This window comes from Bos mutus, chromosome 6, assembly GCF_027580195.1.
Source record: "Bos mutus isolate GX-2022 chromosome 6, NWIPB_WYAK_1.1, whole genome shotgun sequence".
Classification (NCBI taxonomy): Eukaryota; Metazoa; Chordata; class Mammalia; order Artiodactyla; family Bovidae; genus Bos; species Bos mutus.
In genome coordinates, this window is record NC_091622.1 from 34,772,764 (window position 1) to 35,061,121 (window position 288,358).

Genomic DNA, 288,358 nt, shown 5'->3' on the forward strand with positions numbered 1-288,358 from the left:
CCTGAAAGCTAGATCTCTGTGTAATTAATCTTTTTGTCAATTTCAGTGCCTGGTATTAAGTTCTTGTTAAATATTCAGTCTTGTAACGTTTTCTTCAGAACCAAAAAACTGGAAACTTCATGACTATTTGGTTATATATTATTATAGATATATACTCTTGTCTCTAATCCTTTATAAATGGGGTTGCAAAGAGTCCAGGGGGTTACAAAGAGTCAGACACAACTGAGCGACCAAACAACAACAGATATATATTCTTGTCTCTAATCCTGTATACAGGACACCAGGTTTCGAAACAAGACCTAAATTTCCTCTGAACTACTAACTTTTTGATCTTAATACATTTTCTCCCCTTCATCTCCATCATTCTCTTATATAAGCTATTGTTGACATTTAGACAAGATCGGGTGCATTCAGGTTGGTATGGCTGTAGACTGTTGTTGACATTTAGAGAGTATATAACATGAGGTTATTTAAACTATGACACACATTAGTCAGCAGCAACCCAACTGACTTTGATACGTGATACAAAACATCTGTTTCTCAGATATATCACAGAGCAACTAACTAACTTTGCATTTGTAAAAGAGCAAATAGGTCCAGCACAGACAATCCAGGCAGCAATTACTTACTAAAAAGAGTGATGAAATGCATAATTTTCACAACACAAGTATAGTTGTCAGTACTAAAAAAAGACATTACAGCTTCTTTATCTGGAAAAGACAACAAGCAACTATCTTTGACTTAGAACAGAATAGTAATTAGAAAGCTCTAAGTGAAGTATTTCTATTTAGTGTACAATTTTAAATCATTTTGTTAGATTTAGTAAAAGTAGATTAAGAGACCATCCTGAAAGTTTAAGAAATAATCAGAATAATGACACACACACATTTTCTTATTTCTATGATTTGAAAAAAAAATCTTGATCCTATTTAGGACAAATGAACTTGAGTGGTAAGGGTCACTCATATAAGAGATAAAAAATGGCTCTCAAATGGTAATAAAAACTGAGCTGAGGTGAAGCAATTCATTTCTCCTCCTGTAACACATTGACCAATAATGATTTTGGTTACCCCTATCCTAGCTTACAAGTGACCTTGTGATCAGAAGGCTAAAGGTTCTGTATCTCATTATCAATCCAATAAGCCATCTATTGCTGTAACTCCCTAGAGAAACACCATCTCATCTGAGGGATTTAGGTGTATGGATCAGTCCTTAATTGGAGACATAAAATAAGTATCTATACTTAAGAAACTGTCAGAAGTCTAGCCTCAAATTCTGCTTTTGAGACTCATTAATATTCATCAACTAACAATTAAGAATAATAATATTCCTGGGATTATTGCCTAAAGAATATTCAGTCATTCTTCTAATTACTATAAAAACTATCCCTGGATTAAACTATATTATCAGAGTTTTTACACCTGGACCCAATCATTTTGCTACACCCCTGTGGTTGCTAAATTGTTTAAGTTAAACTGTTTTACTCTATTGCCATTTTTCTTCATTGAGCAATTTATAAGAAAGCAACTATAAAACTCATTATATTATGTACTATCATCGAGTTTGTATGTCATTTTTCATTGTACCTTAAGGATTGAATATATTTTGCAAAAGGGCTCTCTCTAGCTGATGAGATAATGGGGGTTATTTCCATTTTCTTTTTGTAATGTATTATTATTCATTGTTATTATTTTAGTCTTTTCTAATCATAAGAAAAAACAAAAAATCATATTAAGTTGAAACAAAAATGTAATTAGGAGTTAAAAGAGAATCTTAGATTAAGGACTTCATGATTTGTAGATTGTTGTGCAGTCACTCAGTCATGTCCTACTCTTTGCAACCCCATGGACTACAGCACACCAGGCTTCCCTGTCCTTCACCATCTCCCAGAGCTTGCTCAAACTCATGTCCATTGAGTCGGTGATGCCATCCAACCATCTCTTCCTCTGTGGTCCCCTTCTCTTCCTGCTTTCTATCTTTCCTAGCATCAGAGTCTTTTCCAGTGAGTCAGTTCCTTGAATCAGGTGGCCAAAGTATTGGAGTTTCAGCTTCAGCATCAGTCCTTCCAGTGAACATTCAGGACTGATTTCCTTTAGGACTGATGGATTGATATCCTTGCAGTTAAAGGGACTCTCAAGAGTCTTCTCTAACACCAGAGTTCAAAAGAATCAATTCTTTGACACCCAACTTTCTTTATGATCCAACTCTCACATCCATACATGACTCCTGGAAAAACCATAGCTTTGACTATAGGGACCTTTGTCAGATTTGTAGATAGTGCTATGTATTATTTAAAAGCCATTTTATGGCTGCAAGAGTTATTGTCCTCTATAAAATATTGGAAGCAGGGAATAGTTTCAACTAGATTAACAGGGTTTCTTGGCAGCATCTTTCTTTCTCACAAAGAAATTCTCATCTTTAAAATAGTATAAAATTTTGAAAATAATACTTCACTATAGCCCTTCTCCATGCCAAGTAAGTCATGCCAAGTAAGTATCTGACTCTCATTTTACTGATAGAAAATCAAGCTTAAAGAATTTAAGTAACCTCCTAAAGTAGCACATTGTTAATTGATGCATAGTATGTCCAATTCTTTATTGTGCCCATTTTGCATGAAATGTTCCCTTGGTATCTTTAATTTTCTTGAAGAGATCTCTAGTCTTTCCCATTCTATTATTTTCCTCTATTTCTTTGCATTGATCACTGAGGAGGGCTTTCTCATCTCTCTTTGCTGTTCTTTGTAACTCTGCGTTCAAATGGGTATATCTTTCCTTTTCCTTTTTGCCTTTAGTTTTTCTTCTTTTTTCAGCTATTTGCAAGGCCTCATCAGACAACCGTTTTGCCTTTTTGCATTTCTTTTTCTTGGGGATGGTCTTGATCACTGCCTCTTTTACAGTGTCACGAACTTCCGTTCACAATTCTTCAGGCACTCTATCAGATCTAATCCCTTGAATCTATTTGCCACTTCCACTGTATAATTGTCAAGGGATTTGATTTATTAAGAAGAGATGGCAAGAATACACAGAAGAATTATACAAAAAAGATCTCCACGACCCAGATAACCATGATGGTATGATCACTCACCTAGAGCCAGACATCCTGGAATGCGAAGTCAACTGGTCCTTAGGAAAAATCACTACAAACAAAGCTAGTGGAGGTGATGGAATTCCATTTGAGATAAATCCTAAAAGATGATGCTTTGAAAGTGTTGCACTCAATATGCCAGCAAATTTGAAAAACTCAGCAGTGGCCACAGAACTGGAAAAGGCCAGTGTTCATTCCAATCCCAAAGAAAGGCAATGCCAAAGATGCTCAACTACGGCACAATTGCATTCGTCTCACATGCTAGCAAAGTAATGTTCAAAATTCTCCAAGCCAGGCTTCAGCAGTATGTGAATCATGAACTTCCAGATGTTCAAGCTGGATTTAGAAAAGGCATAGGATCCAGAGATCAAATTGCCAACATCCGTTGGATCATCAAAAAAGCAAGATATTTCCAGAAGCACATCTCAGTTCAGTTCAGTCACTCAGTCATGTCTGACTCCTTGCAACCCCATGGACTGCAGCACGCCAGGCATCCCTGTCCATCACCAACTCCCAGAGTTTACTCAAGACTCATGTCTATTGAGTAGGTAATGCCATCCACCATCTCATCCTCTGTGGTCCCCTTCTCCTCCCACCTTCAATCTTTCCCAGCATCAGGGTCTTTTCCAATGAGTCAGTTCTTTGCACAAGGTGGCCAAAGTATTGGAGTTTCAGCTTCAGCATCAGTTCTTCCAATGAATATTCAGGACTGATTTCATTTAGGATGTACTGGTTGGATCTCCTTGCTGTCCAAGGGACTCTTAAGAGTCTTATCCAACACCACGGTTCAAAAGCATTAATTCTTCAGTGCTCAGCTTTCTTTATATTCCAATTCTCAGATCCATACATGACTAAAAACATCTACTCGGCTTTCCTGACTACACCAAAGACTTTGACTGAGTGGATCACAACTGTGGAAAATTCTTAAAGAGATAAGAATACCAGGCTGCCTTACCTGCCTCCTGAGAAATCTGTATGCATGTCAAAAAGCAACAGTTAAAGCTAGACATGGAACAACAAAATGGTTCCAAATTGGGAAAGGAGTATGTCAAGGCTGCTTATGCACCCTACTTATTTAACTTATATGCAGAGGACATTATGCAAAATGGCAAGCTGGATGAAGCACAAGCTGGAATGAAGATTGCTAGGAGAAGTATCAGTAACCTCAGATATGCAAATAGCCCCACCCTTATGGCTGAAAGTGAAAAAGAACTGAAGAGCCTCTTTTTGGAAGTGAAAGAGGAGAGTGAAAAAGTTGGCTTAAAACTCAACATTCAGAAAACTAAGATCATGGTATCTGGTCCCATCACTTCATGGCAAATAGATGGCGAAAAAATGGGAACAGTGACAGACTTTATTTTCTTGGGCTTCAAAATCATTGCAGATGGTGACTGCAGCCATTAAATTAAAAGACACTTGCTCCTTATAAGAAAAGCTATGACCAACCTAGACAGCATATTAAAAAGCAGAGATATTACTTTGCCAACAAAGGTCCATCTAGTCAAAACTATGGTTTTCCCAGTAGTCAGGTATGGATATAAGAGTTGGACTATAAGGAAATCTGAGCACTAAAGAATTGATGCTTTTGAACTGTGGTATTAGAGAAGACTCTAGAGAGTCCTTTGGACTGGGAGGAGATCCAACCAGTCCATCCTAAAGGAAGTCAGTTTTGAATATTCATTGGAAGGACTAATGCTGAAGCTGAAACTCCAATACTTTGGCCACCTGATGCAAAGAAGATTCTTTTCATTGGAAAAGACCCTGATGCTGGGAAAGATTGAACATGGGAGGAGAAGGGGATGACAGAGGAAGAGATGATTGGATGGCATCACCAATTCAATGGACATGAGTTTGAACAGGCTCTAGGAGTTGGTGATGGACAGGGCGGTCTGGTGTCTGCAGTCCATGGGATCACAAAGAGTTGGACCTGACTGAGCGAATGAACTGAGACTGATGTCCAATTCTTCTTTCCATCATCTAACAGTAAACTCCACTGCCCCCCAACCCCACGTCAAAAATAGAAAACTAGAAGACTAGTTTACAAAAATCTAGAGAAAATTTTCAAGTTGTCGTCATTCATTTTGTCACTTGTTTTTAACTGTATGTTTTGCTTTTATGTCACAGCTAAAACATATAGTGAGATACTGCTGATAATATTGTGATTTATATTTGTTTAAATTTATGGAATTAGAGGGGAGATTTTTGTTTGTAAATTTGCTTTTAGTCTAATCTTTACAACTTTATTCTCTCGTTTGGGTGCCATTTTTAATTCCTATTCAGTATTATAAGTGATATCACTGATCATTTGCTAAGTCATGTCCAACTCTTTGTGACCTCATGGTCTGTAGCCCACCAAGATCCTCTGTCCTCCACTAACTTTGAGAGTTTTCTCAAATTCGTGTCCATTGAGTCAGTGATACTATCTTTCCCAGCATCAGGGTCTTTTCCAATGAGTTGGCTCTTTGCATCAGGTGGCCAAAGGATTGGAGCTTCAGCTTCAGCAACAGTCCTTCTGATGAATATTCAGGGTTCATTTCCTTTAGGGTTGACTGATCTCCTTACTGTCCAAGGTACTCTCAAGAGTCTTCTCTAGGAACACATTTCAAAAGCATCAGTTCTTCAGCACTCAGTCTTCTTTATGGTCCAACTCTTATATCCATACATGACTCCTGGAAAAGCCATAGCTTTGACTAGATGGACATTTGTCAGTAGTGTTGTCTATGCTTTTTAATACACTGTCTAGGTTTGTCATAGCTTTCCTTCCAAGGAGAAAGTGTCTTTTAATTTCATTGCTGCAGTTACTGTCCACAGTGATTTTGGAGCCTAAGAAAATAAAATTCGTTACTGTTTCCGCTTTTTCCCCTTCCATTGGCTGGGAAGTTACGGGACTGGATGCAATTGCCTTATCCTTCACAAGCACAGAAAACATGCTCCTTCACTTGCTAGAGCGAAACCTCCAGGACAGTATGAGTGCTACATCCCCAGCATCTAGTATAGTGTTTGGTAGACATTCAATAAATGTTTACTAAAATGAATGAACGCATAAAATGTTGAAGTACTTCTATATAGCTGTAGTAGCACCTGTCAGGGGTTAGAGGGGAGGATCCATTCCCCAGTTCATAGCTACACAAAAGAAAAAAAAAAATGCAAGGTAAATAAATACAAGGTACTCCTTCTATGAATACAACTTCAAGAAGTCTCCTAGAATACCCTTTTAATAAGATTACCTCTTGAATGCAATTACCTCTTGAATGCAAATCCTTCCAAAATAAAACTCAGAAATATCACTGTTTTTACCTCATCTGTTTTCAAAATATGTTTGAGACAGTTTTTCTTGAAACCATCACAGGCACATGAGAACTACAAAGCAAAGTCTAAGAGCTGTATAATAAAGGGTAATAAAGAAATAGTTATGCTAGAAAAATCTCAGGTGTGCAAACAAACCAAAGTTAACTATAAAATTTAGGTCCAGTAGTCTGGTAGGAAAGGAGATATGGAAGTATAATGAGTCAAATAATTTTTAATATTAAATGAGACAAGCTTATTAATTTGTCAGGAAAGAACATATTCTGTCCTAATATAAAAAATTTATCTCTATAATTAGGAACATTAAGAGCAAACTGATAAAAGATGACCAAATAACCCTCTTAGGAAATGTTTATATTGTAGTTTGCAAAATTTCCTATTGCTTATTTTATATTTTCCATTTAAGTAGAGCAATATACTTGAAAGTATTAAAAAGTCTTTAAGACTAATTCCTTTTGCACATTTTAGAAACAGCATTTTCTTTTCCTTCATGAAAGTTATGGCTAATCATTGATTGATTATCATTAATGACCTCTGCTTCTGGAAGTATAGAAGCATATGTTTCCCTCTTCCTCCTACTAAGTACGTCTAAAACTCCTGGCCACTGTGTATAATATAAACATAAGAAGACTCTGGAAGGTGAGGAAGGCGGATGGGCTAGGAGACCTGAGGAACAACTGCATTGGGTTCTCTGGATTTTCTTTTTGCCTAATATCTCCCCAACCAAGTATGGGAGAATTTGACAAACTAGAAACACTGATGGCATAAACAATAAAACCCCAAGAAAATCCAAAGGACCAGAAGAAAATGGTCAACCTAGAAAGACAGAAATATTTTTAGACAGTAATTGTTCTACTCCCACCAAATACCACAGCAAGAACTGTGGTACTGCCCTTGTCCCTGCCTGCAGAGGCTGAATGGAGAGCTTAGATTCTGCACTCACAGGATTGTTACAAGCAGCCTCAGCTTCCATCCCTTCCCTGGGGTAGTGACAAGAAAAGGCTAATAGAGGAGGAATTAGTTTTCACTAAGTCACTGCCATAACCCTCCAAAGGCTGGATAAAGGGCAAGAGGACTGAAAATAAAAATGGTTTTGAGGTATGCTAGTCTTCACTGAGCACACTTCAGTGGTCTCCTAAAGGCAGAACAGAAGGCAAAAGGTGGGAGAAATATCTTCCATAGTGTACAAATCCAGGGTGGTTCTGGAGAAGGAAGATAACTCACTAGAGATGAAAATAAAATAGATTTCTTACTGTAAAACAGGAGATCTCCCATAGCATTTTAATCACCTCCTCTTCACTGGTGAGGAATTCCCACCTTATGATGGTAGGGGTGGATGACACATGACACCTGACAATGGACAAATGGGACTGGTAGCAGTTTGTACGTACACTCACAGTCCTGGGAAGGAAGACACTACGTGCCACACTAGTCTGCACCGAGGTTGTGCCTGAGAACAGAGTGAAATAGCCAGGGGCTGTAAGGGGCCAGCTGTATAATATCAAGAATGTAGGTTGCCCCCTGGCTCTCAATGGAGGGTGAAATCGGCTTGTTTGAATAATTCTACAAGCTGGCAGAGAACTGAATCCCACTACTCAGGGACGAAGAGGAACTGTGCTTGGTCCCCTTGATAAGGAGAATTATTCGGCCAGGGGACCTTATCCACTGGAGCAGAAAGGGGAAGGGAACTTGTGGTTAGGGCCATAAGAAACCCTCTAGGTTTCACATGTTGCGGCAGCATATAATTGGAAACCTAATTTTTAGGCCTGTAACACACAAAGTTCAGAGATATTTTTTCTGTATTGCAAAGAATAAAGAATTCTTTGGACCTTTGTTTGTGCTCTGATCGCAAGCTTAAGTGAAAGGAAAATCCTGATCATCTCAAAGTAGGATCAATTTTAAAACTGTGTTGAGTTAAAGCAATAAAAGATGTAACAACTTTAGCTTAGATTAAACCTACCTCAACTACAAATTGGTGTGACTTAGACCCTATATTGGGGCTTCCCTGGTGGCTCAGTGGTAAAGAATCTGTCTGCAATGCAGGAGACCAGGGTTCCATCCCTGGCTGGGAAGATCCCCTGGAGGAGGACATGGCAACCCACTCCAGTAATCTTGCCTGGATTATTCCATGGACAGAGAAGTCCATAGAGTCGCACAGAGTCAGACGCAACTGAAGGGACTAATCAGCAGTGGACCCCATGTTTGAGGCCTGACAGGAGAAATATGCCCCTCTCTGAAATATTATTTGCTACAGTTCTTTTACACATAATACTCTCAAAAAAACATGAGACAAATGAAGAAACAAGAAAATGTGACCCATAGTCAAGAAACAAAACAGTAGTAGAAAAAGATCCAGGAAAAGCTCAGATATTATATGTATTGATATAATTTAACTTAAATATCCTAGAATGAGAGCAATATGTCTGAATACAGAGGGAATGTCAGCAGAGACAAAAACCTTAAAGAAAATAGAAATAATAGAAACAAAAATATGATATTAGAAATAATTTGATAAGCTTAATAGCACAGTGGAAATAGAAAGGGAAACAACGGGCTAATATGAAGACAGGCAGGTTAAATACAAATTGTCCAAACTGCAACACAAAAAAGATAAAGGTGTAGACAAAACAGTACCTGAGATCTGTGGAACATTTTCATATGCTATAACATAGAGGTAGGATTTAATAAAAGTAAAAGAAAAGGAGATTAGGACAAAAGATACAGTTTTAAAAGATAACAGATAAAAATTTTCCAAAATTGATGAAACACATTAACCCAAACACTAAAGAAGCTCAGAAAATCCTGAGAAGGAGATTGTGCCTGGACATATTGTAGGTAAAATCCTGAATAACCAAAGAAAATTATTGAAAGCACTCAGTAATTTTTAAAAATAAGTTACATTATGCAAAGTGTACAGCTATTATGGCTGACTTTTAATTAAATACAACGAATGAGAGAAGACAATGGAATGACATCTTTAAAATACACAAAGAAAAAAAAAAGTTAAGTTAGAATTTTCTGTCTACCTATCCAGCGTTTCTCATGATGTCCTTGTACTCTCATGATGTACTCTGGAAAAGTTCAGTTTTCATTCCAATCCCAAAGAAAGGCAATGCCAAAGATTGCTCAAACTACCGCACAATTGCACTCATCTCACACGCTAGTAAAGTAATGCTCAAAATTCTCCAAGCCAGGCTTCAGCAATATGTGAACCGTGAACTTCCTGATGTTCAAGCTGGTTTTAGAAAAGGCAGAGAGACCAGGATTCAATTTGCAGACATCCGCTGGATCATGGAAAAAGCAAGAGAGTTCCAGAAAAACATCTATTTCTGCTTTATTGACTATGCCAAGGACTTTGACTGTGTGGATCACAATAAACTGTGGAAAATTCTGAAAGAGATGGGAATACCAGACCACCTGATCTGCCTCTTGAGAAATTTGTATGCAGGTCAGGAAGCAACAGTTAGAATTGGACATGGAACAACAGACTGGTTCCAAATAGGAAAAGGAGTACGTCAAGGCTGTATATTGTCACCCTGCTTATTTAACTTATATGCAGAGTACATCATGAGAAACACTGGACTGGAAGAAACACAAGCTGGAATCAAGATTGCCGGGAGAAATATCAGTCACCTCAGATAAGCAGATGACACCACCCTTATGGCAGAAAGTGAAGAGGAACTCAAAAGCCTCTTGATGAAGGTGAAAGCGGAGAGTGAAAAAGTTGGCTTAAAGCTCAACATTCAGAAAACGAAGATCATGGCATCTGGTCCCATCACTTCATGGGAAGTAGATGGGGAAACAATGGAAACAGTGTCAGACTTTATTTTTCTGGGCTCCAAAATCACAGCAGATGGTGACTGCAGCCATGAAATTAAAAGACACTTACTCCTTGGAAGGAAAGTTATGACCAACGTAGATAGCATATTGAAAAGCAGAGACATTCCTTTGCCAACAAAGGTTCGTCTACTCAAGGCTATGGTTTTTCCTGTGGTCATGCAGGGATGTGAGAGTTGGACTGTGAAGAAGGCTTAGTGCCGAAGAATTGATGCTTTTGAACTGTGGTGTTGGAGAAGACTCTTGAGAGTCCCTTGGACTGCAAGGAGATCCAACCATTCCATTCTGAAGGAGATCAGCCCTGGGATTCCTTTGGAAGGAATGATGCTAAAGCTGAAACTCCAGTACTTTGGCCACCTCATGCAGAGTTGACTCATTGGAAAAGACTCTGATGCTGGGAGGGATTGGGGGCAGGAGGAGAAGGGGACGACAGAGGATGAGATGGCTGGATGGTATCATTGACTCGATGGACATGAGTCTGAGTGAACTGCAGGAGTTGGTGATGGACAAGGAGGCCTGGCGTGCTGCGATTCACGGGGTCGCAAAGAGTCGGACACAACTGAGCGACTGATCTGATCTGATCTGACTCTGCATATAAGTTAAATAAACAGGGTGACAATATACAGCCTTGATGTACTCCTTTTCCTATTTGGAACCAGTCTGTTGTTCCATGTCCAGTTCTAACTGTTGCTTCCTGACCTGCATATAGGTTTCTCAAGAGCCAGTCAAGTGGTCTGGTATTCCCATCTCTTTCAGAATTTTCCACAGTTGATTGTGATCCACATAGTCAAAGGCTTTGGCATAGTCAATAAAGCAGAAATAGATGTTTTTCTGGAACTCTCTTGTTTTTTTGATGATCCAGCAAATGTTGACAATTTGATTTCTTGTTTCTCTGCCTTTTCTGAAACCAGCTTGAATATCTGGAAGTTCACAGTTCATGTACTGCTGAAGCCTGACTTGGAGAATTTTGAGCATTACTTTACTAGCATGTGAGATGAGTGCAATTGTGCAGTAGTTTGAGCATTCTTTGGCATTGCCTTTCTTTGGCATTGGAATGAAAACTGACCTTTTCCAGTCCTGTGGCCACTGCTGAGTTTTCCAAATTTGCTGACATATTGAGTGCAGCACTTTCACAGCATCATCTTTTAGGATTTGAAATAGCTCAACTGGAATTCCATCACCTCCACTAACTTTGTTCATATTTAGAACTGCCTTATTCATAATAGTATCCCCAAACTGGAAGCAACCCAAATGTCCATCAATAGAAGGATATATTAATGAAGATTGAAATGTTCATACAGTGGAACAGTACTCTGCAACAAAAAGGAATGAAATACTTATGTGTGCAATAACATGAATGAATCTCAAAATCAATACATTGAGTGAGAGGTTTGAAACAAGAAAGATAGAAAAGAACACAGTTCTAGTTATAGGATATCTAAGAAAAGGAAGTACTAAATTATGGTGGTAGAAATCAGAAAATAGTTTTTCTGGGATTGGGAGGACTTACTGGAAAAGGACATGAAAGATCTTTCTGAGATGATGTAAATATTTTACATTTTGCTTTGGGTTGTGAGTACTGAGGATATACAGTTGTTAAATTACTGTGAATTTTAATGTATGTAATTTACACATTAATTTTTTGTAAGTAGGAAAAGAATTTAATGAGTGTAAATCAAGAACATCTGCCCCTTCTTAGCAGTGAGTTGAACTTTCTTAATGTAAGTGTACAGTCTTTCTTTTATCAAATACAACAAATCTAGTACTCATATTCATATTATAGAGCAGAGATGATCTCCAGGATAGAAAGTCAACTTGAATTGATATTAACCAAAAATTTAGTATGTCTGAAGGAGGAAAGAAACAGGCCAAGCTGACTCCATCTTGAAAAAGAAGGAAACTCCATCTTGTACTTTCAGTGAACTTTGAACTATGTGCCTGGTAGCCATGGAAATAACATACCTACGGCCGAACTAGCCTCCTGGACTGATAAACACCAGATTCCATACCAAGATTTCCCATCGCCAAAAAGAATGTAATAACCCCCTATGTAGTCAATCACCTTTGTAATCTTTATGGCACTCATTGGTGTAGGCTACAATGTATAAGCAGCTGACCCTTCTGATTATGAATCATGGCTTTAACCTGATTATACCTTCCTTTAACATTTTCCAGGCTAGGTTTAATGAATTTGGGGATGTGGGCTTGAGCAGTACACCTAAGGTATATAAGGTTTTCACAAAGTCAGTCAGGGTCCCTGGCTAAAGAGGAGACTCTCTCAGACCCGCTGGTGTAATAAACTGCACTCCACTATCCACGCTGTCCATCTGAATGAGTTTGTTTCCTGGAGCATTTGGCTATAACATGTCTAGAACACGAAATGAAAGAAAAAATACAGTAGGACACTCAGTGAATTCTGCTGTTAGAATCAGGACTAAAATCCAGATTTTGCAAAATGAAATCAATAGTCTTTTTATACCTAATTCTGTCTTCATACACATTCTCTTAAAAATACCTTAGTAAATTTTACAGAGCTTAGATGATTTTGTCTAATTTTAATACTGGGAAAAATGTTAAGTGCTCTTTCCAACTGACTAACCATGATACATATGCACGCGCGCGTGCACACACACACACACACAGACTTAATAATAAGTGATGATAAGTAGTAGACTAACAATCAAACAATTCACTTTTTTTTACCAGAACAAAATTTCCCTAAAATAGGAAAATAAGAAGCCAATAATTTTGTCACATCTTAGAGGAATTAATGAAATATGGTCATTCTGAAGAGACTTGATTGTAACACACAGAGACAAAATATGAAAGTAATTTTCCTAAGAAGTTTACTTTTCTTAAGCAGTAGGAAAGTGGTTTAATATCCTAATTTAAATAAGCTTAGCTTAAATTTAGAGCGATCCCAGCTGCTAACAAACTCTCATTAGTAATAAATTTAGGAAATGACCAGATGTTGTAAACAGTGTTATAATCAGAACAAAAATAGCTCACAAAGGACTTTGCATTCATCTGAAGGATTCTTAGCAGTTGTGATGCATAACTTATTATACTCAACTCCTTCATTAGTAGTATCATTACTGTTATGTTCCCAAAAGCAAAACTGTAAGTTGAAAAGAAGACCTGCAGAAATGATTCAGTGTATTACTCACAAAAATACAATGGATTGAAGAAGGTATATAGTATTTGACTGGATAGAAATATAAATCAATGCTAGTAGAACCATTATCAGAGTAGTGATAACAGTACTGAGTAGAATAAGACATCTTACATTCACCATGGGCAGCTCTGAGAAACATAAAACAGCTTTAACATTTCTGTCTCAATCTTTCATTTTAAAAAGGCATATAACTCATTCATACACACATAAGCATTTACACAAAATGAAAACACTTTCATTTCATTTCTAACACTTTTATAGTTAAAAGAAATCATTTTAAGAAACAACTGTATCTAACAGTAATTCTCAAGTTTTGAAGATTTTCATATGTGATAACTAGAAAACAGCCACATTACCTTGGGTCCTTTAATATCTTAGAATAAACAATTCCTATATTTAAGAAGTATGTTGCAAATGCATTTGCTTCAACTTCACAAATGGAATTTTGAAGTATATATTTGCCAGATTGTAATTTAAACCTTAAATAGAGAAAGAAATGGCAACCCACTCCAGTGTTCTTGCCTGGAGAATCCCAGGGATGGCGGAGCCTGATGGGCTGCCATCTATGGGGTCGCACAGAGTTGGACACGACTGAAGCGACTTAGCAGCAGCAGCATCAAATATTAGCCTACATGCCAGTAAAATTAAGAAATTGCCTCCATTGACATTTACAGTTCATTGCTTAGCATAGAGTATGCAGATCTGTGTATTGTTAGTTAAACTGAAGAAATAGAAAAGAGAATTATCCATTCAAAACCTCTCTGGATTTGCATTGAAGCAGCCAACAAATGGCTTTCCCTTAAATTTATCAGCACTTCTGCTGCTGAATCTCAGTAAATAAATCTCTTTTCCAAATACAGCTACCCCATAAAACACACAATTTTTCTCATATTATCATGAGCCCTTTCTCTCCAAATTCTTTACCTATTTCTTTTAGAACCATAGGCAGTGCAGTGTAGAAAGAAGGCAGCATGGCAAAAGGTCTCAGGTTTGAACCTGAGATTTTTCTCATCCATGCTCTGTCATGGACTGCTGGTATGATCTTAGACATGTCCCTCAATCCTGCCAACCTTCTGTTATCTCCTCTATAGTCTCCTTCTGATGATTACATGGGTCAGTATACATGAGACTTTTTATACAATGTAAAGTAATATGTTGGTCAAAGTTGAGATGTTATTATATCAAGAAACCAGAGTTATACTTGATCAACCCAGTGCTTAATTTCCATTATATTTTCTGGTGGTGAAAGAAAAGTCCAGTGCTATAAAGAACAATATTGCATAAGAACCTGGCATGGTAGGTCCATGAAATAAGGTAAATCGGACATGGTCAAGCAGGACATGGCAAGAATGAACACTGACATTTTAGAAATCAGTGAAATAAAATAGACAGGAATGGGCGAATTTAATTCAGATGACCATTATATCTATTACTGTAGGCAGTAATCACTTAAAAGGAATGGAGTAGCCCTCATAGACAACAAAACAGTCCAAAATGCAGTATTTGAGTTCAATCCCAAAACAACAGAATGATCTTGGTTTGTTTCCAAGGCAAACCATACAACGTCATGGTAATCCAAGTCTGTGCCCCAACTGAAGAAGCTGAAGTTGAATAGCTGACCTGTTCTAGGAAGACCTACAAGACCTTCTAGAACTAACACCAAAAAATAGATGCCCTTTTCACCATAAGGGATTGGAATGCAAAAGTAGAAAATCAAGAGTCAAGTGGAGTAACAGGCAAGGTTGGCCTTGGAGTACAAAATGAAGCAGGGCAAAGGCTAACAGAGTTTTGTTGAAAGAACACACTGGTCATAGAAAACATCCTTTTCCAACAAACCAAGAGTCCACTCTATACATGGACATGGCCAGATGGCCAATACCTAAATCAGGTTGATTATGTTCTAACAGGCAAAAATGGAGAAGCTCTATACAGTGAACAAAAACAAGACCTGGAGATGACTATGGCTCAGATTATGAGCTCCTTACTGAAAAATTCAGGCTTAAATTGAAGAAAGTAGGGAAAACCTCTATGCCATTCAGGTATGACCTAAATCAAATCCCTTATGATTATAGATTGGAGGAGGGGGAGACGAATAGATTCATGGATAAGATCCGGTAGACAGAGGGCCTGAAGAACTGTGGATGGAGGTTTGCAACATTGTGCAGAAGACTGTGACCAAAATCATCCCAAATAAAAGAAATGCACGAAGGCAAAGTAGTTGTCTGAGGAGGCCTTACAAATAGCTGACAGAAAAAGAGAAGTGAAAGGCAAAGGAGAAAAAGGAATGATATACTCAACTGAATGAAGAGTTCCAGAGAATAGCAAGGAGAGATAAGAAAGCCTTCTTAAGTGAACAAAGCAGAGAAATAGAGGGAAAAAATATTGGGGAACACAAGAGATCTCCTCAAGAAGACTGGAAACACCAAGGGAATGTATCACGCAAAGATAAGCAAATAAAGCACAGAATGGCAATGACCCAACAAAAGTAGAAAAAGTGAAGAGATGCCAAGAATACACAGATGAACTATACAAAAAAAAAGTCTTAATGACTCAGATAACCATGATGGTGTGGTCACTCCCCTAGAGCCAGACGTCATGGAGTGTGAAGTCAAATGGGCCTTAGGAAGCATTGCTACAAACAAAGCTAGTGGAGGAGATGGAATTCCAACTTGAGCTATTTCAAGTCCCAAAAGATGTTGCTGTTAAAGTGCTTCACTCAACACAGCAGCAAATTTGGAGAACTCAGCAGTAGTGTCCACAGGACTGGAAGAAGGTCAGTTTTCATTTCAATCCCAAAGAAAGGCAATGCCAAAGAATGTTCAAATTACAGTACAACTGTGCTCATTTCACATGCTAGCAATGTAATGCTCAAACTCCTTCAAGCTAGGCTTCAGCAGTATGTGAACTGAGAACTTCCAGATGTACAACTTGGATTTAGAAAAGGCAGAGAAACCAGATATCAAGTTGTCAACATTCACTGGATCATGGAGAAAATAAGAGAATTGCAGAAGAACATCTACTTCTGCTTCTTTGACTACACTAAAGCCTTTGACTATTTGGATCAATAGTCAAACTGGAAAATTTGACTAGAACAAATTTTCCAGTCAAACAAAAATTGGAACCTGGAAAATTCTTAAAGAGATGGGAATAAACAGATCACTTTAACTGCCTCTTGAGAAATCTGTATTCAGGTCAAGAAGCAACAGCTAGAATCAGACATGGAGCAATAGACTGGTTCAAAATTGAGAAAGCAATATGTCAGGGCTGCATATTGTCACCCTGTTGATTTAAGTTATATGCAGAGTACATCATGTGAAATGCCAGGCTGGATGAAGCACAAGCTGGAATCAAGATTGCCAGGAATAACACCAGAAACCTCAGACATGCAGATGACACCACCCTTGTGGCAGAATGTAAAGAGGAACTATAGAACCTCTTGATGAAGGTAAAAAAGGAGAGTGGAAAAGCTGGTTTAAAACTCAACATTCAAAAAACTAAGATCATGACATCTGGTCCCATCACTTCATGGCAAATAGATGGGGATAAAATGGAAACAGTGGCAGATTTTATTTTCTTGAACTTCAAAATCACTGTGGTCTGTGACTGCAGCCATGAAATCAAAAGATGCTTGCTCCTTGGAAAGAAAGTATGACAAACCTAGACAGCATATTAAAAAGCAGAGACATTATTTTGCTGACAAAGGTCCATATAGTCAAAGCTATGGTTTTTCCAGTAGTCATGCATGGATATGAGACCGTAAAGAACACTGAGCACCTAAGAATTGAAGCTTTAGAATTATGGTGCTGGAGAAGACTCTTGAGGGTGCCTTGGACTGCAAGATCAAACCAATCAATCCTAAAGGAAATCACCCTGAATATTCATTGAAAGGACTGATGCTGAACCTGAAGCTCCAATACTTTGGCCACCTGATTGAAGAGCTGATTTATTAAAATAGACCCTGATGCTGGGAAAGGAGAAGGAGGTAGCAGAGGATAAGATGGTTAGATAGTATCACTGACTCAATGGTCATGAACTTGAGCACATGCCAGGAGACAGTGGAGGATGGAGGACAGAGGAGCATGGCATGCAGCAGTCCATAGGGTTGCCAAGAGTTGGACAAGACTTAGGTACTGACCACCACCAACAATGCTTTACTTCCATTATATTCTATACTCTTGACAAAGTAAGACTTGGACCCACCTATTCTTGAATTTCTCTGATCTTCAAGGAAGGATTTTTCTTATTCAAAACACCAGAAATCCTTCTGTGTGGTTCATCTCTTTTTAAAATTTTTGTTGGACATATTTATACATTTTTCTGTTTCCCCTTATGGCCTTCGACAGACAAACACATAACCTCTCCTGATAATTGTAGTAATACTTTAACTTTGAGGCTTTGCCCTCTTCCCAGGTTATCCTGATATCATGTATTATGCTAGATTCTTCATCTTTGTTGACACACAGAGGCCAGTTCCTGTTATATTAGAAAACTGGTTGAAATAATTAACATGGAGCTTGGTTTCAAAAGGAAAGAAAGCAGTCAAATTTGCAAATGGACAAAATGTCCTTCATGATTTCTGTGTCCAGAGCAATCGAAATATCTGTAAAATTAAGGCAGCAGCAATCTTTTTCCAAAATATTGACAGCTTCACAGTACAAAGTCTATTGATTTAGTTTATCAACTAAAGAAACAGTTAAATAATTGTGCCATAGGCAATAATAGCATGATAACAGTTTTCACCATAAATGCTTTCCTTCAGTCTGTATTGTTAAATTCTGCCAAAAGGATTTTTTCAAGTTCCCGCTGAATTAAAAGTGCCACACATTTTAAAGTAAAATCAATGCCTTAAAAATAAATTTATTGTGTGTTCAACAAAATACTAATACTGTTAATACTCAAAATAAACCTGTAATCTCATTAGAGTCAACAATATCAAACTTCTGTTTAAAAAAATTTCCTTCGAGTAGAATACTAATTTAGAAAAACTCCTTGATAGCTCTTACCTTAAAATTCTTTGCCCAGGGATATTAACTAGATGGTAACGGTGTGGAAATTTCTGTTGGTCTCTTTGTAGTCTGTTTCCAAATAGTCACTTATTTCGAAACCAGAGAAACAGGAGCTTAAGAGGGAAAGGGGGAAACCACCCTTAAACAATAGCCCTGCCTTTATTCTCTGTAAGTGCCTAGCAATAGAAGCCCAGAGAAAGAGAAACTAAGATGCCTGAGGGCACTGACCCCCAGTCTGCTCCTATCCTTTCAATGCCGATGTGATCCTAAGGCTGTTACTAAGAAGTGTTATCCAACCCGGAGATTTAGCCACTGTAATGGAAGTGTTCTGACTAATATAAGGCTAAGAGAGTTTTCTCAAAAAACTTGGTGGCATTATACTTTGGTAATTAATAACATTTAAGTCAGTATTGAAAACAGGCATAATATATCAATATATATAAATCTTATGTATTACGATTTAGACTTAATTCTATCAGATTTAGGAAACAAAACAAAAAAAGTGGTGAAAGCTAGGGTAACCTGCTCTAGCCTTTTGATGAACACAATTAACACAATTGCTGCAGGTCTGGGTTACATTAGTAAGAGCATTTCATAATCAGCCACCCTTCGCTGATAAAATCTGCCCTAATTCTTTGCTAAAGTGTTCTCTATAGTTTCTTATACAGCTCTAGGGAGTGGATGGAAAATGAGTTTGTCTCTGACAGAAGTTTTCTAGAGTCTAGAAAAGTTTCAGTCAGCTAAATCTCTACTCTTAGCTTCTGTCTCTGTTTCAGCATGTGTCACATTTCTCCTGTTGAGTAAAAAGATTTTCCTCCACAAGCTGGTGGGAAGGGCCATGTGCACTGTTGTCTTTTGAATCCCCATAGGCTTAGTAGTGCCCATGATTAGTGATCAGTTCATGGTGTTCCTTTCTGTAGCTCAAAGGAGTAAAAGCTTTGACATCAGTTTGATGTGTGTTTTGCTCCCTTAAAGATTTTTCTCTCCCTGATCAGCTCAGACTCCCCAACTAAATGCATGGCTTATGACTGAAAAACAGTCTCTAGGTTATAGTACATTCAGATCTCTGTCTAAAACACATTTGAAAGTTTAGAGGCATATGGATGGAAGTGTATCTAAATTCCAGTGAGTCTTCAATGTTCTGCTTTTCACACACACACACACACACACACAAAGTCTATTTAAGAAAAAACAAACAAAAAATATAAACCCTGACTAGAACAATGTTCTTTTTAAAATTTAAAATCTGTTTATGCTTCAAATATTTGCATGCTTCATATACAAAAATTGTTTATAACCTTTGGAAAAAATGGTGTTCTTTTTTCTCTGATGATGTAAGCATTCCAATAGTTACCCTACTCTTATGAAATGGGTAGAATCATAGCAAAGTATCATAAATCTCTCACATGAAATAATCCAAAATTCTATCACAGGTTTTGTGAAAATACAACATATAAAAGAGCACTGCATTCAGTTCTATGTTCCACTAAGCTATCCTATTCAGAGTCAATGTAGAAAACGTCTAAATTGTTTTATAAATATCTGAATAGGACAAAGGAGTCCAGAATGGCGGTGGCCAAAAGACAAGGAAGAGAAAAGCCTGTAAAAATAGAACAAAGAAGGTCCGAGGACCCGAGTGAGGACCTCAGGTAGAACAAACAGCACTCCTGGCTAGCCCAATTTACATAGGGCAGGCCCAGGGGGAGGAAAAACATATAAAAAGAGGAGCCAAAGGGCCGGGGGTCTCTCTCTCCCTCGCGCACGAGCGTGGACATTCTCTCTCTCTCTTCTCTTCACATCTTTTGGGTCAGCATGTTCCAAGTCCTAGTGCCTTGAGGATGTATTTTCCTTTTATTTTCTAAATAAAACTGAGCTGTAACACAGAGCTATAACACTGATGTGTTCTTGAGTTCTAACATGGTCTGTCTGAGAGCTGTGACACACCGAGGGCTTTAACATCCGTCGCTTTAAATTTTTGTTGTGATGAGACAGAACCGAGGAAATTATCCACTCCCCTGACATATCTATCACAAATAGAATGAGTTAAATAATAATTAGTTATAGGTAAACAAAAATATTTTTGCCTTGACACTAACTTTTGACTTATATTTAAAAATAAGAAATGTTTATTTAGGTATATTTTCACATAAAATAGGAAAATATGATATTTAAAATAATTATTTATTAAAATAAAAATATAAAATTATTCTTATAGAAACGTATGAACACAAGTTTGTGAATTCAACAGAGAATATCCTGTGGTATGTTATATAGTATTGGGCATGACAAAATTGAGATTACACTACAAACTATTAAAGTTACTACTTTTATTCAAATAGTTAACAAACATGAAAACTCTATGTATTAATGCATAATTTAGCATGAGCATATTATATATAACATCTATATAGTATTCTATACACATATATAATGCATATACTATATACACATAATATATACATGTGTATACATACATAACCGTGCTCATGCTCAGTTGCTCTCATGCCCATGTTCAGTCGCTCATGTCCAACTCTTTGCAACCCCATAGACTGTGGCCTGCCAGCCTCCTCTGTCCATGGGATTTCCTAGGCAAGAATACTGGGGTGGGTTGCCATTTCTTACCCAGGGGATCTTCCCCAGCCAGCAGTCAAACCCACATCTCCTGCACCTCCTGCATTGTCAGGTAGATTCTTTACCACTGTGCCGTCTGGAACCCACATACATCATATACACACATACATAATATACATGTAGAGCATATAGAATATATATATAAAATGCAGGATGCATATAGATAGTGTGTGTATGTATCACAAATAACTCTAATACAAGGTAAAAGAATGGTATTTTTAAAATGCAAAAATAAATATATGAAGAGCTATAAGAGTCATTCAGAGATGACTTTTCATATATTCAATTTTATAAATTTGTGTTTGTGCATAGAGAAGTGATAGGGATAGAAAGAAAATCTCGTCTAGTCAAGGCTATGGTTTTTCCTGTGGTCGTGTATGGATGTGAGAGTTGGACTGTGAAGAAGGCTGAGCACCAAAGAATTGATGCTTTTGAACTGTGGTGTTGGAGAAGACTCTTGAGAGTCCCTTGGACTGCAAGGAGATCTAACCAGTCCATTCTGAAGGAGATCAGCCCTGGGATTTCTTTGGAGGGAATGATGCTGAAGCTGAAACTCCAGTACTTTGGCCATCTCATGCAAAGAGCTGACTCATTGGAAAAGACTCTGATGCTGGGAGGGATTGGGGGCAGGAGGAGAAGGGAACGACAGAGGATGAGATGGCTGGATGGCATCACTGACTCGATGGATGTGAGTCTGAGTGAACTCCGGGAGTTGGTGATGGACAGGGAAGCCTGGCGTGCTGCTATTCATGGAGTCGCAAAGAGTCGGACATGACTGAGCGACTGAACTGAACTGAAGCAAGATATTTTGTCTTTTTTATCATCACTGTATTTCTAGAGTGTGGAACACTTCTGTATTTATTAAATAATTGTTGAAAGCAGTTCTCAAAAATAATGTCAAGTTTTCTGAAGTCTTTTTAATCCCTAAGTATCAGTTTCTCAACTACACCCAGAGATAGTTTATATACCGTATTACTCTGATCGTATGTGCTTTCACTGGTGTTAAATCCTTGTCTTCCATTGTGCCTAGAAAATAACCCAGATTCTCAGGCACTGAGTAATCTTACCACTCTAATCGCATCTCACACAACTCACTTTTTTGCTTACTGTGTCCCAGTCAAGCAGATGTTCTTCTAGTTCTCAAACTTGTCACTGTGTCATTGAATGGACCCCTTGCCTAGAAATCTGTGCTCCCGTTCTTCCTGAGGCTGCTTCCTTCTCATCACTAATCCTCACTTATAGAGTTCCCTCTTTCCTATGAGCATCTCCTTCAAATACATATTTCATAATTAGTCATTTGTTTACATTTTATTAATATTGTCTTTCTATCACATATCAAAATTAGCTATTATTTCACTTATTTTACTTGTTTTCCATCATTCTTCCAAATGAGTCACTAAATGTCATGATGGCAAAGGAACACACCATCACATTCATTTGTTTTATCATGGTATCTAACATACAGTAAGTGCTTAATAAGATTGTAAATGAGTGGATAAACTGTACCCTCTGAAACCCACCCCTCTTTGTTTGCATTTTTCTTTAAATACTTAGTTCTTCCAATCTTGTGTTTGAGTTCTTTGGAATGTAACTTGAAGGCAAGGTCCTCATTTGGCAAATGAGGCAAATGTGTTTTCTATTTCCTACTTTATCCTCCACAGCAATCATACTTCAAGTAGTCATCAATGGTAGATATTACAAGGTCCCTTTACAGGAATGAACATTTTTTTCCCCAAGTGCTGGCAGAGAGCCCTCAATTGTCACTTGAGGAAATTTGTGACAATTTTTGGAAATTTTCTTTGGAAATTTTCTCAGCTGAAGAGAATTGTCGTGCCCAACATATCTTTCAGCAACAGTCTGCAGCCTGCAGTAAATGACCAAAGTTGAAATATGAAGACTGACTGCCCCTGCCCACTTCCAACAATGGACAACTCTGAATGCGATTGGCTTAGATCTTTGTTGGGACTGTGGAGCAGTTCAACGTCTCCCACAGGCATTCTCTTCCCCAACCTTTCATCAGCTGTCGATCCCGAGAACACTCTCCAATAAACTTCCTTGGAAATAATCTCTATCTCAGTTTCTGCTTCCCAGGGAACTTGAAATGTAACATCTGCAAATATTTATTTCCCTCTTTCCCATACCAATAGAACCCCTTATTTTTATCTGTATCACCCAGAATGAAGGCTACATGTCCTCATTTTCCCTGCAGTCAGTCATGGCCTTGTAGCTAAGTTCAGTGGTTGCAAGCAGAAATTCTGCACCTAACTGCCAGAAAGTATCACTAAAAGAAAGAAATACACTTGCATCTTTATTTGCCTCTTCCTCTTGCCTACTAAATGGAATCTTTAGAGCTCTGATAAATACTTGGTATCATGAAAATAACAAGAAATGAAAATCCATGCAGGGCAAAACATTAGGATGGACATGCCTATGTGCTGGACCTCATCATTATCACCATTTGGATTAGCAACATCACATGGTTGGTGATGCCAGCTTTCTAGAAACACTATCTTCACTTGGAATATGGAGAATAAGACTGTCTTGTTTTTTTTATCTCGTCTCATTGGGCAGTTTTTCTCAGTTTTTTTTTTCTTACTCCTCCTACACTCCCAACATCTGAGGTTAGAATGTCCCCTAGCTTAGTACAATACATGGGCCTCTTGCATTCCCTATCTCTCTAATTAGTACTTGCTGCTGCTGCTGCTACTGCTAAGTCGCTTCAGTCATGTCCGACTCTATGCGACCCCATAGACGGCAGCCCACCAGGCTCCCCCTTTCCTGGGATTCTCCAGGCAAGAACATGGGAGTGGGTTGCCATTTCCTTCTCCAATGCATGAAAGTGAAAATGAAGTCACTCAGTCATGTCCAACTCTTAGCCACCCCATGGACTGCAGCCTACTAGGCTCCTCCGTCCATGGGATTTTCCAGGCAAGAGTACTGGAGTGGGGTGCCATTGCCTTCTCCAATTTAGTACTTAGAGGTCATCTATTTAAAGATTTTTAACCTATGTCCAGTTGACTCTGACATTTAGAGACATTCATGTCTCTAATTCAATGTTTGCCCTCTAAACTCCCCACATCCATAGAAAATTGACTAACTTTTCTATAAATCCTCATTTATATGTATAATGGGTAATTTCAAAACTGAACTTTTGATTTCTCTATCCCCATATTAACAAAATAAAACTAAATATTTGTTCTCTAGCTGCTTCACTTATAGTAAATAATCATAATTCACCCAACTGCTTTCTCTCAAAATGTACATCTAATATAAAAACAAAAGTGATAGGTTCCATTTCAACATATATTTGGAATTCAACCTATTCCTATGGCCTCCACTATTTCCAACTTAGTGTAAGTCACTTCTTCTCTCTCCTAGACCTTTGTGTATCTCAATTCTACTCTGGTTTCTCTATTATAAATACTGCACAGCTGTCAGAGTGAATTTTTTAATTGTAGGTCATATTATAAAACTACTTCTTAAAACTACACAGTTACTTCCTATCACAGTCACTATAAAATCTGAATTTTTTTGCCATAATATTCAAGTCACTTCATGACTCTCTGCCTGATCTCATTGCCTATAATTCTCCATCTGGTTCACTTCTCTTAGCCATATTGATGTTCTTCCTGCTACAAAAACACATCAAGCTAATCCTATTTCAGGACTTTTTATTTACTGTTTCTTCTGGTTTCATCTCTGTGGGCTTTTCTCCCTTAAATTTGTATGTTTTCTAACAAATGTCACCTTAAACATTTAAAAAAATTTTTATGTAAGTATGGTTGATTTACAATATTGTGTCAGTTTTAGATGTACAGCAAAGTGAATCAGTTATGCAGATAGATATATATATTCACTCTTTTTTAAGATTCTTTTTCCATATAGGCTGTTACAGAGTATTGAGCAGAGTTTCCTGTGCTAACAGTAGGTTCTTATTAGTTACCTATTTTATATATAGTTGTGTGTATATGTGAATCCTTGTCTCCCAATTTATCCCTCCCCCTCTTTACTCCCTGGTAACCATAAGTTTGTTTTCTACACCTGTGATTCTATTTTTATTTTGTATATGGGTTCATTTATACCCCACCCCCTTTTTTTAGTTTCCACGTATAGGTGATATCATATGACATTTTTCTTTGTCTGACCTACTTCAATCAATATGACAATCTTTCTATCCATGTGTATCAGTCATAGTTCTTTGTTGCAAATAGTAGAATTCACTATAGGCAATTTAAGAAGAGATAAATGTATTAAAAGATATTACATAACATATTACACCAGCACCAAAACTCATACCAATGATGCTGGGACCCCATTTACATCAATATTTTGGGGGAAATAAATACCAGAAATGGCCAGTACTATTCTCCTGGACTGTGTATTACTACATCTATCAAGAAACTCACTGTACTGAATGAAAAAAAAATATCTTCAAGATGTTCGGTTCCATATTAAAATCTATGTTAGTGAATGTTATTTACAAAATCCAAGATACTGCCTGAATCCTAGATGAAGGATGGCTATGAAAATAAGTTTTCTATTTTCCATTTTGGGAAAGGTCAAAACTCAATGTAGAAAACTCAAAATGTAATGCAAGTGCTCAAAAAGATTGGTCATCCTTAAATGACATATTCATTGTATATGTAAATGACATATATAAAGATATATACTGCTTTTATTAATCTTTTTTACTGCTCTATCACTTTCTGATGTTATAGGCTCTACTTATTTATTGCCAGGTTGTCTATCCATTGAGATATAAGCTCCACACCCCCCAACCAGAGCAAAACCTGTGTATTCAACTCCCAGTATGACACTCTTTGATATTCTATGCTTCTGTTAGCACAGAGATTAGACATATATTTCAACTTGGAACTGAATATCATGAAGACTTTTTTCATTTAGGTCACTGAATTTCTTGAGAGATAAAGGTGTCTGGGTCTTCAGGAGAAGTATAAGTGAAGTATCTGCATCCAAGTTATGCTCACTTTGGCATCCTCAGTTGCCTCTTCTGTAAACTGGGAATCCCAGTGGTTCTTGCTTCCTAGTATTGTGAAAGTGAATTGAATTGAAGTCGCTCAGTCATGTCCGACTCTTTGAGACCCCATGGGCTGTAGCCTATCAGGCTCCTCCATCCATGGGATTCTCCAGGCAGGAGTACTGGAGTGGGTTGCCATTGCCTTCTCCAGGGGATCGTCCCGACTCAGGGATCGAACCTGGGCCTCCCTCATTCCAGGTAGACACTTTAACCTCTGAGCCACCAGGGAAGCCCTAGTATTGTAGTGAAGTATAAATGAAATAACTTAGGACTTAGCAAAAGACTTTTCTTCTAGAAACTATTCAATATATATTAGTTATTAATAATATCTATTTTACCTCTATCTTTGTATATTATTAAACAAAATCTCCAGCCTAATAGGACAATTAAACCATCCGTTTGAGAGATACATCCTTGAATGAATACGACTCATTTTTAAATTGGACATGTTAGTTGAAAGAAAATATTTTTTTCTATTAAATAATCCACAGAAACTTGTATAGAAAAGAATCTAGGAGCTGCACTGGATCATTGGAAAGAAAAAAATGATCAAACAACCAAAAATTAATTCATATAGAACATACTTATAATTAAAGTTTATCTGTAAAATTGGAAAAGTGTACCATATTTTATAGTAAAGGTGGAAAAGCAATTCTAGCTGCAGGAAGTTGATGGCATAATATTCAATGTTAGTCAGAAATCAACTTATATTATGAAAACTTTGTATGGTGACTTGAACATCTTAGAATTTTCAAACCCCCATCCCTAAAACTTGAAAAACATGGATAACTTTATCATCAGTCAGCATATGATTATGAGAAAAGGAGGAGAAAATGATTAAGGTTGAGTCTCTTTCGTCCAGTTCAAGTTCAGTAATGTGCAATGGAAAAAGACATGTCATATTTTTTTAGTATTTAAAAAAATGGGGTCATCAGCATCCAATAATTTTGATCATTCTCTACACCAACTGATTTGGTTTTGAAGAGTGTCTAATACAGAACGTTAAAATGACACATACATTAAGAGAGAGAGTTGCTATCATTAAGTTTAAGATAAAAAAGGAGAAAAATGTTTAATTTTATAAAGACACAGGTGTAACTTTTGGGGAAATATTTGAAGGAAAAATGAAAGGTTTTGTAAAAATCCTGACAGATTTTATTGCTAAGTCTTCATGTAGCCAAAGTCAAATCCTGCTTTGTAAATATGTCACAATAATATTGGAGCTAAGACCTAACATTTCTAACTGTAACATGTCGAAAGAATGCTTATTTAAAAGAACCCTGGGCTACATTTAAACCTTCTGATCATTCTCATTTTCTATGCTGTTAACACTTGGCCTGCTTTTTCCATTTTCTTTTCTCTAGGCATTACATGTAATGTTTCAGATCAGATCAGTCGCTCAATCGTGTCCGACTCTTTGCAACCCCATGAATTGCAGCATGCCAGGCCTCCTTGTCCATCACCAACTCCCGGAGTTCACTCAGACTCACGTCCATCGAGTCATCGATGCCATCCAGCCATCTCATCCTCTGTCGTCCCCTTCTCCTCCTGCCCCCAATCCCTCCCAGCATCAGAGTCTTTTCCAATGAGTCAACTCTTCGCATGAGGTGGCCGAAGTACTAGAGTTTCAGCTTTAACATCATTCCTTCCGAAGAAATCCCAGGGCTGATCCCCTTCAGAATGCACTGGTTGGATCTCCTTGCAGTCCAAGGGACTCTCAAGAGTCTTCTCCAACACCACAGTTCAAAAGCATCAATTCTTTGGTGTTCAGCCTTCTTCACAGTCCAACTCTCGCATCCATACATGACCACTGGAAAACCATAGCCTTGACTAGACGAACCTTTGTTGGCAAAGTAATGTCTCTGCTTTTGAATATGCTATTTAGGTTGGTCATAACTTTCCTTCCAAGGAGTAAGCGTCTTTTAATTTCATGGCTGCAGTCACCATATGCTGTGATTTTGGAGCCCAGAAAAATAAAGTCTGACACTGTTTCCCCATCTATTTCCCATGAAGTGATGGAACCAGATGCCATGATCTTCATCTTCTGAATGTTGAGCTTTAAGCCAACTTTTTCACTCTCCGCTTTCACTTTCATCAAGAGGCTTTTGAGTTCTTCACTTTCTGCCATAAGGGTGGTATCATCTGCATATCTGAGGTTATTGATATTTCTCCCAGCAATCTTGATTCCAGTTTGTGTTTCTTCCAGTCCGGAGTTTCTCATGATGTACTCTGTATATAAGTTAAATAAACAGGGTGACAATATACAGCCTTGACGAACTAAACTTTATGTGTGTAAGCTAAGTCCTCTATGATTTAAAAAATAAAATAGCAGGTATATGATTTAGGTGCTAGTATAACAAATTAGTTGCATTAGTAATAATAATCAGTTCAGTCACTCAGTCGTGTCTGACCCTTTATGACCCCATGGACTGCAGCAGGCCAGGCTTCCCTGTCCATCACTAACTCCTGGAGCTTACTCAAACTCATGTCCATCGAGTTGGTGATGCCATCAAACCATCTCATCCTCTGTTGTCCCCTTTTCCCCATCTTCAATTGTTCCCAGCATCTGGGTCTTTTTCAATGAGTCATTTCTTCGCATCAGGTGGCCAAAGTATTGGAGTTCCAGCTTCAGCATGAGTACTTCCAATAAATATTCAGGATTGATTTCCTTTAGGATGGACTGGTTGGATCTCTTTGCAGTCCAAGGGATTCTCAAGAGTCTTCTCCAACACCACAGTTCAAGCATCAATTCTTCAGCACTCAGCTTTATTTATGGTTCAACTCTCACATCTGTACATGACTACTGGAAAAACCATAGCTTTGACCACATGGACCTTTGTCGGCAAAGTAATGTCTCTGCTTTTTAATATGGTGTCTAGGTTGGTCATAACTATTCTTCCAAGAAGCAAGCTTCTTTTAATTTCATGGCTGTAGTCACCATCTATGGTGATTTTGTCACCCCCCCTCCACCCCCACAAAAAAATGTGTCACTGTTTCTACTGTTTCCCCATCTATGGAATCAGATGCCATGATCTTAGTTTTCTGAATGTTGAGTTTTAAGCCAGCTTTTTCACTCTCCTCTCACTTTCATCAAGAGGCTCTTAGTTCTTCTTTGCTTTCTGAAATAAGGGTGGTGTCATCTACATATCTGAGGTTATTGATATTTCTCCTAGGAATCTTGATTCCAGCTTATGTTTCATCCAATCTGGCATTTCACATGATATACTATGCATAGAAGTTAAATAAGCATGGTGACAATATACAGCCTTGACATGCTTCTTTCCCAATTTGGAACCAGTCTGTTGTTCCCGGTCCAGTTCTAATGTTTGCTTCTTGGCCCGCATACAGATTTCTCAGGAGGCAGGTAAGGTGGTCTGGCATTCCCATCTCTTGAAGAATTTTCCATAGTTTGTTGTGATCCACACAGTCAAAGGCTTTGCTGTAGTCAGTAAAGCAGAAGTAGATGTTTTTCTGGAATTCTCTTGATTTTTCTGTGATCCTACAGATGTTAACAATTTGATATTTGGAGAGGAGCTTTAGTTAAGGGCTAATTTTGCTTGACTACTGAGTCAACAGCATTCCTCGTACTCTGATGTCTTATGAAGTAATGTGGTTTTCCACTTTGTGTATTAGGAACATGCACTTATCCTGACCCTGTGTGAAATGTAGAGTTTGTTTCTTCTAACTGTCTGCATGGTTTTCCCCCGGCTTGAGACTGTTTCCTCAGATGAATATTCTCAACAGTACTCAACCACGCACTTCAGGATGGCCCTCTGGAGAACTCTTTCTGCCGGTCTTTCTCTCAGTTCTCTGCCCTGCAAGCTCTCACCACCTTTACTTCTCTAGTCTTCCAATTTGACTCATTGAACTTAAAGAGAACCTTCAACTCCCTGTGCCATGGCTGGACTCTTTCTCTAGTTTGTAATCTCAGGCAACCAAAAGCCTCACTGCCTTTGTTTCTCATGTATCAGTGATCACTATTGCCTGATATCCAAGAAAGCCATTATTTTATATATTTTTCTGATTTTTTTTAGTTGTATAGAGCAAGGGAATAAAGCCAATCCCTGTTACTCCATGATAGATGTAATTAGAAGTTTGTTCATTCAAATTCCTTAGGGACCTGTATCTGTTTAAGAGATGTAACACTGAGGACTTGTATAAACATTTGTGTAACATATACTGATCTGTAAGGTTATTTTCAAAATACTCAAAATCAATTCATCATTGTGAGATTATTATCACTGAATGTCATATACAGCTAAACACAGAGAAGAAAATAATCTTCTTGAAATCTTTCCTTATGTGAGCTATCAGTAGTGTCAAGAGATGAGTATAATACTTCTTTCTGGAAATAAATGGGATTTTTTTTTTTTACTATTTCTATTTACACCCTTAGAATAACTATAGATAAGAGTGTAATTCTAAAAAGTAGTTTTATAATTCCACTTGTAAATGTAGTAACATTAGAAAAGACTTTGACTCAAGCAAATTTGAAATTACCTACTATGGAATGCTAAGCCAATTCTGTGAACAATAGTATAAAGTAACTCGAAATATTGCTCAAACTAAGGATTGTTTTGTAACATCACAAACCTAAATTGTTTAGAAATTTCCTGGATATCCTTTTATCTATTAGTATGTTGGGAGAAGGCAATGGCACTCCACTCCAGTACTGTTGTCCGGAAAATCCCATGGATGGAGGAGCCTGGTAGGCTGCAGTCCATGGGGTCGCACAGAGTTGGACACAACTGAAGCGACTTAGCAGCATTAGTATGTTAACAAATTCGTTACACCAACAAATCTTTTAGACAAACTGGGAAGAAGAAGATGACAGAGATGTAGTAGTAAATAATTTATATGCACAGAAGATTGTTGTTGTTTTTTGAAATCTCATGAACTGCAGCACACCAGGCTTCCCTGTCCTTCACTATCTCCCAGAGTTTGCTCAAACTCATGTCTATTGAGTTGGTCCGTCTAGTCGAAGCTATGGTCTTTCCAGTAGTCATGTATGGTTTTTCCAGTAGTCATGTATGGATGTGAGAGTTGGACCATAAAGAAAGCTGAGCACCAAAGAATTGATGCTTTTGAACTGTGGGTGTTGGAGAAGACTCTTGAGAGTCCTTTGGACTGCAAGGAGATCCAACCAGTCCATCTTAAAGGAAATCAGTCCTGAATATTCATTGGAAGGGCTGATGCTGAAGCTGAAGCGCCAATACTTTGGCTACCTGATGTGAAGAATGGGCTCACTGGAAAAGATCCTGATGCTGGGAAAGATTGAAGGCAGGAGGAGAAGGGGACGTCAGAGGATGAGATGGTTGGATGGCATCACTGACTTGATGAACATGAGTTTGAGCACTCTCCAGGAGTTGGTGATGGACAGGGAAGCCTGGCATGCTGTAGTCCATGGGGTAGCAAACAGTTGAACGTGACTGAGCTGAGTTGGTGATGCCATCCAACCATCTCATCTTCTGTTACTTCCTTCTCCTCATGCCCTCAATCATTCCCAGTATCAGGGTCTTTTCTAATAAGTCAGCCCTTCACATCAGGTGGCCAAAGTATTGCAGCTTCAGCTATAGCATCAGTCCTTCCAATGAATATTCAGGGTTGATTTCCTTTAGGATTGACTTGTTTGATTGCTTTGCTGTCCAAAAGACTCTCAAGAGTCTTCTCCAGCACCACAATTCGAAAGCATCAATTCTTCAGTCATCAGCCTTCTTTATGGTCCAGCTCTCACATCGCTACATGACTACTGGAAAAACCATAGCTTTGACTATACGCACCTTTATTGGCAGTGATGTCTCTGCTTTTTAATACAGAAGATTAGCTGATTATGAAGAAAAAAATAGAGTGTTTAAACATATTTCTTTGGAATTTTGCTTTTATTTAATCAAGATACAGAGTCTATTATAGAATTGTTTGATTTTTCAGCATGCTGAAATAAACTCCAGATTTTTTAGTAATAAATAATCACAGACAACAATCAAGTATAATTTTAATTTTCTCTTTTCCTCTGGAATACCAACATTTATTTAATATGTTGATTTTGTTATTATCAGTACTTAAGATATTCTGGCAAAATAAAAACTATAGTAATTAAATATATAATCACATAAAATATTTTTCTTCTATTATCAAAATAATTAAAATATATTTATAAAGATTATTTTATATAAGAATATAAAATGAATATTTTGGTGAATGAATAAAGTCATTCTTTTACTTTTATCTGCTTCTATAATGTCAGTTACATAGAGTATTTGAAATTTTTGATTTTTTTAAACTAAGAGTAATTATATAATTTATGTTTCTAACCAAGCTAAATTTTCCAAGCCAGGCTTCAGCAATATGTGAACCATGAAATTCCAGATGTTCAAGCTGGTTTTAGAAAATGCAGAGGAACCAGAGATCAAATTGCAGAAAAAGCAAGAGAGTTCCAAAAAAAATCTACTTCTGCTTTATTGACTATACCAAAACCTTTAACTGCATGGATCACAATAAAGTGTGGAAAATTCTGAAAGATATGGGAATACCAGACCACCTGACCTGCCTCTTGAGAAACATATATGCAGGTCAGGAAGCAACAGTTAGAACTGGACATGGAACAACAGACTGGTTCCAAATAGGAAAAGGAGTACATCAAGACTGTATATTGTCACCCTGCTTATTTAATTTATATGGAGAGTACATCATGAGAAACACTGGGCTGGAAGAAGCACAAGCTGGAGTCAAGATTGCCGGGAGAAAAATCAATAACCTCAGATATGCAGATGACACCACCCTTATGGCAGAAAGTGAAGAGGAACTCAAAAGCCTCTTGATGAAAGTGAAAGAGGAGAGTGAAAAATTTGGCTTAAAGCTCAACATTCAGAAAACGAAGATCATGGCATCTGGTCCCATCACTTCATGGGAAATAGATGGGGAAACAGTGGAAACAGTGTCAGACTTTATTTTTGGGGGCTTGAAAATCACTGCAGATGGTGATTGCAGCCATGAAGTAAAAAGATGCTTACTCCTTGGAAGGAAAGTTATGACCAACCTAGATAGCATATTGAAAAGCAGAGACATTACTTTGCCAACAAAGGTCTGTCTAGTCAAGGCTATGGTTTTTCCAGTGGTCATGTATGGATGTGAGAGTTGGACTGTGAAGAAAGCTGAGTGCTGAGGAATTGATGGTTTTGAACTGTGGTGTTGGAGAAGACTCTTGAGAGTCCCTTGGACTGCAAGGAGATCCAACCAGTCCATCCTAAAGGAGATCAGTCCTGGGTGTTCATTAGAAGGACTGATGCTAAAGTTGAAACTCCAATGCTTTGGCCACATCATGCGAAGAGTTGACTCATTATAAAAGATCATGATGCTGGGAGGGATTGGGGGCAGGAGGAGAAGGGGACGACAGAGGATGAGATAGCTAGATGGCATCACCAACTCGATGGACATGAGTTTGGGTGAACTGCAGGAGTTGGTGATGGACAGGGAGGTCTGGCATGCTGTAATTCATGGGGTTGCAAAGAGTTGGACACGACTGAGTGACTGAACTGAACTGAAACAAGCCAAATAATTTAAAACATAAATCTTATTCTTCCAAATCAAAAAATATAATTATGTATTGCCATAGTTGAAGAATCATTCAAAATTGATTATCTTCATTGTTCAGAACACAACGTCATTCTCTTTAACATTTGCAAAAAAAATTAGGGTTTATTATCTTTTAAAACTATCTTTATTATCTCCTATATCTGCTTTTTTGCTTTTCATTTTTAGTTCATTTTCATTGAAATAATTATCTTTTAAAATAGTTGTTAACTTTTAAATGCTTATATTTATATTTTTAGCAATTTCAAAGCTATAACACATGTTATACAATATATTAATAAAAGAAATGTCACATGCACTTGAATCCATATTCAGAAATACAGTGTGAATAAAGGACCATGTTTTTCTCTTTTTGGTGATTGATAAACTGGTCCTAAACTATTTTTTCTTGAAATTTAGCAAGAAAGAAATTGTAGGTTTAAGGCATGTGCTATTTTGTTTTTAAACAACAGATGGCAGCATCAAATTCACTATTCACTTTATAATTTTTTTCTATGTTTTCCTTTTTTAATCTTTTTTATTTTAAGCTCATGATGACTTTCTTAGTATTAGAAACACAATCAGTGTTAATTCAAGAAATACAGTTTTACTGACATTCAGTCTTGAAGAAAAATATTTGCAGAATCTTGAACAAAATACTGTTCTTTCAGAATTAATGACTGACAGTAGTTGAAGAGCTGATTGCTCAAATTTCAGAGACTTTAACATCAAAACAAATGAAGTCAAACTCATAGTCTAATTGATTACACTAGTAGGTCTGGAATGCTCCAATGTTAAACCAGGATAATCTCCTCTGAGGATCAGTAGCTTTTAGGAGGGTCCACCAGTCCATTCTGAAGGAGATCAGCCCTGGGATTTCTTTGGAAGGAATGATGCTAAAGCTGAAACTCCAGTACTTTGGCCACCTCATGCGAAGAGTTGACTCATTAGAAAAGACTCTGATGCTGGGAGGGATTAGGGGCAGGAGGAGAAGGGGACGACAGAGGATGAGATGGCTGGATGGCATCACTGACTCGATGGACATGAGTTTGGGTGAACTCTGGGAGTTGGTGATGGACAGGGAGGCCTGGCATGTGGTTCATGGGTCGCAAAGAGTCGGACACGACTGAGCGACTGAACTGAACTGATGAGGGAAAGTGCTGCACTGAAATAGAGTAACACTAAGTAGCCACTGGGAAGCCAAGACACAGAGATTTTAAAAGGTAAAATAAAATATTTGCTGTTTAATTGTGTCCAACTCTGTGTGACCCCAGAGACGGCAGCCCACCAGGCTCCCCCATCCCTGGGATTCTCCAGGCAAGAACACTGGAGTGGGTTGCCATTTCCTTCTCCAATGCATGAAAGTGAAAAGTGAAAGCAAAGTCACTCAGTCATGTCTGACCCTTCGCAACCCCATGGACTGCAGCCTACCAGGCTCCCCTGCCAATGGGATTTTCCAGGCAAGAGTACCGGAGTGGGTTGCCATTGCCTTCTCCTAACAGTAACAGCAACAGTTGCTAAGTCGTGTCCCCATGGACTGTAGCCTGTCAGGCTCCTCTGTCCATGGGATTTCCCAGGCAAGAATATTGAAGTGGGTTGCCATTTCCTTCTCCAGATGATCTTTCTGACCCAAAGTTCAAATCCAAGTGTCCTGCACTGGGAGGTGGACTATTTACTACTGAGCCACCAGCAAAGCCAAAATAAAATATAAAATTTTGCCAAATTGCCTTTTTGTTTTCCATTCAAGAACTATAGTCTAGGGTAGAGATGTGGGAAAAGAGATGAGGAGAAGGAAGAAAGATGGGGAAAAAAAAAAAAAAAGGTTTGTTCTCACAATAGAGAGACAGTCCAGTCTGGTGTAGGAAGAACAGATTCATTTATAAAGAATTTTGCCACGAACATGAGTTATCAGCAGGAGAGTTTAGAGTCAGCAGCTCCAACCTGTTGGCTTTCCTCTTCTGGTCCATCCCGGGGCTGCCAGGTAGTGCCGGAGGTAGAGTTGCAATCTGAGGTGCGTATCTGTTTAAGTGTGCTGTTAGGTTCTACTTCCTGTATCCTCAGTGACACACCATGCTGCTGTACCAGATGCTTTTCTTAGAACAACATTTTGGAAATTTAGCCTAAGCTATTCTCTTGAATGATTATAGTTACCCCATTTGCCTTGTTTATATATTTTTCCATTAAAAACGTTTTTCCTATTTTCTTTACCACTCAAAAGTTGAGTTATCAAATGTCTCTGTTCTCGTGACTTAGCTAAGTATTAATAATTTATCCTTTTCCATGCTTCCTACCTCATTCTTTTCAAATCCTTACTATGCTTGACAAGATAGATTTTGAATATAACTAAACCATTTTAATACCCTTTAATGTATTTTTTTTTCTATTTTCTCTTTTCTGTATGAAAATATCACTGCATGGGTAGCTTAACAGAGACCTCCACTGCAGTTTTTACATTCACTATTTTCACATCTCTACTGATTTATACAAATGGCTTTTTCAGTTATTTTGACTGTGCTATAAGCAATGTACATTTGCTCTACTGATTTAATCACATCAAGAGTAAGATTTAACTGCTTTAATCTATTTTCCCAGAATTTAAAACAAAACAAAAAACCTCATTCCTCCGTTGTGCTGAATTCTAGGATATTATTATAGTGGAATGTTGTGATGTTCTTAAAAAGAAACAAGCAAATGAACCAAAACACCAAGACAAAACTCAATAGTATCTAAGATGTATTGGAATCTCTGAGGGGGACTCAGGTAAGGAGGGGGCAACAGCACCAACATGGCTGCTGATATCTTGTTCACCACCCGGAGTCCACCCAGAGAATAAGAGCAGTAGCAGGGGGAGCAAGCGGAGGTGCTCACAGGTGACAGATAAGCTCATACACGAATGAGGAAGATCAGTCTTTCTAGAAAAATGTAGCTATCCAGTGCCATCTTTCCGATTTCCATTCTTCATACAGACGTGGCACATTAGGATTCCCTTCAATTGCAAACAGTAGAAAAATGCAAAATAGCAGTGGCTTATATAAGATGGGAATAACTTCTCCCTTGTGGAGAAATTCACAGACAGTCAAGCGCTGGGATGGCAACTGTATTCCAGAAAGTTGACAAAGCTATATGTAATCCACAGCTCTGCCGTCTCTAGTATATGGCCAATGTCCTCAGAGTCCAAAACGTCAGTGAGCATCAAAACACAAAGCAAGGACTTCCCTGGTGGTACACTGGATAAGAATCTGCCTGCTAATTCAGGGGACCCCGGTTCAATCCCTGGTCTGGGAAGATCCCACACGCTGCGGAGGAACTAAGCCCTTGGGCCACAACCGCTGAGCCTGCAAGCTTCAGTCAGTGAAGCCTGTGTCTGGGAAGATCCCACACGCTGCGGAGGAACTAAGCCCTAGGGCCACAACCCTAGAGCCTGCAAGCTTCAGTCAGTGAAGCCTGTGTCTGGGAAGATCCCACACGCTGCGGAGGAACTAAGCCCTTGGGCCACAACCGCTGAGCCTGCAAGCTTCAGTCAGTGAAGCCTGTGTCTGGGAAGATCCCACACGCTGCGGAGGAACTAAGCCCTAGGGCCACAACCCTAGAGCCTGCGCTCCACAAGAGAAGCCACCATAATGAGAAACCAGTACATGGAGACCAAGAGTAGCCCCTGCATGCTGCAGCTAGAGAAAGCTTGTATACAACAAAGACCCAGCACAGAAACACACACACACACACACACACAGAGCAGTAAAAACCACAGTACCATATCTGTGTTTCAGGAATTACCATGAAGACATCTATGAAGAAGAAAAAGAGATCAAATGGTGTGCACCAGCTGTTTCCTTTTAAGGAAGGTCCTAGAAGCTATCATTGTAACACTCATGCTAACAATTAATAGGCCAAAACCTCATCTCATATCACACCAAACTGCAAGAGATTATAGAAAATGTATCTTTTCCCGCTCTGCCTGGACATTATCCCAGAGTATTTCTCAACACAGAAAACTATGTAATCAATATGAAAAAGCCAGAGTGGAAGTACAACTGCTGTACAGATTTCCTCTTTCATTATTGGTTGTGGCAATCAAATCCAAATGAGTTTGATTGAAATTGAAAATAGGGAAGATGCAGTATACTCTGTTGTTATGGTAACTGAGATAGTTGAAATATGTGCATTATTTTCACAGCATAAAAGATATACTTCTAAGCATATATTTTAAAAATTTGCTGCAGTGTTTGCTTAATAACCAGAGTATAAAGGAGTATTTGTTTCTCAGTTGGCAAAAGTCACAGTTTTGACTGATTTGACAAAATTTTAGCAGCTCTGTAATTTATTTGATTTAATTTAATTTTCATCTTATCCTCACAATGACTAACTTGAAATGAAATTTAAAGGCCTAAACAGGAAAAATTTAAACCTGAATGTGTTGGTTGGTCAACATAATTTTAACTTGCAACTCAGTAACAGATAAACAAGTCATTTCACTGGATCTGAGCCATCTCAAAGAGAACATCATCAATTGTACAGTCACTGCTGCTGCTGCTGCAAAGTCGCTTCAGTCGTGTCCGACTCTGTGCGACCCCATAGACGGCAGCCACTAGAGATTTAAAATAACCTACAGGACTTCCTGGGCTTCCCAGGTGAAGTTAGTGGTAAAGAACCCACCTGCCAATGCAGGAGACGTAAGAAACGCAGGTTCAATCCCTGGGTTGGGAAGGTCCCCTGGAGGAGAGCATGGCAACCCACTCCAGTATTCTTGCCTAGAGAATCCCATGGAAGAGGAGTCTGGTGGGCTACAGTCCATAAAGTCTGTATGGGACAAAGAGTGGGACACCACTGAAGTGACTTAGCATGCACAGGACCTCCTTGGTTGCCTAGTGGTTAGGATTCTGAGCTTTCACTGTGTTGGCTTGGGTTCGATCCCTGGTTGGGGAGGGTCCTATAAGCTGTGAGGTGTGGTAAAGAGAAAAAATGTTAAAAAATAATAATAATAAAGTAACCTACAGATTAAGGTTATGTTCTTATAGTCCACAAAATGTTATAGTCCACATATTCAGAAAAACATTTTGTTTATGATATGTGCATATATAAGATATATATATATATATATATATATATATATATATATATACACATACACATATATGGATAAATGGGTATAAAACTTGTGAAAGATAAGGCAAATTTTAAACTTTTGACCATGGTTGAAACTTTATGTTTTCAGATTAGTTGTTTGTCAGTTGCTTCATTTGCTATTATTTTCTCCCATTCTGAAGACTGCCTTTTCACCTTGCTAATAGTTTCCTTTGTTGTGCAGAAGCTTTTAAGTTTAATTAGGTCCCATTTGTTTATTTTTGCTTTTATTTCCAATATTCTGGGAGGTGGGTCATAGAGGATCCTGCTGTGATGTATGTCGGAGAGTGTTTTGCCTATGTTCTCCTCTAGGAGTTTTATAGTTTCTGGTCTTACATTTAGATCTTTAATCCATTTTGAGTTTATTTTTGTGTATGGTGTTAGAAAGTGTTCTAGTTTCATTCTTTTACAAGTGGTTGACCAGTTTTCCCAGCACCACTTGTTAAAGAGATTGTCTTTTCTCCATTGTATATTCTTGCCGCCTTTGTCAAAGATAAGGTGTCCATATGTGAGTGGATTTATCTCTGGGCTTTCTATTTTGTTCCATTGATCTATATTTCTGTCTTTGTGCCAGTACCATACTGTCTTGATAACTGTGGCTTTGTAATAGAGCCTGAAGTCAGGTAGGTTGATTCCTCCAGTTCCATTCTTCTTTCTCAAGATAGCTTTGGCTATTCGAGGTTTTTTGTATTTCCATACAAATTGTGAAATTATTTGTTCTAGCTCTGTGAAGAATACTGTTGGTAGCTTGATAGGGATTGCGTTGAATCTATAAATTGCTTTGGGTAGTATACTCATTTTCACTATATTGATTCTTCCAATCCATGAACATGGTATATTTCTCCATCTATTAGTGTCCTCTTTGATTTCTTTCACCAGTGTTTTATAGTTTTTTCTATATATAGGTCTTTAGTTTCTTTAGGTAGATATATTCCTAAGTATTTTATTCTTTCATTGCAATGGTGAATGGAATTGTTTCCTTAATTTCTCTTTCTGTTTTCTCATTATTAGTGTATAGGAATGCAAGGGATTTCTGTGTGTTGATTTTATATCCTGCAACTTTACTATAATCATTGATTAGTTCTAGTAATTTTCTGGTGGAGTCTTTAGGGTTTTTCTATGTAGAGGGTCATGTCATCTGCAAATAGTGAGAGTTTTGCTTCTTCTTTTCCAATTTGGATTCCTTTTATTTCTTTTTCTGCTCTGATTGCTGTGACCAAAACTTCCAAAACTATGTTGAATAGTAATGGTGAAAGTGGGCACCCTTGTCTTGTTCCTGACTTTAGAGGAAATGCTTTCAATTTTTCACCATTGAGGATAATATGGAGAATAGTGTGGAGATTCCTTAAAAAACTGGAAATAGAACTGCTTTATGATCCAGCAATCCCACTGCTGGGCATACACACTGAGGAAACCAGAACTGAAAGAGACGCGTGTACCCCAGTGTTCATCGCAGCACTGTTTATAATAGCCAGGGCATGGAAGCAACCTAGATGCCCATCAGCAGACGAATGGATAAGAAAGCTGTGGTACATATACACAATGGAGTATTACTCAGCCATTAAAAAGAATACATTTGAATCAATTCTAGTGAGATGGATGAAACTGGAACCTATTATATAGAGTGAAGTAAGCCAGAAAGAAAAACACCAATACAGTATACTAACGCATATATATGGAATTTATAAAGATGGTAACAATAACCCTGTGTACGAGACAGCAAAAGAGACACTGATGTATAGATCAGTCTTATGGACTCTGTGGGAGAGGGAGAGGGTGGGGAGATTTGGGAGAATGGCATTGAAACATGTATAATATCATGTATGAAACAAGTCGCCAGTCCAGGTTCGGTGCACAATACTGGATGCTTGGGGCTGGTGCACTGGGACGACCCAGAGGGAGGGTATGGGGAGGGAGGAGGGATGAGGGTTCAGGATGGGGAACACAGGTATACCTGTGGCGGATTCATTTCGATATTTGGCAAAACTAATACAATATTGTAAAGTTTAAAAATAAAATAAAATTAAAAAATAATAATAAATAAAATCAATTCTTGTAAAAAAAAAAAAAAGAAAGAAACTTTATGTTTTCAAAAACTAAAATTTAAAATATTTAGTATTTTTGATAAATGCATCATGGTTATATAAGATGGTAACATGAGGGGAGACTGAGTGAGAGATACACAGGGACTCTCAGAGCTTTACCACTCTTTTGTAAATTTTATATTATTTAAAAATTTTTTAAATGGCAGGTCTTAAATACACTAGAAACACTTATTCAGAGTTTTATTGATGTTATGGCTAATATGTCAATAATGTTACATACAGAAAGACAAGGAAAACAGTCTGAATATGGCTATTAGGTCATTCACATTCAGCCTTACCAACTTTACCTCAGGTTGGAGTATAACATCTCCCTGACTTAGATACATGGTTATACTCAGAATTTAAATCAAATATCAGGAGCATTGAGATATCAATGATTCAGTATGTGTCAGGAAATGATAAAGTCCCTTAACCTTTCGTCACCAGCTCCAAGTGTCTTAGAGAAAGCACAGCTTACACTCACGAGCAGTGATCTATAGCTTCAAAAGGCAAGTGTGGAAGTATTTTATACAATGATTCATTAAAATGTTGAAATAAAGAAAAATTAATTCAACTTTCCTTTTAGCTCAATTATTTTCCTACCTTCTTATTCACAACTGAAGCTAAAACCATTCTCCCAGGTTCCCAAGAGAAAAACTAACTCAGAAATGTATGATTTTATAACAGAGATACAGCCTTGTTTACACTCAACCCTCTTCTCCATCGAGCCCTGCAGTTCAGCTTGATCTGAACTGTTCAGCGTCAGCTCCCGAGTAGTCTCTACCTTTTGTTGTTTGCTCACATGATTCATTCCATGCAGCACATTCAGCGTTTCCTAGTGCAAGTCAATATCTCTGGACCTTCCCTGAAGCATGCCGCCTCACCCCACATACATACAAACATATTTAAGGAGTTTTAACACCTAACACTGAACTCCAGTTCTACTCAGTTCAACAAATCAAAAACATTTCACTATAGGCTCTAAACTAAAGGAGGAGGCAATGGCAACCCACTCCAGTACTCTTGCCTGGAAAATCCCATGGTAGGCTGCAGTTCATGGGATCGCTAAGAGTTGGACACGACTGAGCGACTTCACTTTCACTTTTCACTTTCAAGCATTGGAGAAGGAAATGGCAACCCACTCCAGTGTTCTTGCCTGGAAAATCCCAGGGACAGGGGAGCCTGGTGGGCTGCCGTCTATGGGGTCGCACAGGGACAGACACCACTGAAGTGACAGCAGCAGCAGCTAAACTAAACACTTTTATTCACAGAAAATTAAGACCAAATGTCTGAACTTACAAAAACAGTGGGGCATTGGTAATCTAACATTATATATATATTTTTGTATTGTCCAAATTTGGTCTATTTTAATCTGAATGGACTGGGGATTTCCTAGATCTGCTCTCCACAGCTCTTTTCCCTTCACTTAAAATGTCTCCCCTTTCCCAATCATTTCTTTACAATGATCCATGCAGATGGAACCAAAGGATCTCTGTTGTGAATTTTTCCCTAAACCATACAGCAACAAATGATCTCCCCATTTTCTTTTAAAGCAAACTTTTTTACACAATTAACTGCACACCTATGAAGTTTCAAGACACAAGAGACTTGCCATTACAGTTCCCTAATATAATTTATTTAATGCTCCTTAGAGAATAACTTGTGGTGTTGCCTGTGAATAATGGCTTCCAAAGACTCCAAGATTCTTTGTGCATTTTGTTGATGAGGATCACTCTTGCAAGTCTTTAAGTGTACAGGGAAGTGTCAACCACAGCTATTTCCTGCCTTCACAGTGAACAGTTACATTTACTGTTTGTAATTTTATGTTGTAGACTTAATCCATATTCCTGTTATGTCTTCTCTTGAACTCTTTAGGAAATAAGCACTAAGCTTTCAGAGTGTGATCTCCTTTGATGTTGTCCTCATCTGCCTCTTACACATCACTACCAACCGGAGGACTGGGGATGGGACATGGATAGAGCAAAAACAGCTGTCACATTTGTGCACAAGTGTCCATTCCACCCCCAGCTTGGCTGAAGATCTGTTCACAAGTAAACGACCTCATCACATGGAGGAGAAGAAAGAGAGGACATGTATCAGAAAGACCCATAGGTGATGTAGAGCAATGTCTTAGAAGCCCTCTGAACAGATAGGTGTGGCTACCCTGGCACCTGGAGATATATCTAATGGGTGGAATGGAGCCTGCAGAATGAGTGGCATAATGGCTGGAGGGCACACAGGACAGAAGATGCCTTCCAGCACTTTGGCCTATCCTAGTGCTATATTTCGGAGGATTCCCAGGTGGTGCTAGTGGTAAAGAACTCGCCTCTCAATGCAGGAGACATAAGAGACGCGGGTTCAAACCCTGTGTTGGGAAGATCCCCTGGAGCAGAGCACGGCAACCCACTTCAGTGTTCTTGCCTGGATAATCCCATGGGTAGACGAGCCTGGTGGGCTACAGTACATAGGGTCACGAAGTGTCAGACATGACTGAGCAACTTAGCATGCACACATGCACGCATAGTGCTATATTTCAGAGGTGGCACCCTGAAGGAAATGTGAACAGGTAAGAGTCCTTGCAGGAGCTCAGACACAGAACTCAAGCCCCCTCAGCCAGCTGTAGTAGGCTCCTAGCCCAGAGCCTTGAACTGGTACTGTGTTCAGCACGAGCAGGTCATGTAAATACAGTGTGTTGGCAAGATAGATTCTGACTGTCCCTTTGTGCATAGTCTCATTAAAGAAATATTTCTCCAGCCAGCAGGAAGTGATGCACGGTGTCCTCCTAAGCCTGTCCTCATCATAGAGTCCCCAAACAAAGCTAATAATATAAACATGAGCCCTGGGATTCTTAGGGGCATGTGGCCCACTCCATAAGGAACAGGACTGGGAAGTAGGGAGAAGGGATGCTAATGGGAATCCTTTTCCAGGTTCTGGATTGTCCCTTCTGGAAAGTTTTGCTGACTTGGCAGGTCCCAGCTCTAGAGGGAGAAGGACTTAGAGAGTTTTGAAGAAGGCATTCACTCCAAAAATCAGCAGGGTTAAATGTAGAGTTCCATCATGCAGAAAGTTTTAAAAAATCCCTTTCTCCCAAATGGTAATAGGAAGAAGTTAAAAACGTATCTTTCCCAGTTTTGCCCAGTGTTTAAATTACCTTAATGCCCTAGAGCAGAGTAAGGTGTTAGGCAAAAAATTCAGGAGAATTTAGGGGACATCTCTCTTCATGGAAATTCAAGAAATGTGGGAAAACAGACCCTAATAATAGAAATGGCTACCTTTTCCTTCAGCCATCGAAATGAAATTTAGAAAGTTCATTTGCAAAAAAAAAAAAAAAGTTCATTTGCTTGTCCTTGCACCTGCCTACTACACCTTGGTCCCAGTTATCCAAATTGACTCTCATAGCAGTATCTATGTGATGAAGAGTGTTTCTTTCATCCTCAGACTTTCCAATCCATGTTCTCTTCTGATAACCTTATGAATAATGCTTAAAGTTGGCTCACTTACATCATAATTTTTAACTCCTTTATTACCTATCTGAAGGTTCAAATACCTGAGTTCAGTTCAATTCGGTCACTCAGTCCTGTCTGACTCTTTGAGACACCATGGACTGCAGCACACCAGGCCTCCCAGTCCATCACCAACTTCCAGAGTTTGCTAAAACTCATGTCCATTGAGTCAGTGATGCCATCTAAACATTTCATCCTCTATCATCCCCTTCTCCTCCTGCCTTCAATCTTTCCCAGCATCAGGGTCTTTTCAAATGAATCAGTTATTTGCATCAGATGGGCAACAGGTATTGGAGCTTCAGCTTCAACATTAATCCTTCCAATGAATATTCAGGACTGATTTTCTTTAGGATGGACTGGTTGGATCTCCTTGCAGTCCAAGGGACTCTCAAGAGTCTTCTCCAACAACACAGTTCAAAAGCATCAATTCTTTGGCACTCAGCCTTCTTTATAGTCCAACACTCACATGCATACATAACTACCAGAAAAAGCATAGCTTTGTCTAGATAGACCTTTGTTGGCAAAGTAATGTCTCTGTTTTTTATATGCTGTCTAGGTTGATCATAACTTTTCTTCCAATGAGCAAGTGTCTTTTAATTTCATGGCTGCAGTCACCATCTGCAGTGATTTTGGAGCCCTCCACAAAAGAGTCTGTCAAAGTTTCCACTGTTTCCCCATCTATTTGCCATGAAATGATGGGACCAGATGCCATGATCTTAGTTTTCTGAATGTTGAGCTTTAAGCCAAATTTTTCACTCTCCTCTTTCACTTTGTTAAGAGGCTCTTTAGTTCCTCTTTCCTTTCTGCCATTAGGGTGATATCATCTGCATATCTGAGGTTATTGATATTTCTCCTGGCATCCTGATTCTAGGTTGTGCTTCATCCAGCCCAGCGTTTCTCATGATGTACTCTTCGTATAAGGTAGTAAGCAGGGTGACAATATACAGCCTTGATGTACTCCTTTCCCTATTTGGAACCAGTCTGTTGTTCCATGTCCAGTTCTAACTGTTGCTTCCTGACCTGCATACAAATTTCTCAAGAGGTAGGTCAGGTGGTCTGGTATTCCCATCTCTTTAAGAATTTTCCATAGTTTGTTGTGATCCACACAGTCAAAGGCTTTGGCATAGTCAATAAAGCAGAAATAGATGTTTTTCTGGAACTCTCTTGCTTTTTCCATGATCCAGCAGATGTTGGCAATTTGATCTTTGGTTCCTTTGCCTTTTCTAAAGCCAGCTTGAACATTTGGAATTTCATGGTTCATGTATTGCTAAAGCCTGACTTGGAGAATTTTGAGCATTACTTTCCTAGCGTGTGAGATGAGTGCAATTGTGCTGTAGTTTGAGCATTCTTTGGCATTGCCTTTCTTTGGGATTGGAATGAGAACTGACCTTTTCCAGTCCTGTGTCCACTGCTGAGTTTTCCAAATTTGCTGGCGTATTGAGGGCAGCACTTTCACAGCAATATCTTTTAGGATTAGAAGTAACTCAACTGGAATTCCATCACCTCCACTAGCCTTGTTCATAGTAATGCTTCCTAAGGCCCACTGGACTTCACATTCCAGGATGTCTGGCTCTAGGTGAGTGATCACATCATCGAGAATATCTGGGTCATGAAGATCTTTTTTGCATAGTTCTTCTGTGTATTCTTGCCATTTCTTCATAATATCTTCTGCTTCTATAAGGCCCATACCATTTCTGTCCTTTATTGAGTCCATCTTTGCATGAAATGTTCCCTTAGTATCTCTAATTTTCTTGAAGAGATCTCTAGTCTTTCCCATTCTATTGTTTTCCTCTATTTCTTTGCATTGATCACTGAGGAAGGCTTTCTTATCTCTCCTTGCTATTCTTTGAAACTCTGCATTCAAGTGGGTATATCTTTCCTTTTCTCCTTTGCCTTTCGCTTCTCTTCTTTTCATAGCTGTTTGTCAGGCTTCCTCAGACAGCCATTTTTCCCTTTTGCATTACTTTTCTTGGGGATGGTTTTGATCTCTGCCTCTGTAAAATGTCACCAACTTTATTTCATAGTTCATCAGGCACTCTGTCTATCAGATCTAATCCCTGGAATCTATTTCTCACTTTCACTGTATAATTGTAAGGGATTTGATTTAAGTCATATCTGAATGATCTAATGGTTTTCCCTACTTTCTTCAATTTAAGTCTGAATTTGGCAATAAGGAGTTCATTATCTGAGCCACAGTCAGCTCCCAGTCTTGTTTTTGCTGACTGTATAGAGCTTCTCCATCTTTGGGTGTAAAGAATTTAATAAATCTGGTTTTGGTATTGACCATCTGGTGATGTCCACGTGTAGAGTCTTCTCTTGTGTTGTTGGAAGAGGGTGTTTGCTATGACTCTGCATTCTCTGGTCATAGCAAAACTCTATTGGCAAAACTCTATTAGCCTTTGCCCTGCTTCATTCTGTACTCCAAGGCCAAGTTTGCCCATTACTCCAGGTATTTCTTGACTTCCTACTTTTGCATTCCAGTCCCCTATAATGAAAAAGACATCTTTTTTGTGTGTTAGTTCTAGAAGGTCTTACAGGTCTTCATAGAATTGTTCAGCTTCAGCTTCTTCAGCATTATTGGTTAGGGCATAGACTTGGATTTTTATAATATTGAATGGTTTGCCTTGGAAATAAACAGAAATCATTCTGTCATTTTGAGATTGCATCCAAGTACTGCATTTCAGACTTTTCTGTTGACTATTATGGCTACTCCATTTCTTCTAAGAGATTCTTGCCCACAGTAGTAGATATAATGGTCATCTGACTTAAATCATCCATTCCAGTCCATTTTAGTTTGCTAATTCCTAATATGTCAATGTTCACTCTTGCCATCTCCTGTTTCACCACTTCCGACTTGCCTTGATTCATGAACCTAACATTCCAGGTTCCTATGCAATATTGCTCTTTACAGCATTGGACTTTGCTTCTATCACCAGGCACATCCACAACTGGGTGTTGCTTTTGCTTTGGCTCTGTCGCTTCATTCTTTCTGGAGTTATTTCTCCACTGATCTTCAGTAACATATTGGGCACCTACGGACCTGGGGAGTTCATCTTTCAGTGTCCTATCTTTTTGCCCTTTCATACTGTTCATGGGGTTCTCAAGGCAAGAACACTGAAGTGGTTTGCCATTCCCTTCTCCAGTGGACCATTTTTTGTCAGGACTCTCCACCATGACCCGTGCATCTTGTGTGGCCTTAATGACATGGCTCATATTTTCATTGAGTTAGATAAGGCTGTGGTCCATGTGATAAGACTGATTAGTTTTCTGTGATTGTGGTTTTCAGTCTGTCTGCCCTCTGACGGAGAAGGATAAGAGGCTTATGGAAGGTTCCTGATCGTAGAGACTAACTGAGGGGGAAACTGAATGTGTACAAATACCTCATTTGTACACATTCACTTCCTGTGTCATTTGAGAGTGCTGCATGTGAAAAGGTTCCTAATTAAAAACCACTCCGAAAAATCTCAATATTACTTCTTCTCTGCTTCAGATAACCTCTGTTTTATGATTGATTTCAGCCACAAAACTCCCCTGTCCCATGAGAGGATTTAGCCTTCAAACTGGTATTTGGAGCATTGTCATGCCTGCATTCCTGAAATACAGCTCCCCACTTCCCTATTTGGGATCCTTCCACAGACCCTATAAACATGCAATTACACGAGGCTCTATTATTGTCCACAGAACAAATTGTGGGCCAAAAAAGTAAAATACTCAGTGCTGTCTAAATGTATAAATATGCACAGCAGCTCAATGTGTTTTTTATTGGATTAACAACATGCTTTTACACTGTGATACTGCCAAAACCCCCTGATATTTCAAAGCTGGGGACATTCACACTGGAAAAAGAGGAAGAGTTGCTCCAGGTTATGTCGACGACCTCTTTGTAAAAATGTTGTCAGCTTCTTTGCCTAAAGCAGCAGAAAAGAGTGCATGCACAAGAACAAAACTCTGGATCCACCCACAGGGTCCATTGCACTAAACTATGCCTTTGTTACTCTGTTTCCTTATCTGCAAAGCAAATATTATTATTATTAATACCCAATACAGAGGACTGAATGAAGTTAATTTAAAGCACTTAGGTCACTGTCTAAGTCATATTGGTGTTAGCTATCTTTACTTTCATTTGAGTGAGGCAGTCATAGTGATATGTTTATAACTTACTTATCCACAAGATGGGCTTTCCAGATAGCAGTGTTAAAGAATCTGTCAGCTAATACAGGAGATTGCAGGAGACTCAGTTTCGATCCCTGGGTTGGGAAGATCCCCTGAAGAAGGAAATGGCAACCCACTCCTGTATTCTTTCCCAGGAAATCCCATGGACAGAGTAGCTTGGCAGGCTACCATGGGGTCGCAAACTGAACATGCATGTACACCCACAGAATTAATATAAAGAAAAATTCATTTTTGTAGTCTAAGTTGCTAAAAGAAATTGAACTTAAAATAGTAAAATTTTCAATAATTTGTGTTTCCTTGACTCAGCCCTTTGGACGTTTCAGCCAGCTTAGTTCTGTGATTCTCCATGTATCCTTTCTGGGCCAGCAGCATTAGCATCACCTGAGGAAGGAGCTAGAAACGCACATTCTTGGGCCTCGCTCTGGGGCTGACTGAAAACCACTGTTTTAGTGTGATTAGAGGAAAACCAACCAAAGCACTGTACTTAGCATCATGTAGGGGGAAAAGAGAAATCTGATATTGATACTTTCCTCATTTTCAGATGTTTCTGCTTATAGAAATCAGATCAAACTATATGTTTAAAAATAAAGTTGAACATTTTTTTCACAAGGTATTTCCTCTGTTGTGTTCTGTATTTAGGGAGGTGCTCATCCCTGAACTCTAATGTACACCCAGAATCAGCCTGTTTTCTCCCATCGGTCTCTCTTCTCACCCCTGTGTCCCCTGGACCCTAGTCTCCTTTCTGTCACAGAATTTTTTTCTCCACAGCCCTCAGCCTGCTCTGTTTTATATGTGCATCCAAATGTACTCACCAACGCAGGCCTCTTCTACTTCCCATTCAAACAGCTGGAGCCTCCAGCACTACCAGAGAACCCAGAGAAGCTCCAAGTGCCAAAGACAATGTCTGTGTAAGAGTCTCCGTCTCCGCGCTGTTCACATTATTCCTTCTGCCTAGAATGGTATTCATATTTTTACATCTTCACACTGTCTCTTCTGAAGATCTTTTTCTTAGATATCATTTCTTGGTAGTCTTTCTATGACCACTCATCAAAAATGGCCACTCGTCTCCCTCCAAGAACTCTCCAATCCATTCTTCTGCTTTATTTATTTTAAAATTAATTACTTCTACCCCTTATATTACATAATTCTTAATTGACTGCCTTTGACCTTAGATTCTAAACAGATCTTTGCTCCAAACCAGTATGTAGCAAATAATAGACACACAATGAAATGAGCATTCTAATTTAAAACTTTGAAATGCCTTTTTTCTACAAAAATTAGTATATACACAATACTTACTTCAAGACACAAATATTTATTGAGTGCCTAATGCCTTCTGGGTATTTGACAAAGCACTGGGTAGGAAGACTAACAGGCTAATATCCCTGCATTCTAAGAATGTGCACCCCAATGGTCATAGACATAGTAACAACAGTATGCACAGTGGCTTGTGAATACTAAGGCCAATTTCACAGATCAGGAAAGGTTTTTAAGAAGAAATTATAAAATTCACATTTATTTTGAAACTGATAAATATGTTTTCCAGAGGCAAACATTTATATTTTGTATAACTATTATAAATAGCGTGCTTTATTCAGATTAGTTCAAATCACACTTTCAGTAGCAAAATAGATTTGCCTCATTTAATCTTTCTTTTAAATAAAGAGTTCATTAACTTAACAGCATATCAAATATATCTTGGAGACATCTTCTCATTGAAGTCTCTTAACATCCTTCTATCCTTTCGACACAGAAATCAGAAAGTCATTTGACTTCTCCCTCTCCTTCAGCTCTCACATCCAAGCTATCCTTAAGTCATATCCATGGGATCTCCTGAATTTCTTAAATCTATTTTCTCCCTATACATTCTCACTGTCAGTATCTTCTCTTTAACTCTCATAATTTCTTTCTAAACAATTACAACTTCCTAACTGATTTTTCTGAATGTTGTTTTCATCCCTTCTAAACATCTACAGGATAACATCAGAGTATGCTCTTTAAGCAAAATGAATCAGATTACACTGATTACATTTCTCCTTTGTTTGAACTCTTTATCATTATCTCTATCTGTAAAATAATTATGTATCCCAAAATGTTGATCCAAATGCAGTCCAGTTTTACAATCCATTGTCCTAGTGTGATTATTTGTAGTGTTCCTTTTGCTCTTATAAGTGTCTGGTTTGAATAACAAATTATCTAATTGCTCTTTTCATTGCCTTCATTATTTAGTTTGAATTCTGTATTTTGTATATGCAAAGACTTCACTCACAATATGAATCTTTCTATTAAGAGAAATAAGATTGACCTCATACTCTGATTTGTCTGTTGTAAAATCTGAGTGCATCAAAATCATGGACTGTGTCTTAAACATTTTTGCCCACCTAATTTTCAACACCATGTTTGGCAGTGAATAGGCATTTAATGATGATTATCAAATTTTGAATAGTTATATCTACAACTAAAGTTTTGTTATCAGTGATTGTTGTTCAGTCATTAAGTCGCATCTCACTCTTTGCAAGACATGGACTGCAGCACGCCAGGCTTCCCTGTCCTTCACTGTCTCCTGGAATTTGCTCAAATTTGTGATTGAATCAGTGATGCCATCCAACCATCTCATCCTCTGCTGCCCACTTCTTTTGCCCTCAATCTTTCCCAGCATTAAGATCTTTTCCAGTGAGGCAGCTCTTTGTATCAGGTGGCTGAAGTATTGGAGCTTCAGCTTCAATCCTTACAATGAGTATTCAGGATTGATTTGCTTTTGGATTGACTGGTTTAATCTCCTTTCAGTCCAAGGGATAGTCCAAGTGTATTATCCTCTGATTACTGGGTATAGCCATATGGTTTTTGATCTTCTTTTAAGTATGTTAATTTACTCTAACAACAAACTATTATTGGCCACCTACTCTGTATCAGTTGAGCAATGCCCTGGTAATACTTGGAGCCAGATAAACTGGAAAAAAAAAAATGAAACAAAACAGTGGTGTAACCAAATAAGGGCACAAGTGTTACAAGAAGATGCTATAATTAGATTCGAGGTACAGTAAGGGCACAAAAGACAATGTGATCAAACATCAGGGTGCACAGAGAAAAGAATAGCTTCATGAAAGAAAGGACAATTTAACTGAATCCTGGAAGATGTGCCATTGTTTCTCTGAGGGACAATTTGGGGGAGACTATCTTGCCCATAAAGAATCTGCTTGCAATGTGGGAGACAAAGATCTGTCTAGTCGAAGCTTTGGTTTTTCCAGTAGTCATGTATGGATGTGAGAGTTGGGCTATAAAGAACGCTGAAAGCAGAATTAATGGTTTTGATCTGTGGTGTTGGAGAAGACTCTTGAGAGTCCTTTGGACTAAAAGGAGATCAAACCAATCAATCCTAAAGGAAATCAATCCTGAATGTTCATTGGAAGGACTGATACTTAAAGCTGAAGCTCCAATACTTTGGCCACATGATGTGAAGAATGGACTCATTGGAAAGGACCCGGACGCTGGGAAAGATTGAAGGCAGGAGGAAAAGGGGACGACAGAGGATAAGATGTTGGATGGCATCACTGATTCAGTGGACATGAATTTGAGTAAGTTCTGGGAGATGGTGCATGTTGCAGTCCATGGGGTCACAGAGTTGTATGTAACTGAGTGACTAAACAACGGCAACTCCACATTTATTGGAGATAGTTCTTCTAAATTTTGAGTTGTAGGCAAGGAACTGTAAATACTGACCTGAATGGGCCACGCTCTGCTCAAGGAATCTTGGCTCCAGAGAGAAAAGCAAATTCAACCTCACCTTGATTGCATAGAAATGTGAAGCTTTACAGTATTCTTTATTGCCTTTAACCTTACTATGTTTATTTTCTCTTTTTGGTACCAGATCAGAACTTTCTGACGTATTTCAATTATTAAATTCAGTCTAGGATATATTAGGTACCTCAGATGGGGTAAAGCATCTGCCTGCAATGTGGGAGACCTGGGTTCAATCCCTGCATTGGGAAGATCCCCTGGAGAAGGAAAAGTCTACTCACTCCACTTTTCTGGCCTATCCACAGGGTCACAAACAGCTGGACATGACTGAGTGACTTTCACTTCACTTCACTTTGCCAATATGTGGCTCTGTGCATGGTGTGTGGGCAGTATCACTTTCTCCTGGTCTCTTGTTCCTTATGGAGCAGAGGTGTCATCCCTCACATAGCCCTACTCCATGTGCTTCAGTACTGAGTCTCCCAGGAGCTCTACACCTCTCTCCTCCAAGCTCTGTCCTCCTTCACTGGAGGTATAGGAAGTACTGAGTGTGATCTCCTTGCTCCAGGGCTGCAGGGGACTGTAGTGGAGAGACACTTATCCAAGTCTTCTCAGGCACACACCATCTCTGTCCTTTCAAGGACTTTAGGTGCCATGTGGCTTCCATCATCAGAAATCTCTAAATCAGAAACTGGCCCTAGTCACTGTGTGTGGGTGATTCAGATGGTTAAGAGTCTGCTTGCGATGCACAAGGCTTGGCTTTGATCCCTGGGTCAGGAAGATATCCTGGAGAAGGAAATGACTACCCACTCCAGTATTCTTAGTTGGAGAATCCATGGACAGAGAAGCCTGGAGGGCTACAGTTCAGGGGTTGTAAAGAGTCAGACGCGACTGATTGATTAACACTAACAATGTCTACATCCCCCTTTTAACAAATGGATCCATGTCAATTTTGTGACCACACCAAAACTTTTATATATCCTGTAGCTCAGCAACCATCCAACCAAAGCAACAGACACAGTCTCTTGTGCTGGACACCTTAACTCTGTGAGTAATTTTCTTAGAACCAGATCCAACTTAGCTATCCAGACCTCTCTTTATCTTCATAGTATAGAATTAAATAGTTTTGTCTTTAAGTGAATTCCAAAGAAAAATATCTAACCCCAGTTGTTGGTGAATCTCTTCTAGAATGTGGATTCTTTACTGTTCATTCCTCAGTTTGGGGTCTTTGCCAAAATTTGGGAATAAGGGAAAGTCACAGACAACAACCTATTAAATAAATAATTATAAAATACCATGTTCTATGCAACAATGTATGAAAAGTATGAGCACATACAAACTATAGAGAATAATACAGAGGAGGCCATAATTAAAAACAGGGAAAACAATAGGAAGGAAAGTATGCAAATCAGAATAAGCTTCCCAACAAAAGTCAAGTTGGAGTTGGCTTTTCAAGAATGAGTAGGAATTCATTAAAGAGATTCTGGTGTTTCTGCTAAGAATATTATTTTAATAATCCATCTGGCTACCCTCTATAAAGTAGAATTTAGATACGTAGGATAATTTTGTATAGTTTAATAATGAGAGTCATACGAGGCCCATGAATTTGAGAAAGTCACTGGGAACTATGCTCTATCACTCATCCCCTCTCTAGGACCAAATGACTTTTTCTTTGGTTTTTCACTTCTCTCTCTGTAAATTGGCTTCTTGGCTCACCCAACCTGCTTGGCCATGGCTAATCAGTTACCTCAACAGGAAAATGAGACTGACCTTCCAGTTCAGTTCCCCAAGGGCAGCTGTCTAACCAGTTGTCTCTAAAATTCCCTGAAGAAAAATGCTGAGAACCTGGACAGATGTCATGAATCCACTTCTAATCCAATTACATAAGGCCAAGGTATGACTAGAAACAGGCATAAAGTGGTTCATGTGAGGAGGCTGTGGACAAAGAAAAGTTTGTACTAGGAGAAATGCATAGAAAGGAAATGGCCAGGTATGTTTCCCAGTAACTTAGGAATCAAGTTACTGTCTTTTTAAATCTTTGTAACATTGATTGTTTGGATGGTGGACATGAAGTAAGAAAAAGGCATACATGTGTTCCCCATCCTGAACCCTCCTCCCTCCTCCCTCCCCATACCATCCCTCTGGGTCATCCCAGTGCACTAGCCCCAAGCATCCAGTATAGTGGCGGATTCATTTTGATATTTGGCAAAACTAATACAATTATGTAAAGTTTAAAAATAAAATAAAAAAAAAAAAAAAAAGAAAGAAAGTTAACCTAAAAAAAAAAAAGAAAAAAAGAAAAAGGCATGAGGTTCTGCTCTAAAGTTGTTTTTCATTTTTTAAATTATGCTTATTTTATTTATGATGTAATAAGAACTGAATCTATTAATAGGCAGAATGAGGAGCTATCTATAGAGTAAATTTGAGAATGCATTAATGGTGGCAGTTAGAGTTTAATTGCTAAATAAAACTTCAATTCAGTCTCTCAGTTGTGTTTGACTCTTTGCGACCCCATGGACTGCAGCAAACCAGGCCTCCCTGTCCATCACCAACTCCTGGAGTTTACTCAAACTCCTGTCCGTTGAGTCAGTGATGCCATGCAAACATCTCATCTTCTGTCAGACCCTTCTCCTGCCTTCAATCTTTCCCAGCATTAGGGTCTTTTCCAATGAGTCCATTCTTCACATCAGGTGGCCAAAATATCGGAGTTTCAGCTTCAACATCAGTCCTTACAATGAAAATTAAGAACTGATTTGCTTTAGAATGGACTGACTGGACCTTCTTACCATCAAAGAGACTCTTAAGAGTCTTCTCCAACACCACATCAATTCTTCGGTGTTCAAAAGCATCAATTCTTCAGCGCTCAGCTTTCTTTATAGTCCAAATCTCACATTCATACATGACTGCTGGAAAAACCATAGCCTTGACTAAACAGACCTTTGTTGGCAAAATAATGCCTCTGCTTCTTAATATGCTGTCTAGGTTGGCCATAGTTTTTCTTCCAAGAAGTATGTGTCTTTTCATTTCATGGCTACGGTCACCATCTGTGGTATTTTGGAGTCCTCCCCCCAAAAGTCTGTCACTATTTCCACAGTTTCCCCATCTGTTTGTCATGAAGTGATGGGGCCAGATGCCATGATCTTAGTTTTCTGAATGTTGAACTTTAAGCCAACCTTTTCACTCTTCTCTTTCACTTTCAGTCAAAGGCTCTTTAGTTCTTCTTCGCTTTATGCCATAAGGGTTGTGTCATCTGCATATCTGAGGTGATTGATATTTCTCACGGCAATCTTGATTCCAGGTTGTGCTTCATCCAGCCCAGTGTTTATCATGATGTACTTACAATGCACATAAGTTAAATAAGCAGGGTGACAATATGCAGCCTTGATGCACTCCTTTCCCTGTTTGGAACCAGTCTGTTGTTCCATGTCCAGTTCTAACTGTTGCTTCCTGACCTGCATACAGATTTCTCAAGAGGCGGGTCAGATGGTCTGGTATTCCCATCTCTTTGAGAATTTTCCACAGTTTGTGATGATCCACACAAGTCAAAGGCTTTGGCATAGTCAATAAAGCAGAAATAGATGTTTTCTGGAACTCTCTTGCTTTTTCGATAATCTAACAGATGTTGGCAATTTGATCTCTGGTTCCTCTGCCTTTTCTAAAACCAGCTTGAACATTTGGAATTTCATTGTTCACATACTGTTGAAGCCTGGCTTGGAGAATTTTGAGCATTACTTTACTAGCGTGTGAGATGAGTGCAATTGTGCGATAGTTCGAGCATTCTTTGGCATTGCCTTTCTTTGAGATTGGAATAAAAACTGACTTTTTCCAGTCCTGTAGTCACTGGTGAGTTTTCCAAATTTGCAGGCATATTGAGGGCCACACTTTCACAGCATCATCTTTCAGTATTAGAAGTAGCTCAACTGGAATTCCATCACCTCCACTAGCTTTGTTCATAGTGATGCTTACTAAGGCCCACTAGACTTCGCACTTCAGGGTGTCTGGCTCTAGGTGAGTGATCACATCATTGAGATTATCTGGATCATGAAGATCTTTTTTGTTCAGTTCTTCTGTGTATTCTTGCCACCTCCTCATAATATCTTCTTCTGTTAGGTCCATATCATTTCTGTCTTTTCTTGAGTCCGTCTTTGCATGAAAAGTTCCCTTGGTATCTCTAATTTTCTTGAAGATATCTCTAGCCTTTTCCATTCTATTGTTTTCCTCTATTTCTTTGCACTGATCACTGAAGAAGGCTTTTTTATCTCCCCTTGCTATTCTTTGGGACTCTGCATTCAAATGGGTGTATCTTTCCTTTTCTCTTTTACCTTTCCCTTTTCTTCTATACACTGCTATTTGTAAGGCCTCCTCAGACAGGCATTTTGCTTTTTTTGTGTTTCTTTTTCTTGGAGATAATCTTGATCCCTGTCTCCTGTACAATGTCATGAACCCCTGTCCATAGTTCATCAGGCACTTTGTCTGTCAGATCTAATCCCTTGAATCTATTTGTCACTTCTACTGTATAATCATAAGGGGTTTGATTTAGGTCATACCTGAATGGTCTAGTGGTTTTCCCTACTTTCTTCAATTTAAGTCTGAATTTGGCATAAGGAGTTATGATCTGAGCCACAGTCAGCTCCCAGTCTTCTTTTTGCTGACTGTATAGAGCTTTTCCATCTTTGGCTGTAAAGAATATAATCAGTCTGATTTTGGTATTGACCATCTGGTGATGCCTATGTGTAGAGTCTTCTCTTGTGTTGTTGGAAGATGTTGTTTACTATGACCAGTATATTCTGTTGGCAAAACTCTATTAGCTTTTGCCCAGTTTCAATCTGTACTCCAAGGCCAAATTTGCCTGTTGCCCCAGGTCTTTCTTGTCTTTCTACCTTTGCATTCTAGTCCCCTACAATGGAAAGAACATCTTTTTTGGGTGTTAGTTCTAGAAGGTCTTGTAGGTCTTCATAGAACCATTCAACTTCAGCTTCTTCAGCATTACTGGTCAGGGCATAGACTTGGATTACTGTGATATTGAATGGCTTGCCTTGGAAATGAACAGAAATCATTCTGTCATTTTGGGATGCATCCAAGTACTGCATTTCAGACTCTTTTGTTGACTATGATGGCTATTCCATTTTTTCTAAGGGATTCTTGCCCACACTAGTAGATATAATGGTCATCTGAGTTAAATCACCCATTCCAGTCCATTTTAGTTCGCTGATTCCTAAAATGTCAATGTTCACTCTTGCCATCTTCCATTTGACCACTTCCAATTTGCCTTGATTCATGGACCTAACATTCCAGGTTCCTATGCAATATTGCTCTTTGTAGCATTGGGCTTTGCTTCTATCACCAGTCACATCCACAGCTGGGTGTTGTTTTTCTTTGGCTCTGTCCCTTCATTCTGTCTGGAGTTATTCCTCCACTGATCTTCAGTAGTATATTGGGCACCTATGGACCTGGGGAGTTCATCTTTCAGTGTCCTATCTTTTTGCCTTTTCAGTCTGTTCATGGGGTTCTCAAGGTGAGAGTTGTCAGAACTCTCACCATGGCCCATCCATCCATCTTTGGTGGCCCTACATGGCATGGCTCACAGTTTCATTGAGTTAGACAAGGCTGTGGCCCATGTGATCAGATTGGTTAGCTTTTTGTGATTGCTGTTTTCAGTCTGTCTGCCCTTTGATGGGGAAGGATAAGAGGCTTATGGAAGGTTATTGGTGGGAGAGACCGACTAGACTAAGAGGGAAACTGGGTCTTGTTCTGTTGGGTGGGGCCATGCTCAGTGAATCTTTAATCCAGTTATCTGTTGATGGGTGGAGCTGTGTTCAGTTCAGTTCAGTTCAGTTGCTCAGTCCTGTCCGACTCTTTGCGACCCCATGAATCGCAGCACACCAGGACTCCCCGTCCATCACCAACTCCCAGAGTTCACCCAGACTCACGTCCATCGAGTCAGTGATGCCATCCAGCCATCTCATCCTCTGTCATTCCCTTCTCCTCCTGCCCCCAATCCTTCCCAGCATCAGAGTCTTTTCCAATGAGTCAACTCTTCACATGGTGAAGAGGTGACCAAAGTATTGGAGTTTCAGCTTTAGCATCATTCTTTCCAAAGAAATCCCAGGCCTGATCTCCTTCAGAATGGACTGGATCTCCTTGCCGTCCAAGGGACTCTCAAGAGTCTTCTCCAACACCAGAGTTCAAAAGCATCAATTCTTCAGTGCTCAGCCTTCTTTACAGTCCAACTCTCACATCCATACATGACCACTGGAAAAACCATAGCCTTGACTAGACGGACCTTTGTTGGCAAAGTAATGTCTCTGCTTTTCAATATGCTATCTAGGTTGATCATAACTTTCCTTCCAAGGAGTTAGCGTCTTTTAATTTCATGGCTGCAGTCACCATCTGCAGTGATTTTGGAGCCCAGAAAAATAAAGTCTGACACTGTTTCCACTGTTTCCCCATCTGTTTGTCATGAAGTGATAGGACTGGATGCCATGATCTTTGTTTTCTGAATATTGAGCTTTAAGCCAACTTTTTCACTCTCCTTTTTCACTTTCATCAAGAGGCTTTTTAGTTCCTCTTCACTTTCTGCCATAAGGGCGGTGTCATCTGCATATCTGAGGTTATTGATATTTCTCCCGGTAATCTTGATTCCAGCTTGTGTTTCTTCCAGCCCAGCGTTTCTCATGATGTACTCTGCATATAAGTTAAATAAGCAGGGTACAATATACAGCCTTGACGTACTCCTTTTCCTATTTGGAACCAGTCTGTTGTTCCATGTCCAGTTCTAACTGTTGCTTCCTGACCTGCATACAAATTTCTCAAGAGGCAGATCAGGTGGCCTGGTATTCCCATCAGGTGGCCTGGTATTCCCATCTCTTTCAGAATTTTCCACAGTTTATTGTGATCCACATAGTCAAAGGCTTTGGCATAGTCAATAATGCAGAAATAGATGTTTTTCTGGAACTCTCTTGCTTTTTCTATGATCCAACAGATGTTGGCAATTTGATCTCTGGTTCCTCTGCCTTTTCTAAAACCAGCTTGAACATCAGGAAGTTCACGGTTCACATATTGCTGAAGCCTGGCTTGGAGAGTTTTGAGCATTACTTTACTAGCGTGTGAGATGAGTGCAATTGTGCAGTAGTTTGAGCATTCTTTGGCATTGCCTTTCTTTGTGGTTGGAATGAAAACTGACCTTTTCCAGTCCTGTGGCCACTGCTGAGTTTTCCAAATTTGTTAACATATTGAGTGCAGCACTTTCACAGCATCATCTTTCAGGATTTTAAATACCTCAACTGGAATTCCATCACCTCCACTAGCTTTATTCATAGTGATGCTTTCTAAGGCCCACTTGACTTCACATTCCAGGATGTCTGGCTCTAGGTGAGTGATCACACCATCGTGATTATCTGGGTCGTGAAGATCTTTTTTGCATAGTTCTTCTGTGTATTCTTGCCATCTCTTCTTAATATCGTCTGCTTCTGTTAGGTCCATACCATTTCTGTCCTTTATCGAGCCAATTTTTGCATAAAATGTTCCCTTGGTATCTCTAATTTTCTTGAAGAGATCTCTAGTCTTTCCCATTCTGTTGTTTTCCTCTATTTCTTTGCATTGATCGCTGAAGAAGGCTTTCTTATCTCTTCTTGGTATTCTTTGGAACTCTGCATTCAGATGCTTATATCTTTCCTTTTCTCCTTTGCTTTCTGCTTCTCTTCTTTTCACAGCTATTTGTAAGGCCTCCCCATACAGCCATTTTGCTTTTTTGCATTTCTTTTCCATGGGGATGGTCTTGATCCCTGTCTCCTGTACAATGTCACGAACCTCATTCCATAGTTCATCAGGCACTCTATCTATCAGATCTAGGCCCCTAAATCTATTTCTCACTTCCACTGTATAATCATAAGGAATTTGATTTAGGTCATACCTGAATGGTCTAGTGGTTTTCCCTACTTTCTTCAAGTGTGTTCAGTCCCTCTATTTACCTGGGACTAAAGTGGCTCAGATGGTAAAGAGTCTGCCTACAATGTGGGAGACCCAGGTTCAATCCCTGGGTCAGGAAGACCTCCTGGAGAAGGAAATGGTAACCCACTCCATTATTCTTGCCTGGAAAATCCCATGGACTGAGAAGACTGATAGGCTACAGGCAACGGGGTCACAAAGAGTTGGACACAGCTGAGCGACTTCACCTTGAAACTATGATGGAGGTAATGAAGATAAAGGTACCTCCTTCAAAAGATCCCATGCACACATCACTACAGTCACTGCCCCCAGCCCCACAGCAGGCCACCCTGGACTCACGCCTCCACAGGAGAGTCCTGGACACTCCCAGCAAGTCTGGGTCAGTCTCTTGTGGGGTCACTGCTCCTTTCTCCTGGGTCTTGGTCCACACAAGTTTCTGTTTATACCCTCCAAGAGTCTATTTCCTAGTCCTGTGTAAGTTCTGGCAGCTTTATGGTGGGTTTAATGGCAATCTCCTCCAAGAGGGCTTATGCAATACCCAAGTCTGCTGCACCCAGAGCCCCTGTCCCAGTGGCAGTCCACTGCTCACCCAGACCTTCACAGGAGATGCTCAAACAGAGTTCTGTCTCAGTCTCTTTGGGCTTCCTGGGTCCTGGTGTGCACAAGGTTTGTTTGAGCCCCCTGAGTATCTTTGGTGGGAATGGGGTTTGATTCTAAACAGGAATTCAACCCTCCTACCATCTTGCTGGGGCTTCTCCTTTGTCCCTGGGCATGGGGTATCTCCTCACAGCTTGTCCAGTGCCGTCCAGCCACCACTCCAGTGCCTACCATCTTGCTGGGGTTTCTCTGACCTTGGATGTGGGATATCTGCTCATGGCCACTCCTGTGAAGCACAGATGCTGCTCCTGACCTTGGACGTGGGGTATCTCTTCATGGCCACTCCAGCAGAGCCGCTGCTCCAGCGGCTACAGCCACTGCTCTAGCACCACTCCAGCACCGCGCAGCCTCCATGCTTAAGAAGAAAACTTAGAGGACCAAAAGAATAATGTTTAAAAATTTATGTTTTATTTCAGGAAAGTGATACAATATGATGACAACATTAAAGTAAGTAAAGCATCAGAGCCAATTACTATCTCCTGACAAGGAGTCCAGAGAGGTCAGCTGTGGGCTCTTGTCCTTCTCCTCTTGAACCAGCGAGGGAGCACGTGAGTCACTAAGCCTCACTAATTTCTTTCTTTTTTTTTTTTTTAATTTTATTTTATTTTTAAACTTTACAATATTGTATTAGTTTTGCCCAACATCAAAATGAATCCGCCACAGGTATACCCGTGCTCCCCATCCTGAACCCTCCTCCCTCCTCCCTCCCCATACCCTCCCTCTGGGCTGTCCCAGTGCACCAGCCCCAAGCATCCAGTATCGTGCATCGAACCTAATTTCTTATAAAAACTTTGTCCCATAATAGCTGATTCCAATGGCCTTGGAACTGGCCTTAGTTGTTGAGCGAGAGTAAAAGATCTACCTCCCTGTCCCTGACACCTACGTAAGGCATGACATGTGGTGATAAGTAGCATTGTTCTATAATCCTGAGGATGAGATAAGTTTCCAGAGGGTTTGTATCAGCTTGTCAGTATTGTTTGTTAATAACTAGGAGTTCAGTGATTTCCACCTAGCCTCAGTGAGACCCTTAGAGAATTATGTCATTGGAGATAGTTGTTCAGTCGCTAAGTCATGTCCAACTCTTTGCGACCCCATGAACTGCAACATGCCAGGCTTCCCTGTCCTTCACGATCTCCCACAGTTTACACAAACTCATGTCCATTGTATTGGTGATGCCATCCAACCATTTTATCTTCTGTTGCCCCCTTCCCCTATTGCCTTCAATCTTCCCCAGAATCAGGGTCTTTTCCAATGAGTAGTTTCTTCACATCAGGTGGCCAAAGGATTGGAGCTTCAGCATCAATCCTTCCAATGAATATTCAGGGTTGATTTCCTTTTGGATTGACTGGTTTGATCTCCTTGCTGTCCAAGGGACTTGATGGTTACATAACAAGAATAAACCTACATGACCAGCAGAATATAAGAAACCTGGCCTACACTCCATATCACACTCCCTGGTTCAGAGGAATTCTGTGCCCAGGTATGTTGTTCCTAATTCAAGAGTGGCAGTAGACAGCCCTTACAGAGGGAATGATGATAGAAGCCCTCACTTGACCTCCCAGAGCCCCTTATTGGAAGATAGTCTTTATCTGATGAATATACTTATTTTAATTTTCTTGCTATGTTGTATCACTTTCCTGCAATGAAACATAAGTTTGTAAATACTATCAATTTAGGTCCTTTAAGAATTTTCTGGCCATTACAGTTGGTAATAATATCTATTAAATTTTACCAGAGTGGCAACAGTTTAACAGTTCTAAACATGTGCATGTTTATATTTCTTAAAGCATATAGCTTTCCAACAGTGTGTGCATTTTTAAGGTTGGTTGATAAACTGGTCTGGACTGCTCCTAATTCTAGCAGCATAATCTACTGATGGTCAGTATCAACTGGCTATGAGGCTTGGGGAAGAAGGTGTTTGTAGATAAGAGAAGAAATACTTGCTTATCCTGGTGATGACACCATTGTGAAAGGTCTTGAGCCATAGTCTTATATGGAGTTATTACTTTGGGGAAAACAAACCCCCTACTTTAACCACTTGAAATGTTATGCATTCTTGTGAACATTTCAGGTTTACTGAGAAAGTTGCTGAAAGTGGCCATTTGTCATTTTGATCACTTAAGGTCTAGCTTTAAGTCTGGCATTATGAATTCAATATTTTACTGCTGGTTCTTCTGAATTCAGCATACTCCCAGGATGAAAACTGTCTGGCACTGTCTGTCCTGTGGGAGTTGTTCATATTTGAAGTAAACATTGAGTGTTAATGCATTTCAAATTTCCTCTTGCCACTTTGAGATTTTTAACACCTGCTAGCTCTGAAAGTTAAAATGTTAAATCAGGTGAAAAACACTGCAATGTTTTTAAAATTTGAATCTCAAAGAATTGAAGACATAGTTCAAGAATGTTAAAAGCTCAAGTGTTTTATCTGTAAATAATAAAAAGTAATTTGTTATTTTAAAGAAGAACAGTAATAAGCATGTGATACTACTGAAGCATTCGAGCAATGGATCTATTAAATTATTAAAATCAGTTTAAAGAAATATAAGACCTATATATTAACATGCTTGACTGTTTCTGAAAAGAATATGAATTAAAAATTTTCACAAAAATTGGTATTAGACAAAATTTTCAGACATAAATGAGGATTTAATTTTGCATTCTTAATGATAATCATGTACTTTAATTTAGACTGTATGCCAAAAGAAAGACAAATGGATTTACTGTGAGATTGGCCATTTTAGAAACTAATGTACCTGAGAAAGGGCTTCCCCAGTCTATGGAGTCTCAAAGAGTCAAAGAGTTTCCACAAGCACAACTAAGCATGCATGTGTGGCTCAGGAAATTATGGCAGTTATGAATTCCTACTGATCACCATAAATACATATATTTTTAGACATGCATGTATCTTTATATGTCCAAATATATAGATATATTTCAAAGCTATATGTTACAAGATTTTAAAAAAATCATAACAATGCATTAGTAGGAAAGCAACTCTTAAGCTTTTCACAGATTCTAAATACAAACATTTGAGAAGTGAAAAGAGAGGAGAAGCAAGAAGGGAGAAGAAGAGGAAGTAGGAGGGCGATGGGAAGTGCCCCTGGGATAGTTTGATAACTCGGTGCATTCTGAAAACGTTATGTAATAGAGAAGTGACTCATACTGGCAACTAGAAATTGGACCCACTGTTTCGTGTAATGACTGTACTAAGCACCAAGTAGGCTAGAAATGCATTAAATAGAAAAAGCACTGGGATTAGAGGCAGGAGATCTGGTTCAAATCCAGGACTGACTCTTAAAGCTCTCTAAGGACTTGGTTTCCTCAGTTTCCATGTTCCAACTAAAAGAAAGAAAGTGACTAATGATTAATACCTCAAAACTTAATGTGAGGATTAAATGCTATAATAAAGCAATGAGAATGTCCCTGCCGTGAGTGTTCAAGTAATATTATTCCTTCCCTTTCTCCTTATGAGAGGAGACAAGTCCTTAATCTGTACATTTTCTTATTTGTTTTATATCCAGGTAGGTAAAGGCAAGAAACTACCTTGAGTACTTCTTTTAAATCTGCGATTTGAAGAAAATATGTTTTCAGTCAAATTGTCCTTGTGCTATACTAGATTGTGGGGCTTCTCTGGTGTCTCAGACAATAAAGAATCTGCCTGCAATGCAGGAGACCTGGGTTCAATCCCTGGGTCTGGAAGGTCCCCTGGAGAAGGGAATGGCTACCCACTGCAGTGTTCTTGCTCAGAGAATTCTATGGACAGAGGAGCCTGGCAGACTACATATGGTCCAGGGGGTTGCAAAGAGTTGGACACGATTGAGTGACTAATACACACACACATATTAGATAGCGAGACTGCTAGGTTTTAGACTTTTGTTTAGGAATAGTAAAACAGAATTCTATACATTGATATGTTTACAGAATTTCCACTGTGAAATTCTAAAAGAATTAAACTTTTCCTCCATATCCTAATTCAAATTTTTAAATTAGTTACTGAGACAGAGACTAAGGTTTACTTTTTCTTGCCTTACTGAAAGAACTACAAAAATGATATTAAAAATACTAAATTATTATTGTGTATTTGAATAATTAATACATTTAATATTAAGTATTTTGGGTATTAAATAAGAACAATAACCTAAAAAACTTGGTTTATTAAATCTATTTTTATGTTCTAAGATAATCTTTTTGTGAACTATTCTAAAATTTTATTTTCACTAGATCAGAATAGTCTTAACTATGTTTTATTTACCTAAATCACTCAGTCAATAAGTTTTAGTGAAAACTGGAACAATAGTTGATTTTCAAAGGAGGAAATTTAATATAAGAACTGTTTAAATGGTATTGAGGGACTGAAAAGGACATAATAGGATAACACAAAGATTACTAAGTACAAAAGTGGATGTTGCTGCTGAGACTAGGGCAATGGAGGTCAAAGGTTGGGGTTATTATGGAAACCTAAAGTCTGGAAGCAGGCCTCCTGTAGAACTGGCTTTCATGCTCCTGAGGAAGGGTGCTTCCAGGCTTGTGCTGGCGTGGCAGGAGCTCAGAGCTGCAGTCAGACCCACAAGGAAGGATCTGATGAGGAAATCAAATCCAGAGAAAGAAGCACTGCTTAGACAGCTGGTGCTGATAACTCACAAGTCCAGGAGAAGAGTCCCTAGTAGGACCTCAGATATCCAAGGAGAGGGTGCTGCCCTCCTGGTTTTGGAAACCCTGAGGGGAGTAATGAGATTGGTTCTAGAAAGCAAGAATGAAGCTAGTGATGAGGACCGATTGCTGCTGCTGGAATGGGAAGATGGCTGGAATTGGATGTCAGTGATCACAGTCATCAGGTAAGAAGGATTAAATCCCTTCCCCCTCTTTCTACTGTACCTCTAAGGTCCTCATTTGGCAGAATCCAAACAGTCAGCAAGCAAAGGAACATGATTTCTGGAGCCAAGCCCCAATACCAGATAAAAAAGAAAGGTAAAATAAACTTGGACTTAACAGCAGTAGCTTTGTAACTGGCAGAGTGACATTTCATAAGTTTAGATAAATCTTTCTCACCATCACTGTTGTTTAGCAAATACCCAGGTATTAATGTGTACTTTTCTCCACCAACAAAGAATTGAATATCTGTTGTTGCTGCTGCTGCTAAGTCGCTTTAGTCGTGTCCGAGTCTGTGCGACCCCGTAGACCGTGTCCGAGTCTGTGCGACCCCGTAGACGGCAGCCCACCAGGCTCCCCCGTCCTTGGGATTCTCCAGGCAAGAACACTGGAGTGGGTTGCCATTTCCTTCTCCAATGCATGAAAGTGAAAAGTGAAAGTGAAGTTGCTCAGTCGTGTCCGACTCTGTGCGACCCCATGGACTGCAGCCCACAAGGCTCCTCCGTCCATGGGATTTTCCAGGCAAGAGTACTGGAGTGGGATGCCATTGCCTTCTCCTAGTGGAAAGTAAATTCATATTGTCATATAATTTTCAATTCAATGTTAAATATCTTGATGTAAATACAATCTGAGAACTGTTGAAGTATCATCATTTGTTCAATTGATTACCCAAATATGAGGGTCTAGTGATAAAGTTAGCATTAATTCTGATAAATTGTTACTTTTTATCAAAACTCTAAATATTGATTAATAAGATATATCTCCTTTTATGACTCTGTAAAATGACAAAAATTATTATAAACTATTATTATTTATCTACTGCACATATACTCCACTTTAGTGATTTATTTATACAGCAGAGTCCTATATGACGAATCTGCCCAATGTTAAAATCAAGCTCCTCTGTTTACTGTATCCAATAATGGAAAATATAATAGTGATTTTATTAGGCATATAAATATATAGTTTAGTATATAAAAACACTAGCCCTTCATGTTGCCATAATTTTCCCTGCTTCCATAATCATCTCTGTTCCTGGTGCCTCTTTCAGCACCTATGAGGCTGCATTTAAAAGTTTCACTTGAATCACAGTTTTGTTGCTGAAAATACACAGCAGAACACAAAGCACAATCTCCCATAGTTGGAAGGATGGAAATTTGAGGAATATAGTCTAAAATTAACACAATAAGCAGAGTATTATAATTTTTCCCAAAGGTTCCATGAATCTACATGCTACTGGATGACAGCTCTCACGTTTTCATTTTCTTTTCAAAGTTTCCAATAATTCTGTCATTGAAAAGTGTTTTTGCTAGGATTGATGGATATAGAACTGAGTCTGGGAAATAATCCAACATCTAGGTAAAAAGAATAAACAAAGATGTATGAGTTCTTTACAGTTGTTCTTTCCTATTCTGACAAGTTTCTTCATCCTACAAAAATAGATAATTTTATCATCTGAATAAATTTGTTTTATTAATAGGAGAGTAAGAATAATAAAAACAAAAAAAATAGAAACCTGAATAAGGAAAGGGAAAGAATTTAAATGACTCAACAAATCTTATTCTAATAAAAATATTAAATAACCAAACTAGAATGATACAATATTTTTATTGAAGTATCACTCAGTTCAGTCGCTCAGTCATGTCCGACTCTTTACGACCCCATGAATCGCAGCACGCCAGGCCTCCCTGTCCATCACCAACTCCTGGAGTTCACGTCCATCGAGTCAGTGATGCCATCCAGCCATCTCATCCTCTGTCGTCCCCTTCTCCTCCTGCCCCCAATCCCTCCCAGCATCAGGGTCTTTTCCAATGAGTCAACTCCTCGCATGAGGTGACCAAAGTATTGGAGTTTCAGCTTTAGCATCAGTCCTTCCAGAGAACACCCAGGACTGATCTCCTTTCGAATGGACTGGTTGGATCTCCTTGCAGTCCAAGGGACTTTCAAGAGTCATCTCCAACACTGCAGTTCAAAAGCATCAATTCTTCAGTGCTCAGCTTTCTTCACTGTCCAACTTTCACATCCATACATGACTACTGGAAAAACCATAGCCTTGACTAGATGGACCTTTGTTGGCAAAGTAATGTCTCTGCTTTTGAATATGCTATCTAGGTTGGTCATAACTTTCCTTCCAAGGAGTAAGCATCTTTTAATTTCATGGCTGCAATTACCATCTGCAGTGATTTTGGAGCCCCCCAAAATAAAGTCTACGGAGAAGGCAATGGCACCCCACTCCAGTACTCTTGCCTGGAAAATCCCATGGTTGGAGGAGCCTGGTGGGCTGCAGTCCTTGGGGTCGCTAAGAGTCGGAGACGACTGAAGCAACTTAGCAGCAGCAGTAGCAAAATAACGTCTGACATTGTTTCCAATGTTTCCCCATCTATTTCCCATGAAGTGATGGGACCAGATGTCATGATCTTCGTTTTCTGAATGTTGAGCTTTAAGCCAACTTTTTCACTCTCCACTTTCACCTTCATCAAGAGGCTTTTTAGTTCCTCTTCACTTTCTGCCATAAGGGTGGTGTCATCTGCATATCTGAGGTGATTGATATTTCTCCCTGCCATCTTGATTCCAGCTTGTGCTTCTTCCAGACCAGCGTTTCTCATGATGTACTCTGCATATAAGCTAAATAAGCAGGGTGACAGTATACAGTCTTGATGTACTCCTTTTCCTATTTGGAACCAGTCTGTTGTTCCATGTCCAGTTCTAACTGTTGCTTCCTGACCTGCATATAGGTTTCTCAAGAGGCAGATCAGGTGGTCTGGTATTCCCAACTCTTGAAGAATTTTCCACAGTTTATTGTGATCCACACAGTCAAAGGCTTTGGCATAGTCAATAAAGCAGAAATAGATGTTTTTCTGGAACTCTCTTGCTTTTTCGATGATCCAACAGATGTTGGCAATTTGATCTCTGGTTCCTCTGCCTTTTCTAAAACCAGCTTGAATGTCTGGAAGTTCATGGTTCACGTATTGCTGAAGCTTGGCTTGGAGAATTTTGAGCATTACTTTACTAGCATGTGAGATGAGTGCAATTGTGTGGTAGTTTGAGCATTCTTTGGCATTGTCTTTCTTTGGAATTGGAATGAAAACCAACCTTTTCCAATCCTGTGGCCACTGCTGAGTTTTCCAAATTTGTTGACATATTGAGTGCAGCACTTTCACAGCATCATCTTCCAGGATTTGAAATAGCTCAACTGGAATTCCATCACCTCCACTGGCTCTATTTGTCTGTTGATGAGCATCTGAATTGTTTCCATAGCTTGATTTTTGCAAATAGTGCCGCTATGAACATTGAAAGTGAAAGTGATAGACGATCAGTCATGTCCCACTCTTTGCAATCCCATGGGCTGGACCCCACCAGACATTCTGTTCACGTAATCCTCTAGGCAAGAATACTGGAGTGGGTAGCCATTCCCTTCTCCAGGGATCTTCCTGATCCAAGGATCATGCCCAGGTATCCCACAATGCAGGCAGATTCTTTACTGTCTGAGCCTGCAGGGAAGCCCCATCTTGCGTGGAGGCATGATTATTTCAAATTAGTGTTTTTTGTTTTTCCAGATATATACCCTGGATTAGAACTGCTAACTCATGTGGAAGTTCTATTTTTAATTTTTTCAGGAAACTCCGTCTTTTCCATAGTGGCTGCGATAATTGGCATTCCCACCAAGAGTGTACAAGGGTTCCCTTTTCTCCACATCCTCTTCAACATTTGAAGATATTTTAATTATAACCATTCTGACATGTGTGAAGTAATATCTCATTGTTGTTTTGATTTTCATTTTTGTAATAATTTTTGGAATAACATTTTGAATCAAAATCAAAATACCATTTATATCTTCTCATTAATGCAGCAGTCTGCCTTTCGGAAGATTTTGGAGCAAATTGCCAGGTTTTCAAATAAGTACTGTCAAAATTAAAGCAGAACCCTAGTCCTCACAGGATCCCTTGGGTAAGTAAATAGTTTCCTGCAAAAGTAAACAAGGGTATTCAAGGAGAGACTGAGTCCTGTAAACTAGAGATCAAGTGGTGAGGAAGTGCTTGGGAACCTCCTGGGTCCTTCCCCTGGACACATGCTAGGCACCAAATATAGAAAAAGAATGGCTCCCATTTGTTCAATAAATAGCGATTGTATGTACTGAGTATTTAGTAACACATAGGTTCACATTCAGAATTTCAAGGCCAAGAAAGATACATCTAAAAGATGAATCCCTTAGAATATAAATGATGCTGTCTATCTTCTATGCCCTATTTAGTAGTCAACATCTCCACCTTCTATTGAGTTGTCTGGGCAGTTTGGAAATGAAAATGCTATAGGGTAGGAAGTTTAAGAGTAAATGGATGCTTTTGATATTCCAGCTGGTTATAAGGGTGGTGAATTCAGACATTCCTTATAACCTGATTATAATTCAGGTCTTCAAATTCTCAGTTCCAAACTGTTTAATACATCAATAATTTTTAGGTTAACCTGTTTACCACACCTTTTTTAATAATCAGAGATGAGATAGGAAGTCATATGATATTGGTTAGAATGGATTTAGAGCCTTAAATTCAAGCTTCAGAATGTTACTTTTGGTTGTGCATATTTATTTAAAAATATTCACAGTGCCAACTTTTGTTCTCCACCCCCAGATTTTGTCCTCCACTATCTGAAGCCTATAAAGTACAAGACAAGCACTTACGAAGGAGGAGATGGGTTGGTGTTAATTGTACATATTTTATTCCCTGGCATATTTAATTATGAGAGAATAGACAAAGAGATTAGTATCTGCAGGAAAATTATAGCCTCCCCATCATCCACTGGAGTGATGCTGGTTGGTTAATCCTGAGCCAGTCATATAGCTTCTACAAATTTCAGATTTCCTCAGGAAAATATGATGACAAGGCTCATTGTGTAGCTACACAGTTTTATTTGAAACTATAACTAGCATTCTTGGAGAAGATAATGGCACCCCACTCCAGTACTCTTGCCTGGAAAATCCCATGGACAGAGGAGCCTGGTAGGCTGCAGTCCATGGGGTCGCTAAGAGTTGGACACTACTGAATGACTTCCCTTTACTTTTCACTTTCATGCATTGGAGAAGGAAATGGCAACCCACTCCAGCGTTCTTGCCTGGAGAATCCCAGGTATGGGGGAGCCTGGTGGGCTGCCGTCTATGGGGTCGCACAGAGTCGGACACGACTGAAGCGACTTAACCACAGCAGCATAACTAGCATTGTGAAGCATACGTTTTCTAAAACTACCATAACAAAGTGTCACAGACTGGATGTTTTAAGTAACAAATTTATTTTTTGTTATTCTGGGGCTAGAAGCTTGAGATCAATGTGTCAGCAGGGTTGCTTCCATCGAAGGTCTCTCTCCTTCGTTGTAGCTGACTGTCTTCCCCTGGCGTCATCACACTGTCTTCTCTGAGTGCGTATTTTTATCCTAAACTCCTCTTTTAATCAGGCCACAGTTATACTGAATCAAGCCCAACTCAATGACTTCACTTAACTACTACTTTCAAGATGATCTTTCGAATGTCAGTCATATTCTGAAATCCTACAGGTTAGGACTTTAACATATGTGTTTGGAAGGGACATGATTCAGCCCGTAACACGTGAGATATTAATTCTACTAGCTGTTAGTTCCTTGGTAAAGGAAGACCAGTATTAGAGAAAGGCATGAGAAATCAAAAGACAAAACTAAAAGAGAGAAAGGTTAGGGTGAGAAGAGGGAAAGAAAAATCTTGACTAGATGATAGGCCCCCTAATTATGTAAGGCTTCTGCATCCTATCTTCTATGTAATCACAGAGTTTTCTGTATTTCTCTTTACCTTCATAAAAGGTCTCAATATGCTGATCAGAATACACAGTTCATATATGGGAAATTTCCTCATGATACTGTCTCTAAATCACAGAAAAAATAAATTTGCACATTTGGCAAGCATGCAGACACTCAACAACATTCCAACACTGAAGGATTTTAGATGAGACTTGTCATATTATTATTGTCTCTAATTAGCACTCTAAAAGGTATAACATTCTTTCTATGCAATTAAGCTCTACTCTGAAAGGTGTTAATTCATGCTTTTTTCCATGGGGAGAAGAAAAATGTGAAAGAAATTTTGAGAAGTAGAATTAAAGTGATCATGAGGCTATAAATCATCCAGGCCAAATGCTTTAATAAAGAAAAACCCAATGCTTTAATAGAGAAGAATATCTTGTAAAAATAATTCCATGGATATTTCCAACTGGTTAGTAAAGCAGGAATCAATAGTACATATGTTCTGCAGTGTCCTCTGGTTTGCATGGGAATTAGAGAGCCTGCGTCTCTCTCTGAAAGGGACAAGTAACTCTCTCTAGATGTTTTCCCTTGAGGAGCAGTCTCTGAGATGCTGACCCTCTTCACAGTGAAGAAAGGCACTTGCCTTGCTTCACTACTGCTCTCCTCTGCTACTCTGCCAGGTCCTGTTTCAGTTCAGCTCAGTTGCTCAGTCGTGTCCAACTCTTTTTGCGACCCCATGGACTGCAGCACGCCTGGCTTCCCTCTCCATCACTAACTCCCGGAGATTGCTCAAATTCATGTCTATTGAGTCAATGATGCCATCCAATCATCTCATCCTCTGTGGTCCCCTTCTCCTCCCACCTTCAATCTTTCTCAGCATTAGGGTCTTTTCAAATGAGTCAGTTCTTTGCATCAGATGCCCATCAGGTGTCGGAGCTTCAGCTTTGGCATCAGTCCTTCCAATGAATATTCAGGACTGATTTCCTTTAGGATGGACTGGTTGGATCTCCTTGCAGTCCAAGGGACTATCAAGAGTCTTCTCCAACACCACAGTTCAAAAGCATCAATTCTTCAGTGTTCAGCTTTCTTTATAGTCCAACTCTCACATCCATACATGACTACTGGAAAAACCATAGCTTTGAGTAGACAGACCTTTGTTGACAAAGTAATGTCTCTGCTTTTTAATATGCTGTCTAGATTGGTCATACATTTTCTTCCAAAGAGCAAGCATCTTTTAATTTCATGGCTGCAGTCACCATCTGTTTAGCCATTATAATACTAGATGCTTGTGAACCTCTGCTCATCTCCAGATAACTCTCTGTGTCACATTGCAAGATGCATCCCGAAACTTTGTAATAAAGATAGGGGACCCTCACCATTGGCACTATCCTTAGTCAAGGTTCTAAACTTCCTAAAGAAAAGCAGTGTAGCATTTTAAATACACTTTTGCTAAACAACTCTTTTCATTACACACAGGTGTATATATATATATATATATATATATATGTATATATATGATTATCAGAGAAGGCAATGGCACCCCACTCCAGTACTCTTGCCTGGAAAATCCCATGGACAGAGCCTGGTAGGCTGCAGTCCATGGGGTCGTGAAGAGTTGAATACGACTGAGCGACTTCACTTTCACTTTTCACTTTCCTGCATTGGAGAAGGAAATGGCAACCCACTCCAGTGTTCTTGCCTGGCGAATCCCAGGGATGGAGGAGCCTCATGGGCTGCTGTCCATGGGGTTGCACAGAGTCGAACACGACTGAAGCGACTTAGCAGCAGCAGCATGATTATTAACTAAATATTACATATATACAGCAATGTTGAAAGCTCTTCTGCTATTTCAAGTAATTATTATATTTATAGACTATCATCAGTCTGTCCCATTATGATTGATTTTTAATATATCTTGGGAGAATCCCATGGACAGAGAAGCCTGGTAGGCTATACTCCATGGGGTCCCAAAGAGTCAGACACAATTGAATTGACTTAGAGTGGGAGTGATTTCAATTATTTCAATGTTCCCTATAGTTTAAGAAGGGCTGACCTACCTGGTGGCTCAGCAGTAAAAAATCCGCCACAAGCAGGAGATGTGGGTTTGATCCCTGAGTAAGAAGATCTCCAAGCCAGGCTTCAGCAATATGTGAACCGTGAACTTCCTGATGTTCAAGCTGGTTTTAGAAAAGGCAGAGGAACCAGAGATCAAATTGCCAACATCCGCTGTATCATGGAAAAAGCAAGAGAGTTCCAGAAAATCATCTATTTCTGCTTTATTGACTATGCCAAAGCCTTTGTGTGGATCACAATCAACTGTGGAAAATTCTGAAAGAGATGGGAATACCAGACCACCTGATCTGCCTCTTGAGAAATTTGTATGCAGGTCAGGAAGCAACAGTTAGAACTGGACATGGAACAACAGACTGGTTCCAAACAGGAAAAGGAGTAAGTCAAGGCTGTATATTGTACCCTGCTTATTTAACTTATATGCAGAGTACATCATGAGAAATGCTGGACTAGAAGAAACACAAGTTGGAATCAAGATTGCCGGGAGAAATATCAATCACCTCAGATATGCAGATGACACCACCCTTATGGCAGAAAGTGAAGAGGAACTCAAAAGCCTCTTGATGAAGGTGAAAGTGGAGAGTGAAAAAGTTGGCTTAAAGCTCAACATTCAGAAAACGAAGATCATGGCATCTGGTTCCATCACTTCATGGGAAGTAGATGGGGAAACAGTGGAAACAGTGTCAGACTTTATTTTTCTGGGCTCCAAAATCACTGCAGATGGTGACTGCAGCCATGAAATTAAAAGACGCTTACTCCTTGGAAGGAAAGTTATGACCAACCTAGATAGCATATTCAAAAGCAGAGACATTACTTTGTCAACAAAGGTCCGTCTAGTCAAGGCTACGGTTTTTCCAGTGGTCATGTATGGATGTGAGAGTTGGACTGTGAAGAAGGCTAAGTGCCAAAGAATTGATGCTTTTGAACTGTGGTGTTGGAGAAGACTCTTGAGACTCCCTTGGACTGCAAGGAGATCCAACCAGTCCATTCTGAAGGGGATCAGCCCTGGGATTTCTTTGGAAGGAATGATGCTAAAGTTGAAACTCCAGTACTTTGGCCACCTCATGTGAAGAGTTGACTCATTGGAAAAGACTCTGATGCTGGGAGGGATTGGGAGCAAAAGGAGAAGGGGACGACAGAGGATGAGATAGATGGCTGGATGGCATCACTGACTTGATGGACATGAGTCTGAGTGAACTCCCGGAGTTGGTGATGGACAGGGAGGCCTGGCGTGCTGCGATTCATGGGGTCGCAAAGAGTCGGACACGACTGAGCGACTGATCTGATCTGAAGCAGAAAACGGAAACCCACTCCAGAATTCTTGCCTCAGAAATCCCATGGATGGAGGAACCTGATGGGCTACAGTCCGTGGGGTTACAAAAGAGTTGGACATGACTAAGAGACTAAACAACAAAATTATTTTGTCAACATGTTGATGATCTGGTAGGTATGCACTACTTCCTTATCTGAAAATGAGCTGCACACCCTTAAGTAATTACTATCAATTAGATTTTTATATGAATCAGTTTTTTTATTGATGGTTGCACTATGTGAAGGTGTTGAATGCTATTTTTTCTTTCTTATACTTGTGATTTGAGTATGTAGTCATGTGACATGTGAAACATCTAGTCAGATATCCTGTGGAAATTGGAGATTTATATATTTAAGCAGGTTTGTTTCTGCACTTTAACTTTTGGTAATTTAAAAATAAAAATACACAACTTTATTTTTTAACCATTTTCAAATTATCTCAGTTCTATTTAAAAATTCATTCTTTGTGGTACCCTGGAATTTACTACATGTTTCTTCTTAGCCTAACCTGAAAACAGAAACAAAAAACATTTAGTACAATATATATTAAGGAGGAAAGTTAAGAGAAACTTAAATAAAAATAGACTCAGAAAAGAATCTATGACTTACAGAACAATCATATTTTACTACAGAGAAGTTGATTTAAAAGAAACTCATTCATAATACTTTGTATATGAAAAATTATTAGACTGAATATATAGATAAGTTTTTATCCTACTTTTGTGAAGATACTAGAAAAATTGTCAAGTTATGCTTATAAAAATAAAAAATAAAAAGTTAAAATAGACAACTGATTAAATACATGATACATTATAATAGTTCAGGCAAAACGATGTAACAAATCTGTATTTATTTATGTGAATATGTTTTGATGTGAATGTAACCATTAAGAAATAATTTATTCTCATTTTCTTATCTTACCCTCTTACAAATTCCCAATTTTAGGTGGGATAACAAGCTTTCAAAATATTAGTGATGTGTTTTTTATAGTGTTGAAGAAAATTTCTTAAATGCCATTTCATACTGTCAAATTGTCTTCAGAGGAAAATATATCAGATGCCCAGATAATTACAATATTATAAGAAATGTACTCATTTTTCTAATTTGTTATGATTTCTCTGCTTACAAGGGCATTATAACTTCAATTTAAAACACCACGCACACACATACACACAAATTATAAATTCCCATGAAATGCTTTTTCATCCATTTATTTTCTGCCTTTCTGCACACAGATGCTGTTGAAAAGTATAAGTCAATCTGTCACTGTCTCATCAGACTGTCCATTCTTCACTCACCTGGAACATTAGAGGCTCAGTTTATCTCTGAACTGGATATTCATTCTGAAGTGTTTCAGAGGTGCTGTCACAATGAGTCTGTCAAACTTGGAACTCCATTTGTTGTTTCATTTTATTTTTCTCCGTTGGAAAATTAACATAATTCATATAGAACTCAGCCACCACCCCTTTAAAGAAACCAAATTCCAAGAATGTAATACTGTCAATAAAGAGAGCAAAATATTTCTATTACTGTATTTATTCAGTCTCTTGAAACAAATTGCCATGAGTGATGTTGTTATTGTAATCTATGCATTAACGAGAGACAAAAGATACTGGCAGATTTTCATCTAATGACCACTAACAATGTCTTTAATCCCCCCACAACTTCTGTCCCAGGCTGGAAGTATTTTACCTGCCATAATAAATCAATATTATTGGTGGGGAGGCATCAGATACCTCAGCTGTTTTGTGGGGGAGGGGAAGTTGCAGAGGGCTGGAAATGATATTGAAAACTACTGCAATGAAAAAAGTGTTTCCTAGGGCACTCGGAAACATAGTGGCCAGATAATAATAATGGCTACTTGTATAGAGAGATTTCACTGTGCTTGGTTCTTTGCTACGTGTATTATTTATTCCTTGCAATAGTCATAAGATATAATCCCCATTTTACAGATAAACAAAAATTAGAAGTTAGAGAGTATGGACACTTGCTTTCAGTCAGGCTACAAAGTAGAAGAGCCTAGATAAGTCCCTGCATTTAACTTGTACCCAGTACCTCTACTTTCTGAAGTCTACCATGCTTATGCATGTCTTGAGTTCATAAATATATTTTCCCTTTTAGTACTAAAGCATTTTATTTTTAGTTTGTGTCATTTATAATTAAAACATTTTTTGACTATAATTGATTTACAGTGTTTCAAGTGTACAACAAAGTGATTCAGAATATATACATTCTTTTTTCTTTATAGATTATTACATGAAATTGAATATAGTTCTTTGTGCTATACAGTAGATACAGATATGTGTGTAAGTTTTTAAATTTATTTTTAATTGGAGGATAATTGCTTTACAATGTTGTGTTGATTTCTGCCATACCTAAACATGAATCAGCCATAGGTATACATAAGTTCCCTCCCACTTGAAACTTCCTCCCACCTCTTTAGGTTGTCAAAGAGCAGATTTGAGCCCCCTGTGTCATACAGCAAATTCCCACTGGCCATCTGTAATGTGAATGTTTGTGTAAAGTGTATGGTAATGTGTATGTTTCAGAGTTACTCTCTCAATTCGTCCCACCCTTTCCTTCCTATGGTCTGTGTTCAAGTCTGTTCTCTATGTCTGTGTCTCTACTGTTCTTCTGCAAGCAGGTTCATCAGTACCTTTTTCTAAATTACATTTACATGCTTTAATGCATGATGTTTGTTTTTCTCTTTCTGACTTACTTCAATCTCTATAACAGGCTCTAGTTTCATCCACCTCACCAGAACTGACTCAAATTCATCCCTTTTTATGGCTGAGTAATATTCCATTGTATATACGTACCACAGCTTCTTTATCCATTCATCAGTCAATGGACATCTAGGTTGCTTCTATGTCCTGGCTATTGTGAATGGTGCTGCAGTGAACATTGGGGTACATGTGTTTTTCAGAATTGTGGATTTCTCAGGGTATATGCCCAGTAGTGGGATTGCTGGGTCATATGGGAGTTTTATTCCTAGTTTTTTAAAAAGAAATCTCCATATTATTCTCCATAGTGGCTGTATTGATTTACATTCCCCCAACCCACTCCAGTGTTCTTGCCTGGAGAACTCCAGGGACAGGGGAGCCTGGCGGGCTGCCGTCTATGGGGTCGCACAGAATTGGACATGACTGAAGCGACTTAGCAGCAGCAGCAACCATGCAAAGGGGCTCTCTTCCGTATTCTCTCCAGATTTTATTGTATGTAGAAATTTGATGATGGGCATTCTGACCAGTGTGAGGTAATACCTCATTGTAGTTTTGATTTGCATATCTCTAATTATAAGTGATGTTGAGCACCTTTTCATGTGTTTATTAGCCAACTGTATGTCTTCCCTGGAGAAATGTCTATTTACGTCCTCTGCTCATTTTTTTTGACTGGGTTGTTTGTTTTTATGATACTGAGTTTGTATATTTTGCTGCTCGTGTGTTTTGGAGATTAATCCTTTCTCAATTGCTTAATTTGAAACTATTTTTTTTCCATTCTTAGGGTTATCTTTTCATCTTGTTATGGTTTCCTTTGCTGTGCAAAAGCCTTTACGTTTAATTAGGTCCCATTTCCTTATTTTTTATTTTTATTACCATTACTCTAGGAGGCCAGTCAAACAGGATCTTGATTTGATTTATGTCAAGGAGTGTTCTGCCTATGTTTTCCTCTAAGAGTTTTATAGTTTCTGGTCTTAGATTTAGGTCTTTAATCCATTTTATCTTTGTGTGTGGTGTTAGGAAGTGTTTTGTTCTTTTACATGTAGCTGTCCAGTTTCCCCAGCACTACTTATTGAGAGACTATCTTATCTCCATTGTGTATTCTTGTCTCCTTTGTCAAAGATAAGGTGCCCATAGGTGTGTGGGTTTATCTATGGGGTTTCTGTCTTGTTCTATTGGCCTATATTTCTGTTTTGTGCCAGTACAGTACTGTCTTGATGACTGTAGCTTAGTAGTATGGTCTAAAGTCAGGAAGGTTGATTCTTCTGGTTCCATTTTTCTTTCCAAAGATTGCCTTGGCTATTTGGATCTTTTGTGTTTTCATATGAACTGTGGAAGTTTTTTGTTCTAGTTCTGTGAAAAATGCCTTTAGTAATTTGATGGGGAATGCATTGAATCCCAATTCAAATGAATTGAATTTGATAGGGAATGCATTTGATTGGGAATGCTTTGGGTAGGATAGTCATTTTCACAGTATTGATTCTTCCAATCCAAGAACATGATATATCTCTCTGTTTATGTTCCCTTTGATTTCTTTTATCAATGTCTTATAGTTTTCTGTATACAGATCTTTTGTCTCCTTAGGTAGGTTTATTCCTAGGTAGTAGTGTGTATATGTTAATCTCAAATTCCCAATTTATCCCTCCCTCCATCTTCACCCTTTGATAATCATAAGTCTGTTTTCTATGTCTGTGAGTCTGTTTCTTTCATAAATAAGTTCATTTGTATCATTTTTAGATGCCACATATAAGTGATATCATATTTGTCTAATTTCACTTAATATAATTTCTAGATCCATCCATGTTGCTGCAAATGGCACTATTTCATTAATTTTTATGGCTGAGTAGTATCCCATTGCATATATATGTGGATGGGCACAGAGGTGTCTTAGCTATTGTAAATATTGCTGCTATGAACATTAAGATGCATGTATCTTTTCAAAGTAGTGTTTTCTTATCTTTTTGCTTTAGGAGTGAATTACTGGATCATATGATAATTCTATATTTTAATGAAATCTCCATAGTGTTCTGCATAGTGGCTGCACCAAACTACATTCCCACCACCAGCATAGGAGAGTTCCCTTTTTGTACACCCTTCCCAGCATTTATTATTTATAAACTTTTTGATGATGGTCATTCTGACTGGTGAGAGATGATACCTCATTGTGGTTTTGATTTGTATTTCTCTAATAATTCATAATACTGAGCATCTTTTCATGCATCTGCTGGCCATCCATTTGAACTTTTAGATCCCCAAATATTTAAACAATCTTTTATATCTAGTTTTGAAATTTTTAATCTTGGATCTTGCATGTCTTAATATTCTTAGCACCAAAATGACAAGGATATTTAAAATGATATCCATTTGAATTTTACATATTTCATATGACATTTTTTGTGGTTACAATTTATGGTCACTAAACATTAATGAGGATATACTACAATATTGACAAATGTGATAAATGACATTGTGCTAGAATAAATGTCCATTGTTTTTTGGGCTTCCCAGGTGGCGCTGATGGTTAAGAACCTTCCTGCCAATGCAGAAGACATAAGAGATGCAGGTTCAATCTCTGGGTCAGGAAAATCCTCTGGAGTAGGAAATGGAAATCCATGCCAGTATTCTTGCCTGGGAAACCCCATGGACAGAGAAGCCTGGAGGGATATAGTCCATGGGACCACAAAGAATTGGACACAACTGAGTGTGAGTGCATTTAGTTTTTTTAGTTTATTTTTTGCTGTATATGACATTGTAGAAACAACATGAAGTTTTACACAGGGTCAAATTAGATAATCTTCTTTGGACTTTATACACTTTTAAAATTCCTTTTTATCTCTTTGGAGTAACCCTACTGCCTTGTCTCAAGTGCAACCCTTTCCAGTACCACATACAATGCCATCCCAACTGGATGCATTAGGCTTTCCCTTCTGTACCCACTGTGAAATAGAAGAGAAGCATACCAAGATCTCACTACCTCCTGTTTTTCATACATCTACAGAAGACGAGGGTAAGGTGCAAACAGAGAATAAGAAACAAGTGGCCCAAGAATCAACATTACATTGTTCCTTGTGTTTACAACACATATAGAATAAAAACATTCAGAGATAGTAAAGATTGCATTTCCCTTACTGACACACATTAAATCAATTCTTATCCTTCCTTTCGTTTATAGTCACTGAAGCTTCCTTATTTTTCACATCATTCCACTTTGTAGTTCAAGCTTACCACATGGCACACGTAAAAATTTACTTATTTTATGCTAAAGCCAGAGGGTTTAGATTAATCATGCATTTCATAGAATGTTACTCTTAAGCTAAATTACTTAATTAAACTCAAGCATTCCTATTAGAAAGAAGCAAAATATCTAGATTTCATTTATCAAAGAGTAAAACAAACATGAGTGTAGTCATTAACAAAACATACAGTCAGTAAGGCCTCCCAAACAATTATCCTTCCATATTCCTTATGAGGTTCAAGTCATTCAATTAGTTAAATTTTTTTAGCTTAAGCTTTAAAGTTATATCCTAATAGTTAAAAATTATCTCAAGGCTATGTTGTAAACTAATGATGAAAGTGAAAAAAAAAAAAAAACAAACCAAAACAACCCTTTATTAACTTCCAGTTCCCTTCTTTGTGCTTGAGTTGCTCTGCCTCCTTAGGAATACTGAGCTCAGAATATACAGGTAGAACATAAGAAAAGTCACTACTGATATCACCAGTAACTAAAAGTTTATTGAATGCTTACTGTATTCAAGGCACTTTGAGGGATGAAAAGAGGAGTAAAACGTAAAGTTTTAAATGGCAAAAAAATATTTTATAATTTTGATTTAATTATAATTTTATAATTTTCTTTTTTGTGGTTGATGAGCAATCAACTTCTCCTATAATTACTAATATAGAAATGGCAACATTTCAAATATGAAGGCAATGTTTTGGAACAGAAACTCTCCTTGATTTCCAAGGTCATATCCAAATTCAAAGGCTATTTCTAACAGAACTGGGTCTCACCTTTTACCTCCCACCCTATCCCATTCCCAGAGAGTAAGGTACCAGAGAGTACTGCCAGTTCAGGAGACAACTGGCCTTTTGGAATAGTTCCTACTGGCTTATGTCAGCTCTGCTACTTTAAAGCTATGCAATTTCTGCCTTTTACCAAAATTCTTTGAGCCTTAGATTCCCTGACTATAAAAGTTACATAATAAAACTTAACTTACCCATTTGTTATGATTAAATGATCATACAATAGTCTTTTGCCAACCATAATATAACACATAAAGATGTGGAATCATATAATGCTGTAAGAAGTAGCAAAATTTAACAACTGCTCCAAAATAATTCTCTTATTGGTCTTCACAGGGCCTAAAAATAATCCTCTCATTGGTCTGTACGGAGTCTAAAATATCTGTTACTTTATTCATCCCTTTGACTACTCAAGAAGGTCTCTGTTAACTATGTATATATCATAATTGAATATTAATATGTACTAAATATATTAAATAACTAGTTGTGATGCGTCACAGTGCAAAACACTATTATTGGCAGTAATAAAAAGAAACAATTGAAAGTAATAAATACCACTAGTTTATGCAAAAACATGAATGACCAAGTATTAGGCTGAGTGAAGAAGCCAGAGAGATTTTTTTTTAAGTTCATATTGTATGGTTTTATTTTTATGAAATAAAATACATAGAATCTGTACAACTGAAAAGGGCACAAGGGAAATTTCTAGGGGATGAAAATGTCTTATTTCTTCAAAATGGTGTGGGGTACATTAATGCATGTACTTTTCAAAACAGATTTAAGAAACACAGGTATACCTGTGGTGGATTCATTTCGATATCTGGCAAAACTAATACAATATTGTAAAGTTTAAAAATAAAATAAAATAAAAAAAAACGGATTTAAAGGAATATAGAGTGGAACATATCACTGCATGCAAACTTTACTTTTAAAGTTTTTTAAAAGACCAGCAAAACATCATTGTGTTTACTTTAAAATAGTTCTGATATCTTATGAATGTATGCTGAATTATTTACAAATGAAAAGATATACATAATTCTTGGGATTTAGTTAAAAATGGGGAATGGGAGTAGTGATTTAAAAAAGGGGAGTGGATGAGAATATGATGAAACATGATTAATCATGAACTGGAAAATAGTGGAAGTTGGGTGCTATTCCACCGTGAATCCTTTATTTTCTCCACTTTTGTATATGTTTGAACATTTCCCATAGTAAAAAGTTGAAAAGAGAGGGATCAATGAACAGAAGGATATGACTTGTTGAAACTCTCAAAGTCATAAAGCAAACCAACTCCCAACTTCCTTCTCCGATCCCAAGGAAGCAAAATATGAGTGTTTTGGAAAGCCACTTTTCAAATGAGCCGACCAATAGTGCAAAGAGTTGCTTACGTAGCATATACTCGCTTCCCATCTCTTTTGGTTTCAAACGGTTGTTTTGTAGATTTAAATTGCTTTTTACTCACATTTCAGAGTGTGAGTGCAAGGATCAGAGAGAGGTGCAAGGTTCAGAGAAAGCCTTTTTTTCCGTCCTACAAAAAATAAGCACAATACAAAGGAACAAAAAACATATAGCAAAGATGCGTTTTCCGTTACAGGTCTAAAAGCATCCTCCCTTCCAGGCAAAGAAAGCAGAGGGAGTCCGTTGAGGGGAGGAGTTTCGTTCTCCATTCCGGTGTGATCCAGGACCAGCTGTTTCCCCACCAGCTTTTAAAGGTGAAACTGTGTTAAACAGTGTAAAAATTGTCTCGAACCCCTTGCGTGTGTCTGTCTACGTGCCGGTGTGTGAGATGGGGTTGGCGTGTCAGCACCGAGGACAACGCGAATTCGAAGTCAGGAAAGTGAGTGGTATGTGTTGATAGAATCTCCCTTTTCAGAAGGCTCTGAAAAAACTGGATATACTGGTTCAGGAGAATCAATCACGCTGGATATGTCTCTTCCATCTAGGCACCTGCATCTGGAAAGTAAATTCCATTCTGAGAATGAAAAACCGTCCAGCCGTTTGGTTTCGACGGCTGCGGAATGTTTATTCCTTGTTCCACTGATGCGAAAAGAAAACAGCGTCTGGCAGCCGCTGATTGGTGGAAAAGAAAATGGTGATAGTGGGGTGGAGAGAGGATTTGACTAGCCTCCTCCTGCCTCTTCAACCTGTAACTCTTCGTTACTAGTCTCCTCTCCGCCCGCGAGACCATATCGGGCTCACGAGAGGTTAAGAGTAGGCCCAAATCTGGGGGATATTTAAACAAAAGCATCGTTAACATTGATTTGAGGGAAACGTGCTCTTGGCAGAGCTAATGTGAGCACGCTTCCTAGATTGCCTGTCTCAGCAGCTCCTCGAGAGACTGGCTCTGTCTTTGGTGGTCGACCTGTCACACTCCCCGCTTCCCGAGGCTGGATCTGACGTGGGGGTCCCCGCGAGGAACCAGAGGGAAAGGCGGAGACAAGGATGGGGGGTGATGGGAAAGAGGGAGAGACTTCAGCCCAAGCCTAACACTCGGGATCTCCACGAGAGCTCCCGTGACCCTGAACTCGAGGTGAGCCGAAGAGCACCCCATCTTCCAGTACCCTAGGTCCAGGCGGGAGGCGGGAGTTGGAGGTTCCGTCTTCCCCCGCCCCCATCCCCATCCGAGGAGAGAGTGAAGTGCACGCGGCTGGGAAAGCAGCAAGCGCCGGGAGAGGGGCGGGGAGAGGAGCTGACAAATCAGCCGCGGAGGCGGTGAGAGGAAGGGGAGGAGGAGGACCACGGAGACTAGAAGGAGAGGGGGCGAGCGACCGAGCGCGGCGACGCCGGGTGAGGTGTGTGCTGGCTTTAGAGCGGACCCAGGGACCGAGCCGCGCCTTTAGCATCCTTGGCGCTCTTTCCCGCTCCCCCCCAACCCTTCCCTTCCGACCTTCTGCTGTTTTCTCTCGAATCCTCGCGTGCGGGGGACGAGGAGTGGCAATTCGACGGCAGGTTTGTGGGTTTGCCTCCCACGCCCCCCGCCTCCCAGCGCAGGCTTGTGCTGACAGGCGCCTCCCCTGGGGACCATCCCTCTTCTGGTGCCGCCTCCACCCTTCCTGTGCGCTCTTTATCCTCTCTCTTCCCACTTAAATAACATTTGGGAATTGTTTTTAAATTTTTTTAAGTGGGGGTGGGGGAGAAATTGGAGTTCCGAGGAGCCGAGGAAATCTGGTAAGTGCTTGCGGAACTAACTGGGCAGCTTTGGAAGTCATGGAGAACACCTGGTGGGAGAAGAGTCGTTGCGGACGCCCGGGGGCGCGCGCGGGGTGGGGGTGGGCGCGCTGCTGAGGACCAGCTGTAGTCGCGTCTCTCTCAGAGGTGAGTACTTATCCCTAGGGTGAGCTTGAGGAAAGAAAATTGACCTGTTTGCCTCCTGCTTCGATTACTTCCCTCTTCTCGTCCTCAGAGGCCGAGAGGTCTGGATTCTCAGGGATAAGCTTTTCCTTTGGGAAACGCGAGGATGCTCCAGGGAGTATGAGTATTCAACTTTTGTTTGTCGCTTTCCTTAACCGCCCCCCTTCCCTAGTCCGCCCTCTCTGTTCTCTCTGTGAAGTAAACAAGCTGTGTTTGGCAAATGGTTAAGTGGGAGCGCTGAGAGGGCGAGTCAACAGGTGATAAGGGGTTAACAGGTGCGGCGCAGGGTTGGGGGCGGGTTCCAGGAACTGAGAACGCCCCCACGGGTGGCTGGGGCGCCTCCTGAGGCTTCCGCGGTTGTGAACTCGCGCCCTCCTGCACATTCTGGGTTGATAGCCCAGGGTCGGGTGCATGGTTGGGTGAATTAGAGAGAGGGCGGTGGGCTCGCAGTTGGCCTGAGGTTCAGCTACACCCAGAGTGAGTGGTTCCTTCCCTCCCCTATTCGTGGTTGATCTGTTAGCTGCCTTCTGGAATTTAAGCGTGTCCCTGACCCCCTGCCTTCAGGTCCCTTTCCTTTTCCTGTGGTGTCTTCTAAACGCACTTCTAACTTACACTGTCACTATTTGGACCCTGGGAAGTTAAAAGAAGAGTCTATCTTTCCGTGCAATTCCACTTAGGAAACGCGTTAAGAACAGCTCATATGATTCATCCTAATCCATGTTTAGGCGGCTAGACTTTATCCAGCCAAGATGGATGGGAGATGCTAAATTTTTAATGCAAAAGCTAAGAAAAGCCTCCTTTGTCCAGTGGTTGAAATGGAGGTACACTTAAGAGAATCTCACTCTTTTGAGGATTCTATTGATCTTTCAATAGTTTTTACTTTGGGTGGTTCTAATTTCGTATTTTACGCCGAAGTTCTCAAAGTGTATTTTGTGTTCTCCAGTGTGGTGTAAAGGAATTCGTTAGCCATGGATGTTTTCATGAAAGGACTTTCAAAGGCCAAGGAGGGAGTCGTGGCTGCTGCTGAAAAAACCAAGCAGGGTGTGGCAGAAGCAGCAGGAAGGACAAAAGAGGGTGTTCTCTATGTAGGTAGGTAAGCCCTAAATGTCACTTTGATATTTATTTGGGATTGATGGGTTAGGATGATTGTTGCTTTAAATGCTGGTATTTCTCACTTGATTCAGTTTTGCATCTCCACTCAAAGTGATGGGCTGAATCAGAGGTGTGTGTAAGTAGGTGAATGTGTGTGTTTGAGCTAATATACAAAGTGGGGCTATTTTGTTTTTACAGACTATTTAATTTTGCAGTAATATTTAGGACTTTGTTTCTTTTTTAAAATGAATGTTTTTATGTGTAAGTAACTATAGCTCTGAGGACAGTTTTAAAAACTCAGTCTTAGAAAATATTCAATAGTATCTTAAAATCAAACTCCTTCATGAGCTTTTGATTTATCTTCATGAATAATGTAGGCTAATTTCAGTGTATCCTAATTTAAAAGTAAGATGTTGATACAATCTTGAGATATGTAAAGAGAGACCTACTGTGACCCTAAAAAGGAAAGGACAGACAAGTCTTTGGAGTTGCTTCTTGTGACCACTTGGTAAGTTGGGAACTAAACTCAAGAAAGTGCTTGAAGGCTGCTAATATCTCTGAGACATTTATATAGTTCATTTATCAAATGATACAATAAATTAGATGCTTACTGTTTTTCCTTGTTTATAAATTCCCACATCAGAGTATTCTTGCAGTGAAGTGAAAGTTGCTTCATCCTGTCTGGCTCTTTGTGATCCCATGGACTGTCCATGGAGATACAGGAGTGGATAACCTTTTCCTTCTCCAGGGGATATTCCCAACCCAGGGATCAAACCCAGGTCTCCCACATTTCAACTGGATTCTTTACCCACTGAGCCACAAGGGAAGCCCAAAAATGCTGGAGTGGGTAGCCTATCCCTTTTCCAGAGGCTCTTCCTGACCCAGGAATCAAACCAGGGTCTCCTGCATTACAGGCAGGTTCTTTACCAACCGAGCTATCAGGGAAGCCCTACTCTTTTTTTTTATCTTAAACTGTGTTAGGTTAGGTGTTATTTCACAAGTCACCTGGAATTCTTTGGGTGAAGAAATAGGCATACACATAGACACACACTCATCTATTGGGATACAAACAGGCACATAAACATACATTCACCCACTGCCCATTCTGTCTCTTAAAGAAGAGCTCCTCCTCTGAGCTAGGTCACATTCTCTCGTAGCAGGTGTAGCAACAGTAGCCAAAGGATGAGTAAGAAAGTGGAGGATGAGCATAATGGATTGTGTAGAATACTCTGTCTATGTCTATGGGGTGAAAGAAAGCTATATTGTCTCTTTGATATAGATGGGCTGGAGAAAAGTTATACTTGGAATGATTTTTATGAATATTTCTCATATTTTTCTCACTGTTCATAGACTCTTTATTTTGGTTTAATCTTACCACAAACCTCTAGTTAAATTACTCTTTATCTTAAAGTATATTTTCAGAAAGTCATTGAATTAAAAGATGTTACAAGAGGGAAAATTCAATGAGTTAATCTCAGTTTTTTTCTTGTGAAATGTGGATTGTACCTTTTTAGGTGGAATTTGGAATACTGAATCAGTGACATTTAGATAATCAGTATTTTTATATTTGTCCTCAGTGTTCCAAGTTGTGCAAGCGCATGCTTTGTAACCATTCCTTGATTTCAGTTACTTTATAACTTAGTTACTTTTAAGATTTTTTTTAGTTGGATAATATTGATTTGTTAGTTTTGAATGAGTCCAAGAACCACTGACTATTACATTAACATGTTGCTATTTTCCAGGTAATAAGCAGGATTATCATCTGGAAAACATTGTACTTGTTTTCATTTTCAACCATGAGTTTGGGCAAATAAAATGACTTAATTTTTTTAGAGATTAATTTTGTTATTTTCTCTGAGATTATTATATGAAATTTCGATTTATGTGCACATATTTTAAAAAATAATCTTCAGTGTTTATTATGGTATTTAGCAGAGTACATTCTATATACTATTTATCAGTTAATATTTTAAAGTCAATTAAAAGTTGAACACAAATACATAATTCAGGATGAAGTATGATCTTGTGAAGTTATAGTACTACCAGGTTTTGGCAAGCTTTTTCCGTAAAGGGGTACTGAATAATTTTAGGGTATGATATCTGTTTCAACTGATCAACTTTGCTCTCAAGTGAAGGCAGCCATAAACAATAATTAGGGTGACTATGTTCCTATAAAACTTTACTTACCAAAACATCTGGAGAGTTTATTTGGCTCATAGGCTATAGTTTACTGACTCCTGATAAAGTAGGAAAAAATGTAGATTTGATGTTAAACTTAAATTCCAAAAAAAAATATTAAAATGAAAAAAAATAAATAAATTCCAGTCCAGACTATACCACATTTTACCTCTAGGATAATGGGGAAGGTACTTAACATATCTAAGCATCACTTTACTCATTTGTAAAAATACAATTTGAATAAATGCGAGTATCTTGCAGAGTTCTTGTGAGAATATCATAATAAAGCAGAACCTATAAGTAAAAAGGCATCCCTTAAAAAAATTTAAGACTTAATTTTTATAACAGTTTTAAATTAACAGAAAAATTGATGTATAGAGGTTTCCCATGTACCCCAACCCCCACACATGCATAACCTCTCAAAATACCAACATCCTTTGCCAGATGGTACATTTGTTACAACTGATGAACCTACATTGACACATCATAATCATCCAAACTCCATAGCTTCCATTAAGGATCACTCTGCAATACATTCTGTGAGTTCGGACAAATGTGGAAATGGCAATTTACTCCAGTATTCTTGCCTGGAGAATCCCATGGACAGAGGAGCCTGGTAGGCTACAGTCCATGGGGTCACAAAGAGTCGGACACGACTAAGTGACTAACATACACCCACATTCATCATTATAATATATAGAGTATTTTCAGTGTCCTAAAAATCCTCTGTGCGCTACTTATTCATGGCCTTCTCCCAACCCCTGGCTATCCCTGATCTTTTTCTCTCCATAGTTTTGCCTTTTCCAAAATGTCATATCAATGGAATCACATATTGTTTAGCCTGTTGAGATTGGCTTCTTTCAATTAATAATACGCATTTAAATTCTTTCATGTCTTTGAATGGCTCATTTCTTTTTAGTGCCAAATAATATTCTGTTGTCTCAGGTTTATCATTCACCTCCTACATTTTGGTACTTGGAGGACATCTTACTTGCTTCAGAGAGTTGGCAGTTATGAATAAAGCTGCTATAAACATCTGTGTGCAGGTTTTTGTGTGTATATAAGATTTCAGCTCCTTTGGGTAAATATCAAAGAGCACAACAATTGCTGGGTCATATGATAAAATATGTTTAGTTTTCAAAGAAACCATCAAACGATCTTCCACAGGGACTACACCATTTTGCATTCCCACCAGCAATTAATGACAGTTTTTGTTACTCTACTTCCTTGACAAAATTTGGTGCTGTCAGTGTTCTGGACTTTGGCCATACTAATACATATGTAGTGGCATTGCACTGTTATTTTAATTTGTATTTTAAAACTGGTGACATAGGATGTGGAGCATCTTCTCAAATGCTTATCTGCCATCTCCACATCTTCTTTGATGAAGTATCTATTAAGATCTTTGGCCTATTTTTTAATCAGGTTATTTGTTTTCTTAGTTTTGATTTTTAAGAGTTCTCTGTCTTCTTTCCAGATATTTCATAAATATTTTCCTGTCTGTAGATTGTTTTCTTATTCTTTTGAAATTGTCTTTCATAGAAGTTTTTAATTTAAGTGAATTCTCACTTATTAATGATTTAATGGGATGTGTCTTTGGTGGTATAGCTTAACAGTCATTGCCATACTTGAGATTATGTAGATGTTCTTCAATGTGATCTCCTAGAAGTTTTATAGTTTCACATTTTACACTTAAGGCTATGATTCATTTTGGATTATTTGCTTGCGAAGGGTATAAAGTTGAAATTATTTTTTTTCATGTAGATGTCCAGTTGTTCTAACACCATTTGTTTAGACTATCTTTGTTCCATTTTATTGCCTTTTTTCCTTTGTCAAAAATCAGTTGATTACATTTATGTTTGTGTATTTCTGGGCTCTCTTTTCTAGTCCCTTGATCTATTTGTTTATTCTTTCACCAATATCACATTGTGTTGATTATGACAGCTCTGTAAGAAGTCTTGAAATTTGGTAGTGTCAGTCCTCTAACTTTGTTCTTCTTCAATACCATTTTGGCTACTTTTGATCTTTGCCTCTCCACATAAACTTTAGAATCAGTTTGTTAACATCCACAAAATAACTGGGGTTTTGCTTGAGATTGTTGTTGCTCAGTCGCTAAGTCGTGTCCAACTCTGTGACTCTATAGACCATGGCACAACAGGCTCCTCTGTCCTCCACTATCTCCCGAAATTTGCTCAAATTCATGTCCATTGAGTTGGTGGTTCTCTCTCTCTCTATATATATATGTGTGTGTGTGTGTGTATACATACATGAACATGGAATTGTAAAATCAAGTTGGGAAGAGCTAACATGGCAATGGCACCCCACTCCAGTACTCTTGCCTGGAAAATCCCATGGACAGAGGAGCCTGGTAGGCTGCAGTCTATGGGGTCGCAAAGAGTTGGACACGACTGAGCGACTTCACTTTCTCTTTTCACTTTCATGCATTGGAGAAGGAAATGGCAATCCACTCTAGTGTTCTTGCCTGGAAAGTCCCAGGGATGGGGGAGCCTGGTGAGCTGCTGTCTGTGGGGTCGCACAGAGTCGGACACGACTGAAGTGACTTAGCAGCAGCAGCAACATGTTGTTAATATTCTGTCTTCTATCCATGAATGTGGAATCTCTCTCCATTTATGTAGTTCTTTGATTTTGTTATCAAAGCTTCATAATTTTTCCCATATAGATCTTGTATATTGCATTAAATTTATGCCCAGGTATTTTATTTATTTTTTATGCTAATGTAAATGATACTGTGTTTTTAATTTCAAATTCTGCTCCATTCATTACTGGTATATAGGAAGGTGATTGACTTTTTAACCTTGCATCCTGCAATCTTTCTATAATAACTTATTAGCACCAGAATATTTTTTATTCATTCTTGACAGTTTTGTTTCATCTTTCCCAGATATCTTTTATTTCCTCGTCTTATTGCAATAGCTAGGGCTTCCTGTAAGATGTTGAAGGAATGGTGAAAGGGGATATTATTGCCTTGTTCCTGGTAATAAAGTTACTAGTGTCTCACAATGAAATATGATGTTAGCTGTAGACTTTTTGGTAGATATTTTCTATCAGGTTGAGAAACTTCTCTATTTCTAGTTTACTGGGAGGGTTTTTTATCACAAGTGAGAATCCCAGGGATAGGGGAGCCTGGTTGGCTGCCGTCTATGGGGTCGCACAGAGTCGGACACGACTGAAGCGACTTAGCAGCAGCAGCAGGTGTTCGGTTTTGCAAATGCTCTTTCTGCATCTATTAATATGATCATGACATTTGTCTTTTTGGTCCTGCTGATGTGAAGAATTACTTAATTGACTTTCAAACATTGAACCAGCCTTACATACCTATGATAAATGCCACCTGATTGTGATGTATAATTCTCTTCATGCATTGTTGTGTTTGATTCATTAACATTTCATTGAGAATTTTTGTTAGTGTACTTTTATATGTAGGAGCCATGGTTATTATTGTCAAATAAACGCTGCTTGGTGGCTCCAATGGTAAAGAACCTGTGCCACGCAGGAGGCCTGGGTTCGATCCCTGGGTCGGAAAGATCCCCTGGAGAAGGGAATGGCAACCCACTCCAGTATTCTTGCCTGGAGAATCCCATGGACAGAGTAGCTTGGTGGGCTACCGTCCACGGGGTTGCAAAGAGTCTGACAGGACTGAACGATTAACTCATGCACACAAACTCTGCAACAGAATAATTTCTTTGTCCATTTATTTTCTTTCTATAATTTTATCCTTCATTATAAGAACTATTATCAATAACTAGCTTGAAAGATTAGAAGTAACTAGGGAAAATTTTCCTGTTTCACTTATGGCTGAACAAGTTTAGCACATGGTTTTCTTAAGCCTCATGAGAGAGTAGCTTTTAATGCTAATTGATGAACCACCATAAGGATCAGTATTATTTTTATGTTTTTTTCTCCTTTTGTGATATCTTTGTATACAAATTTTCAATCAACCTACTTCAGTTTAATGGACCAAAAATTTCTCAATCAAATGGTTTATAAATTATAAGTTGAGAGTGAAATTCAAAAGCAAAAAAAAATGTAGTTCTATGCTAAGTATTGTAACAGTAAAGGAAAGAAAATGACCTTCAAAACTCTTCCAGTGAAATTCTGCTCAATAAGTAGCAGTGGTCTGGACTGTAGATTGATATCAAACTCCCAAGTCACAATTTGCTTCACCTCCAACATACTGAGATAGTCAACATGACATGCACAACAGCATAATTGAGTCCTTGGCAGTGCCCAGGCGTTATTTCTGATCTCCACTCTGCAGCTTTGTGAAGTCATAACAGAGAAGAAGGGAATGGATGTGGGCTACATCAGCTTAGGGATGCCATCAGATCTAGGATCCCTTCAGCTGTTATCTGTTATGAGATCTAATTATCTATAAGGTCTATCTGTCTATCACATTACTGGTGACATACCACTTGGCACGTATTTTGTAGCTTTATCTTTTCATTACAGATTACTTATCAATTAAAAGTTAATCATCAGTAACATATACTACTAAACAATTATGACAGCCAAAAAAAGGTGATTGGTTTGATACAAAGCAACCTCATTAAGTCTTTCTTGTATATTTGGTTCAGGATACATTCCATGATTTAGCCAAAGATTAAATTATCAGGTATAACTGAGGCAGAGAGAATAGACTACAGGCCAACTGTTAAAATATATTTTTACTAGTTGTTTTTAAAAATAAGGGGTTGAAGGGGTGGCAGGTAGTGTATGATAAATATTCATTTCCCAGTTTTTTGGTCCTAATTTCCTTACATTCTTCTCTGTCTGATAGAATTACTTTATTTAGCTTACAGGGTAGTTTTCAAATGAATTTTCTTTTTGTTGTTATTTTCTCCAAGATCATTATAAAGCTGTATGAATTACACTAAAAATCCAATATTAGAGAGCTGATGAATAAAATTATTCACAAACTTAATTTTAGCAATACATATTCATAAACTCTTTGTGTAAAGGTTTGGTAATGGTCAAGATTTGGGGAAAATTCCTATCTTACCCCTTCTTGAAGCTAGCATTAGTCATACTTCAGTGATCAAATACAGTATTCCTTCTGAAGGCTTGCCTGGTTTCATAGAAACAATATGGGCTTAGGGTCACAGAGCCCTTAATTTGAACATGCTTATAGCTGGTGACTTCAGACAAATCATTTAACTTTAATTTGTAATTGCTTCATGTGGAATAAAATGGGCATGATTTGAAATGGGGGGTTATCACAAACATTAAATGAGATGAAAAATGCCTTTTTCATAATAGATGTTCAACAACTATGAATTCCTTCTCTCCTTCCCCCATCCATTTGTGTTCCATGGGTTAAGGAATCTTTCTCTGTATTGCATTTTAGTAGAGCTTCTGCAGTTTTGAATCCAAAATCACCTTCCCAGCCAGACCCTGTGTTTTCTCACCTTTTCTTTTTAACTTTCTGTAAGTTGATATGTGAAGTGGGACACAAGGGGTTGAAAAGCTGTTACTGTGTGCTAAAATCTTAATTGGAGAGTATCCTGTTAGCTTTGCTTTGTTGTATTTGTTGTAATGGTTACTGACTTTTTTTGTTTAAAATTTTTTGCTCCCTGAGGATATCTTTACATATGGGTTTTTGAAGAGTGAGATATTGTTTTTCCATTAGATGTATTTAAAAGTAGCTCATTAGCAGTAAAGGTGACTTTGAAGCTTATGGTTTGAATTTGTTTGTTTTTGTAGGATCCAAAACCAAGGAAGGGGTAGTTCATGGTGTGACAACAGGTAAGCTTTGTGGAACTTATATTCAAGGATGATATTGAAAATATCTAGTAAGCAGGATAGCCCAGCACGTATCGTTCAGAATGTAAATATAAATAACCACTCTGCCCATAGAGGAGCATTCTAGAAAACATCAGCTTTGTTTAATCTTGATTCTTTATTAAATATTAAATATTTTAAGTATGTTAAGTATTTGTTATAAATAAGTAAAAGTGTTTGTAATTGTCAAGAATGATGACTGAATTGACTAGTTTCATTGTTTAACTTATAGTAGTATAACATTTGAGTATTCTGGTCAACTTAATGTTCTGGCAAATGATAGTGGAATATCATAAAAGGACTGCCATTTTTAAAGAGTTGAATGAAAATTTTCTATAGAGTACAATGAAATATTCTGACACTAAAATATACAAATTATAATACTTCCTTGATTCAGAAGACATTTTAGGAAATACCCTTGGGATGATCAGTGAATTATTTATTGTATTTATCTCTGTTTGGCCTAATTTCACCCAAATTTTGAAATTAGGTCTGTAACAAGATTACAATAAGTGAATAGCAAAAATGATGAAAATTATGGTGGTGATGATGAGGAAGAGCAGGAGGATAATGATAGAAATAGAAAAATCACAATTTAGCAACTTTAATATATGGACTTGCTGTGATTGAGTTTTATGTTTTATGTACTCCAAGCTTTCTGACAGGCATGATAAAATAAGATATAATCATACAATCAGATATAAAATATAACTCATATGATGAGAAAACAGTAAATATGGCAGGGCCTCAGCAAAATAACATGCTTCTATTGCTAAGTTATAAAATAGATTTTGAGAAAATCAAATGGGAATATTAATACAATGTTTTGGTTAAGGCCACAAACACTGAAGCCGGAAGTCTTTAGTCCAAATTTCTGCTTACCCCTTACTAGCTGTGTGACTATTCTGCAAGATTCATTACCTTTCTGTGATTCAGTTTCCTCATCTATAAAATAATTCAGTGAATGAGAATATATATAAATACCTAGAATACTAAAGGCAAATGGTATGTATTACCTAGGTTTTACTATCATTTTGTAGTGAAATCTACCTTGAGCTACATTTTGGTAGCTAGTGGAGAAAGATATTTATATGACTTTTATATATACCTTTATACATACTATATAGTCCATGGAATTCTCCAGGCCACAATACTGGAGTGGGTGGCTTTTCCCTTCTCTGGGGATCTTCCCAACCTAGGGATCAAAGCCAGGTCTCCCGCACTGCAGGCCGATTCTTTACCAGCTGAGCCACAAGGGAAATCCAAGAATACTGGAGTGGGTAGCCTATCCCTTCTCCAGCAGATCTTCCTGCCCCAGGAATCAAACCAGAGTATTCTACATTGCAGGCAGATTCTTTACCAACTGAGCTCTCAGGGAAGCCCTTTTATACATACTTTTGACTAAAAAAGTTAGAGTATAAAATCAAAACAGGGAGTTCTGTGGTGGCCTTGTGGTGAGGATTATGGGTTTTCACTGCCGTGTCCTGGGTTCAACCCCTGTTCAGGGAACTAAGATCCCGTAAGCCACATAGTGCAGCTGAAAGTAAATAAATAAAAAACAACCCTTTGAAACTAATTCTTCTAGAAGCTAAGTTAAAGTGCGCAACATACATTTGCTCTGTTGGATTCAGTATATATAAACTGCCCTGTAGGGACCTTCTATAAATGGCATGTTATAAAGTATGACTTTTGTAAAAACTAGTTATCAGACAGTTGTAGACTATGCTATATGAAGATAATCTACTTGGATTAACAGCTTTTCATTGTAATAACTGAAGGAGAATCCATATGGATGAAAAAGAGGATAAGCATATTGCAAAGTTTAGAGCCTGTGGTAAAAATTAGAGAATAAACTAATACTACCATCCAATGGAGGCTATGCAGATGGGCTGCAAGGATAACTATTGACAAAGTCAGAATTTTCGAGTTTTTTTTAGAATGATAGAATGTAAACATGAGTTTTTGAGGTGTTTGTGTGCATGCATGCATACACACTTGGCCTGGTACAAGTGACTGAAGTTTTGTACTATAAGACAATATTTTGCAAATTGTTTCTGAAAAACAGTAGCCTGCCAGCTAATGTTTCCATGGTTTTAAAGTGTTTGGAAACTTTGCATATCCTGTCTTCCTTTTAGCATATTAAAGAAACTGAGCTGTTCTATAGTAAATAAATTTACATAGTTTAGTTTAACCCAGGATTTCCAAAACTCATTTGACTTTCTTTCAATAGTTGAAAAAAGTGAAAGTCATTCAGTAGTGTCCCACTCTTGTGATCCCCATGGACTACACAGCCCATGGAATTCTCCAGGGCTGAATACTGGAGTGGGTAGCTGTTTCCTTCTCCAGGGGCTCTTCCCAACCCAGGGATCAAACCCAGGTCTCCCGCATTGCAGGCGGATTCTTTACCAGCTGAGCCACAAGGGAAGCCTTTTCGATAGTTACTAGAGTTCAATTCAGTGAGTGTTCCCCAGAACACTATGGAAAATCCTTCTAAGCAGGGAGACCATGATGATTTTGGTATGGGCAGTATTTACACCATTGCACCAGTGACGTAAAATGTATTTACATCATTGCACCAAAGACTTCCCTGGTGGCTCAGATGGTAAAGAATCTGCCTGCAATATGGGAGACCTGGGTTCGATCCCTGGGTTGGAAAGCTCCCCTGGAAGAGGGCATGGCAACCCACTCCAGTATTCTTGCCTGGAGAATCCCCATGGACAGAAAAGCCTGTCCCTGCAGGTTGCAAAGAGGCAGACATGACTGAAGTGACTTAGCACAGCACCAGTCAATCACCCTGGCAGTAGTAAAATATCAAAAATGTAGTTATAAGTAATCTGGCCATGAAAATTGCAGTAGGATAAACCAGTTGCAATAAGGGCCATCCCTCTCTCATATCAGATAAATTAATTTGTTGAGTAAAGTTATTTCATGTAAAATTCTAAATTCATATTATAAGGGAAAATAGATGTTTAAGGTAATAACCTCAGTAGTTAATCAGAGAGAGAATTGGTTGCTTTTTATATATGACCTAAAATGTTTATCATGGTACATAATAAATACTAAATAATTGTTATTAATTTTGTTATTACTTTTAAAGCAGGGAATTGAGAAACTGTTATAAAGTGCATAACATTATCAGCTAATGTTAAAAGAAAAATTTCCACAAGATTCATTTCATTAACTATTTTGTAGAAATACAGACTTCAGTAAACTTAGGCTGGGCGTTTTCTACCTACAACATCCAGGGAAAATTAATCCTCCCAGTTAGATAATCTGAAGATAAAATCCAGAAAACTCTACGTTAATCCCTGGCTTTTTGATCTCAGGACATTATTATTTCACTTGTCAGTACATCACATTATAGGAAAATATGAGAGTGCACTTAATCTGGGCTTATTGAATGACATGCCTTTGAAGGTATTAAAAAAAATGATTTGATATAAGCTGACTCATTCTCATTTTTTCCCTCATTAAAGTATGATATAAAGAAATTCCTATTGTTGGAGATCTTCTGCAGGCTTTGATTCTTACACACAGAAATTTGTTATACAATAATGAACACAGTTAATTTTCAACATGTTACATTTTAAATTTCCCTGTTAAACTGCTTTAAAATATACATTTCTTGTCTTCATATCTGTAATTTGTATACTAATTCAAAACTAGATCTTAATTTTGTAATTTTTTTTAATGTTATAGGTTAGATTTACTGTTTATTCTAAAAGTTGGTGCCACATTTCCTTTGTGGAATTTTATTGTTAATTAGAGTCAACAATTGTTGAAATTAATGTATAAATTAGACATATACACAAAATTTCTTTTAATGTACTCAAAATTATTTAATGAGTATTACAATGAAATAATATAAGGACAATATGATCTCTGATTTTGATCAACTCAAAATATACTAGTGGAGGTGGATAGACATACTGGGAAATCAATAATTATGGTGCAAATAAAAAGTTCAGTAGTAAAGATATACTTAAAATTTTATGAGCACACAGGAGGAGGAGGAAGGACAGTTGTTGGGAAAAGAGGTTATTAACATGGAATTTAACTTTTGAGGTGGGTTTTAACAAAGGGGTTTAAGGTCAGTAAATTATCTGCTAGGTAAATCAGTTCCTACAGAAATCTTAAAATGTGTCTATCAGGGACTTCCCTTGTGGTACAGTGGTCAAAATTAAATGCTTCCAATGCAGGGACCTGGGTTCGACCCCTGGTTGGGAAAGATCCCACATGCTGCATGGCACAGCCAAAAAATAAAAATAAATTAAGAAAGTAAAAGGTTCACCACTGCTACATGTAAATTCTGCCATTTTGTAATGTAAATAATTTACTTATTCTTACAGTGGTAAAATCTAATAAATTATAATAAACTACAAAGTGCATTTTACTGTGCAGTTTATGTGCATTAAAAAAGTATGTATATAAATCTAGAATTATAAAAATAAAGTTTCATGGCTGGCAGAAGAAAAATTATGAATCTCTAAAAAGATCAAAATTTATTTTTGTCTTTGAGATTTTATAACAAGAAATGTTCGTTTTCAAGTAAAATTTTCTACTTGTGTTCTTAGAAAAGAAAAAAAAAGAGAACTTGAAGCCCATAATTCACTATTTTTAAAGCATCAACATTCTGGAAATGTTTAAAAACATGAGATTTCCAGTACAGTTTTTCACTGGCGTTTAAATTGAACTTTGCATTGAGTATAGCCATGACTAGTTGGTAAGCATCCACCACATCCCCAGAAGTAGCAAAAGGCAAATAGCAAGCAATACCTGCTGTGAACTCTTGGTGCTTTTAGACTCTTGGGGCCACTTTCATTTCCCCCTATTGTCTACACTAAGGAGTGAGACTCGTTTTCCTTTTTTCCTTATGTACCTCCTCAACTTCCATGACCCTACATACCCAATTGTGTTCAAAACCCAATTGTTCTGACCACACTATTACTGTTTAGTCGTGTCAGAGTCTGCAGTGCTTTGAATAGTAGCCCATCAGGCTCCACTGTCCATGGGATTCTCCAAGCAAGAATACTGGAATGGGTTGTCATTTCCTTCTCCAGGGGAATCTTCCTGACCCAGGGACTGGCCCCTCCCAACTGGTGAAATGAAATCTGTACAATAATCAGGTGACTAGCACATAACACTTAACAGCTCACATAGTACAACTCATTGAATTCCTCAGAAAAGAAGACAAACATTACATATAGATAAGAATGCAAGACCCAGGCTTTATGAGTGTAAGTGTTATAAGGTTTTAGTTCAGTTTAGTTGCTCAGCTGTGTCTGATTGTTTGCGACCCCATAGACTGCAGTATGCCAGGCTTCCCTGTGCATCACCAACTCCCGGAGCTTGCTCAAACTCATGTCAATTGAGTTGGTGATGCCATCCAACCATTCTCATCCTCTGTCATCCCCTTCTCCTGCCTTTGATCTTTCCCCAGCATCAGGGTCTTTTCCAATGAGTCAGTTCTTTGCATCAGATGGCCAAATTATTGGAGCTTCAGCATCAGTCCTTCCAATGAATATTCATGACTGATTTCCTTCAGGATTGACTGGTTTGATCTCCTTGCTGTCCAAGGGACTCTCAAGAGTCTTCTCCAATACCATAGTTCAAAAACATGAATTCTTTATAGTCCACCTCTCACATCCATACATGACTGGAAAAAGGTTTGGGTGGGGAGTTGTCTTGTTTCCCTTGACCTTGAAATTGTTAAAAGTGTAGAACCTCATCTTTTACTCCTTTTTCATAAAACTCTTAATTAATTGAAACAAACTTTTATTTTATTGAAGCTTTGTTTATTTGATATTTGTATGGAGTTAATATAGAAAGATTAATTCAACAGTTATATATAGTCTTGGATAATTTTTTATATGAGATCAAATCTCTTTCTAAATCTAATCCCAAACTATTTATACCATCATCTTAAAATTTAACTTATTTTTAAAATCCTACTGAATCTCCATATTTTATTTTTAATGAAAAGAAATTAAGTGTGCTCAACAAACCATTTCATTTCATACTTTAAGTCTAGCTCTTTTGTTCCCATTAAAACGATTGAAAATAAATCTTAACACTAAAACTCATTCTGTTTCAACTATCTGTTGTTTCATAAAAGGATCAGCATAGTCATCCCTCACTCTATTGTTTTATTTCTGATGGTACCATGTGAGAGCATGTATGTGTTCTGTGACTCAGAAGGTGTGATGAAAAAAACATGCTGAGTGAGATCAAAGACTTGGCATTGAAATTGCAATAAAGAAATATTTCGTGCTGAGTTTGATACAACTACACCTGCAAGCCTTGCTTTCTGTAAACTTTCTTTCATAAAATGTAAATCAGAGCGAAATTGCTTATAGCCCTAAATTTGTGATCATTAGGCTTGAAACACCTTTAAATATCTGCATGATTGCATAGACTGTCTTGGCAAAGAATCTGTTGTTTGGCTAAGCCACGCTCACTTAGCAATCTCAGTAACTTTTTCTTCTCCTGACTCACCAGTTATCTATGTGTGTGAATATAGGTCTTTGGAAGTTGATAGTTAGTGGAAGTGAAATTATTCCTAGTGGCTGCTGGCCCACCATCCCTTAATCTGTCATTGTTTTTGATTCATCCCAGTGGCTGAGAAGACCAAAGAGCAAGTGACAAACGTTGGCGAGGCAGTGGTGACAGGGGTGACTGCAGTAGCACAGAAGACAGTAGAAGGAGCAGGGAGCATTGCAGCTGCCACTGGCTTTGGCAAAAAGGATCATATGGGCAAGGTAGGACTGTGTACATCTTGTTACATTTCTAAGCTTGTGGATCACCATGAATTTTTAGCAAGGCACAGAGGCAAGAATAAGATGCTTACTTGCGGGAGAGCTGACTGAGCTTCCCTTGTTAAAAAAAAAGTACTACCTTTATATGTATTCTTTTTGGAGATATTCACCCAGATAAATGCTGTGGAAATTGCACAATAATTGTGATTTTTTTTTTCTGGAAAAAAAAAAGTTAATGAAATGAACAGTGTAACAAATGTCTAAAAGAACCGTGACATTTCAGAAAGAATGGGTGCTTTTATGTTGGCTGTGAATCTTGGAATTTTTCTTTGTTGGAGTATAGCAAATGCTTTGTGCCCAATCTCTAAATGTTCAAAATGAAAATCTTTTACTTAATGTCTTTATAGTGACATCATCTCTTATTAAATGGCATATTTGTGTATTATATAACAATTCATTGCCAAATATATGTTTGTGGAAACTGAAGGGCTTAAACTACAATCATGGTTTTGGGGTGATTTTAAAATTCTCAGAATTTTCACTTTTCCTTTCTTGACAAATATGAGATTCTAGGAAAATTGTTCAAGAGTTAGGACTTTGATTTTAAACAAATAAGCAACAGAAAATGAGGTATCAACTGGAAGATGAACATTTTACAAAATTCATGACCATAAGCAGATGCTTTTTTTTTTTAATTGAAGTATAGTTGATTTATAATGTTGTGCCAATCTCTGCTGTACAACAAAGTGACTCAGTTATGGTCATATACATATTCTTTTTTATATATTTTTCCATTATGGTTTATTCCAGGTGATTGGATATAGTTCCCTGTACCACAGTAGGTGGTTATTGTTATCCATTCTAAATGTAATGGCTTGCATCTACCAACTTCCAACTCCCAGTCCATCTTTCTCTCTCCTCTCCATCTTGGCCACCACAAGTCTGATCCTATGTCTGAGAGTCTATTTCTGTTTTGCAGATAGGTTCATTCGCATCATACTTTAGATTTCACATATAAATGGTATCATGTGTTTATTTTGCTCTTTCTGACTTCGCTTAGTATGATAATCTCTGGTTGCGTCCATGTTGCTTCAAATGCCATTATTTTGTTCTTTCTTATGGCTGAGTAGTACTCCATTGTACATATGTCACATCTTTATCTGTTCATCTGTCAATGGACATTTAGGTTGTTTTCAAGTTTTGGCTATTGTGAAAAGTGCTGTTACGAACATAGGGGTAATGGATTCTTTTGAATTATAGTTTTGTCTGGGTATATGCCCAGAACTGGGATTGCTGGATCATATGGTGATTCTATTTTTAGTTATCTGAGGAACCATCATCCTGTTTTCCATAGTGGCTTCCCAACTTATATTGCCACCAGTAGTGTAGGAGAGTTCCCTTTTCTCCACACCCTCTCCAGCATTTATTGTTTATAGACATTTTAACAATGACCATTCTGACAGATGTGAGGTGGTACCTCATTGTAGTTTTGATTTGCATTTCTCTAATAATTAGCTATGCTGAACATCTTTTCATGTGCCTCCTAGCCATCTGTATGTCTTCTTTGGAGAAATGTCTATTATGGTATTCTCATTTTTTTGATTGAGTTGTTTGCTTTCTTGTTGTTGTTGAGTTGTATGAGCTGTTTGTATATTTTAGATATTAAGCTCTTGCCTGTCACATCATTAGCAGCAGAATGATTTTTGGTTTTTCCCTGCCGCAAAGGCTTCATGGCTATTCTTTGAATCCATAAAGTGTATCCTTGCCTTGACTCTTCCCACTGTCTAGAAAGCTCTTCTCCAGTGTATAAGTAACCCTGACTCACTCCCTTATCTCCTCAGGTCTTTGCTAAATAACACCTTCTCAGTGAAGCCTACCCTGATATATTTAAAATTGGAACCATTCTCCTTACCTCTGGTTCCTAATTTTTCTACTCTTTTTAAATTTTTGGCCAAAGCATTTATCACCTTTAAAAATAATAACTGGCTTAATTATTTTTATGAATATTGTTTATTTTATTTCTTCCCTTCTGAAATGTAAGCACTATGCGGACAGAAGATATTAGTTTGTTCACTGATATTTCACAGGTGTCTAGAAAACTAAGCAATATTTATTACATTAAGACATAGAACAAGGAAATAAGTGATATGCAGAGTGACTTTTATTTCTGTCTTTAATAAATATGTGTGTACTACAGCAACCATGGATATTCAACCATCCAAAAGTTATCATCAAAATGTTTTGGAATAGATATCCTGAAATGTGTAAGAAAGTATTTATTTGCTGACAAACTTCCCTGAATTGCTTCCACACCTTGTAATCCTATATAGCAGGCCTACATGAATTGGTCATTAAAACAGTGATAAAAAGGAAGGACTGAAAATATGTGACATATTGAGATTTTGTTATATGTAGTTATTACCTTGGTCTGCGACAATTGATTCTACTCATGGAAAATCTGAACTGGCCTTCCAGTGAAGTTCTTCATCTAATACTTAAATATGTGGTTGATGATAGTATTCCTTTGTGCAGAATCTGCTCTTCAAATAATCTTATTGCTCACGCTAATAATTATACTATTTCTGATTTCCATCTAAAATTATAATTCTATGTGTTGCTTTGTTCCATTTTCAAAACTAGGAAGGACAGAGGCAACTAACATGTTTTGTTTCCCAGATCCTTGCCAACAAAATAGAAACTGTGGATCCTCTTCCCAGAAAAATGTACATACACACCCCAAAGGGCTTAATGGGATCATGGAAACCCATCAACAGATAGAGCTCGTGATTTAGACCAATTTCCTGACTGTACAGATGAGGAAGTTTACAGAGGGGAAGTACTCAGTCCAAGGTCACATAGCCAATTGTAATAGACTGGATTCCAGTAGTGCTTTTCCATCTGCTGTTGTCACATCCCCAACCCCTTCCTCAAAATTTACCTTCCTTTTGAGTTTTCATAAATAGAATTATGGACAAGTAGACTTAACTGGAAAAATTATTTGCCTCAGAATATTAAGAAACCAGGAAAGCTTGTACTGTCCTCCTCTCACCCCCATTTAATGTGTACAATGTAAATTGCAAATAAGGCATGAAAATGTTTAATTTCTTACAAAATTAGGCTTCGTACACTTCTAAAAATATTGCTCTTTATTTTAATGTTTTAAAGCAGAAGTCTAAATAATGTGACAAAGTTAACCATTTGGAGATATTTCTCTTATGGGTACTTGTTGTGTCTTACAAATGTCCAAAAATGAAAATGAAGTCATAAACCTAAAAGTTACAGCATAGTTGTAGCAAAAAAAAAAAAAAAGAAAAAAGAAAAATTGGGATTTTAAATGGCTGATTTTCATCCCTATGCTGTCACCAACAGGCTGAATGACATTTTGAAGATCTCCTAAGACTCTTATATAATGAGGGATCTATAATAGAAAATTTTAAAATGCCAATTTAGCAGTAGAATTCTGTTTCTGTAATAACTAATGAAAGATGCTAATGAACTTTCATTTTGGCCACATCTATGGGATGCTAAAAATTCTAGAGTTTAAACAAAATCATTGAATTTGTTCATTATGAAATGTGAAGTAATTTCACCCTTCAGACTCTGATCAGAGTGATTCTGGTGAATGGAAATAAAGCAATTTGTTGTAGCTTTAACCACTTGTTAATGACCTCATTTTGACACACATTATTCGTTGAAGAAATAATACTTGTTCACTGTGTGCCATAAATTTTGCTAGATATTGAGGTTAAAATTATGAGAAAACCATACACTGTTTTTTCCTCATTGTGCTTATAGTCTAGTGACAAAGATCAGTAATAATCACCTAATTACCCATAATAAGTGTATAGTTATAAACTGTGATAAATGCAATGGTGTGCCTAATGCCAAGAATATCTATCTGAATGCTTGACCCAGTTACTGTGGGTTAGGAGTAAGGCCAGATGCGCCCTTGGGGAAGTGATGTCTGAACTGAGATCCAAAAAATGACTAGCAGTTATCAGAAGTGAGAGTTAAAGGAAAAGCATTCCAGGCTAAAGCATCAGCATGAGAAAGTCTAATGTGTAGGAGGGGACCATGGCAAATCAAAGGACAGCTGGAGCCGGGGAAGATAAGGATGTAGCCCACATCTCAGCTAGCCATGGTAAAAATATTGGTCTTTATTCTAAAAATAAAGGGACCTATTCAAGTATTGGAAGCACTTAATCTGGATTTCAGGTTATAGGTTTGCATGTTGAAAAGATATCTCTGCCTGTAGAGTGGGAAACAGATTAAAGAAGGGAAATAGTGAAAATCAGAACCAGTTAGTGGACTACCGTGGAAAGAGGAGATGGAAAGAGGAGATGGAAAGAGGAGATGATTGTGAATACCAAGGTGTTGGTGAGGGAAAAAGAAAGAAATGGTTTAATTCAAAGACTACACAGGAAGTAATATCAAAGCGATTCAGAGATATATTTCACAAGGCTTGGTGGAAGAGGAATGTGACCAGCAGAGCTACTGGGCGTTGCTTGTTGAAGTGGGTTAACAGCTGCGCCATTGTCTTGGTGGTTGATGCCTCCCTTGAATGTCATGATTACTGCAAAGTGACTGGCTGCACTAGCGCTCAGTCCTCATGCACTTTGAGGGTACTTGGCCCATCATTCCCTGACTGATGAAGGGACAAATCTTCCTCCCTCCCTCCCTCCTTTCTCCTTTCTTTCTTATTTCCATTTTGTTTGTTTTTCTAAACCAACAGTTCTAGTAGCTCATTTTTATTTTTCTCTATTTTCTAAATTTATGCCTTTGAGAATATTTATTCTGGTGTACTCGTCTCCTTTTGATGTTAACAGAGATGTATGATTACAGATACCTAAGTGTTTTTGTGAATTTGACAATATGAATGAAGCCACCCTTGGTAATGATTTCTATGATACTAGATTAAAGGACAAATCAGCTATCATGAATTTTAAGAATTTTTAAAATCAGATATTATTAGCTCCTTTAATACATCAGCATAATCCATCTACTGATCTATATTTTTACCTGTGTACAACCAAGAGGTTGCGAGCCATACAATTCATTACTTGAGGCTCATTCACTTGATTGGCATAGTAATAATAGTCTAAATATGCATTGGCAGAAGTATTCAACTTTTAAGTTCAAACAGCGATGTTATACAAGTAAAATTTGTAAGTTCTATTGAGAACAGATGATCCTCTTGTACCAAGAATATTATAAAAGAAAGGCACTTGAATGTTATTATGTAGTGCATGTAGGTTTACAATATACAGCCATTCACTGCAGCGTTTGCTCCATTCCATTCGCTCAATAGTGCTCTGCATGTGTTTTTTCTCAAGTAAATCCTTGATGAACAAATAAACATCTCTTTAATATTATCTGGAATGCCCTAAAAGAGTTGGATCCTCAGTGTCCTTGAAGTTTATATTTTTGTAATTTTCTGCCCATGTAGAAATTGAAAATTCTGAATAAACTAATTAAGGCCACTGCTTGACAAGTAGTACGGCTTGTTATTCAGTCGCTTAGTCATGTCCAACTCTTTGTGATCCCATGGACTGCAGCACACCAGGCTTCCCTGTCCTTCACTATCTTCTGGAGTTTGCTCAGACTTACGTCCATTGAGTCAATGATGCCATCCAACCATCTCATCCTCTGTTGTCCCCTTCTCCTTCTGCCCTCAATCTCTCCCAGCATCAAGGCCTTTTCCAACGAGTTGGTTCTTCTCATTTGGTGGCCAAAGTATTGGAGCTTCAGCTTCAGGATCAGTCCTTCCAATGAATATTTAGGGTTAGTTTCCTTTAGGATTGACTGGTTTAATCTCCTTGCAGTCCAGGGGATTCTCAAGAGTCTTCCCCAGCACCACAATTTGGAAGTGTCAGTTCTTTGGTGCTCAGCCTTCTTTATGGCCAGGTCTCACATCCATACATGATTACTGGAAAAACCATAGCTTTGATGATATGGATATTTGTTGGCAACGTGATGTTTCTGCTTTTTAATATGTGGTCTAGGTTTGTCATAGCTTTTCTTCCAAAGAGCAAGCGTTAATTTCATGGCTGCAGTCATTGTCTGCAGTGATTTTGGAGCCCAGAAAATTAAGTCTGTCACTGTTTCCATTTTTTCCTCATCTATTTACCATGAAATGATGGGACCAGATGCCGTGATCTTCTTTTTTTGAATGTTGAGTCTTAAGCCAGCTTTTCTACTCTCCTCTTTCACCTTCATTAAGAGGCTCTTTAGTTCCTCTTGGCTTTCTGCCATTAGTACAGCAGTCAACTTCATTATCACATCCCATTTAGGCACTGACCTATGTACATGGAGATGAATAGATTTTGTGCAAGAAATAAACTTGAAATTTTTATAATCTCAGATACTTGAAATATTGAAATATTCAGGTTTCATCTGTTTTTTTCTTCAGAGCCAGAATAAAGTTCCTAAACAGTGCCATCTTGAAAAATTAGCTGAGATTATAAATAAACAGTATCCTAGAAAATGTTGATGTCAAATATGTAGAAGCATGTATACTCTGTGATCCTACCTTAATATGTATGAGGTGAATAAGACAAAGCTGAAATGAAAAATGTCAGATTGACATTATGATTTATAACATTTAAGTGTCCTTATTTTCCTTGATTTACCAGAGCTGTCATGTTTAGCTTGATACACATTTGTATGGGAACACTGGAGTACCACAGACCTTTTAATTAAATGATTAATCAGATGATGAATGTTGCCATCAGCTAATTCATTTAAGGCTGATTTCACAAATAAGCCAAAGGTCAAAGGTGACCTTTCAGATTTCTTTGAAGTATACACATATCATATACATGATTTTATTATTGTTTATAAGGTGGTAATAGATGTCAAGATTAGTGAAATATTTTAATTTACAGTAAACATTTTCCTTTAATGTTTTTTAATAATTGAAATAATATATTTTCTCAAATAATTAGTTTGAGTCCTTCCTTGTGCTTGAGCATAACCAACATAATTGTTCATTGTATTTAAACCTAAACTAAAAGCTTTGGTGAACAATGCACTGCCTGATTTGTGTTTGTGGTGGAAACAAGTGTATGCTATTAATATCATTGTAATCTTTGATTAAAACATAATGTGGTAAATAGGGGAGAAACCTAATTTACCCAATTGCTTTGTTTCAAAATGACTATAATCAATAATATTTTGCAATGTAGTATGTAAAAGTCTATATTCTATACTTTTATGAAAGCCTACTAATGCTGTGTAAACTGTCTCCATTTAGAAACTCATCTCTTATGAAGGGATTTCTCTTATCTAATATTTCATCAGATTCTTGATGGATGAATCATGATTCCTATGCTTAGTTGTTCAGTTGTGTCAGATTCTTTGTGACCCCGTGGACTGTAAACCACCAGGCTCCTCTGTCCATGGGATTTTTCAGGCAAGAATACTGGAGTGGGTGGCCATTTCCTTCTCCATGGGATCTTCATGATCCAGGGATTGAACCTGTGTCTCTTGTATTGCAGGTGGATTCTTTACCCGCTGAGCCATGTTTCCTAATGACTCTTAATCTTATAAAGTTGTAAGCAGGAAAGCACCTTCTAATTACATACAAGATTATAAGGGACATAGAATTAGGATTACATTTTCATTACAATTCAATAGCATTCAGTCATTTAATAGGTATTTGTATGTGCTGGTTGCTCAGCTGGGCACTATGGGGAATGCAAAGTTGAATACCACGTGAATGGCTCTGGTCCCAAGGAATGTAAAATCCAGGCAGGTGACTGATTTGTTAACCCCTGGGAAAAAGGAGCATCTTTGGTCTTTGAGAACTTGTTTTTGTAACACGTATATATCCATCATAGGAAAAACACTTTGTTTGAAATGAGAGAGACTTATCCTTTCAATAAATACTATCCTTTGTTTTTGACAGCATACTATGGAATCACCTCATGCACATGGAGATAAGAGCCACAATATTCTAGTTGTTGAGACACAGGAACATAAAAAGACTTGCACCTGAGTTCTGGCACCAGTGGTTAATAATTTGTAAGCATCACAACCCTGCAAAATATACATGACTGCAGATCCAATTTTAGTCTGCAGAGAACTGATCGTGATGATAGTTTTGTTTGTTAGAGAAATACAGGAAGAGTGTGATAGAACTGCTCCAAGGCACACCATCGAACAGCTTCAGATAATATTTGTACATTTGGTTTATTCCTTCATAAATGCTTGAAAGTGAAAGTGAAGTTGCTCAGTCATGTCCGACTCTTTGCAACCCTGTGTACTGTAGCCCACCAGACTCCTCCGTCCATAGGATTCTCCAGGCAAGAATACTGGAGTGGGTTGCCATTTCCACATGGATTAAAATTCTGCCGAATGCTGTGTGAGAGCAATGTTCATACTTCTATGAATTAATTTTCATTGTGCCTGTGGTTAACGTCTACTGCTACCAGTCCTTCACATGCAAAATTCACAATATTCTTGATAGTGGCAACCCACTCCAGTTTTCTTGCTTGGAAAATTCCATGGACAGTGGAGCCTGGCAGGCCACAGTCCATGGGGTTGCAAAAAGTTGGACACGACTGAGCCCACACACATGCATTAACCAGATACTATTATATGTCAGATTATTTTAAATTTAGGTTTTTTTTTAACTTGTATTACCATCTGAGCCATATTTTCACCTTGTAATTTAATCAAAAGCCTGGAAAATAACATTAATAATTTTAAGTGGCAGGAATAAAATGAGTAAGATGTGTTTATTGATTATGGCATACAGTAATCTTATTCCATACTTCAGTGATAATCAACTTGCATGTTCCTAAAAAGTAAGAATAATTTGATTTTTTGTCCCGTCAGATAAAGGCTTTTAGTTTTCTAATTTTCGGGAAGTGTTTGGTGATTTTTACTTTGTCAAGGTACAATATAAAAAGAGATCCTAGGTTCTCAAAACATTCAAAATACAAATCTAGAACAAAATTTGTTTATTTGAATTCAGAGGAATAAAAACAAATGAGATGCCAATTGTGTTTTGCATGCAAATACACAATTATGAGAACTAGAGTTAGGTGATTCATCAATCTAATTGTTCTTCTCTGAGGGGAAAATTAGTAATTTATAACTCAAATATGAGATAATTCTTTTATTTAAAAAAATTTATTAAAACTTTACCAAACATTTGTATATGTAAGTTGCAATTTAAATATTCTTCTTTACCTGGTAGTTCTAGTATCACTTAAGAGATGTTTTAAAAATTCCAAAAGTATTATTTAATTCCTATTAAGGTTGTAGTGTACATTAATACAAAGAACACTGAGACACTGTTTGGATAAATAAATAATTGAATAAATACAAACATAAAAAGAAGGGATATATATATTTTATCTTCCTGATTAAAGATGGAAACTATTTTATTTCTCTTTTGTGTTCTTCACACCTACACAATATGGTGAATGTATTTGGATCTCAGTTCATAAGAATGAATTCAGTTGCAGCTTTGGGGACTGAGAATAATGTGAATTTGTAATTTAAGAAAATCACATAGAATTTAACTGTTTGTGCTCACAAGGGAATGATGTAAGTCCGAGAAGCCCTATTAGCATATCTTCTGCAATTCACATGTATATGCATTTTATAAAAAAGCAGAAAATTGCCCTTTCATCATACACTGTATTATTTCATGCCATATGTGTTTCCTGAATGAGCACACACAGATTTGCCTTAAGGCCTCAGTTATTATGCAGTGGGTTATATATTATTTACTATCTGTAGCAAAATTGGGAAAAGCATGTACTTCCTGTGTGTGTCACTGAGTTTAGGGCTTAATATAATCATCACACAAAACATATAATGTTACTAAAAAGACTTCATCTTTAATTTCTAACATTGCAATATATATAAAATAAGCACTTAAAAAAATAATCTCCATTAAATATTAATAACTGCTTATAATAACAATCCTTATTCTATAGTATTCTTCCTGAAAAAGGAAACTAATATTGGTGTTTGAATCAAGGGCAGATCACAAGTCTTCTGACTAAAACTGCTTTCTATGATAGCTAACTGGTCTCTGTCTTTGTACTGCTGCTGCTGCTGCTAAGTTGCTTCAGTCGTGCCCGACTCTGTGCGACCCCAGAGACGGCAGCCCACCAGGCTCCCCCGTCCCTGGGATTCTCCAGGCAAGAACACTGGAGTGGGTTGCTATTTCCTTCTCCAATGCATTGAAGTGAAAAGTGAAAGTGAAGTCGCTCAGTCATGTCCAACTCTTAGCGATTCCATGGACTGCAACCCACCAGGCTCCCCCATCCATGGGATTTTCCAGGCAAGAGTACTGGAGTGGGTTGCCATTGCCTTCTCCGGTCTTCGTACTGAGCACCTGGCTTATCCACACTATTGGATTTGGTCACATTTAGGAGAAGCATGGCTGAGTGCAGAGTGCATGCACTTTTAAGTCAGGGAACATGGAGTTGCTCCTGTCTCTCTGGATGATGTCATTTCATCCCTCTGAGCATGGATTTTCTCATCTGTGAAATAAACGTGTTGGACTAAATGAGTTCAGAATATTTTGAGTCTGTTTAATGGCTTGACTTTTAGGCCAGTTTGTTCAATTATGCATTTCCAGACCTCTGGCAACTCATTTAACCTTTCTGAACCAAACCTACTTGTCTGTAACTGCACAAAGTGAGAGTATAAATGAGATGAGATATTGCGGACAAGAAATAGACAACCAACTGTAATGCATTGTAGTTAAAACGTTTTGTGAAGAAGGAGCCTACATTTTCCCTGAGTTGTGTTAGATTAGTGATTGTAGAAGGTCTCTTCTATATTTGTTTATATTTTGATGATGTTTAACAAGTGAATTTCAAACACAAAAAAAGAAAGAAAGTGAAGTCGCTGAGTGGTGTCTGACTCTTTGCAACCCCATGGACTGAAGCCTACCAGGCTCCTCCATCCATGGGATTTTCCAGGCAAGAGTACTGGAGTGGATTGCTATTTCCTTCTCCAGGGGATCTTCCCAACCCAGGGACTGAACCTGGATCTCTCCTGTATTGTAGGCAGATGCTTTACCGTTTGAGCCACCAAGGAAGTCTGAATAATCTATTTATATAAATAAAATAAAGTCATACTGCTATTATTTTGCATTCGATTTCCCCAGTGCAGTTCCAATGATTATTACATGTTAAATTTGGAACCCTTATGGCAGAAAGTGAAGAAGAACTAAAGAGCTTCTTTATGGAAATGGAAGAGGAGAGTGAAAAAGTTGGCTTAAAGCTCAACATTCAGAAAATGAATATCATGGGATTCGGTCCCATCACTTCATGGCAGATAGATGGAGAAACAGTGGAAGCAGTGTCAGACTTTATTTTTGGGGGCTCCAAAATCACTGCAGTTGGTGATTGCAGCCATGAAATAAAAAGATGCTTATCCTTGGAAGAAAAGTTATGACCAACCTAGACAGCATATTAAAAAACAGAGACATTACCTTGGCAACAAAGGTCCATCTAGTCAAGGCTATGGTTTTTCCAGTAATCATATATGGATGTGAGAGTTGGACTATAAAGAAAACTGAGTGTTGAAGAATTGATGCTTTTGAACTGTGGTGTTGGAGAAGACTCTTGAGAGTCCCTTGGACTGCAAGGAGATCCAACCAGTCCATCCTAAAGGAAATCAGTCCTGAATGTTCATTGGAAAGACTGATGTTGAAGCTGAAACTCCAGTACTTGTTCACCTGATGTAAAGAACTGACTGATTTGAAAGGACCTTGATGCTGGGAAAGATTGAGGGCAGGAGGAGAAGGGGACGACAGAGGGTGAGATGGTTGGATAGCATCACTGACTCAATGGACATGAGTTTGAGTAAACTCCGAGAGTTGGTGATGGATGAGAGGCCTGGTGTGCTGCAGTCCACACAGTTACAGAGTCGGACATGACTGAGTGCCTGAACTGAACTGAAAATTGGAAAGAAATAATTTTGGGAAATGCTGGAGAAAACAAAGTTAGCAATCTTTCTTTTAAACTGAGGAGACTCTAGAGCCCTAATATATTGTGTTAGTGGCATAGTTGCTGTCTTTCCTTGTGTTTTTTTGATGTAAAACCCATGGAGAGTAGTACTGGGTATTCTGTGGAACACAGATTTGAGGTGCCCCAGGCTAACTGAAACTTTTGCCACTCACTCAGTGCCTCATCTTCTTACGACTTGCTTTTTTGCTTCTGGATTAGAGGTGTTTAGAGAGATTATGAGGACTCAGCATCCCATATCCAAATCCTCTTTTATACTCATTTTCTAGAAGATCCTTTGTTGTTGTTCAGTGACTAAGTTGTATCTGACTCTTTTGAGACCACGTCTTTCAGGCTCCTCTGTCCATGGAATTTCCTAGGCAAGTATACCAGAGTGGGTTGCCATTTCCTACTCCAGGGGATCTTCCCGACTGAGGTATTGAACAGGCATCTTCTGCATTGGCAGACAGATTCTTTACCAATTGCTCCACCTGGGAAGCCCATTTTCCCTGGGGCAAGGCCAAGAAAAGGACTCTGTTCTTATGAAGCTTTGGTACCCAGTTCCGATAGAGCTTCCAGATGGGGGCAAGTCTAAGTAGTTTGCAATTGTGAAAATTGGCTTAGGCATCTTCTTGGCCCTTTTCCATTTTACTCAAAGGCAAGGAAGTCCATCAAAAGGAAAAGGACCAGAGAGGGCTTCCTCAAGCTAACTTTCCATGCCAACAATTTCTAGAATGAGAGCATTTCCAGAGGAGGAACAACCTCAAGCTCATCTGACTTTAACAACTTCATGATAAGCACTAAGGCTTAGTTTCATCTTTAAGGCCTTGTATTTAAACTTATTTTAGTTATTTCCAATGTAAAACAGACTCATTTTATAAACATTCAATCAAATCAAGATTTATTTTTTGCTAGAGCTTACCAGGAGCTCAAATTTCCCTTTCCCCCAAGTTCAGCTGAAATGGGAAGGTAGGTCTGTAGAGGGGGAAGGTATGATAGATGTGGGTAGGAATATCTTTGCTCTTGAGGGGGTGTGGGTCTCATTTCACACAGCCACTGATATCCTGGTGACTCTCCAACATGGCCTAAATTGGCTGGACTGGTCACTGCCTCATCTCAGGGGTCTGGGACAAGCATGCTGCCCTGTCATTGTCTTCACATCTTTGCTAGCCGACCCCTGGCCAACACTTCTTTTCAAGGCCTTATCTGGACCCATGGGAAACCTAGGAGCCTTCCCACATCAGCCTTAACTCTTAGGAGTCAGGGCACGTGCGGGCGATGGAAACTGAACTCTCCAATGCAGTATGTCAGTCCCCAGGTCCGAGAGGTTGTGGGCTCATACTCTGTTGGCACCAGGAAAGCTCAGCAGGCCCTGCTTCTCAGGTTGCATCCTGTCAGGGAATAAGACGCCAGTCTCTCTGCTGACAGACATCTGCAACCTCATGAGGTACCACCTGCCTCCACAGAGGAGGGTTCATGAGAAAAGACTAACCCTAGTGTTCCACTTCATATCTGTTCCCCTGAAAATCCCTTCTTCTTCTTTCTTTTTGTATTTTATTGATGGAAGAATAATGAAACAGTCTGGTACTTGAACTTTCATGATTTAGTTTAATTGTCTCAACAATGAGTCCCGGTACCTACTTGGATGTGGGATAGAAAAGGGACCAGCTATTATTTTGGATCACAGTGCCTTCAGCTGGTGCTACATTTTCAGCCACTCTATGTTGGAGATGTTCTTTCAACAGAAGGGTTGGAGAAAAATTGATTCAAATCATTCTTGAGGTCATATTGGAAATCTATATTAAAAACATTGATATTATGCATATTTTTCAAATCAGCAGTTTCACTTCAGAGAACTTAAATGATCATAAAAATTATATAAGGATGCTCACTTCAGCATTGATTATCATATGAAGTTTTTAAAATATGCTAGAAGTTTGACAGTAGGGACTTAGTTTAAGGCATTCTGGTTGATCCTTAGAGCGGTTACGCTGAGCAGTCGTCAAAATGTTGGTGTGGAAGAATAACTGATGGAGAGGAAGGATACTCTTGCTGCAGCAAGTGAAAAGAGCAGATTATAAAACAATATGGACAGTTTGTATAGTATAATCCACCTTTATTAAAAAAACAACTGTGTGTGTGATGCATGTGTACAAAGACATGAAGTGAATGTGCCAGACTCTCAATTGTTCTCAATGCAGCACTCTGCATTTCCAACTGGGCAGTTCTTTGCTTTGGGGACTCTCTCATTCACTGTGGGATGTTTCTCAGCCTTGGGCCTTCTTGTTAAATGCCAGTGGTGCTCCCCAGGCATCGTACCAATCAGAAAAACCCCTTGAGGAAACACTGTGACTGAGTGATTATTTCCAGGTCACAGATTACAGTCATTTTATTGTCTTCCTTTGTTTACTTATACTTTCTTCAATTTCCTTTAATAAGTATGTATTGCATTCATAACAAAAGAATAATAAATGGGATTTGTAATATCATACACTATTCAACATTTATTTGACTAAGCATTCTTCTGCTTTAACTGTAATTAGAACTTAAAGAGACTAATTTCCTTCTTAGTGCCCTAGTTCCCGCTTATATTTGTTCAACTGATTGAAAAACAAAAGTCATCTTAGCTTTATAGGTACTGAAGAATACAAGTATAGTATTTACTGTTCAGCCACTCACCTATCTATTCATCCATTTCTTTGATCCATATTTGTTAAAATCATGCCATGTGTAAAATACTGTGCCAGGCATCATCAGAAATATGGGGATATAGGAGACCAATTTCTTCTGCTTTAGGCATTGACATCTAGCTGTTAATCACGGTGAGAGTATGTAGGAGTCTGTCTACTCATAGTGTTGCCTGTGTTTGAAGATTGCATCTCCAGCTGCTTCTCTTTCCTTCAGATTTGAAGTAAGGGTGTCTCTGAGTGAGATGTCATACCACTCATAGTCTCGTATTATTTCTCAAAAAATTCTGGTTATGGTACACTTTTTCCATTTACTCCTCTTGATCACAGTTATCAAACAAAATTAAAAAACTATTTCAGCAAGTCTATTTTGCTATCTAATAATAAAGTCTATTTTGCTATCTAATAATATTTGTTTCCAAATATTTGGAATATTGGAAATCCAAATTTCAAGATAAATTTTAACAAAGGTTTTTGAAGAGTAATGGAGTGTTCATCCCAATTGAATTAAATTATTTATTCTCTCTTTTTTGGCAAGTATATCTACTCATTTAGGGCCTTACTCACAATTTGACTTTGCCAAATCTTTTTACAAAATGTGATTATAAATATTTTGGGTTCTGAGAAAGAGGTCATCTTCTTATACTCACGTATCCTCAAAACTTTGCCTTTCTCATTTCAGTATATGGACACATGCTTAGTTACTTAATTATGTCTGACTGTTTGTGATCCCGTGAACTGTAGCCCACTGGGCTCCTTTGTCGATTCTCCTGGCAAGAATACTTGAGTGGGTTGCCATTCCCTTCTCCAGGGGATCTTCCCAACCCAGGGATTGAACCCAGGTCTCCTGCATTGCAAGTGAATTCTTTACCATCTGAGCCACCAGTGAAGTACCAGCATGCCCACAGCATGACCAAATCCCCAGAATTACTAATAACCTCTCAATGTTTTTGTTAACCTCTCTTATAATACACAGGAAGTTGCAAAAGTGTCACTTTTTGATAGACTTTTTACTATAGTCAGTTTATTTCTATTGGAAGAAGATAGCTCCATCTTCAGTGTTCAGTTTATTTTATAAAGAAACAAAAGCTTTGTCCCTGGACTAGGAGGACCTTACATTCTTTAGCCTCTCTATAATCTGAATATCATCTCATTAATAGGTACTGCCTTTGGTTAATAGCAACTAACAAATCTGATCATCCCAAATTGCTAGGGTCAAATTTCAATATAAATTACATTTTTGGACCTAAAAGTTTATTGAAATATAACAAGAATTGAACCAATATTGTATATTTTTGAAAGTAGAATTTAGTTACATTTGCAAATAAAAATTAGTTTTTCACACTTAAAAATATAGGCAACTATGATTAAAACAAAAAGGCTTTAAGAGGGAAAAAAATTCCCAAAGTGCCTCTTTTTAGATATTGTTTTCATTCTTTATAGAAAGAATGAAATTTCTTCCCTCCACATATTTCTTGTTCTTATTTGAAACTAATTGATGCCTTTATAAAAAGAAACTGTAAAGACTTACTGGAGGGAAGTGCTTATGTTATCATTGATGGTTTTATATGAATGTGCAGTGTGTGTGTGCAAAATGCAATTTATGGTTGCATTTTCTTTAGAACTCTATTTACTCTTTTCAGAATTCAAAATTTTTATAAATGCATCTCCATAAATTTCTGTCATTGGCATACATGAAATGACTTTGACAGTACTTCCTTTAGTATTCTGGAAATTTGAACATTAACCATGTCCACTACCCATAGAATCAAACCCCAAGACCTAATCCTGTTATTCAAGATCCTTCCTTCCTATTCAACCATATGTTCCACAGTTACTCAAGAAAATTGCAGTTGAGACAGACAAGTGTCTTCAAAAGACCTTCCAGTTACTTAAAACAGTATGTAAGTTCGTTCATTCTACCATAACTTTGAGAAGGCTTTATGACTCCTATATGAATTTTATCCAGGCTGAAAAGCCCAGCTCAAGCCTTCAGAACTCCAAAAACTTTCCCTTACTGCTGAAATGCATAATAATTTCACCTCACTTAGATCTCTTAGCATTTGCAGATATGTCCTATGGTACATATTTGGGGCTTCCCTGTGGCTCAGCGGTAAAAAATCCATCTGGAGTGCAGGGGATGCAGGAGCCACAGATTCTATCCCTGGGTCGGGAAGATCCCCTGGAGAAGGAAATAGCAACCTGCTCCAGAATTCGTGCCTGGAGAGTCCCATGAATAGACTGGGCCTGATGGACTACAGTCCATGGGGTCGCCAAGAGTTGGATATTACTGAGTAACCAAGCACACACCCATACACATATGTATTTTGTTGCTAAGGATAAAACCATCTTTTCCTTTCACATCCTCTGTCCAGTCCTTTAGCTAATTAGTTTACCTGTATTTTAAAATATATGTCTGATCTCACCACGTCTCCCTTCTCCACTGCCAGAACCCTAGGCCAGGCCTTCATCATTTCTCACCTGCATTCCTTCCCCTGCCTCTTAAATGATCTCCCTGTTTCCACTCGTGCAACCTAGATAGTCTGTTCTCCACTAGTAGGAGAAATTCTTCTGAAGCAGGTCAAATCATCCCTCTCTTGTTTTCCATCATCCAGTGCCTCCTATCACACAGAATGAATCCAGGCCCTTTCTCAAGGGTTGGGGTTAAGGCCTCACGTCATCTGCTTTTCATTGTTTCATTTCCTGCCCCCCGTTTCCCCTGGTGCACTGTCCTCCAGCTGCACTGGACTCTTTGCTGTCCTTCAGACCTGCCGAGCACATTTCCAGTAGTCAAGAAATACATATAAGATGAGTTTTATGCATTTAAATGTGGACTGTTTCCTTCTTTTGAAGGCAAGTGCAAATGGTATAGTCTTTAAAAAAACAAAACCTGACTACTCAGAATTTCCGATATTAAAAAAAAAAACAAACACAAGAATGTATAAAATGGCAAAGATAGTCTCTCCTTCAGATTTCCCTGTGATCTTGATGCCTGTTAGTAATTTGGTATATTATGAAATATGAGCCTGTTCTAATGAGATTACATTTATCCTTCATTCCTTTCACATAAGTTCTTGCTTTTGCACATGTTTATCACAACTCTGGTTGATGGTACATGGATACAAGAAATTAACTTTCTCCTTAAGAACAAAGCAACCATGTCATTCATAAGATAAATATTGGCGATTTTCAAAACTTCTCATCACTATACATAATTCATATGGCAATAAACATTTTCTTAGTAAACCACATAAGTTAGAATGACTGTTGGACAGATGGGCCGAACTGCAGGCATCCAATATTAAGCAGTTGGTGAGCAGAAGATGCCAGAAAGAAGATTGAGACTAGCAAGGCAGAAAGCTTCCGATTGCTCTTGAAAAGGGATGAGCCCTTGCTCCTGACTTGCTGCTGTGTGTCTTCCTTTGAAAGTAATGCCTTCCAAAACAACTTACTGTGTTTTATATCCAAACACAAACTTAAGACTTTCACATGGTAATTGATATATAAATAATAAAATGAAATGTTTAAGCAGATTGAAAAAGGAACTCCCCCCGCTGCTTCTGCGTTTTGTGCAAGGATGACAGCTCTGAAATGTGTTTCCTCTGCAAGGAATGTGACAGTGTTCAGTTGCAAGAAGATAAGAGGGAGGGAAAGGCTGCCCGCTGAGGAACAGTGTGTCGTTTCTTACCACCCGGACTCATCAGCCATGTGCAACTCTGAGTGGTACTGGCTGAGACAACAGGCTCCTTCACTTATTTCTTCTGGAATACTTCAGCAATACAGATGTCATTAGGAGCAGAGAAAAACATTAAGAGCTAGATAATTTTTGTGATATGCAGTAGTCATCTCTGAATTTTGATCAAGTGAAACTTGATAACTTATTCATAGGTTGTACTGGTTTATCTAGAATATTCTAACTGCAAGGTGTATCTTTGAGTGTGATAGATTTTCTTTACAGTAAACAATTCATTAAAAACAAGGGATAAATTCTGCCTAATGTAATGTCTGATCTGGTTGAAACCATTTTAGTTTAACATATCCTCCTTTGTAGAAGGGAATTAATTGATATCCTACCTATAGGAAAACTATGTGTTAAGGGCCACTAGCTTCACAATCAAGGCAAATTTAGCATATATTTTCTTTCTTGATCCAAAATATATTTCTCAGATTGAGATGCCTGGGTCAGTGGTGTGAGCAGGATAACTTGAGGGCCACAGTCCTTTTCACTTTCTGTGTTAGGACCCCTTTTAATTGATAGAGTAAAATTTGAGGGGCCCGAGAGCAGATGGTTGTATCCCTCTCCACACTTGACTCCCAAAGCCAACCACAGTGATGGTGATCATCTGTACTTTTTTATGCCTACACAAAAAAAAGTCTTGGATATTTGCTTGGAATTCATGCTCTCTACTGAATTAAAATTTTTGGGAAAATTGGTTATATGAATCAGGGTGCCAAATTTTGTTTTGTTTATTGTTTGTAACATTTTGTGGAATTATTTCAGCCTAAAATGTTCACTTAGTGGTTGCCTACCCAAACTTTGAACTCAAATCAGCCACATAGAAAGAGATGGATTTTACTTCCCCCAAGGTTAATTCTTTTAAAATTTATTTCTTAAATTTGGTAAAATAGACTTTTAAAAGTGTTTATCTGTGTAATATTTTTGTGAATTTTCTTCTTTTTTTACTTTGGTTATATGTCTAATATTATTTTTCAGATTGATTCACAACTTGCTTTTAATGGCAGTACCTATGAGCGTCTCTCTCAATTCTAAATATTTCTTTCTTAATTTGTTTTTTGTACGTTCTTGTTAGGATTATTGATAGACGATTTATTAGTGTTTTTAGAGTTCATTTTGCTACTTTAGGAATCTGTTTTAAAATATTTGAAGTGTAGTTCTCATTTAATATAACATTGGAGTTTTTCCTGTTGGAGATACATTGTTTCTGTAAATCTCACTGGGAGAAAAGTTGGGTGGTGTGTTATAATGTACTTGGCTGATATTAACTTTTCTAAGGTGCATTGTTTCTGAGAACACCATTGTTGGGTTTCATTCAGGCACATTTCACACTATTTGATAGAGTCATTTCTTTTCAGAACCAATTATGTCTGGATATTAAAACTTGTCATCTTTTATCTGCTCATTTCAGATCCTTTAGGTGATCTATGTTAGACACAGTTTGCATTCTTCGTTTTCATTCTTTTTTTTTAATATAAATTTGTTTTAATTGGAGGCTAATTACTTTACAATATTGTATTGGTTTTGCCATATGTCAACATGGATCTGCCACAGGTGTACACGTGTTCTTTTTAAACACTGTATTTTCAGTGAAGGTTGAAGGGGATTCCTTAGAGAGCAACCAGTAATGACTCTAATAGCAAAACTGTTTAAAGAGCAACCTCATAGACAAATAGAGACCATAAATAGCTCCCACAAATTATATGAGGTCCTATTTACATTCCTACCTCTTTTCACATCTGATATTCAATTAATATTTAATGAATTTATGTCCAGTGCTATATGCACTGATAACTTTTAGGATACAAGAATGAATAAAAATGTTCTTTGATCTTAGGAAAGTAAAGAATATCCAACCCAACTCTGTGTAACAGCTATTGCAACAAATTTCAGTAAAGCTAAAGGAATAGTTTTCCCAGATCTATTTTAGACTCTAGGCGCTTAGTTCAATATCTTTTTCTCCTTGTCAAGCTGGAATCATTCCAAGCCTCTTAACTTCTGGGCAACCATGAAAATGAGATAGAGAGGATACTACATCTGCCACAAATTTATCTTGATATACTATTCAGTCTTGATTGGTACTGAAGGTCACAAATAAAGTGTAGCTGTTTTGTGTGGATTTTTTTCCCTTTCTTTTTTTTCTTTCTTGGTTGATAAGAGGAAAAATAAAATAGCAATATGAGCCCAGAGCCAATATCTAAAACTAATTAAAAAATTTTTGTCTTATGTTGGAGTTAATTAACAATGTTGTGTTAGTTTCAAGTACACAGCAAAGTGATTCATTTATGCATATACATGTACATATGTCTATTTCAAATTCTTTTCCCATTTAAGTTATTACAGAGTACTGAAGAGTTCCCTGTGCTTGTTGGTTATTTGTTTTAATATAGTAGTGTGTACATGTCAATCTCAAACTCCTGGTCTGTCTCTCCCCTCATGCTTCCCCACCCTCTGGTAACTGTAAATTCATTCTCCAAGTCTGAGAGTCTGTTTCTGTTTTGTAAGTAAGTTCATTGTTGTCATTTTTAAGACTCTATATAAGCAACATCACATAAGCAATATCATATGATATTGGTCTTTCTCGGTCTTATTTCACTTAATATGACAATCTCCAGATCCACCTATGTTGCTGAAATGGCATTATTTTATTGTTTTTAATGGCTAAGTAATATTCCATTGTATACATGTGCCATGTCTTCTTTATGCATTCATCATCTGTGAGTGGACATTTAGACTGATTCCATATCTTAGTTATTGTAAGCATTTCTGTAGTGAACATTGGGATGTATGTATCCTTTTAAAGCATGTTTTTCTCTGGATATATGCCCAGGAGTAGGATTGCTGGATCATATAGCACTTCTGTGTTTAGTTTCTTAAGGAACTTCCATATTGTTGTCCACAGTGTTTGTACCAATTTACATTCCCACCAGTAGTGTAGGAGGGTTTCCTTTTCTCCACACCCTTTCCAACATTATTGTTTGTAGCCTTTTTGATGATCTCCATTCTGACTGGTATGAGGTGATACCTCACTGTAGTTTCTATTTGCATTTCTGTAATGATTAGTGAAGTTGAGTATATTTTCACGTGCTTACTAGCCATCTGAGTATCTTCTATGGAGAAATATCTACTTAGGTTTTCTGTCCATTTTTGATTGGGGTCTTTTTTCTTTTTGATATTGTACTGCATGAGCTGTTTGTAAATTTTGGAGACTAATCCCATTGTTTTGTTCTCATTGTTTGCAAATATTTTTATCCCATTCTGCCAGTTTTTTAGTTTTATGGTTTCCTTGGCTATGCAAATCTTTTGTTTTCGATTAGGTCCCATAAGGACCTCATCTGCATAAGGGTGCAGATGATACCACCCTTATGGCAGACGGTGAATAGGACCTAAAAAGCCTCTTGATGAAAGTGAAAGTGGAGAGTGAAAAAGTTGGCTTAAAGCTCAACATTCAGAAAACAAAGATCATGGCATCTGGTCCCATCACTTCATGGGAAATAGATGGGGAAACAGTGTCAGACTTTATTTTTTTGGGCTCCAAAATCACTGCAGATGGTGACTGCAACCATGAAATTAAAAGACGCTTACTCCTTGGAAGGAAAGTTATGACCAAACTAGATAGCGTATTGAAAAGCAGAGATATTACTTTGCCAACAAAGGTCTGTCTAGTCAAGGCAATGGTTTTTCCAGTGGTCATGTATGGATGTGAGAATTGGACTGTGAAGAAAGCTGAGCACCGAAGAATTGATGCTTTTGAACTGTGGTGTTGGAGAAGACTCTTGAGAGTCCCTTGGACTGCAAGGAGATCCAACCAGTCCATTCTGAAGGAGATCAGCCCTGGAATTTCTTTGGAGGGAATGATGCTGAAGCTGAAACTCCAATACTTTGGCTACCTCATTCGAAGAGTTGACTCATTGGAAAAGACTGATGCTGGGAGGGATTGGGAGCAGGAAGAGAAGGGGACAACAGAGGATGAAATGGCTGGATGGCATCACTGACTCAATGGACATGAGTCTGAGTGAACTCCGGGAGTTGGTGATGGACAGGGAGGCCTGGCATGCTGCGATTCATGGGGTCACAAAGAGTTGGACAACACTGAGCAACTGAACTGAACTGAACTGATGTCCCATCTGTTTGTTTTTATTCCCATTATACTAGGAGATGGATCAAGAAAGATATTTCTGTGATTGATGTCAAAGAGTGTTCTGCCTGTGTTTTTCTCTAAGAGTTTTATAGTATCCAGTCTTATATTTAGGTCTTTACTCCATTCTGGGGCTTCCCATGTGGTTGCTGCTGCTGCTGCTGCTGCTAAGTCACGTCAGTTGTGTCCGACTCTGCGTGACCCCATAGATGGCAGCCCACAAGGCTCTCCCGTCCCTGGGATTCTCCAGACAAGAACACATGTGGCACTGGTGGTAAAGTACCCGCCTGCCAATGCAGGAGACATAAGAGACATGGGTTCAATTCCTGAGTTGGGAAAATCCCGTGGAGGAGGGCATGGCAACCCACTCCAGGCAGGAGTCTTGCCTGGAAAATCTCATGGACAGAGGAGGCTGGCAGGCTGTAGTCCATAGGGTCACAAAGAGTTGAACATGACTGAAGTGACTTTGCACACAGCCGTTACAATCCATTTTGAGTTTATTTTTGTGTATAGTGTTAAAAAATTTTCTAATTTCATTTTTTCTACATGTAGCTGTCCAGTTTTCCCAGTATCATTTATTAAAGAAACCAAATAAAATAATTATTGAATAAATAGGAAGCTTGCCTTTAAGGATCCCATGTAAAGTGTTCCCACATTTTCCTGCTGTTAACAAGAATAATCTACTATATGTAGTATCGATTGAATTCTAGAAATGGCCACTGTAGTTAAGGGTATATGATGTAGCCTTCTCGAATTCTCCATGAAAAGTGGAATTAAACTAAATTCATTAGCTATGTATCCATGAACAAGTTGCTTCGTTATTCAGTCACATGATCTGTATAAAGTAAGAATACTAAAATTCATATCTCAGAAGTGTGGTAACAACCTGAGACAAGAGTGGGCCCAGAGCCTGGCACAAGAGAGTTTCATAGTTATATAGTTCTCTCCCATCCTGCTTTAGTGTTCCAGAGGACACGTGTAGTAGTGTGTCTGCAGCACAGATCATTTTGTTCTATGTTTAGTTGTGAGCTTTCCTGACACACAGTGAACTCTTTGGGGTAAAGACCATCATGGGTACGACCTTATAGGTAGTGCTTTATCTTTCTCAAATTGTTCGCATGGTATCAGACACACAGATAGTTATTATTAAGTGCTTGTTTTTATTACAACAGCTTCACAATAAGATGGCTAGAGAAAAGGAATGTATTTTCCATTTCACAAAATCAGTTTTGAAATTTTTAGAAATCAAGTGAACCAACTTTACACAATTATTGAGTGGCTCAGATGGAACAAACTGAAGCTCAGTGATGCCAGGCTAAGTGCTTGCCCCACATTATAGAGATCACTGCATGTCCCAGGAGAGTCTCGCATCTCGAGTCACATGATTCTCACTTGTGAATTTGTATGTATCAGAAAAAGTGTCCGCTACTCAAACTTGCTAGCGATTAATAGGTATAGACAGTCAGTAGTGTTCAAATCTTTACCAAATGGAACACTGATATCAGTGCAAGAATAGACAGGGAAAGGTTTATTTCCTATGTGTGTCGTTAAGTCAACCTTCTTCACTCCTTAGTTGAACAGTTTGGCTGTTAGAAAATTCTTTTATTTAGCAACCAGCCTTTTTATAATTTCAATACATTTCCTCATCACTATAATAGAAATCAAGTACCTTATGATTATACAGTGGAAGGGACAAGAAGATTCAAGGGATTAGATTTGATAGAGTGCCTGAAGAACTAGGGACAGAATAACTTTGTACAGGAGGCAGTGAACAAAATCATCCCCAAGAAAAAGAAATGGAAAAAGGCAAAATGCTTGTTTGAGGAGCCCTTGAAAATAGCTGAGAAAAGAAGAGAAGTAAAAGGCAAAGGAGTAAAAGAAAGATATATCCATCTGAATGCAGAGTACCAAAGAATAGTAAGGAGACATAAGAAACACTTCCTAAGTCAACAATGCAAAGGAATAGAGGAAAACAACAGAATGGGAAAGATTAGAGATCTGTTTAAGAAAATTAGAGATACCAAGGGAACATTTCATGCAAAGATGGGCACAATAAAGGACAGAAATTGTATGGACCTTACAGAAGCAGAAGATATTAAAAACTGGCAAGAATACACAGAAGAACTATACAAAAAGCATCTTCATGACCCAGATAATCACGATGATGTGATCACTCACCTAGAGCCAGACATCCTGGAATGAGAAGTCAAGTGGGCCTTAGGAAGCATCACTATGAACAAAGCTAATGGAGTTGATGGGATTCCAGGTGAGCTATTTCAAATCCTAAAAGATGATTCTGTTAAAGTGCTGCATTCAGTATACCAGCAAATTTGGGAAAACTCAGCAGTGGCCACTGGACTGGAAAAGGTCAGTTTTTATTCCAATTTCAAAAATGGCAGTGCCAAAGAACGTTCCAACTACCACACAGTTGCACTCATTTCACATGCTAGCAAGGTAATGCTCAAAATCCTCCAACCTAGGCTTCAGCAATATGTGAACCGAGAGCTTGCACATATACAAACTGGATTCTGAAAAGGCAGACGAACCAGAGATCAAATTGCCAATAACTGTCAGATCATAGAAAAATCAAGAGAATTCCAGAAAAACATCTGTTGCTTCATTGATTACTTTAAAGTCTTTGACTGTGTGGATCACAACAAACTGTGGAAAATTCTTAGAAATGGGAATACCAGACCACCTTACCTGACTCCTAAGAAACCTGTATGCAGGTCAAGAAGCAATAAAGTGAAAGTGAAGTCGCTCAGTTATGTCCGACTCTTTGCGACCCCATGGACAGTAGCCTGTACCAGGCTCCTCCATCCATAGGATTTTCTAGGCAAGAGTACTGGAGTGGGTTGCCGTTTCCTTCTCCAGGGAATCTTCCCGACCAGAGATCAAACCCAGGTCCTCCACATTGTAGACAGACGCTTTACCATCTGAGCCACCAGGGAAATCCAAGAAGCAATAGTTAGTACCAGACATGGAACAGTGAACTGGTTCAAATTGGGAAAGGAGTACGTCAAGGATGTATATTGTCATCCTGTTTATTTAACTTACATGCAGTGTACTTCATGTGAATTGCCAGGCTGGATGATGCACAAGCTGGAATCAAGATTGCTGGGAGAACTTTCAACAACTTCATATATGCAGATTATACCACTCTAATGGCAGAAAGCAAAGAGGAACTAAAGAGTCTCTTAATGAAGGTGAAAGAGGAGAGTGAAAAGACTGGCTTAAAACTCAGCATTCAAAAGACAAAGATCATGGCATCCGGTCCCATCACTTCATGGTAAATAGATGGAGAAACACTGAAAACAGTGACAGACTTTATTTTCTTTGGCTCCAAAATCACTGCAGACAATGACTGCAGCCATAAAATTAAAAGATGCTTGCTCCTTGGAAGAAAACCTATGACATAAATAGACAGCACATTAAAAGGCATAGATATCACTTTGCCAACAAAGTTCTGTATAGTCAAAGCTATGGTTTTTCCATCAGTCATGTACGAATGTGAGAGTGGAACCATAAAGAAGACTGAGTGTCAAATAATTGATGCTTTTGAACTGTGGTATTGGAGAAGACTCTTGAGAGTCCTTTGGACTGCAGGGAGAGCAAACCAGTCAGTCCCAAAGGAAATCAACCCTGAATATTCATCAGAAGGATGCTGAAGGTGAAGCCCCAGTAGTTTGGCCACCTGATGTGAAGAGCCAACCCATTGGAAAAGACCCTGATGCTGGGAAAGATTGAAGGCAGGAGGAGAAGCGGGTGACAGAGGGTAAGGTGATTGGATGGCATCACTGATTCAATGGACCTGCCTTGGAGCTAGTTCTAGGAAATGGTGAAGGACAGGGAAGCCTGGCATGCTGTCGTCCAAGGGTCACAGAGTCAGACATGACTGAGTGACTGAATCACAACAGGAATAGAAAAGCAGAACCTTTGGTCCTCTGTTATTGCCTTAGACATTTACCAACACACAAAATAGCTATCAAACTATGAAGCCTACTACACACCTATTAGAATGGCTGAAATCCAAAGCATTCACAGCACCTAATGCTGGTAATTATGTGAAGCAGTAACAACCACCAGTTGTTACTGGTGTGAATCCAATGTGATGCAGCCACCTGGGAAGAAAGTTCGGCTCTGTCTTTCAAAGTTAAATATATGTGTCTCATATGTTCCAGCAATCTTATCCTCAACAATTACCCAGTGGAGTTCAAAATATATTCTTTGGGAAATCCTCAGCATAGATGTTTCTAGAAGTTTTATAGATAAGTGCCAAAATGTGGGAAAAACTAAAACATCGTTCAATAGGTAAGTGGATAAATAAACTCTGGTACATTCAGATAATGAAAGATTATGTGGTGAGAAAAAGAAATGAGCTAGCAGGCTACAAAACACATGGCAGATCCTTAAATGCATATTTCAAAGTGAAATGGGCCAGTCTGAAAAGCCTACATCCTATGTAGTTCAAACTACATGGCATTCTGGAAAAGACAGTTAAGGAAACACTAAAAAGATCGGTGGTTGTCAGAGGTTGGTGTAAGGACAGAGGGATGAGTGAATAGATAGAGAAGAGAGGATGTTCAGGCCAGTAGAACTATTCTTAATGATACTGTAGTGATGGATCAGTTCAGTTCAGTTCAGTCGCTCAGTCGTGTCCGACTCTTTGCGACCCCATGAATTGCAGCACGCCAGGCCTCCCTCCATCACCAACTTGGTCCATCACCAACTCCTGGAGTTCACTGAGACTCACATCCATCGAGTCAGTGATGCCATCCAGCCATGTCATCCTCTGTCGTCCCCTTCTCCTCTTGCCCCCAACCCCTCCCAGCATCAGAGTTTTTTCCAATGAGTCAACTCTTCGCATGAGGTGGCCAAAGTACTGGAGTTTCAGCTTTAACATCATTCCTTCCATAGAACACCCAGGGCTGATCTCCTTTAGAATGGACTGGTTGGATCTCCTTGCAGTCCAAGGGACTCTCAAGAGTCTTCTCCAACACCACAGTTCAAAAGCATCAGTTCTTCAGTGCTCAGCTTTCTTCACAGTTCAAATCTCACATCCATACATGACCACTGGAAAAACCATAGCCTTGACTAGATGGACCTTTGTTGGCAAAGTAATGTCTCTGCTTTTGAATATGCTATCTAGGTTGGTCATAACTTTTCTTCCAAGGAGTAAGTGTGTTTTAATTTCCTGGCTGCAGTCACCATCTGCAGTGATTTTGAAGCCCAAGTGATGGATACATGGCATTATATATTTATTAGAATTCACAGAACTGTACAAAACAAAGAGTAAGCCCTAAGGTAAACTCTGGACTTTAGTTATAATAATGTATCACATTATTATCACAAAACAAGAGTAGGGTAGAGAGAGTCTCTGAAAGGTAAAAGAAAGAAACCAGTATATCCACAAAAGAAATCAGTAAAAATAGAAGGCATGGGAAGAAATAACAGTGAAAATATAAAGGTCTCAAAAATATGTTTGGTAACATTTTATGGAATTTATTAAAATTAAACCTGGAGTGTGGCTTGGCAGGCCATGTTTGTCTTTAGATTTATACAAGGATTTATTAATAAAGAGAACACACAATACTAAGATTACATGCAGTGGTGTTATGCAAGACAGGGACAAGGGTATAATAGAAAAAGGATTTTGTGACTACACAGGCAATCCTCTCTTGCTTACATTTCTGTACTGTTAAAGGTTATCGTGTACATAGAAATACTGTCATATAAGATAGTAAACTTGACATTTATGCAGCTGTATGTTTGCACATACCAATACGTATGGCCTTTCTACCTAGCTGATATTTGAGTCTTTTATTCTTCTTTAGTTTATTCTCTAGAGCATTCTCTACAAAAACTTTCTCACATTTTCACAATGTAGGCCTTTATTTTAATCTGCCTTGTAGATTTCTGACTTACTCTCCGTAACTCTTGTTCTTTTTCCCTCAGCAGTGTCACATAGTCTCATGACTATTGCTTTGCATGTTTCTAGCAGAATCTCTTTCCTTATAAGCACTCTCATGTCTTTGTCCACTGCAAATATTTAGTTAGATATCACAGTCACTTTGATTTCATTAAGTCTATAGTTGCACTTAGTCTTTCCTACAAACAAGGAATGAATCCCTCCATTCATTTATCACCATTGATACCAGTGTTTCCTCTTTGATCCACAGTGTAAACCTTTGGTGTATCCTTCCCACATTTAGTCATAAAATGATTCTAGGATCCTTATCTTTTCCATTATTTCTCCCATCGCTTCCATTTTGGTTTGGATAAGACTCTCATCAACTTAGGTCTTCATCAATACACTAGGCTCTCAGCTTATCAACCTGTGGCTTTTCTTTTCCTCCCAATAAAGTTTTAGCTGCCATATATACATTTGACACATCATATCCCATTCAAACATTCAGACATTTAACTAGCACCTCATTTATTAGAAAAGAATGTTTATGTCATTAGACTGTTATTTTAGTGTTTACGTTTTTTTGTTTCAATGTTATATCTCTCTTCCTTTGCTTATTCATATGCTTAAGACCTGGCTAATCTTTGAACACTCTTCAAATTCAATTTCTAGTTTATGAAGTCTGTAATGCTGGCTCATCTATTGTCACTGGAATGTATCAAGCTTTTTCTACCTCTATATATATGTATATATTTTATACCTAAATCCTCTTCCTAAATCTCACATACTTAAGACACATACTTTTGCTCAATATCTCAGAAATCCCTGACATAAATTCTTACAAAACTTGCTCTACAAACCTGCTCTTACAAACACTACTGAACTTCTCAGAGATGGCTGCATGCTGTCAATTGTCTTCTCAGTAGAAAATCTTTTTTCACAAATTCATTGTAATTACCTTAGAGGTGCACTGTGATTTTTTTCCTGTTGGTTTACTTAGTAGGTAATACAATTTTTACGTATGATAGGTACTTAATAAATGTTTCAGGTTGGTTTCTACACCTGCATCATCCATTATGGTAGACCCTAAACTCATGCTGCTATTAAGCACTTGAAATGTAGCCAGCCTAAATTGAGATGCAAGTGTAAAATGCACACTTGATGTCAAAGACTTATTATGGAAAAAATTAATAAAACTTCTCGAGTGTTTATGTAAATTACATGTTAAAGCTGTAATATTTTGAATGATATCTTAAATAAAATATAAAACTCATTTGTTTCCTTTTAGATTTTAATGTGGCAATTAGATTTTAAATTACATATGTGACTCACAAAAAAATTCGTTTTGAACAGTACTGCCAAAAATTTGTTTTGGCAGTATTCATACTCATTAATGAGTATTTAATGTGTGTGCAAGCAATATGATTAGATAAAATATTAATATTGCTTGATGCTGCATTATTTTTAAAGTTTTCCTTTATGTGTAGGTGTTTAAGTGCAGGTTAATTACAGGTTTTCATCTTTAGACTAACTTGTAAGGCTACAGGGAAGGACCCAAGTTACCTGAATACTTAACTCAAGAATTGCCTTTTCATGACACTGAGATTTCTGGGAACATTTGGGTTGTATGTTGCATGTTGACAGTTTGATTGCACGTGTCAAGTGCTCATTATTCTTCTAATTGTTCAAATCCCTGGGGTGTTTGAGTTTGTGTCCCAGTTTTTACTGTTTTTAGCCTAAATTATAACATGAAACATTATGGAATCTCTAAATGGCTCAATAAAAATAGGTGCCTTCCATAAGGAGCGATTCAGCGCAGAGCTTGGATCTAGAGCCAGAAAGCCTGTGCCGCCTGCTGGTGCAGTGTTACATGCATGCAGTGCTTCTGGTTCTTCATCTGAAAAGTGATAATAATGATAAATTCCACAGTGTTGCTCTGAGGATTCAATGAGATTAAGGATGTAGAATATAAATAGTACATAGTAAAGATGCTATGGTATTACATCAAAACATGTTAGGTACTGCTCTTGGTATCCTGGTCCTTTAAAAATCTTAAACTTCTTTTCTATCAATAAAGCTAAAGTTAATATTTCGGATAAAGCTTTCAGATAAACAATAGAAAATTACCGAGTATGTCATGGTAAAATACTTGTATGCAGAATATTTAAATGACTCTCCAACTCAATAAAAAAAAATAATGGGCAAAATAAGATATATAACACTCAGCTTCATTGGTCAATAGGGAGATGTAAAATAAAGCCACAGTGAGATATCAGTACATATCCATTGTAATACATGGAATGAAAAAAGCATTATTATTAATAGCAAGGTGGTATAAGATGTGGAACAACTAGAATTTTTATATACTTTCAATGAGATTTTAAAATGCTATAGTAACTTTAGAAAAGCAGTTTCCTATAAAATTGAAAACATACCTAATTCATGACCAGTAGTTTCACTGCTGCATATTTAAGATCAATGAAAAGATATGTCCATACAGAGAATTACACAGAGCCATTCATGGCAGCTTCACTATTACTAGCTCCAACTGGTAACAACTCAGTTGCCAGTCAAAAGTTCTGATAGAATACTGCTTAGCAATAAAAATGCAATTAGCTCCTGACAACTTCAGCAAAATCAATAAGTCCTCAAATTGTCATGCTGAGTGAAAGAAGCCATGCACAAATGAATACATACTATAATCATAGAAAACACAAGTCTTATCTCCGCTGACAAAAAGTAGATCAGCTGTTGTTGGAAGCAGAGTATCAATTCAGGAAGCATCAGGGAGTCATCCAGGAAGCAGATACCAAATGGAGTAAGAATTACAAGAAATTTATTGAGGGTAATAACCTGTGAAGGGAGAATGGGAGCAAAAGGAGGCTCAGAAAGCTTTGAGACCACCATGCAGGTTTGTGATCCATTTAAGAAGAGGTTGAAGGGAGAATTGGGCAGGAAGAACCTCAGGCTGCAGTGCAGCTCAGGGGATGTCTGAGCTTCCAACAGAGAGCTCTGGTACAAAGATTGCTGGTTGAGGAGTCATACACTGGACAGAAATGTCCAGGTCCTAGTTTCTGCTGTTCTCAGTCATTGGCTGGAGCCTGACCTTAGTTCTTACACTGCAGTGGATCTTGTGGCTGCTGCAGTGGGAGACTGATAACACATCTTTCCCTAAATAAACTTTTGAATAGAGACTGACCTTCATGGTTACCACACTGGACGGTCAGGGAGAGGGAATTAGCTAGAAAAAGACATAGCAGAATTTGGGGAGGTAATAGAAATATATGATTTCTTGATTGTGGTGGTTGTTATATGAGATCATTAATACATTGAAACTCTAGAAATGTACATTTAAATATGTGTATATTATTTTAGGCAAATTATGTTGTTCAGTCGTGTCCGACTCTTTGGGACCCCATGGACTGCAGCATGCCAGGCTTCCCTGTCCTTCACTATCTCCCCAGAGTTTGCTCAAACCCATGTCCATTGAGTCTATTATGCCATCCAACCATCTCATCCTCTGTCATCCCCTTCTCCTCCTGCCTTCAATCTTTCCCAGCATCAGGGTCCTTTCCAGTGAGTCAGCTCTTCGCATCAGGTAGCCAAAATATTAGTGCTTTAGCTTCAGCATCAGTCCTTCCAAGGAATATTCAAGGTTGATTTCCTTTAGGATTGACTGGTTTGATCTCCAAATTATACCTCAATATAGTTGAATTCTAAAGTTACAGACTCTGGTTTATAGTAAGAACAATTTGAGACCACCCTCCTCCCCCCAAATTAGGTGCCTTGTGATCAGCATAGCAGTAGTTAACTTGAAGATGATTGAAACATAAGACATTTAGCAAGGGAGGGGATGATGTACCTTGTTCTAAATTAACAAACTTAAAAATGTTCTACTAATAACATACATTTTGAAAGAGTTACAGTATTTTCCCAGTATAAAATATTGGATCTATGAAGGGGTTAGTTGATTTGTCCAGAGGTAAAATAGAGCAGGTCTCTTTGCTGGATGAGGTATTGAACTTTCAGAACACATGGAATGGAATTGATGCAGGGGTCATTTTCTGTCACTGGCCCTATGAGGACCTGACCTTCCTCCCCCAACTGTCCTCTGTCTTCCTCCCAGACAGAGTCAGTTGTTCCAGTCATCCTCCGCTCTTCCTCTCCCTCACTCACTTGCCTCATTGTTGTCAGTCATAGAGTTCTATGATTTTGCTTTCTAGATACCATATTTCTAGAATTCACCTCAAGACTTCAAAATCTCTTAGGTGGGCAATTGCAGTATCTCCAAATTATCTCTTTTTTTTTTCTTTTCCTGCCACCAAATCTATGCTTCACAATTGTCAAAGTTGTCACCTACTCAACCCCCATTGGTGGGTTAACACCCGCCATGTTCAGTATGCTCTCCCAGGCATTGACCTGCCTCTGCAAGCCCCTCTGCTTCCAGTTTAGGCTTTCCACATCATCTCTTGCTTCTGTTGCCCCATGTTTTCACTTCTGGATGCTTGGGGCTCTCTGGGTGTGATCCGAATATCTTTTAATAAATATTATGGCTTTTGATGAATAGTGACTTTGTTAAATAATTTATTTCCAATATTTGGCAAGGAACTTCCTGAGGGCAAGAGTTGTACCTTTCTCATTTTTAAAAAATTCACAGCTTTCTATCAAGTCTTAAACAGAGAGGTTCCCCAAATGAAATAAATCAATCGTTATTTAGTGAGTTATTTATCTTTTGCTTTGTATATTTTTTAATAAAAATTGTCATGATCTTTTTATTTTGTAAAGTAAATAATACTGAGTTTGACATAAATTTTAGGGAACCTGGAGATACTACTTTCTAAAAGTATTCTTTCTATGTTGTTGTTGTTTGCTTAGTCGCTAAGTCGTTCCCGACTCTTTGTGACCCATGGACTGTAGCCTTCCAGGCTCCTCTGTCCATGGGATTTTCCAAGCAAGAATACTGGAGTGGGTTGCCATTTCCTTCTTCAGCTTCTTTCTCTAATCATCCTAGTTTTCCATAAGAGAAAAAATAGTTTTCCATAAGAGAAAAAAAAAATAAGCGTTTCAGTATCTTTGTGAGTGATATTTTGACAAATAAGACTCAGGAGTTTTTTGAATTCACCAACTTTAATAGAGGCAGATATCAAGCTAGATTTTTCTATTGTAGTATAAATTAGTTTCATTGAAGTCTTCCAAATTGGACTCTTTTTTTTTTTTTTGTCTGTGGTGAGGAGTTATTTCTTCTTGGAATATTAAAGAAGAGAAATTAAAAAAAATTTTTTTACAGTCTATTCTGGCCAGTATATATTAGAGCCAATTTTAAGTGTCAATCCCCCATCAAGATTGGGCAGGATTTACTTATCATGACTTGTAAGCAGTAGTGGTCACTTCATGTGACATGAAACAGCTGCTTTTTAATATCTGATGATCAAGTAGCTCAGGGTCCTTCCTGACACCCTGAGAGTAGAAGTAGGAATATTATGTTCGTTGCATGACTTGGTACTATTTCTAGTTATAACACTGTATTGTGGTGACAGTTGAAGCAGTTCTGTGAGAGTGTGTTTTAGGGACTTTTTAATGGTTGTGAAGTCCTCTCTTTATAGGCCAAAGAATCCCCCAAGAATAATCATCTGGTGGATGAGGTCTGGATTGTAATGTGATGAGAGCTAAAACACGTTTAAGTTTATTATGTGGGAAGTAAATAGAGGAAAAGTTCATTAAAGTGCTTCTGAACTTTTCTTTCTTCACAAGTTCTTCACATAGCCAATATAACTATTTTTAAGTAAAAAACATACAAAGTACAGGTCTACCGAGGATGGCAATATTAGAGTCAGGGATGACTTCTTCTCCAACACTTTCCAAAACACTCAGATAATAGACTTGGCTTTGCTTAAGTGTGTTTTCTCCAGCTCCACCACAACAGTGTTAATTCACATCTTCAAAATAGTACCTCACCTGGCCTATAATAATAACTTGGTGCCTGCTTTCTGTCACCATAGCCTATTCCTGCTATATTAACATACGGTGTCGTATTTAATCATATACCATAACCTCTAGGTAGATTTTAAGGTTCTTTATTTGAGGCTTGTGAACAGGTTTGATCAAATGGTCTTTAGGACCTAAAATACTGTGCTGTGGTAGGGATGTGAAATTTGAGGGGAGTGTTCTTGGCTTTCATCAGATTCTAATAGAGTTAAATAACACATAAAATGTAAAGAACTTTTACAATAAGGAGAATTCAAAGCTTCTCCCCTCCTCGTTACTCAGACACTACTCTGCATCCCACTTTGAGTTTTGAAACTGAATCCATAAAAACACACAACAAAGTCATTGTAATAGTGGGCACAGCTTTAAGTGGTATATTCAGTTCAGTTCAGTCACTTGGTTTTGTCCAACTCTTTGTGACCCCATGGACTGCAGCATGCCAGGGCCCCTGTCCATCACCATCTCCCGGGGTTTACCCAAACTCATGTCCACCTCCCGGGGTTTACCCAAACTCATGTCCATTGAGTTGGTGATGCCATCCAACCGTCTCATCCTCTGCCATCCCCTTCTCCTCCCACCTTCAATCTTTCCCAGCATCAGGGTCTTCTCAAGTGAGTCAGCTCTTCGCATCAGGTGGTCAAAGTATCAGAGTTTTCAGCTTCAACATTAGTCCTTCCAATGAACACTCAGGACTGATCTCCTTTAGGATGGACTGATTGGATTTCCTTGTAGTCCAAGGGACTCTCAAGAATCTTCTCCAACACCATAGTTCAAAAGCATCAATTTTTCGGCACTCAGCTTTCTTTTTTAAAAAATTAATTTATTTATTTTAATTGGAGGCTAATTACTTTATAGTCCAACTCTCATATCCATACATGACTACTGGAAAAGCCATAACCTTGACTAGATGGACTTTTGTTGGCAAAGTAATGTCTCTGCTTTTTAATATGCTGTCTAGGTTGGTCATAACTTTCCTTCCAAGGAATAAGCGTCTTTTAATATCATGGCTGCAGTCACCATCTGTAGTGATTTTGGAGCCCAAAAGAATAAAGTGTGACACTGTTTCCACTGTTTCCCCATCTATTTGCCTGAAGTGATGGGACCAGATGCCATGATCTTCGTTTTCTGAATGTTGAGCTTTAAGCCAACTTTTTCACTCTCCTCTTTCACTTTCCTCAAGAGGCTTTTTAGTTCCTCTTCACTTTCTGCCATAAGGGTGGTGTCATCTGCATATCTGAGGTTATTGATATTTCTCCCAGCAATCTTGATTCCAGCTTGTGTTTCTTCCATCCCAGCATTTCTCATGATGTACTCTGCATATAAGTTAAATAAACAGGGTGACAATATACAGCCTTGATGTACTCCTTTTCCTATTTGGAACCAGTCTGTTGTTCCATGTGGTAGAATAAAAGGCCTCTAAAGTTCTTACCTGTACGAGTAGCGTTAATTCAGCAAACATTCTTCAGTTCCTACTTTGTACCAGTTCCTAGGCTGGGTACTAGAGATACAGAGGCAAAGTATATAAGATTTTAATTTCATGGGACAATTAATATATGAGTAAAGAAATAGGGTAATTTGGATAGGTTCTGTGAAGAAAATAGAACAGAGTTCTATTTTAATTAATAATAATACTATTTGTTCATACCACATGCCAGGTCTTGTGCTCCGGTATTCCCAGATATAACCTCAATGTCTCCTTAAAAACAATCTCTTGGTATTAATAATGCCAGTTTACATATGAAAAAATTAGGCTTTAAAAGTCTATCTTTTCCCAAATAGCATGTTATTAAGTGGCAGAGCAAAATTTTGACTCATTCATTCGTAACTGGACTGAGTGCTCATGATGTATCAAGCATTGTTCTAAGACATTAGCACATAACTACAAAAAATAGAAAATGAAAAGTCTTGCCATCAGGGCAATTACGTTTTCACAGTGGTTAAGCAAACACACACACACACACAAGTATGATATACAGGATACTGGATCATGATAAGAGCTAAGAATGAATTAAGAGCTAATTAAGCAGGTAGAAAAGCCAAAGAAGAAGATTCTCCCCTAAGACCCCCAGAACAAACCCTATCAGCACTTAAATTTTAACTCAATGAGACCCCTGTCAGGTTTGTACAAGATACTAAGCTAATAAGTGTGTGGTTTTAAGCCTCTGAATGTATGATAATTCATTGCAGCCACAGTAGAATAATTTAAAAATAAAATAAAATTCAAAAAAAAAACTGTATCAAAACACTTAAATCATGGAACAATAAAATGTGAATGTGACAAATTATAGCTGTGGAATTATTGTAAATGCTAAAGAAATAAATGGATTTAAAGCACTGAGAACAGAATCTGACATAAGTAATAGGTGCTTTAATATTATCATGATTATCAAAATTTAGGCACTAAGACAAATGACATGCACATAAAGAGGGATAAAAAAGATACCCTTGCTGAGGTAGAGGTTGGAATAGAGGGTATAAGGATAGATAACAGCTATCAAATTAGGGAAAACTGTATGTTTTGTCAGGTTAAATCTAATTTACAAGGCAATGCAAGCTCCATGGTAGGCTTTTAAGAGGAAAAATGCAAGCTAAAGGATAGAGTAGACTCTGATTAGTCTGTGTTTAAGAATAATGAGATGATGGAAATGTCAAGAGAATAAGTTGACATACTTTATATACTGGTGACAGTCTTTACCAGGAAATTAGCAATGGGAATGAATAAATAATGGTGTTAATATTGAATGGTGTCCACAGAATGATTCTCTGGCCAGTTGTTGGGCTGTTGTGAAGGAATTTGGTATGACCTGCATCGCTGTGTTTCCCTAGGGAGAAATTGAGCACAATAGGCCTAATAAGCCAGTTCCACCACTAACTTATGGCTTAGGCAGGTCTCTCAGACACACATACCCTGTTTCATTTGTAAGTGTGAGGATATGTGTTGTAGGATCTCTAAGATTCTTTCTAGCTATAAAATTGTTTAACTCTTCCTTGTTTCCACAGTGGAAATTTGCTGTTATATTAAAATACTCTAAATGGATGGGATCAGAAGAACTCATTTAAAAAACATTTTTTAAAAAAAGCATTCTATAAGTAAAACATAATGATTAGATTCTGTTTCTTTATTTCTCTTCAAAATGTGTCAACAATACAATACAAACCATCCAAAGATGAAAAATTTTTGTGATATTAGTACAAGTTGAAAGATTTGATTTCCTTAAGTTGGAAAGCCCTTTTCTATTTTGAGCTCTTTTTAATTCTCTAAAACAATTTGGAGGGATCATTATTTATATCTGAGGATAGGTCAAAATTTGGGCTCCCAGGTGGTGCTAGTGGTAAAGAACCCACCTGCCAATACAGGAGATGTAAGAGACACAGATTTGATCCCTGGGTCGGTCGGGAAGATCTCCTGGAAGAGGGCATGGCAACCCACTCTGATATTCTTGCCTGGAGAATTCCATGGAGAGAGGAGCCTGGCGGATGACAGTCCTCAGGGTTGCAAAGAGTCGGTTACGATCAAAGAGCACTTAGCATGCAGGTCAAAATTACTTGTTTGCAAGACACTTTTATCTGTAGGAATCATTGCCATATAACATAAAAGCCAGCAGTTCAGTAGTAGGTATGTTTACACAAAGCTTGAAAATTTTAGTCAGCATGACTTTGAGGCAGCAATATGTCATTACCTTTGCAAATTGTTGGGTTATAAAAAACCCTTCACCTGGCTGAGTGATGATGATGGGGGAGGGTGATCAAAGGATAAGATTTGTACTTTGGTTTCTTTGTGGAAAGGGAAACACATTCTTCATTTTTGTCATACTACTAAATCACAGCTGTGCAGAATTTATGAATATATTCTTCTGAGACAAGAAAATGGCCACCAGAGGAAATCAGCAACTTGTTCTTCTTACACACGGAGAACAGAATGAGAAACCTATCCATCAATGACTTTAGTGTTGACCTGTGGAGTAACTCCTGTTAGGAAGACAAATTAATTCAATGACTATCCTGCTTAATCTTTGACCTTTATTTTCTAAGAGATTTTTCCATATGACTTACTGAGCTGTCTCAATTATGTCTGTATGTCCCCTGAGAAAGGTGAGACAAGACCACAAATATTTCTTAGCACAAAGTCTTTAATTGGGGTTATATACCAACACATCAATTAAATATGTAGAATGTAAGTCATTCTCACTAATAGCAGAGAGCATGGCAGAAAATGCTGAATTAGGGCAGTTAAAAATATTGAATAGTAACTAGTATTTTGAACTAGCTTGCAGGGTTCCATTTAGGATATTAAATTGATACCTGCTGATTGTGTATTTATATGTGTGTGTGTGTTCATGTATTCATGAATGGTGTGATTTTCCTGAGGTGGGGATTCAGTTACCCACAGAGGCTACTGCTGGCATTATCCTTCCACCTTTTCAGTGACCTTATTCATTGCCTGTGCTTCTTCTCACTTTTCTTTGACCATCACTTGTTACCAAAAATGTGGGCCTGCCTCTCTCTGCTAGTTGCTGCTGGAGACCTAGGGCACAGAGATTTAGGCAGCAAAGAACTAGATCACAGGTACTGATCATGGTTGCTCATGCAGACTCAGTCCCTTTCTGCAGCATCTCTTCTTTTACCCTCTGCTGCTTAGACTCCACTCCTGCCTGGAATGTTGGGATTTCTCTTACTTTTGAAAACTAGAAAAACTTACTACTGAGAACTAGAACAACTGGAGCTAACAGAGAAACATGGGCCTTGAAAATAAACTTTTGGTTTTCTTGGTTACATAGTAGTACCAATAATACTGTTTTATAGTCTCATGACATCATGAATAAGAGACACTGTTTTGGATTTGCCTTGGGAACTAAAACACCCTTCATGTGATTCCGGTGTTGGAAATAAGGTCTTTGCTCCAGAAAATAATTTGCAAACACATTTTTGGAAGAAACACATTCATAATTGAGGAGATAGTGCCCTGGGTAACAGTGTTCTTTTCCTGTTGAAATCGTTAAGTCATAATTTGTTTTATGACTTATTTATCCTTACATACATGGGTTCTTTTAAGCCCCGTTTGGCAATAATATTACAGATACTGAAGACAACTTTTGCTTTTTTGTTACTGTGTCAAAGTACTTGATAAAATTCTAAATGTAGCATATTAGGAGATTTTTACAGGATTATTCAGTATAACGAATACATATGAAATTATTATATAGAATCGAAATTATTGTTGCATCTTGAATAAGATACTGCCCTGTCACCTCTGTCTTTTTTCATTTGTGGGAATTTTTTTGCATCTATTGTGAATAATCAAGGAAGGGAGTGTATTTTTAGCATGAATCTTATACATCCTACACAGAAATGAAGCATTTACTAAAACATCTATGAGGCAAAATGTTTCTGAATGTGAACTATACACCTATAAACCTCTTTTGTTCTGTAGCTAGATTTCAGAAAAGAGTTTTGTTTTGACTAAAAAAATCATGCTGGCTTACACATAGATTTTAAAGGTAAATAGCATTCTGATTTGTAATAAAGACAATGAAAGGGTAAAAAAAATTGGGCCCATGTAATTAGGGTCTCGTTGGTCATCCGAGTTATGCTACTGGACCATTGAATAGAATGTTCAGTGTTCTCATGCTGCTTTTAAACTGTCTCATGCCCAGAAAGATATTTCACAATTAAGGAAACAAGAGAAGAAAGATTGAGATTTCAAGCTGAGTGAAACGTTCATCTTTGTTTGCCAAACCCTGTTATTTAGAGAGGCAGCAAAAAGATGCTGTTCATTAAAGAGAATTATAAGTCCAGGCAGCCAACTCTGATTTCTCAGCCCTTTCAACTCTTCCTTTCAATTCAGATAGAGTTTTGAGAGAAATATAAATGTCCACATTAAGCAGTCCCCAGAAATTTTTGCTACTGACTTTCAAAAATGTCATTTGCTAACATTTCCTTTCAGGTAGCTTTAATTAGACATTCTTTTCTTGCTCTTCTCATTTGTCTTTTCTTTCCTCAATTCCCTTCCCTTTTGGCATGGAGACATGCTAACTTTGGTGCCAGATGTCTGAGCAAGTCTGTGGGAAGGGGTTGCCCAACAAAGGTTAAATGCAATGTGCCCACAAAGAAAGTGGGAGAGGAACAGACGGGTCCTAAGATGGTGGGTGAAACACGTAGCCAGAATGATTATATTTCTCATACTGAACAAATGATTGAATGGACAATAAATATATAATAAATTCATGTATTTTGCTTTGGTTGTTAGTGTCATATCACAGTTAACTTCCTGATTCTGAATTGTATTGTGTCAGTATAGGAGAATCCTTTTGTTTTGGGGAGGTACACATTGGAGTATTGTTAAGGTTAATGTACCACCAGACCAGGGAAAAAATTACACACACTCAAACATGTGGGCAGAGAGAGCAACTGAGGGCAAAATGCTAGTAATTAGGGGTTCTGGATAATAGGGGTATTGGGATTTCTAGTACAGTTATTAACACTTTTCTGTAGGTTTCAGTCAGTTCAGTCACTCAGTCCTGTACAACTCTTTGCAACCCCATGGACTGCAGCACACCAGGCTTCCAAGTCCTTCACCATCTCCTGGAGCTTGCTCAAACTCATCTCCATTGAATCATTGATGACATCAAACCATCTCATCTTGTTTGTCCCCTTCTCCTCCTGCCCTCAATCTTTGTCAGGGTCTTTTCTAATGAGTCAGCTCTTTGCGTCAGGTGGCCAACATATTGGAGCTTCAGCATCAGTCCTTCCAATGAATATTTAGGGTTGATTTCCTTTAGAATTGACAAATTTGATCTTGCTGTCCAAGGGACTCTCAAGAGTCTTCTCCAACACCACAGTTTGAAGAAATCTATTCTTTGGAGATCAACCTTTTTTATTGTCCAGCTCACACATCCATATAGGACTACTGGAAAAACCATAGCTTTGACAATATGGACCTTTGTCAGCAAAATAATGTCTCTGCATTTTTAATATGCTATCTAGGTTTGTCATTGCTTTTCTTCGAAGGAGCAAGCATGTTTTAATTTCATGGCTGCAGTCACCATCCACTGATTTTGGACACTGTCCACCAGTGTTTCCCCATCTATATGCCATGAAGTGATGGAACTGGATGCCATGAAATGATGAAACCAGACGCCATGATATTTGTTTTTTGAATGTTGAGTTTTAAGTGAGCTCTTTCACTCTCCTCTAATGAAAGTGAACCTTCATCAAGAGAATTGTTAGTTCCTCTTCGTTTTCTTCCACAAGGGTGGTGTCATCTGTATATCTGAGGTTATTGTATTTCTCCTGGCAATCTTGATTCCAGCTTGTGCTTCATCCAGCCTGGCATTTCACATGATGTACTCTGCATATAAGATAAATAAGCAGGGTGACAATATACAGTCTTGACATATTCCTTTCCCAGTTTGGAACCAGTCTGTTGTTCCATGACTAGGTCTACCTGTTGCTTCTTGACCTGTATATACATTTCATAGGAGGAAGGTAAGGTGGTCTGGTATTCCCATCTCTTTAACTGTGATCTATACAGTCAAAGACTTTATCATACTCAGTGAAGCAGAGGTAGTTTTTTTCTGGAATTCTCCTGTTTTTTCCATGATCCAGTAGTTTATGACAATTTGATCTCTGGTTCGTCTGCCTTTTCTGAATCCAGCTTGTCTATCTGAAAGTTCTGGGCTCACATACTGTTGAAGCCCAGCTTGGAGGATTTTGAGCATTGCTTTGCTAGCATGTGAAATGAATGCAATTGTGTGGTAGTTTGAACATTCTTTAGTATTGCCATTCTTCATGATTGGAATGAAAGTGACCTTTTCCAATCCTATGGCCGCTGCTGTGTTTTCTAATCTTGGTGGCATATTGAGTACAACACTTTAACAGCATCATCTTTTAGAATTTGAAGTAGCTCAGCTGGAATTCCATCACCTCCACTAATTTTGTTCATAGTGATGCTTCCTAATGCCCACTGGACTTAACTTCTGGATGTCTGGCTCTAGGTGAGCAATCACACCATCGTGGTTATCTGGGTTGTGAAGATCTTTTCTGTATACTTCTGTGTATTCTTGGAGCTTCCCACATAGCTCAGTTGGTGAAGCATCTGTCTGCAATGTGGGAGACCTGGGTTCAATTCCTGGGTTGGACAGTTCCCCTGGAGAAGTAACGTCTTCTGCTAGGTCCATACCATTTCTGTCCTTTATTGTGCCCATCTTTGCAATCCCTTGGTATCTGTAATTTTCTTGAAGAGATCTCTAGTCTTTCTCATTCTATTGTTTTCCTCTATTTCTTTGCATTGCTCAGTTAGGAAGGGTTTCTTACCTCTCCTGCTATTCTCTGGAACTCTGCATTCAGATGGATATATCTTTCCTTTTGTCGTTTACCTTTTCCTTCTCTTCTTTTCTCAGCTATTTGTAAGGCCTCCTCAGATAACCATTTTGCCTTTTTCCATTTCTTTTTCTTGGGGATGGTTTTGATCACTGCCTCCTGTACAATGTTACGAACCCCCGTCCATAGTTTTTTAGGTACTCTATCAGATCTAGTCCCTTGAATCTATTTCTCACTTCCACTGTATAATTGTAAGGGATTTGATTTAAGTCATACCTGAATGGTGTAGTGGTTTTCCCTACTTTCTTCAATTTAAGTCTGAATTTGGTAATAAGTTCATGATCTGAGCCACAGTCAGCTCCCAGTGTTGTTTTTGCTGACTGTATAGAGTTTCTCCATCTTCAGCTGCAAAGAATATAATCAGTCTGATTTCAGTATTGATCATCTGGTGATGTCCATGTGTAGAGTCTTCTCTTGTGTTATTGGAAGAGGGTGTTTGCCATGACGAGTGCTTTCTTCATTTTGCACTACAAGGCCAAATTTGCTTGTTACTCCAGGTATCTGTTGACTTCCTACTTGTGCATTCCAGTCCCCTATGATGAAAAGGACATCTTTTTTGGGTGTTAGTTCTAGAAGGTCTTGTAGGTCTTCAAAGAATGGTTCAACTTCAGCTTCTTTGGCATTAGTGGTTGGGACACAGACTTGGATTGATTTGTTTGAGTGTATTTTGAGTTGTTTTTAAAAAATCAAACTGCAAAAATGAATTAATTTATTCAGTAAATATCTACTAAACATATATGTATTTAATACCACAGACTGCATTTCTATAAAATTACTCAAAGATAATAAATGGCTATTTGTCTTTCACATGGATATTTTGGGCTGCTAAATGAGTTTCCTCCAAAGAGTGATTAAGGGATTCAGACTCCTCCCATTTTGCAGTCTCATCATTGTCTAAGGGACATATCCATTCCCAGTTTGAATTAGCATGCATTATTTCCCCTCTCTCTTAACTGGATGCTGACCACTACTAATTCAAGGTAGACTGGAAAATGTATCAATGGAATATAGTCCACCTGTGCTGACAACGAGAGAAAACAGATTTTGGTGGATAGCTAGAAAACTCTGATATAACCTATTTTTAAGCATTGTTTGTAGATACATGCTAACTAGAAGGAGATTTCTTTTCACTTCAACAAACATATATTGTACACCTTCTCTTTGGTTGAAACTGATCTAAGTAATGAAGATTTATAAATTTTTTGAAGGGACATAATCATTTGTGTCAACGAGCTCACAAAGGATGAATATGTGCAATATCATACATAGGGCTTGTGTCACTTAATAAAAATTAATATTCATGAGTACCATTTTAATAATTAATTTCTATTGGATGGTTAAAAGTCATCCTGAATATTATGTCAAGAAGAGGCAGATGATGTTTTGGATTTGGGAGTTAATAATTATAGTAAATATCAGTTCTTAATTTTTTTAGTCTCAAAATTCTGTATTTAAACATGTTTATACATGCTAACATTCAGGGAGTAGAGACTGTTTTTTATAGCCATGACCAGAATAGAACATGTTAGTAACATGAGTTCTACATTTTATGCAATCAACTAATCATGTTGACCATTTTGAACTGTAATGACTATTAAGATTAATCCAGCTAGGAGTGCAGATGTGGGCAAAATGCCATGAACCCATCTGTGTTGTAGATATGCTTCAGTTCAGTTCAGTCTAGTCTCTCTGTTGTGTCCAACTCTTTGCAACTCCACGGACTGCAGCACACCAGGCTTCCCTGTCCCTCCCAAACTCCCAGAGCTTGCTCAAACTCATGCCGATCAAGTTGGTGATCCTATCCAACCATCTTATCCTCTGTTGTCCCCTTCTCCTCCTGCCTTCAATCTTTGCCAGCTTCAGGATCTTTTCCAATGAGTCAGTCCTTTTCCACTCTCAGATAGCCTTATACACTCTTATTATAATGCTCCTTATATTTTTATTACTGGATGTATTTTGGAGGTCAGACACCCTTTCAGCTAGGTCATCACCTTTTATAACAAATACATATGCTATTCTCACTCTGGCTAGGATTTCTATACTGTGTTGAATAGAAGTGATGAGAATGAGCATACATGTCTTTCTCCCAACCTTAGTGGAAAAGCCTCAGCTTTTCACCACTGAGTATGATGTTAGCTGTAGGCTTGTCGTATATAAGCTTGATTGTGTTACGTATTTTTTTTTTCTACCTTGACAATATATTTAATATGAAGTGTATTATCTAGCATTTGATACATGTGGCAGCATAATAACTTACTAGCTATAATCTATTTTTCCTCCCCTTTCTTTTAAAAGACTAATAATTTTAATAACAATTATACATAAATCCATACCCATATCCAACAAACAACTGGGAAAACCATAGATTCTGCAGTATAATGTCCTGTTAGAGTTCTGTATCAAGAGATAGTTAACATGCAGCTGAGTCCCAAATTGGTCCCTAACTACGTCTTTGTCTATGGGCAAATCACATGTCTCAACTTATTTGTGAATAAAATAACACAATTTAGTTTAATTTTATGTATTATAAATAATGTTATGATGAATATCCTTAAGTTTAAACTTTTGTTTATATTGTCACCAATTCCTTAGGAAGGATTGGAGAAGTAAATGTTGAAGATGCATATGTGCTGCTAAAACTATTGAAAATCTCTGATGTACAATAATTGTGTTATATTTAATAAACATTTTTATTTTTAATGTATTCACGTTGGTTTTGCAGTGATTTCCTGAACAAACGCATATGAAATCACTAAAGAATTAGAACTTTACATAGTTATATAACTGAATATATCTTTTGATATCAATTGAAGTAGCTGATCCTCTAGAAATAATTCAGGAATGATAATCATCACATAGTTTGAGAGCTCTCTGACTTAATTTGTGTCATTTATCATCCCTAAATTTTATGTTTTATAGGAGGATAATATTACTTGTCTATAACAGTAGTTGTGAGAATAAATGAAAACATATGTGTTTATGCTTATGTATTTAACAAGTGGTAAAATGCTATATATTTTTATTATCATTCACTTTTGATAAATAAAATGGTCAACTTCATTGAGTGATCTTTAATATCAATTTTAGGTTATATTTTTTCTCTAACATTTCTTAACGATTAATAAGACATTTAATTAATATATTAACCTCTATCTTTCAATAAATATAATATTCTATAGTAATGTCAGAGCATGGTGAAATTTTGAAGCTCTTTTTAGAGTACAGATTTATACACAAGATTAAAAATAATAAAATGAACAAATTGAATTATATGAAGCATCTTCAAAAACATTTAACTCTAAAAGGGGCCAATTTCATAAAACCTGACTTGTTTTTCATGGAGATTTCAAAATAAATCTAGCTCATGTGATACAGTTTTAAAGAGGGGAAAAAAATCAGAATCCCTGAAATATTGCCAAAAATATAATTTGGCATTTTATCCCACCTTCTGGATAAAATTGATTGGCAGAAGTTATGTGATGCCAGAGGCATAGTGGGACTGGAAGGAGAAAACCAGAAAATTCAATATTCTTGCTCCTAAAGAACAGCTTGTTTCTCTAATAATAAAATTGTGCCACCCTGTCTTCCAAATCTGTATTACATAATATGTGCGATCAATCTCTTTCATGTTGCTAGACCTTCACATTCTCTTCCCACACTCTTAGAAGAGTAAACATTGCTTGATAAATATTGGTTAATTCTGTATTTCTTAAAAAAAGAGTTACTTTAAGGTGAATTTATGCATGTAGATGAAAATGATTTAATACTTCAGATATTTAAAGTAAAATATTTTGTTATTTTAAAAGGAAAATTGTTGGATTCTTAAATTTAGTAGTCAGGTAGAATGATCAACAATTCTAAATGAGTTTCTAAGATTTTTTCAGATTCCATTACCTTGGGAGCAGTTAGTTGTATAGTTGTGTCTGACTCTGTGACCCTGAAGACTGTAGCCTGCCAAGCTCCTCTGTCCATGGGATTCTCCAGGCAAGAATACTGGAGTGGGTTGCATTCCCTTCTCCAGGGGATCTTCCTGACCCAGGGATCAAACTGTGTCTCCTTTTTAGTCAGGTGGATTCTTTACTACTGAGCCACCGGGGCAGCCCACTACCTTGGGAAGGAACCACGTAAGAGAAATTTTAATGAAAACATCTCTTTACACGTGTGGTAGTGTTATGTTTAAAAACTACTACCATGAATATTTTATAAACATATACTAAATTTGATAGCCTTGGGAAGCTTCTGAAATGCCAGGGAAATTTTGAGATGTAACTGTGGACTCAGGATCACCAGATTTAGCATTGGAATGGACCATTATAGGCCCTCATCTTCAGATTCATTTTTAGACCCAGTCTAATCAAGTGACTTGGCCAAGGTCATAAAAATGGAAGGTAGTAGAATGGGCACTAAATTACTATTGCTTTCCCTAGTGCTATAGTTTTATTACTAAGGCTTCTTTGTTTCAAAAGTTACGAAGACCCTTCTTGCTGTTGATGTCCTTTCCTTGATGTTTCATGTTTTCAAGCAGTGGAGATACAATTCCTCTGTTCCCCATTTCCAACACATCTTAGAAAGAACTTAAAAAAAATTATCATCATCCTCTCTCCTTTTATGGGCTTCCTTGGTGGCTCAGACAGTAAAGAATCTGCCTGCAGTCTAGGAGACCTGGGTTTGATCCCTGGGTTGGAAAGATTTCCTGGAGAAGGGAATGGCTACCCATTCCAGTATTCTTACCTGGAGAATTCCATGGATAGAGGAGCCTTGCAGGCTACATTCCATGGGTTTGCAAAGAGTCAGACATGACTGAGCAACTTCACTTTCACTTTTTCTCTCCTTTTACTGAAAGATGATTGATAGTGACAACATCCAATGTAAATGTTTCTCTCCAAGGCAGGACTTCTATGTTGATTGTTAGAAATGTTACACATTGTCAACTGTACAAAATTTTTCATCAACAAGGACTTTCAAGCCTTTCCCTCCCCTTATTATAGCAATCTAAGTTTTCCATCCCGTGTTCTCCTAATGCCTATGATTGAGTCCATTTATTCACAGGTGGAAGAAGTATATCACATGGAATTTGTCTAACAAGTTTGGACTACTCATGCAAGATGGCCAAGGGTCACCAGACATACATCCATCTCTCACCTATTCATTTGTTATTTCAGCTTATAATTACTGACTACTATTAAGTTGCCCTTAGATTTAGTTTTATCATTGAGTCATGAAGGAATTTAGAGTGAAGCCATCACATATTCTTTTCTTTTTCTTCCTTTTTCAGTATATTTTCCTCTATCTTATCTAGCCTTGACCCTGGTCTCTTTGTTGTACTTCAAATTGCTTATGGTTTAAAGTTATTTCTCTACCACAGATTATTCTCTTGGGAATTTTGTTTCTTCACTTATGAAAGTAACTCTGACCTGAAAGATTATAAAAGAACATAGACCATAAACTATAGTACTGTCTATGTCAAATTTACAAAGTGTTTCAAACACAAACATTGAAAAATACAAACCTCATATAAATTAGTTTTTATTATCCCAACCTCATACTGAAAGTTAACATTAAAAAAAAGGGGGGGAAAGCTATGTTAAGACATTTATCCTGGAAAAAAGCCTATCATTATAAATAAAGATCTCTTCATATAGTTTATAAACCCACAGTTAAAAGTATGTTTCCTAAACTTCCATTTACTTATTAGACTTTTAAATTTGAATGCAAATATATAATTCGTCTTCAAAACAAATATTTTAAAATTTTTGTAAAGGTAGATATTAAAGCTAGAGATAACAAAATGTTTAAACCTTATTTTTGTACCATATGTGAATGAAAAATGATAAAGCTTTTCTCATAATGTAACTTTAACTATGCTTAAATGTAGACTCAAGAAGATATCTTTTCTTCCATTCAGAAGCCATACTTATAGATCCTAAAACTGGATATGAAACAGATTTTTTTGGTTCGATTGCCAGTGGCCCATTCACTTGATCATAAGAACAATAGCTGCAGGTAGTGATATGAGATTGCATACCTCAAGTAAAAGTGTTTGATACACTGAAAGTATGTACATAAAGATCAGGAGGAAATGTATATTTTCTCAAGGCATCATGGAAAATATATATATATAAGTAGGAGAGTAGACACTTTTCACTTCATGCATTGAGAAGGAAATGGCAACCCACTCCAGTGTTCTTGCCTGGAGAATCCCAGGGACGGGGGAGCCTGGTGGGCTGCCGTTTATGGGGTCGCACAGAGTTGGACACGACTGACGCGACTTAGCAGCAGCAGCAGCAGACCTTTAAATTACATTGTAGATACAGTCTTTTTTTCTTTCCTGTTCCCTCGTGAAATTTATCAAATAACTGAAACCTGGAACTACTATTTTTATTCTTAAAAATCTTTCTTATCGTTCTGTTGACAACTGGAATAAGCTTAATTTTTTGTCTTACCTGAGTCTTCCAATATCATATGAATGGACCTTAATGTGGCCTTTGGTTAGCAGATAAATAATAATTTAACCATTGCTGGAGGGACCAGTTCGTCCAAGGGTGATTGGAATTAGGCTTGGAGTTCTAAGAAATGAAATAATTCTAGAAAACTTTGTACTTAAGATGTTAGTATGTCAGAACATGTCTTCCTAGCATGCAGAAACCACTATGGCCATATGCATGCACCTTGTATTCACAAAGGACCAGCCACACAGAATCCTGCTCTTGTTCCAGAGAGGCCAGCAGCGAGGGTACTTTTTAAAGATTTAAAGAAATGTTTTAAAAAGGCTTCTGTTGGTTCAGCTAAAACAGATTCAACTAAAGCAGAATATTTTCAATTGGTAGTGGCTTTTAAAAATTAAAACAAGTTCAGCAAATAGGTCATTCACCTTGGAGATGTTTTTTGCTGTCATGATTATTAACCATCTAGTCTCAAATCTAAAGACTTTTTTTTCTAGATTGTACTCATTCTCACATTACTTAAATAATTTCACCATATTTAAAGAAAACTGTAAAGGTAATACCTTCCACATCATTATTTTTTAATGACAAATTTCAAATTAAATACTCCCTCTGAGATTGAGAAAGGAACCAAATAACGTTTTTACTACTCAAGTTGACTAGTTCTCAGTGTTTGTAAAAGACGTGTATCTGAAAGAAAGCTAGCAAAAGTTAGGTATTTGGCTATCTCGCCTTTGAGAATTAAGTTTATAAAATAAATGTTAGGAATTTTTTTTCCCTTTTATGGGCTTGTTTAGCAACAAAGTATGAAGGATTTAAAAAAAAAAAATCTAAGGCCAGTGTATAATTGTAAAAGAAAGTGGGATGCTAACAGCATTAGGTAAAATGCTGCACCATCTTCTTACTATTTTGTTGTTTAGTCACTAATTCATGTCTAACTCTGGAATCCCATAGACTGTGAGCCTATCAGGCATCTCTGTTCGTGGAATTTCCCAGGCAAGAATACTGGAGTAGGTTGCCCCTTCCTTCTCCAGGGGATCTTCCTGACCCAGGGGTCAAACCCAGTCTCAGCATTGGCAGGTGGGTTCTCTTTAACACTGAGTCACCAGAGAAGCCCCTATTATCTTACTGTAGAGCCATTTAACTGAGAGTAAAAGAAGCTGGCCTCTTGTTTAACATTAAATGTGAGCTATAAAGAGGATTCTGCACTCACTGGGACACAACTTGCTTTTTAATGAATGATGCTGAATGGTACTGAGATGTCTGCCTCTCTTGTGACTACAGTTTGTGTGGCAATGCAGCCAGTCGGGCTTAGAGATGCTCTCCCCTTGTGTCAAAGAGCGATACCTGGTATGAAGCTATGAGTCTATACAGGCTTTGACTTTATGAGGAGAGTATAAACTAGGGAACTTCATGACTTTCAGTTGCCTTTTTTCAAGTTAGTGAAACATATTTCACACTTTTTCTTACAATATATTGTTCACGCAGGTCTTGTTACAAACTTTAGCCAGTTGAGGCAATCAACTGATTTGCTATTGATTTTGTTTGACATATAAGTGCATAAAAGAGGCCCTCTATGTGAGGCTCTATATAAAGAAATATAATTGAATTCTGCAGTCATTTGGGCCTCTACTCAACAGCCATTCAGTTTATAGACTAATTGATAAGGAGAGGTAAATTAATGAATTTTTAAAATCACTTACTATGACTAATATTTTAGTTATTTAATAATCAAACAATAAAATCAATGCATTCATAAATAAAGAGTTGTATGAGTATTATAAACAATTATTCTGGAGAAGAAGAAATAGTTACAGCTAGGAGTTGATTGTCTGGGATCTACATACAATAGGGAAATTTAATCAGATCCTTGAAATTTTTTAAATAATGTATTTATTTATTTTTGGCTGCACTGGGTCTTGGTTGCTGCACACAGACTTTCTCTAGTTGCCGTGTGGGAGGGCTGCTGTTCATTGTGGTGCACAGGCTTCTCACTGCAGTGGTTTCTCTTGTTTTAGGACAAAGGCTTTAGGCATGTGGGCTCAGTAGTCGTGACACATAGGCTTCATTGCTCTGCAGCATGTGGAATCTTCCCAGACCTGGGATCTAACCCATGTTCCCTGCATTGGCAGGGGGTTTCTTATCCACTGTACCACCAGGGAAGTCCTTGAAAACTTTTGATGAAAGAAATAACATGATAAAATTGAAGCTTTCAAATAATAAAACTCATGGCAAGGCACAGAATGTACTGAAGGGAGAAGTTACAGGTAGGAATGATAATTTGAAAGCCCTAATAGAGTCATCTGGAATCTCAAGATTTTGGAGTGCTTATTTATATTTCTAACTGGCCGTCAAATGCTTAAAAGATAGTTTCTTTAAGATAAAAAGATTGCTAACAATGGCCCATTATAATAATTTTTGAAAATTATTTTTCCTATTTTCTAATATGGATGTAGACTTCTGAAAAATGATTTGCATGTCACTTATTGATAGACTTTTATAAAATGATAAGCTGATGTAGTGTTTCTTAAGGTCCTCATTATAAATATAAGTGAAATTTTTGCTTATGGGTTGAGGTCATGACCATATATATTCTGTACATCACATGTTTTCTAAAAACTCTTTAGAGTTTGTGTCATATTTAACCTTTGTGATCTTTGAATCTTCCTGCAATGCAGGAGACTCCAGTTCAATTCTTGGGTCAGGAAAATCCCTTGGAGAAGGGAACAGCTACCCACTCCAGTATTCTTGCCTGAAGAATTCCACTGGTAGAGGAGGCTGGCAGGCTACAGTCCATAGGGTAGCAGAGTCAGACATGACTGAGCGACTTTCACTCCTTATTCACTATCTTTGTATTCAGATATGGGCTAAGGATATACATCTCTTAACAGGCAGGAAAAAGAAATCTAAGATGTGTAGCACTGGTGAAAAAGCTCAGTGGCACCAGAGGTCTACACTGGGGTTTTACCAAAAGGCAGGTAACCAGGTAGATGAGATCCATGAGAGATTTTCCTCAGGAACCCAGTGGAAACCACCACCACCACCACCACACACAGGGAGTGTGTGGGTGAGCCAGGGAGAGAGGGCCATGATAGTACTGACAGGCATCCTGGGTGACCATTAAGGAGTGGGTTTCTGTTTCCACAGGAACATGATAGGGCCCAACCTAATGAGCGGGCACAGGTACTTGGCACCAAGAAGCAGAATTCAAGGCAGGATCCTAGGTATACAAGTTGAGGTACCTCAGGCAGGGAAACTGCATCTCTGGAATATAGGCTTGAAAGCACCCTCTTGGGACAGAGCCATATATGTCATGCAGGGGGTTATCAGTTTATATGTGTACTTTGGAGCACATAAGACAGGGAGATGATTCTCTGAGCCAGATGGATACCATCAGCTCGTTAACAGACAAATCTTATGGGAGACTTAGATCAAAAGGTAGATGCCTAGTGATAGTTCCCAAGCACTTCCATGATGAGCCTCACAGGAAGGTGACGTGGTGTCTAATGTTTTTCAGGTCTGACTCCAAAGAGAAGGGAATTAAGGACACGTTATGGACATGGAAATAGGTCAGAAGTCCATTATAGAGATGTAGATAGGCATTTGAAGTTGCTTAAGTGTCTAGAGCTTTAAGTCAGGCTGGCTCTGGAAACTGAGACATAGATGAACCTCCTGGGAAATCAGTGGGTTCAGAAATTACAGCAGTTTCAAAAAAATAGGGAAGGGTCATCTGTTTTTTTTATTATAACCAATCTCACAATAGTTTGAGACCCCAAATATTAAGTTCTTGGGTATATGTTTCTTGAATTTAGTCTTTTTTAGGCTCTAATTTCTAAAATGTTCAAGATTTAACATAATATTCAAAAGGGATAATTTATGAGCATGAGTCCCTTCTTAACAACAGGGACTTTTTCTCCCAGTTTCTCTGCGAGTCCACAATAGGAGATTTTATATTTCCAGCCCCACCAAACCACCCAGTCTTATGCAGCCTCTATATGCACAGAAAACTTGTGTGGGTCACACTGTGGGTTTGAGAGACAAAGACAAACAATGGTCATGGCACGTCAGTCGAAGTATTAGAAAGAATGTGATAGACACAGCAATGGATGTTAGTATAAAGTGAAGTGAAAATACTGGGAGTCAAGGATTGAACTCTGAATGAGAAGATAGTGAAAAGCTTCAGAGAAGGGTTATTCGAACATCAGCAGCACCAAACTGTGTGTAACCAGGTTTTTCCTGCCTTGGTGCCATTGTGCTGCTCCTGTGTCTTTTTCTCCCCTTACCTAGTCTTCTCTTTGCTTCACTATTTCACACAGGCACTGCCTCCTCCAGGAATTCCTCCTGAACCCTCTCCTCCTCCCATTCTGGCTTATTAGATATCCTTTCTCTCTGCTCCCATGTGTACATTCCTGGCCTTGCCCTAGCCAGGCTGTTTTTATAGTGATCTGATTGTCCATCTCCCCAATCAGACTGTGAGAGCAATGGCTATTGCAGTCACTTTTGTGTCTTTAGCACCTTGCTGAGAAACCAGCAAGGGATAGATACTAAGAAGTGAAGCTGGGAAGTGGCATGCACCATGTGGTGGATGACTCTTTGTATGATGTGAATTTGAACTCTGCTTGGTAGCAATATGGACATATTGACCATTTTTCAACAGAGGTGTGGTGAAATCACATTTGATTTTAGAAAGAAAACTCTCATGACACATATGGAAATAAGAGATTAGAGATGGGAATTGCAATTAAGAAATTTAAGCACAAGTGTAGGTGAGAGATCACTGAAGGCCTGAACCAGATTGCAAATGTGATAATAGAGAAAAAAGTTAACAATTTCGGTGTGAGAAGGGTGAGAGAAAGAGGGTGTGTGTGTGAAGAATGACTAAGTGTGGAACCGTTTCTTAGGAGTGAATGGAAATTTGAGTATTTGAGCTAATAAGGGCTAATACTTGCTTTTCGATGAAAAAATGTTAGCGATTTATCATTTCAGCCAAAGACTTTAAAAAATATAAATCTTCACAACCTTTTTCGTAGACCCAGTTTGACAAAAGAGTCTAGCCTTTTCCCTTGCCTCTAAACTCCATTGAAAACCTAGGGCAGGAAATCAAGAGAGTTCTACTTACTCCCAGAATTCTAGATGAAATGTTTATTGTCCTTTTTCTCTAGTCATGTGTATTAAGTGTGGGTAGAGCTTTTGCTTTGTATCTTAATAATTTTTATCATAACCATTTATCTTCATAAATATTTAAGGTAAATAAATTATTTCCCTAACCTGAAAAATTTGTTTTTCAGTCACTCACTCGTGTCTGATTCTTTGTGACCCTGTGGACTGTAGCCCTCCAGGCTCCTCTGTCCATGAGAGTTCCCAGGCAAGAATACTAGAGTGGGTTGCCATTTCCTTTTCCAGGGGGACGCCACAGACCAGGGGTCCAACCCACATCTCATGCATTGGCAGGTGGATTCTTGACCACTGAGCCATCAGGGAAGCCCCCTGAAAATTTTACAACTGGATAAATTATTTTTCCCTAAAAAAAAGAAATGCTACAATAAATATTTTGGGAATTAACTAATTAAATAATTTTGAAATATTATACACAATATTTCAGGTCATTTGAAGTATAACATGATTATAAAAATACTTCAACTTTGTCTTCTATGTTTGTAATGATGCTGTTCACATAATTTCACATTTTTATACAATTACTAGTAATATTTTCTCCAAACCTTGATAAGGTATACTTCTGTGCACACTAACCACGATACTGGAATCAACATTTACATCTGAAAAGCAATATTAGCTTAAAGATATTGCTGACATAGCTGTAAGAATATGCATGAGTTTTACCTTCAAGTAAAAAGTTTTCTTGTGTTTTATATGTAATCACACAAACAGAATTCACTTTCAGACCTTCAGAATGCCAGTAGAGGGATGGTCAGGAGACTCTGGGCTGATTATTGCAAATCTCATAACCTTTCATTGGTGGATTGGTGAATATTGTATAAGGAGACCATGAGTGACCATCACACTAGCTGTCGCAGTCAAAGGGTCAAAGGAAACTATGCATGACCCAGCAAAACATCAGTATCTGTGCTCTCCTGTAATGTTTTCTTGAAACTTTAAAAGAGAAGAAAACTTGGGAAGCACCATTTATTTATAGCTATGGATCTTGATTGAGGACAGGAGAAGGGGATGTCAGAGGATGAGATGGTTGGATGGCATCACCGACTCAATGGACATGGGTTTGGGTAGACTCCTGCAGTTGGTGATGGACAGGGAGGCCTGGCGTGCTGCGGTTCATGGCGTCGCAAAGAGTCGGACACAAACGAGCGACTGACCTGAACTGATGGATCTTGAAACATAAAAGTGTCATTGGTTAGAGTGCTAGTGATATGTCCAGGCAGGGCTGTCTTGAGCCTGCTTCACAGCAAGGCTGACTATGTCTGAGGGAGGTAAAAGTCACACTTGCTTCCCTTTTTTCTTCAGACTACACATTTTTCCTCTCCCTAGGTTAATATCTGTAGATGTGAATGCTGAGAAAATTTACCTGTCTTGTTTTTCTTTCTCTCACACAACTTATCAGAAGTTACACTGGGGCAGTATATCTAATTTCCAGACTTTGGCCAATGTCTCTTCTTTTGGTGAATCAGCTTCCTTCATTTTATTTCATTCCACACACATTTTTGAGCTGACATTCAGTACTAGGTTCTATAACACTTATAGGTGTGTTTTACAGGTCTGTTTCCTAAAATTTGCAGTTTAACAAAAAGTCCATAAATGAGAACTATTTATTTATTTAAACATCATTGACTGAACATCTGTAGTTTGTCAGGGACTGTATTAAACTAGAGTTTCAGGATAAATAAAGAAAACCTCACACTACGATACTGGATGCTTGGGTCTGGTGCACTTGGACAACCCAGAGGGATGGTATGAGGAGGGAGGAGGGAGGAGGGTTCAGGATGGGGAACACATGTAAACCTGTGGCGGATCCATTTCGATATATGGCAAAACCAATACAATATTGTAAAGTTAAAAAATAAAATTAAATTAAAAAAAAAGAAATTTCTGCGCTAAGTTCTGTAATAGAAGTAGGTTCAGGGACCTGGGAGCACAGAAACAGGTTGTGTTGTGGGCCTCGTCTTAGCTTTGTCAGAGTCTTCCAAAGCAGAGTCTGATACACAGTGGAGAATGCAAGTAGTTGACTTTGATGGTAATCCCAAGGAACAAGAAAGAGTGTGGCAGGTATGGAGAAAAAGCCAATACAAAGGCATGCTTTTGGATGCAACGGAGCCTTTAAGTCTCTGCAGCCTCTTGAGAACCATGTAGACAGCTTCCCTGAATTATCTGCCTGAAGGACAAGAAGAAGAAACATTTACCCATTAGCTCCTGTGCTCCATTGTTTGACAGCTGCCACCAGAATATTAGCTCTGCAATTCTGCCAGGGTTCCATCTTATCTCTGGCGCTGGAGAAAATGCTAGGCAGAAAGCAAGAAGGCACAGCATACTTAAGGCAATGCTGGCACAAAATCAATCAAAGCCCATAAGAAATTGTGCAACCAGCAGCGGCTGACATCAGAAGATTGGGAAGGGACTATGAGGGGTGGCATTTTTGATGTTCCTTTTATTCTGAACCACAGTTCCCCCTGTATACAGGTTAGTAAAGGCATACTGGACCAATGGATTAACATGCGAAAACATAGGCAGCAAAGAGCACAAATTAAATTCAGGAAAAGGCAAGACGTATTGTGTCTTTACTGACTGTGAGTCAGTCGGAACAGGGAGGCATGTGGAAGAGAGGCAGGAGTTGAGATAAGAAAGTTAGGTAGGGCTAGATCTCTTGCTAGAGAGAGTTGACTTTATTCCACAGATGGTGAGAAGCTCCTGGAGGACCTTAAGATTAGTGTTTTAGAATGACTTCTCACCAATGTTGAGGTCTGACTTGAAGGCAGCAAAACTAAAATCAGAAGGGCCATTTTGATGAGTAATGATTTTGTTGTTGCTCAGTCACTAAATCGTGTCCAATTCTTTGTGACTCAAAGGACTATAAGATGCCAAGCTTCCCTGGCCACTATCTCCCAGAGTTTGCTGAAAGTCACGTCCATTGAGTCAGTGATGCCATCCAACCATCTCATCCTCTGTCACCCCCTTCTCCTCCTGCCTGCAATCTTTCCCAGCATTAGGGTCCTTTCCAATGAGTTGGCTCTTTGCATCAGGTGGCCAAACTACTGGGGCTTCAGCTTTAGCATCAGTCTTTGCAATGAATATTCAGGATTGATCTCCTTTAGGATTGATTGGTTTGATCTCTTTGCAGTCCAAGGGATTCTCAAGAGTCTTCTCCAACACCACAGTTCAAAGCATCAGTTCTTTGGCACTCAGCCTTCTTTATGGTCCAACTCTCACATCCATACATGACTGCTGGAAAAATCAGAGCTTTAACTATGTGGACCTTTGTCAGCAAAGTGATGTCTCTGTTTTTTAATACGCTGTCTAGGTTTGTCAAAGCTTTTCTTCCAAGGAGCAAGGGTCTTTTAACTTTATGACTGTAGTCGGAGTCTACAGTAATTTTGGAACCCAGGAAAATAATTGTTGTTGTTCAATTGCTCAGTCATGTCTGAATATTTGGACCCATGGACTGCAGCATGCCAGGCTTCCCTGTCCTTACCATCTCCTGGAGCTTTCTCAAACTCATGTCCATTGAGTTGTTGATGCCATACAACCATCTCATCCTCTGTTGTCCCCTTCTCCTCCTGCCTTCAATCTTTCCCAGCATCAGGGTCTTTTCTAATGAGTCAGCTCTTTGCTTCAGGGGGCCAAGAAAATAACATCTGACACTTTTTGCACTTTCCCCGTCTATTTGCCATGATGTAGTTGTGAGAAAAATGTCATCTTCAACCAATGTATGATGTTTATGATGTGTAATCAAGAGAATGTAACAGGTTTGATATGAAGTGAGAGGGAGAAAAAAATAAGTCATTTATTGTTTATTCTTTTTTTTTTTTTTTTTACTCAGCTCCTCCGAGTGTGGATGAACTTTTTAAACACTTAAATCAAAAAATTCTGTGTGCTCCCCAAACTTGTCTCTTAGATGAAACAAATAAACTTTTATATATTTGAAAGTATATAAACAAGTGTAAATATTGGGAGTAAACATTTTTTAAAAGTATTAAGCAAATTTCTTTGGGAGGGAAAGACTTGATTCAATTCTTTGCTGGCAGTGTTCTTTGTGAATTTTGTCCATGATCTCTATATCTAGACTCAAATGTTGCTTGTTGGAAATGGTTTCTCTTTCAAATTAGTGTTACTGTTATTGCATGCTTTACTATTTACTTTTCTGCAATCAGAAATCAGTGATTGATCCAATAATTCTCTGTGACAATTAAAAAAAAAAAAAAGTTTGAAACATGCTGTCTTCAGTCCCAGTGTGTAGTGGCACAAAGAAGAAAATGTGATCAAATTTATGGAAATAATCTCTGATTTATCCACCTATAAATGCAGTGGTAGCTCAGGAGAAGCACAACTGTTGATGTGTCTTGGAATCAAAGTTCCCTAAATGAATACAGAGGAAGAGTTGTAGCTGAAGTGTAGTTGAAGCTGCAGTCAGCTCTTCAACACGAAGGCCATCCTAGTAAAAATTTCTCAGTTTTCATTGCCTCAGTCTAAAAATTGGTCTTTTCTGTAATGGATGAAAGCAAAGTAACTGAAAAGGATCTGTTCCAGTTTTCAAATATCTTGAAAATATATTGAAGTGAAGCCACTTTCCCTTAAATAGGGGACAGTTTGCTGGTCGTTTGCTCTACGAAGATGAGAGTTATGCCCTTTCTCTCCTTAGTCTCAGCATCTCATCTGTTGCCATGTATCAGAAAGGCAGGGCATCCTAAATGGAGGTACTTCTGATAGAGGGAACTTGAGGAGGGACTGGCAGGCAAATGAGATCCCTGTGGATACAGTGATTTAGGATTGGGAGCTGATGTGGAACCAAAGAAATAATCATTAGTGGAACCTTGTGTGTGGATGTGTGTGTGTGTTTGTCTTAGCAGAATGTAAGAGAGAGGAAACACAGACAGACTTCTGTCTCCAGTGATTAGTCTTTGATGAAATCTTGAAACACTTATAATTTGGAGGATAAATAAATCCCTAACCACTTTATGTAGAATACTGGTCACTTGGAGATATGAAAAAAAATGTATACTATATATTAATTAAAAACAAAAAGTAATTGCCTAAAGGATTCTAAAAGAAGGTGGCCCAGTGATTTTTTTAGTTAGTATAATAGTTCTAATCATGGAGCCCGTTGAAGAGAAAGGAATACAGAGAAATGCTGAGATGATAGCCTTTTAATTTGTGTCACAGTAGAGTCTTTTCTATACTTATGGGAAAGACCTGGAATTAAGGAAATATAATCAGATATAAATCATCTTCTGATAGGTAAGAACTATAGTAAATTAGTGTCAGATGCAACACAAGTACCATTATTGAGTATTTTTGAAATACTAGGATTAGTTTATATGTCTTATTGGTAGTACTGGTACATTTTAGTATTTAATTCATATTTATACATCTTATTTCTAACTAAATTCCTGAATGAAAGGAAGGCATAATACTGAGGAAAAATATTATTTACAAAACAAACTTTGTCTTCCCTTTAAGAATGATAGGTTAATGTTCAGTTCAGTTTGGTCGCTCAGTTGTGTTCGAGTCTTTGCGACCCCATGGACTGCAGCACACCCTCCATCACCAACTCCCGGAGCCTACTCAGACTCATGTCCGTTGTGTCAGTGATGCCATCCAACCATCTTATCCTCTGTTAATGTTAGTGTTGTGGGCAGACTAATGTTTCCTCCTTCAACTTCTAAAGTTGTCCATGTCCTAATCCTTAGAACCTGTAGAAGTATTATGTCCAGAAAAAGGGAAATAAGGTTGCAGATGGAATTACCTTTGCTAGTCAGCTAACCTGGCGATGGGGAGGGTACCAGGTTTATCCAATGGGGCCAGTTTAATGACATGCATGTGTGCTGTCATGTCTGATTCTCTCTGACCCTGCCAGGCTCCTCTGTCATGAAAGTCTCTAGGCAAGATTACTGGAGTGGTTGCCATTTCCTCCTCCAAGGGATCGTCCCCACCCAGTGATTGAACCCGAGTCTCCTGTGTCTCCTGCATTGGCTGGTGGGTTCTTTACCACTGAGCCACACAGTTTAATCATTGGGATTCTTGAAAACGAGAGAGGGATGCAGAAGAGTCAGTGTTAGAGAGATCATGCTTGAGAAAGGCTTGAAAACTGTTTCTGGTTTTCCAAGAAAAGCCATATGCCAAAAGAAGTACATGCCAAGGGGAATGGGGACACTCAGGAAGCTGAAACACACATGAAATGGTTTCTGCTCTAAAACCTCTACAAGCACAGTCCTATTGACACCTCCACATTAACCCAGGGAGAGCCATTTCAGACTTCTGACATCTAGAACTGTAAGATATACCTTTATATTGTCTTCGCCACTACATATTTGGTATTTTGTTGTAGCAGCAATGAAAAACTATAATTAACTAAAGATCATGAAGGAAAATTAAGTGGGCATAATACCAAAAGAATTTAGAAATGATCATAAGAGTTTTGTTACCAAAATAGGAATTTAATATGTTATTACTTCTAAAATGTAGTCCTTTGAATGATGTAAAGATCCCTTTTCATTTTGTAGATAGACTATTATTTGATGAATTGTGAAAAGCAGAATGAATTATAACAATTTTAAAATCTATGTTAATGCCATTGAGAAAGAAACAGAAAGAGCATACACTACACCGAAAGTCTTTGTAATGGACCTTATGTTATCTATCTATTCTTATATTCATGAATTCAGAGGTGGGTTATGAGATATGATTAAAAAGCAAAAACATTAAGGAAAAGATATGTTTTATTCAATGGAAACAATACAAATGTTATCAGCCAGCAAATGTGACATGTTTGGAACATCAAGCCATATTTATTATATTTAAAATTTTAGGAGAGATTAAAGTTGGTGCTAGATCTTGACTTCTAACTTAAGACATAGCTATGATGTGTAACAATTATTTCATATTTGAAGGGAAAAAAAGCTTAAATTCAGCTTCACAGTTATACCAGGAGGTGAAAGATACCTTGTAATTCTAAATTTTATCAATTATATCAGTATCTTAAAAGAAAATGCTTCATTGTATTGTCATTTGGAAAGAAAAAGCAGAAATTTTATATAGTGTTAAAAGAATTGAATATCGAAGTATGAAACAGGTAAAGTGTTTTTATTCATTTCTGCACCTTTCAGAAATCAAATTCATATTTTACTTTTTGTAAAAATAAACTGAAGACTCAGTCTAAGGAAAGTCTAAGACTTAGATATTAAATGACTCATTATTCTGGAAGTGTAATATTTTGTTTAAAAAGTCTATACTTTGTCTTCTACCAAATCTAGATTTAGAAAACCAAGAAACCACAAAAATGTACCCACTTGGACTTTAAGGTGGAGGAAACCAATTAAGTGGATGAGTAATATCACACTTTCTTTCCTCAATATCTTTTTATTTTTCATGCAGAAACAAGAACTGGATGGCTTTAGTCTTGGGATCTCACAAGTGTTAGTATTTCACTCTCTTCTTATCTTGACAGCAACTTGAAATAGAATCTCAGTAGTTGAAGCAAAATTGGGCCCTGAGATTTGGTTAAAAATTATTTGGCTGAGAGCCTGTTGCTGAGGGAAGATGAAACAAACTGAGCATATTTTTGGAGCCAAATGCCAAATTGTCTGTGCTTAGTATCACGGCTCCAGGCTTCCCCTTCAAAATGATTCTAGAGCAAACGCCATAACTGTTCTGGTTCTGGCTACAGAGTTCTATTAATATTCACCAGTGATAGAAAGTAAGAAGCAGTATCGTGATTCTCCATGGCCCCTCCTGTTTTTCAGATTAAGGATCCTTTGCTTTTTTTGGTCATATACCATTCTATTTTTTTCATTTTTTTTTACATGTCTTAATTTCAAGGAGATTACTTTATTGAGACATTTTGCCATTCTTGTGACCTTTAAGTTTTGTTGTTCAGCCATTCAGTTGTGGCTGACTCTTTATGACCCCATGGACTGCAGCATGCCAGGCTTTCCTGACCTTCACTATCTCCTGGAGTTTGCCCAGACTCACATCCATTGAGTCCATGATACCATCCAACCATCTCATCTTGTGTTTCCCCCTTCTCCTCCTGCCCTCAATCTTTCCCAGCATCAGGGTCTTTTCCAGTGAGTCAGCTCTTCACATCAGGCGGCCAAAGTTTTGGAGCTTCAGCACCAGTCCTTCCAATGAATAGTCAGGGTAGATTTCTTTTAAGATTGACTGGTTTGATCTCCTTGCTGTCCAAGGGACTGTCAAGAGTCTTCTCTAACACCACAGTTTGAAATCATCAATTCTTTGGCACTCAGCCTTCTTTATGGTCCAGCTCTCACATCATACATGGTTATTGGAAAAACCATACCTTTGGGTATAGGGACCTTTGTTGGCAAAGTAATGTCTCTGCTTTTCAATATGCTGCATACATTTTTCATAGCTTTCCTTCCAAGGAGCAAGCATCTTTTAATTTCTTGGCTGCAGTTACTGTCCACAGTGATTTTGGAGCCCAAGAAAATAAGTCTGTTGCTATTCCCGTTGTTTCCCTGTCTATTTGCCATGAAGTGAGGGACTGGATGCCATTATCTTCATTTTTTGAATGTTGAGTTTCAAGCCAGCTTTTTCACTCTCCTCTTTCACCTTCATCAAGAGGCTCTTTAGTTCTCTTTGCTTTCTGCCATTAGGGTGGTGTCATCTGCATATCTGAGATTATTGATATTTCTCTTGATTCCAGCTTGTGCTTCATCCAGAACTTCAAGTTGCAAACTTTCAAAATTTCAAACGTGCCCAGAGAAAGAAGGAATAGAGACCAGAGGAGGAAAAAGTAACTGAAGAGCCTAAGAGATTCATATTACAGAAAATGGCAAGGGGATTTTCTTTATTTGAGGAAGCACTATTAGTTTTTGAGGCATAAGACCCAAACACAGAATGGTGCAGAAAGGTTGCATCAGCTGTTCAGAATGCAATCCAGTGCTACCGTGTCATCTTTGACAGGAAAAAAAAGAGCTACCACCCCGACATTGGGGCGGGGCTTAGTGGTAAAGGAATCTGCCCGCCAGTGCAGGAAACCTGGGTTTGATTTCTTGGTCAGGAAAGTCCCTGGAGAAGGAAATGGTAACTCACTCCAGGATTCTTGCCTGGGAAATCCCACGGGAAGGGAGCTTGGCCGGCTGCAGTCTATAAGGTCACAAAGCGTCAGACACAACTTAGTATTAATTGAGCATGCATGCACCTGGACATTACTGGATCATTTTCTCAAAAGGGTAGATATAATTGAATCCAACAAGGGACCAGAACATGGACCATCAGTGTCACATGTGGGTGAAATTGCAGCTTGTCCTCCATCTCCTATTGATGATGATCCTTCAACTCTACAATCCCCCACCTCCTCTCCCTCCTTCAGTCAGCGTCTCTTCTTGCTTGTTCACATGATGCCAGCCCCTGTATACCAGCTATTGTACTGTGCTATTGTACTTTTCAAGATACTGTACTGTAATATTAAAAACATTTCCTTTATTTTTTGTGTATGTTTTTTATGGATTATTTGTGTGAAAACTTTATAAACCTATTATAATATAGTACTATATAGCTGACTGTGTTAGTTGGGTGCCTAGGCTATTTACAGACAAGTTGAACTTACGAACATGCTTGTTCATATGTAGAGGACTTAATGTAAGTATATATTTTAAACATTACAATTTTCTTTTTTTTTCGTAATGTCAAATGGATGTAAGGAAAAGGGACCTTAAATCATTCTTTGCCTACACTGCCCTACTTTGGCATCTTCATTTAAAAAATTTTTCATTGTTGACTCTCTATATGATGAAAGTAGCTTTACCTAGGGAGAAGGAAATGGCAACCCACTCCAGTACTCTTGCCTGGAGAATCCTTGGACAGAGGAGCCTGGAGGGCTGCTGTCCATAGGGTCGCACAAAGTCGGACACAGCTGAAGTGACTTTGCATGCATGCATGCATTGGAGAAGGAAATGGCAAGCCACTCCAGTATTCTTGCCTGGAGAATCCCAGGGACAGAGGAGCCTGGTGGGCTGCCGTCTATCGGGTCATACAGAGTCGGACACGATTGAAGCGACTTAGCAGCAGCAGCTTTACCTAAGGCAACTCTGTTACTCTACCCAGATAAACATAAATTTTGAATCTTAAAGATATGCTGATTTTAGGGTATATTCTTGTGAATGGAAGCAATCATTTTACTTAATGGTCATTCTTTACCCCACTGATTGCTGTGACAGCTCTGATATAGATCAAGTTCCCACTATGCATGGCTCTTTTTTCTGAGCTTTCCATTTAACTCCATCACTTTTGGTTTATTTATCTCTATGTCTATTCCATAGTGTTTTAATAATTATAGATTTTTCTTAAGGCCTTCATTTTTAGTATGGTCAATTCCTCCACCTTTTCTTTTTAGAAATATGTTCACCTTTGCTTTTTTTTAAATTATTAGGCTTTCTTTTTGAGCACTTTTAGAGAATGGACAGAGGGTTCTTATCCACTGAACTAGTTAAGACGTCCAGTGGAATATTGAATTGTACAGTGGTGAGAGCAGGCATCCTGATTTGAAAGAAAATCCTTTCATTGTCAACCTCGTAAATATGATGTGCTTAAATGTTTTTATGTATTCCTTTTATCTGGTGAATGTTTGGCCCATTTCCTAATTTGCTAGGGGGCTTAATATGAATATAAATGTTGAATTTTAATGAATTGTTTTGTAGCTGAAGAAAATAATCCTTTTGGTTTTGTTGCCTACAGACCTCATGCAACTCAAGAATAAACCTCAAGTCTGAAAAATAAAAAGATACGTTTCTATGCCTCTGAGTATAGATTCATGATGTTTATAATTGATTAAGCAAGAGCAGATTTGAAAACAGAGAAGCATATAATATATGCATAATACCTATATATAGAACAAGATAAGGGTTGTAATGGTGATGGTTGTTGTTCAGTCACTCAGTTGTGTCCGACTCTTTGCGACCCCATGGACTGCAGCACACCAGACTGTACTTCACTGTCTGCTGGAGCTTGCTCAAACTCATGTCCATTGAGTCAGTGATGCCATCCAACCATCTCATCCTCTGTCGTCCCCTTCTCCTCCTGCCTTCAATCTTTCCCAGCATCAGGGTCTTTTCTAATGAACCAGCTCTTCGCATCAGGTGGTCAAAGTATTGGAGCTTCAGTATCAGTCCTTCCAATGAATATTCAGGACTGATTTTCTTTAGGATTGAGTGGTTTGATGTCCTTGCAGTCCAAGGGACTCTCAAGAGTCTTCTCCAATACCACAGTTCAAAAGGATCAACTCTTTGGTGCTCAACCTTCTTTATGGTCCAACTGTCACATCTTTACATGACTACTGGAAAAAACCATAGCTTTGACTATGTGGACCTTTGTCAGCAAAGTAATGTCTCTGCTTTTTAATATTCTGTCTAGGTTTGTCATAGCTTTTCTTCCAAGGAACAGACATCTTTTAATTTTATGGCTGCAGTCACTATCTGCAGTGATTTTGGAGCCCAAGAAAATGAAGTCTATCACTGTTTCCATTGTTTCTCCATCTATTTGCCACAAAGTGATGGAACCAGATGCCATGATTTTCATTTTCTGAATGTTGAGTTTTAAGGCAGCATTTTTACTCTTCCCCTTCACTTTCGTCAAGAGGCTCCTTAGTTCCTTTTTGCTTTCTGCCATTAGGGTGGTGTCATCTGCATATCTGAGGTTATTTATATTTCTCTCAGAAATTTTGATTCTGGTTTGTGCTTCATCCAGCCCAGCATTTTGCATGATGTACTCTGCATATAAGTTAAACAAGCAGGGTGACAATTTACAGCCTTGATGTACTCTTTTCCCAATTTGGAACCAGTCCATTTTTCCATGTCCAGTTCTAACTGTTGCTTCTTGACCTTCATACAGGTTTCTTATGAGGCCAGTAAGGTAGTCTGGTATTCCAGTCTTTTTAAGAATTTCCCATAGTTTGTTGTGATCCACACAGTCAAAGGCTTTAGTGTAATCAATGAAGCAAAAGTAGATGATTTTCTGGAATTCTCTTGCTTTTTTTCTATGATCCATCAGATGTTGACAATTTGATCTCTGGTTCCTCTGCCTTTTCTGAATGCAGCTTAAACATCTGGAAGTTCTTGATTAAAGTATGGTTGAAGTCTTGCTTGGAGGATTTTGAGCATTACTTTGCTAGTGTGTGAGATGATTGCAATTGTGCAGTAGTTTGAACATTGTGTGACATTGCCTTTCTTTGGGATTGGAATAAAAATTTACCTTTTCCAGTCCTGTGGCCATTGCTGAGTTTTCCAAATTTGCTAGCATATTGATTTTAGCCACAGTATCTTTTAGGATTTGAAATAGCTCTGCTGGATTTCCATCACCTCAACTAACTTTGTTTGTTGTGATGCTTCCTAAGGTCCATTTATGTATAATATATACATAATACCTATATAGAACAAGATAAGCATTAAGCATAGCTAAACTTGTTTTTGTTTTTTTTTTTTTAACCAATTTATAGCTATACATTTATGGGCTTCCCAGGTGACTCACTGGGTAAAGAATCCACATGCAATGCAGGAGACATAAGTTTGATCCCTGGGTTGGAAAGATCCCCTGGAGGACAGTATGGCAACCCACTCCAGTATTCTTGCCTGGAGAATCCCATGGACAGGGAGCCTGGCAGGACATGACTAAAGTGATTGTGCATGCATAGATATACATTCATATTCTAAATTTAGATAACTTTATAAAGCAATTGCTTCTCTATTTAAATATTAGGTATATTTTCAGTAGACTTAGAAACTTATAAGGTCTTTTTTTGTAGTCAGCTATTTACTTTGTTTCTCAATTTCACTGCCCAATATTTTTGTTTAAATCTTTTAGCAAACATTAAAATGCTTGTGAAATCAAATGAGAAAAATGTGGTTTCAGCCTAAGCTGAAAGAAAAAGATGCCAGTTGTTCATGGAGGAGAAGAATGTAATTCTGAAATGAAAACTACTTCTTTTGTTCTGTATTTTCAAATCTGCTCTTGCTTAATCAGTTGTAAGCCTATGGATAATTAATAGCTTTGGATAAAGAACCCTATGGATAATTAATACAGAAGCAATGATGACTTAAAAGAGGATAGTTACAAAGAATTAAATGAATTGCAGTGAATTCTCATCACTTTTAAACATAACTCCCTGGTAGCTCAGATGGTAAAGCATCTGCCTGCAATTTGGGAAACCCTGGTTCGATCCCTGGGTCAGGAAGATCCTCTGGAGAAGGAAATGGCAACCCACTCCAATTCTCTTGCCTGGAAAATTCTATGGATGGAGGCGCCTGGTAGGCTACAGTCCATGAGGTCGCAAGGAGTCGGACACGACTGAGAGATTTCACTTTCCACACTCATTGTTCTATTCCCCAGATTTTGTGGGAGGAATATGCAGCAAGAAATTTAGTTCTGTGAACACTTCAAACATCAAGATTTCACCTCTTGGTCTATGCTCACCTATCTGACACTGAAGGTATTCTTAGTTCAACAGGTCCTTCCCCCCACATGCTCATCTGAGGCTCAAAGAGATTCTGCTGCTGCTAAGTCACTTCAGTTGTGTCCGGCTCTGTGCGACCCCATAGACAGCAGCCCACCAGGCTCCCCCGTCCCTGGGATTCTCCAAGCAAGAATACTGGAGTGGGTTGCCATTTCCTTCTCCAATGCATGAAAGTGAAAAGTCAAAGTGAAGTCGCTCAGTCGTGTCTGACTCTTAGCGACCTCATGGACTTCAGCCTTCCAGGGTCCTCCGTCCATGGGATTTTCCAGGCAAGAGTACTGGAGTGAGGTGCCATTGCCTTCTCTACAAAGAGATTCTAGGAGGCAGGAAATTTCTGATTGGGAGCAGTGTTCCTTTCATATAAGGATTAACTATATCACCACATTTCAATGAGAAAAACCCTCAATATCTTTTAAGACTAAGGGGATCACAGGACTTCCAAAATCATAAATTTGTCATCTACCAATGGCTAGGCACTTTTTACTCAAACATGTAGTGAGAATTCCTAATGAAACCCCTTACTTCTCCAAATAATTTTATCCTTTGGATATCCATCTATTGCTGCAGACAGGGACTTTGTTGTAAGACTGTCTTGTGCATGTGTTTCCTCTACTGACTTTGAGATCCTGAAGGCCAGGGGTAGCATCTTATTCTTCCTGGAATTTCCAACCCCTTTGCTGTGTTGGTAACAGAGCAGATGCTTGCTGAAGAGTTGAGTGAAAATATGTACAAGGAACAGAATTAGCTTTCTTGGGAGCAATTTAACAGAATATCAGTATATAGTATCTTTGAAGAGTAAATCTTCAGAGTGACCAAGAATATCTCTTTTTGTCTTGGTTAATTGCTCTTAGACTTATGCCACTGAACCAAACATATAGCATAATACTAATTCTATATGTTCTTGAGTCTAATAACATATGCTATGAACTTAATAATACTGTAAGAGTTTAAGGAGACAGACAGGGGACTATAACATTAATTTTAAAAATGTATCCCAATATCAGTAACCAAAAGAAAAAAATATAGATAACTATGTCATTGAACCAGAGGAACACCATATTTTAAGCTGCTCAGTTTGGTATGACTTGGTGGCAAATCATTATTATCATTGACTTATTGAGCATTTAATATATACCAGCCACTGAATTATGGCCTTTACATGTATTCTTTCATTTAATCTTCACAGTAGCCTAGGATGTAGGCATTTTGAGAAGTTAAAAACACTTGTATTTGCTCAGACCCAGTGTTTAGAATTCACAGACATGTCCAGCTCAAAGCCCATGATTTTAACTGTTATACTTCTCCATTAGCTCCCAAATTTACTTACAATCCACACATTAAAAAGGAAAGTCATAAGCTTAGTGTTACCCATATATCTACTTACTAAGCTTTATTTTCAAATAGTGGTTTTATCTTATAGATTAACGAGTATGGTGGTCTTTCATATTTTTATGTTATATAACAAAATCTTATTTATAGATGTAGATGGGCATGATTACAGATAGGTGTATTTCCTGTGCTTTTTCACAGTGGTGAAATGCAATGAGAAAAATAAATGAATCAATTTGCAGATACCCATAGGCTTGTGGTGTCTAAGTAGAAATAAATTCTCCTAAAACAGAGGGAGAAAGCATGTGAAGTATCCCTGTGAACAAAGGCCACTCAGTCAAAGATTACACAAAACAACCAAAACATACATTTTTCACGCAAAGTTCATAAAAGACCACTTTGTTTAAACAAACTATGTTTTTTATACTTAAAATATTTCTGTTGAATATAAGATTTTTTCTTCTGAGATTTTTTTCTGCCTAAGTTAATAGGATACGGCATACTTTTAATTTGCCCTGACTTCTTAGGAGGCTTACAGTAGAAATGTTGACGGTGGTCTCTGAGTTGCATTACTGGCGTTAAGAGTTCTGCTTTCCCATTTAAAGACCCTGCCATCCGGGGCAAGTCAGTTTGCTTCTCTCCCAATCTCCCAAGGACAGAACAATAGGAATATTCCATATAAACAAGCTATAACATGAAGTGTTTAGAAAAGCGCCTGGCAGGTAGTGAGCACTCATTAAGGCTGGATTTTTCTCAACTCTCTGGAGATAAAAGAGTTGAATTATCAGCATTATATCCCTAAAACTCTCATAAGTGACAGAAATGGAAAACTTCCCAATCTGGTTAAGAGAGCATTTCTGGTCTTGGCAGATGCTTTCAGGACAGGACAGTTTCACTCCAGCTTCAAATGAGAGAGCATCTCTGAGTTTTTTGATTTCTGGGTTCAGGCTTCTTGCCTCCATCTTGAGATAAAGAAACATGATGGAAAAGAGGTAGAGTCTTTGGCTGCAAAGAGTTTCTTGAAGGATGTATTTATAGACACCCTCTAGCCCCAGCTTTTAGAGTCAGTGGATCCAGCCCTAGCTAAGTGAAAGCCATTTTCCCCTCTAAGCAGTCTAAATTCTTATCACTTGGAGAGAATTAAGTCCAAGGAATCCAATGTGCAGTAGGTTTTTATTACTCAGACCTGCACCTCTTGGGAATATTCAAAGTCAGCACCATAGTGAAAGCCACTGCTTAGATGCAGCATCTTGCCAAATGAACTTATATGTCAATTGCATTAAAGTCCTAATTGCTGCCACCATGACTGTCACTCTCCAGCTATTCATGAAGCACCTATTCTGTGCTCATCCCTGCCTTGATGTGCTTTTTCTTATATTGTCATCATCTGCTCTCCATACTCCCTAAACTATGAACTTATGAAGTGAGCCATTTTTTAATACAGCTATGCTACTGCTAAGTCACTTCAGTCGTGTCCGACTCTGTGCGACCCCATAGACGGCAGCCCACCAGGCTCCCCCGTCCCTGGGATTCTCCAAGCAAAAACACTGGAGTGGGTTGCCATTTCCTTCTCCAATGCTTGAAAGTGAAAAGTGAAAGTGAAGTCGCTCAGTCGTGTCCAACCCTCAGGGACCCCATGGACTGCAGCCTTCCAGGCTCCTCCATCCATGGGATTTTCCAGGCAAGAGTACTGGAGTGGGGTGCCATCAGCTATATTTTCACTCACAATACATACATTATTCTAATAAAACTACTACCATAAATTTGGGGTGTACCATTTTAGAGATTTTTCTGTGTGTGCACATGGACAAATATATTTATGTATATAGACTTATGCTGAGTCTTCATTGCAGCATGCAGGCTCTTTCCAGTGGCAGCACAAGGCTTAGTTGCCCCACGCATGTGAGATCGTACTTCCCCCACCAGTAATCAGACTTGCTTCGCTTGTGCTGGAAGGCAGATTCTTAACCACTGGACTGCCAGGGAAGCCCCTTATTTTATCTCTTGATACTTTCTTGAGCTAGTTAATCATTACCTTACGTGACTTTGGACTCCTAAGCTGTGCTGACCTATCTGGTATGAAGCATGGCTCTTTCACAAGTAGAGCTAAGAAAAATTCATTTTAAGGTCAGCTTTTCTGCTGAAGTAGTAGAGGTAGAGAAGTATGACACCTGTTTTACTTTTGCAACTGGGCAAGTGTCTTGCAAGTCACATGACTTTAATTATATAATATTTGTGTGTGTATAATTTATGGATCCCCTTAAGTTATAGAAGCATGACTATGAGAATTAGTTATCTAAATTTGGTCAGCATCCATGGTGTTCTGAATACTGCTTTGGTGCAAAGAGGAGTTTTACCTCCAGATATAAGGAACCACTTAAATCCTGTTTTTGACTAGATTTTTGTTGTTTAAGAAAAACAAAAAAAAACATTATTCAAAACAAGTCTGTCAGAGACTAAGATATATAAGCAAATATAGAGCCAAACTACCTGATCACTCACAGCCCAGCTGCCTCAGGCTTTATCGTGATCTTTCCTGTTTCTATGATCCAGATCCATTGGGTCTGGGAAATTTGATTGCATGGGGAAGCAGCCACGGGGCGGGGTGGGAGGGGGTTGCTCAGTCTAGGCTGAGAGTGGTACTGAGAGCAGGGCAGAAAACATACCACTTTTTTAATGCTGTGGTCACGATAGTCCTCAGTGTTTGAGATGTAGCAGCCAACCTCCCTCTAACCCTCCATCCAGCCATTCACAGGGGCCTGGAAATGTCACTTTTCAAGTATTTTCTGATTCTCTCCCTCCTCCCAAATTTATCAATATTAACATAGTTTAGAGCCTTCTCTCCTCTCCCATTGTGACCTCAGTTAGAGCTCTTCACAGTGCGATTCTGCCCATCCCCAGTAGAATCCCTCAGTGACATTCTACCCCATGCAAAATAAAGTTCAGACTTTTTGTTAACACAGTCACGTACTCTAGGCCTACCTTTATTTTCTCAGCAGACTAACTTTTTTTTGCAATTGACTTCCAATGTCAGTGAAAACCTAGTGTGATGAGTGTGTGATGAATACATTTAAAACTGAAGATCCTAAATGTAAAGACCATGCAATGAAAGGTTTATAGTGATACATAGGAAGTTTTACAATACAATGATTGAAAGCTGCATTTTTATAGTCAGACCATTTTCCAGCTATGAGATTTTGGGCAAGATGCCTTAATCTTTATGTGCGACAGTTTCTTTACATGTGAGGTAAGGATAAAAATACCTCTACTTCATGGGACTTAAGTGTTTGGCACAGTATACTTGCTGAGTCCCAGATAAGTTTGTAGGATAGCAGTTGCAAAGTGAGTGGTGGTTATTACTCTAAAGGGAAGTGTATTTATATCCATGTTTAAAAGCGTTCTGATAGAGAGGTATCGCTATAAAATAGAGGTTAGAGAATGGCCTGGAAAGAATTGGCTATAGGATGATTAAAGGCAGTGATGAAAGAATAAAAGATGATGGTAAAGAGAAGCCCTAGGTTTTGCAGGATCTGGGAGAAGGGAAAGACAGATAAAAAAGACTATTCATAGGGTTTTGGCCTCTTTGCCAAAATGCAAATTAGAAATTTGGGATTTAAAAGTTAGGGCAGTCACAGAATTTGGTTTCCACAGAATTCTTACCCCTAAAAAGAATCTGTTTTTGTTTAGTTGCTAAGTTGTGTCTGACTCTTTTGCGACCTCATGAACTGTAGCCCACCATGCTCCTCTGTCTATGGGATTTTTCAGGCAAGAACACTGGAGCGGGTTCCCATTTCCTTCTCCAGGGGATTTTACCAACCTGGAGATCAAACTTACATCTCCTGTGCTGGCGGGCAGATTCTTTACCACTGAGACTCCAGGGAAGCAAAAGGAAGTGTAAGAATCCCAGAAGATATGCGATGGGGAGCATTAAATTTCAAAGTCATCTCTTAATTATTAAAGTTATATTTTAATTTTCTAATATAAATTGCAAATTAAAAGAAATGGGTTCCAAATTTGTGACAGATAACATAAGGATAAAGCCTATTAAAATATGAATTCCATCTTTTTAGAAATCAAGCACATGATTTATCAATATCCAAACAAACCTTCAACTAGTTGTACTAATTTCAGAATGTTACTTATTGATGCCAATTAGCAGTACAATATCTCTGAATACCACATAGTCCTAAAATTATTTGTGCAATTTGATTGTCAGTAAAATTGGTCTACAAGAAATATTCATGCTCTAATTCATAGGGGCTTCCCACGTGGCTCAGTGGTAAGAAATCCGCCTGCCAATGCAGGAGACTCAGGAGACACAATTTCGGCCCCTGGGTCTGGAAGATCCCTGGAGGAAGAAGTGGCAACCCACTCCAGAATTCTTTCCTGGAGACACACTACAGAGGAACCTGGTGGTCTACAGTCCATGGGGTCGCAGAGTTAGACATGACTTAGTCACACACACACACACACACACACGTAAATTTGTAATGAAATGGAGTATCAGTGAAATTATATCTGTTGGGATTAGAAAATGAGAACTTTCATATCTCCTCATTTCCTTTTTCTTCAAGAGTATGATCTTGCTTAAGATAGCTCTGCATAGCAAGGTCATATAAATATTCTTTAAGGTTAAAAAAAGATAACTTGTTGGTTCCAGTATAGATATTAAAAGAAATTAGTTTGTAGATGACAGCAATTATATCACTAATTATAGCTTTAATCCTTTTGTCATTTCCCATTTTATTTTCCAAGGTAGAATTTTTAAAGTTGAATATCCTTTGGTACCTATAAGCTTTATTGAAAAATGTGTTCATTTGTTTGGGTCTGCTGATTTTTATGGTCATAATTTCACTCTTCAGACTTCTTGCAATAGTACATATAATTTGTAAATTTTCTGTTGTTCATATTAATAGTCTTTTCCTTATGGAAAGCAAACATTGATCTGAAGTTAATTAAAAGACTTAAGTTCTGACTTTATATTTTTCTTTAAATGTTCTGAATTTATATTTTAACAGTTACATATTAGGAAAACTCATGTCCTCTGGATATATTAGAATCTGTAGATAATCCATCCATCTTTCCTTAATGAATAAAGTGAAATTTAGTGGTGAAAAATTAGTGACTTAACACTATGTAATTTAGCTAATTTAGACATTAACTTGTATTCTTGCCTGGAAAATCCCATGGATGGAGGAGCCTGGTGGGCTGCATTCCATGGGGTCACAAAGAGTAGGACACGACTTCACTTTCACTTTCACTTTTCACTTTCATGCATTGGAGAAGGAAATGGCAACCCACTCCAGTGTTCTTTCCTGGAGAATCCCAGGGACAGGGGAGCCTGTGGGCTGCCGTCTATGGGGTCGCACAGAGTTGGACACGACTGAAGTGACTTAGCAGCAGCAGCAGACATTAACTCTACACCTATTTTAAAGTCGGTTTACAATTTACAGTAATTTCCTGTTCAGACTTCACTTATTCATTTATTGAAAAAGTATTTGAGTTCTTAAATTGCCAACATCCGCTGGATCATGGAAAAAGCAAGAGAGTTCCAGAAAAGCATCTATTTCTGCTTTATTGACTATGCCAAAGCCTTTGACTGTGTGGATCACAATAAACTGTGGAAAATTCTGAAAGAGATGGGAATACCAGACCACCTGATCTACCTCTTGAGAAATTTGTATGCAGGTCAGGAAGCAACAGTTAGACCTGGACATGGAACAACAGACTGGTTCCAAATAGGAAAAGGAGTACATCAAGGCTGTATATTGTCACCCTGTTTATTTAACTTATATGCAGAGTACATCATGAGAAGCGCTGGACTGGAAGAAATACAAGCTGGAATCAAGATTGCCGGGAGAAATATCAATCACCTCAGATATGCAGATGACACCACCCTTATGGCAGAAAGTGAAGAGGAACTAAAAAGCCTCTTGATGAAAGTGAAAGTGGAGAGTGAAAAAGTTGGCTTAAAGCTCAACATTCAGAAAACGAAGATCATGGCATCTGGTCCCATCACTTCATCGGAAGTAGATGGGGAAACAGAGGAAACAGTGTCAGACTTTATTTTTCTGGGCTCCAAAATTACTAAAGATGGTGACTGCAGCCATGAAATTAAAAGACGCTTACTCCTTGGAAGGAAAGTTATGACCAACCTAGATAGCATATTCAGAAGCAGAGACATTACTTTGCCAACAAAGGTTCATCTAGTCAAGGCTATGGTTTTTCCTGTGGTCATGTATGGATGTGAGAGTTGGACTGTGAAGAAGGCTGAGCGCCGAAGAATTGATGCTTTTGAACTGTGGTGTTGCAGAAGACTCTTGAGAGTCCCTTGGACTGCAAGGAGATCCAGCCAGTCCATTCTAAAGGAGATCAGCCCTGGTATTTCTTTGGAAGGAATGATGCTAAAGCTGAAACTCTAGTACTTTGGCCACCTCATGCGAAGAGTTGACTCACTGGAAAAGACTCTGATGCTGGGAGGGATTGGGGGCAAGAGGAGAAGGGGACAACAGAGGATGAGATGGCTGGATGGCATTACTGACTCGATGGACGTGAGTCTCAGTGAACTCCGGGAGTTGGTGATGGACAGGGAGGCCTGGCGTGCTGCGATTCATGGGGTCACAAAGAGTCAGACATGAATGAGCGACTGATCTGATCTGATCTGAATGTATAAGATTTTGTACCTAGTCTAGAGTTTATACTGTTACATAGGCTTGTCCTTGAAATATTATCAAAGATCTGAAGATGAAGAGAAAGATCTGAGAAAAGACAAAGGGTTAATTCATTAAAAAAAAAGTTTGAGGACTTTTCTTTCTTGTTTGTTTGCTTGTTTTGCAAGGCATAAAGTTACCATCTTTATTAAAATGAGACATTTCAGATTTAGGACGTGAGACTTGAGCTCCAATAAAGCTGATTGAACAGCTGTTCCACTGGTGACACTGTTAAATGAACTCTGAGCAGTATTGCATAGTAGCTGCGTGCTCAGCTTTCATGATGGTTAATTCCTTCCATTCTCATTACCGATTTTCTGAGCTTTGGGATTTCCTGTAGTACCTAGGGTATAAAGGCCTATTTGTCTAAATGAAAAACAAAGAATTAGATGTAACAAATGTGCATAAAATATAAATGGCTTCATCCCTTTATTGTTGCAGAAAATGGATGTGGGAGACAGAAAGCTGATGCTAGAACATATGACTGCTTTTTTAGCTAGAAAATATCTCATGCCTAGTTTTATGTACATTGGGGTTGAGAAAGAAATGAAATTTATATTTTATGCATTGTCCTCTGTTTTCTTGGAAGAGCTCTCTGATGAATGAGTGCTGCGTAGATAGAGTAGATATGTAATTATAGGCTTTCTCGACCCAGTTTCTAAATAGTAGATGCCATTTTAGGAACGTCCTTTGGCTCCAAGCCATATCTAGATACATATCCAGTCCACTGTCATTTCTATCCACTGTGGCCATACTTGCTATTCAGATAACACTTCTAGTTCTCTGTTCATATGACACGTACCAGCTAGACTTTAGAGTAGTGATGGCTGTGCCTACCCAGATTAATGCTGTTTGTCTATCATTATGATTTTATGGGGCTTCAGCTCAGTGGTAAAGAATCTGCCTGCCAATGTAGGAAATGCAAGAGATGGGGGTTTGATCCCTGGATTGGGAACATCCCTTGGAGAAGGAAATGACAATGACTCTGGTATTCTAGCCTGGAAATTCCGTGGGCAGAGGTACTTGGCGAGCTACGGTCCATGAGGTCACAAAAGAGCAGATATGACTGAGTGACTGAGCACACACATGGTTTTATGAGGAAAGGCAAGAATTCTTGGTAAAGTACCATAGGAAAGATTACTATAATAATAGCCCACTAGGCGTTTGACTGACCCATTCATTTGCCCTCTGTGCACTTCACACAGCCCTCTCCTGAGGCTGCAGCTGGCACAGATCAATGCTAAGTTTAAAAAGCTTGTTTCTTGGAAAACTACTATCTTTCTTGACATAAAAGAGTTTGGAGTTGCTAAATAGTTCCTGACTAATGCTGGTATATTACATTTATATGTTTTATTAAATATAATATACCAAAGCATCAGCAAATAAATACGATTAAAGGGTTAAATTAAATGGATGATATAACTATAAATAAGAGAATGACAATGGTGTACTTGTATAAAAATATCCAGTTATAGAAGAGAAGGTCTGTATTATAAATGAAAATATTTTTAAAATGAGTTCAGTCACAGGCCTGAAACATGAATAAATGTGTCTGTGAGTTAGACTGTTCCATCTGTGTGGATATAACCTTTATTTTTCCTCTCATGAAAGAATGCCAAGGTAAACAACATAATTTTTTTCTATAAGCATTTCTGTATGAATGTCTCAATAGAAGGATTACTGGTTACATTTTCTTATTCCACAAGTATATGAAAAGTGTCTCAGTTAATTCAGCACCATTTATTCCCAAAGGCCTTATATGGGGAAGCATTCCCAATATAAATAACTCCCAAATTCACAAAATCAGTGTGGCAGTGTAGGCAGAGATGATGATGTAGTCCAGCAAGGGGTTTACCCACTTGTCTGTGATTATACAAGCACAGTTAGAGAAGTGGTAATGTGCATCTAGAATTCTGTAATAGGGACTTTTTCCCATACACAATATTATGAAAAGATTAAGTGTCCAAAAATTAGATAATGAAAGTGTTTGTGTGAGAACCTTAGACCATGCACTTGACCATCACTGTTTTAAACCACAGGTCTGTTTAATGCATTGCTCACTTATACTGAATCCAGTTGGATTTTGGTGGCTAGATAATAATATCCTTTCTCTGGAATAAATTTTTGTCCTCTCATAATAATATTCCAAGTGGTGCACAGACCAGCATTGAATGATGGCTATTTTTTTTAGCTTCCAATAAATCTATAATTATCTTTAATGTTAAAGACCATTCTGAAAAATAATACTCATGGGATGTTCTATGTGGGACTTGCGTAGAGAATTTTAAAGGGGTTTTAATTTGAGATCATTTTATTGTCCTCAGATAATGTTAATCATATTGAAATCAAACCTGTCACTGAGTAGAGCTCAAAGCACCAGAGACATTTGCCTAATGTGGTATTTTAAATTAGGAGTGCTTGCAGTTGAGTGTTCTGTCATACTTCAGAGATTCTGGCCCTTGAAGATTTATATGAGTGCTCAACTCTTATCGAACTGTCTCGTCATGGATGACTTAATAAATGTTGGTTTCAGCATCAGATAATGGCTTACCATTTAATCTCCTCCTGCACCCATTATACACATTACTCTCTCTCCCCCCTACCGAAACAGCTTATAAAGTAAAACAGAAAAACTTTAATTTCTGACTCTAATTGATCATACCACACAGCCACCTGCTCATCATCTGGTCATCACACTGGCAGAGTTTACAGTTTCAAAGACACTGAAAACTGTGCATATATTAGGAAAATAGCAGTTTTCTGAAATAAGTTTTGTTGTAGTCTTTTTATTACCTAACTCTGTTAGCCTTTGCCCTACTTAATTATGTACTCCAAGGCCAAACTTGCCTGTTACTCCAGGTATCTCTTAACTTCCTACTTTTGCATTCCAATCCCCTGTGATGAAAAGGACATCTGTTTTTGGTGTTGGTTCTCAAAGATCTTGTAGGCCTTCACAGAACTGTTCAACTTCAGCTTCTTTGGCATTAGTGGTTGGGGTATAAACTTGGATTACAGTGATGTTGTGCCAAAGAATTAATGCTTTCGAGCTGTGGTGCTGAAGAAGACTCTTGAGAGTCCCTTGGACAGCAAGGAGATCAAACCAGTCAAACTTAAAGGATATCAACTCTGAATATTCATTGGAAGGACTAATGCTAAAGCTGATGCGGCAATAAGTTGGCCACCTGATGCAAAAAGCCAACTCATTGGAAAAAACCCTGATGCTGGGAAAGATTGAAGGCAAGAAGAGAATAAATGAATACCTGACTTCCTTTATTGTATACGAAGAATTTTTGTTTCTGGCCGTCTTTGTAGTTAGAGCCTAAAAAGAATTTGGAGAATAAAAAGTATTTGGAGACTAGAATAAGAGCAAATTTCTATACAAAGGACCTCTTTATTAGGGTGTAATTCACTATGTTGAGTTGCTAGTAGCCTCTAAGGATGACAGCTACAATTAGTTGGATAAACCATTATGTTTATTATTAGGACATTAGATAATTTATAGGCCCAAATAATGCATAAAATTCTTCACATTACTGCTATCAGATATTGATTTACTTTCTGGTTCTTTCCAGTTATTCCACTGAATTTTTTGCTTGTCCATTTGCTGAATGTTAAAAATCCTAGGCCAAAGGAGGGAGAGTATAGAAAATTTTAGTCAATTACATTTAAAATAAAGCATTATTTGTAAATATATTGTATATATAATACTTTAAAAGTATATATTTGAGTACTTTAAAAGTATATAGTGTTGCTTAAAATTTGCCTTTGAAAATACTAAAATAAAAATAGGGTAGCTAACTGCATTCCTCATTTATGTCCAAACAATGAACTTTAACAATTTTGTAGGCTCTCTAGAAAACTATCTACCATTTACTGTTTAAAAATGTAAGGAATAGGTGAAACAGGCCAGGCCATTTTTCGACTTTGCCTGAACTCTTTCAACTTTCTCTGAAATCTTTGCTTCTTTCTGTTGCGTTTTGTCAAGAGTTCTGAGGGACTGTGCTTTATCTTAAGTATCACAAAGCATTTAGGAGAATATTTCTGCTTAAATTCTTTTAGAGCTGTTACTTTCAGGACAAATTAACATTGTGTGTTTTGAAATCACATATGTATTTAAGATTTCAAGTCATTGGTGAAATAATTCTTTCTATTAAATATATTTAATAATTTATTTTTTTAATTTAAATTTATTTTAATTAGAGGTTAATTACTTTACAATATTTATTGGTTTTGCCATATATCAACATGAATCCGCCATGGGTGTACACGTGTTCCCAATCCTGAACCCCCCTCCCACCTCCCTCCCCATACCATCCCTCTGGGTCATCCCAGTACACCTTTGTGAAAGGTATCTAGCTGTTTACACCTTTCTTATGCTAATAATCATAAAAAGTTTTACTTTGTGGTTTATGGTCATATAGAGTATACTGAGTGTGAGATTTTTTTTTTTTGTATACAGACAAGTCATATATCTGAACCAATGAAATGAAAATAGTATATTAACAAACATATGCTGAGTTGTTGTTGTTCAGTCACTCAGTTGTGTCCAGCTCTTTGTGACCCCATGGACTACAGCATGCCAGGCTTCTCTGTCCTTCACCATCACCTGGAGCTTGCTTAAACTCATGTCCATGAAATCAGTAATACCATCCAACCGTCTCATCCTCTGTCATCCCCTTCTCCTCCTGCCTTCAATCTTTCCGAGCATCAGGGTCTTTTTTAATGAGTCAGCTCTTCGCATCAGGTGGCCTAAGTATTGGAGCTTCAGCTTCAGCATCAGTCCTTACAATGAATATTCAGGGTTGATTTCCTTTAGGATTGACTGGTTTGATCTCCTTGCAGTCCGAGGACTCTCAAGAGTCTTCTCCAACACCACAGTTCAAAAGCATCCACTCTGGCGCTCAGCCTTCTTTATGGTCCAACTCTCACATCCCTACATGACTACTGGAAAAACCATAGCTTTGACTAACCAGACATTTGTTGACAAAGTAATGTCTCTGCTTTTTAATATGCTGTCTAGGTTTGCCACAGTTTTCCTTCCAAGGAGCAAGCGTCTTTTAATTTCATGGATACAGTCACCATCTGCAAATTTTGTGATAATTCTATTTAAAACAAACCTTTTAAATCTTCCAGTTTCTCTTGCTGCATTTGTGCATTTTTATCTTCAAAATAGGTAATTTTTTCTTTCCACTGAACAATTTTTAACATAGGTCTACAAATAGTGCATCATTTTGTGGAACTTTATCATTGTAACCACAAATTACAGTTGCCTGAGCTCCAATTGGAGACTAAATGAATGACTGAACCTTCTTACACTAAACCCCCCACTGCTGTGCAATATGGCCATACAGGCAAGCACACAACCGTCTGACTCATGCTCAGTACTATAAATGTTTTAATAGTTTTCTTGGAATCTGGAAATGGAGTTGTCCACAGATGATCCCTCTTCCTTTGAATCTTGTCTTCTTTACAAATCAATTAATAAAAACTTAGGTGTTAAATTAGTGCTTGATGAGATTTTTACATAGCCTTGCTATTATGATTCTGTGGATGAATAAAAATCCTTGGAGAAATTAAAATCTTGATAAAGGTGCAGGAATAACCACACATATCAAATATATTTTTAAATTATTTTTTATTGAAGGATAATTGCTTTATAGAATTTTTCTGTTCTCTGTCAAACCTCAACAAGAATCAGCCAGAAGTATACATATATACCCTCCCTTTGAAACTCCCTCCCATCTCCCTCCCCATCCCACCCCTCTAGTTTGATACACAGCCCCTGTTTGAGTTTCCTGAGCCATATAGCAAATTCCCCTTGGCTATCTATTTTACATATGGTAATGTAAGTTTCCATGTTACTCTTTCCATACATCTCACCCTCTCCTCCCCTCTCCCCATGTCCGTAAGTCTATTCTCTATGTCTATTTCTCCATTGTTGCCCTGTAAGTAAATACTTCAGTATCACTTTTCTATATTCCATATATATGTGTTAGAATACGGTATTTATCTTTCTCTTTCTGACTCACTTCACTCTGTATAATAGGTTCTAGGTTCATCCATCTCATGAGACCTGACTCAAATGTGTTCCTTTTTATGGCTGAGTACTATTCCATTCTGTATATATACCCCAACTTCTATATCCTTTCCTCTGTAGATGGACATCTAGGTTGCTTCCATGTTCTAGCTATTGTAAATAGTGCTGCAATGAACAATGGGATACATGTGTCTCTTTCAATTTTGGTTTCCTCAGAGTATATGCTGAGGAGTGGGATTGCTGGGTCATGTGGTGGTTTTATTCCTAGTTTTTTATGGAATCTCCATACTGTCTTCCATAGTGGCTGTATCAATTTACATTCCCACCAGCAGTGCAAGAGTGTAACCTTTTATCCACACCCTCTCCAGCATTTATTGTTTGTAGACTTTTTGATGAGGGCCATTCTGACCTGTGTGAGGTGATATTTCATTGTGGTTTTGATTTGCATTGCTCTAATAATGAGCAGTGTTTAGCATCTTTTCATGTGTTTGTTAGCCATCTGTATGTCTTCTTTGGAGAAATGTCTCTTTAGGTCTTTTTCCCACTTTTTGATTGGGTTGTTTGTTTTTCTAGCATTGAGTTGTATGAGCTGCTTGTATATTTTGGAAATTAATCCTTTGTCAGTTGTTTCATTTGTTATTATTTTCTCCCATTCTGAGGGTTGTCTTTTTACCTGCTTATAGTTTCCTTTGATGTGCAAAAGCTTTTAAGTTTGGTCAGGTCCCACTTGTTTACTTTTGTTTTTATTTCTGTTACTCTAGGAGCTGGGTCATAGAGGATCTTGCTTTGATTTATGTCATTGGGTGTTCTGCCTATGTTTTCCTCTGAGAGTTTTATAGTTTCTGGTCTTACATTCAGGTCTTTAATCCTTTTTTATTTTATCTTTGTGTATGGTGTCAGGAAGTGTTCTAATTTCATTCTTTTACATGAAGCTGTCCACTTTTCCCAGCACCATTTATTGAAGAGGCTGTCTTTGCCCCATTGTATATTCTTGCCTCCTTTGTCAAAAATAAGATACCTATAGGTGCATGGTTTTATTTCAGGGCTTTCTATCTTGTTGCACTGATCTGTATTTCTGTTTTTGTGCCAGTACCATATTGTCTTAATGACTTTAGCTTTGTATAATCTGAAGTCAGGAAGGTTGATTCCTCCAGCTGCATTCATCTTTCTCAAGACTGTTTTGGCTATTTGGGGTCTTTTGTGTTTCCATATGAATTGTGAAATTTTTTGTTCTAGTTCTGTGAATAATGCCTTTGGTAATTTGATAGGGATCACATTGAATCTGTAGATTGCATTTGGTAGTATAGTCATTTTCACAATATTGATTCTTCCTACCCAGGAACATAGAATATCTCTCCATCTGTTTATGTCATCTTTGATTTGTTTCATTAGTGTCTTATAATTTTCTGTATGTGAGTTTATTCCTAGATACTTAATTCTTTTTGTTGCCATGGTTAATGGGATTGATTCCTTAATTGCTCTGATTTTTCATTCTTAGTATATAGAAATGCAAATTATTTCTGTGTATTGATTTTGTATCCTGAAACTTTTGTGAAATTCACTGATGAGCTCTAGTAATTTTCTGATACTATCTTTAGGGTTTTCTGTGTATAGTATCGTGTCATCTGCAAACACTGAGAGCTTTAATTCTTCTTTTCTGATCTGGATTCCTTTTATTTCCTTGTCTTCTCTAATTACTGTAGCTAGGACTTCCAAAACTATGTGAATAATAGTGGCAAAAGTGAAAACTCTTGTCTTGTTCCTGATCTTAGGGGGAATGCTTTCAGTTTTTTACCATTGAGAATAATGTTTGCTGTAGGTTTGTCATATATGGCCTTTACTATGTTGTGGTAGGTTCCTGCTATGCCCATGAAGAGTTTTAATTATAAATGGGTGCTGGATTTTATCAAAGGCTTTTTCTGCATCTATTGAGATGATCATATGGTTTTTAATCTTTAAATTTGTTAATATGGTGTATCACATTGATTGATTTCCATATATTGAAGAATCCTTGCATCCCTGGAATAAACCCAACTTGCTCACAGTGTAAGAGCTTTTCGATGTGTCGCTGAATGCTGTTTGCTAAAATTTTGTTGAGGATTTTACATCTATGCTTATCAGTGATATTGGCCTGTAGTTTTCTTTTTTTGTGTTGTCTTTGTCTGGTTTTGGTACCAGGGTGATGGTGGCCTTGTAGAATGAATTTGGAAGTCTTCCTTCCTCTGCAATTTTTTGAAAGAGTTTTAAAAGGACAGGCATTAGCTCCTTTCTAAATGTTTGATAAAATTCTCCTGTGAAGCCATCAGCTTTTGTTTTTTGGGAGATTTTTGATCACAGCTCCAATATCAGTGCTTATAATTGGGTTCTTCATAATTTCTATTTCTTTCTGGTTCAGTCTTGGAAGATTGAACTTTTCTAAGAATCTATCCATTTCTTCCAGGTTACCTATTTTATTGCCATATAGTTGTTCGTAATAGTCTCTTTTAATCCTTTGCATTTCTGCATTTTCTGTTGTAACCTCTCCTTTTTCATTTCTAATTATGTTGATTTGATTCTTCTCTCTTTTTTTCTTGATGAGGCTAGCTAAGGGTTTGCCTATTTTGTTTATCTTCTCAAAGAACCAGCTTTTAGTTTTATTAAACCTTACTATTGTTTCTTTCATTTCTTTTTCATTTATTTCTGCTGAGATATTTATGATTTCTTTCCTTCTAATTTTTTGGGGGTTTTGTTCTTCTTTTTCCAGTTGCTTTAGGTGTAAATTATGTTGTCTATTTGATGTTTTTCTTGTTTCTTGAAGTAGGATTGCATTGCAGTAAACTTCCCTCTTAGAACTGCTTTTGCTACCTCCCATAGGTTTTGAGTTATTTTGTTTTCATTGTCATTTGTTTCTAGAAATTTTTTTTATTTCTCTTTTGATTTCTCCAGTACCCTGTTGGTTTTTTAGAAATGTGTTGTTTAATCTCCATGTGTTTGTGTTTCTTTCAGTTTTTTTTCTTGTAATTGATATCTAGTCTGATAGCATTGTGGTTGGGGAAGATACATGATATGACTTCAGTTTTCTTAAATTTACTGAAGTTTGATTTGTGGCCCAAGATGTGGTCTATCCTGGAGAATATTCCATGTGCTGCTACTACTAAGTCACGTCAGTCATGTCCGACTCTGTGTGACCCCGTAGATGGCAGCCCACCAGGCTTCCCCGTCCCTGGGATTCTCCAGGCAAGAACACTGGAGTGGGTTGCCATTTCCTTCTCCAATGCATGAAAGTGAAAAGTGAAAGTGAAGGCGCTCAGTCGTATCCAACTCTTTGTGACCCCGTGGACTATAGCCTACCAAGCTCCTGCGTCCATGGGATTTCCCAGGCAAGAGTACTGGAGTGGGGTGCCATTGCCTTCTCCATATTCCATGTGCACTTGAAGGCGTATTCTTCTGCATTTGGATGGAATGTTCTGAAGATACCAATGAGATCCATCTCATCTAATGTATCATTTGACTTGTGTTTCCTTATTAATATTCTGTTTTGATGATCTGTCCATTGGTGTGATTGGGCTGTTAAAGTCTCCTACTATTATTGTGTTATTGTTAGTTTCTCCTTTTATGTCTATTAGTGTTTGTCTTATGTATTGAGGTGCTTCTATGTTCAAATACATTTTTAAAATTTAAAAACAATTACTGTCAATTTTAAAACATGTTAAATGTGATTTAGATATAAAATACTATTTGCTTTAACTCGTTTCCAGATTAAAAAGTAAATGCTTATCTATTTTAAATGGTGACCCCAGTGATTAAAACAGCAATTTTTCCTGCCATATCTCAGTTAAAAATAATCTTTACTATCAGTTATAGAAGACAGAGTTTCTTCATTGACCGGAATGATATTTAAAGTAGGTAAATTTATTTTTTTTTCCTAATTTTATTTTATTTTTAAACTTTACATAATTGTATTAGTCTTGCCAAATATCAAAATGAATCTGCCTCAGGTAAATTTATTAAAAAATAATAAAAAGTTATTTCCATGCTTTGTTGAGTTTCTGTACAAGTTGACTTATTTCATATTGGGAGAAAAATCTAACCATTGGCCACAAGTTCTATGATGTTCCCTTGCCCCTAAAATGCATCATCATATTAGGCCAGAGGGAACTAGGAGAGATAGAAGATGTTTCATAATATCCATCAATATCACAAGGAAAAAAACTGAAAGCATATGTTGAACTGGCAGTATCATATGCATGCAAGTGAGAGCACATTTCTACTGTCAAATCAGTTGCAATTTTTCACGGTTGAGAGTCAAATGAAATGCTTAAATGTATTGAGTCATTGAAGTTAGAGATTAATTACAGCTAGATTTATGGCTGTACTAAAATAAAGCTAGTCAGAAAACAGCTCAATTCCCTGACCATACCAAGTCTGACTGATGACTCACCTTATATATTTAGAGAGCATCATTTGTTCTCACTTCTGTGTTTATTTGACAGCTTGCCAGTATCCATTAGGTGGCAAGGAGGAAAAGGGAAAACACTATGTGAGTGCATGACAAGGCACTGGGATTGATTTGTGGCTTTTGATAATTTCAGGATGGTGTTATCTGGTTTCGTACAGAGACAGATCTGTAACTGCAGATAATCACTGACTGTTATCATCCCAGGGGTCATTTACTTGACCCAAGTATCTTTGGACCTGACAGCCTGAGGATAAACATTATTCCCCTCCAATCCCCTCCATCTGCAGGGCTTCAGCCACCCCTCGCAGCCTCCCAGTGATTTATTGCCATCCCCAAGGGTATCTCACATGTGCTCAAGAACAAATCTGCTTGCTTTCATCTGCTTTCCTTTCCTTTTTGGAATCTACTGTCTTCGAGTTACTAAGGGAGGAATCATGCCGCTGCCACCCTTAGTGATGACCTTGCTTCTGGTGCCCTGAGTACTTCAATTACGTCAATCAGAACAGGCACCTTCAGGGTTTGCTGTAGTGTTTTTTTTCTCTCTCTCTCTTCCCCTCCTTAAGATCCCTAGAGCCATTCAGGGAACAGATACTGTTTCCCCTTTTACACCTCTGCATCAGTACTTCTGCTCTCCTGAGACCATTTCCCTCTCATTTTTTCTCCCCACAAACAAACCATTATAAAATAGATGCACAGAGGGATGAGAATGGAAACCCATTTGGATTCAGCCAGTTCAGTTTATGAAAAGTTCATACAGGAAGGTCACATTTAGATTGAGATCAGAAAGGTGAGAAGGGGCCCGCCGTGTGATCAGAGAATGCTTAGGGTGGGGTAATTAGAATGTGGGTCAGAAAAATCCAAGGCAGAATGAGCTGACCTGTGAAGGCCCTGTGGATGGGAGAATCTGGGGGTTTTTAAGTCATGAAATGACCTGCATAGATAGAACATAGGGGATATGAGAGAAGAAGGAAGATACAGAGGCTGTAGCTATTTCAGATTTTTCAATGAAAAAGTTTGGATTTATGCATAGATTATGGGAAGGCATTGAAGTTTTATTCCTCTCTCATTACCCTATTTATGTAGTCTCTGATTTATGAGCTAAAAATATGCAAGAAATAAACCAAAAAAAGAAATAACAGCAATGGAACTGTGGTAATGCTTTTGGTCACAAAATGCTATATATCCATTTCCAAAATGTAAAAATCTTCTAATATAAATTTGGATATGCTTGTAAATATTAAGCATTATTGTGTAAACATGGGATTTATTGCATTAAATTAAACAGCTGAGAAACACCTCAGTATCACCTCACCTCAGAGTTAATGCATGCACATTTTTTATCCTCCTGAAATGCTATGAAAAGAAATTGTTAGGTAGTATACATAAAACACTTAAGTTTCTTTGAAGAAAGTAACTCTTATAAATAGAAAAATTATGACTGGTTGGTTCTGACAGCTTCCAAAGTCATCACTCAAAAGTGAATTTGGAATTTAATTATTGAAATGACTCAGATGTAGCCAAGTTCTCAAAAGCATTTAGTTCCATAGTTTCCTTCAAAAAACAAGGACTCTTGAATTTTAATGATGAAGTGTCCATTTCAGAGTAGAGATATTTAAAAACTGACTGCCTTTGTTTTGGAAAAACAATCTGTATTTATATTATATAAACTGATTTATACCTAAAAGGGATAGCATTCTACTTGTGCCTTTATAATTATGTATCCACCTGTAGGATCACAACCATCCATTTGTTGAAGGTTGTCAGATCTTCAGAACATGCTATAATAATAGATCTTTTAGGTCCAATGGCTCATTTTATGTAAGCCTCTTAAAGCGACAGACTGTTGTCACAAAAGCATCAGATACTTGGTGCAGAATTTCAGTGTTGTGTTTTTCAAAAAATCTGTTTTTTCAGGAAAAAAAGTATGTTTTGTTCATACCTTTACCACAAATACCAATTTTTTAAAACAATAAAATCCAGTGCTTGTTTCCTCTCTCAAAATATCTCCCTCTCCATCGGTAAGTTTTATGCTTATTCACTAAGGACTATACCAGTATCGGATTCTATTGTCTGTGTTTCTTCCTGGAACAAGTGTTAATTAATCTCCTTGGGTGTATATGTAAACTGAGGAACATGGAGGGAAGGAGGAGTCATTGTCTAGGGAGTTACCCTCATCTCTGTAGGAGAGCAGATAGATGCTCTATATGAAAACCTTTCAAAGAGGAAATGGAGCGGCCACTTCCCTGGGGCTTTCTCAATAGTCAGACCCCTTCATGGCTTTAGATCATCTGGTTTTTGTCCTGCCAAGGCCACTTGATGAGTTGAGTAGCCATTGTTCTTGTTCAGATTTTGTCATACATATACTCTCCAGAAAAGATGCTTGGAAGGAGACACATGCTTTCTCTGAAACCATGAGAGTATGTTATACATTCCAAATAAAAAGGGAAATGAATGAGACAATATAACTTATAAAAATAATTTACAGAAACACGCATAGGATGTATGTTTTTTAAAAATCCACTTTCTTGCTTAGATCCTAATTAAGGAGTCAGTATGTTGAGTATGGCCTTGAGATTTGGAACATAGTTTTTTGTTTTTTTTTACCTTTAAAGAATGAAAGGTTCTAAGGAAGTTTACTTATGTCATTTAGATAGTAGATTATACTACTTAGGAAGACTATAAATATTATCACAAAACATTTTGTGAGTTTTTAAATAACATGGAATTATACAGAATGTTAACACTTAAAGAGGAAAAATTGTTTAGCAATGCCCCAGGTAAATATCTGCAGAAGGGCATGGCAACCCACTCCAATATTCTTGCCTGGAGAATCCCTATGGACACAGGAGCCTGATGGGCTACAGTCCACAGGGTCGCAAAGAGTTGGACATGACTGAGTGACTAAGCATAGGTAAATATACCATTTTGTCTTTCTACAGTGTGATAAGCTATAGTTTTCAAAAAGTAAAAAAAAAAAATATGAAAATAAAAAAATATATTTCACCAAAATAAATATATGTTGAAGGTTTTATTATTGTTATTAATAATATCATAAAAATGAGAATCACTAAGCTGGTAAGACTGGTTCAAATGAGAATTTGAGGGATAAAGATTTATAGAAACAGTCACAGGACTGTTAGAAGTCACAGGACTTCTGAATATATAGAAGTCATAGGACTTCTGAAATGAATTGGCTAATAGACACAAAACCAGTTAATATTTTACTAGTCAAGGAACTGTAACCTTTGGAATTATGTTTTCTTTGTTGTTCAGTGGCTAAGTTGTGTCCGACTCTTTGTGACCCCATGGACTGCAACATGCCAGGCTTCTCTGTCCCTTACTGTCTTGGAGTTTGCTCAGACTCATGTCCATTGAGTTGGAGATGTCATCCAACCATCTCATCCTCTGTTGCCCGCTTCGCCTCCTGCCCTCAGTCTTTCCCAGCATCAGGATCTTTTCAAATGAGTTGAATCTGTGCATCAGGTGGCCAAAGTATTGGAGCTTCAGCATCAGTCCTTCCAATGAATATTCAGAGGTGATTTCCTTTAGGATTGACTGGTTGACCTCCTTGCTGTCAAAGGGACTCTCAAGAGTCTTCTCCAGCACCACAGTTCAAAAGCATCAATTTGGCTCTCGGCCTTCTCTCTGTCCAGCTCTCACATCTGAACATGACTGCTGGACTATATGACCATGACTATATGGTCCTTTGACAGAAAAGTGATGTCTTCTGCTTTTTAATACGTTGTCTAGGTTTGTCATAGCTTTTCTTCCAAGGAGCAAGCATCTTTTAATTTCATGACTGCAGTTGCAATCCACAGTGATTTTAGAACCCAAGAAAATAAAGTGTCACTGTTTCCATTTTTTCCCCATTCATTTGCTATAAAGTAATGGGGCCAGATGTCTTGATCTTAGTTTTTTGAATGTTGAGCTTTAAGCCAGCTTTTTCACTCTCCTCTGTCAGCTTCATTAAGAGGCTCTTTAGTTACTCTTTGCTTTCTGCCATTAGGGTGGTATCATATGCATATCTTAGGTTGATATTTCTCCTAGCAATCTTGATTCCAGTTTGTGATTCATCCAACCTGGCATTTCACATTATGTATAAGCAGGGTGACAATATACAACCTTGACGTACTGCTTTCCCAGTTTTGAACCAGTTCATTGTTCCATGTCCGCTTCTAACTGTTGATTCTTGATCTGCATATAGGTTTCTCAGCAGGCACGTAGGGTAGTCCGGTATTCCTATCTCTTGAAGAATTTTCCACAGTTTGTTGTGATCCACCTAGTTGAACGCTTTAGCATAGTCACTGAAGCAGAAGTAGATATTTTTCTGGAATTCTCTTGCTTTTTCTATGATCCAATGGATGTCGGCAATTTGATCTCTGGTTCCTCTGGTTTTCTAAATACAGCTTGTACATCTGGAAGTTCTCAGTTCATGTACTGTTGAAGTCTAGCTTGAAGGATTTTGAGCATTACCTTGCTAGCATGTGAAATGAGTGCAATTGTATGGTAATTTGAACATTCTTTGACATTGCCTTTCTTTCAGATTATGTTTTCTACAGTACAAAAATCTACATTTTACAACTCAAGTTATTTGAGCTTGAATCAAATAGTTCATCCCAATCTAATACAGATATTTTCTTTTAGATATTTTAGTAATCATTGGTGAGCTTGTTAAAAATAACATTTAAAGGACACATAGTAATAATCCTTTCTTTATTCCTGTTTTTAATTTTCTCATGTGTGCAAGTACTATTAAAACTTAACAATTGACATCATTTAGGTCAAGAAATGCTCTAAGAAAGCATTCTATTTATAAAATTTATGAAAAAAAAAAGCATTCTAGTCTACGATATGTATACATGCTTGCTTGTGTGTGTGTGTGTTTACACATGTATTTGTGTAATGGCACCCCACTCCAGTACTCTTGCCTGGAGAATCCCATGGGCAGAGGAGCCTGGTGGACTGCAGTCCATGGGGTCGCTAGGAGTCAGACGTGACTGAGCGACTTCACTTTCACTTTTCACTTTCATGCCCTGGAGAAGGAAATGGCAACCCACTCCAGTGTTCTTGCCTGGAGAATCCCAGGCTGCCGTCTATGGGGTCGCACAGAGTCGGACACGACTAAAGTGACTTAGCTTAGCTTATATTAACAAAACTAAACATGATAAGAAACTGTAATTAATTTTATAGCAGGTGGTATGCTCTTGTCGGTTTGTTCAGGTGCTCAGTCATGTCTGACTCTTTGCAATCCCATGGGCTGCAGCACGCAAGGCTTCCCTGTCCTTCACCATATCCTGGAGCTGGCTCAAAGTCATGTCCATTGAATCAGTGATACCATCTAACCATCTTGTCCTCTGTCATCCCCTTCACCTCCTGCCATCAATCTTTCCAACCATCAGGGTCTTTTCTAATAAGTCAGCCCTTTGCATCAGGTGGCCTAAGTATTGGAACTTCAGCATCAGTCCTTCCAGTGAATATTCAGGATTGATTTCCTTTAGGATTGACTGGCTTGATCTTCTGGCAGTCCAAGGGCCTCTCAACATTGTTTCTCCATATATTTGCCATGAAGTGATGGGACTAGATGCCATGATCTTTGTTTATCAAATTTTGAATTTTAAGCCAACTTTTTCACTTTCCTCTTTCATTTTCATCAAGAGGCTCTTAGATCCTCTTTGTTTTCTGTCATAAGTGTGGTGTCATCTGCAATATCTGAGGTTATTGATATTTCTCCAGCAGTCTTGATTCCAGCTTGTGCTTCATCCAGCTTGGCATTTTGCATGATGTCCTCTACATATACATTAAATAAGCAGGGTGACAATATACAGCCTCGAAGTACTCTTTTCCCAGTTTGGAACCAGTCCATTGTTCTATGTCTGTTTCTAACTTTTGCTTCTTGGTCTGCTTACAGGTTTCTCATGTGGCAGGTAAGGTGGTCTGGTATTCCCATCTCTTTCAGAATTTTCCACAGTTTGTTGTGATCCATACAGTCAAGGGCTTTAGCATGGTCAATGAAGCAGAAATAGATGTTTTTTTCTAGAATTCTCTTGCTTTTCTATGATCCAATGGACACTGGCAATTTGATCTCTGGTTCTGCTGCCTTTTCTAAATCTAGCTTGAACATCTGGAAGTTCTCAGTTCATGTACTGTTGTAGCCTAGCTTGAAGAATTTTGAACGTTATTTTGCTAGTGTGTGAGATGAATGCAATTGTGTGGTCATTTGAATATTCTTTGACATTGCCTTTATTTGGGATTGGAATGAAAATTGACCTTTTCCAGTCCTGTGGCCACTGCTGAGTTTTCCAAATTTGCTGGCATATTGAGTGAAGCATTTTCACAGGATTATCTTTTAGGATTTGAAATAGCTCAGCTGGAATTCCATCACCTCCACTAGCTTTGTTCATAGTGATGCTTCCTAAGGCCCATTTGACTTCACATTCCAGGATGTCTGGCTCTAGGTGAGTGATCACACCATATGGTTTTCAGGGTCATTAAGATCTTTTTTGTATGATTCTTCTGTGTGTTCTTGTCACTGCTTCTTGATATGGTATGCTTTAAAAGGAGTTAATAGGAGAAGTAAACACTATGCTTTGTGTTCAGTGTTTTTTCTTTTTGCAAACACCTTTGTAGAAGTCTGTTAGAAGATATTAGTTTCTGAGAAATGTGGCAGGATTTAAAGTTAAATCCAGAGGGAAGGAGAGACTTAGGAGTAGCTAGTAATAGAGAGGTTTGTTTTTTGTTTTTTGTTTTTCCCTTCAACATTTCTTGAACTTGTATTTGAATTATAGTTCTGTAAGTTCCTACCCAACTGTTCTGTCTTCAATGTTCTGCTGAGATACACAGGGATAAAACTGTTTATGAATTCTGCTAAAGTTTTAATGGTTTAGAAGGTACAAATATTTTTCCATTTGCTTGAATTCCAACCATGAAAGTAAGCACTGGCTGAGAGTTTTAACACAAATAACTCCCTAGTATGCAGTATGCTTAAATGTGCATCCGCACACTTCCAGGCTTGCTTTGCGGGGCAGTGTGGCCTGTTACTTCAGAGCACAGTTTCTGGAGCTAAGCTTCCTGGTTCCACACTCTACACATTGAGAGAATTGGGATACGTTTGTTACGTCTGTAGAGTGGACTTCATCCTAGCACCTACCTCGTATAGTAAAGTCCCTAATAAGTATTAGCAAGTGGTTAACCAGTCATGCTGCAGTCCATGTGGTTGCAAAGAGTCAGACACGACTGAATGCCTGAACAACAACAAAACTTTAGAAATATATATTAGCTACTATTAATACCTAGTCTACAATTTCATTCTATTGTCAAGACACTCTTGGTTTAAACTTTGTTTATACTCCTTTATGTTTTGTAATTCTGAAAGGCCACTGTATTATTATGTACTTTAAGATGGGTAGGTAGTTTCTTTCTTTATCCAGAACACTAAACTGCTGTGAGAGTCCCATAGATAACACCAGGAATATAAAATGCACCATCTGTAATGAGATTTGGGAGCTTCTTCAGCAAGGGAGTAAGGCTAAGGAGTGAGGTGGTTCTCACTGCCTTGGGATATGGAGTACCAAGGATTAAGGCTTTTCTAGAAGTGTATGCTTTGGGAAAATCTTTTTTCCTTCTCCCGAGGAAAAAATTCCTTTCTCAAAGGAGTCTTACCAGACAATGCATAGGTAAAATTTTGCAACAATGGATTAAGAAAATGTTAGTCTTAATCTCTGCATATTACCTGAAGAGCTTATTTTTTAAATTCAAATTTCTGTTGGTTCTTCCTCAAAAATTCTGATTCAGTAGTTAAAGGACAAAGCCTGGGGCTCTGTATTTATAATAAGGACTTCAAATGTTGCCCATTTGTAGTGATGTTAATGTTCTATATCTAGCTGTACATAAAAGGTAAATAAAAATGTGTAAAACCATAATGTCACACAGTATGTATTTAACATATAACAAATTGTGTTATCTTTTTGGGGTGGTTATATCTCTTCTTACTCGGATCTGAATCCTAATTTCTGTTACAAATCACTGAGGGATTCCTATTTTAAAACAATTAAATTGAGTTAATTTTTCAGTAACTCAGATTTTCTGTTTCCTCTGCTGGTGTTTTATACACATTAATTTATTCTTTATTTTAAAACTTACTTGGCATTGTTTGCTGGGCACTGGGCAAAGGTGTAACTGTACAAGGTGCATGCATGCGTGCATGCTGAGTCACTTCAGTTGTGTCCACTCTGTGACCCCATGGACTGTAGCCCGCCAGGCTCCTCTGTCCATGGAATTCTCCAGGCAAGAATAGTGGAGTGGGTTGCCATGCCCTCCTCCAAGGGATCTTCCTGACCTAGGATCAAACCTTGGTCTCCTGCATCTCCTGCATTGGCAGATGGGTTCTTTACCTTTATTGCCACCTGGCAACTGTAGAAGGTAATGTTGAGTATAATGTTATGCCTCCTCTCGGAAACCTACAACCCAACAGAGGACATCAGCCTATACCAATAATTTTGAAACAGGCAGTCTCTACTGAGCTACCTCTGTGGGGAAAATGTTTAGGGGTACACACAGGAGAGAGATTAGCTCTGAGAGAGGATATCATGGAAGAATTCATATAAGAGGTATGATTGCTCATTTGATGAATACTTACAAAGCAAGTACTGGGTGCCTAGACTGTTCCGGGATATAGGTTACTTCTCTCAGATCCCTTCTCTTCTAGTGGGCATGTGACCTGGCCTTAGAAAAAATTAAGAAAATTGGTGAGGAAAGTGAAGCAGTTTTTAACACTCAATTTGCATGCTTTTGCTTGTGTTTTTATTTTAATGCAGCACAATGTAATAAGACATTCTCCAAAGTGTAGGAATGGTTATGCTCTGCTTTGCATCCCTATAGCCAGCAGCCAGGATCTCTCATCACTGCACTAAGTGAGGAAGGCCCCTCTACGTAGATTTGAATCTCTTGGTGACTAATCAGTTATCAGTTTGCATCTTGTCTCCCTAAGCTTTCACACCTTAGAGAGTGATACAGTGTAAATATATAACTTTAGCATTTTGATTGCAACAAGCAACTGATTCCTATTTCTTTATTAGCTCAGCTGAAATCAGAAAAGTGCATTACAGGTTATAAAATAGGTGTAAAATTCATAATGACCTCTTATAAAAAAGTACAGAAATAAAATTAAGCCCATTCTGGAGACCTTTTTGAGTATATCTGTATATAAGAAAATTTGGCTGAGAAGCAACGTGTTTCTCAATACATTTTTTTTCTCTTTTGATAATGAAGAACTAAAAGTACTTAAAGGTACCGAACAGCAGTGTGTCTCCAGTGATCCTCTCTTAATTAATGTGGTGATCTATGTAGAGAAAAGGGACAATCACAAGAGTCCCTTAATAATTATCTAGCCAAGAACTTCAGGTAATTACAGCAGGGAGATTTTAAAGACACAAAACATTCTGTAAAAATTTGACCTCTCATTTTGATTCATACATTTTATTTAAAAATAATATTTTCTTTCATGCTGATGTCTAAGCTTCACAAAGTCAGCCTAATGTCAGATGGATCCTAGGAAATCAAAATGTTGCTGACTTCACAGTTGGAGGATTTCGATATAGTAAACCAGCCTTTTAAAAATCCTATAGTGAGAGTAAGAGGACCGAATGAAAAAAAAATCAAGACATTTTCAAGTAGAAATAAACAGAGAAATATGGAGTAGCATAATAAAATATATTCAAAATAAGAAGTATTAACTCCTGGCAAAGAAAAAAATAGTCTCAGACAATGATATGTTCCATTTGTAAAGATGATCGTTAATTAGTGGTCTTGCTGGAGGAAACACTGGAGAAAATGCTGAACCATCACATTCATGAATATTAAAACAACCCATTAGCCACACTTCCCTTTTGCTTAATTTCACAACTGATAGTCCAAATAATACTCAGTTTTCCTCCATTGTAATTAAAAAAACAAAAAAAAAAACTTAAGCCATCAGTTGAGTTTCTGGACTTTATAATTTCAGTCAGCCAGGAAATGCATAAAATTATTTCTTGTTAAAAGCCAGTTTGCCTTCATGATCTTTCTAAATCTTAAAAAAAATCTCTCATCAGTCCTCTCTCTAACTTGAATAATGACAGTGTTTTCTGAAAATGATAAACTCTCTCTCCTTGGTTTGCCTCAAGATAGAGTGTATAAACCGTCCTTAGAGATTGAGCTCTCAATTCTAAATTGTCCTTTGTGATACCAACCAAGGACACTGCTTTGTATTAAGTGGCCACAGTATGAAGCACAGCCAGGCAGCACTGAATTTTCTAACACCTTCTGTTCTTTTTAAAATGACTGAGATATAAATTAGATTATAAGTAGAAAAGTGCATAGATGCTATATTTCCAACATGTCTTTGTTCCCTGAATTATTTCCCTGTTGTGAGATCCTTTTTTTTCCAGATGCCTTGCACTCCATGGTGTTGTGTGTTCACAGGCACCAAGGCGGTTGTCTCACGTGCCAGAAATAGCTGTGAAATTAAAAAGAGGCCCAGAGGAGAGAGGTGTACTTAACACCTGAGGTTGAATAGCTGAGAGTAAAAGTGGGATATTAGTTATGGAGCGATTTAGGGGTAATGCATATACAGGTTCATCGTTAAATAATTTGTGGAAATAATTTCTGTTCTGAACGTCATTCAAAGTAACCCACGTCAATCTGGACTGATAATTAATCCATTCAGTATGTATTGTGCTTGGCCATGAAGAACGTAAAATTGAAGGACTAAGCTTTCACGTTTAGATACTTGGTAAAAACCTGTTTTATATCACGTCTGTGTAACTAGTGGGTATGTGGGTTTTGGAGGTCTTATTTTACAGGTGTGCAGGTAAAATACAGATTAGATAATCTGTCAAAATACCTTATCAGCTGTACATTGAAAATGGCTTCGAGAAGTTTCTTAACTAGTGACAATTGTATTATATCAGTCTGTATTTTCCCTGAAGTAAAATGCTTGTATCTATCTTTTGTGAGAAACATTGATGTGTCAATAGTTGATCCTTCTGGTTTTCACACCTGCTTCAAGGATTTCTGTCAATTCCTTTGATGTGCCTATGTCCCCTGTCCCAAGGGCAGTGGGAATGGTGGGCAGGAGCCACTTTTATCTGTTTATGCAGAGACCTTTTTAAAGTTTTTTTTTTATAAAAATAGTTATTTTATACTTTATAGTAATTACTATATGATGATGATAAAAAGGTTTAAAATGATTAGATTGTCAGTTCTGGGCAGGAATTTTTCTGCTGTGATAACCATTAGTCTCAGAGAAGCTCCAACCTGCTGTTTTCTGAGCATAAGCGCATGACAACACCAATACAGTTCTATTTTTGTTTTATTTGGAACATCCAGTGGCTTTCAAATATTCCTTTTGCCTAGGAAAAAATTCAAGAGAGGCAGATATTCTTTTCCAGGGAAGATTTGCTGAGTCTGTTAGGAAAGTAAACTGTGGGCACTGGCTCTTCTGCTGCAGTAGACTTTCTGATAAAACCATCTTTGTACTGCCTGTCTTGGTTTCCACAGGGATGGGATGCATGGTACTCTACACCAGATTAGGTTTGAGATGTGAAAAAAAGGGATAGAAGAGTCACATCAAAAAAGACTCCCAGCACTTTAAAAGGTTAGAGTGAAAGAGAAATAGTTCCCTAGACTTATAATTCAGAGCTATCAAATTAATCAAAGTCTATAGGAATCTAGGATGAGGGTAAGCAAAACAATAAAAGTTTGTTTAGAAGAAAATGATGTTTCTCTGGCTACTGCTTTTATTATGAGGAATGAAGTCATTTGTCTTTGACTCAGGACTCTTGTGTCTTTGGCCAGCATTCATAGAGCTATGGCAGGATAACTTGTTGGCTTGCAGGTAGGATAAAATGAGTTATCACAGTTAGTAAATAACAGTTGCTAAATTATGTCCAATCAACTTCTACAGTAGCTCACAACAGCAATCCCTTTGCTCTGTTTTCACTCCCTTCTGCTAGTCATATCATCCCCTCCTCTGGATTATTGCTGTGAGTGCTCCCCTACAAATGATCCATCCATTTCTGGTCCCCTTCCTTCCAAACTGTTCTGTGCATCATTGCCAGTACATTTCTCCTCAAACAAAATGCATACCATACAACTTTTCTAGGTGATACATAGAACAGTTCTTTGGGCTTTTTCTATGTTTGGTGTTTTTAGTAGATATTCATTTATTTATTTATTTGCTGTCCTGGGTCTTTGTTGCTGCTTGTGAGCTTTCTCTGGTTCCCACAAGTCGGGGCTACTGTTCATTGTGGTCAGCAGGCTTCTCACTGTGGTGGCTTCTCTTGTGGAGCACAGGCTCTAGGGTGCAGGTAGCTGGGTGGTGGGCTCAATAGTTGTGTTGCTTGGGCTTAGTTGTCCCACAGCATGTGGAATCTCCCTGGACCAGGGATTGAACCCATGTTGCCTGCATTGGCAGGCAGATTCTTTACCACTGGAGCACCAGGAAAGTCCACACAGAAGTATTCTTCTCTGTTTAAACCCCATGAGTAACCATCATAGTACTCCTCCACCTCCATACCCTTGCTCCAGTCAGCCAAAACCACTTCTCTGTCACTGTGTTTTTTCCGTGATGTGTCCTCTTCCTGAAGTTGCTAGTCTGACAAAAACATTCAGATCCAGTTCTAATGATGTTTCATTTAACCAGAAGTCATCACAACTCATTCTGAACATTTCATTGTTACCTTTCTTCTGCCCTTTTATCACATTTACTACCTTGTATTTTACCACCTTTTATGTATCTTTTAGTTATTTATCTAGACTTGAGGTTGCTTGAGGTAAACCATTGTACATTCTATGATTCCTGATATATGTACTATGCAAAATTATGTTTATTAGATTTATACTGCTAATTATTTCCTTTTGATTAATTGAATATGTTAATATTGGCAATATGATCGCATGTTTGATATTTGGTAGTATAACACAAAACATAGAACTTCTATCTGAATTAAGCTGTAGAGAAACATTTTCTGTATCATAGTTTTTATCAAATTTGGAGGTGCTCATTGATAAATAATAAGATAAAAATCATCATTATTAGGTCAGATCTCAATACAGAACAAGTTTAATTCTAAACTTGCCTTCCAAAATGTTAGACATTTTAAAAATGTATGGCACATTTTTGGAAGCAAGTCACACTGTTCCCAAGTCATTGTGATTATACAGGGACTGTCATAAATACAGTCCCTGACTTGTGAGGATTCAGCTTAGGATTGTTTTGACTCTCTGATGGTGTGACAGTGATACTCATTCAGTAAAAACCATACTTTGAATTTTAATGTTTTCTAAGACTAACAATATGTGGTACAATACACCCTCATGATACTGGGCAGTGACAGTTGTCAGTCAGCCATGCAGTCAGGAGGGTGAACAAACAATCCACCACCACTCTATAGCCATACACCGATTCAGCTTCTTACTTTCATGAGAACATCAATAAATTACATGAGATATTCTATACTTTATTATAAAATAGGCTTTGTGTTAGATGATTTTGCCATAGGCTATAGGCTGATTTAGCTATAGGCTAAAGTAATTGGTCTGAGCACATATAAGCATCTGAATGCAGAGTTCCAAAGAATAGCAAGGAAAGATAAGAAAGCCTTCCTCAGCAATCAATGTAAAGAAATAGAGGAAAACAACAGAATGGGAAAGACTAGAGATCTCTTCAAGAAAATTAGAGATACCAAGGGAACATTTCATGCAAAGATGGGCTTGATAAAGGAAAGAAATGGTATGGATCTAACAGAAGCAGAAGATATTAAGAAGAGCTGGCTAGAATACACAGAAGAACTGTACAGAAAAGATCTTCACAACCAAGATAATCACAATGGTATGATCACTTACCTAGAGCCAGACATCCTGGAATGTGAAGTCAAGTGGGCCTTAGAAAGCATCACTACGAACAAAGCTAGTGGAGGTGATAGAATTCCAGTTGAGCTATTTCAAATCCTGAAAGATGATGCTGTGAAAGTGCTGCACTCAATATGACAGCAAATTTGGAAAACTCAGCAGTGGCCACAGGACTGGAAAAGGTCAGTTTTCATTCCAATCCCAAAGAAAGGCAATGCCAAAGAATGCTCAAACTACCGCACAGTTGCACTCATCTCACACACTAGTAAAGTAATGCTCAAAAATCTCCAAGCCAGGCTTCAGCAATACATGAACCGTGAACTTCCAGATGTTCAAGCTGATTTTAGAAAAGGCAGAGGAACCAGAGATCAAATTGCCAACGTCTGGTGGATCATCAAAAAAGCAGGAGAGTTCCAGAAAAACATCTATTTCTGCTTTCTTGACTATGCCAAAGCCTTTGACTGTGTGGATCACAATAAACTGTGGACAATTCTGAAAGAGATGGGAATACCAGACCACCTGACCTGCCTCTTGAGAAACCTATATGCAGGTCAGGAAGCAACAGTTAGAACTGGACATGGAACAACAGACTGGTTCCAAATTGGAAAAGGAGTACATCAAGGCTGTATATTGTCACCCTGCTGATTTAACTTACATGCAGAGTACATCATGAGAAACGCTGGTCTGGAAGAAGCACAGGCTGGAATCAAGATTGCCAGGCGAAATATCATTAACCTCAGATATGCAGGTGACACCACCCTTATGGCAGAAAGTGAAGAGGAACTAAAAAGCCTCTTGTTGAAAGTGAAAGAGAAGAGTGAAAAAGTTGGCTTAAACTCAACATTCAGAAAATGAAGATCATGACATCGGGTCCCATCACTTCATGGGAAATAGATGGGGAAACAGTGGAAACAGTGTCAGACTTTATTGTTTTGGGCTCCAAAATCACTGCAGATAGTGATTGCAGCCATGAAATTAAAAGACGCTTACTCCTTAGAAGGAAAGTTATGACCAACCTAGATAGCATATTGAAAAGCAGAGACATTACTTTGCCAACAAAGGTCCGTCTAGTCAAGGCTATGGTTTTTCCAGTGGTCATGTATGGATGTGAGAGTTGGACTGTGAAGAAAGCTGAGCGCCGAAGAATTGATGCTTTTGAACTGTGGTGTTAGAGAAGACTCTTGAGAGTCCCTTGGACTGCAAGGAGATCCAACCAGTCCATTCTAAAGGAGATCAGCCCTGGGATTTCTTTGGAAGGAATGATGCTAAAGCTGAAACTCCAGTACTTTGGCCACCTCATGTGAAGAGTTGACTCACTGTAACAGACTCTGATGCTGGGAGGGATTGGGGGCAGGAGGAGAAGGGGTCGACAGAGGATGAGATGGCTGGATGGCATCACTGACTTGATGGATGTTAGTTTGAGTGAACTCCGGGAGTTGGTGATGGACAGGGAGGCCTGTCATGCTGCAATTCATATAATCGCAAAGAATCGGACATGACTGAGCGACTGAACTGAACTGAACTGAGGCTAAGTTATGATGTTAGGTAGGTTACTTGTATTAAATGCATTTTAAACTTAGGTTTTCAACTTACATAGGGTATTGGGATGTAAATACATTTTAAGTCAAGGAAGATCTGTAGTCATGTTACACAATTGGTATTTTCCATTTCTAAGATCTCAGTGCTGTATATTTCCTCCTGTGTTGTGTTCTTATGATGAGGTTATAATTGACTGATCTAGCACTTTAGAGTTTCACAAGTACAGTACTGCCCCTTTTGTGAGGTTGACCCAAGAGTCTGCAAAGGAAAAGTCAGGGCTTTTAAAATATAATGTGTTCTGCTTCAATTATGAAAAGCTAATTATTGCAAGGATAAGAGGTGCTTCTTTAACAACGTTATAAATATCAAGAAAAGTATATTTATCTTCAAGTACAAGTTCTGTGAATTTCTCATCCTTGATATTGTCTAAATATAACACTGCTTCTGCTTAAAAGTCTTCAGTTAAAAACAATTAGAACATTGTATTTGTAGCATCTACACTGATAGCTCTGTAGTTTTGCTTCTCATCTAAGTTCTAAGATGTACCCATGATGTAACAGGTCTATCTATCATTTAGTACAAAAGCTTTCAGCTGTATCATAGGCAGCCAAAAGGAAAACAAAGAGGAGAGCCTGTGCACCAGTTTGAGCAAATAAAACACTGCAGTTCATTGAGAGTCAAAGCCAACTAGTCAGTAAGATAAGGCAAAAGCTGTCATTTTTTTTAATTGGAGGATAATTGCTTTAGAGTGTTTTGTTCTGCCATACATCAATATGAATCAGCCATAGGTATACGCATGTCCCCTCTCTTGTGAACCTCCCACCCCATCCCACCCCTCTAGGTGGTCCCAGAGCACCAGTTTGAGCTTCCTGCGTCATACAGCAAATTTCTTCTGGCCATCTATTTCACATATGGTAATATATAAGTTTCCATGTTACTCTGTCAATTCTTCCCATTGTCTCCTTCCCCCACTGTGTCCACAAGTTTGTGCTCTATAACTGCATATCCATTGCAGCCCTAGGTTCATCAATACTATCTTCTTGGATTCCATACATATGTGTTAATATATGATATTTGTTTTTCTCTTTCAGACTTACTTCAGTCTGTATAATAGGTTCTAGGTTCATCTACATCATTAGAACTGACTCAGATACATTCCTTTTTATGGATAAGATAATTCCTTTGTATATATGTACCACATATTCTTTATCCATTCATCTGTCAATGGACATCTAGGTTGCTTCCATGTTCTAGCTATTGTAAATAGTGCTGCAATGAACAATGGGATACATGTATCTTTTTCAGTTTTGTTTCCTCAGGGTCTGTGGATAGGAGTGGGATTGCTGGGTCATATGGTGGTTTTATTCCCAGTTTTTTATGGAATCTCCACTGTCTTCCATAGTGGCTGTATCAATTTACATTCCCACCAGCAGTGCAAGAGTGTAACCTTTTCTCCACACCCTCTCCAGCATTTATTGTTTGTAGACTTTTTGATGAGGGCCATTCTAACCTGTGTGAGGTGATATTTCATTGTGGTTTTGATTTGCATTGCTCTAATAATGAGCAGTGTTTAGCATCTTTTCATGTGTTTGTTAGCCATCTGTATGTCTTCTTTGGAGAAATGTCTCTTTAGGTCTTTTTCCCACTTTTTGATTGGGTTGTTTGTTTTTCTAGCATCGAGTTGTTTGAGCTGCTTGTATATTTTGGAAATTAATCCTTTGTCAGTTGTTTCATTTGTTATTATTTTCTCCCATTCTGAGGGTTGTCTTTTCACCTTGCTTATAGTTTCCTTTGCTGTGCAAAAGCTTTTAAGTTTAATCAGGTTCTACTTGTTTACTTTTATTTTTATTTCTGTTACTCTAGGAGCTGGGTCATAGAGGATCTTGCTTTGATTTATGTCATTGGGTGTTCTGCCTATGTTTTCCTCTAAGAGTTTTATAGTTTCTGGTCTTACATTTAGATCTTTAATCCATTTTGAGTTTATCTTTGTGTATGGTGTTAGGAAGTGTTCTAATTACATTCTTTTACATGAAGCTCTCCATGTAAAAGAGGATATATTTATTAAAGAGGCTGTCTTTGCCCCATTGTATATTCTTGCCTCCTTTGTCAAAAATAAGATACCCATAGGTGCATGGGTTTATTTCTGGGCTTTCTGTCTTGTTGCATTGCTCTATATTTCTGTTTTTGTGCCAGTACCATACTGTCTTGATGACAGTAGCTTTGTAGTATAATCTGAAGTCAGGAAGGTTGATTCCTCCAGCTCCATTCATCTTTCTCAAGACTGTTTTGGTTATTTAGGGTCTTTTGTGTTTCCATATGAATTGTGAAATTTTTTGTTCTAGTTCTGTGGAAAATGCCACTGGTAATTTGATAGGGATTGCATTGAATCTGTAGATTGCATTTGGTAGTATAGTCATTTTCACAATATTGATTCTTCCTACCCAGGAACATGGAATATCTCTCCATCTGTTTGTTTTATCTTTGATTTCTTTCATCAGTGTCTTATAATTTTCTGTGTACAGTTCTTTCATCTCCTTAGGTAAGTTTATTCCTAGATATTTAATTCTTTTTGTTGCCATGGTGAATGGGATTGATTCCTTTATTTCCCTTTCTGATTTTTCATTGTTAGTATATAGAAATGCAAGTGATTTCTGTGTACTGATTTTGTATCCTGAAACTTTGTGAAATTCACTGATTAGCTCTAGTAATTTTCTGATACTATCTTTAGGGTTTTCTGTGTATAGTATTATGTCATCTGCAGATAGTGAGAGCTTTACTTCTTTTCTGATCTGGATTCCTTTTATTCCTTTTCTTCTCTGATTGCTGTAGCTAGGACTTCCAGAACTATGTTGGATAATAGTAGGGAAAGTGGACACCCTTGTCTTGTTCCTGATCTTAGGGGGAATGCTTTCAGTTATTCACCATTGAAAATAATGTTTACTGTAGGCTTATCATATATGGCCTTTACTATGTTGAGGTAGGTTCTTTCTATGCCCATTTTTTGAAGAGTTTTAATCATAAATGGGTGCTGAATTTTGTCAAAGGCTTTTTCTGCATCTATTGAGATTATCATGTGCTTTTTATCTTTCAATCAATGAGATCCATCTCATCCAACATATCATTTAAGACTTGTGTTTCCTTATTTTCTGTTTTGATGATCTGTCCATTGGTGTGAGTGGGGTGTTAAAGTCTCCTATTATTATTGTGTTACTGTCAATTTCTTCTTTTAAGTCTGTTAGTGTTTGTCTTTTGTATTGAGGTGCTCCTATGTTGGATGAATAGGTATTTACAATTGTTATGTCTTCCTCTTGGATTGATCCCTTGATCATTATGTAGTGTCCTTCCTACCTCTTGTAATCTTCTTTAAGGTCTATTTTGTCTGATATGAGGATTGCTACTCCAGCTTTCTTTTGCTTTCCATTTGCATGGAATATATTTTTCCATCCTCTCACTTTGTCTATATGTGTCTTTAGGTCTGAATTGGGTTTCTTGAAAACATATATATATATATATATATATATATATATATATATATATATATATATGGGTTTTGTTTTCACACCCATTCAGCCAGTCTGTGTCTTTTGGCTATAGCATTTAATCCATTTACATTTAAAGTAATTATTGATATATATGTTCCTATTGCCATTTTCTTATGTTTGGGGTTGATTTTGTAGATCTTTTTTCTTCTTTTGTATTTCTTCAAAATATAAGAAGGCTGTTTAACATTTGTTGTAAGGCTGATTTGGTGGTTCTGGTTTCTCTTAACTTTCGCTTGTCTGAAAAGCTTTTTATTTCTCCATCAATTTTGAATGAGATCCTTGCCAGATACAGTAATCTTGGTTGCAGATTTTTCTCTTTCAGTACTTTAAATATATCCTGCCATTCCCTTCTGGCCTGCAGAGTTTCTGCTGAAAGATCAGCTGTTAAGCGTATGAGGTTTCCCAATATGTTACTTGTTGCTTCTCCCTTGCTGTTTTTAATATTCTTGATTTGTGTTTAGTCTTTGTTAGTTTGATTAGTATGTGTCTTGGTGTGTTTCTCCTTGGGTTTATTCTGTATGGGACTCTTTGTGCCTCTTGGACTTGATTATTTCTTTTTACATGTTGGGGAAATTTTCAACTATAATCTCTTCAAAAATTTTCTCATACCCTTTCTTTTTCTCTTTTTTTTCTGGGACCCCTATAATTCAAATGTCAATGTGTTTGATATTGTCCCAGAAGTCTCTAAGACTATCCTCAGTTCTTTTCATTCTTTTTACTTTATTCTGCTCTTCAGAAGTTATTTCCACCTCACTGATTCATTCTTCTGCTTCAGATATTCTGCTATTGATTCCTTCTAGAATATTTTTAATTTCAGTAATTGTGCTGTTTTTCTCTGCATGTTTATTCTTTAATTCTTCTAGGTCTTTGTTAATTGATTCTTGCATTTTCTCCACTTTGTTTTCAAGGTTTTTTATCATCTTTACTATCATTATTCTGAATTCTTTTTCAAGTAGTTTGCCTATTTCCTCTTCATTTATTTGGACTTCTGTGTTTCTAGTTTGTTCCTTCATTTGTGTAGTATTTCTCTGCCTTTTCTTTTCTTTCTTTTTTTTTTTTTTAACTAACTGTGTTTGAGGTCTCCTTTTCCCAGGCTTCAAGGAATTCTTTCTTCCTTTTGGTTTCCGTCCTCTTAAGTTTGGTCCAGTGGTTCGTGTAAGCTTTTTATAGGGTGAGATTTGTGCTGAGTTTTTGTTTGTTTGTTTTTTCTCTTATTGGCAAGGCCTAGTGAGGTGGTAATCCTGTCTGCTGATGATTGGGTTTCTATTTTTGTTTTGTTTATTGTTTAGACGAGGCATCCTGCACAGGGTGCTCCTGGTGGTTGGGTGATACTGGGTCTTGTAATCCAGTGGTTTCCTTTGTGTGAGTTCTCACTATTCGATACCCACTAGGGTTAGTTCTCTGGTAGTCTAGGGTCTTGGAGTCAGTGCTCCCACTACAAAGGCTCAGGGCTTCATCTCGAGTTTTGCATGGCTCTATATATTCTTTTCTCCTGTCCACTCTCAGCTGATGTTCTGCCTGTACTTCTGTGTCTGAGATGTATTCCTGATGTATCCGTGGAGAGAGATGTACTCCACATCCACCTACTCCTCCACCATCTTGTCCTCTGAGAGAAAGTTGTTATGTTACCATCTTCTAGTTGAGACATCTGCATTGCTCAAAATCTCACAGATAGAATTTGCCACTAGGTCAGTCTGCCACCACATCCGGTGCTCTTTAATGCATATTTTCTTTCTTGTGCTTCCACATTACAAATAGTATATACAGTTTCTGTTTCTCAGCAATTAATTAGAATTAGGAATCATCCTCAGTAGATAGTCTTTGCAACACTCACACACATGCTTCTACCCACCCCACCTACTCCTTAAGGCCATCGAAACAGTTGTAGTACCTTAAATACAGAATATTCTGCATGTTCTTTGTTTTTTTCTCCCTCTGATATATACTAATCGTGAGTTTCTACTAAAAAAAAAAAAAACAAAAACAAAAACCCAAAACAAAAGGGAGATATAAATGAACCAAATTGAGCAAGAATGTTTGAAAAAAATATAGAACTCTATTGAGTTACTGAGAGTTCAGTAATGTTATCCAGAAATAAAAGATGCTTTAAAAGTAATTAAAAGAACACAAATAAGCATTTAGTGCTTAATTAAAGGTATAAAAAAGATAATATTAGACAAAATAAAGGTTATTCATTGGCTGTGATGAATAAATCTTAATTTTCTCAATTCTCTTTGGAATAATACAGAATCAATCAATCAATAAACACCATGACTAAGTGTAACATCTGCCCAGGGACTTATTGGATCATTACTTTTTATTATGAGAATGATAAATTATGTTGCTGCTATTGGTAGAGATGACCATTTCCAGTGCAGAACTGAGGAGGAGAAGCTCTGTGACCCAGGCAAAAGCTTTACTGTTGGTCAAAGGAGTGAAGAAAGAAACTCAGGTGATGTTTCAAACCATTTTGAAAACTGTAATTTCTGTGTCACATATTTAGGGGAAAAAATGAACAATTTTTTTCTGATGATATAGTCTATAAGAACCAGTGTAATGAAAAGGACTAAACTTGAAAAATGTTATGTATTGAATTCATAATAAGCTATTTTACCCTGTAACAGAAAGTTAATCAACTTAGTGTTTGCAGATTTAACAACCCTGTGATTAAAATGCTGTTCTGATTTTTGTCTGTGTAAATATACCACTCAGATATATATCAACAGTTCTTTGAGCCTCTAAACATTTTTTCCTAATAGTGACAAATGTTTAAGTAATAGAGATAGCTCAGATATTTGTTCATAGCATATTTTACACTGCATCTTGAGAGTATTAATTTTTTTAAACTGAATTTTATCTTCTGTTTAACTTATCTTTTAACATTCTGCCTAACTTAATGTTTTAGTAAGATGCTTTTGTCAAGAAATTGCTTTGTAGCTGAGCTTGGGGCTTGGAGCTACATTACGAGTCTCTGTTCATTCACTGAAAAAATAAATAATTGTAGTAACCACCTGGAGTTGGTTTTTAAAATGAAATAATGCATGTGAAACACTTGAAACACAACTAATATAGAGTAAACACTAAATACACCTTAGCTGTTATTTCATGTAAGAGTACAATGGATAATTAAGCATTTAAGGATACTTCATTTGAATGACCTTCAAAACATCTATTTCTGCTTTATTGACTATGCTAAAGCCTTTGACTGTGTGGATCACAATAAACTGTGGACAATTCTGAAAGAGATGGGAATACCAGACCACCGGACCTGCCTCTTGAGAAACCTATATGCAGGTCAGGAAGCAACTGAGAACTGGACATGGAACAACAGACTGGTTCCAAATTGGAAAAGGAGTACGTCAAGGCTGTACATTGTCATCCTGCTTATTTAACTTATATGCAGAGTACATCATGAGAAACGCTGGGCTGGAAGAAGCACAAGCTAGAATCAAGATTGCCAGGAGAAATATCAATAACGTCAGATATGCAGATGACACCACCTTTGTGGCAGAAAGTGAAGAGGAACTAAAAAGCCTCCTGATGAAAGTGAAAGAGAAGAGTGAAAAAGTTGGCTTAAAGCTCAACATTCAGAAAACTAAGATCATGGCATCCGGTCCCATCACTTCATGGGAAATAGATGGGGAAACAGTGGAAACAGTGTCAGACTTTATTTTTCTGGGCTCCAAAATCACAGCAGATGGTGACTGCAGCCATGAAATTAAAAGACGCTTACTCCTTGGAAGGAAAGTTATGACCAACCTAGCTAACATATTTAAAAGCAGAGACATTACTTTGCCAACAAAGGTCCGTCTAGTCAAGGCTATGGTTTTTCCTGTGGTCATGTATGGATGTGAGACTTGGACTGTGAAGAAAGCTGAGCACTGAAGAATTGATGCTTTTGAACTGTGGTGTTAGAGAAGACTCTTGAGAGTCCCTTGGACTGCAAGGAGATCTACCCAGTCCATCCTAAAGGAGATCAGTCCTGGGTGTTCATTGGAAGGACTGATGCAGAAGCTGAAACTGCAGTACTTTGGCCACCTGATGCGAAGAGCTGACTCATTAGAAAAGACTCTGATGCAGGACGAGAAGGGGACGACAGAGGATGAGATGGCTGGATGGCATCACCAACTCGATGGACATTAGTTTGGGTAAACTCCTGGAGTTTGTTTTGCCGGAGTTGGTGATGGACAGGGTGGCCTGGCATGCTGGGATTCATGGGGTTGCAAAGAGTCAGACACGACTGAGCAACTGAACTGAGGATGTACACAACCCATTATCTTTCTTGATAATCTTCCAAGTCTTCTAAGTCTTGATAATCTTCTGTTTTATCTCATATTTGTTGAGACATGGATAGAGGAAGGTTTTTCTCAGTATCCAAAAGAAACAACCACACCCGATATGACAAATCTTAACAAGGGTAGAATTTACACAGTAGAGTAACTTCAGTACCTACTGCAGTTGACCACTGTGTTTTGTGGGATCCCTCCACATCCCCTGTCTTATATGCTAGACAAAAATATTCCAACTTGAAAGCTGAGGTTCTCTTGAAGAATTTTCCTTCCAGATCTTGAAAACCCTTCACATCTGACAAGGATCTCTTCCCAGCATCATGGAGAATCGTGAAACCTCAGGCTGTCACCTGCACATGGCTGTATTGCATTCCTGCTCAGCCATTTATTTTACATCTTTTCCTAGTGTCTTCTCTCTTAGATGAAGAAGACAGATGTTTACTCATTCTTTAAGATTCTCTTCCTGGGTTTCACATGCCCTGATCTTGAAGATCTTGGCTTTTCTTTCTGCCTCAGAGCCTTAGAGGTCCTATGCACCCTTATGTGTCTGAGCAGTTTGTTTTGCCTGAAGTATTTTCTCCCCTTCAGGTATTAAGATGAGTTTTCCACTTGTTTTTGAAAGCAAACACTTGAGCCTTGGTTTTTGATAGAAATTCCTTCTTTCTGAGGGGCCTTTCAGCATTCCCTAGGATCCCTAACATACGAAAGCACACTCTGTATCTCAGTTCAGTTCAGTTCAGTCACTCAGTCATGTCTGACTCTTTGCGACCCCATGGACTGCAGTGTGCCAGGCTTCCCTGTCCATCACCAACTCCCGAAGCTTGCTCAAACTCATGTGCATTGAGTTGGTGATGCCATCCAACTATCTCATTCTCTGTCATCCCCCTCTACTCCTGCTTTCAATCTTTTCAAACATCAGGGTCATTTCCAAAGAGTTAGTTCTTTGCATCAGGTGGCCAAAGAGCTGGAGCTTCAGCTTTAGCATCAGTCCCTCATAGCTCAGTTGGTGAAGAATCCACCTGCAAGGCAGGAGACCCCTGTTCGATTCCTGGGTTGGGAAGATCCTCTGGAGAAGGGAAAGGCTACCCACTCCAGTATTCTGGCCTGGAGAATTCCATGGACTAAATCTATGGGGTTGCAAACAGTCGGACATGACTGAGTAACTTTCACTTTCCAATGAATATTCAGGACTAATTTCATTTAGGATGGACTGGTTTGATCTCATTGCAGACCAAGGGACTCTCAAGAGTCTTCTCCAACACCATAGTTCAAAAGCATCAATTCTTCGGTGCTCAGCTTTCTTTTTGGTCCAACTCTCACATCCATACATGACTACTGGAAAGACCATAGCTTTGACTATATGGCTGTTTGTCGGTAAAGTAATGTTTCTGATTTTTAATATGCTGTCTAGTTTGGTCATAGGTTTTCTTCCAAGGAACAAGCATATATTAATTTCTTGGCTGCACTCGTCATCTGCAGTGATTTTGGAGCCCAAGAAAGTAAAGTCTATCTTTGTCTCCATTGTTTCCTCATCTATTTGCCATGAAGTGATGGGGCAGGATGCAATGATCTTAATTTTTTGAACGTTGAGTTTTCAGCCAGCTTTTTCAATATCCTCTTTCACTTTCATTAAGAGCCTCTTTAGTTCCTCTTTGCTTTCTACCATAAGGGTGCTGTCATCTGCATATCTGAGGTTATTGATATTTCTCCCAGCAATCTTGATTCTAGCTTGTACTTCATCCAGGTCCAGCATTTCACATGATGTACTTTGCATGTAAGTTAAATAAGCAGGGTGACAATATACAGCCTTGACATACTCCTTTCCCAATTTGGAACCACTCTGTTGTTCCATGTCCAGTTCTAACTGTTGCTTCTTGACCTGCATGGAGAGGTTTCTCAAGAGCCAGGTAAGGTGGTATGATATTCCCATCACTTGAAGAATTTTCCACAGTTTGCTGTGATCCACACAGCCAAAGGCATTGGCATAGTCAGTAAAGCAGTAGATGTTTTTCTGGAATTCTCTTGCTTTTTTCTATGATCCAATGGATGTTGGCCATTTGACCTCTGGTTCCTTTGCCTTTTCTAAACCCAGCTTGATCATCTGGAAGTTCTCAGATGAAGTACTATTGAAGCCTATCTTGAAGAATTTTGAGCATGACTTTGCTAGCACGTGAGATGAGTGCAGTCATGCGGCTGTTTAAACATTTGGCATTGCCTTTCTTTGGGATTGGAATGAAAACTGACCTTTTCCAGTCCTGTGGCCACTGCTGAGTTTTCCAAATTTGCTGGCATACTTAGTGCAGCACTTTCACAGCATCATCTTTTAGGATTTGAAATAGCTCAGCTGGAATTCCATCACTTCCACTAGCTTTGTTTGTAGTGAGGCTTCTTAAGGCCAAAATCTACCCTCTCCACTGATTCCTCTTCTAGTTTCTAGTTTTAAGTGCATGAATATATGCTGCTCAGTCGTGTCCAACTCTTTGCGACCCTATGGACTGTAGCCCACCAGGCTTCTCTTTCCATGTAATTTTCTAGGCAAGAAGACTGGAGTGGGTTGCTGTTTCCTTCTCCAGGGGATCTTCCCACTAGTTTTAAGACTTGCCGCCAAATATCAATGCATTTGCAAAGGTGAAAGGACTGGTTCCTTCTTAGCTAAGTAGAGGAGTTGATCTTCCTAAGGCTGACCCACTTTCATGTTGATGTCTTATGCAAGCACTTCCCAAGTGGAAGCTCTTCAAGAACTCTATCCATGCAGATTTAAGTAATAAGCAAATATAAATATATATTTAGACATAAAATATTTTATTAATGGAAGAAGAGGATTAATCTTTGGACCTGAAAACTGAAACTACATTATTCCCAGACTCCCTATTGTGTATTAGTATTTGCAGCTAGATCTATATCCACATAACATGAGAAAAGCTGGCAATTGTTGCTCTGCTGTGAAGTTGTATTAGGTGAGTCAGCTAATTACATGCCACTTTCATAAATATGGCAGTTTTACTAAGCTACTTGTTATGCTTACCAAGGATGAAGATTTAAGATAGAATACTACCTCTTTGCTATAGAAAGAAAATTTCTTCTCAAAAATGGTTTCACACTGATTCTTGATTTATAGACCAATTAACAGACTAATTATTTTATAGTTTATGGCTGAATATATTTAAAGCTGGATTCAGGATTACTGATAAAGAACACCCAAAGAATAGCACTAAAATAGATTTAATATGTTAGCTTTACTCTCTCCTCTCTCCCAAACCTTTTAAAAACAAACTAGTTTTCATTTCATCTGTTCCCTTTCTCTTTCTTTGTGAAAGGAGTGCCAAGACTAAAGAAAGAATTAGAAAAGCAAAAGGCAAGAAAATGAGTAATATGATAATGTATAATCCAAAATAGAGCATGACCAATTTTTAAGTACTTATTTCAAAATCAGATTGGTTTCTCTAAAACTATTATTTATAATAGATTTGCATTTTTCATTTTATTTTTCAATTGAAGTATTACTGATTTACTATGTTGTGTTAATTTCTTCTGTACAGCAAAGTGATTCAGTTACATACATATATACTTTTTAAAATTTTATTTTCCATTATGGTTTATCCTACAATACTGAATATAGTTTTCTGTGCTATACAATAGGACCTTGTTGTTTATCTATTCTATACATAACAGTTTGCATCCACCAACCCCAAAATCACGGTCCATCCCTTCCCACCTTCCCTTGGCACCCACAAGTCCTTTCTCTATGTCTGTGAGTCTGTTTCTGTTTCATCAATAGCTTCATTTGGGCCATGTTTCAGATTCCATATATAAGTGATATCATGTGGCATTTGTATTTCTCCTTCTGCCTTAATTCAGTTGATATGATAATCTCTAGTTGCATCCATGTTGCTGCAAATGGCATTATTTCATTCTTTTTATAGCTCAGTAGTATTCCATTATGTACATGAACCACATCTTTATCCATTCATCTGTTGATGGACATTTAGGCTGTTTCCGTGTGTTAGCTGTTGTGAATAGTTCTCTATGAACATAGGGGCACATATATCTTTTTGAATTATATTTGTGTCTGGATATATGCCCTGGAGTGGGATTGCTGGATCATATATTCTGTTTTTAATTTTCTGAGGAACCTCCTTACTGTTTTCCATAGTGGCTACACCAACTTCCATTCTCACCAATAATGCTAAGAGGGTTCCCTTTTCTCTGCATCCTCTGTAGGATTTGTTATTTGGAGACTTTTTAATGATGGCCATTCTGACCGGTGTGAGGCACCTTGTTGTAGTTTTGATTTGCATTTCTCTAATAATTAGCTGTGTTGAGCATCTTTTCATGTTCCTGTTGGTAAGCTGTACTAGTTCTTTGGAGAAATGTCTATTTAGGACTTCTGCCCATTTTTTTTTATTGGGTTTTTGTTGTTGTTGAGTTTTATGAGCTGTTTGTGTGTTTTGGAAATTAAGCCCTGTTTGTCACATCATTTGCAAATATTTTCTCCCATTCTGCAGGTTGCCTTTTCATTTTTTTATGATTTCCTCTGCTACGCAAAAACTTTAAGTCTGATCAGGTCCCATTTGTTTTTGTTATTATTTCTGTTTTCTTGGGAGATTGACCCAAGAAAATATTGGTTCAGTTTATGTTAGAGAATGTTTTGCCTGTGATCTCTTCTAGGAGTTTTATCGTGTCTTGTCTCATATTCAAGTCTAAGTCACTTTGAGTTTATTTCTGTGCATGTGTGACAGTGGGTACTAACTTCACTGATTTACATACAGCTGTCTAACTTAGCCAGCACCACTTGAAGAGAATGTCTTTTTCCCATTTTATATTCTTGCCTCTTTTATCTAATTTTAATTGACTGTGGGAGTGTAGGTTTATTTCTGGGCTCTCTATTCTGTTCCATTGATCCATATGTCTGTTTCTGTGCCAATAGCATGCTGCTTTGATTATTGTATCTCTGTAGTATTGTCTGAAGTCTGAGAGAGTTATACCTCCTGCTTTTCCTATTTTCCTCAGGATTTCTTAGATTCTGGGTCTTTTATGGTTCCATATGAGTTTTAGGATTATTCTAGGTCTGTGAAAAATGCCATGGATAATTTGATAGGGTTTGCACTAAATCTATAGATTGCTTTGGGTAATATTACTATTTTAACAATATTAATTCTTCCTATTGAAGAGCATGGGATATCTTCCCATTTCTTTGAATAATCTTTGATTTCCTTTGTTCCTTCAGTTCCTTGGTCAGGTTTATTCTAAGTATTTTTTTTTGAGGGGGGTGCAGTTTTAAAGGTTTTTTTTTTTACATTTCCTTTCTGCTATTTCATTGTTAGGGTAAAGAAATGTAACCAATTTCTGTATGTTAATCTTGTATGTGGCTACCTTGCCAAATTCATTTATCAGTTCTAGTAGTTTTTCTGTGGAGAGTTAGAATTACATTTTTAATCTGAAAACATTTCTTTGTAGGTGTGAATTTTCTTTGTAGGTGTATATAATATATTGTGCTTACTACATGATTTAATGGTGGTCATCAGTTTGACTAACCCCAAGTGATGCAGTAATTTGTAAATTTGCTGAGACAATCTTCAATAGGTATCTAACACAGCTAATGAGGGGTGTAGGTCATTTTGCTAATAAGAAAGCCTAACAGATGACCAGAAGCCCCATCTTCACTCAGCCTGTTGCTAATTTTGCTTGTTGGTAACATGTGCAATTTGTGATGAAATGATGTGCTGCAGCTACACTTTTTAATTAGGAGATTTAAGATGGTCTCAGGAGATAACCCCAGAGATAATCAGTGATCTAGAGTTGTGCGTGTGTGTGTGTGTGTGTGTGCTTTCTTTTATCTTAGACCATATCTTATACAAATTAGTAGTAAATGCTAATGGAAAGATTATAGACTAGGAGATCTAAAGCATAACATGGCAGTATGTTATAAAAACTTGAAATAGTTTTCTTCTTGAAAAGTTCAACAAAATCTAAAATACTGGAACCTATTATACAGAGTGAAGTAAGCCAGAAAGAAAAACACCAATACAGTATACTAACGCATATATATGGAATTTAGAAAGATGGTAACAATAACCCTGTGTACGAGACAGCAAAAGAGACACTGATGTATAGATCAGTCTTACGGACTCTGTGGGAGAGGGAGAGGGTGGGGAGATTTGGGAGAATGGCATTGAAACATGTATAATATCATGTATGAAACGAGTCGCCAGTCCAGGTTCGATGCAGGATACTGGATGCTTGGGGCTGGTGCACTGGGACGACCCAGAGGGAGGGTATGGGGAGGGAGGAGGGAGGAGGGTTCAGGATGGGGAACACAGGTATACCTGTGGCGGATTCATTTCGATATTTGGCAAAACTAATACAATATTGTAAAGTTTAAAAATAAATAAAATTTTTAAAAAAGAAAAAAAAATACTGCTCTATTGAAATAACAGGGCAAAAACATTCAAAATGCTGTAATTATAGCTTTGTCTTTATGACTATACCAGGTCTATCACTCTTTAATTCTTGTCAATGCCTTGCCCTTCCACTTACTCATTCTCTCTTACATCTAACTCACTGCACAAATAATGCAGTTCTTAGCCCTCTCTGTATGTAACTGAGTTGAAAGGAATAGACTAGTTGAATGGTCTGAGTGATCTGCTGTGTCTTGTTTCTCTAAGCTGATATGCTTTCTGTCTTCCTTGGCTGGTTTCCTATAAAGTATTATGAGTTAAGTCTCATTTTATGACTTGTTTTATAGAGAATTCAGCTAGACAGATATCAGTTGGTAATTGGTTATATATCGGCTATTTGACAGAAGAGCTCCATTTTAAAAATAACATGAGTTTGTGTCCTATAGTGGGAAAGGTCAGTCACAACCATTTCTGCTCCATGCAGCTTCTCGTAAGTCTGTGTCTTTGCTCATTAGCAATGGAGGGCTGTACCACTGTAATATTGTTGATAACCATTTTTATTTCCAGGGTTTGTGGGCAGAGGTGAGATACTACATGTACAATATGTTGGCATCCTTAAAGCAATCCCATTTTTAAAAGGAGGCCAGAGATATTCTGGAAATGGTATTATTAGAGAGAATAAAGGTATTATTTTACCACATCTATATATACTACCCTATAGAACCTATAGAACACAGATTCTCTTCCTAAACATGCAGGCATATATCATAATCCATATATTTTTATCCTGTATTTTATTACCCTAACATGTTCTGAGTTTATACATCATTAACGTAAAAATGGGAACAGAATGTTTTTTCAAAGGTGTTCAACATTTGTTATATTGTTATTTTTTGTCTTTTGTGGTAAAAATGAATAGAAGCTGCATTTCACATCAAATATGATTGTTTTAAAAACAAGTCTTTAATATCCATAAAATACAAAATTTCAAGGTTCCTTTTATAGCATTCAATGCATACTTAGGTACAGTTCTAAATGAGTTGAACTATGTTGAGATCTTTCTAAATAACAGTTTTTTAGAGGTAGGTTTATACAACAGTAAATATACAGGTATCTGGGTAAAGTTATAACTAGTGACTCTCTGAAATGTTTCTTGTTATATTTTCTTGGAATAGTTACCAAATATTTCACTATGTTTAAATATATATTAATACTATGGAGTTGAGAAATTTAGAATAATCATATTCAGAAAACATAAAAGCTATTGAAATGAACACATACTTTTAAAAACTTACAAAAATTAAAGATGGAAAATGGGCAGAAAAATTTTTCCTTCTTCCCCTCTAGATTCTTTGGCTGGTCTAATAAATAAATTGACATAAAACATATTGCCAGGAGAAAGACATTTAATTTTGTACATGTGGGATCTCCACAAAGATACAGGATTCAAAGGCAGCCAGGAAATTGAAATTCATAACACCATCCTAAGCTAAAGCATAGGGACTATAGCTTCAAAGGGGAGGAAGAGATTCACTGAAAGAGGCAAAGAGCAGATGTTTGATAATCAGATGTTTGCTTTGCCTCTCAGATAAAATAAAATTTATCTGAAAGTTACCTCTGGTTAAAGCTGTCTTTCTGGTACAAGGCCCTATCTAAATCCTTTTTCCCCGCCCCCCACTGTTTCTTCATTTATTTGCCATGAAGTGATGGGACCAGATGCCATGATCTTAGTTTTCTAAATGTTGAGTTTTAAGCCAACTTTTCACTCTCCTCTTTCATTTTTATTAAGAGGCTCTTTAGTTCTTCAGTTTCTGCCATAAGGGTGGTGTCATCTGCATATCTGAGGTTATTGATATTTCTCCTGGCAATCTTGATTCCAGGTTGGGCTTCCTCCAGCCCAGCATTTCTCATGATGTACTCTGCATGTAAGTTAAATAAGCAGGATGACAATATACAGCCTTGATGTACTTCTTTCCCTATTGGGAACCAGTCTGTTGTTCCATGTCCAGTTTTATACTGCAGTATAGTAGATTTACAGTATTGTGTTAGTTTCAGGTATACTGCAAACTTGTTTAATTATACATGTATCTATTCTTTTTCAGATGCTTTCCCCATATAGGTTATTACAGAATATTGAGTATTATTCCCTGGGCTATACAGTAGGTCTTTGTTGATTATTTTATCGATAGTAATATATACATGGTAATCCAAACTCCCAGTTTATCCCTTCCCTCCCACCTTTTCCCATTGGTACCATAGTTTATTTTCGAAGTCTTGTGTCTGTTCCATGGTATGATTGGAAAGTATCAGAAACCAGTACTTGTTATATTTCTTTCCAGGAGTCCTCTTAAAGGTGAAGCACTTTTGCAGGTACACTTTTCCCAAAGCACTAGAGTAAAACACAAGGTGTTTGTTAATCACAAAAGAGAAAAAAGTCATAGTTAAAGATTTGATGCGAATTCATTAGAATGCAGTTGATAAGGAAATTTGATTATTTTTTGTGACATTTTTAGGTAATAACTGGAATTATGACTGAAAATGTTACATATAATGTTTTTAGGAATTGTACACAATTTCTGTAGTACACATTAATAACATATATCTAGAGAAATATAACTTAAAGATTTAGTATTACTTCCTGCCTGACAATGCTTACCATGTAATTTAACATCAAATAAACAATGTTTTACATCCTTTATATATATATATGAGAGAATAAATCTTTAGAGCTGTTTCAGGGACACTCTTGAAAATGCCAATTATTTCAAGGGCAAAAATATTTCATTTAGAGTATGATATGAGGAATTCAAATAGGATCATAGGTCATTGTGATATAATATTTAGTTATCCACATAACCAAAGTGACAACAAAATACTTTGCAGGCAGACACAGAAAGTTATATAGTTGTTAAAAAAAATAGCTCTTTTAATAGATAAGACTCAGTTTTCTTAAGTAATCAAATACTTGTAAATATAACATGAAGCACAAGAAATGATTTTGATAAAATATGGAATCTTTGTTCTAGTTGGATTACTTCAAAGGGTGATGAGATCCTTTCACAGTCTTACAGAGGGCACACCAGGAGGCTAAGGAAATCTTGTTGTTTTAACAGATGAAAGAAAATTTTATACAAATATGAATATACTGTTATTAAAGCTTATTCTTGAAAAGATTTATAAATTTATTCAATTTTACCCAACTTAACTACACAAGGCAATATTCTCTTTTCTTCTTCCATCCCCATTTTCCTCCTCAACTTTGTACATCCATTTAGTTTCAAAATGAAAAAGCAGAAAATAAGAGAAATAATTGTTACTTTAGGACAAAATTAGTCTTTTTCCCTTAATAAATCATATCTCTATACTTTATATCTTTTCTCAAACACATCTTACCTTCTTGCAGAGTTTTAATTACATACATTAATTATAATTCTTAAGTCTTGGAAATCTTAATATCTAATGAAAACTAAGTAAGAAATTGTGAACTGTCAGACTAATATTCCATAGATTAGCAGTTTTAGGAGTATATTGCATAATTTCTAGAAGTGTACACTTTCTCATAGTACAATTTTTTAATATGGCACAAGACATGTTACTGACAGGTGCAGATATCTTCAATTTCTCTATAAGAAGAAGTGAAAACCAATAATTGATCTTTCTGTCTTTTATCTTATTTGGAAATGACCTCAATGAATTTCCATCATTTAACTTAATATAGCAAAACTCTAAATTACCAAAGAGATTTAGGACATACAGTAAAACATAATTATTTTTGAAAAGTTCACTTAAAATTTGTATCTCTGTTACAATTATTTATTTCACTTGTTTTTAATAACCATGTTTAGAATACTCATAAAATGAGACATTAAAGCAGCAAGCCATCATCTTAGGTTATTTTTCCTTCTGACAAATTCTGTAACAGAGATAATATGGGCTTATTTGACTTTTAGTAAACCTAGGTAGAAAGCTCTGAAGATATTTTAATTAAACTAACAAATTTAAACTAGTTTTTTTTTTAACTAGTTTTATTTATCAAAGATTACCACAGACCACATGAACTTGGAAAGCATTTGGATTAGTGTCTTATTTCTGAGGGTTTAAAAATATATAAATTAATAAGTGCATATTTTTCTTTAAGCCAGTTAAAGTCAGTTTTGTTTTGTTTTTTAACAAAGTAATTGTGGCTATACCTTCCAGAGGTAGAAAAATATCACATATGCATAACATACATCTATGCTGCTGCTGCTGCTGCTAAGTCGCTTCAGTCGTGTCCGACTCTGTGCGACCCCATGGACTGCAGCCTACCAGGCTTCTCCGTCCATGGGATTCTCCAGGCAAGACCACTGGAGTGGGTTGCCATTTCCTTCTCCAATGCATGAAAGTGGAAAGTGAAAGTGAAGTCGCTCAGTCCTGTCTGACTCTTAGCAACCCCATGGACTGCAGCCTACCAGGCTCTTCCATCCATGGGATTTTCCGGGAACAGTACTGGAGTGGGGTGCCATCGCCTTCTCCCAACATACATCTATAGATGTATATAAATACACAGCCAGAGATCCTATATGTCAGCTTCTAAAAAATGTACAATCTGAGCTGCGAGTTAAGTTTTATTTGGGGGCAGAATGAGTACTGCAAGTCTGAGAGACAGCACCTCAGATAGCTTTGAGAAACTGCTGTAAAGAAGCAGGGGAATGGTCAGTATATATGTGATTTTGGTAAAGGGAGAGAGACATACAATCAGACACATTTTTCAGAAGCTTTCTGCTAGTCACAAGGAACAGTCATCACCATGAAATATTTTAGTGCTTTTTCTAGGCATAAGGAGATACAAGAATTGGGCTTAATAAAAATCGGCTCCTGAAAATATCTAAAGACCTGTCCTGCGAGTTTTCCCAGAGCACAGACTGCCTCATCTCAGCTCTCCACCCTGAACTCCTTTCAGGGTGTGTTGAAAATCAGCAGCTGCTGCAGCATGTGATTTAATCCTTGTAGAGGTAGATGGCAAGTGCCAATTTGTAGTCAACATATAGCTTCCGTCCCAAAATTGTAGCCAAGAATCAGATACAACAGAACAGAGCTCACTAGTTCATAAGTAACAGCTGAATCCAAATTGTGTGTCTGGAAGGTGGAACAAGTGAAGTTCACCTACTCAAATGGCTAAAGCATTTTACTAATTTTTGTGGAGAAGACTTTAATCTTATGGGAGCTGTGGATTAAATTTTGAGGGAGGGAAAACTTATAGCAGTTTGTATTTTCAAAAACCTTTTCTCCATGCCCCCTTGTTTACTTCTGTCTCAGATGATTGTGGGCTGTGTATTAGTTACCTCCCTGGGGTGTTTACATTTGAAAGATATGGAAGATTTACTTTTTCAAGGGACAAAGAATGCATGATGTCTCCAAGGAGTTTTGGAGTGTGTTTATTATCCAAGGTCTAGAATAATTACTACTTTCCTTCTTTTTAGAACACTTGTCTCAACGTCTTGATCTTTTACAGTGTGTACAAGCACTTTGAAATCAAAAGGGGAAGTTTGGAGGCTGGTAAAAGATAGGTGTATTTTGCATTGTTTTCTAGAGGTGCATTTCTGGTTTTGTGAAGGTTTATTAGACAAGGACTGTTGATTTTAATTCCTCAAAGAGTTGGGTTGCAGTCTGAGTGATATCAAATGGCTGGTTCACCCATTCAAATACATTATCTTAATTTGCCCCCTTATATCAAGGAGATTTCCAAAGAAGATGGAAATCAAAAGATTTCTATGTTCTGGAATTCAAGGTTTAACGCTATATGTGTTTTAAACTTCTGGATAAAGTTTTTAATGTTTTTCTTTTTTTTTCCCCTGACTGTACAATTCAATCTTCAACCAACTCACCTCAGGAGGAAAAACCTACTATTGCTTCCCTTAGCCCCTGGATACTGGCCTCAACCTGATCCTTTCCCTGATTATTTAGGAGGGCCTGGGCCATCTGTTTCTTCTTTAAGAATGCCCCTTCTCCCCACAGGGAACTTTCTGTTTTCTCTGTTAACTACATTATATCCAAAATAATGTTTATGGTCGGGAGAATACATCTTAGCAGCAAATCAGAGTCCCTGTAAGTGGGACTGAGAATGTGCAACTAATCTTTTTAATGCCTCTCTAAATCTGTGAAAGTGGAGGTAAAAGGACTTGGTAATTTACTCGAACTACCAGAGTATGGTCCCCCTTTACCTTGGGGGACCAGAATATATTTGCATTGCATAGGAAAGCCTGAAGCCAGCAGAACCCAACCCAATTACAGGCCCCTGGAAAAAGTAGGAGTTGTTGTAAGGAGCAGTGAAGCCAGCCCAAGTGATTGTGCTAAATTCACTTCTTGACTTTCAAGATTTATACAAGTATTCTTTATACTCTGGGCCTAGTGATCTGGACAGAGTTATTCTCTGCAAATCTTAATAGGAAAGGGAAATTGAAACAGGCAGATGTGGCTGAGCAAGACAAAAAGAATACTTCATTTGTTGTTGTTTTTTAATATAGGGGAAACACAGCAAAACTTGTCTAAAGAGACACCAGCCTGGTGAGAACAATGAATTCACCAGTCTGTGAGACCAGTTTAAACAACAAGCTTATGAAATCTGTGCCTATATTCAACCCTATTATTTTCCTGTTTATGACAAACCACACAAAAGACAAAAGAAAATAAGAATATTCGTAACAAATCTTTACCAGAGTCACTATACCAAAGACAGTGGTTCACACAATATTTTCTCCTGCTAATCTAAATGTAGAAAAAGAAAAGAACTCTTCCTACTTTTGTTTCCACCACGTCCTGCAGGCAGAGACCCAGGAAACTGATGTGGTAAGAACTCTTACCTTCTACCAGAGCTTCCAGGATCTCTCAGCTATAGCAGCCATGGAACACAGGATGTCCAGCCAAAGGAGAGCCCCACATTGGGTGCCAGACTACTGGGGAGGAAACATTTTCCTTTCATTCATTATAGGTTCTTTGGTTGGTCTCGTAACTAAATTTTGACATAAGACAGATTAACAGGAGAAATACAAATTTGATTTTATACATATGGGAGCCCCACAAAGACATGAAACTCAAAGGCAGTCAGGCAATTGAGGCTTATATACTACCCTGAGCTAAAGAATAGGATAGCGGCCTGAGTTTCAAAGGGGAGGAGGGTAATTCACAGGAAGATGAGAAGAACAGATGTCTGGTAATCAGATGTTTGCCCTGCCATGCAGATGAAGCTTTCAGATTAAAAAAAAATAATAAAGTTATCTCTGGTAAGAGCTCTTTCTGGTACCGGCCTCTAATCCATGCTCTTTTTGGCAGTTATGGAGGAGGTAAAAAGCTACTCCGGAGTCTGCTGGGCCTTGATTGCCTTCACTTCAAGTAATCCACTTGCCAAAGTGTCACATTTTAGTGTATATATCCTGCTTCCCTTCAAATGCAGCCAATCACCACCACATAGACTCCTGTTTCTCATACAGCCTACTCATTTCTGTCCATCCACACCACATAATTTCCAAGCAAATACCCAGATATCTTCTTTGATCTAAAAACTTTTGATTATTTTTTTAATTTAAGGAATTTCTTTAAGTAAAACCCCAATATTACATTTTAAAAATAAACAGTAACTCCTTAATTAAATATCCAAAGCAATGTTGAAATTCTCCCCTCATGTTTGTTTCTCATTTTCTTAAACTAGGATTCCAAATAAGACTGAAATAAGATTCTTAAATTGTAATTTTCTAATGCTCTCTCAAGTCCAGTTTATAGGTTTCCCAAAACTTGTTTTTCTTGCAAAATTTACTTAAAGTAATTATTTGTCCTGTATCGTTTCCCACAGTCCAAAATTTGCTGATTGCATCCAATGATGTGAACTTGTTTTTCAGTCTCTTATATTTGCTGTAAACTGTCAGTTCTAGTGATATTTAGGTTTCAGTGAAATTCTAATGTTTGGCAAAGATATTTTTATAGGTGTTGATATGTCTGCCATCAGGGCACATGTATGCGGTTATCTCTCTTCCTGTCACATTGGCAAGCCGTTAATGATCATTTCATAGAAGAAAAGGCTGTATCTGTATAAAGAAAACCTGTGGCCAACTATTTGTTTACCCTGGGGTACAGTTTTTACCAGAAAGGCAAGATACATGTTTGATGACTTTCCTGTGACACATTTTTCCTGGTCAATGCTGATTCCAATTCCGCAGTCCATCTCCTACCTGTGCTGTGCTTTCCTCATACTGCCCCATCCTATTCTGACCCCTGGGTAGCACTTTAATGAATATTTAGAGCCAATAGGCTATGTGTAAAGGATATGGTAGGATGGTGAAATTATACTGCAGCACAAGACTGGACAGAAAATAGGCAATTGAGCATCATAACCCCTATTTTTAAAGAATTTTGAGTAATTATCTTTTATACTCCACTTCATCCCCACTATTTCCTTAACCCTCACTAGTTTCTCTCTTTTTTTTTTTTTTTTTTTTTTACACACTAGAGAATTTATCAGTGTTTTGATAAAGGCAATTCTCAGTTGTGTTTTGACTAATACTTTTTGTTCTTTTTTTCCTTCTGGGTAAACTTTTATAGTATGAAGGGTACAACAGGCCCAGAGAACATATAATGCTTGTGAATAAACTTCTTTGATGGATTTCAGCAATCAAGTTATAAGACAATTTTGTTTACAAGGAATAGACTGTTAACTGGGTCCTAAATGAACAGTCAAGGCATAGTCAGGGATATGACAGAATTTCCTATTGGTGTTTCTACAATCTGTAGATAAAACATTTTGAATCCCAAAATTCTTTTGGGGAAGTAGTTCAGGATAGTTGTTAAGGGCACAGAGTCTAGAGTCACCTGTGCTAGTTTGAACAAATTACTAAACCTCTTTAAATCCAAATTTTCTTGGGAAGATGTGGTTAAGGATATTCTGCCTCATGGGAGGTCTATGAGCTATTTCTACTTCATGTAATATAATACAGGTAAATATCTTAATGATAGCTTATTAATATTAATGTGTTTTTATTTTAATGAAATCAATAGTCTTATTCTCTAAAAAACAACATTTAAAGTCAGCAGTCAGACTTGTGAAATCAACATATATTCCTTTAGAGAATAACGATCATCTGAAAATATAGGCCTCTTATGCCATGTTAATACTTACTGACCATCATGGTATTTGTTTCACTTGTTTCCACTTTTCCCCATTTATCTAAGTATCTTCATTTCTGCCTCATCACTTGGCCTCTTTAATAGTATATCTATGGTTTCTCAAGCCCTGACCCACAGGTGACATATTTTACTTCAAAAACTGGATATTTGAAGTGTAATTTTAAGGATTAGGTAAATACATGATCAGAAAAGCATGTACTTTTAAAAATAAGTGATTATTAAATACTTGCAACCTAAGTAAATCATTAAAATTAATAGAGGTAGTTTTTGCTTGAACCCAATACATGATCAATCTAGCCAAAGAATTCATTACTTGGATGAACTTTGAAAGGTGCAAAAGACACACCCAAGTACACATAGACACACATATCCAATAACATTCACCAGTCTTAGTTGTACAGTTAACACCTTATTTGTGATAGAAAGCAAGTCAGTTCTGCATATTGACTTGTCCAGTCTGTATCAGAATCTTTAAACAAATTAGGTTAGAGAAATAAAGCTCTAAGAGCTTAAAATGACAGTAACGGGAAATTTACCTTACTATTTTCATACTTGACTATCACTAAAAGTTAATCTAAATACTTCTGAGAGGGCTAATGATGTCACTGGCTCTTCCCAATGAAAAAATGGAATCGTTGCCCCATTTTATCACCAAGGCTATTTGGTGCTTAGAGAAAGCTTAAGAAACATGCCCAATATCACAAAAGGTCTGGAATCTTTAGCAGCTAGGATTTGAACTCAAGTGTGATATTACAGTCCTTATATCTAACCACCAATCAGCAGAACTTGTATTCTTGACATTACCTAAGGCAAAACACTGAAAACACCACTTTTACTCCATGTTTAGAAGTATTTTAGGGAAGGTTTATATTACCTTATTTCATTTGTAAACAACTAGGACTTTGTAGATCAATTAAACAGGAGTTGGGCAGAGGAGGATGACCTATAAAATTCTCTGCCCAGCTAATTTAAGAATGGGCTTTAATTTGACCTTTTCTTGCAGTCAGACATTTCCTTATCCCTCTCCCTACCTATCAGTCATTCACATGATGAAGACATGGGGAGATGTTATTTACATCAGACGTGTGCGTGCAAAACTGCTTCAGTCATGTCTGACCCTGTGTGACCCTATGGACTATAGCCTGCCAGGCTCCTCTGTTCATAGGATTCTCTAGGCAAGAATACTCAATTGGATTGCCATGACCTCCTCCAGAGGATCTTCTTGACCTAGGGATCGAACCTGCATCTCTTATGCTCCTGCACTGGCAGGCAGGTTCTTTAGTACCACCTGGGAAGCGCCCCACATCAGGCATAGTTTTAAATAGAAGCCACATTGACTGAAGGACTATTTGATATGTTTGAGTAATTCTATATAGGCTCATGTTGCTTCCTTGCTTTTTCAATTTCAATGACTCCTTTATATAATTCCTTTTCTGGAATAAATGCAAAGCAACAAAAGGTACTTAATGAAGAACAATAGTAAAACCATGGCCATTTCAGGTTGAATTTGTGATATCCCTTTTCTGACCAAATATTTGATTTTTGTTCCTCCAAATATGTACAGTTTCAATCTTGGAATTTCAGTTTTTTTGTTTCTTTGCCATCTTTAGACATAAAGTATAAAATATATAACCATTTATAATATAAAAGTATACATAAGTTAAAAGCTTACAAAAATATATGCATAACTGCCCAACAAATAGTACCCTTAATATTTTGTTGTGCCTTCCTCCAGTCTGTTTCACCTTTGTATCTGAATTCTACCTATTATATCTATAATATATACAACACTTTACATACTGCTAAACATTATAAAAGAGGTTATTTTCATATAACTTATGTCATAGTATAGATGCTTTCATAATTATCTATTGAATGGCTGAATAATTTTTCTATCTTTTCATCATCTATTAGAATATTTAGGTTAATAATTTTTTATTCTGTCACTGATCCTATTAAGAACACCTTTGTTTTCTAGCTTTGGACTGTTTTCTGAATGGTAAATTACTTGGCAAAAAAAAAAAAAACATACATTTTTAGGGTAAATAACACATGTAGCCTCAATGTTTTACCAAAGGCACTGTATAATTTAGAATATTAACAGTAATATTAAAGAGTGTCATTTTTTACCACATCCCTGCCATACTGTGTATAAGATTTTTTTCAAAATATGATTGTGATTTTTAGAAGTAAATAACAGTACCTCTTCATAATCTTTGTTTGCTTTTCATTTAAATATTAGGGTGAAGAAGGAGCCTCCCAGGAAGGAATTCTGGAAGATATGCCTGTGGATCCTGACAATGAGGCTTATGAAATGCCTTCTGAGGTAAGAATTTATACATATAAAACTCCAAACAGAAAGCTTAGAAGTTCAAATTGGGTCTAATAATCAGTACCCCAAGTACCTTCAGATCTCCCTTACCTTTGTTCTTAAAGAGAATGACTTACTCTCTAGATGCACAAGTTGGCCAGATCCAGGACGTCTAGCGTGTGGACAACTTGCAAGCTGTGAATCGTTTTTACATTTGTAAAGAGTTATTTTTTAAAAAGGCAGAAGCAGTGACAGAGACCATATGTGCACCACATAGCCTAAAATATTTTCAGCCTGGCCCTTTACAGAAAGAGTTTGCTGATCCCTACATTAAAGAATTTTTTTACTAGAAACGTTACCTTCTAAAACAAATCCCAAAATGGGAAGTTAGAGAAATCAACTAAATACCAAGAGAACGTAATTATTATTGACCATACATTTCCAGCTGGATGTGTGCATAATAAAAGTAAATCAAAATTATAGAGTAGAAATATGATAAATGCATGGTTTTTAATAATGGATATATTTCAGTCCATCATTCTAAACAGCATAAAGTTTCTTCAATAGAAAATGTTTCAGAAGGGAAATTAGAAAATACCTTTAGATGAATGACTGACTCAGGAATAAATAGAAAATCTGAATAGATTTCTAACAAAAATATTGAATGATTAAAAAAATAAAAACCTAGCCATGAAGAGAATTCCAGGACTAGATAGATGGCTTCACTGGTAAATTTTGCCAAACATTTAAAGAAATATCAACTAATTACAATTAATGTCAATTAACTTATCAAAAAAATAGAAGAGGGAGCACTAATTCTGTGAGAACAATATTAACCTTGATATCAAAATGAGACATCACCATTAAAACCTGAGTTAAAGTGTGTTATAGTAGGGTTCTTCTTCATGGCATTTTTAAAAGTATATTGATAATCTCTCACCTGTAGAAACAGACTAAATTGTTTATTTTCCTAATTTTACCAATATTCTGTTTTTTTTTTTTTATATTGGATTGGCCAAAAAGTTCATTTGGGATTTTTCTGTATGATCTTATGGAAAATCCCAAACAAACTTTTTGGGCTCCCAATGCATGGCACAGTGCTAAACACTATAGAGAATAAGAGAGTATTTGCTAGTATAAGAACACAAGGAGTTTACACTTTAGTATGTTTGATAAAAAAAAAATACAAATGTATCCCTTCATTTATCTATCATGGTACCCTTGACAAACATTACTGCCTTTTATGCACGAGGTATCACAGGGGCAAAAATATACACCATGCACAAAGTTAGTATTTTACAAGATTTTTTTTTAGCTCAATCAGGGTAAGTTTTATAGAAGAGGTGGGTGGGAAGGGGTGGGGGATGTGACAGGTCAAAATGAAGGAAGGACATTCTAGCACAGGAAAATCTCCAAGGCACACATGCCTGGGAATCCAGGTGGATATGTCTGAGGCACAGTGAGTAATTAAATGTGATTCAAGCTCTGAGAATAGTGACAGATGAAGGCTGCAGAGATTGGTCCAAGATGACTTGGGAACTACTAGAAGAACCTAGCCACTTAAGTTTGTACTTTATTCAGAAAGCAGCTTGAGTATTGAAAATATGTTTGTTTTTAAGCAGGATTCTGATATTATTAGAGTTGTTCTTTAGGAGGACTAATTTGGCCTCTTTGGTTAAGACCACTAGTATTTTTATTGTACATGTTATTCAAATATTGGAGGGGAAAGGAGGAGCTTTGAAATAGGAATAATTAAAGCTGCAGATGAAGATGAAATTTTCAATTGGGAAAGTAAAAGGAGGGAAAATGTGACTTGTCTTTAAGTGTCTTAATTTCTTTCTGAAAAATTACCTGATTTGGTTCTCACACTTTAATTGAAGAAAATGAGAGTCAGATTAAGACAGACTAGCTACTTTGTCCTACAGGAGCAGGTCACAGATTGTTAAACAGCACATCTGGAAGTAGAATTTGGATATCTGACTACCACCCTAATTAATTCACTTTTTTATTTGACAGGCAGATGAAATTATTAAAAAGAAAATTGTACTGGATGTAGGAGAATAGTTCTAGAACTGTAGGACTATATCCTTTTTTCAAAATGGCAAGCCATGTCCTGTCCCATTTTCCCTGAAGCCCTTGGTTACTGGTCACTTATACTCAACTTCATGTTGCATTTCTGATTTTCCTTATACTAGGAAGGGTATCAGGACTACGAACCCGAAGCCTAAGAGAAATCTTTGCTCCCAATTTCCTGAGACCTGCTGACAGATGTTCCACCCTGTATAAGTGCTCGGTTCCAACATGCCCAGTCATGACATTTTTCTCAAAGTTTTCACAGTGTGTTTTGAAGTCTTCCATCAGCAGTGATTGGATTATCTGTACCTGCCCCACCAACTCAGCATTTCGGTGCTTCCCTCTCACTGAATAAATGGTAGCAGGGTCTTTGTGTGCTGTGGATATTGTGGCTTCAAATATAAAATGTTAAAACAAATTAAAAACACCTAAGTGACTAATTTCTAAATCTTCACTATTTTTTTGTTGCTGTTGAAAAATTGTGAGTGATTTACTATCATAGATTATAAGATTCTATGGTGTCTTTTAATGATTCTAAAGAATAATGATGTATTGTGAAATTTGTTAATATATATAATAAATATGTGAGCATGAAACTATGCACCTATAAATATTAACTATAAAATTTTACTGTTTTGTGGTATGTTTTATTAACTTGTGTTTGTATATAAATGGTGAAAATTAAAATAAAATGTATCTCATTACAAAAATTTCATCCCCTCTCACTTTAATGATAAAACCATGCTTATAAACATGAAACGAGAAGTAACGCAACTAAAAGTTCTTAACAGTCATGTGAAGGAGGAGGAATTTTAGAGGTGTTTAAAAAAGAAGAGGTGAAATATTAACCCTTTACTGAGGAAATTTCCTGAAGCAACACTGTCCAAAGTTTGTTTTGATATGCACTAGTACCTTAAGAGGCTATACTAAAAAAGTGGGTTCCCCTCCTACACTGTTGGTGGGGATGTAAGCTGGTGCAGCCACTATGGAAAACAGTATGGAGATTCTTCAGAAAAACAAAAATAGAATTATCATATAAGCCAGCAATTGCACTCCTGGACATATATCCAGACCAAACTATAATTCTAAAAGATACATACACCCCTATATTCATAGCAGCCGTTCACAATAGCCAAAACATGGAAACAGCCTAAATGTTCATTGACGAGGGATGAGGATGTGGCACATATGCATAATGAAATACTACTCAGCCAAAAAAAGAATGAAATAATGCCATTTGCAACAACATAGATGGACCTAGAGATTATCATACTAAGTGAAGTAAGTCAGAGAAAGACAAATGTGGTATGGTATCAGCTATATGTGGAATCTAAAATATGACACAAAGGAAACTACTGTTATCTATGCAACAGACTAACGTGTTCATATGTAGAGAACAGTCTTATGGTTGCCAGGGGGAGGGTAGGATCGGGAGTCTGAGGTTATCAGATACAAGCTAGTATTTATAGAATGGATAAACAATATCCTACTGTATAGCACAGGGAACTATATTCAGTGTCGCAGGATAAACCATAATGGAAAAGAATACACACACACACACCTGAATCACTTTGCTGTACAGCAGAAACCAACATATTGTAAATCAACTATATACTTCAATAAATAAATAAAAACAAAAACTGAGTTCTATGGAATAGTGAAGTATAAGATAATTTTGATGATGTCTTCTTTGGATACTCATAAGGCATATTAGCACATTAAAGGCTCTAAGAGAACTTAACTTTAACCTAGCATTTTCTTTAAAAAAAAAAATGCTTTTCCTTTTAGGAAATACCTTTTAAACATCTCTGGGAACTACCAAAGAATTGCCTTAAGATCTCTAGATTTACGAAAATTTCCTGCATGCCTTTGAATTCTGCTAAACATATGAATTCCAGGATATATCTCTAAAAAAGTTTATTTTCTTATTTTTTTTTAATTAGGGAAGATCTGTTAACTCCACATGAGTACTGACAATAAATTTGCATGTCAAAAGACCTATACAAATCAATCTTTTGATTTATCTTTTTAATTATTCAGGAGAAAAATAGCATAGTCCTTTTAAAAAGTCACCAGTAGAAAATAGAATTTTAAGGAACAATTCTAGAAGTGCTAGGCAGCTTATATGCAATCATGAGTAATTTGATGTATATTAGGCATTGGCAAGGAAGCAAGTTAGGATGAATATAATGATTATAAGCCTGATCACCACAGAAACTTTCCTTTTTGCATAACTGGAAACAGACTAGAGAGAATGTTAAACTGCTGTAGTCAAACTGGAAAAAAGTGGTAACTCTTGTTTTATTAGATACATTAATGAAGAAACCACATGGAAAATGAGATCTTTTTGTACAAGAAGCCTTCTATTCTAGCACTAATATGTGCCTAGAAAATACCATGGGAAGACATACACCAGAAGTGGTTATTTTGAACAAAGCACTTAAAAAGTAGTGCAAGGCACATAAGCCTTGTCAGGAATCTTGTCTCAGCCACTCCTGAGACAACTGCCTGACAAGTGGCCTGATGGTTAGCTTGCTTTCAGGTTTATTTTGCAGAACTCATGCCCCCAAATTTGAGTTATTTAGCCTCATATGCTCCATGCACTTTAGCAAAACAGGTTAGGATGGGCTTTGGCCACAATTGGCAGTACAACAATCGAATATGTGGTTTGAACATTCCAAGTCAGATCTTTTTCAAAAGCTCCCCACCAGCATGAGATATTAATATTCCCTGTCCTGGCTCATCCAGTGGGTAACTATTGGATCAGCACTCATGGCACGCATACACAGACACATACACACACTTCAAGGACAATCATAGTGCTTCCCACATCCATATTGAGGAAGAAAAATTCCAACTGAAAACTTGACAGACTCCTTGTCTACTGCATGTCTTTTTATCTGGCATGAATTCATCCTACTGTGTTCTGTCTTGGGAAAGAGTACAACCAGGCTGGTACCTCCCTGTTTGCTCTGTCCCTGGAATTTGAATTGGAGATACTTGTTTAATTACCATATATCAAATATAGATGTGATTGATCAATAGTAACTTGATTTATTCTCAAAACAGCTCTAAGTTCCATTCCTGTCCTCACTATATATGAGCAAACGGGAGTACCTGCAGGCTAAGTAACGTTCTCATAGCCACAGAGCTGGGAAATGGCCAAAGCAGAAGTCCAATCAATATGGGGCCAATGCCACACCGTTTCTCAGAGTGAGGACACACAAGTATGTCAGTATCTCACTGAAGTCTAGAGAATGGGGTAGTAGCCTTGCTTTTCTACATATAATTATTACTATATTTCTAGTCTTCTTCAGGTGTCTATGTCTAAAATAAGTGATACTCATACATATGGAGATTTATTTCTAATTCTAGGAAAATTAGCTCCTAATACCCTGATCAATCTTTCCTTATAACTAAATTATGCAGATCATGTCATTAAAACTAAGTTATTTATTTTCAGTAGAAGAGAAAAATATTAACATAGTAACTAGATTATAGTAAGGCAGGCTTTTTCATCTTCCTATTGCATCATGGGTACTTAGCTTCTATCAAATGGCTAAAGTACATATATAAAGTATAAATAAAATGTTTTCAATTATACATATTTATTAATGGATGAATTTATAAATGAACAAATGAAAGTACGTGAATTAATAACGTATTTTCAAATTATATAAGCCTTGATTTTCTAAGTGTATTTTGTGATATAGTAATGCTGTATTTTATTCTTTGAGTAAGATAACTTTCAAAAATCAAAATGCAATAGAATAGCTATAATACCAAAACTATTTCTAAATTTTATTTTAGCTTCAGTGTCTCCCATTTAATTATCTAAGATTTTCTTTTATGTTTCTTTTCTACTGCCTTTGATTATTTTAAAGCCAGTGGCACAGATGGCATATTGGAAGCAGTTAAAAAACATTCCTTCAAAAAGTCTAGTTTGAGCCTCTAGTAGGTTTTGCTGATAGAATATACTTCTAAAATCAGATAGGATTGCATAGGGATTTTGAAAGTTGATACTGCAAATACAGTTAATATTCTTGAGTAGCTCTTTTTATGAACCTTATGAAAATGTATCCTCAGATTCCCTTAAAGGTCAGTGACCAAAAATCCCCACTGTTTCTATGGCAACACAGCAAGATATGGTGCCTTGGAAATGTGCTGCATTTTAATTAGGTTCCTCTAGGGTTTCCTAACTGCCTTTTGCAGGTGAACTAAATACCAGGTTGCTTTATGTCTTGCAGTGAGATGAAAGCTAGACCATCTGTAAATGTCAAAGCAAAGCTGGGCTCCAGTAAAGTCAAACCTAAACAAATATAGTGGCAAGTCTGTGTGTTTAATTTAGAAAAGAATACAATATTCTTTACCGAAAATAATCAGGAGTGCTTGCTTAATTAGCTTGGGAGCAGTAGTGGTGAGGATGCTGGATTCGAAAACTAGACTATGCAGGTTTAACTCCCAGGTACGTTATTTACTACCTGTGTTACTTTGCACAAGTTACGTAGCTCTTGATGTTTCTGTTTTATTGTCTGTAAAAATGCAGAAGACAGTAATAGTACCTCAAAGCAGTGTTGTGTGGATTACATGAGTTGATATAAGTAGAATGCTGAGGACCATGACTTACCTATGATAAGTGATCAACGAATCAGTGATGCTACTCGTAGTAGTAGTACAAGTGGTGGTCGGGAGTGGTGGTGGTAGTAGTAGGGGACACTATTTTTAAAGGTAAATAAGAAATAAATATTTTAAATGTTTAGCTATATTCCTAATATATATCCTAATATAAACTAATACAATTATATAAAATTAAAAAAATAAAATAAAAGTTATAATAGCCAACGCAATCTTGAAAAAGAACTAAGCTGGAGGCACCATACTCCTTGACTGTAATGGTCAGAACAATATGGTACTGGTATAAAAACAGATAGCTCAATGAAATAGAATAGAGATCCCTAAAATAAATCTCTGCATATAAGGTCAGTTAATCTACAACAAAGAAGCCAGGAATGTACAATGGTGAAAGGACAGTCTCTTCAATTAATGATGTTGGAAAAACTGGACAGACACGTGGAGAAGAATGAAACTGGACTACCATCTTACACTGTAAACCAAAACTAACTCAAAAGGGTTGAAAGACTTGAATGTGAGACCTGAAACCATAAAATTCCTAGAATAAAAAGCATGAGCAGTAAGGTCTTGACATCAGTCCTGGCGATTATATTTTGGATTCGAAAGAAAATAATAAAAGTAATAAAAGCAAGAAAAAAAAAAGAAACAAGTGGGACCATATCAAAATAAAAAGCTGCAAGCAAAGGAAATAATCAACTAAATGAAAAAGCAATCTACTGAACTGGAGAAAACATTTGCAAATCATATATCTGTTAAGAGGTTAATATGGTCCAAAATACACAGAGACACACAGAGCTCAATAGCAAATAATTCAAATAAAAAATTGACAGGAAATCTGAACAGGCATTTTTCCAAAGAAGACATAAAGATGGCCAACATGGTTATGAAAAGGTGAATCATCACTAATAATCAGGGAAATGTACATCAAAATCACCAGGATATCACCTCACACTTGGAGTGGCTATTGTCAAAAAGACATGAGGTTGAGACTTCCCTGGTGGTCCAGTGGTTCGAAATTCACCTTGCAATACAGAGGACACAGGTTTGATCCCTGGTCAGGGAATTAAGATCCTAAATGCTGCAAAGCAACCAAGCCCGTGTGCCATAACTAAAGAGTCTATGCACTGCAGTGAAGATCCTGTATGTTGCAACTAAGACCCAACACAACCAAATAAAATAAGGAGTATTAAAATGTAAGTTCTCATCACAACAAAAAATATGGTGGTAATGGATGTTAAGACTTATTATGATCATTTCAAAACATATACAAATATTTATCCTTATATTGTACACCTGAAAATAATGTAATGCTATGTGTCAATTATATCTCAATAAATAAAACAGTGATCAAGATTAGGATGATGGTAGATCATGGCTGGACACACACAGAGCCACTCTGGAGACTTGAGCAGAGACTATTTACTAAGAGTTACAGGAGGATTTTAATGGTTGAATAACCAGTATGGATATTTGTAGAATATCACTTAGCATCAAAGAAAGTTGAGAAATCATAACTTACTAAGAGATAAATATGTACCAAATCCAAACATTGCATTCATGGAACACATCTGTCTTTAGACACAGCTATACTCATCAAGTCATACATCTTCACATTCAAGTGATATGTTTTTTATACGTATATGTATAATCATATATTCAGTAATTTTGGTTCTGGTCACAGGAAAAAAAAGACAAGTATATGTATGAGTGTGTGTGTGTGTGTGTGTGTGTGTATAGAGAGAGAGAGAGAGAGAGTTCCATATATATATATATAGGGTTCCCTGATATCTCAGTTGGTAAAGAACCACCTGAAATGTAGGAGACCCCAGTTCAATTCCTGGGTAGAAAAGATCCACTGGAGAAGTGATAGCCTACCCACTCCAGTATTCTTGGGCTTCCCTTATGGCTCAGCTGGTAAAGAATCTGCCTGCAATGTAGGAGACCTGGGTTTGATCCCTGGGTGGGAAGATCCCCTGGAGAAGGCAAAAGCTACCTACTCCAGTATTCTGGCCTGGAGAATTCCATGGACTGTATAGTCCGTGGGTTCACAAAGAGTTGGACACAACTGAGCAAGTTTCACTTCACTTCTTTATATAAAAATATATATATATATATATATGGTCTAAAATAGATTTTGTACTAACCACAAAGTGAAAGGAGAAAAACAGGCACTTGAATTTCCATTCATTTCACAAATCTCATTCATTTCCCATTATCTTTCCCAATACTACTCTCATTTTTTACCCCAAAGGAGGCAACATTTTACACAAAACTGTTTGTATTACACAAAATGCAACAGAAATGCCAGTAGTCACAAAGGAAAATATTGTTTCCTCTTTAGTGAGTCCCTAGGATCACTGCCAAAAAAGCAAGTGAGCTGGTAAGATGCTTGCCAGGATCCTGTGCTACATGAACTGTCTGAAACAGATTATTCTGGGAACTAAGTTAGAGTGGCAGAAAATTATTATCCAATACTACAGTTTTTGACAGTGATCAATTCTTGGGGTAAAAATAACCAAAGACTAAATCCAGATAGATGAACATCTAGCACATATTATTTGTCATATAAGGCCTCACCCAGATCTTTATAGCAATGATCAAGGCAAGTCTTGAGAAGCTGCTAAGCAATTGGAGTTCTGCAGGACACACTCCTGTTGAAAATGGACTGCCATGTTGAATGATGAGAAATCTGGCACGCCTTCTTGGCATGCTTCCCCAGCAATCAGCTGTGAGCTCGCCTAGCAACCTGTACTACGCTTTTAGTTAGGCCATCTGCCAGAGAATGGTGAGCAAAAGGGTAAAACTAAGACAAAAACCTTTTTCACAATTTTCTTCATGTCCTCTAAACCAAAAATAAAAGCATGTTTTAAAACATTTGTATATTATATATTGTTAATAACCGATACTGAGTTCTGAATATGAGAGCAATGTTTGGAGATGAAATATTGTTGAACATTGATGTCATTCTGAAAAAGATTCTAGTCCAACTCAAAGCTATGTCAGTCATGTTTAAGAACAGCTCTGCAAATCAATATCGAGGAGTTTTGCTCTCACTGTTTTGTCACTGTCCTATGTAGTTCCAGGCCATTAGACACAGCTTTTAGTCATTGTTTTCATGCCAAAAATTCCTGGATGCACTAGGAACAGGTTGCTCAAAGTAATTCTTTTTGGAGTAGCAATAATTTCCACTAATAGTCACCTTCCTATAGATGATAATTCATATTGATAGTCTGTAATTGACTTGAATTCTTAGAGCAATTTCTTTACAGATAAACCTCTCCATCCCTATTGCCACACACACCCATCACTAGCTTAAAATAAACCAATCTTGTAATCTTGCATATTTAACTATGGAATGCATTCAGCATGAAGTTGTTCACATTTTAATCTTTACCACTTAATATCTGTATAATGTTTCTGATTTCTGAATGCATTTTTTGTTCTTATCCAATCTACATAAGAAATATTCAGACCTGATTTACAGTAATAATGAACAAACCAAAAAACCACTCTGCACTGTAAAATAAATCTGAAATGTTTTAAAATGTGAGACCTCATTTATAGAGAGTGGAGAAAAATGTCTTGAGAATATGGTGTGGAACAATACATTTAAACCCTAGAAGTCTAAGTTTCTTAATAACCAAAATCTGAACGGGAAACACAGACTGTATAATTTTCAATGTCTTCAGGAAGAAGATACTTTGTTATTGCTGTTGTTTCTGGTTATTTTCATTGTTATAATTTTGCAGAGAGGCAGAAGAACCATTTTTCTTCTATTTTTATGTCTAGTAGAAACGTATGACCAAACAGCTCTTTTAAAAACATAACACAGTCAAATGGAATCCTTCTAAATCATAACTCCCCATAGTCAAGGCCATTCATAATCAGGTTCTTTCTTAAGAAAGAAAGAAGTCCCAGACCATCCTAAGGATGGGTGGCTGGGCAAATTGCACTGACTTCCTCCTTATTGCAGGCCCACATTATGTCCAGAATAGATGGAGATGGATGTTCTGACTTGCCGCTTCTTCTAGGTGTCTAGAAGCTCTAACCAGAAGTCCCAGTTGCTGTCCACCGAGCAATAGAATTAAAAGCATTTCTTTTCCTTAAGGAAAAGACGCGATGGAGTGATTGGCACAAACTGTGAAGGTACCTCACAACATTTAGTTAGGGAAGGCTTGGATGCTTTGTAGTACAGAACATATTGGGAGAAAAAATACTCTGCAATTTACTCATCTGTGCGAAGAAGGACATACTGGGGTAAACTTTAGATATACAGGTAATAGGGGAAAAAATCCCTGAAATGATAACCCACTAACGGTCCAGAAAGAAATGGCCAGGGGCATGTGGGTGAGATGTGGCTCTAGGGACAGAGGAACCAGTACTCTTCATCCAGGCAGCATCAGGGAATCCTGACAGCACAGCAGCGTGGTTTCCATCAAAGCCAGGGGTTCCCATTGAGATTCTGGAGTCCCCTGTGAGTTGGCAAGACCAAGGTCAGGCTCCAGACCAAAAAGGTGAGTACTGAAGAGAATAAAAATAAACCACTTAAAATGCCTTATCACTATATCCATTGGGTAGCCCAAAATGTCTACTTTAACTCATGGCATTTGGCAAAATAATCAAGCTTTTATTGTAATCTTGACACTTTGAGAAATTAGAAATTTAGAATTTTAAAATTAGAATTTTAAAGAAAGATTATGCTGAGAATTTTGTTCTAAACCAAGTGATTTCATACATATCTTGGGCAGAGGTGAAACAAAAATATAAAAAAGGTGTATTTTCATGTATTTGGGCCTCACAATCTCTGAGATACAATATTCACCTTGTAGAAGTTCACTGTTTTATTTCAGGAAAAAAAAATCAAAGCCTCCTAACATATGAATTCCAAGAATCTGATTGATTGACATCATGCTTTAGGAAAATCCTCAAAGCACACAAAGCCTTGTAAAAGGCCAAATTTCCTAGGTGGATTCTTGACTGAATTTATGTTGCCTGTGGTTATCTAGTTAAGTTTTCTTTTTGGTGGATGCTTTCATTCTGTTAAGTTCAGACAGAAGCTGAGAGTGAGATTGCTATAGTGAATTTCCCCCCCAAGCAAAGCAATAATAATTCAAGACAGTCTAGATTGCGAAAAGGTAGGAAAAAAAAAAATAGGAGTGAGGCAAAGTCAAGATTTAGGATCTGATGCAAATGTAGGAAGACTAAACAACCTTAGCAGTTCTGTATATCAGAGTCTAGAAAACAAATTCGTGGCCACAGCTCTTACAGAAGAGTGATCCTGGGGAGTGATCCTCCCCAGTCAACCCTTCCCAGGGGTAAACTAACAGAAAAAAGCTGCCTGATAGCCTAGAACTTTCTGAGCATTAGACCATCACTTTATAATTGTCCAATGCCTTCATTTTATAAATAAGCAAACACCTAAGATTGTATGGTCTTGTCATCGTGGCTAGATTAAAATAGACTTTCAACCAATAACACTTAATTGCTGCAAAAACTATTCCAAGCAAATTCACCTGAACTCATGGCAATATTCTAGTATATGTCTCTAGAAGGGATAAAAGTTATTAACAGTAAAATCCAACATAGCCTGGAAGCATAATCATGCTTCTAATCCTTGAAAGTTCTCATATACAACAGACTTAGGATTCATTATCTTTCTCCAAACCACTATATCCACTCTTAACCTAATAACTTCTTTATTGCTTGTTGGCAAATGAATATATAATTCTTAAGTAATTAATTTAAGTATAATAAATTTACATACAAGTGTCCAAGAAAATAAAACACAAAATTAAATGTCTAAATTTTCAGCACAAAAAATAGGAACTTAGTATTTAAGAATGACCCATATACCCACACAAATATAATTTAATAAAGTTCCTTACTGAACACGTTCTTGAACTTTCATAGTACAGTTTCAGGTAGAAACTTGCTCAGAGTAAATATTTGAATGAATAACTCAATCTATTAGATGTCATTTCTAAATATCAAATATCTTTCACTGGATGTATTAAGAGTAAGATGGAAAAAAACTCATTTGTACAATTGCTAAAAATAAACTCATGACTAGAACTTGTTATACAATTCAGGTGTATGTGTGCGTGCTCAGTTGCTTCAGTCATGTCTGACTCTTTGCAAACCTATGGACCATAACCCACCAGGCTCCTCATTCCATGGAATTCTCCAGGCAAGAATACTGGAGTGGGTTGACATTTCCTCCTCCAGGGGGTCTTCCAGACCCAGGGATCAAACCTGCATCCCCTGCCACTCCTGCACTGCAGGTTGATTCTTAACCACTGAGCCACCAGGGAATCCCTTCAGGTGTATAACTAATATAAGTATAGCATAGATAACATCTTTTAAGTGCCTACCATCAAGTAAGTGACATTTATTTTTGAAATGATAATTCTGTGTTCTTTAAACCACAATCAAGTTGACTTCATCCTTTAAATAAACTCTAAACCACTGAAAACAAAGGAGGGAGTGCTAATCTTTAGGCAATATGCTACTGGATATGCCCAATATGCTACTGGAGAAGAGTGGAGAAATAGCTCTAGAAAGAATGAAGAGGCTGAGCCAAAGTGAAAACAATGCCCAATTGTGTATGTGACTGGTGATGGAAGTAAAGTCTGATGCTGTAAAGAACAACATTACAATATTGCACATGAACCTGGAATGTTAGGTCTATGATCAAGGTAAATTGGAAGAGGTCAAACAGGAGATGGCAAGAGTGAACATCAACATTTTATGAATGAGTGAACTAAAATGGACCAGAATGGGAGAATTTAATTCAGATGACCATTATGTCTACTACTGTGGGCAAGAATCCCTTAGAAGAATTAGCCCTCATCATCAACAAAAGAGTCCAAAATGCAGTACTTGGGTGCAGTCTCAAAAAACGACAGAAACATCTCTGTTCATTTCCAAGGCAAACCATTCAATATCACAGTAATCCAAGTCTATGCCCCAAACACTAATGCCAAAGAAGCTGAAGTTCAATGGCTCTATGAAGACCTACAAGACCTTTCAGAACTAACACCAAAAAAAAAAAAAAGATGTCCTTTTCATCATAGCGGACTGAGATGCAAAAGTAGGAAGTCAAGAGATACCTGGAGTAACAGGCAAGTTTGGCCTTGGAGTACAAAACGAAATAGGTCAAAGGCTAACAGAGTTTTGCTGAGAGAATGCACTGGTCATAGCAAACACCTCTTCCAAACACAAGAGACTACTCTACACATGGATACCACCAGATGGCCAATACCAAAATCATATTGATTATATTCTTTGCAGCCGAAGATACAGAAGCTCTATACAGTCAGCAAAAAGATCAGGAACTGACTGTGGCTCAGATCATAAACTCTTCATTGCCAAATTCAGACTTAAGGTGAAGAAAGTAGGGAAAATCACTAGACCATTAAGATACGATCTCAATCAAATCCCTTAAGATTACACAGTGAAAGTGACAAACAGATTCAAGGGATTAGATTTGATCGACAGAGTGCTTGCAGAACTATGGACGGAGGTTCATAGCACTGTACAAGAGGCAATGATCAAAACCATCCCCAAGAAGAAGCGATGCAAAAAGTTAGAATGTTTGTCTAAGGAGGCATTACAAACAGCTGACAAAAGAAGAGAAGTGAAAGGCAAAAGAGAAAAGGAAACATATATCCATCTGAATGCAGGGTTCCAAAGACAAGCAAGGAGAGAGAAGAAAGCCTTCCTAAGTGATCAATGCAAAGAAATAGAGGAAAGCAATAGAATGAGAAAGATTAGGGATCTCTTCAAGAAAATTAGAGATACCAAGGGAACATTTGTTGCAAAGATGGGCACAATAAAGGACATAAATGGTATGGACCTAACAGAAGCAGAAGTTATTAAGAAGAAGTGGTAAGAATACAGAAGAACTATACAAAAAAGATCTTAATAACCTAGATAACCACGATTGTGTGATCACTCCATAGAGCCAGGCATCCTGGAGTGTGAAGTCAAGTGGGCCTTAGGAAGCATCACTACGGATAAAGGTAGTGGAGGTGATGGAATTCCAGCCAAACCATTTCAGATCCTAAAAGATGCTGCTGTGAAAGTGCTGCACTCAATATGCCAGCAAATTTGGAAAACTCAGCAGTGGCATCACGACTGGAAAAGGTCAGTTTTCATTCCATACCAAAGAAAGGCAATGCCAAAGAATGCTCAAACTACCGCACAATTACACTAATCTCACACACTAGCAAAGCAATGCTCAAAATTCTCCAAGCTAGGCTTCAACAGTACATGAACCAAGAACTTCCAGATGTATAAGCTGGATTTAGCAAAGGCAGAGGAACCAGAGATCAAATTGTCAACATCCATTGGATCATAGAAAAAGCAAGAGAATTCCAGAAAAAATCTAGTCTGCTTCACTGACTATGCTAAAGCTTTGACTATGTGAGTGATGGGTGAAAGTTGCTCAGTCGTGTCCAACTGTTTGCAACCCCATGTACTATACAGTCCATGAAATTCTCCAGGCCAGAATACTGGAGTGGGTAGCCTTTTCCCTCTCCAGGGGATCTTCTCAACCCAGGGATCAAACCCAGGTCTCCCACATTGCAGGCAGATTCTTTACCAGCTGAGCAACAAGTGAAGCCCCTTTGACTGTGCAGATCACAACAAACTGTGGAAAATTCTTAAAGAGATGGGAATACCAGACCATCTTACCTGCCTCCTGAGAAACATCTCTATGTAGGTCAGGAAGCAACAGTTAGAATTAGACATGGAACAATGGACTGGTTCCAAATTGGGAAAAGAGTACTTCAAGGCTATATATTGTTACCCTGTTTATTTAACTTATATGCAGAGCACATCATGTTAAATGCTGGACTGGATGTAGCGCAATTTGGAATCAAGTTTGCCAGGAGAAATATCAATAACCTCGGATATGCAGATGACACCACCCTTACGGCAGAAAGTGAAGAGGAACTAAAAAGAGCCTCTTGATGAACGTGGAAGAGGAGAGTGGAAAAGCTGTTAAAACGCAACATTCAAAAAATGAAGATCATGGAATCTGATCCCATAACTTCATGCAAATAGATGAAGAAACAATGGAAACAATGACAGACTTTATTTTCTTGGGCTCCAAAATCACTGCAGATGGTGACTGCAGCCATGAAATTAAAAGACACTTGCTCCTTGGAAGAAAAGCTATGACCAACCTAGATAGCATATTAAAACGCAGAGATGTTACTTTGCTGACAAAGGTCCATATAATCAAAGCTATGGTTTTTCCAGTAGTCATGCAGGGATGTGAGAGTTGGACCATAAAGAAAGCTGAGCACTGAAGAATTGATGCTTCTGAACTGTGGTGTTGAAGAAGAGTCAAGCGTCTCTTGGACAACAAGGAGATCAAGCCAGTTCATCCTAAAGGAAATCAATCCTGAATATTCATTGCAAGGACTGATGCTGAAGCTCCAATACTTTAGCCACCTGATGTGAAGAACTGACTCATTGGAAAAGATCCTGATAAAGACTGAGGGCAGGAGGAGAAGGAGACAACAGAGGATGAGATGGTTGGACGGCATCACCAACTTGATGGACATGAGTGTGAGCCAGTTCTGGGAGTTGGTGACGGACAGGAAGCCTGGCATGTTGCAGTCCATAGTGTTGCAAAGAGTTGGACATGACTGAGCAACTGAACTGAACTGAATCTTTAGGGAAAGAAAAACCTCAGTCATCTAAGGACACAATCAGCTTTAAAAAAAGACTGCTTTTTTGGGAGTATGTTTGACATTTTCCACATATTTCAAGAAGGTCCTATACAGATCTAAATTTGTAGCAGATGGAGAAGCAGCAGGTGTGAACTCAGCAAATACACCAGAGACAAGATTCCAAACTAGGCCAGCTACTTAAGGCCTTTCACATTCGGGGTTAGGGAATGGATATACTTCAGAAAAAATACAAAATTGTGTGTGTATGTGTAATGCATTAAAAATTATGAGTGTTTTTCTATATGACATGCCATAGATCTAAATCCTAAAACAGGGAAAAAAACAAGGGAAAACAAAGGTAAGAGACACAAAAACATAAAGAAGAAAGGTATCTCTGTCTATTGTACAACTAACTCAATATTTATTGTGCTTTTAGCCATAGCAATATGCTTCTCTAAAGGCAAATTCTTTTTTATTTCAACAACCTCAACCCAAAAACTTGTTTTGCCAGTTTCTTTGAAATTATTTTTATTTTTTTAATGGTCAAAGATTCCATCAGTTTATGTTTTTTTAATTTATTTATTTATTATTATTATTATTATTTTTTTTTTTACTTTACAATATTGTATTGGTTTTTCCATACATCAACATGCATCCGCCAGGGGTATACACGTGTTCCCAATCCTGAATAAAAACATACTGACTTTTGAAATCAGAATCTGTCAGTTTAAAGTTTCAGCTCAACCACTTTCTAGCTATGTGACCCTAGGAAATAGCTTTGTATCTCTGAAAATTAGATGTAAATTAGAAATAATGGTATTTAGTATACTTCATTAAAAAGATCAAATGAACTCTAATTAAATCACTCTTTATTACATATAGTATTTCTTCATTTCTTGTCTTCAATGTTGTAAGAAAAAGTCAAGTTTTTAGGAGTAAGGTGTAATAGAATTAAAACAATATAAAATATTATTTGAATAAATATACAATCCAATAAATATACATTTGGGATTAAATGTAGTAATTCCTTATTCTACTATGAGGAATACTATAAAAAGAGGAGGAAAAAAAAAGCAAACAAGCAAACAAAACCTTGACCCATAAAAACTTAGGACAAAATAAACCAAAGGAAAAACATCTGAAATAAAGTTTTCAAGTTTGTTAATAAAGAAATAACTTTTCCTGTTTATGTTTGACAGAAAACAACAAACTTCTGTAAAGCAATTATTCTTCAATTAAAAAAATAAATATATTTTTAAAAAGAAATAACTTCTTGTATTTTGGAGATCTGAAAATTCCAAAAAGGCTTTTGATTTAGTAAAAATATACATAAGCAAAGAAACTTAAATTGCAAATGAAAATCTACTTATTTACCTACACAATCCTAACTTGCATAGAAAAAAAAAGAAAATAATAGAAAAAATTATTAAAAATATATCTGGCATAGACTTCACACTAACCAAATACATTATGCATTGTGTACTCGGACTATAATAAAGCTCAGAATGTTTTACAGACTTGAACTCAATATTATGCTTCTGAATATGCATAATACAAATGGAGTAAGGAAATCGTATCTCTGAACTTAATCCACTAAAGGAAAGCATTTACAATTTTATATTGTATATAAAAAGGGGACAAAAATATCTACCTTGACTTCCTTACTCCAGGTTCTCTGATAATGTCTATATCTTTCCTCTTGAAGGTGATTTAAGAGGGTCATGACAAGGACAAAAGGCACATATCGCACTGCGTAAATGTCAGTAGTAAAAGTTTTGAACACATACCATGAAGAATGCTTCATGGTGCATGTGTGAGCGCAAAGTCTTTTCAGTCGTGTTCAGCTCCTTGTGACTCTATGGACCGTAGTCCACCAGGCTCCTCTGTCCGTGAGATTCTCCAGGCAGGAACACTGGAGTGGGTTGCCATGCCCTCTTCATGGTAGCAGTACCCAAAGAGGAGCTTAATTTGTGAGTGAAGCAGAAGGTTCACATTTCCTTAACATGGTGCCAGTGGTGACTTTTAGCAATCACCCTTAAATAATATGCAAAATTTTGAACATTATGTAAAATTTAATGTCCATATGTCTATATATCTTTCTTTGGCTAAAAACATTTACAGCCTTCATCCATTTCTAAACTGAGTATGACTCAGAAGAGGTTAAATAAACTAAAGAATAATACTCTATAATTACTAGACATCTCAAACTCACAAAATCTTATTTCCATCAAATGTATTCCAGGAAAGACTAGTTTCTAGTAAGTTAAATAGATATAAAAAAATGTGATAGATAAACTTCTCTACAGCAGTACTTTTCAGAGTCATTAAAATTTTAGCATTTTATCTAATATTTTCAATTTATCAATATTATTTTTTTTTTCATTTCTATGAGTGTAACATTATAGGCAGTGTTTCCAAAACTCAGTGAAACTTCTAGTGGAAGCATTTCCAGCTCCACTGTTTTAAGGAAAACACTTGGGGGAATGATGATTTAAGAGCTCACTTCCTGACCAAATATTCAGTGATAGATACCCAAGTGAGGATGTTAGAATTTAATTCAAATCAACTAATTTTAGTCAGTTACATGGGCTTCACTACTCTCTAGTGAATAATAACAAGAGTTATGCACAACTGGGTAAGTTTACTGGTAGGTCTCAACTGGATGAATAATTCTTTGCATATTCTTCAATCATGTGGGCAAATTATCTTCGAAAAATGTAATGCCCAGCTCTGCTGCCCCAGGATCCTTACTACTTCCTCTCTAGCTAGTCAGCAGGTATATTGAAAAAACAAACAAAAACATAAGAACCATAAAAGACAGGGAAGAAAAGAAAAAAAGAGAAAATGTCTTAGCTAAAGCTCATGGAATTATAGTCACTGGTGAAATTCTGTAAAATGTATAAAGTAAAGCGAAGAACAGTATTTTATTTGTATGATTACCAGGATTTGAAATAGAATTCATTATAAATCTATGTCAAAACAAACTAATAAAAACCAAAAAGAAAGACTCAAACATTCCCACAATTAAACGAGTATAGGAGAATCCCATGGGCGGAGGAGCCTGGTAGGCTGCAGTCCATGGGGTCTCTAAGAGTCGGACACGACTGAGCAACTTCACTTTCACTTTTCACTTTCATTGCATTGGAGAAGGAAATGGCAACCCACTCCAGTGTTCTTGCCTGGAGAATCCCAGGGACGGGGGAGCCTGGTGGGCTGCCGTCTACAGGGTCGCACAGAGTCAGACATGACTGAAGTGACTTAGCAGCAACAGCAGCAGTGAATCTAGTTGTCATACTTCCTAAGCCTCATTCTTTGTATCTGCTTCTCCTGTTGCAGAAACCATATGGATTGATGTTCCTTATGAGTGAATCAGAAACACATTTTATTTGCACCAGAATCACAGCTGTGGCCTAAAGAAAGAAAATAATGCTGTGGGTCATCCTCTCCGTTCCTATCTACTATATCAGCTGTTCAATTATCTCCACTGTCTCCATTTAAGCTGACAACTGGTATTTTTCTTTCATTCCCTCTGTTCGCACTACTGTTTCATAGCTTCTGGGTTCTCCTCTAGGTGCACCATCTTGGCTTTCCCTGCCTCTGTTCTTCATTAGCTTCCCAGAGAGGTATATCTTCACTCAATAATATTGATGGAGCATCCATGATGAGCATGAGACCGAATATATGCATTTGGGAAGACGTGTTTCACAATTGAGAGACGCTGATAATCACACAAGGGAACAAAGGACAAAAATAGTTGCTACTTTATCTGCCAAGAATAAGCTGAATTTTTGATAAGTGGCTTTTGTGTGTGTGTGTAGTAAATGAGATAGGGGATCACTTATTTGATTCCTCATTAGGGAATGACATTCTGATATTACAAAAAGGTTGCTTTGGATGCTGATATTACTTATTTGTAAAATGGCAAGAAGTGCACATTTTAAAAAGAATTACAAATATTTTTAGAGAATCTGTGTTACTAAAAAATGCTCTGTTAGACCTGTAACATTATTTAAAATGCTAAGATAATTTTTATTACACTGTGTCCTTTAAAACTACCCTTTACACTGCTATCATTAGAATACAGAATTATCAAAAAATTAAGGCAATGTACTGAGCACTAGAAATATGCTCTCTAGGAACATAGTTATCCAAAAATACAATAACTGAATTTTTAAAAATTAATCAATTTTGACTGATTACCTTCTGCATATTTAGATTAAGGACTTTTTTCAACAATATTCAGAGAACTACAATATTAAAGATAGATTTTCTAATATATATCCTTGAAATTTTGTTTCATTATGGTTAATGCAAATGTTCTAACTTGAGTACAGATTTTCAGAGAAAAATGTTTATCATACATTTGTTAATAGGCAGGAGAAATGTAAAATGGGATTAATACTTACAATGTGAAAACAAATATATATGTGTGATAAGGACAATATATAGTTGAATTGCATCTGGTTGCAAGTAACAGATGACAAGTGGATCTAAACAGGTAAACACAGTCTTTGGAAGATACTGGCACATCTCACAGAAGCTCAGCTAGAGCTGAATAACTGGATCTCAGGTAAATATCAGAGCAGGTACCAGCCGCTGGGGTTTACAGGGCTCTGGGGAACTGCCACTAATAAAACTCAACTACCAGAAGCTCCCAACCTCTGTGTCTCTCAGTTTACCTTTCTAAATTCCTGGGATCATGTAATGGCCACTGGTGAGGTGTCCACCTCTGACCCAGTCAGCCACAGCAGATGAAGCAGGTCACACAGCACAGCCAGAACTGGTGGAGACCCATCCCTTCTGTATCAGGGACAGTTTCCAAAGGAGGAGAATGGTTGCCAGCTAGATACTAACCAAAAAGCTATTTCCTACAGCCAAAGAGAAAAAGAGAGTGATCACTGACCTAGTTAAATTTTAATGATTATCAAAGTTGATGATTGTACATTTAAAAATATTTGTTCGCCAGTTATGAGCAGGTTATTTCCCATTTAGGTGATACAACTAAAACATGTGCTCAGCCTTCCTTTGTAAAACAGAGAGAAGCGTGACAAAATACATCCAAATTATTTAATATAAGTAAATACTTAAATAGGGCTTCCCAGGTGGTGCTCATGGTAAAGAAGCCGCCTGCCAATGCAGGAGATGTAAGGGACATGGGTTCAATCCCTGGGTCTGGAAGATCCCCTGGAAAAGGAAATGGCAACACACTCCAGTATTCTTGCCTGGAAGATCCCATGGACAGAGGAGCCTGGCAGTCTACAGTCCATGGGGTCACAAGGTTGGCCACAACTTAGCACACACGGCTTCCTTGGTGATGCTAGTGGTAAAGAACCTGCCAGCCGATGCAAGATACATAAGAGATGTAGATTTTATCCCTGGGTCAGGAAGATCCCCTGGAGGAGGGCATGGCAACACACCCCAGTATTCTTGCCTATAGAATCCCACAGACAGAGGAGCCTGACGGGCTACAGTTCATGGGGTCACAAAGAGTCGGACGTGATCGAAGCAACTTGACATGCACACAGGCATACTTGAATAACCAAAAGACTCAGCTCAATAGACCTTAATGTTCATTTTTTTCTCTTTGCTTTTTGAATGTGAAGTGCAATCATTCAACTCTATTAAATTTTATAGAAATTGGAAAACAGTGGTATGATAAAAGAATAACAACTTTTTTATATAATGATGTATATATCAAAATTAAATGGATTATTTCTTTTTAGAAATAAGCTAGCAGTTCTTTTTGTAAATACCTTACAAGATATTAGAGACTCTGACTTTTAAAGAGTTTTACTCTGTTTACTGACTGCTTTTGGAGTCAGTAAAGAAGGTTTTTTATTTGCTCTTCAGGAAAATTAATAATCATGTATCAGTCTTACTTGCTTTACATTCAGAACTTATCAATAAATACAGCGATGATACAAGAGGCACATAAATAAGCAAAGAACAAAAGAAAATGATGAGTTCTTTAAATAATTGCATAGTTTGTACTTGTTTTTTAGCAACACAAATCAGTTACTTTTCTGCCTATTCTATATTGGCATAAGGCAGTGATCGGTAGAAACTGTTGCTGATTCTTTATGATTATTGTAAGTGAGGAAAGAGCTGACTTCAGTGGCTGTTGTGAAAGACCTCTGTGGGCAAAAATAGCTCAATCTGTTTTCCCTCCTCTGATAATAACCAAGCACTTAACTCCTTTAATGAATTCCTTTTGTTGGATCATAGGAGTGGAGAATGGGAAGCAGGAAATTGCAAGATGAAGAGACAGGCTCTCATTGTCTGAGCAGCTGACTGCCTAGCTGGAGCAACATCAGTGGGGCTCAAGCAAGAACAGAAATTAAAAAAAAAAAAAAACAGATCCCTTTGTATATTCAGTGGTGTGTTAGATTCAGGGCCAGATACCAGCAGTGCACAGGTGGCAAGAGCCAAGCATGGATGTCTGTGAGGAGATGAAAGCCTTGCTGTTTTGCACACTGGCAAATGACATCCAGGCAAACACCAGGAATTTTCCACAAAGCTCCATCCTTCTCATCCTCTCTCTCTTTGGGAGAGGGAAATCAGTTACACTTGAATATCTTGACCTTCACCCTCAGTTCAGTTCAGTCACTCAGTCATGTCTCTTTGCAACCCAATGGACTGCAGCAAGCCAGGCTTCCCTGTCCATCACCAATTGCAGGAGCTTGCTCAAACTCATGTCCACCGAGTCGGTGATGCCAACCAACCGTCTCATCCTCTGTCATCCCCTTCTCCTGCTCCTCTTGGACCCTCTCCACCCTCAAGGACAAAAACTAGCCAAAATGGCACCCCCTCTATGAGAGCATGCTATTCTCCCTTGAACTAGGAAGGAAAGGCAGAGGTTTCTGTGAGTATAGACAAAGGAGGCTATGAAAACTGATTCATTATGTTCCACAGGTTAAGGAAACATTACCAGAATTTTGTTGGTATCCATAGTGAGTTATAATTCAGTTTTAAAATTTTATATAGGAAATGTGTGTATATGTATATAAAGATGATGACTTCTCCATGTAAGTAATATGGTTGATGCAACTAATGTTGACACAATTGGTTCTAATTTTAATCTAGAACCATAACTGAAGCTTATTTCACTACATGCAGAGAGGCTTCTGTCAAGAATAATAATGTCTGCTTCCAAAAAGCTTGAGCAAAAGCTATGGCCTGGAGCCATCTGATCAGACCCTAACACATCACACTGGCCTGATCAGGCAGATTTTTGATCAGTGATAACCACTGCAATCTGTTTCCAATAGAAAGAATCCAATTCCAGTATGTAAGCTATGAAAATTAGATGGTTCTAGTTGTACTATATTAAAAAGGAATAAATTATTGGAATTAGTGAAAATCATCACACAGTCCCTAAAAGAAATCTAATATTTACATACTTAATAAACAATTATGTTGTGCCCAACACTGAAGTAGGGGCTTGCAACTCAGTTTGAATTTTTAATGGAAAAGAAAGGTATCAAGCAAAATAGAATGAAGTTTGATGCAACTGATCATTATTACATTTTCTCCAGATGAAATGGATGAAACACCAAAAAAGGGAACTGCACGGGCTGGCTCAACACATCAGGCTTTTGGAAGGTTCAGTAGAAGCACTAATTATAAGGACAATGGAATCTGATTGCTCTTGCTAAGTGTAACTGATATATGGAGAAAGACACTGAAAAGTCAAGGGTACTTTCACAAATTAAAAGCAAAATGTGAAAGTTAGAGGTCCTCCTAGGCCACATATAAAGTAACTCTTTAGCATGTTTTCTACAGTCTAAGACAGATAAAGCAAAGGGTCTGGGCCAGTAGCTCATATCTAAAGAATACTGAAGTCTTAACTCAGTTCAGTTTATTCGCTCAGTCATGTCTGACTTTTTAACAAAAAGTCTACGTGGACTGCAGCATGCCAGGCCTCCCTATTCATCACCAACTCCTGGAGTTTACTCAAACTCATGTCCATTGAGTTGGTGATGCCATCAAGCCAAAGCTCCGGCTAAAAAGTAGTGAGACTCTGAGACATGAGGTGAGGCCATGTTGATAGAGAATAATTAAGCTTCAGATCCCCTTGAGCCCTCTGGATCTACAGGAAATTTCCACACCTCCCTGTTACAGGGGGAATCAGAAGGTCCCAGTTTTCTCTTGCTTGAAGACAAGGCAGCAGCCTCTAGATCATACTCCTACCCAATCATAAGAACCTAGCCCTGCATTCTTTCCTAGCCCCCAGACCAAAAAGTAGCATCAAGCTGCAACAAAGCATGGCCAGTGAAGGGCTGTAACTGAAAGAAAGGAAATGGACTATATCCTGGAAAACTGCATGATTTAGCCAGCATGTCCCAGCAGGAGCCTGGACATGATATAAGGAACTGGATGCTGAGAGTGCTATCCTGTGAAGTTGGACAAGGAGCATGTAGATGAACAGAAGGCTGGATATTGGAAAGTCTATTAACATAAGTGTATTCTTCCATAATACAAAATCTAATAATCTGCAAGGACGCCAGAAGATGGTGCTAATATGCTAATTAGATAGTTCTAATTTGGACGACATTTAGAAGTTTGGAGAGACCATTGGCCCAGAGTAAATGAGACAGAAATGGAATAACTGCAGGTAGTAGAAGTAGGCATCTAGATGGACATCAACACAAAGTTAGAAAATCTACCAGTTGACCATGTTCTATGCATCGAGTTAGAGGATACTTTTATCTATAAAATTAATAAATTATACTCCAGTGAGAGTGCCACTAGCATCATTAAGACACCTAATGACTTTTCATCTGTAAGCAAGGGAGAACAGAAGGAGATTCTATTACAAGTGGGTTCAAAAAACAGAATTAGGAATGTCAGAATTTCAAAATAATACAAGCTAGGAAATGGCACTTAACCATCAGAAGTTGCAATGAAGTCAATGAGCTGCAAGCTTGGAGTGGCAGATGGGGACCTGAAGCAAGGGGCACCATGGAAATGATTAGTAAAATATAGCTCCCCTGTACACACCTAGGTGGTAACCAACAAGGGTACTACTCAATCCATAAAATCAAAAGAATTTAATAAAGAAGGCTGAGGGCCTCTGCCTACAAAATATTTCCAATTCTTGCCCAGTTTCTTGACCTGAGCCTTTTGCGGATCTGAAACGTATTGACTAAAGTCTTCAGGAGGAAAGACCCTACAAAACCATGCAAGTGGCCAAGCATGTAGAAAAATGATTCCCAGTCTTTCCTCAAAGAGATTTACAGCCATTCACTCAAGTAACCACATACTCACAGGATGGGGGTATGAAATATTTCCAAGAAAGTTAGACACTGATCCTGAGCTAACTTGATGTTCAAGAATGTGAAACTTATAAGTACAATATTGTTGCAGGTTGGGTCACGGGGAGTTTCTTGGGTCCCCAGAAGCACTCAATGGTCATTTCTCCAGTACCTGGTCCTAAATAGTACCATTGGTATAGATATTCTTGGTTGTCTTTAGAATTCAGTCATGTACAGATGTGAGAGCTGGACCATTAAGAAGGCTTAGCAGTGAAGAATTGATGCTTTTGAACTGTGCTTCTGGAGAAGACTCTTGAGAGTGCCTTGGACTGCAAGGAGATCCAACCAGTCAATCCAAAAGGAAGTCAACCTTGAATATTCATTGGAAGGACTAATACTGAAGCTGAATACTTTGGCCACTTGATGCAAAGAAGCAACTCAATGGAAAAGACCCTGATGCTGGGAAAGATTGAGGGCAGGAGGAGGGGATGACAGAGGATGAGATGGTTGGATGGCATCACTGACTCAATGGACATGGATTTGAACAAAACCTGGGAGATAGTGAAGGACAGGGAAGCCCAGCGTGCTGGCATTCATGGGGTCACAAGGAGTTGGACACGATTAAGAGACAACAACAACAAAATAAGTTTTGTGGGTGAAAAATGTTTCTTGCCATATCAGTAAACAAAGGATGTTGCAGTCATCAAGCCAGCAGCCACTCCCAACTATGCACCCTAAGGGGATCCAAGAGAATAAAAACAGGAAAGTTGACCCTAGACACTTATGGTGTATATCAAAGAAGTGATTTCAGTGAGCCCAGACTATTGCATCTTCCCCTACACAGAAAAGCACTAAATGCATTAACTTTAGATTCCTGGCTTTCTTTAACAGTAATCTTTTGATAGTCTGACTACCTGGTTTATGTTTCATAAGCTCCTATGAATCCTCATTCCTCTCTTACCTCTTTGGAGTAGTCCCTCAGACAATTTGAAGCTGTCTTCTAGGCTTAAGTCCTCAGAAAATCCACCAAATAAAATATATTTCTCAACTTTTAGGTTGCCCATTTTTTTTCAGTTGGCACAGTTTCTTTTCCTGATTGATAGACAGTATAATCTATCTAAAGAAACTGTGCCAACTGAAAAAAAATGGGCAACCTAAAAGTTGAGAAATATATTTTATTTGGTGGATTTTCTGAGGACTTAAGCCTAGAAGACAGCTTCAAATTGTCTGAGGGACTACTCCAAAGAGGTAAGAGAGGAATGAGGATTCATAGGAGCTTATGAAACATAAACCAGGTAGTCAGACTATCAAAAGATTACTGTTAAAGAAAGCCAAGAATCTAAAGTTAATGCATTTAGTGCTTTTCTGTATAGGGGAAGATGCAATAGTAGATTATACTGTAGTGGCAAAGGCCACTTGGAAACATCTGAACTGTCATCATCCCATCCTACTCCCACTGGCCAAGTTAGCAAATCAAAAACAGTAATGTATCTTAGAGAGAATGGCAGAAATTAAATTCTCAGAGAATGCAAATTATTTGGATTATTACTATATCCCAAATTAGTTTCTAATCAAACATATAAATTCTGTTTGCTGTGTAGGATGTGGATATGGGCTCAGATACATGGTGCATGGCCACTGATCAAACAAATGTTTTCATTTCTGTTCCTATTACGAAGGAAGGTTTAAGAAAATGTTGTGGTTATTTGGAACAGACAGCAGTATACTTTTATGGTCTTACTTTAGGGCTACATTAGCTCTCCTGCCATCTTTCGTAACATACTTAGAAGACTTGTGGGCCATCTGAACATTTACAGAATACCACATTAGTATGCTCTATGGATAACATCACATTGATAGAACCAGCTGAGCAAAAAGTTGCAAATATGTTAGAGGTTTTGGTTAAATGCATGAACTCTGGAAACTAGGAGATAAACCCTATGAAGAATTAATCAGGACCAACTATATTGGTAAAGTTTTGAGGAGCCCAATGGCCTAGGCCATGACGGTATGTCCCCTACAAATAAATGCACATTACACCTAAAAGGACTTTAGTATGTAGAAAGCTAAGAAAGAAGTATCTTTGGGTCCACGGCAGAACACTGCATTGGTAAGAATAGTACTCTGACTTGCAGTGGATGCCATGGAAGACTGCCATGTGTGAGTGGGATCCAGGGCAGGAAAGGGACCTGCAGTGGGTCTGGGCTGCTGTGAAAGCAGTTTGACCACTTGGCCCAGAGTCCTGTGAAACTACTATTGTCTTCATGTTCCTGGATGGTCCCGGCTTTTTGAAAAAAAAAAAAAAAAAAGGATGGCTGAACAGCAACCCCAAATATAGATCTCCCGTGAGGCCATGTGTTTATATACCAAAGTGCTGCATAAAAGCTAGAAATGCTTTCTTCTCCTCCCTGGAGAAAATTTGTTTATATTTTGGAGCAAAAGTCTCTCTCTGGAGAGGAGGAAGGCAGATGTGCCAGCTGCCCTATAAATTCTAGTTATCCTAATTTCAGGGCTCCTATTCTACAGTGCAACCTCTGCATGCAGAACTGATACCTGGCCCTCACTGTGCTCGCCCAAGAGGAGTTAGGGCACTGCTGAAATGCTCTGTAGGTAAGCCATCTGTTTTCTCATACATTAGTTTGCGGTCTCTGTTAGTAGATAAATAGATGGTTGGTGACCTGCCTCTTGAGAAACCTATATGCAGGTCAGGAAGCAACAGTTAGAACTGGACTTGGAACAACAGACTGCTTCCAAATAAGAAAAGGAGTACGTCAAGGCTGTATATTGTCACCCTGTTTATTTAACTTATATGCAGAGTACATTATGAGAAATGCTGGGCTGGAGAAAGCACAAGCTGGAATCAAGATTGCTGGGAGAAACATCAATTACCTCAGATATGCAGATGACAGCATCCTAATGGCAGAAATTGAAGAGGAACTAAAGAGCCTCTTTATCAAAGTGAAAGAGAGTGAAAAAGTTGGCTTAAAGCTCAACAGTCAGAAAACAAAGATCATGGCATCTGGTCCCATCACTTCATGGGAAATAGATGGGGAAACAGTGGAAACAGTGAGAGACTTTATTTTGGGGGGGCTCCAAAATCACTGCAGATGGTGATTGCAGCTATGAAATTTAAAGACACCTACTCCTTGGAAGGAAAGTTATGACCAACCTAGATAGCATATTCAAAAGCAGAGACATTACTTTGCCAACAAAGGTCCGTCTAGTCAAGGCTATGGTTTTTCCAGTGGTCATGTATGGATGTGAGAGTTGGACTGTGAAGAAAGCTGAGCGCTAAGGAATTGATGCTTTTGAACTGTGGTGTTAGAGAAGACTCTTGAGAGTCCCTTGGACTGCAAGGAGATCCAATCAGTCCATCCTAAAGGAGATCAGTCCTGGGTGTTCATTGGAAGGACTGATGCTGAAGCTGAAACTCCAGTACTTTGGCCACCTCATGAGAAGAGTTGACTCATTGGAAAAGACTCTGATGCTGGGAGGGATTCGGGGCAGGAGAAGAAGGGGATGACAGAGGATGAGACAGCTGGATGGCATCACTGACTCGATGGACATGAGTTTGAGTGAACTCCAGGAGTTGGTAATGGACAGGGAAGCCTAGCATGCTGTGATTCATGGGGTCGCAAAGAGTCGGACACGACTGAGTGACTGAACTGAACTGAACTGAGGTAGGTAGGTAGATAGAAGAAGAAAGGCCAGCTAATTCATTAACTTGTAGGTGGAATAATGTCTCGTGTCTTTTACACTTTCAAACTTAAAAATGTGAACTATCACTTGAGGTGGAAAAAAAACCCATGTTGTATGGACATTTGAAAGCCCTAGTATGAATTTCACAGCATAAAAACCAAGGATTTTGCAGGTAGATGGTGTCATCTACAGCAGAGAATTAAACACCATTAAAAAAAAAAAAAACAGCTTATGGGTTGCTCTTTAGACCTAAGAGAGATGGAGGTCGTATGGGTGATTGGCATGAACCATGAAAGAGCATGCAGTTTTTTTAAGAAGGCCAAGGAGTGTGTGTGTGCTCAGTGACAGTGGTGTGCAAAGATGCTCAGATGCTATTCCTGTGCTCTGAGAGACAAGAGAGAGGATATGCAGATTTGCTGGGAAGAAGAAAAGGTTAGTCAAGGTCTTCTAGGAAAAACGAGATTCCATCTAGCACCAAGGGCACAAAATATTTAGTGAAGAGTTTTAGGATCTCTGAAGTTTATTAACAATGGAGTGGTAGACCTAGGAAAGTAGTTTAGGGAGAACCAAGGAGAGGATGGGGTCAGGAAACAGAAACATAAAGTTGTACTGACACGAGAGTAAGTCAAAGCACTACTTAATCCCAGGAGTCTGTGTTTGGGTAACAGGTGAAAAAAATAAGGACATGGAACAGGTTGACCTTGGGTCCTAATGATAAGACCATGAAGGTGAATTACAGCCAATTGGTCAACATGATGGGTGGTTTTGTGTCCTCTTGACTGACCTAAGAATGCCCAGACACTAGGAAAACATTACTCCTGGTTGTGACAGAGTCTTTCCAGAAGAGATTAGCATTTAAATCAATAGACTGAGTAAAGAAGATCCACTCTCACAAAAGTGAGCCAGCATCATTCAATCTTTTGAGGGCCCAAATGGAAAAAAAAAAGGCAACGGAAAGGTGAATTCTTGCTTTCTCTTTTTCACCTAGGATGTCTATCTTTTCCTGCCCCAGACACTGGAGCTTCTGGTTCTTGGGCCTTCAGAATCTGGGACTCTTTATACCAGTGCCCCCTGGCTCTCAGGCCTCTGGCCTGGGAATTACACCATTGGTCTCCTGATTCTCAGGTCTTTGGGTTCAGACTGAATTATACCACTGGCTTTTCTGGTCCTCCAGCTTACAGATGACAGACTATGGGATTTCCACCCTCCATAAACAAATGAGCCAAGTTTCTATAATATATCTCCTCTTTTATTATCTCTATATATCCTATTGCTTCTGTTTCTTTGCAAAGCCCTGAGTAACACAGTCAACTTGGGACTTAACTGTCATCAGGATGGAAAGCTAAGTAACTGCCGCTACACAAGAGAGTGGGGCCAACTTTAAACGGCCCGTAATGACAGCAACATCATTCGACAACATGATATGCAACATGACAAAAGCATCAGAGAGAGGAATTCCTCATCTATCTGGGATGGATAGGAACTCCGCTGTGTGTTTTTTTTTTGTCCAAGCATGCCTATTTTCAGAGAGAATTTATCAAACTCTAGAATCTGCCTGGCCCATATTTCCCTTTTAAGCACAAATAAACCTGTTGTGAGCCCCAGTGAGAGAAGCAAACAAACCTCACCTGATTTGACCTACAGAGCTAAAGAAACTATGTCTAGGTGAAAATGCAAGAGCCATTGTGGATGATAATGGAGCTAACAGACTCAGATTGCTGAGGATGCATGAGAGGTCCAGATACACAGAGAAGCCAGTGTTGCTTGCACTCATGCTAGCTCGCGGTGATACTAAGCTACTCTCCTGGGTCTCCCTGCAGTCTACTGGACTGCAAGACTAGACCCTGGAGGGTATGCCATGGTAGACACTCACATCACCCTAATTCTCCATGTGCTCACCCTCACTAGTGCCATTCTTCTTATTAATAAAAAAAAATTATGGCCTAAGAGTTCACATTTCCTGAGGACTTAAAATATGCTAAGTACTGAGCCATGCTTCATAAACTTTATATTGCTTTATACTTAACTTGATTGGTACTATTTTTTAAATATTTATTTTTAATTGATTGATGATTGGTTTACAAGAGTGGTTTGATTTCTGTCATACATCAACATGAATTTACCATAGGTGTACATATGTCCCGTTCTTCTTGAATCTCCCTCCCACCACCTGCCCTTTCCCACCCCTCTAGGTTATTACAGAGCCCCCGTTTGGGTTCCCTGAGTCACACAGCAAATTCCCATTGGGCATCTATTTACGTATGTTAGTGTATATGCACCCGTGCTACTCTCTCCATTCATCTCACCCGCTCCCTCTTCTCCCTACCCTTATCCGTAAGTCTGTTCTCTATGTCTGTGTCTCCACTGCTGCTCTGCAAATAGATTTTTCAGTACCATCCTTCTAGAGTCCATATATATGTGTTATTATACGGTATTTGCTTTTCTCTTTCTGACTTACTTCACTCGGTATAATAGGCTCTAGGTTCATCCACCTCATTAGAACTGACTCAAATACATTCCTTTTTACGGCTGAGTAGGATTCCATTGTGTATATGTACCACAGCTCTTTATCCATTCATCTGTTGATGGACACCTAGGTTGCTCCCATGTCTTGCCTATTGTAAATAGTGCTGCAATGAACATAGGGGTACGTGTGTCTTTTTCAGTTTTGGTTTCTTCAGGGAATATGCCTAGAAGTGGTATGGCTGGGTCAGATGGTGGTTTTATTCCTAATTTTTTAAGGAATCTCCATATTGTCCTCCATGGTGGCTGTATCAATTTACATTCCCACCAGCAGAGTAGGAGGGTTCCCTTTTCTTCAAACCTCCTCCAGCAGTTGTTATTTTTGGATTTTTTTTTTTTTTATTATGGGCATTCTCTCTGGTACTATTTCTAAGAGCTCCACTGATGGCTCGTGGGGGGAAGAATCCACCAACAATGCAGGAGACACAGGAGGCACAGGTTTGATACCTGGCTTGGGAAGATCCCCTAGAGTAGGAAATGGCAACGCATTCCAGTATTCTTGCCTGAAAAAAATCCCATGGACAGAGGAGTCTGGCAGGCTACAGTCCAAAGGATTGCAAAGATCAGACACTACTGACCAACTAAACATGCACTATATTTTAAACCTTATGTCATAGAAAGAAAACCATTGTACAAAGACGTTAAGTAAACAAGTCACACAAATGGTAAACTGTGGAATTTCAAACTCAGAATTGAAAGCCCGTGCACTTAAGCACTAACAACACTGGTCTGTGTTTCTCCTTTCTCTCTGCTTAGTCCCATTTTTCCCTTGAGAATCTCTCTGTTAGCACACACAGCTGCAGCTATTTGTTGAAGTCAGAACATTAGGTTTGCTCACCCAGGAATAAGTAAAATGGCAGGATAGAGGTAGCTAAAGAGAAAGAAGTGGACATGGGTTAATGTGATTGGAGGAAATTCACTTAGAAAGCAAGTAATTTTTTGTTCAAAGGAGCAGACAGTGGAGGAATATTAACTATTATGGTTCAAACCTACAATATACAGTACGGTTTAGCTGCCACCTTAACCCTTTTAGCCAATCTGTAAAAAGTTGCAAGTCTATTTTGGTACCATAGATATAAATTTTAATTTCAGACTTTTTCTTTAGTAAAAAATTGAATATTTATCACACATTTAATTTTAGATGTATTAATGTCTATTTGATCATTTAACTGTGTATCAACTATCAATCATAAATATCTCTCAGAATTACCTAAATAAGGGATACATTTACTAAAAATTTTATCATGCTTTAGCTCCCTCTCCCTCTTCTTCCCGATCCTTGAAATTCAGCCACCATGTTGTGAAGAAGCTTAGGGCACAAGGAGAGGCCATATGTAAGTGTTGCCACTGATAATTCCAATTAGGACTCAGTGGACAGCAGAATTGACTGGTAAATGAATAGGCAAGCACTTAGACAAAACTAGTTCCTGGGCCACAAGACTTCTTTCCGAGCAAAAAGAACCTATCCTTTCAACATTGTATCCTCATATTAAATGTTACTTCCTTAAAGAGTTTTCTCTGAGCTCTCACATTTGATGAAATTGCTCTTTTATGCATCATCATAATGCCAGCAAATCTGGAAAACTCAGCAGTGGCCAAAGGACTGGAAAAGGTCAGTTTTCATTCCAATCCCAAAGAAAGGCAATGCCAAAGAATGCTCAAACTACTGCACAATTGCACTCATCTCACATGCTAGTAAAGTGATACTTAAAATTCTCCAAGCCAGGCTTCAGCAATATGTGAACCGTGAACTTTCAGATGTTTAAGCTGGTTTTAGAAAAGGCAGAGGAACCAGAGATCAAATTGCCAACATCTGTTGGATCATTGAAAAAGCAAGAGAGTTCCAGAAAAACATCTATTTCTGCTTTATTGACTATGCCAAAGCCTTTGACTGTGTGGATCACAATCAACTGTGGAAAATTCTGAAAAAGATGGGAATACCAGACCACCTGACCTGCCTCTTGAGAAACCTATATGCAGGTCAGGAAGTAAGTTAGAACTGGACATGGAACAACAGACTGGTTCCAAATAGGAAAAGGAATATGTCAAGGCTGTAAATTGTCACCCCGCTTATTTAACTTATATGCAGAGTACATCGTGAAAAACACTGGGCTGAAAGAAGCACAAGCTGGAATCATTGCTGGGAGAAACATCAATAACCTCAGATATGCAGATGACACCACCCTTATGGCAGAAAGCAAAGAGGAACTAAAGAGCCTCTTGATGAAAGTGAAAGAGGAGAGTGAAAAAGTTGGCTTAAGGCTCAACATTCAGAAAACTAGAATCATGGCATCTGGTTTCCCATGAAGTGGGAAATAGATGGGGAAACAGTGTCAGACCTTATTTTTGGGGGCTCCAAAATCACTGCAGATGGTGATTGCAGCCAGGAAATTAAAAGATGCTTACTCCTTGGAAGGAAAGTTATGACCAACCTAGATAGCATATTCATAAGCAGAGACACTGCTTTGCCAACAAAGGTCCATCTAGTCAAGGCTATGGTTTTTCAAGTGTTCATGTATGGATGCGAGACTTGGACTATGAAGAAAGCTGAGCACTGAAGAATTGATGCTTTTGAACTGTGGTGTTAGAGAAGACTCTTGAGAGTCCGTTGGACTGCAAGGAGATCCAACCAGTCCATCCTAAAGAAGACCAATCCTGGGTGTTCATTGGAAGGACTGATGTTGAAGCTGAAATTCCAGTACTTTGGCCACCTGATGCGAAGAGCTGACTCACTGGAAAAGACCCTAATGCTGGGAGGGATTGGGGGCAGGAGGAGAAGGGGAGAAGAAAGGATAAGATGGTTGGATGGCATCACTGACTCAATGGACATGGGTTTGGGTGAACTCCGGGAGTTGGTAATGGACAGGGAGGCCTGGCGAGCTGCGGTTCATGGGGTCGCAAAGAGTCGGACATGACTGAGTGACTGAACTGAACTGAAAGCCTTATTGATTCCCTCCACAAAGCATATGAAATGTATCCACCTGTTTCATATTCATTAAAATTCTGTGCCCCCCCTTTAGAAAGGTATTAGGGGCTTTTGTCCCCAGTATTCTAAGTCTGACATTTAGTAGATATTCAATGCATATTTGCTCTATAAATTAATTGTTACTGCAGCCTTGTACTGGTAAGGGTCTGAGTTCCTAGAGGCTCAGAAAGACGTTGGTTTTTGACACCCCAAAAGACTGGAAGCGTGATGGTAGAAGACTGTTGAAATAACCTAGTTTTCAGTTTTGCATTTATTATTTTGTAATAAACTGCATGTGTTTTAACATAAATAACTCATCTGCACAGATTTTACTATAAAAATACTTTTCTTCCTTTGGAACATACAAATGACTCCTTCGATAATGTCCTTGCTTCTTTCTCTGCATTGCTCTAACATTGATCATTCAGCGGATGAGACTATGATACAAAAGGTGAAACAGAAAGGAGGACATCCAGAAGACAAACACTGCAAATTTAATCCTGACTCAACAATTGATGGGCTGGATGACCTGGACATGTTTTAAATCTTCCTATATCTGAGGCTCCACAAAGCTGCATAAGCAAAGTTTTCCTAATGGAAACAGATGCCCATATATTCCCAGTTATATGTGCAATGCAACTTGATGGCATACAAAGCAGAGACACACTGTGGAGATTTTTTTTCAGGGGCAGCATGCTATATCAGAAAGAATGACTGCTGTAATGTCAGCTAGACCTTGAACCTTACTCTTCTACTTTCAACTGGCCTCATCAAAAGTGGCCTATACTTAGGGAAAGTCACTCAGTTGTGTCTGAATCTGTGACCCCATGGGCTGTACATTTCCTGGAATTCTCCAGGCCAGAATACTGCAGTGGGTAGCCTTTCCCTTCTCCAGGGGATCTTCCCATCCCAGGGATCAAACCCAGATCTTCTGCACTGCAGGCAGATTCCTTACAAGCTGAGCCATAGGGCAGCCCTATGCTTAGAATTAATAAAAGAAAGAATATAAAACACACTGCATAGTAAACTCTCACTAATTTTAATCCATTTACTCAATAAATATTAAGGAATCAAAGTTATGATGAGCTGTTCTATATTTTACTTGAATCAATGTAAGGATTCTGGTGGTAGTATTGTACTATATGTTTACAAGATGTTACTTTTAAAGCCCAATGCTGTAAGGAGCAATATTGCATCAGAACCTGGAATTTTGTCCATGAATCAAGGCAAATTGGATGCAGTCAAGCAGGAGATGGCAAGAGTGAATATTGACTTCTTAGGAATCAGTGAAGAGAGTAGGTAAAGCTACTAGGCCATTCAGGTATGACCTAAATCAAATCCCTTATGATTATACAGTGGAAATGATGAATAGATTCAAGGGATTAGATCTGATAGACAGAGTGCCTGAAGAACTATGGACGGAGATCCCTAACAATGTACAGGAGGTGGTAACCAAAATCATCCCCAGAAAAAGAAATTTAAGAACGCAAAGTGGTTGTGTGAGGAGGCCTTACAAATAGCTGAGAAATGAAGAGAAGTGAAAGGCAAAGGAGAAAAGGAAAGATATACTGAACTGAATGCAGAGTTCCAAAGAATAGCAAGAAGAAATAAGAAGGCTTTCTTCAATGAACAATGCAGATAAATAGAGGAAAACAATAAAATGACAAAGACTAAAGATCCCTTCAGCAAAATTGGAGATTCCAAGGGAACATTTCATGCAAAGATGGGCTCAATAAAGGACAGAATCGGCAAGGACCTAAAAGAATCAGAAGGTATTAAGAAGAGATGGCAAGCTCTATGGAGAACAGTGTGGAGATTCCTTAAAAAACTGGAAATAGAACTGCCCTACGACCCAGCAATCCCACTGCTGGGCATACACACTGAGGAAACCAGAATTGAAAGAGACACGTGTACCCCAACGTTCATTGCCACACTGTTCATAATAGCCGGGGCACAGAAGCAACCTAGATGTCCATCAGCAGATGAATGGATAAGAAAGCTGTAGTACATTTACAAAATGGAATATTACTCAGCTATTTAAAAGAATGCATTTGAATCAGTTCTAATGAGGTGGATGAAACTGGAGCCTATTATACAGAGTGAAGTAAGTCAGAAAAAAAAAAACATCAATACAGTATATTAACATATATATGAAATTTAGAAAGATGGTAATGATGACCCTATATGCAAGATAGCAAAAGAGACACAGATGTAAAGAACAGACTTTTGGACTCTGTGGGAAACAGCAAGGGTGGGATGATTTGAGAGAATAGCATTGAATCATGTATATTATCATATATGAAATAGACCGCCAGTCCAGGTTTGATGCATGAGACAGGGTGCTCGGGGCTGGTTCACTGGGATGACCCTGAGGGGTGGGATAGGGAGGGAGGTGAGAGGAGGGATCAGGATGGGGAACACATGTACACCCATGGCTGATTCATGTCAATGTATGGCAAAAAACACTACAATATTATAAAGTTATTAGCCTCCGATTAAAATAAATGAATTAATTTAAAAAAAAAAGAAGAGGTGGCAAGAATACACAGGTGAACTGTACAAAAAAGGTCATAATGACCAGATAACCATGATGGTGTGATCACTCACCTAGAGCCAGACATTCTAGAGAGTGAGGTCAGGTGGGCCTTAGGAAGCATTTCTATGTGGGCATTAGAAAGCTCCACAAAGCTAGTGGAGGTAATAGAATTCCAGGTGAGCTATTGCAGATCCTAAAAGAATATGCTGTTGAAGTGCTGCACTCAACATGCCAGCAAATTTGGAAAACTCAGCAGTTCCAGTCACAGGACTGGAAAAGGTCAGTTTTCATTCCAGTCCCAAAAAATGCTCTAACTACTGCACAACTGCACTCGTTTCACATGCTGTCAAGGTCATGATCAAAATCTTTTGAGCTAGGCTTCATTAGTAGGTGACCTAAGAACTTCCAGACATTCAAGATGGATTTAGAAAAGGCAGAGGAACAAGAGATCAAATTATCAACATCCACTGTATCAGAGAAAGCAAGGAAAATCTCCCCCAAATCTATATCTGCTTCATTGACTACACTAACGCCTTTGACGGTGTGGATCACAACAAACTGTGGAAAATTCTTAAAGAGATGGGAGTTACATATCACCTTCCTTGCCTCCCAGAGAAAGCAATGGCACCCCACTCCAGTACTCTTGCCTGGAAAATCCCATGGACGGAGAAGCCTGGTAGGCTGCAGTCCATGGGGTCACTGGGAGTCAGACACGACTGAGCGACTTCCCTTTCACTTTTCACTTTCACGCATTGGAGAAGGAAATGGCAACCCACTCCAGTGTTCTTGCCTGTAGAATCCCAGGGACAGGGGAGCCTGGTGGGCTGCCATCTCTGGGGTCACACAGAGTCAGACACAACTGAAGCGACTTAGCAGCAGCCTCCTGAGAAACCTGCCTCCTGAGAAACCTGTATGCAAGTCAAGAAGCAACAGTTAGAACCAGACATGGAACAATGGACTGGTTCCAAACTGGGAAAGGAGTACATCAAGGCTGTACATTGTCACCCTACTTATTTAACTTATATGTACAGTACATAATGAAAATGCAGGGCTGGATGAAGCACAAGATGGAATCAAGATTGCTGGGAGAAATATCAACAACCTCAGATATGCACATGATAGCATCCTAATGGCAGAAATTGAAGAGGAACTAAATAGCTTCTTGATGATGGTGAAAGAGGAGAGTGAAAAAAACTGGCTTAAAAAACATTCAAAAAACTAAGAGCATGGCATTCGGTCCCATCACTTCATGGCAAATAGATGGTAACAAAGTGTCAGGAGTGATCAATTTTATTTTCGTGGGCTCCAAAATCACTGCAGATGGTGACTGGAGCCATGAAATTAAAAGACGCTTGCTCCTTGGAAGAAAAGATACGACAAACCTAGACAGTGTACTAAAAAATCAGAGACATCACTTTGTCGACAAAGGTCTATACAGTCGAAGCTATGTTTTTTTGAGTAGTCACGTACAGATGTGAAAGACCATAAAGTAGGACCATTAAGAAGGCTGAGTGCTGAAGAACTGATGCTTTTGAATTGTGGTGCTGGAGAAGACTCTTGAGAGTCCCTTAGACAGCAAGGTGATCCAACCATTCAATCCTAAAGGAAATCAACCCTGGATATTCATTGGAAATGCTGAAGTTGAAGCTCCAATATTTAGTCACCTGATGTGAAAAGCCAATTCACTGGAAAAGACACTGAAGCTGGGAGAGACTGAGGGCAGAAGGAGAAGAGGGCATCAGAGGATGAGATGGCTGGACAGCATCACCAATGCAATGGACATGAACTTGGGCAAACTCCAGGAGATGGTGAGGGACAGGGAGGCCTGGTGCTGCAGTCCAAGGGGTCACAAAGAGTCAGACATAACTTGGAAACAACAAAAACGATGCTATGGCTAGGAATATCCATCCCTTCTTCTGTTGGAATATGATAAATGAGAAACATTTAACATTTACAAATAAAACAAATTGGATGCATTAACTTTAATACTTTATTGAAACATCATTCAGGGCCAACAAGGGCTTTTGTGTAATATGTCTTAAAGAACACCAGAGATCCCCCTCTCAAAGGCCTCTATATCTGTTACTGCTTCTCTATCTGTAACTCTGCTGCTGCTGCTGCTAAGTCGCTTCAGTCGTGTCCAACTCTGTGACCACAGAGACGGCAGCCCACCAGGCTCCGCTGTCCCTGGGATTCCCCAGGCAAGAACACTGGAGTGGGTTGCCATTTCCTTCTCCAATGCATGAAAGTGAAAAGTGAAAGTGAAGTCGCTCAGTCGTGTCTGACTCCCAGCGACCCCATGGACTGCAGCCTACCAGGCTCTCCCATCCATGGGATTTTCCAGGCAAGAGTACTGGAGTGGGTTGCAATTGCCTTCTCTTTTCTTATTGGTTACATCTTAGATAGCAGCATCTCAGAAATGTTGCATCTCAATTGTTGTTAGTACCAATGTTTTACATTCCTTTCCAACAGAAAACCTGCTGAAACTAACATCTTGGGGATATAAGACATAAGATAATTAAATTTTATTGGAAGAAACATTAAACCCTAATAAGGAAGGGCTGGTCTTCATGGGCTGAGGTGATGGGAACCTTAATGCAGCAGCATACCTGAGTGAAGGGTATGTACGTGGGGGAAGCAGTTCATCAAAATTGGGAGAGAAATACTAAAAGGGTTTAAGAGAAGGATGATTTAGAAATACATTCTACTATTTTATTGTTTTATTCAATGTAAGTATTTATCACTAACATAATACTATTAAAAATATGCACATAGTATTTTCCTAAAGAGTATCAAAGGGAATTTAATTAAGAAATGTAAAAGCACACAGTACTGTATACAGAATAGATAACTGGTAAGAACTTACTCTATAGCACAGGGAACTCTACTCAGTACTCTGTAGTGGCCTATATGGGAAAAGAATCTATAAAAAGTGGATATATGTATCTGTATAACAGATTCGCTTTGCTATACATCTGAAATGCAACACTGTAATTCAACTGTACCCCAATAAAAATTATTTTAAAAGTATCATGCATATAAGAAAATAAATGTCTTGACAAATGTTAAGTATGACTCATCAAAAACATACTAAAATTTTTAAAATTAACATGCAAGTGATGAGGAGGTATAAGATATAAACGTTTTCCCACCAGAAATCATTTGCATATAGTAAAGGAGAACTGGACAGACTTACAATGCCTTAACTGAAGTTCTGATGTTAAAGTAAAACCTCCTCTTCCACTAGCAGACTAAAAGATCCCGCTAGAGTAATTTATGTATATTCGTCACATCTACAAAAGCAATTATTCAAATTTCTCTTCCATTCTTTCAGTTGTGTACAAGGATAGCTTTGCATAAGTGGGTACGTCACCCTGAGCCCTCAAGAAATGAATGAGGCTTGACGCTAACAGCACGACACAGCAGTTAGAGATGAACTGCATAGCAGTTCATTCTGTGGCTATTTTGGTATAGCTACAATCAAGCCACTGATTGAATTCTATTCCAATTCACTGTGCTTAGAACTGCATTAGAAAATATGAAAGCGTTCTTTGATGCTTTTCCTCACGTATGTGCAATTCTTTATTACTGAGAATTCCACACCTAAATACAATAATGTTTTTGGACAATGGATACATGACACTCATAATTTCTTAGCATACATGGCAACGTTTACCAAACACTGTTTTCCTGATATGAATGAAATTTCTATAATGGTGGAAAAAATACTTGGGACATTGTTTCCACCACTACCTTGCTTCTTTACACCATCTTTTCTTTAAATCATAAAAGAAAAAAAAAAAAAAACACTTCAGAAAAACAGCCAAGTGCGATAATCTCTTTGAAACTTTAACTTGATTTCAGGCTGACTATTGCACGCTTTCTAAGTTGCTTCAGTCATGTCAGACTCTTTGTGACCCTATGGACATAGCCTGCTGGGCTTCTCTGTCCATGGGATTCTCTAGGCAAGAATACTGGAGTTGGTTGCCATGCCCTTCTCCAGGGGATCTTCCTGACTCAGGGATTGAACCTGCATCTCTTATGTCTCCTGCATTGGCAGGTGGGTTCTTTACTACTAGTACCACCTGGGAAGCTCATTGTATCATTATAAAAGTTCACTGTGTATCCTCAAAAGCCAATTTCTATCCAGTTACAAATACCTAGAGATCTTTTACAGACAGGAACATATAAGCACACACACTGTATTATATCATGTATTTTTTTATGACTTGTTTTCTACACCTAATGTGTTATATAAATTAAGTTTTTATCAGTGATATTTCAGGTATTTCTAATTATTTGATATTATAAACATAATTGTAAAATAATGTACTTAATGCATTTTTTATTTTGATAAGCATTGACACATCTCTATCCCAAAAGACTAGACACATTCATACTCTCCCCAGCAGTAAAGCATGACCCCTTTCCCACCACCTCATTTTACATTTCACATTCTAGTTCTTCCCAGTAGAATTTTCTGCAATTGCTGAAATATCTCCATGCTATCTAACACTTAAAATCTGGCTAGCACAATTAAGGCATCAAATCTTAAATTTTATTTAATTTAAATTATTTTAAATTTAAGTAGCTATACATGACTGGGGAGAAGGCAATGGCAATCCACTCCAGTACTCTTGCCTGGAAAATCCATGGATGGAGGGACATGGTAGGCTGCAGTCCATGGGGTCGCTAGGAGTCAGAAACGACTGAGCGACTTCACTTTCACTTTTCACTTTCATGCATTGGAGAAGGAAATGGTAACCCACTCCAGTCTTCTTGCCTGGAGAATCCCAGGGACGGGGAGCCTGGTGGGCTGCCATCTATGGGGTCGCACAGAGTTGGACACGACTGAAGTGACTTAGCAGCAGCATCAACATGACTGGTGTCTACCATATTGAATAGCACAGTGATACACAGAATAGGATCTGGTTTAATTTGTCTTTTCCTGTTTATTCACAAAGTTGATCCTTTTTTTATGCTTCTAGTTTGTCATTTTAGCTGCTAAATTTTGTTTGCAAGCTTTGCCATTTTTCTATTGTATTATATGTCTTCATCTTATTGATTTATAAGTAATATTTCTCTCATATGTTTATTTCTATAGGATGTTTATTAACAACTACTACATCATATAGACTGCAAATATTTTGTTCCAGGCTCTTATTTATTCATAGATATTTTACCCACTAGGTACTATCATGAAGTATACATTTTATAACTCTCTTAACCTTCAATTCCTATTGTGGACACTGGAGATTCAGTCCTTTTCATGTGCTTACTAGGCATACATTTGGTAGACATGCTCACACTTGTGGCCTTTTAGATAACTAGGAACACAAGGAGCTTTAAAAAGTCCTTTAAAGTCCTCTTGTTCTCAGTTTTTCCTTTAAATTTCTTTACCAGCTTTTTATTAACCCCAAGTGGTATTTTCACCTCAGGCGGCTATGATTTTAAACAACTGTCCATGATTGTTTTAGACACATATCCTGGGGATATGATTATTCTCATAGCACAAATTCTAAATCAGGCCAAATAAAGATAAGCCCCAGGTGCAAAATATTTTCAACAGAATGGATAAACAACAAGGTCCTACTGTATAGCACAGAGAACTATATTTAATATCCTGAGATAAACCATAATGGAAAAGAATATAAAAATGAATGTATGTGTAACTGAATAATTTTGCTTTACAGCAGTAATTAACACTACTTTGCAAATCAACTATGCTTCAATTAAAAAATAAAAAGTAACAAAAGGAAAGAGAGAAGATATGGAAAAGAAACAATGTCCAAGACTACATAAGATTCTTAATCAAGTAAAGGATACATGATAAAAACAGAGTTCTAGGAGGACTCTCACTAAGAGAAGCAGTAAGGCTTACTGACTTAACTGGAGATTAGAGATGTAGCATTTAATTAAAAAAAAAAAATTAGTCCTGAGAGTTAGCTTTTCAGGTAACTTCCATAAAGATCAAATGATGACAACAAAATGGGATGAGATTTGGGGGAAGTTCCAAGCCTTCTCTTCCTGATCTGCAGGCTTGTATGCTGGTGGTTTTCACAGCTACGATGACTGTAATTGTGAATCTGTTGCTTTGCAAGGCTACCACAGAGCTTGTTAGATGAAAATAAATGGGAATGAGGCATCTGAAACACCATAAAGCTCACAGTTCTTACCAAGATTCAGTGATTTTTCTAAAATAAATTTTTTTCTGATTGTTGTTAGCACAGGGTCGGACACTACTGAGGTGACTTAGCAGCAGCAGCACAGTTGTTTCCAGAGTTCTAAAAAGGCTGATTTTGACAGTTTTGCTAGTGTCTCTACTTAACTCCACTATTCTGTAGGTGCTTCTCTCTCTTTCTTTCATTTTAAAATAATTATAGATGATTATGAAAATATATCTAGCAATATACAATAAGAGACCTCCAGAAAACATCTACTTCTGCTTTATTGATTACACAAAAGACTTTGACTGTGTGGATCACAGCAAACTGTGGAAAATTATTAAAGAGATGGGAATAATAACCTGCCTCCTGAGAAATGTATATGCAGGTCAAGAGCAATAGTTAGAACTGGACATGGAAAAACAAACTGATTCCAAATCAGGAAAGGAGTACGTCAAGGCTATATATTGTCATTCTGCTTATTTAACTTACATGCAGAGGACATCATGATAAATGCTAGGCTGGCTGAAGCACAAGCTGGAATCAAGACTGCCAGGAGAAATATTAATAACCTCAGATATGCAGATGACATCACCTTTATGGCAGAAAGTGAAAAAGAACTAAGAGCCTCTTGGTGAAAGTGAAAGAGAAGAGTGAAAAAAGTTGGCTTAGAACTCAACAATCAGAAAACAAAGATCATGGCATCTGGTCCCATCACTTCATGGCAATAGATGGGGAAACAATGGAAACAGTGAGACTTTATGTTTTGGGGCTCCAAAATCACTGCAGATGGTGACTGCAGCCATGAAATTAAAAATATTTAGTCACCTGATGTAAAAGCCAATTCACTGGAAAAGACACTGAAGCTGGGAGAGACTGAGGGCAGAAGGAGAAGAGGGCATCAGAGGATGAGATGGCTGGACAGCATCACCAATGCAATGGACATGAACTTGGGCAAACTCCAGGAGATGGTGAGGGACAGGGAGGCCTGGTGCTGCAGTCCAAGGGGTCACAAAGAGTCAGACATAACTTGGAAACAACAAAAACGATGCTATGGCTAGGGAATATCCATCCCTTCTTCTGTTGGAATATGATAAATGAGAAACATTTAACATTTACAAATAAAACAAATTGGATGCATTAACTTTAATACTTTATTGAAACATCATTCAGGGCCAACAAGGGCTTTTGTGTAATATGTCTTAAAGAACACCAGAGATCCCCCTCTCAAAGGCCTCTATATCTGTTACTGCTTCTCTATCTGTAACTCTGCTGCTGCTGCTGCTAAGTCGCTTCAGTCGTGTCCAACTCTGTGACCACAGAGACGGCAGCCCACCAGGCTCCGCTGTCCCTGGGATTCCCCAGGCAAGAACACTGGAGTGGGTTGCCATTTCCTTCTCCAATGCATGAAAGTGAAAAGTGAAAGTGAAGTCGCTCAGTCGTGTCTGACTCCCAGCGACCCCATGGACTGCAGCCTACCAGGCTCTCCCATCCATGGGATTTTCCAGGCAAGAGTACTGGAGTGGGTTGCAATTGCCTTCTCTTTTCTTATTGGTTACATCTTAGATAGCAGCATCTCAGAAATGTTGCATCTCAATTGTTGTTAGTACCAATGTTTTACATTCCTTTCCAACAGAAAACCTGCTGAAACTAACATCTTGGGGATATAAGACATAAGATAATTAAATTTTATTGGAAGAAACATTAAACCCTAATAAGGAAGGGCTGGTCTTCATGGGCTGAGGTGATGGGAACCTTAATGCAGCAGCATACCTGAGTGAAGGGTATGTACGTGGGGGAAGCAGTTCATCAAAATTGGGAGAGAAATACTAAAAGGGTTTAAGAGAAGGATGATTTAGAAATACATTCTACTATTTTATTGTTTTATTCAATGTAAGTATTTATCACTAACATAATAGTATTAAAAATATGCACATAGTATTTTCCTAAAGAGTATCAAAGGGAATTTAATTAAGAAATATAAAGCACACAGTACTGTATACAGAATAGATAACTGGTAAGAACTTACTCTATAGCACAGGGAACTCTACTCAGTACTCTGTAGTGGCCTATATGGGAAAAGAATCTATAAAAAGTGGATATATGTATCTGTATAACAGATTCGCTTTGCTATACATCTGAAATGCAACACTGTAATTCAACTGTACCCCAATAAAAATTATTTTAAAAGTATCATGCATATAAGAAAATAAATGTCTTGACAAATGTTAAGTATGACTCATCAAAAACATACTAAAATTTTTAAAATTAACATGCAAGTGATGAGGAGGTATAAGATATAAACGTTTTCCCACCAGAAATCATTTGCATATAGTAAAGGAGAACTGGACAGACTTACAATGCCTTAACTGGAGTTCTGATGTTAAAGTAAAACCTCCTCTTCCACTAGCAGACTAAAAGATCCCGCTAGAGTAATTTATGTATATTCGTCACATCTACAAAAGCAATTATTCAAATTTCTCTTCCATTCTTTCAGTTGTGTACAAGGATAGCTTTGCATAAGTGGGTACGTCACCCTGAGCCCTCAAGAAATGAATGAGGCTTGACGCTAACAGCACGACACAGCAGTTAGAGATGAACTGCATAGCAGTTCATTCTGTGGCTATTTTGGTATAGCTACAATCAAGCCACTGATTGAATTCTATTCCAATTCACTGTGCTTAGAACTGCATTAGAAAATATGAAAGCGTTCTTTGATGCTTTTCCTCACGTATGTGCAATTCTTTATTACTGAGAATTCCACACCTAAATACAATAATGTTTTTGGACAATGGATACATGACACTCATAATTTCTTAGCATACATGGCAACGTTTTGCAAACACTGTTTTCCTGATATGAATGAAATTTCTATAATGGTGGAAAAAATACTTGGGACATTGTTTCCACCACTACCTTGCTTCTTTACACCATCTTTTCTTTAAATCATAAAAAAAAAAAAAAAACCCACTTCAGAAAAACAGCCAAGTGCGATAATCTCTTTGAAACTTTAACTTGATTTCAGGCTGACTATTGCACGCTTTCTAAGTTGCTTCAGTCATGTCAGACTCTTTGTGACCCTATGGACATAGCCTGCTGGGCTTCTCTGTCCATGGGATTCTCTAGGCAAGAATACTGGAGTTGGTTGCCATGCCCTTCTCCAGGGGATCTTCCTGACTCAGGGATTGAACCTGCATCTCTTATGTCTCCTGCATTGGCAGGTGGGTTCTTTACTACTAGTACCACCTGGGAAGCTCATTGTATCATTATAAAAGTTCACTGTGTATCCTCAAAAGCCAATTTCTATCCAGTTACAAATACCTAGAGATCTTTTACAGACAGGAACATATAAGCACACACACTGTATTATATCATGTATTTTTTTATGACTTGTTTTCTACACCTAATGTGTTATATAAATTAAGTTTTTATCAGTGATATTTCAGGTATTTCTAATTATTTGATATTATAAACATAATGGTAAAATAATGTACTTAATGCATTTTTTATTTTGATAAGTATTGACACATCTCTATCCCAAAAGACTAGACACATTCATACTCTCCCCAGCAGTAAAGCATGACCCCTTTCCCACCACCTCATTTTACATTTCACATTCTAGTTTTCCCAGTAGAATTTTCTGCAACTGCTGAAATATCTCCATGCTATCTAACACTTAAAATCTAGCTAGCACAATTAAGGCATCAAATCTTAAATTTTATTTAATTTAAATTATTTTAAATTTAAGTAGCTATACATGACTGGGGAGAAGGCAATGGCACCCCACTCCAGTACTCTTGCCTGGAAAATCCATGGATGGAGGGACCTGGTAGGCTGCAGTCCATGGGGTCTCAAGAGTCGGACACAACTGAGCAACTTCACTTTCACTTTTCACTTTCATGCATTGAGAAGGAAATGGTAACCCACTCCAGTGTTCTTGCCTAGAGAATCCCAGGGATGGGGAGCCTGGTGGGCTGCCATCTCTGGGGTCACACAGAGTTGGACACGACTGAAGAGACTTAGCAGCAGCATCAACGTGACTGGTGTCTACCATATTGAATAGCACAGTGATACACAGAATAGGATCTGGTTTAATTTGTCTTTTCCTGTTTATTCACAAAGTTGATCCTTTTTTTATGCTTCTAGTTTGTCATTTTAGCTGCTAAATTTTGTTTGCAAGCTTTGCCATTTTTCTATTGTATTATATGTCTTCATCTTATTGATTTATAAGTAATATTTCTCTCATATGTTTATTTCTATAGGATGTTTATTAACAACTACTACATCATATAGACTGCAAATATTTTGTTCCAGGCTCTTATTTATTCATAGATATTTTACCCACTAGGTACTATCATGAAGTATACATTTTATAACTCTCTTAACCTTCAATTCCTATTGTGGACACTGTGGAGATTCAGTCCTTTTCACGTGCTTACTAGGCATGCATTTGGTAGACATGCTCACACTTGTGGCCTTTTAGATAACTAGGAACACAAGGAGCTTTAAAAAGTCCTCTAAAGTCCTCTTGTTCTCGTTTTCCTTTTAAATTTCTTTACCAGCTTTTTATTAACCCCAAGTGGTATTTTCACCTCAGGCGGCTATGATTTTAAACAACTGTCCATGATTGTTTTAGACACATATCCTGGGGATATGATTATTCTCATAGCGCAAATTCTAAATCAGGCCAAATAAAGATAAGCCCCAGGTGCAAAATATTTTAGACAGAATGGATAAACAAGGTCCTACTGTATAGCACAGAGAACTATATATAATATCCTGAGATAAACCATAATGGAAAAGAATATAAAAATGAATGTATGTGTAACTGAATAATTTTGCTTTACAGCAGTAATTAACACTACTTTGCAAATCAACTATGCTTCAATTAAAAAAATAAAAAGTAACAAAAGGAAAGAGAGAAGATATAGAAAAGAAACAATGTCCAAGACTGCATAAGATTCTTAATCAAGTAAAGGATACATGATAAAAACAGAGTTCTAGGAGGACTCTCACTAAGAGAAGCAGTAAGGCTTACTGACTTAACTGGAGATTAGAGATGTAGCATTTAATTAAAAAAAAAAAATTAGTCCTGAGAGTTAGCTTTTCAGGTAACTTCCATAAAGATCAAATGATGACAACAAAATGGGATGAGATTTGGGGGAAGTTCCAAGCCTTCTCTTCCTGATCTGCAGGCTTGTATGCTGGTGGTTTTCACAGCTACGATGACTGTAATTGTGAATCTGTTGCTTTGCAAGGCTACCACAGAGCTTGTTAGATGAAAATAAATGGGAATGAGGCATCTGAAACACCATAAAGCTCACAGTTCTTACCAAGATTCAGTGATTTTTCTAAAATAAATTTTTTTCTGATTGTTGTTAGCACAGGGTCGGACACTACTGAGGTGACTTAGCAGCAGCAGCACAGTTGTTTCCAGAGTTCTAAAAAGGCTGATTTTGACAGTTTTGCTAGTGTCTCTACTTAACTCCACTATTCTGTAGGTGCTTCTCTCTCTTTCTTTCATTTTAAAATAATTATAGATGATTATGAAAATATATCTAGCAATATACAATAAGAGACCTTCAGAAAAACATCTACTTCTGCTTTATTGATTACACCAAAGCCTTTGACTGTGTGGATCACAGCAAACTGTGGAAAATTATTAAAGAGATGGGAATACAGGACCACCTAACCTGCCTCCTGAGAAATGTATATGCAGGTCAAGAGCAATAGTTAGAACTGGACATGGAAAAACAAACTGATTCCAAATCGGGAAAGGAGTACGTCAAAGCTATATATTGTCATCCTGCTTATTTAACTTATATGCAGAGGACATCATGATAAATGCTAGGCTGGCTGAAGCACAAGCTGGAATCAAGACTGCCAGGAGAAATATTAATAACCTCAGATATGCAGATGACATCACCTTTATGGCAGAAAGTGAAAAAGAACTAAAGAGCCTCTTGGTGAAAGTGAAAGAGGAGACTGAAAAAGTTGGCTTAGAACTCAACAATCAGAAAACAAAGATCATGGCATCTGGTCCCATCACTTCATGGCAATAGATGGGGAAACAATGGAAACAGTGAGAGACTTTATGTTTTGGGGCTCCAAAATCACTGCAAATGGTGACTGCAGCCATGAAATTAAAAGACACTTGCTCCTTGAGAGAAAAGCTATGACCAACCTAGACAGCATATTAAAAAGCAGAGACATTACTTTGGCAACAAAGGCCCATCTAGTCAAAGCTACGGTTTTTCCAGTAGTCATTTATGTATGTGAGAGTTGGACTGTGAAGAAAGCTGAACACTGAAGAATTGATGTTTTTGAATTGTGGTGTTGGAGAAGACTCTTGAGAGTCTCTTGGACTGCAAGGAGGTCCAACCAGTCCATCCTAAAGGAAATCCGTTCTGTTCCGTTCGGTTGCTCAGTCATGTCCAACTCTTTGCGACCCCATGAATCGCAGCACACAAGGCCTCCCTGTACAACACCAACTCCTGGAGTTCACTCAAACTCATGTCCATCGAGTCGGTGATGCCATCCAGCCATCTCATCCTCTGTCGTCCCCTTCTTCTCCTGCCCCCAATCCCTCCCAGCATCAGAGTCTTTTTCAGTGAGTCAACTCTTCGCACGAGGTGGCCAAAGTATTGGAGTTTCAGTTTCAGCATCATTCCTTCCAAAGAACACCCAGGGCTGATCTCCTTTAGAATGGACTGGTTGGCTCTCCTTGAAGTCCAAGGGACTCTCAAGAGTCTTCTCCAACACTACAGTTCAAAAACATAAATTCTTCAGTGCTCAGCTTTCTTCACAGTCCAACTCTCACACCCATACATGACCACTGGAAAAACCATGGCCTTGACTAGATGGACCTTTGTTGGCAAAGTAGTATTTCTGCTTTTGAATATGCTATCTAGGTTGGTCATAACTTTCCTTCCAAAGAGTAAGCATCTTTTAATTTCATGGCTGCAATCACCATCTGCAGTGATTTTTGAGGCCCCCCCAAAATAAAGTCTGAGACTGTTTCCACTGTTTCCCCATCTATTTCCCATGAAGTGATGGGACCAGATGCCATGATCTTAGTTTTGTGAATGTTGAGCTTTAAGCCAACTCTTTCACTCTCATCTTTCACTTTCATCAAGAGGCTTTTTAGGTCCTCTTCACCCTCTGCCATAAGGGTGGTGTCATCTGCATATCTGAGGTTATTGATATTTCTCCCAGCAATCTTGATTCCAGCTTGTGCTTCTTCCAGCCCAGCATTTCTCATGATGTACTCTGCATAGAAGTTAAATAAGCAGAGTGACAATATACAGGCTTGATGTACTCCTTTTCCTATTTGGAAGCAGTATGTTGTTCCATGTTCAGTTCTAACTGTTGCTTCCTGACCTGCATATAGGTTTCTCAAGAGGCAGGTCAGGTGGTCTGGTATTCCCATCTCTTTCAGAATTTTCCGCAGTTTATTGTGATCCACACAGTCAAAGGCTTTGTTTGTACAGTCAAAGGAAATCAGTCCTGAATATTCACTGGAAGGACTGATGGTGAAGCTGAAACTCCAATACTCTGGCCACCTGATATGAAGATCTGACTCATTGGAAAAGACCCTGATGCTGGCAAAGATTGAAGGTGGAGGAGAAGGGGACAACAGAGGATGAGATGGTTGGATGGTATCACCAACTCTATGTACCTGAGTTTGAGCAAATTCTAAGAATTGGTGATGGACAGGGAAGCCTGGGGTGCTGAAGTCCATGGGGTTGCAGAGTTGGACACGACTGAGTGACTGAACTGGACCAAAGAATGTATAATTGACATCCTTTATATTAAAAAAATAAAATGCCAAGGGAAAACATTAATGGCAACAGCTGGGCATCTACATAAAAATAAATCTAGACACAGACCTCACATGCTTTATAAAAATTAACTTAAAAGGGATCATGGACCTAAATGTAAAATACAAAACTCTAAAATTTCTAAAATATAATATAGGAGAAAATCTTGATGATTTGGGGTATGGTAATGGCATTTAGATGTAACATCGAAGCATTGATCCTTGATAGAAATCATTGATAAAACTAGAATTGATTAAAATTTAAAATTTTTGCTCTGTGAAAGATAACGTCAAAAGAATGAGAAGATAAGCCACAGACTGAAAAAGTATTTGAAAAAGACATCTGAAAAAGGACTTAAATCCACAATATACAAAGAATACTTAAAACTCAACAATAAAGAAACAGAAATCTGATTTAAAAATAGGCCAAAAACCTTAACAGACACTTCATCAAAGATGATATACAGATGGCAAATAAGCACATGAAAAGATGTTCCACATTATATATCATAAAGGAAATGCAAATTAAGACAAGATACCACTATATACCTATTAGAATGGCCAAAATCTGCATATGGAACACGGACAACATCAAATGCTGAAAAGATGTGAAGCAACAGGAATTCTCATTCACTTCTGGCAGGCATGCAAAATAATACAGCCACTTTGGAAGATAGTTTGGCCATTTCTTACAAAACTAAACATACTCGTACTATGCAATCCAGCAATCCTGCTCTTTGGTATTTACTCAAAGAGTTGAAAATTTATTTTCTCACAAGAACCTGCCACTTTATTCACAACTGCCAAAACCTGGAAGCAACCAAAATGTCCTTTAGGAGGCAAATGGATAAACTATGTTACATCCAGACAATGGAATGCCATTTGGCACTAAAAAGAAATGAGCTATTGAGCCACAAAAGGACATCTGAAATGCATATTTCTAAGTGAAAGAGGCCAATCTGAAAAGGCTACAGATTTTGGACTCTTAACTACATGACATTCTAGAAAAGACAAGACTGTGGAGGCAAGAGGATCATCAGGGTTGCCAGAGGCTGCGGAGAAGAAGGGATGAACAGGAGGAACACAAAGGATTTTTAGGGAAGTAAAAATACTCTATAAGATACTACAGTGATATATATGTCATTATACAGTTGTTCAAACCCATAGAAAGTACAACACGAAGAATGAACAATGATGGTAAACCATGGCCTTAGGATGACTATGATGTGTCAATGTAGTTTCATCAATTGTAATAGACGTACCTATTCGGTGGGGATGCTGATAAGAAGAAGCTAGACATGGTCCTGATAATAAGCAGAGTGTAAAATGTGGCCTGATTTTGGCTTGTCAAAGGAACATGAGAATCAAAAATTCATTTGAGCTTGATGTTCTTAGAGTCACAGGGATTATGGCATCAGACCTATTGAGAAGGAAAGGTAAATTCTAGTATACTACTTGACTCAGGAGTGAACAAAGACATAATAATGAAATCACAGCTTGTTGAATTTGGATGTTTTGCTGAAATTTTGACTAAGTGCAGATATATTAACTGTAATGTTATTGTCCTTTGAAATTAAAATAATGAAGGTGTCTACATGAGAGCTTGAGATGAGAAGAAAATTAAATGGTAGGTTCAATAATGTCTTCTTGTAACATGGAAAGTAGTTCAGATCCTTGTCTGAAGTTATTGTCATAAGAAAGATCAGCAAAGGAATATTATTTAAAGTAACTAAGGCAACCACAGAGAGTTAAAAATATCAAGCATAAAAATGACAAAGGCAAGAAGAGACAGGAGTGTGAGCAAATTCTGATCTTTCAAAGGTAGGAAGTGATAATGTCTAAAATTGTTGATCCTACTGATTTTGTGCAAATGCCTGACAGTCATTTTTTCTCTTCATTAGAAAGGGGAAACTGGGCCTCCCTGGTGACTCCGTAGTAGACAATCTGCCTGCCAATGCGATAGACATGGGTTCAATCCCTGGTCTGGGAAGATGGGACACTCCTGCATGCCGAGGAGCAACTAAGCCCTAGCACCACAACTGCTAAGCCTGTGCTCTAGAACCCAGGGGTCACAACTACTGAGCCCATGCGTTGCAACTACTGAAGTCCACGAGCCTAAGCCTATGCTCTGTAACAAGAAGCCACCATGAAGAGGGGGACACCAGGCCTGGCTAGTTGGGCCACCATCAGAGGTCAAATAGGAGCCCTCGGATGGAAGGGATCTGGAGAGAGGAGCTGGGGTCAGTCTACAGGAGAGGACACGGATCAGCAGATGGCGTATTGTACATAAGGGACCTTGCACTGCAACTAGAGAAAAAGCCTGTGCAGGAAAGAAGACCCAGCACAACCAAAAATCAATCAATAAAATTAAATTTAAAAAAAAAAAGGGAAAGGGAAAACTAATTTGATTAATATTGGCACTGGCACAGGGTTCTATTATCTTTATGTATATTTGTTTCTCAAAGTATTTTCTGTCTTGAAAGAAAAAAAAGCAATATCTGGGTTCATAGAAAGGCATATCAATTTTTAAGCTTTGTTTTAGAAGACTCATGGGCAGGTAGCAGCTAGGAACACTGTCCCCCACCTCAAAAATATTGATTTGTTTATTTTGCTTTTGCCATCTTGCTGCTACTGCTGCTGCTAAGTCGCTTCAGTCGTGTCCAACTCTGTGCGACCCCATAGACGGCAGCCCACCAGGCCCTGCCGTCCCTGGGATTCTCCAGGCAAGAACACTGGAGTGGGTTGCCATTTCCTTCTCCAATGCATGAAAGTGAAAAGTGAAAGTGTAGTCGCTCAGTCGTATCTGACTCTAGCGACTCTATGGACTGCAGCCTACCAGGCTCCTCTGTCCATGGGATTTTCCAGGCAAGAGTACGGGAGTGGGGTGCCATTGCCTTCAGGGAACTACTAATTGGTGATTTAAATTAAACCTGTATTTGGGCTGTTAAGAGTCCCAAAGGCGTTGTGAATTCAAACCTGTACTGGGAAGAATGTCTCCCACATCTGTTGAAATCTCCATCTATTGCCTGGCTTCTAACTCCTCCACCTAGTTTTTATCAATGTGTGTCCTTTAAATGTGGCTCTTAAAAACAACTATGTTCTTTGTCTTTAATGAGGAATTTATCTAATTAATATGTTTAAACTTTTTGTTGCCATCTTGTGTTATATTTTCCATGTATGTTTTTACTGTCATTTAAAAATTATTACTATTATTATTTGTATTTAATCTAACTATGCTACTTCTTTCTCCTTGACTGAGTGAAAGTCCCTCAGTCGTGTCTGACTCTTTGTGACCCCCTGGACTGTACAGTCCTTGGAATTCTCCAGGCCAGAATACTAGAGTGGTTAGCTGTTCCCTTCACCAGGGGATCTTCCCAACCCAGGGATCAAACCCAGGTCTCCCACATTGCAGATGGATTCTTTACCAGCTGAGCCACCAGGGAAGTCCAAGAATACTGGAGTGGCACCTTATACCTTCTCCAGTGGATATCCCTGACCCAGTTCTTCTTAATGAATTACAAATGCTATGTCTTATTTCTATTATTCTATTCGGCTTTCCAGGTGGTGCTAGTGGCAAAGAATTTGCCTGCCAATGCAGCAGACAGAAACAGGTTCGATCCCTGGATCATGAAGATCCCCTGGAAGAGGGCATGGCGACCCACTCCAGTATTTTTGCTTTGAAAATTTCATGGACAGAGAAGCCTGGGAGACTATAGTCCATAGGGTCACAAAGGGTTATTCTATTCAGTTCAGTTCAGTCGCAAAAGTCCGACTCTTTGCGACCCCATGAATTGCAGCACACCAGGCCTCCCTGTCCATCAACAACTCCCGGAGTTCACCCAGACTCACGTCCATCGAGTCAGTGATGCCATCCAGCCATCTCATCCTCTGCCCCCCCCTTCTCCTCCTGCCCCATTCCTCCCAGCATCAGAGTCTTTTCCAATGAGTCAACTCTTTGCATAAGGTGGCCAAAGTACTGGAGTTTCAGCTTTAGCATCATTCCTTCCAAAGAAATCCCAGGACTGATCTCCATCAGAATGGACTGCTTGGATCTCCTTGCAGTCCAAGGGACTCTCAAGAGTCTTCTCTAACACCACAGTTCAAAAGCATCAATTCTTGGCACTTAGCCTTCTTCACAGTCCAACTCTCACATCCATACATGACCATAGGAAAAAACATAGCCTTGACTAGACGGATCTTTGTTGGCAGAGTAATGTCTCTGCTTTTTAATATGCTGTCTCGGTTGGTCATAACTTTCCTTCCAAGGAGTAAGCATCTTTTAATTTCATGGCTGCAGTCACAATTTGTAGTGATTTTGGACCCGCCAAAAAAAAGTCTGACACTGTTTCCCCATCTATTTCCCATGAAGTGATGGGACTGGATGCTATGATCTTCATTTTCTGAATGTTGAGCTTTAAGCCAGCTTTTTCACTCTCCACTTTCACTTTCATCAAGAGGCTTTTTAGTTCCTCTTCACTTTGTGCCATAAGGGTGGTGTCATCTGCATATCTGAGGTTATTGATATTTCTCGCGGCAATCTTGAATCCAGCTTGTGTTTCTTCCAGTCTAGCATTTCTCATGATGTACTCTGCACATAAGTTAAATAAGCAGGGTGACAAATTACAGCCTTGATGTACTCCTTTTCCTATTCGGAACCAGTCTGTTGTTCCACATCCAGTTCTAACTGTGGCTTCCTGACCTGCATACAGATTACTCAAGAGACAGGTCAGGTGGTCTGGTATTCCCATCTCTTTCAGAATTTTCTACAGTTTATTGTGATCCATACAATCAAAGGCTTTGGCATAGTCAATAATGTTTTCCTGGAACTCTCTTCATTTTTCCATGATCCAGCGGATGTTGGCAACTTGATCTCTGGTTCCTCTGCCTTTTCTAAAACCAGCTTGAACATCAGGGAGTTCACGGTTCACGTATTGCTGAAGCCTGGCTTGGAGAATTTTGAGCATTACTTTACTAGCATGTGAGATGAGTGCAATTGTGCAGTAGTTTGAGCATTCTTTGGTTATTCTATTAGTTATCCTTAAATGTGGAGCAAAATATTTCAATCCATTTTTCCATCAATGTCAAGAATTAACCCTTTGAATTTTGATAAATTATTATAATTATTTATTTGAGAAATTGTTTAGGTAAGTTTTGTGAATCCTCATTTAAGAATTATATTAAAATTTGGAGTGGAAGCCTCAATAATTATTAGGTAAATGAACATTTTTCTGGCCCCTTTGTTCATCACTGCTTCTTGAATCCAAAACTTTCCTCTTCATTGGTTTATAGTTATTTTTCTGATACTGTTTCCTCAAGTCAAGTGTAAGGGTGCCATCACTAGTTAAACAATGGTTGTAGAAATATGCACAGCCATGCTAAAGTCTTATTTAAAATTAATGACTATGAACCATATGTGGCTCTCAATTCTCATCTGTGATCACAATACATTTCCCTATTCTAGTCACTCTCTGAGTCCTCTCGATCTGTGCTATCCAAAAAGACAGCTACTAACCATATTTAGGTCTTTAAATTTTAATTTAAAAATATCTTGTTCTCAGCAGCACTAGTCTTACTTCAAGTGCCTAATCACCATAAAAATAGTGGTCACACTGCTAGGATGAATACTCGCCCCCAAAGCTATGTCCACATCCTAATCCCCAGAATCTGTGAATATGTTACCTTACAAGGTGAACGGGGCTTTGCAGATGTAATTAAGGTTAAAGACATTGAGATAGGGATATTAGCCTGAAATATCTAGGTAGGCTTACCGTAGTCACAAGGGTCCTTAAAAGTATAAGCAGGAGGCAGAATAAAAGATTATAGTAGTATGATATGAGAAGTATTCAGCAAGCCATACTGCCTTTAAAGTTGCAAGGAGGAACTGAGCCCAGGGATGCAGGTGCTTCATTGAAGCCAAAACAGGTAGATTCTCCATTAGAGCCTCCAGAAAGGAATGTAACTCTGCCAACACTTCGATTTTTGACCACTGACACCATTTTGGACTATTGACCTATGAAACTGCAGGATGTTTTATAGTGTTTAAAACACCAAGTGTAGGATAACTTGTTATGCTAGAAATATATAACTAATACAGCTACTATATCAGATATCAGTGCAGATGTACAGTATTTCTAACATCATTGTAGGAAATTATACTGGGAAGTACTAATATGTAAGACCATCTGGTGATGTCCATGTGTAGAGTCGTTTCTTGTATTGTTGGAAGAGGATATTTTCTATGACCAGTGCACTCTCTAGACAAAACTCCATTAGCCTTTGCCCTGCTTCATTTTGTATTCCAAGACCAAACTTGCCTGTTAATCCAGGTATCTCTTGACTTCCTACTTTTGTGTTCCAGTCTCCTATGATGAAAAGGACATCTTTTTTTGGTGTTAGTTCTAGAAGGTCTTGTAGATCTTCATAGAACAGTTCAGCTTCAGCTTCTTTGGCATTAGTGGTTGGGGCATAGACTTGGATTACTGTGATATCGAATGGTTTGCCTTGGAAATGAAGAGAGATCATTCTGTCATTTTTGATATTTTACTGAAGTATTACATTTTGGACTCTTTTGTTGACTGTGAGGGCTACTCCATTTCTTCTAAGGGATTCTTGCCCACAGTAGTAGATGTAATGGTCATCTGAATTAAATTCACCCATTCTAGTCCATTTTAGTTCACTGATTTCTAAAATGTCGATGTTGACTCTTGCCATTTCCTGTTTGACCACTTCCAATTTACCTTAATTCATGGACCCAACATCCCAGGTTCCTGTCCAATATTGTTCTTTTTCTTTTTTAAATTTTATTTTACTTTTAAACTTTACAATATTGTATTAGTTTTGCCAAACATTGAAATGAATCCGCCACAGGTATACCTGTGTTCCCCATCCTGAACCCCTCCTCCTCCTCCCTCCCCATACCCTCCCTCTGGGCCGTCCCAGTGCACGAGTCCCAAGCATCCAGTATCATGCATCGAACCAGGACTGGCGACTCATTTCATACATGATATTATACATGTTTCAATGCCATTCTCCCAAATCTCCCCACCCTCTCCCTCTCCCACAGAGTCCATAAGACTGATCTATACATCAGTGTCTCTTTTGCTGTCTCGTACACAGGGTTATTGTTACCATCTTTCTAAATTTCATATATATGTGTTAGTATACTGTATTGGTGTTTTTCTTTCTGGCTTACTTCACTCTGTATAATAGGTTCCAGTTTTGTCCACCTCATTAGAACTGATCCAAATGTATTCTTTCTAGTGGCTGAGTAATACTCCATTGTGTATATGTACCACCACTTTCTTATCCATTCACCTGCTGATGGGCATCTAGGTTGCTTCCATGTCCTGGCTATTATAAACAGTGCTGCGATGAACATTGGGGTACACGTGTCTCTTTCCCTTCTGGTTTCCTCAGTGTGTATGCCCAGCAGTGGGATTGCTGGATCATAAGGCAGTTCTATTTCCAGTTTTTAAGGAATCTCCACACTGTTCTCCATAGTGGCTGTACTAGTTTGCATTCCCACCAGCAGTGTAAGAGGTTCCCTTTTCTCCACACCCTCTCCAGCATTTATTGCTTGTAGACTTTTGGATCGCAGCCATTCTGACTGGTGTGAAATGGTACCTCATAGTGGTTTTGATTTGCATTTCTCTGATAATGAGTGATGTTGAGCATCTTTTCATGTGTTTGTAGCCATCTGTGTCTTCTTTGGAGAAATGTCTATTTAGTTCTTTGGCCCATTTTTTGATTGGGTCATTTATTTTTCTGGAGTTGAGCTGTAGGAGTTGCTTGTATATTTTTGAGATTAGTTGTTTGTCAGTTGCTTCATTTGCTATTATTTTCTCCCATTCTGAAGGCTGCCTTTTCACCTTGCTTATAGTTTCCTTTGTTGTGCAGAAGCTTTTAAGTTTAATTAGGTCCCATTTGTTTATTTTTGCTTTTATTTCCGATATTCTGGGAGGTGGGTCATAGAGGATCCTGCTGTGATGTATGTCGGAGAGTGTTTTGCCTATGTTCTCCTCTAGGAGTTTTATAGTTTCTGGTCTTACATTGAGATCTTTAATCCATTTTGACTTTATTTTTGTGTATGGTGTTAGAAAGTGTTCTAGTTCCATTTTTTTACAAGTGGTTGACCAGTTTTCCCAGCACCACTTGTTAAAGAGATTGTCTTTAATCCATTGTATATTCTTGCCTCCTTTGTCAAAGATAAGGTGTCCATATGTGCGTGGATTTATCTCTGGGCTTTCTATTTTGTTCCATTGATCAATATTTCTGTCTTTGTGCCAGTACCATACTGTCTTGATAATTGTGGCTTTGTAATAGAGCCTGAAGTCAGGTAGGTTGATTCCTCCAGTTCCATTCTTCTTTCTCAAGATAGCTTTGGCTATTCAGGGTTTTTTGTATTTCCATACAAATTGTGAAATTATTTGTTCTAGCTCTGTGAAGAATACCGTTGGTAGCTTCATGGGGATTGCATTGAATCTATAAATTGTTTTGGGTAGTATACTCATTTTCACTATATAGATTCTTCCAGTCCATGAACATGGTATATTTCTCCATCTATTAGTGTCCTCTTTGATTTCTTTCACCAGTGTTTTATAGTTTTCTATGTATAGGTCTTTTGTTTCTTTAGGTAGATATATTCCTAAGTATTTTATTACCAGCCACATCCACAACCGGGCAC

At 38.0% G+C, this 288,358-nt stretch overlaps 1 protein-coding gene across 4 annotated transcripts; it reads left to right on the forward strand.

Annotated features, from left to right (window-relative positions):
• The first annotated feature begins 84,348 nt into the window (after positions 1–84,348).
• Positions 84,349–231,075, forward strand: SNCA (synuclein alpha). 4 transcript variants are annotated; one of them, XM_005904452.3, is made up of 6 exons: positions 84,349–84,411; positions 85,914–86,059; positions 93,962–94,003; positions 100,655–100,797; positions 228,262–228,345; positions 230,526–231,075. In XM_005904452.3, the coding sequence occupies exons 2-6, from the start codon at positions 85,939–85,941 to the stop codon at positions 230,556–230,558; spliced, it is 423 nt and encodes a 140-aa protein (XP_005904514.1). In that variant the 5' UTR covers positions 84,349–84,411; positions 85,914–85,938; the 3' UTR covers positions 230,559–231,075. The 4 variants fall into 4 exon arrangements, with proteins under 4 accessions (XP_005904514.1, XP_005904515.1, XP_014336507.1 ...); XM_005904453.3 differs by lacking the exon at positions 84,349–84,411 and adding an exon at positions 84,418–84,568; XM_014481021.2 differs by lacking the exon at positions 84,349–84,411 and adding an exon at positions 84,639–84,787.
• The last annotated feature ends 57,283 nt before the right edge of the window (positions 231,076–288,358 follow it).

What these genes read in the sequence shown, in the direction of transcription:
- SNCA (XM_005904452.3), top strand. Translation starts at nt 85,939, where the DNA reads ATGGATGTTTTCATGAAAGGACTTTCAAAGGCCAAGGAGGGAGTCGTG. An exon ending in AGAGGGTGTTCTCTATGTAG is followed by an intron (nt 86,060 to 93,961) that starts GTAGGTAAGCCC and finishes TTGTTTTTGTAG; the next exon opens with GATCCAAAACCAAGGAAGGG. An exon ending in AAAAGGATCATATGGGCAAG is followed by an intron (nt 100,798 to 228,261) that starts GTAGGACTGTGT and finishes TTTAAATATTAG; the next exon opens with GGTGAAGAAGGAGCCTCCCA.